The following is a 251,954-nucleotide window of genomic DNA, read 5'->3' on the forward strand; positions in this document are numbered from 1 at the left end:
GGGCTCCTGGAATGGCATGATGGCCCCACCTCAGCCAGGCAGCTGTGACGAGAGGTGTTGACCCAGCTGCCTTTGTGCTGGCTCACTGTGTCAGGTGGAAGAGACTGACACAGCCGCAGGGACGAAGTGTTTTTCGGCATGGTCAGGGATGCTGGGACCGTCCATAGGCAGGACTGGAGCCCGGGGCCTCTGGAATTCAGCCAGGCACTGGGTGATCGGTGGTACAGGCGGCTGGTGAGAAACAGGCTCTGGGCAAGGAAAAACAGCCCAGAGCCACAGGTGTGCCGCTGGTTCTCGCTCCTCTCCTGTGTTCATCTCTCCTGTTTGGTGACGGCACTCAGCCAGGCCTGGAGCCCAGCAGAGAGCACCTGCTGGCCCCAGAGTAAGTTTCTACGAGGCCTGGAGACAGACGTGCACGCGCAGGAGACGGACTTGTGAACGAACCAGCACAGCCACGCTCGCTCAACTGGGAGCGGGCACACCAGCGAGGGCCAGAGTAGAGAGCTCCATGGAGGGGCGACATTTGAACGGGGTCATAAATGTGGGCCCCCCAACAGCTCCGGTCACCCTGCACAGGCCCGAGTCAGTCTCCAGCCCTAGGACTCCCAGATCTGCCTTCTGGGCATCCATGGGGTGGCCTGGGGTGGCCCTCCACCCTCCCACCCCCTCCCCCAGCAAGAGGTCCCACAGCCAGCCTCCTCCATCCAAAGCCTTCCAGACTCTCACCACTGGCTTTGCCAACATGGCGGACATTTCCCCCTCTTGGAACACAAAGGAGTGGAATTCCCTGGCTGCTCTTTCCACGAATGACTGGATAAGGGGATGGACTACAGCACCTGGGGAAGGGGCTCTTGGAAGGCTGCTGGAAGGTGAGAGAGGAGGAGCCGATGGTGGGGCCCACCCAGAGCTAGAGCAGGAGCCCGATTCCGGATTCTGGCACCCACTCCCATAAATGCAAGATCCGCACCAGCCCACTTCAGGGCCCTAATGTGGGTGCACGGGCCAAGGCTTAGCCCACAAACATGCTGACTCTGAATTAGGTGTGATCAACGAGGGAAAATTACTCTAACAATGGCGTTCATGGAAAATGTGTGTGTCCCCTCATTTGTAAATCTGTTTATTTCTGGACATTCTTGATTCTGAGACTCTCTTCCATCTCCCTCTCCAGAGAATCTTACGGGATTCTCTACTTGGTTCAGAACGCATGAGAAACACCTAGCCCTCGCCACACGGAGCAGAAGCGCATAAATGTAAGCTCCTTTCCCTTAACCACTCAAAGGGGTCACTCGAGGTTGATGCAAAGGGGCTTCTCCAGTCTAGAAGCTGATGGGCCTCTGGTCCCTGCCTCCCCCTTGCTTCTCCAGCTGATGATAAACACCTGGATATCGTAACCTCCTCCTTGTCCTCATCTGTTATTCTGGGACATAGGCTGGGGAGGGTACCTGAGTAGGCCCCCTCTGACCCAGGCTGGCCTTTCTTGCAATGTGGGTGGCAGGTGCCCGTCCCGATGATGAATGCAGGAGGGTGAGGTACTGATCCTGCTCGATGGACAGGATGCTGGCAGGAGGGTAGGAGGAGCTGGGCGGAGCTTCCAGAACAAAGGCAAATGGGGAGCCCTGGGGGCCCAGACTAGGCATCAAAAAGGCTCTGCAGAGTGAGCACGCTACAGCAGCTGTCCGTCTCTGCGCCCAGCGGTCGGTCAGACAACCCTCACCTGGTCCCTTCTGCCTGCCCATGGCGAATACCGAGCAACACTTTGCTTAGAGAGGCCTTGTTCTCCAGCGTGATTGCACCAACGCTGCTCTGTGGCTTTCTCTACCTGGTGTGGGTTGCTGCTGCAGTTCCAGAGGAAAGCAGAGGGATGGCCGGGAGTGGAGCCAGGAGCCGGGAGGGCCGCCGGGAGCATGCCTTTGTCCTGGAGCCTTTTGATGGAGCCAATGTGGCCCCGCACCTCTGGCTATACCGCTTTGAGGTCATCAGTGACCTCAACCATTGGGACCACGCCACCAAGCTGAGGTTCCTGAAAGAGTCCCTCAGGGGAGACGCCCTGGAGGTCTACAGTGGACTCAGTCCTGAGGACCAGGGGGAACATGGGGCTGTGAAAGAGACCCTCCTGAAGACCTTTGGGGGACCCGGGGCGGCCCACAGCTACCAGCCCAAGGAGATCCTCTTTGCCAACAGCATGGGTAAGGGCTACTACCTCAAGGGGAAAATTGGCGAAGTGCCCGTGAGTTTCCTGGTGGACTCTGGGGCCCAGGTCTCCGTGGTCCACCCGAGCTTGTGGGAGGAGGTCACCGATGGCGACCTGGATACCCTGCGACCCTTTGAGAATGTGGTGAAAGTGGCCAACGGGGCTGAATTGAAGATCCTGGGTGTCTGGGATACAGTGGTGTCCCTGGGCAAGCTGAAGCTGAAGGCAGCTTTCCTAGTGGCCAACGCAAGTGCGGAAGACGCCATCATTGGGACTGACATGCTCCAGGACCACAACGCCGTCCTGGACTTCGAGCATCACACGTGCACACTGAAAGGGAAGAAGTTCCGCCTTCTGCCTGTAGGAGGGTCCCTGGAAGACGAGTTCGACCTGGAGCTCATAGAGGAGGAGCCCTACTCAGAGGAGGGGCGGCAGCAGCTCTCCTATTGAGAAGCCCCCTTTGCCTCACCCCCCAGATATTGGCGGGAGGACCCACCACGGTGGAGGGGAAGGGCACGTATCCTCAGGGGGTCACTCGGCTTGGCCAGCCCTCTTAAACCAACCCTCGCCCTCCTGCTCCTCCTCCCTCTGCAGGGGCCTTAATCTGCCCCTGATGCGGGAGTCTTCCATTGGAAAAGGAACAGGTGAGGGAGAGCAGGCTGGCTTTCTTGGGGGGGGGGGTGGGTCCTTGTGGTTGTCAAGCTGCTGTTGGTGGCAAAGACCCAGAGGCTAGAAGAAGGTTCCAAGAAGGCTAGAAATGATTATCTTTGGGAGAGGACTGGGGGACGCCTTCAGGTTCCCTGAGATGTGGCTCAATCACCTTTGGGCCCAGGTAGCCTGTCTCGGCTGGGCTGGGTCCTGGCTGCAGGGTCCTTACAAGCAAGACCCAGCCCTCATGGTGTGGGTCACAGCTGCCCTGGGATTCTTCACTGTTGGGTCTTCCCACCTGCACAATGTGTGTTTCCTTCTGCTATTTGCTTCAAAACCCATTGAGCCTTGTGCCAATAATTCATTACTTCAAAAACCAATAAAGGTTGACTCATGGGAAAACCATGTAATGTGCTGATTGGGGATGAATGGAATGGATGTGAGAGGGTGGGGAAAACAGGGAGTGAATGGAGAAGAGAAGGAAGGTTCAAGTATTTACAGAGGGTCTCGCTTGGAGATAGAAGAGAATACATATACAGTGACGATATATCTTGGATTTTCCAAGACAGCCTCAATTTCAAATATCTTGACTTATTCCCTCCATAATTCTTGTCACTTCTACTCTAATCATGATTCCTCTAATCATTACAAACTACAATATTTTAGTATCCAAATCGCCTCTTATAGCCAAGAGTGACCCTATAGTTGTGGTCTTGATTGGGGGTTGGAAAATTATGGTTATTGTAAACAACTGAGAAAGTATCTGCCTGCGAAATAGGTTCTTACAGCCACCTGGGATCCGGGACTTGGAGGCAGAAAGCAAGGCTGGGGGCCAGGTGTTAATCTGCATGGGGCGCCCAAGGGCATCTGGAGGGTAGAGGGGGCGGGGCAGCGGGAGGACATTCCAGATCCAGAAAATGGGGTCATCCCTCTTAAGGGCCTACCTCATATTTGCTTCCAAGTTCCTGCCCCTCTCTCTAGAACTCAGCAAGGCTGGGAATCTGAAGACTCCCTGGTCCGAAGGGAGATGAAGGGTGCAAAGCTTCAAGACCTTTTGATGGGAGGCAGGAAGGGCACCTTCCCTTCATGAGGGTGGAATGAGCTTCTCCTGGGAGTTTCCACCTGGGCATCCCTGAGGGAGAGAGAAACAGCCTGAGTGGGAACCAGAGGTGGGGACGAGCCTTCTTCTAAGAAGCCTCTGGGGACTTGACCTTGAACCTATCTGAGCCGAGAGTGGCTGCTTGTCCCTCGGATTCCAGCTATGATTCTCCTGGGAACGGAGGCAACGCTCAGCCCCTAATCCCTTTGATTACTGAAGCCCCTTCCCTGGGCAGCCCAACATCTTAACGGGAATTAGCTCCATCAGCCCCAGGGCACATGGGGCCACAGGCATTCCTGGATCAGGAGGAAGTCTTTCCCCAGGAACGCGAGGACTGGAGAAGGGGAGGCCCAGCCAGAGGCCTCGGCTTGCAGGGGAGAAGGAGAAGTGGAGAAGGGGGTGGTCTCGTGGCATCCAGGTCCCCCATCCCCCTTCTCAAATTTGGTTTTCAACCCCTAACAAATGCAGCTTCTCTCCTAGGCCAAACCCTCCCCCCAGGGGACAACGTAGGTGGCACCTCCCTGTGACCTGGCTAGGTCCTTCAGATCCTAGCCTCCTGCTGGGCTGAAGGAGGGAGGGGAAAGAGTGGATGGGAGGTGGACAGGGGAACGGGGTGCCAGGCCAGAATTTCAGGGCAACACCCAAGTTGTCCCCTCCCTGCAATTCCCCACGCAGACAGGGTGCCGAGCCCTGTCCTGGGTGAACAGGAACAGGGTGACCTGTGTCCCAGCCACAGAGACCCTCCCTGCCCTGCTCTGAGCGAAGAGAGTGTCTGACCACCAGGCTCTCAGCCAGCTCTCTCTCCTGGAGTTAAGTGAGCGCCTGGGGTGAGCCCAGCCAGACTGACACACCATGGCACAGGCCCCCGGGGAAGAAGGTACTAAGTGGCGGTTCTTACCTGGAGACCGGAGTGAGACAAGACAGGTGCTGCGTGTGTGTGTCGGGGGGCGGTTCCCAACGCAACTGTGTGCAGGGAACCCGAGGTGCAGGATGGGGACGCTGCTCTCCTGGGAGCAGAGTGTCAAGGGGGAGGGGGAGGCTGGCGAGCAGCCAGGGAAAGTGGGCTTTGGCCACAAGTCACAGAGGGCTGGACCCCTGGGTGGGGAGTTCGCACCTGACTCGCACACAAGTGTTTGAACAGTGAAGGAGCAGGAAGATTCACCTGGCTTCTGGGTATAGGATAGAGTAAGGCAGCAGCAAAGAAGGCAGCTTGGAAGCCATGGCAGTATTCAGACTGAGGGTCTGAACTTGAGATGACAGATAGGAGGAGACAGATGCTGGCAATGACGTGAAGGTCTAATCCTGCTGCCCATTAGAATCACCTGGGAAGATCAATTAAAGATGCCTCTTCTGGTGGTCCTGAAGTGCAGCCAGGCTCGAGAACACCTGGTCTTAATCCCAGCTGTATCCACCCCCTTGTGACCCAAAGTGTGATCCCTGGACCAGCAGAGAGGCAGTGACAGCATGACCTGGGAGCTTGTTAGAAATGCAGGATCTCATCCCCACCCAGACATGCAGCAGGACCTGTACTGAACAAAATCTCCAGGTGATTCTTACACAAACGTTTGAAAATCCCTGGCCTAGAACATTCTGATACCCCTAGTTAAGGGGCAACTCATGGTCCCCACCAGACATACTCTTTAATAATGACCACCTTACACTAAATGACTACTAATTCCGCCAACTGTGCTAGATAATTCTTCATGCTTTTATCCAGCAGACATTTATTTTATTTTTAAGCTTTTGTTTTGCTGTAACTCCAGACTTACTGAAAAACTGCAAGAGTAGTACAAAGAATTTCCATATATGGTTCACCTACTTTCTCCAAATATTAACATTTTACCAATTAACTTTATCATTCTCTCTCACATTCTCCGTATCTAGATGTATATGAACCGTTTGAAAATTGCAAATATGATATACATGTACCTCTAAATACTTTAGTGTTTATTGCCTAATAAACAAGGAATTCTCTTATATAACCACAACACAAGGATCAAAATCAGGAAATTAACACTGACATAATATTACTATTATCTAATCTACAGACCTTATTACGTCTTCCCGATTATACCAATAATGACTTTTATAGTGAAAGAAAACAATTGTTTTCTGATCCAGGATCCCATTCAGCCACGTAGCATTTAGTGGTCATGTCTCTTTAGCAACCTCTAATCTGAACAAGTCCTCAGTCTGTCTGTGTCTTTCATAACCTTGACATTTATGAAGAGGCCTGGTCAGTTATTTTGTAGAATGAGAATCTACATTTGGGTGACTCTGATATTTTCTCAGGATTAGATTCAGGTTATGTGTTTTGGGCAGGAATACCCAAAAGTGATATTGTGTCCTTCTCAGTGGATCATATCAGGAGGCATGGGATACCTGTTTGTTCCATTACTGGTGGTGTTAACTTTAATTAGTTGGTCAAAGTGGTGTCTGCCAGGTTTCCCCCCTGTAAACTGCATGTATTTTCCCGGTATAATTTTTTAATTAATTAATTTATTTATTTATTTTTGGCTGTGTTGGGTCTTCGTTGCCAAGCACTGGCTTTTTCTAGTTGCGGCGAGCGGGGGCTGCTCTTCGTTGCGGTACATGGGCTTCTCACTGCAATGTCTTCTCTTGTTGCGGAGCTTGGGATCTAGGCGTGTGGGCGTCAGTAGTTGTGGTGCACAGGCTTCAGTAGTTGTGGCACACGGGCTTCAGTTATTTGTGGCATGTGGGCTCAGTAGTTGTGGCTTGCGGGCTCTCGAGCGCAGGCTCAGTAGTTGTGGCGCACGGGCTTACTTGCTCCGCGGCATGTGAGACCTTCCTGGACCAGGGCTCGAACCCGTGTCCCTTGCATTGGCAGGCAGATTCTTAACTAGTGCGCCACCGGGGAAGTCCCCTTCCCTGTGTAATAAATGAGTGTCTTCTGGGTTGATGCTCTGAGACTATATAAGTAGCCTTTCTCATCAGTCACCCACTAGATCTGTTGATGATCCTTGCCTGCCCATGGTGATTTTGTAATTCTACCCTTCTACATTTGTTAGCTGGCACTCAACTCTAAAGAAGAGTTTTCCCTTCCTGTTTGTTTATTATTTATTTATATAATTGTAGACTCACAGACTCTTGTTTTATTCAGTGAGTTATACTCTGTTACTATCATTATGTATCTTGATGCTCAAATTGTTTTAAATTTGGCCTTGGGAAACCCTTCAAACTGGTTTCTGTCTTCTTGGGACATGTCCCCACCATCATCTGAACCCTTCTTTATTTTCTGTCACAAGATGTTCTAGGTTCATCTTGTACCTTCCCTGTACCACCCCTGAAATTGGCCATTTCTCCAAGGAGCCCTGGTTCCTTTTGGTGGAGTCTGGTATTTAGAAACCAGGATCTGGGGGTTGGGTGTGCTTATTACTACTAGGGTGTCATTACTCCTAGATCCTCTCAGTGCTCAGAAAAAAATATAGTACATCTATGTATGTTTCTGTATCTATCTGTATACATACTCTCTCTATATATTTGTATTTCTATATATTTAAAATACGAATTCATACTGAATCTCCAATTCCAACGCAGCATCACAGGGTTTATTCTAATCTTCCCCCTTTCCGTATTTGCAACTTCTTTCTCCAATGAGAAACCTGACTCCAGGTTACTTATTTGCTCTACCCTCAATACCCAGAAAGTCGTTTCAGCATTGCTAACTCATAGCCTATGAAAAACCAACCCAGAAGCAACCAGTTATTAATCACCTACCCAGTGCCAGGTGTGGGTGGGCCTTGGCAGCAAATAAACTTTCATAAACTATGAAATCAGACTGCAGTTATCATAAGGAGAGCTAAGCCTCCCAGGTATGCTTAGGTGCCAGTCTATGGCTATTACTTTACCTTGAGGACACAGTGTGTCCATCAGGAGGGCAGCTGGAGTCAGAGACCAAAGGCCACAAGTCCGTCTCTTGTGGCATGCTGAGGGAGTGGCCAGCCTCAACGTCCCAGACAGGTGACCTGGCCTGCCCACCTGGTCCTCAGCCCCCGAGGAGACACTGAGGCAGCTGTCAGAGCTGATGCCGCCACAAGTTCCAGTCCCGTCCGGCACTGTCCTGGCCAGGGCCCACTGTTGCCAAGCAACCCTGCGTAATGAATGTGGCTTCCTTGGCTGGGCCACAAAGAGGGTGAACCCTGGTCCGGCCACTCTAGCCACCCACTCCACCCAGCTGTTGTTTCTCACTGTGGGCTCATAAATCGGTTCTCAAGTTCTGACTGCTCAGATTCTGTGGGCCAGCCTCCCCCAAGCCTGGATGGGGGTGAATTCTCCACCTGTCACCTGTGGGACTCGCCTGGGGCTGGCTTTGCCCTGCCCCTTCTCTCTGAGCTCCCGTTAGAGTGTCTTCCAGTCCTGGGAAGTGTGTGAAGTGAGCCCTGCCCTCTAGGGGTTTACAGTCTGAAGAGGGAGGCCGCCAGGCAAAGGAACCCCGGATCTTACAGTGGCCCGGTGTCTGTCGTGTCCCCTCCTCACTCCCATCTGTGCAGGGGCAGAGGGAGGGTCACGTGGTGGGGCTGAGGGCCAGGAAGTGTTCCACAGAGGAGGTCTTTAAGCTGAGTCTCAAAAGACAAATGGTTGCTTCCCAAGAGGATGCAGGGCAGAGGGAGAAATGTGAGGGGCGGGAGGGAGGCAAGCCGGGCTGGTGCCGGCTAACGGGGTGACTGGGGCAGGGGAGACGGAGGGCCAGGTGGGAGGGGCCTGCACGGCCTTGGAGGAAACTCCAGAAGGCCAGGGATAGCCAACGCCGGATTTCTTCACCTCTAAGAGGCAATCAGTTCAAAAGTGTATTATAAATGTAATACTTTTTGGAGAAAGAAAAAAATCAACCCTGTTAGCATTAATGTATGCACCAACGGTATATCCTGACTTAAAAAGCAGTAAAACGTGTTTGTGGCGGATTGTGGGGGGGGAGGGGTGGCTGTGGGTCCTTAAGTAGAGAAAACACGTGACTTCATCTCAAGTACCAACTGAGACCCATGCAGCTGCCTGATGGGAGGTGCTGCACAGTATCCTGGGACTGTGTTCAGACACGGCCAGGGAGGTGCCGTGATCGATTAGTGCTGTCTGTCCTGGGAGCAAGTGTGGAGAATAAGCACCTGCCTCCTCTGCTGTGTGCAATCAAGGGCTCTTCAACCTTAGGTAATGGGAAGGCAGGGAGGTGACACGATGACATCCGTATTTGTAACACACCTGAGCCTCTCCACAAACTCAGAGATGTGTGAGAAATGTCATTAAAAAAAGTGTTTTTTTTTCCAAAATTAAAGCTAATTATGTCTAACTCTGAGCCCCCATTCAGCCAGGCTCCTAAGACAGTCACTCTCAGTCATTTTGGGAGCATTTCCTGCTCTGGATTGGGGAAAGGTCCCAGGATCTTAGGTGGCACTGAAGCATGGAGGGGAGGGGAGGCTGCGAGTCATAGATGCCCATGTCTCCGTCCACAGGATCCCTCTAGGCCACGTGACTGTACTGCTGGTCACGCAGTGTACGGTCGTACAAGGGGCCTGGGGTCCTGCCTTCCTAAGGACACCAGGCAACCGCTCCCTGTGAAGTCTTATCACTTCTCAGGATGAGGCTGCTGAGTGGTGTGTGGTGTCTCTCCTCTCCGGGACTGGCTACTGTCTGGCCCCTGTCCGGTGAGATCTGTCCTCTTCATCTCCTCTCACTCACCCTGAGGCCACCCCACACCTCCCGTCCTGGGCCCTCCAACGAACATGTCATCCTCGTGGGTTTGGGCAGGTACAGAAGACGGGAGGGGAAAGTATCTTCCGTCTTACAGGCAACACTGGCTTTTGGCCCAGGGACGTAAGAGAGCCCTAAAAGCCCCGGCTACTTGACTGAGACGGAAGAATCAGGAGCAAAAGCACACATTGGTATTTTCCTGTTCCACAGCCCACAGATAGGGCGCAGGGAATAAGACAGGGTCAAGGGAGGTTGTGTGGTGGGGATTTCGTGCTGCTCGGGTGCTGTCTGACCAGGCTAAGCAGGCTCAGTAGGGAAGGGGGCCGACTCCCAAGGTAACAAGGAGGAGGAACCAGCAGGACTTGGGGACCTCAGTTATGGGGTGTGAGAGTGGGACAAGCAGCAGTTCTCAGCTGGGGGCAGTTTTGCCACCAGGGCACATTTGGCAATGTCTGAAGACCAGTTCGGCTGTTACAACTTTGGGGGGTGGGGAGGTTGCTAATGGCATCCTCCAGGGACGCTGGAAAGCATCCTACAGTGCACGTGACACCTCCCACCCCACTCCCAGCACAGAATTCCCCAGCCCCAAATGTCAGCAGTGCCGAGACTGAGGGACTGGGCCTGACGTGACTCATCGGTGCTGATGTGGCCATTTCTTTCTAAATTTCACGAAACCCCTGCAGTGTAGGTTTTATCCCCATTTAACCGATGGGGAAGTTGAAATTGGGAAAAATTAGTCTGCCCAGCGTTGCTCTAATGGTAAGTGATTGAACTGAGGTTGGTGTTGAAGCCTGCCTGACTTTAGAGTGTTCAATTCAGTCCACCGGAGCGGTTTGGACAAACAAAGATTTGGCTAAAATGAGTTTAGGTTGTTTGCATTTATTATAAATAGAGCAAGGCAAAGTGGGTGAAAATGAATTTGAATAGCTGAAATGACCAACAAAGAGGTCTTCATTAACTAAACAAGTATATAAGGTATTTGCAAAACTCATGAACATGTTAACTGTGGTTGGAAACATTCATTGTTTTTATCACATTTTTTTATGAAAAAAAATTCACAAAAATCATCAAACAAGTAGAGGAGAAATATTGGCTGAAAATAAATTAGGAGGGGAAAAAAACCCCTAAAACCTTACCAAAATTCCATAACCATTTTTTGATTGTTGCTTATTATTGCTTGATGATTTTTTCATTGTTTAAATTCCTTTTAGTGTTTTTTTTCTTTCCTTTACAAAAGCAGTAGTGCTCATTATAGGAAAACCAGAAAATTAGGTCAATCCAAAAAAATATAAAGAAACGTCATGAAGAACCCTGCACCCACTCACCCTCCCTAGGTCAAATGTGGCATATTTTTCCAGACCTTTCTCTATAGACATTCATATGGATGTATTTTCCTTCATTCTTTCTCTTTCACTCTCTTTTCCTTTTCAAAAAGGAAATCCTCATTTTTCCTTTTTAGCAAAAATAGGATTATGCGGTAATTTCTGTTTTGTAAATTCCCATACTGTATTTGGCCAATTCCCTATTTTTGGAGACTCAGATTATTTCCAACATTTTGCTCTTACAAACTGCACAATACAGTAATGAAAAGGAACGTACTGCGACCACACGACACACACAAACCTCACAGCCATACTGTTGAGTGAAAGAAGCCAGACACAGACATGTACGGTGTGATTCCATTTATAAAATATTCTAAAACCAACAAGTAAAACTAAACTACAGTGGGTACAGATGTCTCCTCAGGAGGCAAAATTATAAAGACAAGAAAGAATGTGATTAGGGCAGAAGTGGGGTTGCCCTGTCCCTTTGGGTTATGAGAGTTCTGTGTCAGGAAGGGCATTTAGGGGCGCCTGGGAGCTAGCAGCGTCCTGATTCTTGACTGGGTGGTGTTTATAATAATTTACTATGCAGCACATTTAGGTTTTATGTACTTTTATCTGTATGAGTGACATTTCACAATAAATTTTTCTTCCATTTTGATATGTTGGATTTTATTACCTTTTAAAATTGTACAAATAGTGCATGTGCATGAGTTATAAAAACACAAGGGAAATGTAGGGAGTTAAAAAAGAAAGACAAAAGGAATCCGAGACATGAAACAAAAAAATTCCATTCTGCAAGTCAAAATAAAAAGATATTTTGCATACTAAAAATGTGTTATTCCAATATATTAAGAAGTCCTTTGATCAGGAAAACAGCGCAAGACTTTCTGCAACTATTCATTGACAGATCAGACTCAGTCTCACTGAATACAGGATGGATCATGACATTATCTTACCAGCCACAGGCAGGTGACTAAATGTATGTGGAGATGGTACCATGTCTGTGAGGTATTACAATCAATAAATTCTTTATTAGCCGTTCAGTAGCGTCAGCAGTGGATGTCACCATTTCAGCCTTCAATAGGGAGACCCCCAGTTCCGGTCCTTTTTTTCCCTTTGGTGACTTTCATTGAAGGTTTTTCACATTTAACAAAAGTCTCACTCATAGTTCTAAAAGTGGTCACTGTCCTGCTTTTCTTCAGCTTCATTTTCAGATCCTGCTTCGGATCCAGGAGGAGAATAAAACTGACCATCAGAAAGACCACCAGGTATCAGTGCTGCCCTCTCCGGGGCATCCTGAACTCTCAGGAGTCTGTTTTCTTCTTCTGCCTCTTGAGGTAACACCTTGAAATCCAGGAACCACGTCTCGATCCAGGCAAGGATGGAGGAAATGATGGGCAGCACGTAGCCAAAGCCCCTTGACAGAAAAGCTTTGAGAGGATCACTTTTGCTAGTGAAAGGGCACTGGTCACTGCTGTCGTCAACGCTATGGCCCACCAACGGTGCAGTCTGCACACGGCATATGCAAGTATTAACACTTTAGATCGAAAAACTGCCAAAAGAAATATATCAAAATACGAAGAGTAGTAGTCATACTACACCACCTCTTTCTCTAACGTGTTCTCAATACCTCCCTTCACATTTAACTCTATGACCCACAGTAACGTTACAAATAAGAGGTCAAAGGTGACAAACAAACAGAAAGTCCTCCTGACATCAGATATGCCTTTCTTTTCCTTTCCTTCATAGGACTCAATCCTGGCCATGAGTTGAGTGGGGTTGATGGAATGGACGTCTGCGCAGGGAAGCGTGCGAGCTCTGACCCCCCATGAGAGTGTTCTCCATGTCTTCTGGCAGGGGGTTCATCCTGCAGGAGGGTTAAAGGAGTCTCTCTCCAGCTCCACCATCCCTAGAGAGAAGAGATCTCATCAGGTGGTTCCGGGCCGGCCGCCCTAGGCTGCACAATAACTTTTTTTAAATGAACAGAATTAAAAGAAATAGCTAAAATATTAACTAGAAATTTAAAGCAGAGAGTAAAACTATTCTGAAATTTAAGCAAAATACTTGAAAAGGCACAAAAGGATGCACTCCACTTGCGTGCTACATCAAAATTCCAATGTTTGAAAAGTAAGGTGGAGTATATTTTTTTAGACCAAATTGTCCTTCGGGCTGAATTGTTTTCCTCTCACCTTGTTCTCAACCAAATTGTTTTCTTTCAGATTGGCTTTTGTTTTTGACCAAGTCATCTGGATTATTCTAAAGCTCAGGCATTTTCCGTGACCCTCATTATGCTGCCTTCACACAACTCTGATGGTGATGAAGTCCTTAATGTGCAGTAGAAGCCTCACTCCCTGTGTCTCACCATCTGTCCTTGGGGCATATGACATTGGAGACTACTGTCTGCCTCAGCTCTGAGCCAGAAGTTCGTCTCTTATTCATTTACTCACTCACCCATCCATCCATCCATCCGTGCTTCTATCCTTCCATCCATCAATGTGGGTCACTGAGCGCCCACTGCATGCCAGACACTGGCCTTGGTGCTGGGGCAGAGCCGCAATGGAGAGTTCAACCTCTGCTCTTGCACAGCTGCATTTGAATACCAAACAGACAAAAAGACAATTTGTCCCGTGGTGATAAAGAGAAATGAAGCAGGGTGAGGGGGATAGTGGATTGAAGTGATGGGGGATGTGCAATTTTATGCTGAGGGGGTCAGGGAGGCCTCGTGGATAAGGTGATGTTTGCGCAGAGACCTGAGTGAAGGGAGGTGGCTGGGATAGCATTCCAGGCAGGAGTAGTGAGTGCAGAGGCCCAGCCCACAAGCCAGGGCGGGTGGAGCAGAGTGAGTGAGGGGTAGGGCGGTAGGACCTGAGCTCGGGCAGGGTGGCCAGGGCCAGATCAGGTGGGGACCTGATGCCACTGATGAGACATAGACGTGCTGCTGAGCTGGATGGAGATCCACAGGAGGGTTTGGGCCAGCGAGGAAGGCTGAGATCTGATGTCTCTTTTAAAAGGGTCATGGATGGGGGTTTGGGGAGAGCCTGGGGTGGGGTGAGGGCAGCAGAGCCAGGGAGGAAGCTTTGCTGGGCCCAGTGCTGTCTGGAGCCCTGAGACCCCATCCCGGGGCCCCTCCTTGCTCTGCTTTGCCCTACGGGCCTCTTCATGTAACCTAGGGTCTTTGCTCTGTGGTGGCCCCTTCACTCTGGAGACTTGGCATCGAACCTGCCTGGCGACAGCCCCTCTGTGACAGGTGCATTCATGGCCGAGTACAGGAGTCTGTACTATCTCTTAAAATGCATCTGTCCAAGGCGCCCCTCACTTCATCCAAGAACATTTGGATCCTGATTCTGTCAGGCGGTCTGGGTGCCAACTTGCTACCTGGGGTCATCCCAGATGCAGAGAACATGCCAGCCACACCTGACTCCAAGTTCCCGGGATCCTGTTGAATGGGTCAGGGCTAAGGATAGTGTTCCGTTCACGCCACCTGTCGCTGTCTTGCTGGTCAACCCACGTCCACTCATTTAACCTTGGTGTGGCCACAAGTAATTTGTTAACAAAATACTGAAATTTGCAAGTGATTTACTTTTTAAAAATATGCACTAGAGCAGATTCCACGCTAGTCCTGTAAGAACGTTATTCTCATTTACTTTCAATCCAAGGAACTTTCTTGAGTTGGGAAGAAAGGGCGGTGTTCCTTCTGCTTCTGACAGGTGACTCAGACCCATGTCGACTCTGCCGCTGCCTCTGTGGAAACCCCCGGAAGAGGAGCCCCAGTTCCTCTAGACAAGGTGCGGTTACCTTCCGCCCTGAGGCAGCTCCCTTCTATACTTTGGCAAGTTTATTTCCGCTACTTAAAGGAAAACACACTCATCTTCCCTCTCCTCACTCTTGACCCTCATAACCTCACCCTTGCTTAGTCAACCTCACTTCCCCCCGCTTGCAAAAGAAAAGACCGGAACGTTTGTCATTATACACAGGCAGTGCTCTTATATGTCCATCCTCCTTGTTCTCTACAAGAGTGGACCTGAAATGACTTCTAAAATTACATACACTGAAATAGGATTTTTTTTTTTTGGCCGTGTGGCTTGCAGGATCTCAGTTCCCCGACCAGGGATTGAACCTGGGCCACAGCAACGAAAGCCCGGAATCCTTATCACTAGGCCACCGGGGAGCCCCCTAAATAGGAAATTTTAAAAAGAAAAATCAAGGTCAGAGAAAAGACTAGGGGGAATTTAGGACACCAATCTACAAATCACAGGGTCTCACATAATTTCTAAAGGTGAGGTGTGCATTTGGCTCTGAGCTTCCTGGCAGCCAGAGCAAGAAGAGAAAGATGATCAGTTTCATGAGTCACCCTTTCCCTGAGGAAACACACACCCTTTCTTCAGGGAAAGCAATGAGATTCTTGCACTGAGTTCTGAAAGTTTGTTTTGCCCAACATTAAAGGATCTAAGTATGGTGAAGAGAGAGCAATGTCACCCAGGTCCTCCTACCCTGATCATCTGTTTCCATTGATGCCTCTTCTAGGCCCCATGCTGTTCCATGCCCTGTGCTAGTCTGCACCTGACCGGCAACTACTTTGACCCAAGCTTTTAACTCCAAAGTTGCAGAGAATGTCACCATCTCTGTAGTTGCTCAGAGTTCACACTTGAAGTGTGGCGTCTTCCTTGATTGTCTGGCTAGAGCGCTAGCTACCTTTGGTCTGAATTGGCTGTTAGAAAGATACATGCAAATGCTGGGATTTGAGGATCCTGCACTCTTTTGATGAGTTCCTTGAAGGTGTAGGCATTTTAGCAAGGCCCTCTCTCTCTCAGAGCCACCCCTGCACTGCCTGCTTTCTCTTTGAGAGCTACCCTGCAGGGCTGAGGGGCTTAGGGCTAGATCTGCCCTTCTGAGTAGCAGCAAGGTGAGGGACCACCCGGAAAACGGCCCCTCCTCCACCCTGTCACCTTCAGTCCCTGAGTCATCCTTTCTCTGCTCCTCCTTTCAGTTTAACCACTTCCTGCCCACAATGTGTTGTCTAAATAGCACAGTCAGAATGACATATCTGAACACTTCCCTACCCTCTCATGTAATTTTCCCTTCCAGGCTGATTTCTTTCTGAAGTCAGAATTTTCTTTCCTGAAAATCTAAGTTACGTTCCCAACACTCCTGCAGCTTCTCTCCTTGCTAGTGAAATAACCATAATTGCTCACAGGCATTAAATGTTTCCTGGCCGTCAGGCACTGGGCTTTCCATACTTCATCTCCCTTAATTCTCCCAAAGAGACTCAGGAAGTAAATACTCTTATTATCCTCACTTTACAGACCCGGGAAAATAGGGCCCATGACACTTGCCCCAGGTCACCCAGAGAGGAAAGGCTGGAGTTGGCTTTGGCCTGTGGCTCCATCCCACCAGAGTGTGTGTGCTTGACCGTCACCCAGGACCCCCTTCTGAGGTATCTAAGGGACACAGCGCTCCCCCTAAGGATCTCTCCTTCCACTTGGCCAGCCCACTCGTCTTTGTTGATCAGAATTAGCTCCAGCACTTCATGAAAACATCATCTCCTACCTTCTGTGCACTGCGAATATCAGCAAGGCCAGGCAGGAGTCGGTCAGACATTCTGTTTGTAACTAAATGAACTTTCCAGCAGATGGATGTTGGGTCTCTCATCCCACTGGCCCCTGTGCAGGGCTGGGGACTGCCTCCAGGTGTGACCCGGCCTGGCATCTGGGTGGCCAACAGGGTTGGCTGGGCTGGTGTGTTTCTCCCTTTTCTCTGTCCCCTCGGCCCTCCAGGTGTCTTCTCTCCCGGGTCACGGTTTCCCTGAAGGTAGACAGATCCCCGACACAGAGCTCCCTGCCTTGACTGTCCTCGATCATCTCTGCCCCCGGGTGAGACCAAGGGCATCCTATAAAAGGCGCCCCCTCCTCCCCCAGAGCCTCAGTGAACCTCTCCAGCCCCCGAGTCCCTCGGCCACCAGCTCTGTCGTGGCTTTGGGGCCATACCCTTTGCTCCTGTGCTGGCTCTTGCCTCAGCTGCCCACTAAATCCTGAGCCTGTCTTCACCAGAGACACTGCCTTCACTCACAAGGAGGGAGGCTCCCAGAAGCTCCAGCCAGGCGGAGCCTGCCCTCCTGTCTGCCTGAAAGGGGCTCCCCTTCTCTCTCCCAACCTGCAGCTTCCTTTGCCTCTGGGCAACCTATTCACTCCTAATCAGCAGCCCCCATCCACCTCATCTGGGCTCCACGTGGACTCCCCAAGAGTCCCACATGGGACAGAGGGGGAGCAGAGCTGACTTGACACCCAGCCAGTGCCAAGCCCTGAACAGTGCTTCCCATGGGCCCCTTGACCCCTGAAAGCTGAGTGTCCCAAACTGATGGGAAGGAAGGCCTAGTGGGCAATGGGAACAGGGGCTGCTATTCCAGAGTCTTTGGGCAGGGAGCCTCGGTGTGTCCCTCCTTGTCTAGGTCACAGTGACATCTAAGCGGTGGACAAAGCGGCACTCGGTGACAGGGACTTGGAGGCTAAGTAGGAGGTGTATTTCGTAAATACCGGTTGAATCAATGGAGTGATGTCACGGGGTCTTCAGCCCAAATAACGTGGTAGCGGAAGAACGCCTTCAACTCCTCTACAGGTCGCGCTCCCCCAGGAGCAGTCTGGGTTGCTGCCACAGGGCCTGCGTCAGGGTCAGGAGTGGCTGGGTCACGGCAGGCTCAGAGGGGAGCTGGGATCCGGCGGTGGGTGGGAGGTGGGAGGGAAATGACTTAGGAATGACAATCCACAATTGTCTTGTGCCTTCCGCGTTTCTGCCCCACTAACTGGAACCGAAGGCCCCTCCGTGGAAAATAGGTAGCTGCATTCAAAGCCTTAAAAAAGGTGCTCTGCATGGAAAATAGATTAGAATCGGACACAGCTGCAATTTGCAAAAATGGAGGCAAGGGAGTGTGGGGCTCTGGAGTCAGAGCTCACCGGCTTCGTGGACTTGAGGCAAGATGCCTCGGCTCTCTCTCTCTGCTTCCTCACCTGTGACATGGGCACGATGAGGGCCTCAACCCCACGGCCGTGAGAGTTCCCCAGGGCACGGAGCAGAGCAGTTAGCACTCAGCACGTGCAAGCTGACCGTGATTAAGACATGGGTCCGAACAGCATTACAAAGGGCACTTTTCATCAGGCTACTGTGAACCAACCAAGTCAGGAAACCTTGGAAATAAGATTTGTCCTCTTGCAGGGGAGGCTATCTTTATGTGAGAGCTGTCTTCATAGTTACCTGTGGTTCAGAGTCTCCTCTCCTCGGCCACAGTAAACGGGGATCCTGAGGCTGGGGCAGGACGTAGCTTTCTTCCATGTTGCTGGCAATTTAGTCTTTGGTGGGTTCAATTTGGAGCCTGACCACAGAGATGGGTTCTAGAATCACATGTCCTAGGAGGGTCCAGATGTGTCCCTCCTTTTTGGAGAAAGCAGAAGAGCTAGGCTACTTTCCCCAAGCAGAAATACCAGAAGGATCCTTTTTATCATAAGACCCTCAGGCCATCATAGTTTACGTCTAGGGCATCATAAAGACCCTTCAAAAATTTCAGGTGGTTTTTACAATAAGAAGTCACTGGTCAAGAAAGAGAAAGACACCTCTTTCCTCTGAACGAGCGCTCGGCTGAGGGAATGCGCTTCAGGATGGTGCTCTCGACTCAGAAAACTTGCCTGGCTGAGGACTTGAACGCCAGTCAGCTGCGCTAGAAAGGCAGCTCCAGAGGGCAGGGTTTTGTGTGTTTTGTTCATTGGTTTGTCTTCAGCTCTAAGATAGAGAGACTAGGCACTCAATCCCTATTTGTCAAATGAATGAATAAATGTGAATTAACCAAGGGGGTAATATGTAAAAAAACGAATCTCTGAAATCAGGTGACTCTTCTCCTCTCAGTAACTTGTGCAACACAGGAGGTCCTTCCCCGTGTGGTGTCTCCACACCACCCATCACACACCACGGGCTCCCAGCCACGCCCCAGTCCCAGGAGCTCTCCCTTCCCCATCACCTGCCTCGTTGCACTGGCTGTTCTCTTTCCCTGCAAGCCTTCTTAACATTCCAACAACCACTCTTTCTCCAGGGCCCAACTCGAATGCCACCACCTCTGATTTCTCACTGCCCGTCCCCGTACGACTTTATTCCACCACCGACTATATTGCGTCAAACTGTGAGTGCATCTCCCTCTTTTCCACCAGACCACGGGCTGCCGGAAAGACGGGGCAGTCTCGTTTGCTGCGCGGCCCCGAACGCAGCCTGCGTGGTCAGACTGGTCGCAGGGAAGCCTATGGAAAGCTAGGTTTTCTGGGATGTTAAGAGAGCGAGCGCATGAGCAGGAGAAACGGGAGGAGAGCAGCTGGGAAGCGCTTCAACCAGAGCCACACAATCAAAGCTCCCATCACAGAATCCAAGGGCTGAAAACTTTTGGCCAGCAAATTTTCCATGAAATTAAAAGGAAAAAGAAACCTGATTAACTCAGTTCTGTAAGTAAAAACCATGAAAGGCTAAACTGGGATACAAAACATCCGGAAGACCAAAATTTCTTTAATAATGAAATAATTTATTATTTGTTAACAGTTGAACAATACAGAAGTTTACATATACACAGCAAAGATTCTCTGAAACATGAGTAGTTCTCAAAATGCACGTACTAACTGTAGTAAAAAGCACCATTCTCTATGTCTTGACACAGGATTTACATTGGCATCGTATTTACATAAAGAAATAAACATCTGGAAACAGAATTTCATACTCTCTCATCTGCTGCTCCCTGTTTAGGCTGTGTTCACCGTTAGGAAGATGGCCCCCAACGCTGATGGTTCACAGCAACATTCCCAGAGCACCAATTCTAAGGACAAGGGGTCAAGGCAAGCTTGGTTCTCTGGTAAAAGCTAAAATGAAGAAAGCCCTCTCAATCCTCCACACCCCCCAGACAGAATAAGAAATCAAAATTTAAAATCTGGGTAAATCTTTGAATCTAGTGCTTTACTAATTCTCATTTTATGATTTTGAGAGAAGACAAAGATATTCAACTTCTTCAGCCATTCGATAGCTGACTCTAACAGTGCCAGGCAGTTATTTCTTCTTTCAGAAGAACACAGGGTAAGAAAATCATCCATGTAATAAATATTAATGAAAAAATCATGATAAATCACATATCGTACCCCCCAGCCCCGGCCTCATCCCCAGGTATTTTTGAAAACAAAACATCCCACAGTCTACAGAGATCTGATAGTGTAGAATGAGAAAATCCACCTCACCTAAAGGGGTCTTTGGGCTGTCTTCTGCCAGGAAGGATTTTTAAAATCAGGAGTAGCCAGCAACCTAAACATACTGCATCCAAGAGTTAAACATAGAAAAATAATAGATTGACATGTAGGAAATCGCCTTGCAGCCTTTGACTTTCTGGTGTTCAACACACAGGGCCGGTAAAGGGGAAAGACAAAGAAACTTGGGGAAACAAGTAAAGAAGAAAGAAAGGAGTGAGATTCGAGGGAATAAAGCACAATGAAAGTGGTATCCTTGCCAATACAGTATGATATAAAAACCTGAATCATGTGTATGTGTATACTTTTCAAAAATAAGTTTTTTCTTTAAAGGATGGGGGAGAGGCAAGAAGAAAGCCCACGAAATCCATTATCAAGCCCCAATATGTTGTTAGTTATTTTGAGCATCACAATTTTACCTAGTTTACACACCCCAGGATTTGCTTTTGGCCACTTCAGGGACGGAGAAGAGAGGCCCCTAGGAAACCCCAGGTAAGGGCCCTTTGTTTCTTTTGAAAAAAGTAGAGGTTAAAGGAGAATGCCCACTTTAAAAAAAAAACCCTCAAAGCACTCAAGCGGCCGATTGCAGGGTCAGGGCCTTCTTAGTGCTCAATTGTGAATCGACACTGAAATTATTTTCGTTTTGGGTTGACAGGAAGAAAAATGTAGGTCCTGCTCAAAAAGGTGACACTGAATCACTAGCATTAGATCTGTGACTAGAGAAAGGAGCCACGGTCGCTATCAGCACCTTGAATTCCAGATCTCTGCTTAGCAAAAGAAAACAAATACACCCTGGGTGCCTGCCCGCCATTCTAAGACAACAGGCATGGAAAGCTAGGTTTTCTGGGATGTTAACAGAAGCACACATATATTTTCTCACTGCATGAAATTAAACTGCACTACATACTCTTTACTTTCCCATTTGCATTGCAATGGTATCAATAAGAGTGTAGACTTGTTTTTAGTTTCTTAAAACCAGTTTTCACATAAAAATATGCATGTGCTTATATTTACACACATCTATATTTACGTACAATAGTCAAAGTCTTAAAGGCTGGGGCTTGTATCTTTGCCCGTCCCCTCCCCCCAACAACCCTAATAGAAAGGTTTTTCATTTTGCTTAAAAAAACAAAACAACAACAACAACGAAACAGAACCAAAAAGACTGTATAGCTCTTAACAGTTATGCTGGTGGATCAGTGAATGACACGACAGATTGGCGCATCAGGGCGGCTGATCAGCCACGTAGGGAAGGGGGTTAGCTGCCTGGGGCTGAGTTTGCTGGTCCTGAAGGTTACAGTTTTGGTTAGAGAGAGGCCTGTCTAGCATTCGGTCTACCTCAAGATTTGAAAGTCGTGTCTAACCCTGGTGTCAGTTTATCACAAGTGCATTAAAAATATAGAGATCTATTAAGTTCCACATTTATATGCCATCAAATTGAAAAGGACCAGACAAACAGTGCAAAGGTCAAATAATTACTATTTTATATTGGGACAGTACATTTCATATTTCAACCAAAAGACAAAAATGCAGTTTAACTCAAAGGCACAACAATTAAAACACAGAAAATAATGGCATCTCTCAGATGCCTTATTTCTAAATTAAACAAACAAATACACAAGTTTTGTTCCCTTCCCTCCCCCAACGCAAGCCCACAAGCTTTTGCCAAAGTCTTGAGTTTTCGATGCCGTACAGGATCTAGCATCGTGGACTTGTGAGGCGCTTGAATGTAGCAATTAAAATGCTTGCGAGGTCTAGCGAATGGCATTCGAAAGGGACCTCAAAGTGCAGGTATATCTTTTTCAAACATGTTACAGGCTGAGCTGGCTCTTTGAACACTATCACTCTGCTTAAATTCAGGAAGCAGGCTTTAAAAATGCAAAAGGCATACAAGTTGTATTTCAGTGCAAATCTTCAGCTGGTAATTGGAAAAGATTCCAACAATAAAAAAAAAAAAAAAAAAATCCTTTGTGTCACCTGCCCCTGCCCCCACCCAAAGCTGAAATGGAGAGAAAAACAGAACAAAACGAAAACAGAAGAATTACAGATGACTTTGGAATCATTTAGGAATCACTACTTCCAATTAAAAAAATTTAATACATTAAGAAATCAATAAAAAGAAAAAAATAAACACAAAAGTAATCTTTGTTTCGACTGCTCTTCATGTCTAGAATGAGCTTCCGTGGGGAGCGCGCTTGAACTTTTAGTCGTGGGCAAGGAAGAGGCGCTGAGGGCGTGAGGCTGGGGCCGGGGAGACCACAGGCCAGCGGCGGGCACAGGCGCTGCCGCTACTGGTTCAGCCAGGGAGCCCTTAAGTTGCAGTGCGGCTGTGGATTTTAGGAATGTTCTCATCACTTTGTGACACATGCTCTGTTTCAGCGTCACAGGTTTTACAAATGGTTCGAATTCAATGAAAAAGATTCACCAGAGGCTGAAAACATCGAGACCTCAAAACTATGAATGCAAAAGTATTAAGGGGAAATGAACCAATTCTGTAGATACCTACATACAAAGTTTCTAGAACATCTATAAAAGCACAGTCATAAGAATTTTTTTTCTATTACATTAGTTTATATAAAATGAATAAATAGTATTTATAGATTTAATGTGTCTTATGTACATATACATGTGCTCTGTTTTAGCTTAAATAAAAATGCTACATAGTGGGAGACCACTTAAGGGAGAAATCATAACCAAAAAGAAAAATCAGCCTTTTAAACTATTAACCCAAAAGCCTCCATAAAGAAGTTTCTGGGTGTGTCCAAAAATAATCAATAAGGAGAGGAATTGTAGTCACACTGTACCATCCCCTCCCGTTCACCTGCAACAGAGAGCAGAAATGTGGACTTTTCCTTTCACTGATGATGGACACTAGCTCAGCTAGCGCCAAAGCTCAGTTATTGCTGAAAGTTAAACAGGAAAATAGATTAGAATTGGACCAAATGTCACTTATTTGGGGAAAAAACAAAAACAAAAACAAAAACAAAAAAAGAGAGGCATAATCAGTTTGTGTTAAGTGGGAAATGGAGATCTCATTTATCTCTGAGGTAGGAAAAAAAAATGTTCCAGAGACAAGGAGCATAGCCAACTTGGAGGGGAAATGTGCCTTGGGAGAGCAGGACACGGCACGGTCCCAAGGACAGCGCACAAAAATAGACTGTGCCGTTTTGTTCGTGAGAACAAACGATGCTGGAACTTTTATAAGCTGTGCCACCCCAAAGACATGCTCGCAAGGTGTCCGTTTGAGAGTGAGAGATACTGCGGCCGTCCACACGCGGGTCGGGGGCGTTGGCGCGGGACGTGTGTGAAGGGTGTGTTTTCTGGAGGTATTCCTGCCTGCTCGCGGGCGGTGAGGGCCATGGTTAAGCGCTCTTAAATCCCACTTTCAAAGCTTACTTTGGAGTTCTGAGATCAGGATCTCAACTTTAAAAGTTTGTTTCCTTCAGTTTCCCAAGCACAAGACACATTCGGACATTTCTGCTAGGCAAGTCACAGAGGAAGCCAGAAAACTTCAAGGAAGGTCTGATAGACTATACGGGGACAGTAAATAAGAGGGGGAAATTGCCGAGATGTGAGTAAGTGCCTATCCCATCTAAGAATTCTTGGGTGCTTCAAAGTGATTGGAATGTACAGTCTGTCAGAGACGAATTTTTATGGAGAGAAAGAGAGAAGCCAGAGGATGCAATCAGAAACCCACAATCCTGGTCGGTGTCCCCCAACTTCTTAGAGGGATGAGTGGCATTCAGCCACCCCAGACTGCGCAATAAGGGGTCTGTGATGACCTCAGGCGTGCAGGCTGCACTGACTCGCTCAGCGTGTGCCTACCCTACGCCAGCAGGCGCAGGGGCCCGCTCAACCCCATGCAAGATGGGGATCGGGGATCAAAAAAAAAAAAAAAAAGAAAAGAACAGAGAAAGAAAAAGGAAAAAAAAAAAGGAAAAGAAACCCACACCCCTAAGCACTTCCTTGACAACTTTTGCACAGCTGCTTTTGGTGACGGTGGAACACGGAAGCTGACGTGCGAGGGAATTGTGGGCAGGTCCGACACACTACCTAATCGGAGCCGACGGGCAGGACCATCCGGGCGGCAGCCGAGGCGACCACGCTCTCCTAGAGACCGAGACGCGTCTTGGGACTGTCCTGGAGCTTCCTCCTCTTGATGCTGGAGCTGGAGTAGCCCTCATCGCTGCCCAGGCTCTGCGTGCTTCCCCGCTCGTCCGAGTCGCTCACGCTGCTGCTGCTCCAGTCCAGGTCGCCCGTGAGGTCGTCTGTGCTTTCCACGTCCACGTCGATCTCTTCTGTGGGGAGGACGAGACAGAGCGTGGTGAAGGCCTGCTTCGGAAGAGCCAAGCGACTGGGCGGCCGCGCCGCTCCTGGGCCGCGGGGCCTAACCGCTGCAGGAGAGGGCGCCTGTCCCCGCAGGCCGCGCCCCTCCACTTCTCCGAGTCACGGGGGCTCTCAGCTTCCCCTCGGCTCCGCCTCTGGCAGGCGGCAGGGGGCTGGGGAGGGGCCTGAGGATGCGGGGTCAGGGGGGCTCACCCCTGTCGGAGTCGGAGCGCTCCGAGGAGACGGAGGAGCCGGTGCTGTCCGTCCGTATCCTCTCGATGCCCAGCTGCTCCAGCTGCCTCTTCAGGTGTCGCTGCTCTCGCTGAAGCTGGTCTATTTGGTGAATGGCTTTTCTGTCACAGTCTTCAAGTTTCTGCAGGTCAAAGGGGTAGTTGTTGAAGGGCACAGGCGGATTTCAAAATTGGTAATGACCCTGCACCTCCCTGCCTTGCGGGGAAATACGGCAGTTTTCCTCAGAAGCCACTGGCTGTGTCCCTTGTCAGGCTTCTCGCAGGCACAGGGAGCTGCCTGGCCGGTGACTCCTGTCTACATCTAACTTTTTCAGCATCGACAACACTTTGGAACCTGCACTGCCGCGTGGCTTCCGGGGTGAGCTGACACTCTAGGGTCCAGCACCCCTCGACTGTGATAGTGGAAAGACTGTGGCAGGAACCCCCAACCTGGTCTCCCTTGTCTGTGGTGACGCCCCAAACACCTACTCCCTGAGCTAGAGCACTGCGTGTGACGGGCGCTTAAGAAACAGGCTTTCCTTTAGAAGTATGTTTATTCAAGTACGTGTCCCAATTACATAGGCGCTTTTTTTTGCGTCATGCCAAATCTCTTTTAACTTCTGTCTGTTGGCAGGAATAATATTCCCTTTTGAAGTCCTGATTCTAAATTGTCCAAATAAGAGCTTAGAAAACACATTTCCATAGATCATTTTGTTTTTACAAATCTGTTCTCTAGCGTCTCAGATAATTCTTCAGATAATTATGAAGACTGTGTAACTGTGGTTGTTTTGCTCTAAACAGAGGTTCTTTTCCCGCCTACAATTGTCATGTATGCAAGGCTATTAACCATAATTCAAGTGACACGTGTCCAATTGTGACTCTGACTATAAAAACATGCTAAACAGTGATTTTGGCTGTGGCTCTCAGGAGTTACCCTTTGCTATTCAAGCCATGTACTGAGTGCTGACTCTGTTTCAGACCCTCCGGGAGGTGCTAGAAATACAAGGTGAATACAAAGATCTGGTCCCCTCCCTTGTCCATACTCTAACAGCGTGGACAGAGACAACCAAATAGTCACACAAACCATGGTCAGGTGTCAACTGTGATAAGTGCTAAGAGAGAGAGAGAGATCCAGTAATAATAAGGACCATCTGTTGCAGGAAGGAGGTGACCTAGTCAGGGAAGGTTTCCCCGCACGGTGATACCTGTGCTGAGGTCTGAAGGATGACAAGAAGTTAACTAGGTGAAGAAGGGAGGGGAAAGCGTACCAAGCAGAGGGAACAGGATGTGCAAAGGCCCTGTGGTGAGAGAGCCTGACAAGTGCAAGGGACTGAAAGAAGGGCTGAGGCAGAGAGGGGAGCCTCTGGCACAAGCTGCTGCTGCACAGGCAGGGGAGGGCTGGGTCGGGCAGGCCTGGTCATACAGTGAGTGTGTCCTGAGCCACGGAAGACTTTTAAATGTGGTGACATGTTGATTTGAGCTTTGGCAGGATTGCTCTTGGGAAGCCTGGAGATTAGCTTGGAGGAGGCCTCTGAGGAGTGAACTACAGTACGTGATGGAGTTTATAGAACGACAGCGGGCTGTGACATATGTAAGTTTTGTTGACACGTGGCTAAGGAGCAAGATGATCATCAGGAGCAAGGATGACCCTGAGTTTCTGGCTTGTACGTGAAATGGACAGCTGGATGGACAATTTAACTTCTGGCACACAGGGGTGAGAACTACTCAGTTGGGTTCTGGACATGTTGAGTCTGTGAGTCATCCAACACGCTGACTTGGATGGAGTTGGAGGAGTTCAGAGGAGAGAACTGTCCTGGAGACGGACATCTGCTGTCCCTCATAACAACAAACAAACCCTCACTGGGCAGGTAAAGACAAAAAGGCATCCCAGGATGCACTTACCTTTATGTGCAATTTGGCTTTTGTTAATAAACTCAATGTAGTGTGTCGATTTGATTCTGGACCAAGTGGCACCAACCCCTTCAACTTTTCCAGGCACAAGCGAAGGTGGGCCCGTCTACAAAAACAAGATCACAGTAGCATTTGAGACTTTCAAAGCCAGCTGGAAGGCACTTGGGAGAACAAGCTCAAACAGAGTATGAAGTCGCCCAGCCCAGTGACGGCAAATGCCACCAGTGACTTCCAGCCAAGTGGACATCTTTTGAAATTACACAACTCTGGTAAAAAACCAAGGAAAAGCAAAATCCATGGTTTTCTAAAGTTAAGTCTATAATATGCATGAAGGAGTAGAGACTAATATCTACTATTATTAAGCACATGAATCAGGTTATCTCCAGGTTTCTGGGTTATGATGTGACCTACAGAACATCCAAGTTCAGAAAGTAATGACATGCCAGTGAGAGAATCCTTTGAACCCATACTGTTCTCTCCCCTTTCAGGACCACTAAATCACTACAACTATATCTTGCTGTATATAATATTTATCCATGTGAATGATGAATGTGTATGGTTATTCATTACAACTTTATTTGTAATAGCAAAGATTAAAACAACCCAACTCATCCTCAATAGGGAACTGATCAAATAAACTATGGTATATCCATACAGTGGAGTACTATGCAGCTATGAAAGAGAATGAAAGTGTACTCTACGTACTATGAGGAAAGAACGTTCAGATATACCGTTAAGTAAAGAAAAGCCAGATACCAAACTGTGCATATAACATGCTATATCTTTGGGTAAAAATGGAGGAAAAATAATTATCTAAAGGCATGTTTTCTCGTATGACATAAAGAAAGCTTGGAATGATACATAAGAAACTAGTAACAGTGGCTGGGCAGAAAGGAGTCAAGGGCTAGTCGAACAGGGACAAGGAAAGGGGGGGAGTTTTTTACTGAATAATTTGTTATACTTTTTCATCCTTCAACCATTCAAAAAGTTAGATGCATTTTTTAGAAACAAGGAAAATGCCCATCAGTGGTATTGCCATACTAACAAGCATGCTGACAGCTGGAGAGAACCACCAACAGGTCTTGCCGTGTGGCAGAATGGCCCAAAGGGGCAGAGCGGGAAGACGGCAGCATGAGGCAGAAGCCGCGGAGACCCACGGGGGAGAGCGCATTTAGTACAGACTGACCAGAAGCACAAGAGTCCCTAAAATTTTGGAAATTAATACTTCACTGAAACCTTGGTTTAGGCTTTATCCTAGAGGCTAGCAGATTCCATGAATGTGAGCAACAGCCAAGATTCAGAGTTTTTGCTTCAGCCCACCACCTCCTTCAAGTCTTCACAGGCCATTCCAGTCCACAGTGCTTCCTCCATTTTCTGAGTACGTATTTGTTTATCCTATTCATTGGGAAATTCACTGTTCTGCCTGAATTTTTTGGTATTTGTGACTTAACCATTCATTGCCAACTCCTTAGAAAGATGGGGCCGCAACTTAACCATTGCTGGGTTGCCTTGGTGCCTTCCCCTCCCATAGGCTTAATGCACGCTTGCCGCGTGGATGGTGTCATCTATTCCACTAGACTTCAAGCTTCTCGGGGCAGAGTCCATCTCTGCTATGTCTCTGCGCCTTCAGTAGTGCTCAGGGTCCTGGGGTTTTAGGTACCTGTCCACTGCCCGTCCCCACGGCAACCTGGAGAAGAGCTCCTGGGAGCCTGGGAGGCTATCCTCCGGCTGAACTGGGAGACAACCGGAAAGCTCAGTTTGCCCTTTTTTCCCTCCTAAAAATTTCACCGTATTAGCAAAGGTTGGGATCGAAAGAAGAAAACTGCTTCAGAAAGCTCGAATACAGGTCAATACACCTGATATTGACCAAGGCAGTCAATTCACACCCTTCACATCAAGACTTCAGGAGGTTCCCCCAAGGCAGATCCAACAAGTGGTTCTGAGCCCTCACCTCACCTGCTTCTGAGCCTTTCTCTTCTGGCTCTTGAGGTTGTCCTAGACTGTCCAAGGTCCCCTAAGCCCTGGCAAGCTAGAGAAGTCCAGCATTCACTCCTGAGCTCGGAAGAGGTAGCGGTACAAGAGCCTTACTATTTTACAAGACTTCCGCTTGCTCTGAAAACCTACCCACATGGAATGGCCACCAGCAAAGAGTCACATTAGAGGTTTGCTCCTCCAACTACTACATGAGGAGAAAAAAACAAAAACAGAATTTGTGTATAACAGGTACTTGTTCACCTTGGATAATATTCTTCACAAAGAGCCATGAAAATAGATCATGTTATTAGAAACACCATGAGAATGTATGATTAGTCACATACAGTTATTCTCACTAGAAAGTTTACAGGCTGTCAAGTTTTGAAAAAAGTTCAAAAATTAAAATTAGATTTAGACATTTTTCAGCCTGCTCATTGCAAAGACTACATGATTCAGAACAGTGTCATATTAGTCCTTTTATGATGTGGGTTTATCTACAGATATGAGTATGTAAATTTTTAAGGAAGTTTGTCTACTGATAAAAATAACAAAGTCATCTGTCCATGCATCGTCATTTCTAGTTACTCAGGGAGTCTAGCCCAGAAAGTACAATTTTCACTACCCAAATGTGGGTTTCTGAAGAACACTCCCAGTTGTGAAACTTGAAATAAGCCATTTGACTACTTCAAGTTTAGGCTAAAACATGTTCATTCAGTGTTTTCTGACCTAGTTTTATGGAAATAGGAGCACAGTGCTTTCTGGATTTTCGTAGAGATTCAAAGCCAACTTGTATCTTTGGCAGTACCTGCCTTGGCCCGCTCCAGCGCCTCACTGCTCCAGCCCAAGGCCTGCCCTGCCCGCCTGCCGCCCACCTGCAGACACATCCCCGGGCTGGTGCCTGGGCCACCCTCAGGGGAGGGATGAGGTACGTGAAGCAGGCTCAGTTCCATCATGTGATAGTGAAATTCAATTCCTGAACCAGACAAAAAAGCTAACAGACCCCCCCTCTGTAGCAGCTCCCACTGAGGGGCCTCAAGCCTGAGACACACCCCGCCCCCCTCTACCCCACGCCGGGATCCGGAACCCTTCAGCCAGCCGTGAGCACCCACGGAGTGCCCAGGTCCCAAACAAGTAGAACAAGCTCCTGTCTCAGCTCTCTGTCCTCAGTCCCGACCACGCCTGTGCCCAGGGCTCTGGCCTTCTAGAAGGAGCCTGCTGTCCCACGGTGAACCAGGCCTAACCCCTCTTTCAGGAACTAGCAGGGGTTTTTGCTACATTTCCTCAACAGGAAGCTACCTGGTACCCGCATCTGACCCCTACTTGGATCCCCTCTCATCACATATTCAGACAGAGCTCCCCCTGTTGTCAAGAGCTGCCTCCCAGCTCCCCACCAGCAGCAGAGAAGGGTAGTCAAGTCCTGGCTCCCTCCTGCCCCAACTGCCTCGTCTCTCCACGCTGATCCAATGGACTTTGACAAACCTCACCTGCTGACTCTTCAGAAATATCACTCTCCTTACTCTGAATGCGCTGATATACCTTTGGTCTCCGGTAGCACACAGAAACCAATCTTTGAGCTACAGTCAGTGATTGCTCAGAATCAAGTGTGGCCTATGATAATTAAACTAGATACAAACTAGAGCTTCTCTTCAGTAAGCTTTTTTCTGTTTTTTCTTTTTAGTATCTCAAATTTTATTTATTTTTAATTATTTTTATATTCTGAATCTGTCAGTCACTATACAACCAAATATTAGTGTAGTGATTAAGGGTAAAGGTTTGGGGTCCTGGCCCTGCCACTTATTTCCTGTGTAGCCTTGAGCAAATTGCTTAACTCCATGTAGCATCCGCTTCCTTGGCAGTAGAGGGACGATGACAATGCCTCCCTGCCAGGGCTGTCGTGAGTATTAACTGAGACAGGGTATGGAAGTCCCTGACCAGGGTCTGACATGAAGTGCTCTGTATGTGGCAGCAGTCATTCTTTCAATTCTAGCTTCCTTTGAGGAAGGATAATTGCTGGGAGCAAACACAGATAATTATAACCCTATCATATTCCTTTCAAAATCAATAGGGAACTCAAGAGTATCTCACTGGGTAAATAGAGGCTATCTGGTAAAATCCAAATTCACTAAACTCTCCCTTAAAGAAAACTGACATCTTTTGTCATTAAAAGATTTAATGGAAAATCTAACCCATTTTCTATGGAAATAAAGATCTTGCTTATGCTAAAGGTATTATTTTTTTTACGTTTAAAAATCAGCAAGGACTTTATAATGCTAACCCATGCTAAAGGAAAGACTCCTTTGGAGCCACCCCCATCATGTAGAGGCAGGGCTAGAAGGGACTCCAAGGTTGGGAGGGAAGCATCTGAAGCACACCGAGACCCCTGCCTACATCTCTACTGTGATGGCCAAAAGAAAACAAAAATTGGGGCAAATATGTATTGACCTTGGAAATCCAAGCACATCTCTGGATGTGTTATCCATACCCAGAGAACCTAAAATATCTCATGTACAATAGCAAGAAGAAAGGAGAGCATGTCTAAGAACAAACTTAAAAGAGTTTGGGAAGGATCTCTGGGAAGAAAACTATAAAACTTTGCAGAGAGACATAAGAAAATCTGAATAAATGGAAAAAACAGCACTTTCCTAGATATGAACCCTCAAAGTAAAAATGTCAATGTTACCCAAGTTTGTCTACAAATTTAACATAATACCAAGAGAAAAAAATCCCAACCGTAATCTTTTTAATGCTGGGAAATTAGTCTAAACCTCACCTTGAAGAATAAGTGTGTGAGAGACCTCCAAAATTTTTGAAAAAGAAGAATGAAGAGGATTGTGCGGTACCGGTTATTAAATTGTATTATAAAGCTGCAGTAATTAAAAACAGAATATACTAATACAGGAAAAGATGGACAAGTCAAAGGAAGAGAAGAAAAAATTCCCAGGAACAGACTTTAGGAATAGATATGAATTTAGCATATAATGGAGCTAACACTGCAAATCCTTGGAGAAAGACCAGATTATTCAGAAAATGGCAGGGGAGTGGGGAGATTAACATTAAAATAAATTCCAAATATATTAAAGATTTAAATATAAAGTATATTTGGATACCTCACAGTTCTGTTGTTAGTTTTCCTTCACTCTTGTCAGCCATGAAGTACAGAAAATTAATATGCAAGTGAAGGAGGTCATCAGTGAAGTGGGCTCTGGGCTGTTGGAGGCGCCACCCCGACCCGAGCTTTGGCACTGACGGACAGCACCGGGGCTCACCAGTGCGCTCTCAGACAATTCTGAAGGCTGCTCTTTATATCTCTGCCTCCAGACTCAAGATTTTTTTTTTTTGCCGCGCCACCTGGCATGCGGGATCTTAGTTCTCCGACCAGGGATCAAACCCGCACCCCCTGCAGTGGAAGCACGAAGTCTTAACCACTAGACTGCCAGGGAAGTCCCCAGACTCAAGCTTCTTTGATTTTATCCATGCCTCTCTCTCAGGCCAGCAGATTTGTAAATTGGGAGAAAGATGCAACAAAAAGAGTAAGATTACAGGTAGAGATTATGCTACCTGCAGACAGTGCTCCTGAATTTACTCTGTCGTCCCTAAAGTTCTTCCTGACTTGGATGCAGTCAAGACCAGGAATGGTATGAAATCAGGTGTGTGTCTGTCTGTCTGTCTTTGTCTGTATTGTGAGGGAGGCACTGTTATCAGATATTACTCTTCTTTATTGAAGATGTAACTGAACTCTCTCCGTCAGATTTTCACAGTGAGGTGTATGACAAAAAAGAATCAGGTTGGGGCAGAGCAAACAGTATGGCAGCCAGTTAAGAGGGTAGATAAGTAATTAGGTTTGTAGGTGGAAATCTTGAAATATACGCTTGGCTCTTTCATTCATTTATTCCTCTAGCATTTCTCAAACGATTACTACATACTGCCACCTTCCTAGGTGCTGGGGATACGATGTTGAGTAAGACCAAGTCCCTGCCTTGAAGGTACTTAAAGTTTAGCTGGAGTGATCAAACATGGAAACAAATTATTGCAGAATTATTTATATGAGCTACCTTCAGACCATGACAAATATCAGCTCCCACTGAAAGTTCTACAATGGGCTCCCCTTTGCCCTCTACCAAACATATTCTTTCTTTTCCCTCATCCACATCTTGTTTGACTTAACTTCTCCATAAAGGTTTCCAAACTTTCATAGCCTATCAGAAGCTTTTTTTCCTTTCCAAATAGATCACATTCATTCATTCGTTCATTCACGTGCTGCAGACCTGCTATGTATTTAAATGTTCTGCTTCTTTCATTACCAAATAATAGAAATGACCAAGTCTTCTATTTCGTGTTAACCCACTGGAGCCTAGAAATAATAACGCACCTGCAGATGCTGACCTAAGAGTAGAATCTGATCTCTTTGGTAATTCATGTCCCTTCTCTTTGAGGAAAGCCCTACTTAATGAACATGATACACTGGACCTCACTGAGTACTAGTTTTCATTAAAATTGGGCCTAAGATTATTTCCAAAGAAGAAAAAAAGAGTTGCATAAACAATATCTATTTCCTCTCCTACCTTTGTGTGGACACAGATTTAGCCAATTAAATAGCTTTGTAAATCCTATAGGATAATTGGAGGTTGAATAAAAATAATTTCAGATATGGGTATGTATGAGCTGTATAGTGATTTTTAAAAAAGGATATTTAGTATAGACTAAGAAGAAACAAATCTTAAGGGGTCAAAAAATTACTCCCTAAAAGTGATTATAGGTCACAGAGATCATAACCTTCTCCAGATTTTGGGTTGTGAACAAAGCCTTACTGGGTTAAACAAAAAATCCAGGGGAAGACTACAAGTCACTCTCTGAGGAAGAAAAGTACTCTCCTTTTTCTAAAATGGACCCTTTATAAATAATTGCCAAATGCATCATTATTACTGACTTAAGTGGAACCTTGGAAGGTTTCAAGATTTCTCATAACTGTGATCGTAATCTTTGTAAAATATACAAAGATAGTCATATGCTTACTGTATGGGAACACGGCACTCAGTGAGCAATGCGGAAACAGCAATTCATCGTGGCTACATTTTAAAGTAATAAAGTCACTTCTCTATTAAAGTATTAAATACATAAGTATATATTTAATATTTCCTTTCTACAGCCCAATTAAAAAAAATACAAAATATAGATTATAATTAGTACTTGCTAGCTCTGTCTCACCCTTTGACTATTAATGTCTATGACAAAAAGTCAGGGAGTGCCTCCAATGTTCCCTGTAGGGGATTGGAAATTGGTTGAATAACCAGCATGTCTCTTCTTCATGTTCTTCCAAGAGGTACCGTCCAGGAAAGATGGATTCTAGTAGTACAAATCAGTGTGCGCCTCCACACTGCCACCATAGACCACACTAATACCTATATTCTTCCTTCGTAATAACCAGGCCATGCCCTTAGGCCCATGTGGCAACAATGTGGATTCATTGCAACATCCTAGAGTGAAATCTGAATGTGGTCAAGGGCGTTCAGAAGCGGTAAGAGTGGTGCAATGCATACCACAACTCAGGATCCTACCCCTTCCGATATAAGGAGTTTGGCCATTCTCTTGGGCTAAGCAAGACCCAAGAGAAACCACTCTAGGGAACTGCAATCAATTAGAATATCTTGCCAGAAGAGACCTGACTGGAATGGTTTCTCATGACAGACCAGATGCCACTGAAATACTGTTTGACCAGTTGAAAACAACAGCTTAGATCAGGCTGCTGAATCCTCCTCAGCACACAAAAAAATCTTTTGTCATAGGGTCATAAGACTCTGGCAGAGGTAATCTCTCTAGACCAGCTGCCTAATTCCAGAAAGGCCTGCATATGTACCATTCCAGAAAAACGAGTGTCTATAATTAAAGGAGATACTAGAACCTTCTTTTGAAAAGGAGCCCATTCCAGCACCTGACGCCTGACCCACTGGCTGCAGTGTATATGTGTTCACTCAGCCTCCATTTGCTGAGTGGCTTATTGAAAGGCATTCAAACAAGAGGAGTTCCCAGCTAAGGAAAGGAAAGAGCAGAATTATCATCAATAAAGGGCATATAACAACAACCAAAGACTGAAAGGTTTCCCACATCCCAACAATAATTAATCAGTAATTACAATGGGAAACGAATAGCAATTTTAAAATATATACAAATAAACCCAGGAATACGTTTTACAAGAAACGTGAAAGATCTATACGGAAACACCAAAAAACTTTACTTAGAGACAGAAAAGAGATCTGAATAAATGAACACACACACCAAATCCTGGACGGAAAGCTCTAAGATGTCAACATGAACTTTTAAAGGTTAATTTATATTGGAATTATTTAATTTGGATTTTGAAAATCCCCAAAAGAATTTGGGGTACGGAGAATTGAAGGACTGACTACAAAATTCATCAGGAAAAATAAACTGGTGAAAAGAGCTAAGAACATAGTAAAATAAAAAAAGGAGGAGGAGGGAAGAATAGAGATTTGCTTTACCAGATCCTGAAGTGCATAAAACCACAATGATTAAAACAGTGTACGCTGGCACAGGAAGAGCAGGTGGATGAGTGGAACAGAAGAACAAGTCTAGAAGCAGACTTAGCCATAAGCAAGAATTCAGTACACAACAGAGGCTGCAATTTCAGATAGTGAGAGAAGACTGATTCCGTAAACGTAAATGACAAACTGAACAATTATATGATATACGAAGAGGCAATCTCTTTCATATATATCCTTCATATAGTAGAATTTTTTCAAAATAAAGAAAAATATAAACTCCTCAGTAGAAAATTGGGCAAAGGTTATTTAACAGGCAATTCACACGTACACAAACTGTCAAAGATATGAAAATTGTTAAACTGTGCTAGTAGTACAAGAAATGCAAATTAAAACAAGTTTGTGTGTTTCTGTTTGCTTTTTACTTATTAAATTCATAAAAGTCTTAAGGTAAAATATAAACTTGTGAAGGTACAAGGAAAATATGACCTATAACCCACCTGGTGGGCAATCCAGCAGTCAACATCAAAAACCGTAACAATGTGGATACCATTAATTCCACAACTATACATTTACCCTAAGGAAAGGATTATGATGTTGGACAGAGAATTACCCATAAGGTAGTTTAAGCAAGCATCATTTATATTAGCAAAATACTGGGAAAGGGCTTCCCTGGTGGCGCAGTGGTTGAGAGTCCGCCTGCCAATGCAGGGGACACGGGTTCGATCCCTGGTCCGGGAAGATCCCACATGCCGCGGAACAACTAAGCCCGTGCACCACAACTACTGAGCCTGCGCTCTAGAGCCACAAGCCACACGTGCTGCAACTTCTGAAACCCACGCGCCTAGAGCCAGTGCTCCGCAACAAGAGAGGCCACCGCAGTGAGAAGCCCGCGCACCGCAAGGAAGGGTAGCCCCCGCTTGCCACAACTACAGAAAAGCTCACGCACAGCAACAGACCCAACACAGCCAAAAATAAAAATAAATAAAATAAATAAATAAATTTAAAAAATTACTGGGAAGAACCTAAAATAGGGGATTGGTTATATGAGTTACGGCACATCCATATGATGTAATACTGGGCATTCACTAAAAGTAATGTTAGAAAAGGAGATTTAACGATATTGGAAAATGTTCATAACATAGCTTGAAAAGAAGCAAATTATTTACTATATAATCCCATATTGATTTTTAAAAAGTATGCACAAAAGTCTAGGCGGATATAGAACTTAGCGGTTGCTACTGCTGCAAGGCCTATTACATGTAATGTTTATTTTCTTTGTGCTTTTCTGAACTTTCCAATTTTCTACACTAAACTATTTTAAGTTACTTTCCAAAAAACAATTGCAAAGATACATTTCAAAGTTCCATCGGTTTCCTTGGGCTGCTAGAATTACGGATGATTTAATTTTTAGTATGATTTTCTATATTTCTCAAAATTTTCTACAAGATTAGTTTTTAAAAAAAGAAAGAATGACCACACACTCACCAAGGGTGTTTCCTTAGGAGGCTAGACCCACAAAATTACTTACAATGCAGAGAAGCACAGGCCAAGTGACAGACATATCTACAGTGAGACTAAACGGAGCCCTCTGCCCTGGGGGCTTGGTCTCTGTGGGCTCTGGATCCCCAGCCCCTAGCACCCAGCATCTTTGGTGCTCCACAAATGCCTAGTCTATTGAATGAAAAATACCGCTGCTGCCACCAACACCACCTCCCGCCTCCACCATTCTAGAAGTCTTTTCTTTTATCTTCCCACCAATGCCAAGATTATTAAATGGGTGGTGTTGAATATAGTATTCTCATATTAGAGTCCTGATGCACACCAACTCCCCAGAATCTCTAACAAGCCTCAGAAAAGGTTTCTGTGTGAAAAAACTAACACAGGTATAATTAACTTCGCAATATTAAAGAGAAAAAAAATCCAATTACTGGAAGTTCTTTTCCTCAGTTGCTTTTTTTTTTTTTAATTTTATTTATTTATTTATGGCTGTGTTGGGTCTCCGTTTCTGTGCGAGGGCTTTCTCTAGTTGCGGCAAGTGGGGGCCACTCTTCATCGCGGTGCGCTGGCCTCTCACTATCGCAGCCCCTCCCGTTGCGGAGCACAGGCTCCAGACGCGCAGGCTCAGCAGTTGTGGCTCACGGGCCTAGTAGCTCCGCGGCACGTGGGATCCTCCCAGACCAGGGCTCGAACCCGTGTCCCCTGCATCGGCAGGCAGATTCCCAACCACTGCGCCACCAGGGAAGCCCCTCAGTTGCTTTTTTGTTTTTTGTTTTTTTGAGAGCCATGCCAATCTTTTTAAAAAATGTGATGTTAAGGTAAAAAATGGCAAGGGTATATTAGCCTTTAGCAAAGTGGTATTGTTTTATAGGATTCAGCTACTGAAACCAAGGGGACTACAAGTGCAGCTGTTCAGCGGACCACCAAACCCTAAAATCTTAAGCAGCTACACTATACGGGAGAAGAGCCCAACAACTTTACCCTCCCTCCCCCCACCCCGGATTGCAGCAACCAGTGCTTGGTTAAATTAAGTAAATTTGAGTCCTGACTTCCTTCTCTTTGGCTCACATGCTCTAGACTAGAGAATAAATGCTCAAGACCTTAGAAGACCAAATTCCAAAAAAGAAAGGACAATAAGGAAACTAGATAACTAACCTTTCAATAAGCAAAAGTACACTGGTCACATGGAAGCAATCTGAATTATAAGCAGCTTGCTCAGTGATGACTTCAAATCCAATTTTCTAGAAACTTTGCCTCCACAGCCTCCTGTGCAGACTGTTTCTGTGTCTTTCTCGTTAGACAAACTACATTTCTCTAGGATAGAGACCATGCTGATTTAATACCCCAGTATGAACTTACTTAGTACCCAGTACTGAGCACAAGCTCTTAAGACACTGTAGGCAGAAAATAAACATTCTTGAACTGCTAAAATAAATGATAGGGACTAAGAGTCTGCATGCTGCCACTGAGACCCGGCGCAGCCAAAATAAATAAATAAATATTTAAAAAAATAAAATAAATGATAAAATTGACATCCTGTGGTATTCCTGCAGAGGTAAAAGGCACAAAGCTGTAGTAAGCCTAAGAGCCCTTACCTGAAGGGATGAAATTTTAATAATAAAAATAAATGCCTTAAAAAAAAATGCCTAGGGGGAGGAGAACTAGAAGACTTTTCAGCAGAAATAGTCCCAGTTTACCCAGTTCACCCCAGAGGCAGGAAGATGGGAGAGAATCTAAAGATGAGAAAGAGAAGCCACATCTGACTACCTTTCTGTCTTCAGAAGAGATACTTTGGAGTTTCCAGTTCGTGATACGTAAATCCCTAATGCATAAAGACGCTCTGATTTCAAACATGGTCAGTCACAGTCACAGAGAAATTGAAAGGGGAGAAGAAGGATGGGGAGAAGCACATGTGTGAGGCACACTCACCTTGCATCCATCTCTCGCACGCATGCGCGCGCGTGCGCGCACACACACACACACACACACACACACACACACACACACACACAGTGGAGTAATGCTAGATCTTTGCCCTGTTCCAAGATTCTCCTTCCTAGTCAGGGCCTGGTCTGCCCTTTCACTGACGAAACATGTCATTCAGATCCTGACTATCAGAGTCAGGCTCCCTCTTCAAAGAGGGTTTGCATGAAATAACCACGTATATTTACAGAACCATCATTACATATCATCTTCTTCATGCAGGCCACCAAGACAGCCACTCAATCTGGATGGGTAGCCTGTACTTCAAATTGATGCGAGCTCAGAGACCAGAATGAGGCTTGTTAAATGGTTTGGAGCCCTGGCTGCACATGAGAATCACCTGGGGAGTTTTTATAAAAAAATACTAGTGCAGACTCTCAACCCAAGCCAATTAAATCAGAATTGCTAGGGGTGAGGTCTGAGCATTGGTGTTTTTTGGGGTTTTTTTCCCCTAAAGCTCCACGAAGAATTATTAATTTTTTTTCAGCATGGTAAAAGCAAGTGGTTATGTCTTTTTTTTTTTTTTTAAAGATCTTTACCAGAGATAGAAGAAAATGTGCTTTAAAACACTCCACAGAGAGGGGTGGTTTTGACTAAAGAAGATTGGAAAAATATTGATAATTGTGGAAGCTGGGTGATGGATACATAGGAGTTGATTACATTATTCACTCTACTTTTGTATATTTGAAAAGTTCTATAACAAAAAGTTATTTTATAAAATCAGCAGAGGGACTTCCCTGGTGGCGCAGTAGTTAAGAATCCGCCTGCCAATTCAGGGGACGTGGGTTCGATCCCTGGTCTGGGAAGATCCCACATGCCGCGGAGCAACTAAGCCCATGTGCCACAACTACTGAGCCTGCGCTCTAGAGCCCGCAAGCCACAACTACTGAGCCCACGTGCCACAACTACTGAAGCCCGCGCACCTAGAGCCCGTGCTCCACAACAAGAGAAGCCACCGCAATGAGAAGCCCGTGCACCACAACGAAGAGTAACCCCTGCTCACTGCAACTAGAGAAAGCCTGAGCACAGCAATGAAGACGCAACGCAGCCAAAAAAAAAAAAAAAAAAAAGGCATCCGCAAGAGACAAAAAATAAATAAATAAAATAAATCAGTAGAAATAAAAATTTGTTCTCTTACCCCCAAGTATATGAGTGTATGTGTATAATGTATTTCATATAAAAAATATTTTTTAAAAACATTAAAATAAAAGCTTTGCAAGTGATTCTAATGTGCAACCAGAGTTGAGAATGACTAGGCTACGTCATTTGAAAAATAAAGATTTAAATAAGCAGCAAGAGGGAATCTAGGTGAGAGACAAACTCCAGCTTGTGGCAAGATGGAGCCCGGTGAGGGTGGCCGGCCTCGTCTGAGTACCTCACCATCTCCAATTTCTGCTATGCATACATTTGACTGACTTTTGAGAATCTTTATTCACAAGTGAACTGTAAATACACATATACACATATGTATTTGTATGTGTATCTATATATATATAGATCTATATCTATACCTATATATCTGTGTGTGCATGATTTAAGACAGCGCTACCAATTATATTCAGTAGCATGTAATTTTTAAAAACACTACTTGTAGAAACACTGCCTCTGACCTAAAATGCTTTGGCCTTAGAATAGTCACACACAAACGCATTGCTGGGGAAGAGCAGGCTGCGGGGGCTGAGGATTGGGGGTGTTGTCTTTGGGTCTATCTAAGTGATTTACGGGCAGTGCTGATTAGAGGGCCCTGAGTAAACTCTTGTATCAGGTGCTAAGTGTGGGAAGTCAAGAGCCGCAACTAAGTCTCAACTTAATGAAAAAAGAATACATCAAAACTCCCCCCATCCCACCCCCAGAACCCGGCAACTCACCTATTCTTCTCCATTTCATTGTGAGTGGATCTGAAAGAGGGAACAATAAAAGTAAGATTATTCTTGTCTTAAAGGACTGCTCCAACACCAACACAATTATTTTAACTGCTTTCTCTCCCAAGTTGGTAGGAGAGAAGACAGAGAAAGGGCTCTACTAAAGAAATTAGTCCCTTTGGGGAATTAGATAAATGTAAAGATCTAAAACAGAGTTCAAGGAGAAGTGACAAACTAAGAGGCATGCATTCCCTAGTGGAAAAGTAGTCCATTTTAAGAAAGGAAATAAGAGGGTTCTATTTACACAAAGAGGAGAACAGCCGCACACTGCTATGTGAATTTGGGCTGTATAACACCGCAAAGCTCTCTTCAGGCCGAGTGTGCAGCAGTGGAGATGGGGCACCCCACCCCAGCCCTGCCTCCTCTAGGTGTGCTATACACCAAAATTGTATGCTAAGTTGTTTGACTATAGGATACAGTTTAAAATGGATAAAAATAACCCTTCTTCGCTCAATCCTTCTACTCCCTGAAGTTGTTTTATCATGTACAACCTCCTGAAAGATGCTACTGTTGAAAAGCTACCAAATTATTTCAGGAAGAGGCTTCCAAGACTCTGCTCAGCGTAAAGACGATAGGCTAGTTAAGGCAGCACTTGGGGTGGAATCTCAAGTCCAGCTTTGCCACCGACTGGTACTGTGAAAGAAATAAAATTCCTTACCATCCCGTCCTCGGTTAACCCCTCTGTAAAATGGAAATAAAAATGACTGCCAGTTGTCTACCGAACAAGCGTGGATCAATGAGGTAGCAACTGTAAAAGTGATTAGAGAGTCTTGGATGAAAGCAGAGGTGTATGTGAAATCATACTCTTAGTGTGTTTATAGCTGACCCTGAATATAAGGTCTGGTCTAAGGATTTATGGACAGGTTTCCACAGAAGTCATAAGAAATCAGTCAATGTGGCTATTGTCCTTCTTATACAACTCATGTCTAACTAGTTATAAATAAACTTGAGGAACCTCCCAGCATTACAAAGGAGCTGAATCTTGACTTTACTTATGGAAATTCTCTGGACTCTCATCAGTTCAGGAGAGATGACACCCTGCCTCAGGTTGAGAATTCTGTGGGGCCATAACTGGAACCTTACTGGGCCTAGGAGATAAATTCTCACAGTAATCATGGAGGAACACTACCTCTGTGAGCGCTGAGCCACTCATTTACATCAAGAGGCACCACCACCAAGTTCATTCACACCAGAGGCTGGGGATGGGGTGTGTGCGGGGTGGTCTTGAATGGGAAATTTCCAACCCAGCACTAAACTTCTCTTCCACAAGGCTTCTGGGGTGCCAATTTTTATTCACGAGGAAAAACAAATAAGATAATGACAGTATTTTCAATTTTAGAATATTTGTTTTCTAGATAAAGGACATGGGAACCTTAAAACTGGTTGACTTAAAAGCTTTAAATTGATTCACTTGGTTATCCTTCAGTGTTCTTCAGTTATATTTTTCTGATGGTATACTTCCTGCAATGGCCATCAGGATATCACAGTTAACAAGAGTCTGGCCTGCAACTGCAACTGTTTGGCTTTAAAGCACGTGGCATTCTGGTTTTAACAGGGAATAACAAGTTCAAAGCCTGACAGATTTTGTAAATGGATGAAAGTATATGATGAAAGCTGGTCAAGATTTCCCTGTTTAACTGTAGACAAGGACCATTCTGGGAAGGTGGTGGAGGAGAGAAGGGTGGATATTTGAAAAGAGCATGGTCTCTGATTACAGAAAAATCGCAGCACACAGGGCACTCTTACCCAAAATTTCTGGATTCTTTGAAGATACGTATAAAAATATTCAGAATCCCCAAGATAATCTTTTTAACAAATTCCATAAGCAGCATAACTCCTTCCGAACTTTGAACGGAGCTTTGGAAACTATAGACCTTATCTGATTACTTAAGAGTGTTGAACATATGGTGATTTTTACAAGCGGACTTATACCTAATGGCTAGGGCATTACTGAAGTACATTTGGTTTAGTGAAACTGAATTTGTCTTTAATAAAAAGCAGGCCGTTCAAAAAATGACCAGTTCAGAGACTGCCTGCCAACTCTGTTGATGGGAAAACATTTATATTTTAAATTAAAGCATTATAAGAATATACAGATACTTTGTGTCAAAATCATCTTCCTTGTGTCAAAATCATTTTCCATGTGATTACTGAAAAGATTTGATAACTCTGAAATCACTGATAAAGGTCAAATGTCACCATTTAAAAATATATTCTAACAAAAAGATAACTAAGCCAAACCAGTCCTTGGTTTAAAAAAGACGCACCCTGTCAAGTCAGCTATATGGCCACTGTCTCATAAAAGAACTGGGTGGCAAGTGCTGAACTTCCTCTTTCACATTAGTGCCAATGCCTGCTTTACCAATTTAACAAAACATACTTTTAAAAACTCTGGATTGCAGTTCTAAATATTTAGTAACTGATTTCAAAAATCAGTAGGAAAGAAAAAAAAAAAAAAAGATACCATCTCCCTGTAGTTCTCTGGATGATTCTAAGACAATCAATATTCACAATTTCATTTGTTTTTGTTCTTTAAACAAGCAACTAGAGAAACTTAAGATCTGCATTTTCATTTCCCAAGAAGTTTGATATGTAGCTAAATCTTATTTTTTATTGTCCAAGGAAAAGTACCCCCCTAGACACTACAAGCAAAGAGCCCAGCATTTCAACCTGAATTAACAAGAATAAACTGTTACCAATGGTTATGTAAACCGGCAGTAATCTTTCTATAGCCCTTACCTCAGTTCAAAATCCTGACCATATATGGCCTTGGATATAAGTCTAATTCAAATCAAGGGGTCAAACTGCATTCTCTGGGGAGATGTCTCACTGCTCAGGTAAGGGTCATTCTGAACAGGTCATGAAGGAAGTGAGTACATTTAAACAAAACAACCTGCTCTTGCTTCATATGTTTGCTTGGTGCCATCTTCAGGTTTAATCATGGTCTCTCAGAAATCCTTGCACCACTTAAGTTATTGCACAAATTCATTATTAGTCAAGAGTATGGACAACGGTGATAGCCTCCGGTCTCTAACCATGGAAAGCAAACCAAACCCATTGACAGAAATAACAGAGTTTTTCCCCAAATCCGGAGTTGCAGCCATTTCCCCAGGAATAAAGCTGGATATTAAAGAGAAGAGAAAGAATCTATTTCTTGAATTGAAATTCTCAACTATCATTATTTTTCTTTCCTAATCAACTTTGGGGCCAAGCTACTTCTCTTCAACAACATCCCCTTCTTTTCCTCACCACTGAACATCCCCTCAACAACTTTCCTGTGAAACTTAGAAAAAAATGAAACTCAGAAAAAAACAGAGTGCTAAGGATTACGCTTAGAAAAAAAACAGAGTGAAAACTTTGAAAAAAAAGTAGAGTGAAACTTAGAAAAAAATAGAATGCTAAGGATTAAGCCTTGACTATTAATGTGAGCAATTCCTCTCAAATCATGAGTGGACAAGGATAAAAGTAACAAATGAGCTACACTTATCCAGAAAAATAAACCAAAAGGCTTCAACCTTCTTCCAAAAAAGTTTTTAAAAATACTGTAACAAAAAGCAACACAGATAAATTGTTGTATACCATTGCGTAATACAAGTCAGCATTAACCTTCTTCTTAAAGGCTGTCAGTACTCATGCACAGTTTTACTTGTTACCACATTCAATAATGTTAAAGGTGGGAGGGAAATTTACAAATTTCAAGAACTACCAGGCAACTAATTAACAGATTCATCCTTCGTGTGCCTTCCTATTCAAGAGCTCGGCACATACGTGCTGTTCACTCATATCCTGTGGTTCTTCCAGTGCTAAGGACAATGGGGTGAACCAAGGACAGAAGAGGCAGCAAGGACAAGGGAGTTTAAGGTTTAAGTGGGAAACCTCGGGCTTTTAGTAGTCTGTATTATGCCACAGAGGCTAACCAAGTACAGTTACTCGCAGGGAATTTTCATGAGAATGGGAGATGGATAAGGATTCTAAATCAGTGCTGAAAATGTCAATGTTTTTAATTTACTGGAATAAAAGGTATAATTGAATGAGTCTAATAAAAACAGATTTCCTAGCTAACTTATATATTAAGGGCAAAGAGGGGAAAAAAAGGGTGCAATATCATGAATGGAGTACTCAACATGTACTAAGAAGTACATTCAGGGTTTTACTATGTGATTTCATTGACCATTGACCAGTATTTACTTCCCAGTGAAATTTACAAATTTCAAGAACTACAAGGCTAACATAAAAGGGTTGTGGCATATTAATATTTTAATATTATATGTTCCTGCATCACCAAAAAGGCAGGTTTTAGCCTCAGTCGTTCCTCTTTGCCGTTATAAACAGAGTGACAAATTAGATTATCAGACACATAACTGTATTTAATTTACATGTCAAATATGAAATCCTATCACCTATGCCAAGTCAAATACTTTAACACGTTTATAAAATCTTTACTATGAAAAGTAAAAAGTGGATAATGTCCAGTATTTTCAATTATAGAAAACTTGCCCTGAATCTGCAACTTCTGAAGGCAAAATATTGTCACTGTTGCTAACCTCACTTGAAGTTTCCACAGATTTTTGTTCCAAAAGTGAAGAAAAGCAAAATTAAGTTTTAAAAAAAGTTCATAAAGAAACAGAAAACATTTCCATTTCTCTCTTCTTTTCAGTCCCCTCAACCCAAATAGAAGGGCTTCCTCCAACGCCTTAAGACCATGTGTACATTACTGAATCATGATCGCCACTTCATTTACATGATTATAACCCTGTTATAATCACAACAGGCAACGTCCATTCTGCAGTTTGTGTCATCTACAGTATAACCTAAAAGAGAAAGGGAAATATTTACCAAATTACCTGCTACTGCTGTTATTCTTCTTGGATTTGCTCCTCCGTTTTAAGGCATCTCTGTCCTTGTTATTGTATGGTAACATGGAGGCATAACCATGTTCAGCTTCTAGAAAACCGGAGGATCCAGTTAATGAATGAGCCCCGAACATTCAACACTCTCTCCCCTCCACAGTATTTCCTTTTTAAGATTGATTTATTTTTCGTTAAAAGAAGATTGTGGAAATAATTAAACGGAGCAAGGTGGAATTCTTAGAACAATGATTGGGTTTTTTTTTAATTGAGTGAATACCCTCAGTGCGGAGCAGGTGTAAGGAGCATTCCAGCTGCTCATTGTTGAGAAAGACACAGCAAGTCTCATGGAGCCTGGGTTTCCCACTGGCAACGTCCAGCAGGTTGGTGTGTATTAAGTGGGACCAGCCTCAGACGAAGGTGCGGGGCAAACACCGGGAGCCGGAGCCCGGGAGGGAGGGTGCGGGGCAGGGGAGGCGCTGCTTCTCCGTCTTCGAGACCCGGCACCAGGCCCACTTGGGGGCCGGCTGGGACGAGCCCCAGTGAGGTAAACCAAGGGCCTGGCTGAGGGGGCCCCGGGCCCCCCACTCGCGACGGGGTGCGGAGGGGGCGGCGCTGCGGACCCCGGGGCAGCGGTCCCTTTTCCACTCCCATTCATTGCCTTTGGGGCAGCGGCGGCCTCCTTTCGGACCGCGCGTGGGGAGAGCTGGAGGGGTTGGGAGCGCTCGCGGTCGCGCTCTCAGCTCCTCCAACTACCCCCGGAGCAGCTGGGCACCCGGACCTGCGGCTGGGCCCCTCAGAGCCCCCAGTCCCCGCTCGGGCCGGACTCCTCCCGTCCCCGTGCACCTCTCTCCCGCCGCTCCAGGTAGTCGGCCGCCTCCAGCAGCATCTGGATGTTCATCCGAACCGCCGCCGCCATTCTGCACCGGGGGCCGGAGGCACTGGACCAACCCCCACTGGCCACGGGCTCGCCGCCGCTGCCGCCGGACACCCACGCCCCGCTGTGGACCCCGCAGAGCAGGGCTGAGAGAAGCTCTCTGGCGACCACGCTCGCTGGAAGGGGGAGGGGACCGGTGAGCCGGGCACCACCGACACCGTGACAGAACCCAAAGAAGAGCAGCAGCCGCCACCGCCGCGGAGTGTTTATCTCCGATTCACCGTCCCCCCGCCCCCAGCCCCTTCTCTTGACAGGCCCGCTTCGGCTGCGTTCCTCATTGGGCACCCCAAAGAATGCCCCGCCTCTGGCCCTGTCCGATTGGGGAAAGGCATTACGGCTCCGCCCCTCAGGGTCCGCTCCTCTCGCTGGTTGGTCACGCTTGACAAGGCCCGGGCTCCACCCTCTCTTTCCAATTGGTGACAGGATTCGCAACTCCGCCTCGTGCTCCTTCCCTGTTTTCCATTGGTTCTATACCGACAACCGGGCCCCCTTTTGCTTTGTTAGTATTGGCCAAGAGCTACAGAAAGCAAGCCACTCTGCCTGTCTCCCATTGGTGGAGCCTTCCTACACCTCCCAGCTACGATGACGTCACCTTTCCCCAGGCCAGCGAGCCCTGAATGCCTGGTGGTCAGCGGCCCGGCTACTCCTCACGGGATCTTGCATGGGCCGTCAGGGCTGACCCGGGCGCCGAGTGGCGCTGATTCACCGGCCGCCGCCGGGCTCGGCTCCACCCGACCCCACCTCGGACCTGTTGCCGGGACCTGTCTCCGGGGAAAAGTTCCGGGGACCTGCTGGGCGTCCCTCGAGTGGAAGCTGGCACCGCGCGTCACCTGGGCGCTCTGCCCCGCTCGGGTTCGGGGCTGGATCCCTGGGCCTGCCGGCCGAGACCCGGAGGTTACAGGCTTCCCGAGGTCGAGGGCCCAGCCGCGAAATCTCTCCGAAGGGAGAGCGGCAGACAGCCCGACGGTAGGGCAGTGGGCCTGGGGCTCCGGCGAGCGCCACGTGGCTGAGGGGCTCGGGGAAAAGCCTGTCTCCTGTCCAGTGTTCGCCGCCCAGCGTTTTTTTTCTCTCCTCAGAAAGCGCTGGAACAGGGAGGCTGTATACAGCGCTGAGCTCTCCAAAGGCACTACCCCCGCCCCAAGTGCTGGCTAATTACTCCCTCATGCGACTGGGTTTTAAAAGCTCAGAAACTTCCTGTACCTACAGATTGGCGTTGAATTCTGAGATTCTTTGACATAAATCTCTTTCGGCGTCTTTCCTTCCCTTTTAATTCTAGAGGAGAACACTCAAAAAGAATCCTTCCTTTTCAAGACGGCTATGAATGGTGTTTGTGTGGTACCAATATAAATGTACACAGACAGAACTAAAAACTTTATTTAGGAATGGTTCCCTAAGCTATCTCAAGACCCAAGTTACACTGTTAATATACTGACATCTCCATTTTAAGAAACGGAAATAAAACTCTTGGTAAATTGAGAATCCTGAATATAGAAATGAGTAAAGCATGAACATATTTAACAAAGCTTTTTAGAAAAGTTTATTGTTGCCAATATGTGAAAACAATAGCCTGTCAGGTAACTTACCTACATTATTGCTAATCCTCAATATAACCCCATTAGATAGGTTAATTATCTACATTTTGCACATGAGGAAACTGATGCCCAAGAAGCTAAATGACTTTCCTAGACATCCATTCAGCCAGAAATGGAAACTGAACCTAGATCTGTTTCACTCAGAGCCCATGGTGTCAATGCTCCAGTTGGTAGCTGTTCTAAAAACAAGACAAGAGACGGATTTCCATATGAGTCACAAACACTGACACTCAAACACTGGGGAAAAAGAAAGAAAAACATTACGATGGTAAGTTTTAAAATGTGTCCTTTTTAATGGGTGACAAATCCATTAAAATGAAATAAACTCAACAGAATTAATACGTAGAATAAATGCAGTAAACCAGGCCTGACATACAGAACACATATTTTCTGGTTTTAATGGTTAATTGGATCTAAAAGGCGATTCTTTATGAAAACTAATAAATATTCACCTTTACCACTGAAGATAAAGGTTTTCAAGAAAGCACAAAAAAGCTAGAAGAATGGGGATATAAGTTTTAAAGAGTATGTTTTAACTGCAAGTTATCTGTAAAACAAATTTGAAAATCATAGTGAAATGAATACAATTCTAAAGTGCCCAAACTGACAGTAAAAACACTTTGATTTCATTACCTTAATTTTGGATTTTGTATACTTCTATATTTTCTCTTTGATTTTATTATGAACACTCAGAATCTCTTTATTCTTTCCCTTACCCTCAACTCTTTTTTTAAAACCCAGTCTTATTTCAAAGTCATGATCCTTCCCCTAGAATTGCCCTGATTGAAAATCACACTTATAAAAAATTTAAAAAGGAAAAAAGTTTGAAATCTGAGATATAGCAGGGAACCATTTAAACACCAACAGGTCTATCTTAAACTCCAAACAAAAATACTAAGTTATATAACAATCAGAGAATTAGACTAAAGAATGGACCCCTTTCTGTTCCTTGGCAGTGGTGGAAGACATGATCAGTAAGCCAGCAATACCAACCAGGAATTAGTATCATGAAGAACTCCAAAGGGCATTTGGTGCCATCTACTGGACATCAAGCAGTAAGTATAAAACAAAGGGTTTTTTCTTGTTTTTCTGGAAATTATTTTACACAAATACATTACAATGACCAGTTAAATAAGATAATCCGAAAGTACAGATTTTGAAAAAAGAAATGTAATCCTAAAACAAAGTAGAAGCGGTGACTCCCAGCATCTAGCACTTCAAAGGCATTACATAAGCACTGACAGATTGATAGGCACAACCCCCAAAATAAGAATTCAAAATTCCAGAATGTTTGAACCTGAATTTTATGACCAGAATTTTGAATAAAAAGCTATCTGTAATAAGATAAACATAGACTGACAATGGTTTATATCTTTGATCAGGCATCAAGCTAAACTAATAGAACTGGGGAGTAAAAGAAAATATTGAAAATGGGAACCACAAAAGATTATACTTGTCAGATAATCTTTACTACATATTTTAGAAAGCCGCAGTTTCCTTCCTCTGAGGGGTTTATATTCCAGGTGGGTATAGGACAGTATGTAAACGCCGGTGCTGAGGGGAAGGTTCATTAAATGCAACGGGAGCTCTGCCAGAGAGGTGCCTTTCAGTGAGTACCTCAGAGTGGCAGGGAAGACAACTGTTGGTATTATAATCCTTAACTGTCTAAAAACTTGCAAAACTGCTGAATTAAAAAACACTATTTATAACTGAGTTTGACATAGTTAACCACTATGACATTAAAATGAATTCTGTTTTATAAGTTTTTGAGGAATTGATTTTATTCTTCTAAGTGTAAAAATCAGAACTGTAATTTTCTGCTTTAATATCAGTCCTTTTCTTTGTGGCTACTTTGGACACTCCAATATCATGATACCCAATATCACAAAATTAAAATTTAAAAACACTGCTTTGCAAAAGTTAGTTATTCCACAAATATTTGCTACTTTAAAAATAGAGCAATGGCTAGACAGGGGTACATACATTACACTGAACACTATGTAGCAGTTAAAAAAAGGTAGAGGTACATATGTTGGCATGGAAACATCCCCAAGGCAGTGCTGAGTAAATAAGTTGTAAAATGATCCCTAAAGCATATTATTTGTGTTAAAAAAAAAGAGGCCGAACTGTGTATTTTCCTCATTTCCAACACTAACTCTGTTACATACATACATGCATAAGATTTGGAAGGAAACACCACAAAGGTTTCACAGTGAACCAGGGCTGTGCGAAACAGACCTAGCTGTCAATGTTTTAAAATTTTTATAGGAAAAATGTGTTCATTTATGAGTTGGGTAACTAAAGGTTAACTTAGATACCAAGGGAAGTGGAGTGAAGTAAGTCAGACAGAGAAAGACAAATATCATATGGTATCGCTTATGTGTGGAATCAAATGAACCTATTTATAAAACAGAAATAGAGTCACAGATGTAGAAAACTAACTTATGGTTACCAAGGGGGAAAGGGGGGAGGGATAAACTGGGAGATGGGGATTGACATATACACACTACTACATATAAAACAGATAACTAATAAGAACCTACTGTATAGCCCAGGGAACTCTACTCAGTACTCTGTAATGACCTATATGGGAATAGAATCTAAAAAAGAGTGGATATATGTATATGTATAACTGATTCACTTTGCTGTACAGCAGAAACTAACACAACATTGTAAATCAACTATACTCCAATAAAAATTAATTTAAAAAAAACACCAAGGGGAGTGGTTAAGTGAAAAAAGTTTACTGAACTACATTCATGAATTCAACAGATATTTATTGAGTGCTTTACTGTGTGCCAGGCACTGTGTGGTGCTGGGGCTACAGCAGCAAACAAGACAGAAGCCCTGCTTCTGAAAGTTCAAAGTCTAGTGGAAGAACCAGACAGTAATAGATGAATATAGAGTGTGTCAGGCCGTGATAAGCTATAAGGAAAAGGAAACTTTGCAGAGCATGTGGAGAAACTGGAACCCTCATACATTGCTGGTGGGAATGTAAAATAAGGCCGTTGCTTTGGAAAACAGTTTACAGTGCCTCAAAAAGTTAAACATAGAGTTACTGTATGACCCAGCAGTGCCTCTCCTAGTTATATACCCAAGAGAGTTGAAAACATATGTTCATACAAAAACTTGTATATGAATGTTCATAGCAGCATTATTTGTAATAGCCAAGAAGTGGAACAACCCAAATACCCATCAACTGATGACTTATAAATAAAAATGTGGGGACTTCCCTGTGGCGCAGTGGTTAAGAATCCGCCCGCCAATGTAGGGGACACGGGTTCGAGCCCTGGTCCAGGAAGATCCCATATGCCATGGAGCAACTAAGCCCACGTGCCACAACTACTGAGCCGGAGCACCTAGAGCCCATGCTCCGCAACAAGAGAAGCCACCGCAACGAGAAGCCGGAGCACCACAACAAAGAGTAGCCCCCGCTCGCCGCAACTAGAGAAAGCCCGCGCACAGCAATGAAGACCCAACGCAGCCAAAATAAATAAAATAATTTTAACAAAAGTGGTATATCCCCAGAACAGAATATTATAAGCCATAAAAAGGGATGAAGTACTGATATATGCTACAACATAAATGAACCTTGAAAACATTATGCTACGTAAAAGCAGCACAATAGGTGCTAGACACAAAAGGTCACGAATTGTGTGACTCCATCCATTTGAAATATCCATTTAAATGAAAACGTCCAGAATAGGCACACCTTTAGAGACAGAAGGTACATTTAGTGGTTTCTGGGGTGGAGGGTAGAGGTGGATGGGGAGGGATGAGGAGTGACTTTAATGAGTATGGGGTTTCTTTTGGGGATGAGAAAAATATTTTAGAATTAGATAGTGGTAATAAATACTTAACTCTGTAAATATACTAAAACCACTGTAATGGTATACTTTATTTATTTATTTATTTATTTTTGGCTGTGCCACACGCAGCTTGCAGGATCTTAGTTCCTTGACCAGGGACTGAACCTGTGCCCCCTGCAGTGGAAGCTCAGAGTCCTAATCACTGGACTGCCGGGGAATTCCCTGAAATGATATACTTCTAAAGGGTGAATTTTATCTCAAGTTTTAAAATGCTAAATAAAAAGAGTAAAACGGGGTCAAGGGATAGAGAGGGAAGGGGAAGCTACTATGTTGGACAAGGTGGTTAGGAATGAACTTATTTTGAGCAGTGACCTGAACAACATAACCATGCAAATCTACTAACCATGTAAATCTGAGAGGTAGGGGGAGGGGGAGGAGGAACATTCCGGGAAGAAAAGCAAGTTGGAAGACTCTTCAGGTAGATGCATACCTGTTCTCAAGGAACAGCAAGGAGGCTAGCAGCGTGGCTGAGTGCAGTAGCAAGGGTGAGGCTGCAGGAAGCCAGGTTCCAAACTATACAGACGTGTAGACCACAGTAAGGATTGGTCTTCACTCTAAATGACAGAAAACCACCAGAACCAGGAGCAATGTGATCAGATGTACATTTTAAAAGGTTCACTCTGCTGCTAGGTGGAGAATAAACTGAGGCAGAAGGGAAGGAAGGAAACCTATTAGGGGGTTACTGTAGTAGTCCAAGCAAGAGAGATGGCTTCTGTTAGTATAGATGGTGAAAAGTAGTCAGATTCAGTGTACATCAAATCACAACATACACTTTCAATATCTTAAAATTGTGTGTCAATTATATCACAATATATCTGGGGAAAATAGTGGTTGGATTCAAAATATACTCTGATGTTAGAGCCAAAAGGATTTCTAATGAATCAAATGTGGGGCACAGGAGAAAGAGAGGAGGTCAAGGATGACCCCCTAAGGATTTTGCTCTGAGCAAAGGTGTAAGTGGAGAGGCCACTTGCTGAGATGGGGAAGCCTCTGAGAAGAAGACTGGGGAGGGAAATGAGAATTCAATTCATCTTAAATTTGAGCTGCCTAATAATCCAAGTGCATATACAAGCCTGGAATTCAGTAAAATGGTCAGGCTAGAAGTATAAATTTGAGAGCCATGGCGGAAGACGTTTGAAGCTATGTGGATGGATGACTTAACAGAGGGAGATTGAAGAGTCCATGGATTGGGCCCTGGGACACTCTTAGCATTTAGATACTTAGAAGATTTGGCAAAACTTATGTCTTCTGAGAGGCAGTAGCCTGTTAGAGGAAGACAAGGATGCTCCTTTTTTCTTATTCTTACAGAATCAGATGACCTGATGGATAAAAGTTCCTTCAAACCAAGACTTCTATTAAGATCAGAGGTGTCTTATCTCTGGATCTTTAAAAATTTCCTCCTGTTCCATTTCTTTGGTGTTAGCTCACGGAGAGTGAACCTATTGACCTACCGGGTATTCTCAGATTATTTCTTTACAAAGTATGCTACCTTGAGGATCTCAAGTCAAATCTCTACTAAAACCATACTAACATGACAATCCAAAAACCTATCATCTGATTTTGGGCATATTATTTCATCCCAGAAGTTTTAGCTTCCCAATAAGACAACAATTGGATCTCATTTCTTTAGATGTGCAAAAATGTGGTCAGAAAGTCCTTGTCATAACTTACAGATAGACAGTATTTTGGAGGGTGGGGGTATGGGATTCTATTTAGCTTACCTGGCAAAAAGTCTAAGCAAAATAATCCACCTGCTCGGGGTAGTGACACTTGTGCAATGGGTACTACAAGTTGTGCAGCTGATGCAGCACATTTAAATATTTAAGTACTGAAGGCAGTATAAACATTAATCATTTCTGCCTCTAGGTCTGAATAGCCTCAGGTTTCTCATCTGGGAATGGAGATAATAGTACCTGCTCTATCTGAAAAGGATTAAATGAACCAAGGTGCTCTGTACACTGTATTATGCAATGCAGTCATACTACTATTATTTTCTTTACAGGGAACTAATTTGCCAGGAAAGCTTTTAGAGACCCACAATAGGTGGTCACATTTCAGATGCAGTATGGATTTAAAATCCAGCTAGACACTTGTAAAATCATGTACATATAAGAATAGTAATTACATCATTTAAAAAAAATAAATTTATTTATTCGTTTATTTTTGTCTGCATTGGGTCTTTGTTGTGGTGCACGGGCTTCTCATTGCGGTGGCTTCTCTTGGCGTGAAGCACAGGCTCTAGGCACACGGGTTTCAGTAGTTGTGGCATGCAGGCTCAGTAGTTGTGGCTTGTGGGCTCTACAGCACAGGCGCAGTAGTTGTGGCGCACGGGCTTAGTTGCTCCGCGGCATGTGGGATCCTCCAGGACCAGGGCTCGAACCCGTGTCCCCTGCACTGGCAGGCGGATTCTTAACCACTGCGCCACCAGGGAAGTCCCCACATCATTTTTTTTTTAATACCAAAAGATAAGAAACAACTTGAACATCCAATTATAGTCCATACTACAACGAACTATAATTGCTGCCCTTAAAAAAAAAGGGGCAATATAAGAAACAATCTTAAGATGTAGTAGTAAATGAAAAAACAATAGGTGCAAAATAGTGTGTAGAGTTTGCTTAAATTTGAGTAATAAGATACATATATTATATGCTTGTGTATACATGGAATATCTCTGAAAGGATACACAATTAGCTCATCCCTATATACCCTTTGTGCTGTCTAAATTGTGTTCCATGTGTTTATATTACTTACTCAAAAAAAATACAACACAAAATTTAAAATCTAGCCACAAAGCTTCAAATATCACTGAGATATGAAACAGAATAGGCAATAGTCATTATCTTCAATATAAAAAGAGCTTCCTTCAAATAAGAAAAAGAAAAGCTTGTCAAAAGACAAATGGAGCCAAGGTCTGGAATTAGTATTACACAAAAGAAATATACATGGCTAACACATTCTTAAAATGTTCACCTTCCTTAGAAATTAAACAAAACCAAATGCCATTATTTTAACCTTCCGAGTGGAAACTTAAGAAAAAAATACACTCAATACTGGTACATGTATATGAAATGGAAATGCTCATACTTCACTGGTGAGGGCCACGGGGCAACTAAGCCCGTGTGCCACAACTACAGAGCCCACATGCTCTGGAGCCGGTGAGCCACAACTAGAGAGAAGCCCACGCACCACAACTAGAGAGCAGCCTGTGCACTGCAACGAAAGATCCTGCGTGCCACAACTAAGACCAGATGCAGCCAAAAAATAAAAATAAAAATTAAAAAAAAAAAGCCTTAAAACATGCACACAAAGGGTAAAACATGCACCCTTTATCTCACCCAGCAATGCCACCTCCAAGAATGAAACATGAGGAAATAAGGCAACAAGTACAAAAAGATACGTGTAACAGGGATACCACTCACAGGTGTTGTGTTTTGTTTTGGTTTGGTTTTTTTTTGGCTGCACTGCATGGCATGGGCATGTGGGATCTTAGTTCCCCGACCAGGGATGCAACCTGCGCCCCCTGCATTGGAAGGCAGAGTCTTAACCACTGGACTGCTGGGGATGTCCTGGTGTTGTATTTTGTTTTTTTTTTAACCCCTAAATAATCTACTCACAGCTTTAATTATAACAGCAAATCATGGGAGGGAAGGCAATGTTCACCAATAAAGGATTAATTAATAAATTATGGTATCAATATAACCAAGTAGCTACTAAAAGCTAAGTTTCCAAAGAATTTATAAGAGCATTTAAAAAAATGTTCACAGTATGGGCTTCCCTGGTGGCGCAGTGGTTAAGAACCTGCCTGCTAATGCAGGGGACACGGGTTCGAGCCCTGGTCTGGGAAGATCCCACATGCCATGGAGCAACTAAGCCCATGTGCCACAACTACTGAGCCTGCGCTCTAGAGCCCACGAGCCACGACTACTGAAGCCCGCGCGCCTAGAGCCCATGCTCTGCAACAAGAGAAGCCACTGCAATAAGAAGCCCACGCACTGCAACAAAGAGTAGCCCCAGCTCGCCGCAACTGGAGATAGCCCACGTGCAGCGACAAAAACCCAACACAGCCAAAAAAAAAAAGTTCACAGTACATGGGAGTATAAGGATTAGTAAAAGAGAGCAGCATAAACATTCTGATCTCTTTGGGTAGGGGCAAGAAATACATACCCATAGGAGCCTGGAAACACATATACCAAAATATTAATATTCTGGTGGTAGATTATTGGCTGATTTTTGGCTATTTTCCCCTACTTTCTGATTTCTCCCAAGTTTTTTTTTTTTTAATTTTTAAAATAATAAGCATGTATTGCTTTTCTGTTGGGGAAAAAATGGTATTTGGGGGGGAAAAACACAGAAGATACAAAAATCCAGTTATACTTTTTCATTCTTCTAATTTTTAAACTATAAAGAATCATGATACCTAAATCTATGTATGAAAAAAGAAAATGTGTAGGGAGATTCTTTTACCTAGTAATAAAAGTATCAAATACAAAAGGGTAGAAGTATTGCTTTATTTGAGAAACTTACTTCCAAATTACTCTTATGTGTTTTAAAAAGTCATAAAGAACATCCAAGAAGACATACACAGTTTCCATAGGAATAAGGACAAAAAAATGGGGTTGATGATTGCCCCAAATGAAATTTCCTAAAGGAAAAAAATGTAATATTTAACCTTTTTCTGAGGCAGGGTAAGTGAACTACACACATCATAAATAAAACTTTCTTACTTTACAAGGAGGAGGGACTGTGATCCTATTTTTGATGCATATTAAATACAAAATACAAAATCCACTGTTCTGATCAAGATGAGGGGAAAAAAATCATTCTTCAATATTTCAATTCTCATGCAATAAAATCCAAAGGTCTGTTGAATCCACCTTTTCGATTCATGTACTGCCTATGATGAGAAAATTTATTGTTATTAAAAAAATTCTGGATTCGTCTTATAAAAGAAGTAATCACTTGCTTCAGAAATTAAACCTATAAACCATTTTTAAAATGGCAAAGTCTGGGGCAAGAAGTATTCAAAGTTAAAATCCAAATAGAGGTACGGAAATATACTTTCAATATTATTTGGGAAGATTCTACAGACTTTAAAAAAATCAACTGAAAATCCATATTTATTTTAGGTAACACTAAACACCTAGCTAGTTTAAGGAAATAGAGAAGAGTTTCAAAATACATACCCATCAAGCAAATCTGATTTCACACTGTACTAGTTCTCCCCTTAAGACCTTAATTGAAGGTAACTTTACAATGGACTGTTGATGATTCTGGTACTTTAACTCACAGCAGTCTCAAATCACACTATTCATATTCTAAATTAATTGGAATATTAGTCTTTTATCAGTGATAAATGTAGAGAGAAAGGCAATGTTTGAAGATGTCTTGACTTTTCCATTCATTCAGTGAGATTTCAAGTATGGATTGGTTTGTTCTGTGGTATTAATAAAATATACCTATATTTAACAGAAGGATATTTACAGTTGAAATACTTATACAATCAACTTAGATAAATAATTCAGGAGGAATCTATTTTAAAACCTATAATTATAATGAAATTAAAGCCTAAAGACTTGAGACTATGTTATTTTGAAGAAAGAACTACTTAGAGCCCTAAAATATTTAAGCCAACTACCCTTCTTTATAATAGTTACTAGTTCACATGTAAATGTGAAACTATTTTAACATACAAGAATACAAACAAGGAAGATTAAAACAAGGGACAATATGGAAACTATTAAAGTAAGGGACTGTTTGGAAAACTGCTACATTTCCTACAAACATCATTATCCCATAAAAAATTCTTTCCCAAGCATATAATTTATATTAGTTCAAACATAATAATGGCAGCTATGCATACCTATACTTCCTCTTCTGAGACACATTTATGGCATAGGCATTTACAGAGCCATCCACCTTTTTCCCCTGGAGAAAAGCAAGAAACAAAAACCAAAAAACAAAACACACACACAAACAAACGAGCAAACAACACACCAGAGAAAGAACATATTATACGCCTTGATCAAAGAGCTGCATCCCACAGACCCTCTTTAATGGCAAGATTCATTTAAGCATGAGGTAGTCCAATGAGTGAAAGAATTTTCAGATCCTGATGATATCCCATGACCTCCCAAGCATTATAACTCTGTTCACATTTTTTATAGTCACACATAAGCAAATAAACCAATATTCAAACCAACAAACACTCGTGGTATATGTATTATGTGCAAGACATACAGGGAAATTGGGTAGCAGAGCCTCACCTTTTCTGGTCAAAGAATTCTTAAAAACCAAATACAACTTATGGATATTTTCTCTAGAAAAATCCATTCACAAAAATTTAACTTATGACCTTAACTGATGGCATTCTCAAATCAGTCACCATTCCTATCTAAATCCCATTCCTTACATAGGCCTTGAAATTTTGATTTTTAAATCAACAATCAGAATAACAGATGCTAATGTTGTATCACTTGTATCTCGGACTTTTTTTTTTTTCAGTAATTCCTTTATGGGTCTTTTGATTCAACCTGTTCCACTTTCTGTTCCTCATGCCTGAATTGCCTTCCCAACCCCCATCCAATCTTCAACCATCTGGTTCTTATGCATCCTTCAAGGCCCAATTCAAATGATCCAGCTGCCAGGAAGCACCCTCTTCTCTAACTCCTATAGAATGTTAACTGTGCTTTCATCACAATACCCTGCATTTTCTACTCTGCTTATCATGATGTATAACATCATATACATGATGTTATTTCCCATCAGACTGCAAGCTCATATGGAGCTTGATGGAGGGATATGGGTGTGAGTGACCTTTGCATCTGTCACATCCTAGGCTACTGCACTTGCAGGTACTCAGAAAATGACTGTTAAATGTATGAACACTGCCAGTTAATGCCACCATGAGTGCACGTGCAGGCACACACACATAACCTCCCTCCCCTATTATTACTCACGGGCGTGTACCCTGTTTAGCATACTTATTAGATATCTGTGTTAGGCCAAAAAAAAGGATTCTTATCCACTGGTATGCGCAGGTGAGGTATATATTTGAAGTTGAGCTAAAACAAGTATATTTGGTCTTCCTTTTCTATTCCTGTTTTCACTGCATTTTGGGGGCTGGGGGAATACTGAGTAAATTACTGAAGGTGTATTATTTTAACCTCCCAAGAACAGGAGGTAGGCATGACTTGGAAAAAAAGTAAATGATGTTATTAACCTTTTTACTAAGTTCAATTACTAAAGGCTTTCTGATTTTTGAAAACTATTTGCACAGTTGTATATTATTAGCCCTCTTCTCATTTACATGCTGGAATAGAAAATTATCCATTAATAAGCATAACCAAACTTTGAAACTTTCTAGAATGCTAAAATGGAAGGGAAAATAAGTGACTACATTGGCATATGAAGAGGTTCCACCATAGATTAATGATGAAATATCACAAGATACACATTACTGAAAAATACAAATGAGCTGAGAGACTTTGTAACTGATAGTCATGAAGCCAACTGCATACGAATTAAATTAACATCCTTGTAGATGTCATTAAAAAAACAACTGACATCGTTTGTTCTTGTGGTACTCCATAATTTTATGGGATCTATAAATTCTCACCTAATTTCTCCTTTATACACAAACATTTAAAAGACTACATTTAAAAGTAGTGGCTCCATCTTTACATCTGATTCTCAGGAATTTCAAACATAACGTCCGGCAACAGTAAAACCAAAAGAAAAGAATTCTAACAGTGAAGGTCCTTCACTATTCTAAAAACAATAAAATTTAGTTGTCTCATTTTGGAGATATTTTTATTCACCCAATATATGTATTAATAAACCAGTTCACTTATAAAATGCTCTTTTGAATAACAAATAAGGGTTTGGTATATTCAAGAAAAAAACCTGAGACATAAACTGCATTAAATTCTAAAATGGGGTTCACATAACCATTTGTGAGAACAAGAGCGCATTCTTAATTTTCTCACCTCAAAACAGTCATGCCTCTGGTACTCCTCTTAGGTCATACACTGTCATTTAAAAAAATACATGGGAACCCCACATAATCACATCAGTTAGAAGGAAACTCTTATAGCACCTGAGATTACCCCACTCCATTCACAACTCAATGGAACACAAGATTAGGGGAAGTGGATTATTTTTGACAACTCTCCTCAAAAATTCCAACTTCAATTTGCAAAATTAAAAGGACTTAAAATTCTATAAAAGAAAGTTTTAAAAATGTATTTTCTCTCTCTCCACACACACTCTCCCTGCCTATCCTTACTAGTTTCCTCTCTCTATCCTCCCTTCTCTCTTCATTCAATTTCCTCTCTCCCTCCATCTCCCCTTTGCCGTACTTCCCTATCTCCCTATCTCTCTCCCACCTCCCTCTCTTCATCTCCCTCTCCACAATCCCTCCTGCTTTTGCCTCCCCTACTTCCTTATTCTCTCCAGTATTATGATCAGGGCTAGAGAGCATTCAAACTCCTGTCAACCCCTCTTCTGAGCTATGAGATATGCATGCAACTACGCAATGCCATCTTTATCTGGCAGCTGCGCTTCGTTCTGTTTCACAGCATTTCCCCTTCCTATAATCCTTTCTTTGGTTAACCCTATCAGCCTGACACTTCAGAGTCATCCCTGACTACTCACCTCCATCCCACCACCACTAACTCTGGTTCCTGAATGGTTCTCAATATTCCAGCCCCTCTTCTCAGTTCAGGCCTTCATCATCTTTCACTGCACAACGGCAGTTCTCTCAGCCTCCCATTTGTCCTCCATGAAGCCCCAGGCCATCATTCTAAAACACACATATAATCTGTTACTCCCTTGCTTAAAAACCACTGCTTCCTCTCATCACCTGAAGAATCAACTCTAAGTTCCTCAGCATGGCTAAGGATATCACAAGCCTTCTGCGATTTGCCTCCCACCTCTATTTCTAGCCTCATTCGTAGCCACCAGCCCACCAGCACGCTTTCACTAGTGACTGAATTTGAAATTCCCACAATACTCTATGCTCTTTAATGCCTACATGGCATTGTCATGAGCTTTTCCCTCTGCTTCAAATGATCTTCCTCCTCTTCTTTGTCTGATCACCTCTACTGGCCCTTTAAGATCTAACTCAAATATCCCAGGCAAATACTCCCTGAATTCCAGTGGCAGCTCACCACTTCCTTCTCTTTGCTTTCAAATCCCTTCACACAGATAGTTCCTGTCTTCTAACAAAAAACTTGTATCAGTGGAAGAAATTACAAGTGATAGTAAAAGAATATGGAAAAATGGGACAGATCAATTCAAATAAGAATACTTAACTGGCTACATGTTTTACTTACTTTTGTGGAGTCAAAGGAGGCAAATCCCATTAACTTCATCATTTCTATTTCTTCCTCTGTTTTGCCCTCCAAGTCTTCCTCTACAAAAGTAAGTGATAAAATTTTAAACTCTGTATCATTCTATACATATAAAAAGAGAGGTGGGGCCTCCCTGGTGGCGCAGTGGTTGAGAGTCTGCCTGACAATGCAGGGGACACGGGTTCGAGCCCTGGTCTGGGAAGATCCCACATGCCACAGAGCAGCTGGGCCCGTGAGCCACAGTTACTGAGCCTGCGCGTCTGGAGCCTGTGGTCCGCAACAAGTGAAGCCGCGGCCCGCGCACTGTGATGAAGAGTGGTCCCCGCTTGCCACAACTAGAGAAAGCCCTCACACAGAGACGAGGACCCAACACAGCCATAAATAAATAAATTAAATAAATTAAAAAAAAAAAAAAGAGAGGTGGCTTACCAGCAGAGAATATAGTAAACAATTAGCTAAAGACTTGAGTCTAATGAAAGAAACTCCTCAATTTGGATAGCATATAACTTAAGGGGCAAGGAAGGACTGCGCTCTCCATCCTCCATCGTAAGAGACTGCTTAAAAGTACATGCTTGGGGGCTTCCCTGGTGGCACAGGGGATAGGAATCTGCCTGCCAATGCAGGGGACACAGGTTCGATCCCTGGTCCAGGAGGATCCCACATGCCACGGAGCAACTAAGCCTGTGCACCACAACTGCTGAGCTGGTGCTCTAGAGCCTGCGAGCCACAACTACTGAAGCCCACGTGCCTGGAGCCTGTGCTCCGCAACAAGAGAGGCCACTGCAATGCGAAGCCCACGCACGGCAATGAAGGGTGGCCCCCACTCGGCAATGAAGACCCAACGCAGCCAAAAATAAATAAATAAATATTTAAAAAAGGACATGCTTGGAGCCTTTAGGAAGGACCACCTTTAATATCAGACAGAACACTAGTTTTGACGATATTTCCAAAATATAATATTCTCTTGTTTTTAACTGTCCTTCTTGTATCTAGAGCACCAGATAACCAGCAACTAAGGTACAATTAAAACAACATCTCAAAACTACATGCAATGAACACTATAAAAAACTTAATAGTTAAATGTTCAAAAATTATACTTTTATAATTTTATCATAACTGAAGTTATCTAAACATGGCTGTACTTTTCCTACAGTTATTTATCTAATAACATTACCAGTTATCTGACGTTCTTTGCTCTTTGTTTCTTTTGTTTCTTTCTTCTCCTCATCTCTTCTTTCTTTTAGTCGAGAAGGGGAAGGAGATGTGGATCTATGTCGTCTTGGGGACCTAAAATTTAATAAGTTAAGATGTCAGAAACAGAGACATACCCTGGCAACTTGTGTTGATGAACACAGATATACATAAGTGCCTGCAAGGTAAAGGCTGAACAAAAGCCAGAAAAGCCAGGAAAGCACCAGGAATTTGTTCTCCAAAGCAGAATGAGGACGAAGGTTCTGCCTTAGGCCCTGACTGTTAGCAAAAAATTATTTATTGTTTAATCATCAGTGACACTCAGTATAGCTAGGGCAAAAAATTTTTCTGTAAGGCAGAAAAAAGCAACGAAACAAACAAATGTGTCTGATGCTTATTAAGAATCAGAGTCCAAGGACTGCCCTGGCGGCGCAGTGGTTAAGAATCCGCCTGCCAATGCAGGGGACACGGGATCGATCCCTGGGCCAGGAAGATCCCACGTGCCATGGAGCAACTAAGCCCATGTGCCACAGCTACTGAGCCTGCACTCTAGAGCCCGTGAGCCACAACTACTGACGCCTGCGTGCCTAGAGCCGGTGCTCCGCAACAAGAGAAGCCATCACAATAAGAAGCCTGCATGCAGCAACAAAGACCAAACACGGCCAAAAATAAATAAATTAATATATAAATTTACTTAAAAAAAAAAAAAATCAGAGTCTACTTCTAACATTCTTCCAAGATCTCGCATTCTTGATTATATACTTGAATAAATTATCACCAAAAGTTAATTTAAAAAAAAGACAAAAATACAAAACACTTATTTCTTACTCTTGCTAAGCTAAGTGCTTTTCATGTATTATTTCTCATTTACTCCTCATGGCAACTCTACTATGTGGAATGTTAGCAACTCCATTTTATCAGTGGGAATGTTAGGTTTAGAATAAAGTGGGATAAAGTTCCCCTCATTTCATGAAATTATAAGTCCCTTTGTAAGTGATAACAACAGAGTCAAGCGCAGCGACTACGAAGCTGTGGTAAAACTTCTGGTTATTTTCTGCACTTACCTGGAACGTCTTCTGTGCGGGGATCGAGAGCGGCTTCTTCTCCGATCTCGCTCTCGGGACCGGGACCTTTCTCGGCGCCTGCGTTCTCTCTCTCGGGAGGTGGACCGGGACCGCCTACGCTCTAATATAAACACAAAATTGTAGAGCCGAAAATTACCTCCAACATCTACTGGATGCTGCGCCGACCAATAGTAATATAATGCGCGCCATTTCTAGATGTCACATTAAAAAAGTAAAAAAGACGCATGAAATTAATTTTAACAGTGTAGATTTAACCCAATATATCCAAACTATTAGCATTTCAACATGTGCTCATTATAAAAAAATGGACACTTTATTCTTTCTTTTTTCCGCATTAAATCAAGGAAATCCGGTGTGTATTCGACACTTAAACAGCAGTTCTCAATTCGGATTGAGAACATGTGAAGTGCTCAATAGCCCTATGTGGCTCGAGGGCTCATTTAACTTTTAAGATCAACCCTGATTAGCTGAAGGTGATAAGAACTAACGAGGGGGCAGAATCGAGGGACTACGTGACATCTCCCGATCCAAGTCCTGGCTTGTCTACCTCTCACGACCCCCTTCATGGGGCTGGGGCCAGAAGACATTACGAGGTAAACTCCCTGCACGCAAACTCCTAACCATCGATTTCCCTACTATAAACTGGGACGGAAACCCTGAGCATTTAAGAACCTGGCGGTATCACATGCTGAGTGTTACGCAGTGTGGCATCAATTCTCACTTCAGTTTTTAAAAGTAAGCAATATTACCCTCAATGTCTAATTACGGGAATTCGGACGCAGGAAGGCTGAATGACTTGCAATCGGTCACCCAGAAATTAAGGGAACCGTGGCCTGACTCTACATTCCCCAGCCACACGAACAACAAAAGTTACTGTATGAGGGTGACAAAGAGTCGGCGAAACCCCAACCTGGGAAAAAAAACTGCCTTCAAATCCGAGGGCTGAAGCGTGTAGGGCCCAGGTCTTCGTTCCCCATCCACCCCCTCTCTTCTCCTCCTGTGAAAAGGTCCCCCCTCTCCGCGGCCCTAGAACTGGGAACAAAAGGGGGGACGGGTCTTCGACAGAGCTCCAGACCCTCAGAACTGCTTCTGGACTCACCCCTCCGCGGGGACCGGCTGCGGCTGCGACCCATTCGGAGTCCTCCCCAACCTCGCGCCACCCCGGAAACGACTGTGCAACAACTTCCGGGAGGGCGGGGAAGTGAGCTTTCCCCGCAGCCTGGGAAGCGTCGAAACGAGTCGCCAGAGTTCCGGCTTCTAAGGAAGGCGGGCGGTGCTGCGCTTGCGCAGAATCACGCGGCCGCGGCCCGATGCCGCCTCTTCCGAGCTCTGAGTTTTCGTTGAGAGCAGAGTTGTCCTGTCTGCTCTTTCAACCCCCGTTTCGAGGTGGCTTCCCCATCTTCTTTGTCCACGGTGGGCGTTAACATGTGTTGCCTGATGTTATTATAGAAATGTCTGGAAAAAGCCATATATAAACCACCCTAACACAGTTCTCATTCCTCCACCCCCCGTTTTTCTTTCCGACTGTCTTGTCCACATGCATAAAATATTTCATACCAAACCAATTGTAAACATAGCATACGCAAATAGTTTTAAGTCCACCCGGGGAAGAACTAGGGTGGGTCAGCAGGCAGAGGGGGAAAGGGGAAAGAAAGCATGGTTGAGAGCTTTTCCTGAGTTTTGTGGGAGGGAATAGCAGAGGCTGGGAAGCAGGCTAAGTAGGTTTAACACTGACTAGTTTGAATAATTGCAGCGGGCCTTGGGATTTAGGGGCTGTCCAGAGCTGTTACCTGGCCCTGGGGTCATTATAGCAGAGGAAAAATGCCTTGGCTTGTGAGCTTGATAAAGGAGGTGGCAGGAAAGTACGGGCTTTTTCCCCTGGCTAGTTTGCATATGAAAGGCACACTCAGAAGGGGAGTCTTTTGCTATCTCTAGAAATTAGCTAGCCCTGGGAAGGGCAGTCTCAGCAAGGCCCCAGATGTCAAAACAGCAGAAAATGAAAGAAATAAAAATGGCATGATTAATACAATTATTCACACAAATGTTTATTGCACACCTATGTGCCAGAGAATTAATCAATGAAAAAAACAACTCTGTTCTTGAGTAGCTTGCAGTCCAGTGAGGGATACAAACAAGTAGTGTCAAGATGCATTGAGAGGGGCAGAACAAGATATTATGAATGCACGTAAAGTGGCTACCTAACTGGTTTGAGGGGAAAGCTTCTCAAGAAAAGTTTCCAGGAGGAAATGATGTCCAAACGAGACCTTAGGGATGAGTAGAAATTAACCAGGTCAAATGGGGTGACTTTTGTGGTGTGGACAGGTGGAAGAGATTGTCTGGGCAAAGGAGACTGCATATGCCAGGGCAAGAGGCAAGGGAGCAGACAGGCTAAAAGTAGAGAACTAAAGAAATGTTCTAGGCAGCAAGGAGTGAAATGTAAAGGCAAGACTAGAAGCCTTGTAAGCTATGGTAGAGTTATCCTGAGGCAAAAGCAATAGCCTTTGAAGGGCTTTGAGGACCGGAGGGAATCACATTTGAGTTTATTCAGAGAACACTTTGGGTAACTGGAGACTTGACTACAGGGGGAGAACACCTAGGGAGGATGGTACAATAATCTAGATTGGAAACTCCAGTGGCCTGTACTAGAGTGGTATCAGTAGGTAAGGTGAAAAGTGGCTGAATTTGAGAAGTAATTGATAAAACTGGAAAAACTTGATTTTTGGATGCAGAGAATGAGAGAATTATAAGATTCAACAATGACATCCAGGTTTCTGGTTTGTGAAACTGGGTAGATGGTAGCATCATTTGCTAAGGCACATAATGTTAAGTTTTGGGTAAAGACCATATGTTCAGATCTTGGACATACTAATCTGAGGTGCCATTCTGAACACCCAAAAGGAGATACCAACTAGATGTGTATCTGGAGCTTGGAAAAGAGATCTAGGCTGATTTTTTGATTCCAAAAAAAGGAATTGTCAGAATATAGATGTTCATTTGAAGCCATGAGAGTGCATGAAACCACCCTGGGGAGGCTGAGAGAAAAGGGCCTGGAGACAGCTAGAGGAAGAACCCCAAAAGGAGACTAAGGGGGAGCCAGAGAAAGAGAAGGAAAACCCATTGAGTGTGAGGTCAGAGAAGTTTTAAGAGAAGGCTGCTGTTTTTAAGGAAAACAAAGCGGTTAATTTTAAATGTTAAAAGGAATGAAAAAAAAAACAACCCACATCTAACCTAAAGGATTTAGCAACAAAGTCTTTGCTGACTCAGTTTTAGTGGAGTTGGATTGTGAATGGCTTTTGCAGTAGAGAGAGAACTTGCATAACCTTTTTTTTTTGGCTGCCCCACACGACTTGTGGGATCTTGGTTCCGCCACAAGGGGTCGAACCCAGGTCCATGGCAGTGAAAGGCAGTGAAAGTGCAGAGTCTTAACCACTGGACCACCAGGGAATTCCCTGCATAACTCTCTTGAGAAGTTTGGCTTATGCAGGGCAAAATATGGCAGTGGGTGGAGGTAAATGTAGAAGGTTTTTCAAAGATGGGAGAAACTTAAGCATGTTTAAAATATTGGTGTGAGTATAGAGGAAAAAAAAAGTAAAGTACAGAAGAGAAAGAAAAAAACCAAAGGAGTAAGTTTCCTAAAGGGACAGCCCTGAGATTGACCATAGGCAGGAAAAGAAGTGGTATATCTCTAAGTGGCTCCTCCCCCTTTAAGATGTGGGATAGAAACTGTATTCTGCTAGGGCTTCCTTATTTACTGATCAAGTTGCCTTCTCAGAATGCAGATTATCCAGCACTGTATCTGGAAGAAAAATCCTGTTTTCAATACCTGAGTTTCTCTCATTCTAATGGCCATTTTAATGGGTTTTGAGTGGAGTAGGGCCCGGGTACTGTCAACACTTGTGATCACACTTGTTTGTAATTTCCCTCCCCAACCAGACAGCAATTTTTCAGTAAAGGCAAGCTGCAATGTATGTACTTTACATAAGAATCAACATTAACCATCTGTGATTCCTGCAAATGTACTATTTTTAGCCTTGGTTAAACTTTGTTTTACCTCTTCTAGTCCTATTTTATGTAAAATCACCAGCCTTTACAAAACTGTCCTACTTTATCATTACAAATGGATGCATGTTGTTGAGTCAGTAATTTCCCCCCTAATTAGATGCAGTCTGACCACTAGTTAACAGTGATTGATGATGTTTGAGGATTTTTTGCTTTTGTATCCCTGTACCGTGTTTGGGAAGAACTGCAAACTCTGTGGTTGGGATGAAACTGTACTATGACTTTTGTTTTTTAATGTAGTCAAGTGATTTAGGTCCACATTGCTTGAAATTATGATTCAACACATCATTCTAGGTGACTGACAAGTTATCTACCATTTGCACCCCTGGCTCTATTATCCTTTCTATTCTTTACATGGGTTCATCTTTAAGGGAATATAACTCCTGACATAGTTTCAGCGTTAACAGTCCAATATTCTAGATCACCTTTGTTGGACAGAACTTTCTGCAATGATGGAAATATTCTATATCTGCACTGTCCAATACAGTAGACACTAGTTACATGTGGTTAACTAAGCACTTACAATGGGTCTAGTGTGACTGAGGAAGTAAATTTTAATAAATTTTATTTAATTTTAATTAACTTAAATTTAGATAGCCACAGTGACTCTTGGTAACCCTAATTTTGCATTTGATGTTGAAATCTGCTCATTAATGATGGCAATAAATCCTATTTAAAGACCTGAAATGCGATAAAATGTTGGCTGCTAAACACTTGGTTAAAAAGCTAATGACTACAACATTCATTTAATTTTGCCTACCTTGCTAAGTTTCAAGCCAAATTTATTTAAGAAAAAAAAAAAAAAAGGAAAGGTACACTCATATCTCTCTTTAAAAATTTAGCATGGAACTCTAGAACATTTTCTCTTAAGGACCTCTTCTTTACTGATAGCCAAGTAAAAATAATTACTAGTGGGTAAATATTGTTTTCTAGCCCTTGCAGCTTAAAAAAAGACTTGGCAAAGGTTATAAGGCAAAAGCTGACAAACACCTTCATATATAATAGTTTATATGATACCTCAGCTGACACTTTTAATACTTTATTGAAAATATTCCAATTATAAAGAATGAAAAGTATGCAAACATTAAAGTATTTGGTAAGGAAACAAAAGCAGATCTTTACTATCAATGTGAAGTACTAGCTGACAATTACCAGTTTCTCCAATGAGAACACAACCTACTTATGACTGAACAAATAATTATTTTATCTGTGAATGACATAAGCAATTTGGCCAGGAAACAAAGAACAGACAGGAACCATATGTAATTCCAATTTGATTAATTCATATAAGTGAAATGAAATAATCTTACTCACTAATATACTCAAATTTTAAGTATCTTTACTCCCAAGATTTGGAAAAATTCAATTATTCAAAGAATTCAATTTGTTTGGCATTTATATTTTTTAATATGTAAGGGTGAGGAACCTCTGATGTTACCATAAGATAGGAAAAAACAAAAGCATCTCATGAAAGAGATATAGTTATAGCCAAATACAAAAACAAGAAATGAAGCCTCAATACAGCCAAATTATTGGATTTTTTACTACAGTTCTAGGGGTGGAGATAGGGAAGGCATTTAAAAGCTTCCTTTAAATTTACCATGAGGATGAATTTTGAAAAGACAAAAGTGATTTATGAATCTATGGACATATCACTAGGGAAGAAAAACTAGCAATAAATTCTAAAAGTTAAATCTAATTGGAAAAAATCTAACTTGGAAAAAAAATTCTGGTTTCACCTAATTTTTTGTTTTTGGTCATTTTATATAATGGCTGATTCTTTTTTCCAAATGGGTATTTATTTGTACAGATACACAAAAGTAATTCCCATTTTTCTTAAAACATACTAAAAATATACATTAACCACAAAAAGTACTCACTCTGACTGGAAAGACGATGAGCATGGCTATTTTCAAAATAGCAGTAAACATAAGAAACCAACATATATAAATCATGACAAATGTACATCTCATTTTTGACAAAAATAAGTTCTATTTGTACATTAATGTTTTATTATCAGCTTCTATATGATATCCTCCGACCTTATTTACATTTACTATGAGATTTCTAATAGCATGTGTAACTCAAAGGCACTCAATTCAGAGGTTATAAAGTCCTGAGCTTAAGTAGGAAATAGGATTCCCAACTAAAATTTGAACATAAATAAAAAGATCACAGAATATGAGAATGTTTAAAGTGTAATATTTGGTACAAAAATAATCTGTGACCTAATAATAGAGTTGTACAGAATGTCAAAGAAAAGACCATGTAAGGCAAAGGAATATCCTCAGAATCCAACTGATTTTCTCCCCCATCCAAGTTCATTTGAAAGTCTGAACCTGATTTTTTTGTTGTTAAAATCCTAGGAAAGCTAAATATCAATAAAAAGCAAAATAAAATAGCACGAAAATGCTTAAGTTAAATAAAAAGTTCCTCAGTCTTCAAAACCATGAAAAAAAATTTAATGATTAAAAACATATATAGATTGGAAGAATATTTGACTAGGAGGAGGAATCATAAAGAGCAGTTGAAAAAATTAAAGGACAGCTTTAAACACACCAACTGAAACAGCATTTATAATTGGCCATTCAAATTATTCCTTTAGCATTCTTTTAGCCAAATAAAAATAAAACTTACAGATGGATAATTGAGGTTCACTAACATTAGGTAGGATCAAAGTTCAAGCTAAAAATTAACTCTATATTTGGTTGCAGAAAAATGTGAAATTTACCTACGGCAATTTTCTACTGATGCCAAATTAAAAAGCATGAGTCGACATCTTTATAACAAACGGTTTGACAGATATTTTCTTGGCTTTAAAATGTTTTTTTATATATGCATAGAAATGTAATGAGGATAAGAATAGTCTTCTGTATTATCTGAACAGTTCATAAGGCCTTTGTCACTGTTAGTCACCTTAGATGTGAATATCTGCAGGGCCATTAAATTAAAGCTGGCCAAAAAAGTTTACGAAGTGCTACTGTTTCCAACTGATGAGATCCTCAGTTTTCTGGATTTTCTGGATGATTATTTTCAGTTCTTTTTTCTGGCGATATATACAGGAAGTTACAGCAGATATATAAAGGGAAGATCAGAAGCCTGCTGTCCAAGTTCATCACTACTTGTTCCTATAAAACAAATTTGTTGCTTTAATAATAATAGTAATATTATAAAAATAAAAAAGAGAACCAAACTGTTGACCTGAGTAAACTGAAGGTTAGTATGGTGGTTAAAAGTATGCATCTGGAGTCTGAGAGTCACTGCTCAAATCTCAAAACTCCCACCCACTAGCTGTGTGACCTTGGGCAAGTCACTGACCTTATCAACTACAGCTTCCTCACTGTAAAAGGGGAAAATAAGAGTACCTACCTCATATGATTACACTAAGGATTAAATGAGACAATGCATACAGAGGGCTCACAAAGCCAGCTATATATTAAGTAATAAATAATGGTAGTAATTTTCATTACTGAAAAATTTCTATCAAGTAACTACATATTTTATGAACAGATACAGTGCACAAATACACACTTCTCATTTGGCTTCAACATCTGATGGTCTATATGTATAGCGAATACTTGGGATAAAGGTGGGGAGTCATTATTATCACCAATAAGCATGGTTCCCACTCTTGTCTAAGATTTCCCACTGTCTCTAATGCAAACATGTTATTTGTCTCTTGGAACCTAAAATAAATTATCATGTAAAATCAATTTCAGGTTCAGTTACATCAATACACATGAGAATGACCTGAAATTCCACAGAGACAGGAGTTGATACTACACCTGAGAGCGACGAATGGAACCCCCACTCACTCATGCTACAGATCTCTGGAACCCTTTACCAGCAGTATTTGGTGAACACAATAAATCCTCAGAATATAAGCAGTAGCACTGACATGAGAACTCCTACTTCCTAAATACTTGGATACTGAAATAATATGCATTAGTTTCACCTTTATACATTTTGGAGAATATACTATTAAAATACTGTTTAAATCTAGAATTTAAAATTTTTTACTGCAGCATGTGCTCCTGCAATGAAGAGGGACTAAAACTGGAACATTTGAGTGACTGACAAAGGCTCAACTGGACACAGCTTCTGTGTTGGGGGAGCAGCAAGATAAATTTGGATAAATAAGGTAGGGAATAGAAATGTGACACACACACAAACACACACAATCTCTATGTTCTCCAAAATGGGCAAAGTGGTGTTTTGTTTTGTTTTTTAAAGTTAGTGAACAAAATGGATACGATGATAGGTCAGGTGAGGCAATCACCTGGGCTGATGGTGCTAACAGGGTTAAGCAGAGAGCAATCATGTCAAAGCATAGTTGATCTTTAGATGCTTGAGTCACCCTGGACTAGACAATATTTGTAGCGATAACCTGAGTGAAGGCACATTTACTAAGTTTGTTGAAGACATATGCTTTGACGATATGTGTATCTGATGACAAAAGCAAGATTCTCTACCACGACCAAACAAAGACTCCAAGGAAGTATTAGTATTAGTATTCTGGTATCTGAATATAGTTAAGGTTGGTGGGGGAGAGTAGATCAAAGGGCCAACTCTGGGAAAAGAAGGGATCCATGCGGACATCACTTGGGGGCTGAATGGACACACCAATTTCTGAATATTGAACTGTATTAATCCCCATTTCCCCTCCCCAAACTAGACAGATCTAATTCTAGCTTCATCAAACCTTTAACTCCACCTGAGGGCTCAATTTACACCTACATTTGCATTGAAGCACCTTTATAGAAAAGCTCCATTTTCCTTCTTCCACTAGGCAGAGGAAGCAGTGAAGTCTACACATCAGAGCATCAGACAGAGTGGTGGTATCTTCCTGGGTTTTCATCTCTGTTTCCAGACCGTTATTTCTATCTTCTCTGCTTCTCTGAGGCTCATGCTACTTACCTGTACTATAGCTCTATTACTGCCCTACATTCTATTTATAGGTCTAAATTCCAGGATCCATACATCCAATTCCCTACTAGAAATCTTCACTTAGACATAAAGCAGCTCAAATTCAAATCATCAGCTATTGAATACTACCTATTCTTTCCTTTCTTTCTGTGCCATCTATACTTTCACCCTTGCAATTGGCTTTGATTCCCCATCCCAGCTCTTAAATGTCTCACCAGGTTACTTTTTTTGCCCACCCCTTAAAGACCAGTGTTCCCTAGGTTTCCCTCCTGTCATATTCTTGACATATTTTCCTGTCGCTTATCTCATCCAATCATTATTTCTAGCTCAGGCATTGCTTATAAACTCCAGACCCATTTATCCACTGGTCTATCAAATTCTCACCTCAATGCCTTCAAATTAAATATGCTTTAAACTGAATTCATCATCTCTTCACCCTCACTTTAAGTCACGTTCATTTTCCTTCCTATAATTCAAATATCAGGAATTATAGGAAGGATTATTATTACCACTATAATTAAGTTGCCCAAGTCACAAAACCAGGTACTATCTTTGACTTCTTTTTCCTCACCCTCACACATACTTAACCACCAAATTCTATCAATTGCACCCCTTTATTTCTAGAACCCATCAACATTTCTTCATCTTCATTGCTACCTTCCATAAGGTTCTCATCATTTCTGATATGGATTATAGCAATAGCTTCTAAATTGTCTTCTGCCACTATCATGTTTCTAATCCTTCTTACACATTTCTGAGAGATCCTTCTATAATGCAAATCTAGTTAGCATAGTCCTGTAGGAGGGATAGTTTTAAAATAAATATATAAAAATCACTAGCTTTCCTATAGTCATCAAAAACTATTTATAAAAGATTCATTTCATGTTAGTAATTAAAATATAAAATACCTAGCATTATACTTCCAGGAAACATATAAGAATAAATACGGGGGAAAACTAAATTTTAGAGACATAAGGGAAGACCTGATTAAATGTAGAAAATACCATATTCCAGAAGGGAAGATACCAATTTCTCACAAATTACTTTATATTTAACAGTATACAGCAAAACCCTCATAGGATTTTTTTGAGAGGAAACCGGACAAAATGATTCTATACCCCATACAGAAGAATAATCACGCACAAAGAACCCAGGGGTTTTTGAAAAGAGAAGGGTGAAGGTGAATTTGCATTACTGGTAATAAAATTCTTTTTAAAGTGAGTCTGATTAAAACAAAGCATTATTGTCTCCACAATAAAATCAGTAAAACAGAAATCTCAGAAATGAAACCAAGTATATAAGGACTTATAGTATATGATAAAAACGGCATTTCAAATACATTGACACATCTGATACACTTTAGACGTATCAAAATACTCCAATGAAAAAATAAAAGGAATAGGAAAAAAAACCCAGATGACTATATAATCCCAGTTAGAAGGCCTAAATAGCACATCAAAAGAAGAACTCATTAAAGGAAGAGACTGATAGATTGTTTCATGAAGGCTGAAAGATAAACTACAAAAATGGAAAAAGTATAGCATATCACAAATGTTATTATTCTTAATATATAAAAGGTGTTAAAATTAACAAGAAAACAAACACCTTTATTAAAAAAACAATATACACTGTCAATTTACACAATATGTTCAATAAGTATATAAAAAAACCAACTATATCAGAAACCAAAGAAATGAAAACTAAAATAAATGATGTTTCCACTTATTATATTGGGAGAAGGACTAGAAAGAATGATACACTTTGTTGAGTATGCTCTCCTGTACTATTAGAGGGAGTGTAAGTTGACAGTATTTTTCGAGGGCAATTTGGCCATTAGAAAATATATACACCATTTATTTGACAAGAATTCCACTTTGTGGAATTCATCTTTTAAAAAATCAAAAAAACATATAAAGATACATGTACAGTTTTTATAATAGTGAAAAAACAAACAAAAAAACAAACAAAAAAATCAACTTTATCCAAAAAAGCATTATTTAAATTATGGTATATCAAAAATAACTCTTATGCAGTAATAAAAATGATGTTGTGGATATATATTTATTGACAAGAAAAGCTATTGATATACAACAAAGTGGAAAAAGAGCAGGCTACAAAATAGTTAACAGTAAGATAAAATTTTGGAAAAAAGATATAGGTGATGAAAAAATTGTCAGCGGTGTCATCTCTCAGTGGACTATGTATGATTTTTTTTTCTGTTTATTTTTATTTTCTATTTTTCTATAACAAACGTCTATAAGCTACATAAAACATATGCAACCCCCCCAACTAAAATCCTTCCATAGCTCTCTAACAGAGCTCAGGAAAAAGTCCAAACTCCATCCATAGCCCATCATGCCCTGGCTCTACGCCTACCGAACCCTTCCTCTTCCAAACCTCTCCATTCCTTGAATGACCCATGTGCTCCCTTGCCTCTATCTTTTAAAATTTATTTATTTATTTATTTATGGCTGCGTTGGGTCTTTGTTGCTGCGCGCGGGCTTTCTCTAGTTGCAGTGAGTGGGAGCTAATCTTCATTGAGGTGCACGGGCTTCTCATTGCAGTGGCTTCTCTTGTTGCGGAGCACTGGCTCTAGGCGCACGGGCTTCAGTAGTTGTGGCACGTGGGCTCAGTAGTTGTGGCTCGCGGGCTCTAGAGCGCAGCCTCAGTAGTTGTGGCGCACGGGCTTAGCTGCTCCGCGGCATGTGGGATCTTCCTGGACCAGGGCTTGAACCTGCGTCCCCTGCATTGGCAGGCGGATTCTTAACCCCTGCGCCACTAGGGAAGCCCCCTTGCCTCTATCTTACTCATCATCTGAGGCTTGGTTCAGGTATCCATTCACTTTTCAACTTGTCCAGAAGAGGTTTCCCCTGAACTGTGTCTCTGCCCCTCCCCCAATAACCACACCTGTCCCCAACCCCACAGTAAAGGTTAGAGATGTCTCCCTCAATGTTACACACTCTTTGAGCCCATCCCTCTCCTTCTACTTAGCTATATAAGCTCCTCTTTATTTCCTCCACTCCTAGCATAGAACCTAGCATGAAGTAGGGACACAAATGTTTGCTGAATGCACAAATCAAGGAACACTAGGAATACAACTACTATCTTGGCCTGGTGCTTTTTAATTAAGTCTCTGGCTGCTTTGAGCCATGACAGTGTTTTTAAATGAAATTCCAGGTTGAAGGTAAAGATATATATTGTCCATGCAGCTCCAGAGGGTGTGAGAGGGACCAACAGAGAATTCCAATGGAGGCAGATTTGAATCTTCTTATGTACCTACCTTCTCACTTACACCTACCACCCGACAGAGTCAGCTCCCTCTCACTAAGAGTTCCAACAATGGTTGAGGAGCCTCCGTAAGACTGCTGTTAAAGGAGTTCTCATACAGGGTAGGTGAGGTCAGAACTATCACTTCAAGGTTCCTTGCAGTGCTAAATTTTGACGTCTTATGAGAGTCTCTTCAGTCTGAGGAAAATTGCTAACTTCTAATAATTTATGTGAACCATAGGCTCCAAACCCTTTATTAAAACAGTATGTCCTTTGGAATGGTGGTTAGCTTTACTAGAAATAAACATCCTTGATTTTTAACAGCTCTCGTTTTACTTTTTGAAACTGGTTTACTTTTTCATCATGACATTTTGAAACTTCTACATGCATGTGATTTATGAAGAAACAAATGGCTTTAGAGATAATTTGGGGAACATTACAGATGTCTGTCATTTTAGAAACCTACTGTGCTAGAGGATAATGTTCGCTTAATATCTAGGAGCTATGGAGATATACTGGATTGTCTTTAAGATATGTTATTAATGTATAAATAAATGCACTAATGAACACAATGGAGAAAACAATTAAGATTCATAACTTTGTGAAGATCATGTTCAGGATGAATAATTATTTCCTTATTGTCAGCTCTGCCCCTCAAATCGTGTTTTCTTTTTATTATTATTGTTTTTGGTCTTAGTTACACTTCTGGTAGAATGGAGTAAATTATGCAAAAGTGAACATGGTACTTCCATCCTTACCTTCAAAAAATTCTCAAACCAATCTTTAAATCAAACATTAAATCTACTTAAGAATTTTCAAAAGAGGCGTCAAAAGACAAATACTATAATGAAAAAATTAACAGAAAAGTAATCAAACATACCTGGTCCTTTTCAAGTGTAAGTATTTGATAGCCAGTTGTTCTACTACATATTAGTTTTCCACTGCTATCAAAAGAAGCCAAACGTAATCTAGAATAAAAACACACACATACAAAAACTAATGACTTTTTAAAGCACAGATCAATTTAAATAAGCCCTACCTTACTTTAATATTGACTTTTTTCTTCCATATTCTATGTCTTTTATTTTAATTTTTTTGATTCTCTATAGTCTTTTACTTGTTAAGAATTTAAAGTCTTTTCAAACTATAAACTGATTCCATTTAGATTTACAAGCTTGTGCTATTATACATATCTGAGATATAAAAATAATTTATAAGTATGCCTTTAAAAATTAATAAATAAATTAATTAGGTTACAGCGGGTCTCAGTTGCAGCACGTGGGCTCCTTAGTTGTGGCATGAGAACTCTCAGTTGCAGCATGCATGTGGGATCTAGTTCCCTGACCAGGGATTGAACCCGAGCCCCCTGCATTGGGAGCACGGAGTCTTAGCCACTGCGCCGCCAGGGAAGTCCCCAAGTATGCCTTTTTTATTGTGATAAAATATATATAAAATTTACCATTTTAACCATTTTTAAGTGTATAGTTCTTGGCATTCAACACATTTCACACTGTTCTGTAGTCATCACCACCATCCATCTCTAGAACCTTTTCTTCTTCCCCAGCTGATACTCCGTACCCAGTAAACATGAATTCCCCATTTCCCCTTACCTCAGCCCCTGACAATCACCATCCTACTTTCTGTCTCTATAAACCTGTCTACTCTACGTACCTCATGTAAGCGGAATCATACAGTATTTTTGTTCTCTTGTAACTGGTTTATTTCACTTAATGTCTTCAAGCTTCATGTTATAGCACATGTCAGAATTTCCCCCCATTTTAAGGCTGAATAATATTCCATTGTAGGTATACATCATTTTGTTTTTCAGTTCATCTGTCAATACCTGGGTTGCTTCCACCTTTTAACTGTTGTGAATAATGTTGCTATGTGTACAAATATGTTTGAGTCCTTGCTTTCAATTCTCTTGGGTAAATAACCAGAAGAGGAATTCCTAGATCATATGGTAATTCTATTTAATTTTTTGAGGAACTGCCATACCATTTTCCACAAAGTAAGCACCATTTTACATTCCTACTAGCAATGTACAAGGGTCTAATTTCTCCTCATCTGCACCAACACTTTTGTTTTGTTTTTGATATTAGCCATCCTAACGGGTGTGAGGTGGTATCTCACTGTGCTTTTGATTTGCATTTCCCTTATGATTAGTAATGTTGAGCATCTTTTCATGTGCTTATTGGTCATTTGTATATTTTCTTTGGAGAAATGTTTATTTAAGTCCTTTGCCCATTTTTTGAATCAGGTTGTTTTTTTGTTGGGGAATTTTAGGAGTTCTCTATGTATTCTCATCAGATATACGGTTAGCAAATATTTTTTCCCATTCCATGGGTTGTTTTTTCACTTTATTAAGTGTCCTTTGACACACGATTTAATTTTGATGAAGTTCAACTTTTTTTGTGGTTGTTGCTGCCTGTGCTTTGGTATCATACTGAAGAAATCATTGTCAAATTCAATGTCATAAAGCTTTTCCCCTGTTTTCTTCCAAGACTTCTTTTATGGTTTTAGCTCTTATGTTTAGGTCTTTGGTCCATTTTGAGTTAATTTTTGTGTATGGTGTAAGGTAAATATAAATATATGACTTTTAAATAATCCGTTCATTAAGCTATTTTCCAATTTGTCAGCATCCTCTCCAGAAAAATATTGCCAGCTCAACTATTAGGCAAAGTTGGACATCTGAAACCCTACAGAAAGTTAAGGATAATACCAGACATGTTTTCCTGTAAGAATACCTTGTTGTATTTCCAGTTTGGACCTTTTATTTTCTAGGAATAGCAGAAAGGCAACAGCTTCAAGCCCAGTATCAATCCTACACCATTCATATTCCAGCCCATTCTTTCTCCCTGACATATCAGATCTGGGTCTTATAATTTTGATTATTAATACATTTTGTAGGAATGGAGCCTTATCATTTCCTTGCAGTTTCATATATATTGTATCTTACCAAAGTTCTACTATCGTTGGTGTAAATTATGGTTTTATTTCATTTCTTATGGTTCTTCTAGAGTGAGGAAGAGTGGGGTGGGAAAATCTCATCCTACCTAAATGCTATGCTCCTTCGAGGTTGTAAACTGACAGATCCACTACATGGCTGATTCAATGTATTGCGTTTGAAAATGATGTATCGATTGGTGTAAGTTACAAGCAGGTCAAAGCCGAAGTTAAAACCTGTCCACCGCCAGCAGTACTAAAATACAAAGGAGAAAGATTTACTTCAGTTTATCATATTAGTAAGTCAAAAATAAAAAGTTCAAACTGTCTTTTCTTTTTCTAATTCATTTCAAGTATTTCTGTCTTATGGGTCCCTACTTTTTGTCAGTGCCTTAAGGCTTAGCACACAGACTATATCTGTGATATATATACAAGGTTTACCACATACACATAGTATATATCAAAGCTAGCAAAAGCAGCCTTTATGATCATTATTCCTTAAGGTACTTTCCTAATATCGTCTCTTCATGATCTGTTTCATCAACTCTCCACACTGTAATTTTATCATAACTAATATGGCTTAGTTTATAGGTATAAACTATACCAACTCTAAGTAGGTATAGTTTAGGGGACTAGGAGTCTAGATAGAGGTAATAAGAATCCACTAAAATTTTTCCTGCTTTAAAAATACTCTGAAATACCTTGTGATACCTTGTGTGATCTCTCTTATATGTAAAATCTAAAAAAAATATGTATTAAAAAAAAAAAACCCTAAGCTTACAGATACAGAGAACAGCTTGGTGGGTGCCAGAGGCGAGGGGTGGGGAGTGGGAGAAATGAGTGAACTGTTTTTTTTAGTTTAAATAAATTTTAAAAATACCCTAAAATACCTTAAGTAACTAACCAACAGATACACAACTGAGTCATTTTAAATACCATCATGAGGTTCACAAGTTTGTCTATTCTATCACCTAATAGTTAATGAGAGACTTAAGTAAAGTGGCGTGGTATAATGAAGTTACGACTTCAAGTGTTTGGTTGACCCTCTGAATTACAACATTAAATCAATAGTTCACTGATATTTATTGAGCACACATTTTGTGCCAGGTACTGCTCTAGGCATTGAAGAAATGGCAGTAAAGAACTTTCTGTCCTAGTAAATGTATATTTTAATACGTGTGTGTTTGTGTGGAGGAGGAGATGAACAACAAACATGAAATGGGATGGAAGAGGACAGAACAGAATGCCAGGAGAGAGTGACAGGGTAGGGGAGGTGCGCTGGCAGCTGGGGAGCCTGCTGGTTCAGGCAGGTGGTCAGGGAACGTCTCTCTAAGGAGATGCTACGAGACTAGAGTCCTGAGTCAACTAAGGAGCGGACTGGGTAGCTATCTGGGGAAAAGTGACTTAGACAAAGAGAACAAGTACAAAGTTCTGGAGGTAAAAACATGCTTGGCATAACTGAGGAACAGCCAAAAGGCTATGTGGCTAGGGCAATAGCTGAGGGGGATGGAAGCTGGAGATGAGTTCAGAGAGTCAGTCAGGGGCCAGAAAACATATAGCCTAGAGTCCATAGTAGGAAAGAGTTTGGATTTCTTCTGTGGTAAGAGGCTAACGGAAAACTTTAGGGAAGGATGTAACATGATCTAACTTGCATTTTAAAAAGATGATTTTGGCTGCTGTGTGGAAAACAGAATGTATAAGAACAAGAGTAAAAATAGGGAGAGCAGTTATGAAGCTACAACAGTCCAGGCAAGAGATAATGGTGGCTTGGACTTGGGTTGTAGTGGTAGACATGGTAAGAATACATTTGGGGGACTTCCCTGGTGGCACAGTGGTTAAGAATCCGCCTGCCAATGCAGGGGACATGGGTTTGATTCCTGGTCCGGGAAGATCCCACATGCTGCGGAGCAACTAAGCCCGAGCGCCACAACTACTGAGCCTGTGCTCTAGAGCCTGTGTGCCACAACTACTGAAGCCCATGCACCTACAGCCTGTGCTCCACAACAAGAGAAGCTACCGCAATGAGAAGCCCATGCACCGCAAGGAAGAGTAGCCCCCGCTCGCCGCAGCTAGAGAAAGCCCATGCATGGCAATGAAGACCCAACGCAGCCAAAAAAAATAAAATAAAATAAAAAATAAAAAAGAATATATTTGGAAGATATATGTTCAAAGGAACTTCTTATGGACAACAGATATGGAACAAAAGAAGAATCTGAAGTGTGGAGCTTATACAGTGGATGAACAGAGGGGTTATCTGTGGGTTGGAGAATACTTGGGAAGGAGGAGTTTGGGAATGAAAATCAAAGAGTTCAGCTGGGACCATTATATTTGAGAGGCTATTAGAATTCTAAGAAAGATGTCAAGTGAGTAGCTGGATACAGGAGTTAGGAATTGGTGTAAAGTCATGGGAATATATGAGATCACTTAGGAGTCAGCATAGAGAGCACAGATATGGAAGAAGTCCAAGTACTGAGCCTCCAGTCACACCAACATTTGTTGAGAAAGAGAAGGATCTAGCAAAGACTTACAGGGAGCAGCCAACGAAGCAGGAAGAAAACCAGCGCAGTATGCTGTCCTGGAAGTCAAATGGAGAAAATCTCCATGGAGTGAGTGAACAGATGGGTCATGTTGCCAACAACTTTCGGAAGACTAAAAACTACTCGACTTGGTAATGTAGGAATCACTGGTGACAATGGCAGCGTTTCACTTGACTTTATCGGAGTAAATGAATTGGAGTGGATACAGGCAACTTTTTTCAATGAGTTTTGCTTAAAAAGGGTGCAGAGAAATGGAGTGGAAGCTAGAGGGGAATGTGGGTCAGGGAATGGTTTAAGATGGGTGATGCTGTAGCATGTTAATATGCTAAATGAGAATGATACAGAAGAGAAAAACTGATGATGCAGGAGAGTGAGGTGATGACTGTAGGAGCAAACCTTTTGAACAAGTGAGAAGGGATGGGGTCCATTACAAGAGGAGGTGGACTAGGACAGAAGCAGACAGTTCATCCATTCTAGTAAAAGGAAAAGCACAGCACACGGCTGCAGATGCAGGGAGACTGGTAGTATTGTTGGTAGGAGGAGGCACAGATTCTCTTCCTACTGCTTTTATTTTCTGAATGAAGAAAGAAGCAAGGCCAATGGATAAGAATAAGGGTGGTAGCACTGCCCTTTTGAGAAGGTATGAGAGTTACTCCAGGAGTAGGAGGATAAATTCACTAGGGAAATGTAGGAGGATCACCATTTAGCACTAAAAACCTGCTTGAAGTTTACAGTTAAAACATTCAAGTGAAACCTGCTGGGGTTTGTGTGGTGTTTTTCTTTAGTCACATTCATTTGTATGGAAGCACGCATGGAATGCATGGAAAGGTGGCATTTAACAAGAACTGGGGTTTTGCCTGGTGAATCTGACTGAGTGAAAAAGGGAAAAAGGAAGTTAAGAGTATAAGCCAGGGACCAATTTTTTTTTCACCTTGTATATTGTTTTTAATTAATTGTTATCTACAAAAGTTCCCAGCCTTAATTTTGCTCAATAACTTTTAAAAAATAAATTTATTTATGCATTTGTTTGTTTATGTATTTATGTATTTATTTATTTATGGCTGCATTGGGTCTTCGTTGCTGTGCACCAGCTTTCTCTAGTTGCGGCAAGCAGGGACTACTCTTCGCTGCAGTGCGTGGGCTTCTCACTGCAGTGGCTTCTCTTGTTGTGGAGCACGGGCTCTAGGTGCATGGGCTTCAGTAGCTGTGGTGTGTGCGGGCTCAGTAGTTGTGGTTCGCAGGCTCTAGAGCACAGGCTCAGTAGTTGTGGTGCATGGGCTTAGTTGCATTGCGGCATGTGGGATCTTCCCAGACCAGGGCTCGAACCCATGTCCCCTGCATTGGTAGGCGGATTCTTAACCACTGTGAAATCAGGGAAGCCCTGGTCAATAACTTTTTAAAATTAATTTTTATTGGAGTATAGTTGCTTTATAGTGTTGTGTTGGTTTCTACTGCACAGCAAAGTGAGTCAGCTATACGTATATATATATCCCCTCTTTTTTGGATTTCCCTCCCATTTAGGTCAGCAAAGAGCATTCAGTAGAGTTCCCTGAGCTATACAGTAGGTTCTCATTATTTATCTATTTTATACATAGTATCAATCCCAATCTCCCAATTCATCCCACCCCAGCCAGGGACCAATTTTAAGATGGAACATAAAATATAAGTCAAGTAAAGAAAGAAGTAGGGATGTGGTGAGAGGGTAATGGGGAAAAGATAGTAAGAACAACAATGTACTGTACATTCTAGTGGGGTTAAAAAGTTGTTGGGAGTCCAGGTACTAGAGAGAGAGTGCTAGAAAGATAACACGAGGTGGAGTCTGCAAGTGGTATGCTTAAAATGGAGATTTTGAAGAGGGTACATGAATTAGTGATACAAAAATTGAGGATACGCTTATAGGAAATTGGTTCCTGAGGTACGGTAGAGCACTAGATCACGGAGGGAAGGAAGGTCAGGGAACAGATGCTAAAATCACCAAGACTGATAAGAAGAGTAGGGAGAAAGAAAGCCAGCAAGCCAAGCGAGTGATGGCCACAGTCAGAGTAGTGAGTGGTGTAGAAGTATTCGCTTCAAAGGAGCTGTGATTCAATGATGATGAGGGTGAAACAAGGTCTGGAAGCAACAATAAGGAGGACTAAGGAATAAATAAGATGCTATTCCTCTTTCATATTCTGCAATTATTAATGCAAACATAAAATAATGAAACTTTCAAAATTAAAGTTAAAATGAGGGACAGTCTGGGAGAAAAACAACCAAATGGTTATCTAAATTAGGCTGAATTTTTTTCAAAGATGAAAATTACAATTAGGGTAGAGTTTTTTAAAAAATGTAGTTGTCTCTTTAGTGGCTGTAAAATCAATTTAATGAGTCACAATCAGCTTTTTAAAAAAAATTAAGTAGAAATACATCTATAGGACAAAGCAGCTGTAAGCATTGTTTTGTAATACTTTTGTTTCACTTATATGCATTTGTATTGGGTGCTAATGAAATACGTAATTTTTAATGTGGGTAGCAATCAAAAGCGTTTGAATGTCTTTGATCTAGGGTAACTGTAACAGAAAGAACTACTTTTAAGACTATGTAACAGCTCCCATTTAACGTCTTATTTATCTTTATTTCTGGTTTGCTGAGGGATCTTCTTATATCTCGTATCTAGACCCAGAAAGTTCAACAGTCTCAGGGAGGGCTGAATAATCAATCACCACTGAGTATATAACTCCTTGCCCAGGAGATCATGCTACAGAAACTAATCCACAAAAAAGCTCTTCTGAGGTATAACATGTATCATGATTGTTATTGAAAGTATAGTTTGCACTAATAGTACAACAATTTGTATAAGACTATTAAGAGTCACAACCCATACTTACTTCACCATCGTTGGCAAGCTTTCTACCACACCTCATGCTATTTCCCTCTAGTTCTTCTTTATTGATTTCTTGAGGCCTAGAAATATATATAAAACATGAAATCTCATGGAAAATAAGCAACTAATATTTGAAAAATAACTGAGTTAAAACAAGAGAAAAACTTTCTACTGGATTTAAAAATAAAATTTTGTAGTACAGATAAAAATCAAAATGCAATGATTAAATCTAGCCCATTACCTTTGCTAAATAAAAAATTTTTTAAATCTTTAGTGTTTCATTTATTGCCTTGACTTCTAGAATACTTTTACTAGGGCACAGTGAAACCAGAGAAGAGGGGAAAAAAATCTATGAGAAATTCTGCTTACTGAGAAAATAAAACACTTAAAAGTCTAACTACTAAGTAAAATTAAATTAAAATCTATTATTTAAGACGTGACTTGGTATCACCTACCATTTGATATTATTGTTTCGCACACAAGCCATTTTTTAAAGTAGTACAACTATACAAACTCAGTATTTAATAGAAAACAGCTGTAGAATTTTATCAATTAATCTTTATTTGGCCCTCTTACTTTAAAAACCTTAATCAACTAAGAGAAACACTGTTATTTCAAGATGTAATAATAAAATGACATTATTATTAGCTTAGAATTCCAAATGATAAAATACATTCATTCATATACAGCATTTATTAAGTACCTAGATACTGGGGCCATCATCATCATCATCATTATCTAATAAATATATTGAAACAAATACAATACATAAAAAATAATGAAATGTAAATAAAACTAATAAAACATATCCTTGACATCCAAGAGCTCAGTCTAGTAGGGAACTAGACATAAGTAATAATATAATAAGGTGGAGAGAACTGATGTTAAGAGCATGAAGAAGGCACAGATTTATTGCCTGGGATTAAGAGTGGGGATCATCACAGAGGAAGTATTATTTATGCCTGAGAGGGAGTTTTTTGGGGTAGACATCAGGGGTGAACTCTATGCAGAGGAAGGGCATTCCAGGTAGAAGGACTAGCAAAAAAGGACTGGAGCATGAAAGGGTACTAAATGTATGAAGAACTTAGTGCAGCTGGAGCCTAAAATGAGCATGAGAGGAGATAAAGCGAAAGGCATTTGGGACAGACTGTTGAAGGGCCCCACAGGCTACGTTCACAGGAGTTTCAAATTTTCCTGTAGATAAGAGCGAGTTCTCATGTATTTGTTCTGTTACTTTAAAATTTTTTCTTACGAAAACTTTCAAACATATAAAAGTAAATAGGGACTTCCTTGGTGGCACAGTGTTTAAGAATCCACCTGCCAATGCAGGGGACACAGGTTCGAGCTCTGGTTCGGGAAGATCCCACATGCTGTGGAGCAACTAATCCCATGAGCCATAACTACTGAGCCTGCACTCTAGGGCCCGTGAGCCACAACCACTGAGCCTACATGCCACAACTACTGAAGCCCACGCACCTAAAGCCTGTGCTCCGCAACAAGAGAAGCTACCGCAGTGAGAAGCCTGTGCACCCCAAGGAAGAGCAGCCCCCGCTCGCCGCAACTAGAGAAAGCCCATGCACGGCAATGAAGACCCAATGCAGCCAAAAATAAATAAATAAATAAATTTTAAAAATAATAAATAAATAAAAGCTTTGCTTAAAAAAAAAAAAAGTAAATAGTACAATGAGCCATATTTTCTCACCATCTAGGTTCAATAATCCTGTTTTAGTTTTACTCCCAACCCACTTCTCCCCACATCCCTCCCAGCTGATTATTATTGAGACTGACCCTCCAGACATCATATCCTTTAATCTGTAAATATATATCACACATAAAGCAATAATCCCTAACTATCATCAAATGTCCCTGGTCTTATTTAAGCAGGGAAGTGAAATTATATTTCTACTTAGGAGGCTAATCCTGTTGGCAATGTGGAAAAGCGTCTGGAAGAGAATTACCCTGGAGGGAGACTTTCCTAGATTATAACCTAGAGTCCAGGGAGTACACTGTGTTTCTCACTTTAGCAGCCCTACAGTAGCGAGCAGATGCTCAGTACGTGTGGAAGAGAGTGCTTCATTAGGGGCAATACAATCATATACTTGTGAAGGCAAGAAAGCCACTTATTCTAACTCAGTCTCTTAGGTGAGACTCTATATTAAACTCAAAAAGGATACAGATAAGAAAAATCTTGAAAAATAGAGAAGATCCAACATTTAAAAACTGAATATACAAAAGAAGTAGGTAGGATGGTTTATAAAACATTTCATACGTTACAAAACGCTTCAAATCTGAATTCCAGTAAATAATTAACTCTCGTTTTTTGGAGGGGTCTCTTATTTCTATTTCAACAATCTTACTGTATTTGTGCAAGATAAGTATGCTATGAATATATGTGGGAAAAGATGGGATATAAGTTACAAGTAAAGTAGAAACTAAGAACCCTGGATAATAATCTTGCAATCATTATTTTAAGTTTATAGAACCCTTTCACACACTCACTGTTTAGCTATAAACACAACTAGGCTATTATTTTAGTAAGTTCTTTAGTGTGTAAAAATAAATTAAAAGGGGCTTCCCTGGTGGTGCAGTGGTTAAGAATCCGCCTGCCAATGCAGGGGACACGGGTTTGAGCCCTGGTCCGGGAAGATCCCACATGCCGCGGAGCAACTAAGCCCGTGCGCTACAACTACTGAGCCTGTGCTCTCGAGTCCACGAGCCACAACTACTGAGCCTGTGTGCCACAACTACTGAAGCCCATGCGCCAGAGCCTGTGTTCCGCGACAAGAGAAGCCACTGCAATGAGAAGCCTGCGCACCGCAAAGAAGAGTAGCCCCCGCTCGCCACAACTAGAGAAAGCCCGCGCGCAACAGCGAAGACTCAACGCAGCCAAAAAAAATAAATAAATAAGATAAATAAATTTAAAATAAATAAATAAATAAATAAATTAAAAGATATTGGGCAGAAAAAAATTTAAATGTAAAACCTTTTTCTATACTCACAGGTGGACTGTCTCTTCACACTGCCTATACCAAGGAGCTAGTATAAAGATCAAACAATAAATGTGGAAGTACTTCTCTGAGCTGCAAAGCACTACACATTGAAAGAACAGATACTATGCTTTCTCTTAAAATGAAGACAGTACATAAATATTTTCTAGAGGGGTCATATGCTTTTGATGAAGGCACCTGTGTAACCAGATGGGTTACTTCACCTTACACTCAAGTCTTCAAAAAACCTATTACAGGGGACTTCCCTGGTGGTCCAGTGTCTAAGACTCCACGCTCCCAATGCAGGGGGACTGGGTTCGATCCCTGGTCAGGAAACTAGAGCCCGCATGCCACAACTAAAAGATCCCACGTGCTGCAACTAAAAGATCCCGTGTGCTGCACCTAAAGATCCCACGTGCTGCGACTAAGATCCGGTGCAGTCAAATAAATAAATAAATAAATAAATATTTTTAAAAAAGAACTTAAAAAAACAAAACAAAAAACCCCCTATTACATTAGTGAGAATCTGACAATACTGCCACAAATAGGAAAATTGGCTTTACCTATACATATACATGAAGATCATGCTTTATGAAAGCATTATTCCAGGTAATATTTCAATAGCTTAAAAGAATATCATAACACTAAGTGAAACACAGCTTAAAAGAATATCATAACACTAAGTGAAACAAAGTATATGAATTATTCAGTTTTATTAATATAGCAAGTGACAATGCAAACATTCTGTTATACTAACTGACCAAAAAGATAAATATTTATAATATTGATAGTTATAGAAATATAAGAATAAAAGTTGATTACATGATCTTTTCTCTAACAGCTCTTGATTTTAATAGTTACTGGTTTTTCAACATAATGAATACATTTAAAAATTCATAGCGAAATCCATACACCTGTGGTCAATTAATCAACAACAACGGAGGCAATAATATATTAATACAATGGAGAAAAGACAGTCTCTTCAACAAGTGGTGGTGGGAAAGCTGGACAGCTACATGTAAATCAATAATGAACACTCCCTCACACTATATACAAAAAAACTTCAAAATACTTTAAATACCTAAGTATAAGACATGACACCATAAAACTCCTAGAAAAGAACATAGGCAAAACATTCTCAGATATAAACTGTAGCAATATTTTCTTAGATTAGTCTCCCAAGGCAAAAGAAATATAAGCAAAAATGAACAAATGGGACCTGACCTAATCAAACTTAAAAGCTTTTGCACAGCAAAGGAAACCATAAACAAAATGAAAAGACAACCTAGGGAATGGGAGAAAATATTTGTAAATCATGTGACCTACAAGGGGTTAATATCCAAAATATACAAACATCTCATACAACTCAAAAAAACAAACCACCCAATCAAAAAATGGGCAGAAGACCTAAAGAGACATTTCTCCAAAGATGACATACAGATGGCCAACAGGCACATGGAAAGTTGCTCAACATCAATAATTATTAGAGAAATGCAAATCAAAACTACAATGAGATATCACCTCATACCAGTCAAAATGGGTATCATCAAAAAGTCTACAAATAATAAATCTGGAGAGGGTGTGGGGAAAAGGGAACCCTCCTACACTGTTGGTGGGAATGTAAATTGGTGCGGCCCCTATGGAAAACAGTGTGGAGATTCCTTAAAAAACTAAAATTAGAGCTACCATACCCAGCAATTCCACTCCTTGGCATATATCCCGAAAAGATGAAAACTCTAATTCAAAAAGATACATGCACCCCAATGTTCACAGCAGCACTATGTACAAGAGCCAAGACATCGAAGCAGCCCAAGGGCCCATCAATGGATGATTGGCTTAGGAAGATGTGGTATATTTATATACAATGGAATATGTATTACTCAGTCATAAAAAAGAATGAAATATTACCATTTGCAGCAACATGGATGGACCTAGAGAATATCATACTAAGTGAAGTAAGTCAAACAGAGAAAGACAATTATAAGATATCACTTATATGTGGAATCTAAAAAAATAATACAAATGAATCTATATAAAAAACAGAAAAACTCACAGACAAAGAAAACAAACTTATGGTTACCAAAGGGGAAAGGGAAGGGTGGCGGGATAAATTAGGAGTATGAGATTAACAGATACAAACTACTATACATAAAACAGATAAGCAACAAGGATTTACTGTATAGCAAAGGGAACTATATTCAGTATCTTATAGTAACCTATAATTGAAAATAATCTGAAAAATATATATATATACAACTGAATCTCTTAGCTGTACACCTGAAACTAACACAGTATTGTAAATTAACTATATTTCAGTAAAAAAAAAAAAGTTTTTTTGTTTTTTTTTAATGAACAATGCTGTACCATACTTACCCCACCTCACTGTCTTGTTCTGCCCGGAGCATAGCAAGCCACTGCTGTTTATACACAGAAGATAGCCATTCTAAAATGTAAAAATACATATAAGAATAATAAGAAATATGGAAAAACATAAAGGATTTAAAAATTTTAAGAAGTTGATAAAATTTTTACCATTTTAAAATTCAAGTTTAAAACAGCAATAAGTAAAGCTGGTAATTTATATTTTATAAATATGCTATAACAATATGGCTTAATGATTTTTAAAGTGGTAAATGTTATCTTCCTTTGCTTTAGGACAGACTCTACTTAGATCACATACATTTAAAACTTCAGTTAAAAGTATATTCTTGTATTTAATAATTTCCTTTTCATAGCTCATACTATTTTTCATTTGTGAGAAACATACCGAAAGTAATATTTTCAGTTTTTACAAAAACTTTAATAGAAAACTGAATGGATTGTTCCTATATTAAATTATCTAAAAACAATTAATCAGAAATATACCATCTCTAAATTAGATGAATTATGCAACTCAAGAAATAATTTTGACACGATTTAGATAACTATTATAATTTAAATTATTGTAAATGGAATAATTATAGATATTCTTCCCTTTAATAATAAGCATATAATTTTTCCACAAAATGAGACTGTGGAAGCTGAAATTTTAATTATTTTACATAAAACATGGATTTATTAAAAATATAAGCAGAACTGGCTTAGCACCATATTTATTTTTCTGCTCTTATTTATTCCCAACTAAAAGGGTAGTTTTTCTAATTTTTAAGTTAAATGATTTCTCTACCTCTACCGAAAGGCAGGGGAAAAACCTTAGTGCAATTAAAATCCAGGTTTTCACTTCATAATTCTCTACCTAATAAAAGGTATCCAGATGACTTGCACTGATTTATTGGTGTCCTTCCTTAAAATTCTCTATAAATACACTTATGAGTGCTTCTTTCCCTAAAATAATATTGTTGCTATTATAAGGAATAACTGCTGAATATCTAGGCCACAAACAATTCATTTTCAGTAGGTAAAGACTAGCAGCAAAGTTTATGTGACTCAGTATACCTACACACATATTGTCCATCTTATTTGCAAGGTATCTGGATTTTAAAATTCTGTTTTACTGTATTTTATTTAAAAAAAAAGCTGATCCCTTCCCATTAAAATGATCTCTCAACTCACTACTGGTTATGCCTGTAGTTTGAAACTCACTGATCTAGAGATAGAATATGGCTTTTCATGATTCATTTATAAAAATGGAATGAAAGGGTTACACATTCATATTCTCAAATATCATATAAGCTATATCCCATGAAAATGTTTTAAAATTTAGTTTCAACAACTTTGAATAAACTCCTTTAAAACTAAAAGCATTTTTTTTTTGGCTGCGCCGCCTGGCTTGCAGATTCTTAGTTTCCTGACCAGAGATTGAACCTAGGCCTCGGCAGTGAAAGCACCGAATCCTAACCACTGGACTACCAGGGAATTCCCTGAAAGCATTTTTAACAAGTTAAAAACGTGGGTACACATTTTTGTCCCTCCTTTCTTGCCTTAATCTAAAAGAGTAAAAAGTCAAACTAGAAATCTTTTTGGTCACTGGTAGTTCATCCAGTAGCAGCAGCCCCAAAATAAGTCACTAGAACCACTAGTTCAAATGCAATGTTGACAGTTGATACACAGGGGGAAGTCTCTGATAAAATGAGATTGAAAAACATGGGATAAAAATAAGTGAAACAATTTGCCTTATACAGAGTTTTTAATATGATTATATGCAGACATATCTCCCAAAACACAGATCCACTAGGCAGAGTTTGCCAGAATCCTTTTTGGCAGAGTTAGTGTTCAGTGAAAAGATTCTGAAAAAGTGCCTTCAAGAAACTTCCACTCAGTAAAAACAAATTTAAGCACTTTTAAACTTTATCAGACCAAAATACAAAACAAAAACTCAGAACGGGCACATCAAAGTAGCATTTGACAGTGCTATAAATCAGCAGCTGCAGATCTAATCGACAGCAGTTTTGAATGTAAACACAGTACTTTTCTAATAGAATAAATGAGATAAGTCAGAATGAATTTATTTAGATCATGTCTCTTGTCTTATACAAAGGATATGGGGAAGGGGGTCTCCAAAAGTATACTATTTGAAAATCTAAATGTCTTAGATTTACAAAACTTTAAAACACAAACAGGAAGATAAGATATGCCCCGAATTTGCCTAGTTTTACTGTTTAAATGAAAGAAACAGTGTATATTCAGGTATATACACATACAAAAATCTACTCACAACCAGTAAAGCATATAGCAAAAAACAGCCTACAGGTTGAATGTTATATGAAACACGTTAAGTCAGAATTAGATCATGAAGGTGAAGGACAGTCTACGTAATAAAAAATTCCTATCTGGATAAAAGAATATTTTGTACAGAGCATCTAGGTATATTAGTATAAAATTATGGAGAAGCTCGTCTCAAAGATCTTCATGTATAATAACCTAAAAATCTAGTTCCAAAAGATGACAAATTTACTCTACTGAGTACAGTATTTCTCAATAAAACTAATTACATGAATTTATATACCTTTTCATTTTAAGCAACTTATTTTCATAAAATTCATACTGCTTTAACAATTATCATCTCTATTGAATTTACAAAACTATTAAGCATTAAGTTTCCCCATTATTCCCACAACAGTAATTCCTGATATAAAAAGTTACAAGAATACCCATTTTCTTGCCCACAATACAAAGTAAGGGAATAAATCTATTTCATTACTTTGTTATCAAAAGCCAAAAAATTAAACATATTCAAAAGAATGGTGATTCAAAGTTACTGCTTAAGTTTCTGCAATTGGATATGCAAACTTGAAGAGATTAAACATAGTGGATTTCTTTTAAGTAAGATGTAGCCAAAAAAAATAAGGGCTTTAGAACAGGAAAGACTTGGGGTTGCATTTGAGCTCTGCTTCTCACTAGCTGTATGACAGGATAGTAATACTTCACTTCAACTATAAAATGGGAACAACTGCCTTGATAATTTCAAAGATTATGTTACATAATAGGTGTTAAATGTATAATCTGGCATATTACCTGGGACACTGTGAAGAATCTACACATATTTGTTTACTTTTCCTCCTCCCCTTTAAGGTTCTTAGGTTAGGAGCTACAACCTAAACTTATCTGATAGAGTAAATACAGTAATAGGCCATATGTAAGTTAGTATGTTTCAGAAAATGATTTTAGTTCACACAAACTGAGTGCCTACTACCTGTCAAGCACTGTACTATGTACCTGAGAGGAAAAGATGAAAAACATACAGTCCAACCAGGACACAGATATATTCTGTACTACAGTAATCTAGAAAGAGATGATGATGTCTTAACAAGGAAGTGGTAGCAGGCAAAAAAATGAGGTGAGTTTGAGAATTATCTAGGGAAAAAATCTATAGGACATGGTGAATGGATGTGGAGGAAAAGAGTTTGAGGAGGACAGGATGACTTGCAGGATTCTGCCATTTTTGTGAGGCTGGGTGGGTTATTAATGTTGATGACTGATAAGCGAACATGGGAAGAAAAAAGAACGCAGGGACTAGAGCTGGAGGGGAAAGATATAAGTACTGCTTTGTTTTTTTTTAAAAGAATTTATGTATTTATTTATTATTTATTTTTGGCTGTGTTGGGTCTTCATTGCTGTGCACGCGGGCTTTCTCTAGTTGCGGCGAGCGGGGGCTACTCTTTGTTGCGGTGCGCAGGCTTCTCATTGCGGTGGCTTCTCCTGTTGCGGAGCACGGGCTCTAGGTGCACAGGCTTCAGTAGTTGTGGCACACGGGACTCAGCAGTTGTGGCTCGGGGGTTGTACAGCGCAGGCTCAGTAGTTGTGGCGCACGGGCTTAGTTGCTCCGCGGCATGCAGGGTCTTCCCCGACCAGGGCTCGATCCCGTGTCCCCTGCATTGGCAGGCGGCTTCTTAACCACTACGCCACCAGGGAGGCCCATAAGTACTGTTTTGAATAGATGAACTGAAGCAATTTACAGATGGCTAGTAACAGCTGGATATTCAAGTATGAAACCCAGGGGAGAGGTCAGAACTAGAATCTTTCAGTAAGTCATATGAATGAAGGAAATCACTCTGGGACACTATACAGAATGAAAAGATCAATGATGCGCTAAGGGCACCCTCAGGAAGTTAAGAGGTGGGCAGAGTAAGAGAAGCTTACAAAAGAAAAAGAGAAGGAATGGTCAGAGAGACAGGAAAAGAATCAGGAGAGTACAGTATTTCTAAACTAAGGTAGTACTGTAAGAATTTCAAGAAAAAAACTAACAAACCATGATATAAAATGCTAGAGAAGTTAAAATAAGACTAACATGAGGCCACTAGATTTTACAAACAGGACAAACCTAACTTTTGCTAGAAAGTTTCAGTGAAATAGTGGGGCCAAAGACAGACTGAAGTGGGTTGAGGAATGACTGAAAGGTAAGGAGATGGAGACAGCAACTCTGAAGAAGGTGATTATAAGGGACAGGAGCAGTTACCATGAAGGGGACTCAGGGTCAAGACCGGGGGCCGAGGCGCAGGGGGAGGGAGGGATTTGTTTTGTTTTTTAATAAGAGATTTGACCACACTTATAAGCTGAGGGAGAACAGGAGGGGGTTGAAGATACAGATTATTAAATGACAGTGCAAAATTCCATAATAAACAGGAAGTGATAGGATTATGAACACAGTAGAAGGTTGGCTTGAACAGGGAGGGAGCACCTCAACCTCTGGGACAGGACAGGAAGGACAGGTGAAGAAGCCCAGGAATCTAAACAAATTTTTGCCTGATTACCTTGGAAAAATTTATAAATTTTTTTTTTTTAAGAAGGGAATTTTTTTTTTAAATATTTATTTATTTATTTATGGCTGTGTTGGGTCTTCGTTTCTGTACAAGGGCTTTCTCTAGTTGTGGCAAGCGGGGGCCACTCTTCATCGTGGTGCGCAGGCCTCTCACTATCGCGGCCTCTCTTGTTGTGGAGCACGGGTTCCAGTCGCGCAGGCTCAGTAATTGTGGCTCACGGGCCCAGTCGCTCCGCAGCATGTGGGATCTTCCCAGACCAGGGCTCGAACCCATGTCCCCTGCACTGGCAGGCAGACTCTCAACCACACTGCGCCACCAGGGAAGCCCTTATAAATTTATATAAAATTTATATAAAAATTTAAAGGAGAATTTATATAAAAAAATAGAAGGAGAGTTCCCATACTGACAGGGAGGTTATTGGAGAGGAAGCTTGAACAGAGTGGCAGAGGTTTGATATATAATTCCTGAAGCAAATGAAAAAGAGGAATGACCAAGTAAAAGTAGTATATAAGGAGTCCCAAGGTCCAGGATTAGCATTGAAATATGAGTTTGCAGTGGCACCAATACAAAAGTTATAGAATGCTCTGGAGCAGTACTCAGCACAGAGTAGAGGGTATAGAAACAAAGAAGGTTTAATTTAGTTTTAGAATTTTGTAAAGTAGAAGGACAAAGAGTTGAAAGCAACTGTGAAAGAGAGTGGTCCAGATGATCTAACATGAAATCCAGGCCTGAAAGGAAGAAAAGGCAGGAGGTTTGGAAGACTGGCAGAAAATGGAGGGCTTAAAACGGACTGGAGGGCTTCCCTGGTAGTGCAGTGGTTAAGAATCCGCCTGCCAATGCAGGGGACATGGCTTTGAGCCCTGGTCGGGGAAGATCCCACATGCAGCGGAGCAACTAAGCCTGTGCGCCACAACTACTGAGCCTGCGCTCTAGAGCCTGCACGACACAACTACTGAAGACCGCACGCCTAGAGCCTGTGCTCTACAAGAGAAGCCACCGCAATGAGAAGCCCCTGTACTGCAATGAAGAGTAGCCCCTGCTTACCGCAACTAGAGAAAGCCCACGTGCAGCAACAAAGACCCAACTCAGCCAAAAATAAATAAATTTATTTATTTATTTATTTATTTTTTAAACATCTTTATTGGAGTATAATTGCTTTACAATGGTGTGTTAGTTTCTGCTTTATAACAAAGTGAATCAGTTATACATATACATATGTTCCCATATCTCTTCCCTCTTGCATTTCCCTCCCTCCCGCCCTCCCTATCCCACACCTCTAGGTGGTCACAAAGCACAGAGCTGATCTCCCTGTGCTATGCGGTTGCTTCCCACTAGCTATCTATTTTACGTTTGGTAATGTATATATGTCCATGCCACTCTCTCTCTTTGTCACATCTTACCCTTCCCCCTCCCCATATCCTGAAGTCCATTCTCTAGTAGGTCTGTGTCTTTATTCCCGTCTTGCCACTAGGTTCTTCATGACATTTTGTTTTTCCCCTTAGATTCCATATATATGTGTTAGCATACTGTATTTGTTTTTTCCTTTCTGACTTACTTCACTCTGTCTGACAGACTCTAGATCCATCCAGCTCACTACAAATAACTCAATTTCGTTTCTTTTTATGGCTGAGTAATATTCCATTGTATATATGTGCCACATCTTCTTTATCCATTCATCCGATGATGGACACTTAGGTTGCTTCCATGTCCTGGCTATTGTAAATAGAGCTGCAATGAACATTTTGGTACATGGCTCTTTTTGAATTATGGTTTTCTCAGGGTATATGCCCAGTAGTGGGATTGCTGGGTCATATGGTAATTCTATTTTTAGTTTTTTAAGGAACCTCCATACTGTTCTCCATTGTGGCAGTATCAATTTACATTCCCTCCAACAGTGCAAGAGTGTTCCCTTTTCTCCACACCCTCTCCAGCATTTACTGTTTCTAGATTTTTTGATGATGGCCATTCTGACTGGTGTGAGATGATATCTCATTGTAGTTTGGATTTGCATTTCTCTAATGATTAATGATGTTGAGCATTCTTTCATGTGTTTGTTGGCAATCTGTATATCTTCTTTGGAGAAATGTCTGTTTAGGTCTTCTGCCCATTTTTGGATTGGGTTGTTTGTTTTTTTGTTATTGAGCTGCATGAGCTGCTTGTAAATCTTGGAGATTAATCCTTTGTCAGTTGCTTCATTTGCAAATATTTTCTCCCATTCTGAGGGTTGTCTTTTGGTCTTGTTTATGGTTTCCTTTGCTGTGCAAAAGCTTTTAAGTTTCATTAGGTCCCATTTGTTTATTTTTGTTTTTATTTCCATTTCTCCAGGAGCTGGGTCAAAAAGGATCTTGCTGTGATTTATGTCATACAGTGTTCTGCCTATGTTTTCCTCTAAGAGTTTGATAGTGTCTGGCCCTACATTTAGGTCTTTAATCCATTTTGAGTTTATTTTTGTGTATGGTGTTAGGGAGTGTTCTAATTTCATACTTTTACATGTACCTGTCCAGTTTTCCCAGCACCACTTATTGAAGAGGCTGTCTTTTCTCCATTGTATATTCTTGCCTCCTTTATCAAAGATAAGGTGACCATATGTGCGTGGGTTTATCTCTGGGCTTTCTATCCTGTTCCATTGATCTATGTTTCTGTTTTTGTGCCAGTACCAAACTGTCTTGATTACTGTAGCTTTGTAGTATAGTCTGAAGTCAGGGAGCCTGATTCCTCCAGCTCCATTTTTCGTTCTCAAGCTTGCTTTGGCTATTCGGGGTCTTTTGTATTTCCATACAAATTGTGAAATTTTTTGTTCTAGTTCTGTGAAAAATGCCAGTGGTAGTTTGATAGGGACTGCACTGAATCTGTAGATTGCTTTGGGTAGTAGAGTCATTTTCACAATGTTGATTCTTCCAATCCAAGAACACGGTATATCTCTCCATCTATTTCTATCATCTCTAATTTCTTTCATCAGTGTCTTATAATTTTCTGCATACAGGTCTTTTGTCTCCTTAGGTAGGTTTATTCCTAGATATTTTATTCTTTTTGTTGCAATGGTAAATGGGAGTGTATGAGAAGCCCACGTACCACAATGAAGAGTAGCCCCCGCTTACCGCAACTAGAGAAAGCCCACGCGCAGCAACAAAGACCCAACTCAGCCAAAAATAAATAAATAAATAAATAAACAAATAAATTTATTTATTTAAAAAAACGGATTGGAAAGCAAACAACAGTGTAAAAGGAATGAGACTATGAACATGCTAGAAGGTTATAGCTTGCAAACTACTGGATTTCTCATGCTGAGAAATTCTGGGTTACAACTAGGTTCATAGATGGCAAGTGCTTAATGATCAGCAAAGATAAATGTTACAGGAGTTGAGGTCAAATTACTAGGAGGCTAGGGTACTTAATGGAATGATAATATGGACACATTATGTTACTGAACAGAGGTAGAGAGGCAGACAGAAATTAAGTGCCCAAGTCTTAATGAATGTGGAAGAATGACTAGGGATCAGAAGAGAAAGAATAGAGGGTGAGTTGGATCATATGCAACAATGATTTGGAAAGGGCACTGAGGGGGCTGGGCCCATTACTATCTGGCCTCCTAACCCTTTATTAGCAGGGTGTCTTAAGAGACAGAAAGTCCTCTACAGAGGGAAAATAGTCTCTTCTGGGAGAGCGAAATAAATGGAGAGAAGAGATGGAAGACATGAGAGGACATAAGAGAAAGGTCAGGGAGGAATGGCAACAAGAGAGGTCAGAGGTATCAAAGGGAAGGGAAGTATGACAATGAAAGCATGGAATGAAACACACATAATGATCTGATCTAATGTAAATCTAATTCCATGATATAATGGAATCAACTGTGCTTGACAGAGTTAAATCCTAAAATACAATGCTTCTATACAAAATCCTGATTTAATTTGGAATTAAACATATTTCTATTAAAATTTTAATTTTAATTTAATTTTTTCTATTTTAATTTCTATTTGAATTTAATCCTGACCTAAAGATGATCAAAATGTATGCATTAAAATTCCCCAGATTACTGAATGCATAACTTTGCATAATGTTAACACGTGTTCGGCACTATTTCTGAAAAATGATCAGTCAATTTTAGCTAAGTGATTGAAATTATTTTCATTTATTTCAAATCTAGGATACATTCCTATTGAGAGCATTTACCAATGTACCTTAAAAATGTGAGCTATGTGGCCACTTTCTGCCCTCTCACAAACAGCATGGGATATAATTTTAATTTATACTCTGCTTTTGAAATGATAACTTTAATTTGGATATATAGGAAAAACTATTTGTCCATTTATATTCTAAAAGGAAAAAAAAAATGCCCTCTACTGTAATTTTAGGTCAGGAAAAAAAATGGCTGAAATCTGGTCAGAAATTTAGGATATAAATTCTTTTTAATTTTATACTAAATAAAATATTTCAGACTAGAAATACTTGTACCCATTTGCATTCCAAAAATATAAAGCTTATCCACTTGCGTCACAGAAAACACCTAAATTAAACTACTTTAGAACAGACTTTATTTTTTAACCTCTTTCAAAATTCATTTCTAGAGAGCCTTAAAAGCAAGTATGATTAGAGTGGGAGTATGTAATAGGCCTTGGCATCTAATATTACACCATTGCTAGGGTCTGGTGTATAACACATACTAAAACTATTACAGAACTGCTATACTATAAGGGAACATAACCTTTAAGAGAAACTGTGACTTAAAAAACAAACAAACAACAAAAAACCCCCAGACCCACGACCCACACAAACGTAATACAAATGATTTATACAAAATTAACCAAAAAACCACTGTCTATAACCCTGCCTAGAGTGATTTCATAAAAACTGCATTATTTTAAAACTACCAGAAATGTTAACTCTGGGTTTGTTTTCCATTCAATACTTTTGTAAATAAATTACAGATTTCAGTAACAATTTAAATCTATAAACACACAGCTATATTAAAAACTGAGGTGTCAAAAAAATTACAACTTTCAGACAAATCTATGCAAATTTACAAGTCAATCTTCAAACAAATTCTATTTTGTTTCTTAAATGCAAATATAGTACTAAACTTAATCCTACACAAGCACTAGATACTTAACTTAAAAAATTAAATCAGTAATTGTTTCAAAATTTTAAAATTTTAATTGGCAAAGATATTACATTTGCTTTGACACAAAGTCTTAAGTAGGATAAGAAAAAAAAACAGAAAATAGCAAATTTAAGGAGTATTAATAGAAAAAGCAGTTGACCTCTAAATAGTACTTCAAAAGTCTTTTTTATTTTATTTAATTAATTTATTTTTTTTCAAAAGTCTTTTGAAAGTCTAGTCCAAAATAGCGTACTGGTTAAGCAGATTAAAGAACACACACATTATAGAATACTATATAGCCATTTAAATGTTCTGAAGAGTATTTAATGATATAGGAAAATACTCACAATATATAATGTGAACACAGAAAATTATCTATATGGTATGATTCTGCTTTGGTATAAAAATGTATACCTTATTGGAATTAAGGATAATTTCTATTTTCCTCATTATTTTTTTCTATGATATTACTATTATAATCAGAAAGATATTACTTAAAATCATAATTTCATCATGTTCTTACCTGAAGGTACTAGAGAATCTTGTTCGATAATTCTCGCAGAGGCCAAATCACTGATAATATACTGTAACCTTAAATGTCTGAATACTGACACAAATGGTTTTCCTTGCTCAGTTTCAAGGAAGGTCATACCTTCACAATCTGTAAAAGAAAACAAAAAGACAGCTTAAATTAAATACCCATTCTTTTCAAATCAATTTATTTATTCCTACATGTTTTTATGGGCAGGGACACACACACACACACACACACACACACACACACACACACACACACACACGTCTATTAGAATACAAATAAGCTAGTTTCAAAGTTTTCAAGGATTTCATAAACTTTGGGTGTGTGGATAAAAAACTTGGGGAGATTTAGAAAAAAGCCCCAGGAAATTAACTTTGGTCCTAATTAGACCCTTGGGCTGGGAATTCTATTGACACCTTTCTGGAGTTTGGAGCTTACAGCGCAGCAAGGTGGGAAAAGAAGGCTTGAGAATGGTTCTTAGGGTTCAGGTATCTTTCCAGAATCCCACCACTTCAGTGGAACTCTAGAGCCCAGATGCCTCACTCAAGGGTCTTCACAAGATACACAGGACATGGAACATTTCTTGGGATCTTTCTAATTTATGCTTTAGTTACATGTGATGAACACTAGTTAATACATTAATTCTCTATTAAAATACAAAATAAGATACAAAGACATTGTAGCCATGGATTTGCAACACAAGGGTAGTAATTATTGTTAAAATAATTCAAGTTTATCAATCTTTTCTTTTAGGGAGAATTTAAGGTTATTTCTAAAAATACTCTCAGTTGCATTCTAATATGCTTTCATGAGTGGGAAGGAAAGATCTGGAGTTACTGCTATCAAGCAGAGACTTGTACATAATCCCTAGCCTGTTCGCTATTACAAGGTATACCCATGGCAGTGGACTCAGCCTTGTTGCTATTAAGGATAGTAAATAAAAGAAGCAATCCCTACATATAATTGTGCAGAAAAATTCCTAAATTTCTATTGTTCTGATGGCCCTGACCCATATATATCTGAAAAGTCAAATAATTAAGAAAACCTAAGAGAAATATACTAAAATACAGTGGGTGAGGGGACCACGAGTGATTTTTTGGTCTTATTTCCTGAGTATTCATCACTTTTATAATTTAAAAACTGTATGAAATAAACCTATAAAGTCCTCACTGAAAAACAACTTATAAAGTCCTCACTGAAAAACAAGAGCATCAGACATACATTTTGCCTTATGCAATAAATGTTTCCCTGAAAAGTTATCTTAAAATGTATACTTTTACACTACTGAGGCTGGGATGGAGAGCCTGGAGTGGGAAAACCAGAAGGGGACCACAGCTTCTTATTCTAGTTTTTGCCACTTAGGCTACAGAATAATTTCTCTCTTGATGGACTGCTGCAGTTAATCCAACTGGAGCTCAAATGAGCATAAATTTATGTCAACATTTACCTAACATCTACTGTTTCCATTGAGTCCCTTTGCCCACCCCCCCCAAAATAGTTATTTATTTATTTTGGCTTTGCTGGGTCTTGGTTGCGGCATGTGGGATCTTCACTGTGGCATGCATGCGGGATCTAGTTCCCCGACCAGGGATCTAACCCAGGCCCCCCCTGCACTGGGAGCATGGAGTCTTACCCACTAGACCACCACGGAAGACCCCCTTTGCCTTTTTAGCTTCTCCACCGTCCTTATCTTTTTCAGCTTTTATCTCTGTTTTTTAAGTTAAATTTTTTCCTCTACTTTTTTCCTTTATAATTTCTCAAATCCCTCTTTAAATGCCATAATGTAGCTCTAAAGTATAATTTAACATAGAAGTTTAGCATTTTGTTCTTCAAGCAAATCAAGTTATAGATTTTACTGATATAGTCATTTACACATTTTTGGTTCATGAGCTTGAAGGAAAAATAATTAGCTAGTAAATCTCACTACATAAAATAATTCTCAAAATTTATTTAAACAAGAGAAAAAGAGCACTAAATTTTAATATAAGAACCTCTATTCATCAAAAGATACATTCAGAAAAGTAAAAAAAAACTACAAACTGAAAGATAAATGCAACACACACTTATGAGAAAGAATCAAGAATATATAAAGAATGCCGACAAATCAGTAAGAAAAGACAAATACAATATTAAAATAGGAAAAAAACCTGAACAGACATTTCACAGAAGAAACATATGGCCGATAAACACACAAACAGGTGTTCAATCTCTTTAGTTTTCAAGGAAATGAAAATCAATACCACAATATGAAATAGTTCAGTAACAAAAAAACAGGATGATATATTGTCCAGTGGTGTGCTGGATCTGGCTTGTGCCGGCTCACAGGAGCTGATGGTATGCATTTCTTCCCAACTCCACATTCAGTGGTGTCATGTTAGTAGCCTGAAATTAGTCACGCTGGGAGAATTTGTATCATGAAAATTTTTAAAAATGCTACAAATAAGTGATTATTTTTTCAGAGAGGCAGCTTACCAGCACATCACTATGTCACGCATTCATGTTAAGACGTGCAAAATGCCATAACATTAAACATTTAACATTTTTTAAAAGCAAAGTCAGAGGGACACAATAGGAAAGAAGCACATGAGCAGACTGAAGTTACTAATGTTCTAGTACTTGAAGATTAGTTCACTGAGGTTCAATACATAATTTAAAAAAATGAAAAAGGTGGCCATGCGTGGACCAAAAATGACAGTGAACTACGAAAATCGTGAACTAAGGATTATGATTTTTATCCACTTCCTTGCATCTGAGGGCCATTAAAATTTTGTTTTTTCTATATCTGTTTTATCCAGTCTCAATTTTCTCAGTGTAAATGAGGAGTTGAATTAGATCACTGCTAAGGTCCTCTCCAGCTCTAAAATCCCCTAGGTTTATCAGGGCCTGATTTTGATTAAATTTCAATTTAAAACAAAAAAGACAAGTTCTCAATAAAAATTTCAGGCATACCTGTTCTCCTCTTAGAAAACCAGACATCTGTTTCAGTCAAAAGCTGTTTTAAAGATCCATTCCAAGAAGGCACAAGTTGAAGGAACATCCACTAGGTTAAAAAAATTACAAGACTTCATTTAGTTTATGATTTTACATTTTCAAACTGCCTATTTATTTATTTATTTTATTGTTTTATTTTTTTTTGTTTACCAGGTATTTATTGAGCACCTCTTATATGCATTCCACTGCAGAGTCCCTAGAGGAATTTTTTTTTTTAACATCTTTATTGACGTATAATTGCTTTACAATGGTGTGTTAGTTTCTGCTTTAAAACAAAGTGAATCAGTTATACATATACATATGTTCCCATATCTCTTCCTTCTTGCATCTCCCTCCCTTTTTTTATTATACTTGTAATCTTCATCTCCAGCAAAATGGTTTACAGTTGACCCCAGGGAACCTTATATTTTCCCAATACCTCAGCATTGCTTAAGTAACCCTCTTACCTTGGTTTTCTGTTTTCCTGCTCTTTCATCTTTAATTCCATAAACCACTTCTATGCCCCTTCTATGTCCTCTCTTTCTCATATATTTCCTGTGGCATTTGAATCTCTTTTTAGTCACATGCTATACAGCATAGGTTGGTTTTCAGTTACTTTTTAAGGGTGTGCTTGTCTATTATTTAAGGCAAGCTTATGAAATATAGAATGACAGGAACTGTGTTTCACACTTTTATTTTCTTCTCAGTACCCACTGCTTTGTACATAATATATGCTTAATAAAATTTGTCCATTGATCTTTATTATATATTTTAAATTGTATCTGGTGGCCATCAATTTCCTTGAAAGAGCTTGGTACATTCTTATCCTGGTGATCTAATATGCATAATAGATCCTAGGAGATAAGCTCGAGTAGAACAAATTTTTCCTTTCTCTTTCCTCCTTTCTTTCTTTCTTTTCTTTCATTCCCTCCCTCCCTTCCTTCCTTCTTCCTTTTTTCCTTTCTTCCTTCTTCTCTCTGTCTTTCTCTCTCTCTTTTTTTAAATGTGTAATTTTTATTTACTATTTTTTCATTTTCCAGTTTCACTTTATTGTATTCAATTTTGATGCTCAACTGATAATCCTTCTCTACCAAAAAATATAGCACCAAAATTATCATATCTCTCTATGTACACATCTAGATATAGCTATATATCTATATAGATGTTTAGATATTCTAAATTTTAGGAATTTTGTTTTCTGATTTAATTAATTTTAGTGTAACTAGTACTTTTTTATTTTTTAATATATTTTAAAAATTTAATTAAATATTTTTATTGAGGTATAGTTGGTTTATAATACTATATAAATTTCAGGTGTACAATGTAGTAATTCACAATTTTTAAAGGTTATACTCCATTTACAGTTATTATAAAATATTGGCTGTATCCCCCATGTTGTATGATGTATCCTTGTAGCTTAATTTATACCTAATAGTTTATACCTCTTTTTTTTTTTTTAAGATTTTTAGAAATTTCATGTAATGTCTGAAACATTTATATTAACATATTTCCATACAAATAACCCAATAAAAGTTTAGTATTAGTTGTTTTGCTTGTTTTTTTATACCACAGGTTCTTATTAGGCATCAATTTTATACACATCAGTGTATACATGTCAATCCCAATCGCCCAATTCAGTACACCACCATCCCTAACCCACCGCAGTTTTCCCCCCTTGGTGTCCATATGTCCGTTCTCTACATCTGTGTCTCAACTTCTGCCCTGCAAACCGGCTCATCTGTACCATTTTTCTAGGTTCCACATACATGCGTTAATATATGATATTTGTTTTTCTCTTTCTGACTTACTTCGCTCTGTATGACAGTGTCTAGATCCATCCACGTCTCAACAAATGACTCAGTTTCGTTCCTTTTTATGGCTGAGTAATATTCCACTGTATATATGTACCACATCTTCTTTATCCATTCATCTGTTGATGGGCACTTAGGTTCCTTCCACGACCTGGCTATTGTAAATAGTGCTGCAATGAACATTGGGGTGCATGTGTCTTTTTGAATTATGGTTTTCTCTGGGTATGTGCCCAGTAGTGGGATTGCTGTGTCATATGGTAATTCTATTTTTAGTTTTTTAAGGAACCTCCATACTGTTCTCCATAGTGGCTGTATCAATGTACATTCCCACCAACAGTGCAAGAGGGTTCCCTTTTCTCCACACCCTCTCCAGCATTTCTTGTCTGTAGATTTTCTGATGATGCCCATTCTAACTGGTGTGAGGTGATACCTCATTGTAGTTTTGATTTGCATTTCTCTAATAATTAGTGATGTTCAGCATCTTTTCATGTGCTTCGTGGCCGTCTGTATGTCTTCTTTGGAGAAATGTCTATTTAGGTCTTTTGCCCATTTTTGGATTGGGGTGTTTGTTTCTTTAATATTGAGCTGAATGAGCTGTTTATATATTTTGGAGATTAATCCTTTGTCCGTTGATTCGTTTGCAAATATTTTCTCCCATTCTGAGGGTTGTCTTTTCGTCTTGTTTATGGTGTCCTTTGCTGTGCAAAAGCTTTGAAGTTTCATTAGGTCCCATTTGTTTATTTTTGTTTTTATTTCCATTACTCTAGGAGGTGGATCAAAAAAGATCTTGCTGTGATTTATATCAAAGAGTGTTCTTCCTATGTTTTCCTCTAAGAGTTTTATAGTGTCCAGTCTTACATTTAGGTCTCTAATCCATGTTGAGTTTATTTTTGTGTATGGTGTTAGGGAGTATTCTAATTTCATTCTTTTACATGTAGCTGTCCAGTTTTCCCAGCACCACTTATTGAAGAGACTGTCTTTTCTCCATTGTATATCTTTGCCTCCTTTGTCATAGATTAGTTGACCATAGGTGCGTGGGTTTATCTCTGGGCTTTCTATCTTGTTCCATTGATCTATGTTTCTGTTTTTGTGCCAGTACCATATTGTCTTGATTACTGTAGCTTTGTAGTATAGTCTGAAGTCAGGGAGTCTGATTCCTCCAGCTCCGTTTTTTTCCCTCAAGACTGCTTTGGCTATTCGGGGTCTTTTGTGTCTCCATACAAATTTTAAGATGATTTGTTCTAGCTCTGTAAAAAATGCCATTGGTAATTTGATAGGGATTGCATTGAATCTGTAGATTGCTTTGGGTAGTATAGTCATTTTCACAATGTTCATTCTTCCAATCCAAGAACATGGTATATCTCTCCATCTGTTGGTATCATCTTTAATTTCTTTCATCAGTGTCTTATAGTTTTGTGCCTACAGGTCTTTTGTCTCACCTAGGAATAAACCTACCTAGGATTTTATTCTTTTTGTTGCAATGGTAAATGGGAGTGTTTCCATAATTTCTCTTTCAGATTTTTCATCATTAGTGTATAGGAATGCAAGAGATTTCTGTGCATTAATTTTGTATCCTGCAACTTTACCATATTCATTAATTAGCTCTAGCAGTTTTCTGGTGGCAGTTTTAGGATTCTCTATATATAGTATCATGTCATCCGCAAACAGTGACAGCTTTACCTCCTCTCCTCCAATTTGTATTCCCTTTATTTCTTTTTCTTCTCTGATTGCCGTGGCTAGGACTTCCAGAACTATGTTGAATAATAGTGGTGAGAGTGGACATCCTTGTCTCGTTCCTGATCTTAGAGGAGATGCTTTCAGTTTTTTACCATTGAGAATGATGTTTGCTGTGGGTTTGTCATATATGGCCTTTATTATGTTGAGGTAGGTTCCCTCTATGCCCACTTTCTGGAGAGTTTTTATCAGAAATGGGTGTTGAATTTTGTCAAAAGGTTTTTCTGCATCTATTGAGATGATCATATGGTTTTTATTCTTCAATTTGTTAATACGGTGTATCACACTGATTGATTTGCGTATATTGAAGAATCCTTGCATCCCTGGGATAAATCCCACTTGATCGTGGTGTATGATCCTTTTAATGTGTTGTTGGATTCTGTTTGCTAGTATTTTGTTGAGGATTTTTGCATCTATATTCATCAGTGATATTGGTCTGTAATTTTCTTTTTTTGTAGTGTCTTTGTCTGGTTTTGGTATCAGGGCGATGGTGGCCTCATAGAATGAGTTTGGGAGTGTTCCTTCCTCTGCAATTTTTTGGAAGAGTTTGAGAAGGATAGGTGTTAGCTCTTCTCTAAATGTTTGATAAAATTCACCTGTGAAGCCACCTGGTCCTGGACTTTTGTTTGTTGGAAGATTTTAAATCAAAGTTTCAATTTCATTATTTGTGATTGGTCTGTTCATATTTTCTGTTTCTTCCTGGTTCAGTCTTGGAAGGTTATACCTTTCTAAGAATTTGTCCATTTCTTCCAGGTTGTCCATTTTATTGGCAAAAAGTTGCTTGTAGTAGTCTCTTAGGATGCTTTGTATTTCTGCGGTGTGTTGTAACTTCTCCTTTTTCATTTCTGATTTTATTGATTTGAGTCCTCTCCCTCTTTTTCTTGATGAGTCTGGCTAATGGCTTATCAATTTTGTTTATCTTCTCAAAGAACCAGCTTTTAGTTTTATTGATCTTTGCTATTGTTTTGTTTCTATTTCATTTATTTCCGCTCTGATCTTTATGATTTCTTTCCTTCTGCTAACTTTGGGTTTTGTTTGTTCTTTCTCTAGTTTCTTTAGGTGTAAGGTTAGATTGTTTACTTGAGATTTTTCTTGTTTCTTTAGGTAGGCTTGTATAGCTATAAACTTCCCTCTTAGAACTGTTTTTGCTGCATCCCATAGGTTTTCAATCGTCGTGTTTTCATTGTCATTTGTCTCTAGGTATTTTTTGATTGCCTCTTTGATTTCTTCAGTGATCTCTTGGTTATTTACTAATGTATTGTTTAGCCTCCATGTGTTTGTCTTTTCTACGTTTTTTTCCCTGTAATTCATTTCTAATCTCATAGCGTTGTGGTCAGAAAAGTTGCTTGATATGATTTCAATTTTCTTAAATTTACTGAGGCTTGATTTGTGACCCAAGATGTGATCTATCCTAGAGAATGTTCCATGCGCACTTGAGAAGAACGTGTAATCTGCTGTTTTTGGATGGAATGTCCTATAAATATCAATTAAAACTATCTGGTCTATTGTGTCATTTAAAGCTTCTGTTTCCTTATTTTCATTTTGGATGATCTGTCCATTGGTGTAAGTGAGGTGTTAAAGTCCCCCACTATGATTGTGTTACTGTCAAGTTCCTCTTTTATAGCTGTTAGCAGTTGCCTTATGTACTGAGGTGCTCCTATGTTGGGTGCATATATATTTATAATTGTTATATCTTCTTCTTGGATTGATCCCTTGATCATTATGTAGTGTCCTTCCTTGTCTCTTGTAACATTCTTTATTTTAAAGTCTATTTTATCTGATATGAGTATAGCTACTCCAGCTTTCTTTTGATTTCCATTTGCATGGAATATCTTTTTCCATCCCCTCACTTTCAGTCTGTATGTGTCCCTAGGTCTAAAGTGGGTCTCTTGTAGACAGCATATATATGGGTCCTGTTTTTGTATCCATTCAGCAAGCCTGTGTCTTTTGGTTGGAGCATTTAATCCATTCACGTTTAAGGTAATTATCAATATGTATGTCCCTATGACCATTTTCTTAATTGTTTTGGGTTTGTTTTTGTAGGTCCTTTTCTTCTCTTGTGTTTCCCACTTAGAGAAGTTCCTTTAGCATTTGTTGTAGAGCTGGTTTGGTGGTGCTGAATTCTCTTAGCTTTTGCTTGTCTGTAAAGCTTTTGATTTCTCCATCAAATCTAAATGAGATCCTTGCCGGGTAGAGTAATCTTGGTGTAGGTTCTTCCCTTTCATCACTTTAAGTATATCATGCCACTCCCTTCTGGCTTGTAGAGTTTCTGCTGAGAAATCAGCTGTTAACCTTATGGGAGTTCCCTTGTATGTTATTTGTCGTTTTTCCCTTGCTGCTTTCAATAATTTTTCTTTGTCTTTAATTTTTGCCACTTTGATTACTATGTGTCTCGGCGTGTTTCTCCTTGGGTTTATCCTGTATGGGACTCTCTGCGCTTCCTGGACTTGGGTGGCTAATTCCTTTCCCATGTTAGGGAAGTTTTCAACTATAATCTCTTCAAATATTTTCTCTGGTCCTTTCTCTCTCTCTTCTCCTTCTGGGACCCCTATAATGCGAATGTTGTTGCGTTTAATGTTGTCCCAGAGGTCTCTTAGGCTGCCTTCATTTCTTTTCATTCTTTTTTCTTTATTCTGTTCTGCAGCAGTGAATTCCACCGTTCTGTCTTCCAGGTCACTTATCTGTTCTTCTGCCTCAGTTATTCTGCTATTGATTCCTTCTAGTGTAGTTTTCATTTCAGTTATTGTATTGGTCATGTCTGTTTGTTTATTCTTTAATTCTTCTAGGTCTTTGTTAATCATTTCTTGCATCTTCTCAATCTTTGCCTCCATTCTTATTCCGAGGTCCTGGATCATCTTCACTATCATTATTCTGAATTCTTTTTCTGGAAGGTTGCCTATCTCCACTTCATTTAGTTGTTTTTCTGGGGTTTTATCTTGTTCCTTCATCTGGTATATAGCCCTCTGCCTTTTCATCTTGTCTATCTTTCTGTAACTGTGGTTTTTGGTCCACAGGCTGCAGGACTGTAGTTTTTCTTACTTCTGCTGTCTGCCCTCTGGTGGATGAGGCTATCTAAGAGGCTTGATGGGAGGCTCTGGTGGTGGGTAGAGCTGACTGTTGCTGTGGCGGTCAGAGCGCCGTAAAACCAAACTGCTTCTTTAAAACATAATATCTAAAAAATTTAATTTCCATTTTACAAGCAATTGAAAGAAGTAGAACTATCACATGGTATGCTCAGAAGTCTTAAATTCATCATGGCATTAATCATGGTCCAAAGATAAAAACTAGATGAGTATATGATAAGGAATAAGCTAATCCCTGAAAAGTACTTATGGTCTCAAACACATGGTAGTTATAGTATTAAAAAGGTAAATGTTCTATGTGTGTGTGTGTATATATTATATATATATATATATATATATATATAATATATACACACTGTTATATTACATAATATACTACATATATATATAATATACTAATTTATTCTACTCACGAATTACTTCAGTTTCACTACATACTACGTGAGATTATAAAAGAAAGAAATTAAATATGGGAAAAAGGACTTTCTTATTGGCTTAATGTTTCTTATTGCTGTTGAGACAGTATACAGAGTAATGAAGAGCATTACTGTTTTTTAAATCCTAGCCCTGTCATTTAATAGCTAGGGAAATTACATCACTGTGTAATCTGGGCCTTAATTTCTTCATTTGTAAGATGAGCATGATAATATGTCAATGTCACAGGACATTAAAAGAATTAATATGTGTAACATACTTAGAGCAGTGCCTGGCACATAGTAAGCATTCATCGATAATTACAGGAAAGAATGAATACTACCAGTGGCTCAGAGATAGAAATGGACTGTCTACCCTCCTTTAACGACTGGTTAACACAGTTACTAAACTCCCCTGAGGAAAAATAGTAATAGAGTCTCATCTCTATCATAAGACAAACAATCCCAATGATATAACCTAGAAGGTGACTATTCCCAGATTTCACGACCACGTTAGTATAGACTCAACTACACTGTGAGTGTAGACTCAACTACATTTTTGTCCCATGTTAGCTAGGGACAAAAGGCTAAAGGCAAAATTATGCAGTGGGAAAAGCAATGGACTAGAATTCACAGACCTGGGTTCTGCCTCAAGCCTGCCACTTAACAATTGTAAGAATTCTAAGTTTTACCATCTACAGATCAAGAGTAATAGCCAATTTGTCTCTTCAGAGAGTTATGAAAACAAAATTATATTAAAAATGTTGAAACCTTTCAAAAGGATGAAGTGAAATATATGCCTGAAGTACAAAAGACCTTTAAAAGAATTTCAACATTCTCTAGAAAAACGTGTGAAAACTTCATCATAAAGTTATTAATTCAACTAAAGCTCAATTTTGCAAACATTTCTGAAAAACATATAAAACATTTAACATTTCTGATTATGTAAATAACAACATGTTAACTGTTGAAAAAAAATCTGGGAAAAAACAGAAATGTATTCTTAGGAGAGGAAAGTATAAAGAATACCACTGAAATCAATCATGATATCAACTCCCTAAACATAAAGACTTCTTAACATTTTGGCATATTTCCTTTTACTTTTCTCACATTTATAATCGTTCCCTTACCACTGGACACTAGCTGTTTCCAGCTTTCCACTATTATAAGCAATGCAGTGGGGATATCTTTACACACATCATATTATGGCAATACCTTTTTAAGGGCTGTGTATACATCCATCTCCACTTGCATCACAAATAAGTTAGATGAACCAATGAGTTGTTTCATGACATTTATACTAGAAAAGATAAAATAGAAGTAGTGAGCCTCTCTTCATGCACAAGCTAAAAGACCCTGGTGGAACTGAAAACTTTAAGTCTTTTTTATCAAAAGAAAATGTGGAATTAAAAATTACATCAGTCTTTTTGCCCAAGACAAAGAATCTATCTGAACATAAGGATACTTTTAATTCAGACAGTATGCTGTGAAAGGTCTTTTCTTGCACTGACAGGGAAACAAGAGCTTTGCTGTGCTAATTAATCAAGTTAAAGCAAGGTCCCAGTAAGATAAGTTTTAGTATGCTCTGATAAAGTGGCAGCCTTCCTCTTTTTTCTTTCCCCCTCATTCAATTAAAAAAAAAAAAAAAAAAAAGACACTTGTCAAAATTCACTGAAAGAGATATATCTTCAAAGTCTATCTTTCACCTCTAGGCTTAAGAGAATTGCTTAGTCATAAAACATGTTTTTATTACTGTTAAGGAGATTAAAATCAAGAAATCTGTATTAGTTTAAATTTAGAATGGAAATAATATCACTAGCTGTTTTTTCTTTTTTCCTTTTTCTTTCCTTCCTTTAACCCACAAAAAGCCAGAAGAGCATCTGGGGCTTTAAGATGACCACTATGATTTATCTTCCTTTTGAAAAAGCTCAATGAGAAATTATAAAAGAGAAAAAGTGTTTCTAATGACTTTTAAACCAAACATACTGCAGAGCTTTGTTTATGCCTTGATATCATTAGGTGATGATTTTTTGGTAGAATAATGCTTCTCAAACTTTTGTACCACAGTACCTCTTAAGGGCAGAGGAAAGGAAAGGACCCAGGAATCCAGGAGTAGGCTAGCCATAAGAATAACATTTCTATTAATTTTTGTATTTCATCTTGTAAATCCAAAGAAACTTAATTCTCTCTATTCCACAATGTATTTAAACATAAAAATGTTTACTTCTCTCCTACTCCTCCCCACACCTCCCCCCAAAAATCATTAAAATTGACATCCCAGTAAGCTATGCAGTGTTAAGGCTTTGGTTTTGCACATTTCCATCAGAATGCCACACATTCCTAGGGACATTTGTACCCCTGTCTCAGACGCACAACTGTCAAGGAACTGCAAGCCTGAAAGTGACTACACATAGTCTACTGGCCTTTAAAAGTTCATTCCCACTCTGAATTTCTCAGACCCAGGGCAGATAAGTTAGCTCCATTATTACAAATAAGCTCCTAGCGGGCAGAGACCATGACATAATCACCTCTGCCTCCTTCACAGCCCTTATCAGAGTACCTTTACACACAGTAGACATTCAGAAATTATTTGTTGAAAGAAGGAAGGATTAATAAGCAAACTTAATTCAAAAGACCAACTTAATTGTGAGTTTAATTTCACTAAACTTAGCAAAAAGTTTAAAGCAATTTCCTCAAATGTAATTTCTCAATGGGAAAAGATGGTTTTTAAAATAAACTTTTAGATTCTCTAAGAGCCCAGCAAAAGTGAGGTAACCCTTTTTCTATAGTTTTATAGCAGCAATGAATTTTTCCATTAAAATTGGTTAAAGGAGTAGTCATAATATACATTGTATCATTTACAACAAAGAAAAAAAATTTGTGTAGCATTTTTTCAATTCATGATGTAGTCAAGATACCTTTCATTAAATTGTTCACTTTTTCATAAGCAATATATTTTTACTTTATACAAAAATGTCTTACATACTTTAACAAATGATAATAAAGTTATTTAAAATTCAAGTACCTGAGTTCTTTAAAAAGTTCAACATTCTGGTGAGTCATCAGATTGTTTAGAAGCCATTCAAGGCACCTGAAGTTAAAACATGGAATTATTACATTATATATCATGTATCTATGATTTATTAAGTAGTACTTACAGTTAAAATAAAAAAAGAATATTAATCTTGCTAGGACATGCGCAAATTTTTAAATTTAACAATTGGAAAGTTAGTATTGTTTTTGTCAGCAGTTAGTAAGGGAATATTCCCTTTATATTAAAAAGAGCATTTCTAATTAAGAAAACCTCATTTTCAAGTTTGTGTTAAATGGTTTATGAAGGGGTTTACATACTTCTATTACCTTCTTTATAATTTGAAAATGGGTACTGCAATTCTCAAGAATTAAAAACATTGCCAGTAGTTGCACTGATATACAGTCAGCCCTCGGTATCCGCGGGTTCTGTATCCATGGATTCAACCAACCGAGAATTGGAAATATTGGAGAAAAAAAAAAATAATTCCAAAATGTTCCAAAAAGCAAAACTTAAATTTGCCGCAAGCCAGCAACTATCTACATAGCATTTACATTGTACTTGTAACTATTTACATAGCATTCACATTGTATTAGGTATTTATAAGTAATCCAGAGATGATTTAAAGTATACAGGAGGATGGTTATTTGCAAATACTACACCATTAAATAAGGGACTTGAGCATCCGCAGATTTTGGTATCCACCCAGGTCCTGGAACCAATCCCCTGCGGATAGTGAGGGACGACTGTAATGGCTATTATGCCTACTGCTTAAAAAAATTTAAGAGATGTGCTGTAAAGAGTGGCCATAGTTTTTATAAGCATGTATAACCCACCCACAATCACAAAGACCATACTTCTGAGGAATTTACTAATTAGTCCAAATGTAAAAACAGACCTTTTATAACAAATTCTATCCTCCCTTTTTTTTCTTTTTTATAGCTATACATTCTCTTAAGAAACCAAAGCAGCCAAATTCCCTAAAGCAGGATAAAAGGAAAAACAAGAAAGGTAACTCACTTTTTCTTTACAGAATCCAGTCCATAGGTCCCTGCTGATGTGTAATAGCCACATACGGTTTTCACATTAATTGTTTCCTTCATTGTCTCACCACACTGCTGTATTAAACCATCCTGTAAATATAAATAAGCACTGGAAAGGCCCATTTCACATGGGAAAAATAAGCTCTGAATATGTGCTTTTACATATTAAAAAGTAAAAAAAAAAAAAAAAAAAAAAGGAAGAAAGAAAAGAAAGAAAACTCATTAAGTGCAGCAAACCTAAGTCTTTTTATAAGTCCAGTAAAAATACCTAAAAAAATCCAGCAAGTATTAAACTAAATACTTGGAAGTGAAAATGGAAGGGAGGAAGTAAAAGCAGTAAGACAGAGGTGAATATTGCTATTCTCTTTCTTTTCTGTCCTTCCCCTATCTGGGACCTTTGCAAATTTAAGCAACATTCTGTTTTGCCTGTTCTTTTAAAACTAAGACGTCTTTATATAGTCAGATGACCATGTGATGGGCTAGGTAAGTAAACAATATGAATCATCAGAAAGTTTTTATTAAAGTTTAAAACACCTATCAATACCTAAGAAATACACCTAAAACAAATATATTATTGTTTAAAACTTGCATTGAATTTTTAATCTAAAATGTTTATATGGAAGATTTCAAATAGCTAACTTTATTTAGTATATGGAAAGGATCCGGTCATTTTTTACTCAAATTTCTGAGATATATTCATCATGCAAGTGTATTATTGTTAAATAGTTAAATCATAAAGATAATGCAGAAAGTGAATTAAGAAGAAAACCAAAAAAGGATTAAAAGTTAAAAAATAAAGTATAATTATTGGAAATAAGTATCGAAAGGATCAAAACATTTATAAAAATCAAATTACCTCAGCCAAGGATATTTAGCAAGCTATTAACTAATACTTAAAATAAATCAGTATACAAAAGTCACATAAAAAGAAACTTAACTTTTTAAAATGATCAAAATAAAATGTTGACTCCACTGGGATTTTACACTTACCTGGAAGCCATTCTAGACTCCTTCCCTTTCCTTTTAATATCTCATCTGTCACCAAGTCCAGCGGATTATCCCTGCTTAACCTCTCCAGTAACCAGTTTTCCTCTCCATGCTTTTTGCTACTACCCTCATTTAGACCCTCCCGTGGATTACTGCAATAGGTTTTTTTTCATTTTCTTCATATTTAATGGAATGTACAGTAATTTTAATATATCTAGTATAATTCTCCTAGATGTGGCAACAAATTTTTAAGTTTGAGTTTAATTTGAGTTTTTTTCTCATCATTTCTCTAATTTATTTATTTTATAATTTTTATTGGAGTATAGTTGATTTACAATGTTGTGTTAGTTTCAAGTGTACAGCAAAGTGAAGCAGCTGTTGGTGGGAATGTAATAGGTTTTATACTCATCTTTCCTTCAGTTCACCCTTCACACTGTTCCCAAAGCATTCTGAAATATAACTTTGTCTTTCCCCTGATTAAAACTTTCCGAAAGTACTTATATGTAAAGTCTCGACTTCTTAAAAGGTATTGATTGAGGGGCTTTCGTGATCTGGTCTCTGCCTCCCTCTCTCCAACCCTTCTTATATTCTGTGCTAGATCTATGTTCCACTCAGATTCTCTAATCCTCCATTGTTTCATATTTCTAGGTCTTAGTTTTCTGTCTGAAATGTTCTTCCTTCCCCTCTCTTCTTACTTCACAAGATAAATACATTTTCAGTTTTTAAGGCTCAACCTCAAACACAACTTCTTTGACACCAACAGGTTAAACCAACCACTTTGTGCATCCATTAAATCCTACAGAAAGTTTATCATCACATCTATAATATTGGACAGCTCTTACTTTACCTTTGAGTCTGTATATCAACCCTCCCTCCCCCACTCTACACACTCATTATATTGTGAGCTTCTTAAAGGTGGGGATTATATCTTTATTTACCTTTGTATCTCTATGCCTAGCTTGACACACTGCTCAATACACTTCCGATGAATGAACAGATCTGTCATTCTACCAATAGATTATATACATTTAGGTGGTTTACACACAATTATTTCATAATTAAGAAAACATTTACATAGTAAGCACTCAATGTTTTCCAAACCCATGAACTATATGAATTAGTAATAAGCCACCTGCTTAAAACAGTCAAGATAAGTCATTAACGAATAGAAATCTGTAAATGGATTTAAGACAAGTACCTTCCTTCCACATTACAGTCATTCTAAGATATCCACACAGAAATAGCTTGCATTCATTTTACATAGGCATCGAGACCGTCTCATTTGTAATAAACTGCTTTTCATTAAACATTTTAAATGACTTATCATGAATGGAATATTTATACATTTCCTTTAAAAGTTATAAACAAGCTAAGTTTTATTATTGTTTTTGGAACAGATACCTTGAAACAAAGATACAAGTGTGATCCTTTTTTTCAGTACTATGCATACTTACCAACTGCAGCATACAAGCTGCTGCCAAAATGGCAATAACTCGACTGGGCTTTATTAAGACATCATCTCGATACAATGACCCAAATGCCACCTGCAGTGCTTAAAGCAAAAGTACACAGGTAGAATGAAATAACAATTATAGCTGTAAGAGTATTACAAAAATAACAATGACAGTCTTCATACACTAAGACATATGTCTAAATCTAGTATGTACAGAAAAGGATAAGATTAGTATCATTAATTAAACTATTAGTAATGGTTATGGATTGATGGTGCTAATTTAATAACAATGTTATACATTTCCATCTGTTCTACCAAATCACGCTGGATTCTTCTACATCGAATCTTGACATTAGTTAGTGGTCAGAATTAAGACACCCTTGGAAAAAGTTTTATAAAGATATCCCTGAGTAAACCAATCATTAAGTACAACCACACAGACCCAATGATAGTCCTAACCCTGGTGCTTTCAGTGCTTTACCACTGGGGAGTGTGGAACAGCTCCTGGTCCTATGCATGCCACACTCTCACCCAGCTGCCGCAGCTATTTAAGTCTGTCCATCCTTTTCTCTACTGCCATTCTCATGCATGTCCTACATGGTTTGCTTTATAAATATCCTTTTCTGTTTGCCTATGAGGTGAGTACTGGGTACTTCCACTTCAGCTATCCAAGACAGGAGCAGGAGCACGAGAACAGGAGTCAGGAGACCTACAGTCTGATCTAGGCTCACTAAACTGCTCTGAGACCTAAAATAAGTCTCTTAAATCCTCTGGACCTCAGCCTCCTCATCTAAGGACCATATAGCTCTAAAACAATACTGACTACATGATTCATATACTTATTCCCAGAAAAGGTCTTCATATACAGGGAATAATCAATGAATAATGTTTATTGGCTTATTGTTTATTGGTCATACTCCTCCTTCCTTCACTCTACATCCTCTATATTCCAGGCAGATATATTTACAAACATGAAGTAAACAGATTGATAAGGCTGACATGACTAAATAAAGATACGTAGAACAGAACTGATAAAACTATGGAGTAAATTAATATAAAGTTGTCACCTTAGGGTGTTAAATGGAGCTTTTCTCTAGCCAACAAAGTTAGAAGAAAATATTTATTTTCTGTCAAAAGAATAAAAAGTTTATGTTTTTATGATTTTTGCATAATAGTAATCATGGTGGCGGTTACCTTCTATATCAATATTCTGGTCTGGAATCTCCAGTTCAATAATATTCATGCTGGACTCCTTCCATGAACCACTGAACATACTAGAAAAGTAGCCAGACTTAAAAACAAAAACAAAAAACACACTTATGCAGTACTTTCTGTGTCTTCCAAATTATTTTCCCATTTCTAACTCTAAGCAACTATTCTATCAAAACTAATGCATCATATTATTTCAAGAGAAAAAAAACTGCCAGATAGGAGAAAAGAAATTAAGATAAGGACACTATTAGGCTTATCAAAATACTTTTAATTATTGAAAACCAAACCAAATTCTCGTATTACTATCTGAACTGGCTTCCCATGTTACTGTTTGAACCAACTAAGCTTTTTACTTAGTTGAAACAATTTCTGAGTATATTACATGAATATGTTTTCCTTTTCAATAGCATTCTAAATTCAAGCTTAGAAATTATATCATATATTTAAGTATCTCTCATAAACATAAAACAACACACAATGTGGATACAAAATAATGTAGTGAGGAAGAGAGAAGAGAAAACTAAAAGCTGTTGAGTCCTTACTCTATCTCAGTGCCTATAAAGGGTCCAGACCAGTCCCAAGTCAACACTAATAGGATGATCCCCAAGGAATTAGGGAAAATCCAAAGTTTAGTTTTATCTTATAAAAAAATTCCAGAATGAATCTGAATTATTGGAAAGACACCAGAATGGATGAAGTCTTTAGTTACCTTCTAGATAGCACCTCCCATAACTAGAATTACTTTGGAAAGGATCAAATACTAACTACTGATTTTTAAAAATTTACTGAGTATGTAGTTTAAGGCACTGTGAATACAGCAGAAAACAAAACAGACGTTTCTGTCCTCAGGGGACTTATAATTTAGCATGTGTCTTGCACTATGATCAATCCAGTTTCTCTTGAGAGGGAAAGCCTTAACAGAGGCATTTTCACCCCTGAATTCACAAAACTGCTTTCAAAGATCAAAAAGAAAGATACGGACCATGTCCTCAAGTTAAGACCAGTATTCTGATATAGTCTCTGGGGTATATACTGCAAGCCAAAGTAAACTTGTTCAAAAAAATTAAATAAAAAACATGATTAAAGTGTAAGAGAAAAAATCCCTTTCAAATGCTTCTACTGAAAAATCTTATATTATACCGTCTTACCAGTAATTACTGTCATATCGTTAAGAGGAGAGGGAAAATATAAGCTCCATAGGATAGAAAGTGAATTGTTCACTATTCTATTCCCACTGCCTAGACCAATGACTTGAAAACAGATTTGATGAAAGAATAAAGGATTAAAATATTTGAGCCATTAGAACAACATTTTCTTTTATTTTGGAAGTCTTGAATCTTTAAAATGGGGTGGCTGATAATAATATTTTCACAGAAATCAAACAGGTATATCAGCTAAATGACTTAGTCCATATACTTTTTTGGTTTTGGTTTTGGCATTTTCCAGGAGAGAGGGAAAAGTGCCAAGAACTTTCCATTTACATTCAATCTTAACTACAAAGCAACATTTCAGCTGAATTTATCCAACTGAAATAATCATATACAAAATAAACAAATTCAGCAATCCTAACTTAAATGTTGAATGGTTTTTTCCCTTTTTCCCTTTTTGTCAACAGAAGGCACCAAAATAAGTACCTTATTGGAGTAATGACAAAAAGGCTGGTATGACAATGAAAACTCAAAATCTGTTTTCTAGACCAAACTAAGTTTTCACTAACAATGTTCACCATATCTCTTACAAAACAAGACTTTTCATCAGATAGGACTTAAACAGCAAATGTTCATGCAAAAGATTACTGTGAAATGCAATGAGAAAGAACAAGACTTATGAGTGTGAGTTGTTTTAAGTGACTACCTTGGTTACTCAAATATATAGAAAAATAAAATACTTACTTGACATAAATATATTTTGTGTAAGCTCCACTCTTCTCCTAGAGCACAAATCTTAATGTCACTGTTTTCACCATTTAAAAATAATGTTTGATAAATATATTTGGATGTACTCTTCAATTTTTTCCTGTTAAAAGAAATGCAAACGTTACATATATGTAAAACTGAATGTTCTACTGATTTTGCATGTAACTCAAAATACTCCTTTTGCTCAATTTCTATTAAATAGAACCAATTTGTCCACTGTATAAACAGAGAGAGGGATATTATATATTCAAACGTGCTCATGTATGGAAGGGTACATAAGAAACTAATAACAGTGGTTATCTGTGGGGTACTCTATTCCCAAGAGGGGGAATAGTGGATAGATGGGGGCAGCGTGGAAGGGAGACCTTTCACTATACAGCTTTTTGCAATTTCTGATTTTTGAACTAAGAGAATTACCTATTCAATAAAGAAAAGTCAGCATGGTGATTTTTGTGTATTTCCTTCTTTAGTAACCAGCACTATGGGTGATGTAATACAGTTGCAATAATACTGCTATGCAACTACAAAATGAAGAACAAGAATAAAAATTTCACCTACACAAGTAATTTTAAAAATAATTTACATTTAATCTTATTTTAGTATCGAGCTATTCTTAAACTCCTTAAAATGTCTTTTTCCCCACATTGGACAAATGGTTTGCAACCTTAGACCAAAGGTTTTCAAAATTATGCTCAATGGAGAAGTGTCTGCGGGGCCACCAGGGAGAGCCAAGGTGTGAACTCTGGGCATCCCATCTAACTTCAACCAGAGCAGCATCATATATTATATTTGTAAACATCTTGGATTTGTGCATAAGATTTAATTTAAAGGAAGAATTGTTATTTTTGTTTTAAGTTTGACAATCATTGCTCAAGATGGTTCAGTAAGTAAGCAAAGCCCTAGGCAGAGAATGATCAATATCTTTTATATTCCTGGCCAATCCTGATAGCTTTCCTAGTAAAATTTTTAAATCTTTTTAAAAAAATGAAGTAATTGTTTCAGATGGTGTCTTAAATCAGTGTATTGAACACCCCTTCCCAACAGACAGTAAAAAATGCACATGCTTCAGGGCAGACAGACTTGGGTTTGAGTCCCAGGTCTACTACCACAGCTCAGTTACCTTAGATGTGAAAAGAGGATATTACTATCCACTTCATTGGGTTACTGTAAGAAATAAATGAGACAATGCAGTTTCCAGTTCCTGACAGCACTCTCCCCAAATTATATGAAAAGATTAAAAGTACAGAAAGGAATAAACCCACAACAGGAAAAAGGTGAGGGTGGGCTTATCACATGATGAGAGAATTCCATGGATCTGAAAGTTAGAAAATAAACTGGAATGGAAAAGAGCAGTGACAACCACAGCCCAAAAGATATCACGGTCTAGGATGGGGGTTGAAGCCCATCTGCCCTTCAGAACCGTGGGGGTAGGGATGGGGCTGGGAGGATGAGGTCTCAAGAGAAACAGAAGGCAGAAGTGAGGAGTGAGGCAAAAAATGGGGAAACTTGTTCCCTTAATGGCCTCCCCCACTCTCTATGAACACAGAGTACAGATAACTTATACAAACAGATTCCAAGGTTTTTCTAGAAAGAAACAGAACAAACCTATCAGGAAGATCTAAGACTTTGGTGTAGGTGTTGGTGCCCCAGACAAAGGAATCCTCATTCTGGCATTTGAGGAATCTGTAGCCTGTTAGCTCCCAACCTATTCACCCTAAATCATGGTTCCCAAACTGTGTGCCAAAGCACCTGGAGCACCACAGCAAACTCAGGGATGCATGTGGAATATTCCAAAATTAAAGGAAATCACAGCAACATCTTTCAGATACCATGCAATCTACACTATTAAGTTGTTTGGACCTAACTATGAGATATTTCTTTAGGACCAGAGGTGCCATGAAAAAACTTACTCAGACACTAAGGGCACTGTGAACCAATAAGGCTTGGGAATCTCTGCTCTAAAACAAAGCATGCCCCACCCATATCCAACTTAGTAGTCAGTCTTCCTACTCAAAGGGAAGGCCCAGCAGAAACAGATCTATTTACTCAAAACACACACACACACACACACCAGTGACTCATTCTGAAGCAGACAACCAAGGATCTCTCAACATGAGGAAAATTAACAGCATTAAAGACTATTTTAAAAAAGAGAAAAATTGGCATCAGAGGAAACATATAATTCAGGGAAAATAGAACTTAAAAAAAAACCCTCTAACACTCTAATTATAACTAGTACATCTAGAGAGTTGAGATTACTACATTTATAAAATAATAGGATGCTAAGCTAAAGTATTACTCAGAACAAGGGGGAAAAAAAAAAAGAGATCTTCGGGACCAAAACCACAGTTGCTGAAATTCCAAAAAAAAAAAAAGGGAAAGTTAAGGAAATTTCCCAGAACACAAAGCAAAAAGACCTAGAAAGGAAATAAAGAAAAGAGAAAAGAGGTACAATCCAAGAAATCCAAAATCCAGTTAAGAGGGGTCCAAGAAAGAGAAAACAAAGATAACAGGAGAAAGAGAATTACAGAAAAAAGTTTCCCCAAACTAGTCTCCAGATTGTAAGGATCCACCAACTACCAAGGCCATTAAAAGACCTACAGTTAAGCACCTTCTAGTTAAATTCCAAAATACCAAAGAAAAAATTCCAAAAGTTCCAGAGAGAAAAAAAGTCACCTAAAAAGAAAAGAGAATTAGACCAGCATCACATTTTCTCATCAGTATGGTAGGCTAGAAGACAATGAATTAATACCATCAAAGATATCAAAAGTTATTTTAGATTTCTGCACCCAGTCAAAAGATGACTAAAGTGAGAGGCTAAATTTACAACTAGATAAGCACAAATTACCTTCTTTTGCACCTTTCTTAGGAAAATATTTGAGGATGTAGTTCCCTCAAATGAGTTCAGAAACAGAAAGACACAGGCTACAGAAAACAGTGGATCCGATCCTAGAGACAGGGTCAGAGTAAATCCCAGGATAAGTGTAGACCTAGAGAGCAATGGTTGCAGACTGGAACAAGAGCATGGAGGGACCCAGGAGGGAGGTCTTGGGTTTAGAGAAGAAGGACTCCATGCAAGTGTGTTAGGAAAGAGAAAAATCTGAAGATATGATGAAGGAATATTATTATTTTGTCAATGGCGGGGGTGGGAGGGAAGGCAGTCAGAAAGTCTAATAAAATTTAAAAAGCAATACAAAAAAGAGTATTGTTCTAATAAGCTACAAACGAAAATAGGGCCCAACTTGATGGAATGTAAAAAAAAAATTCCATTTAATTATGAGGTTAGAAAATTTCTCCCAAGAGAAAAACAAGGGGTTGTGACATTGGACCCAAGAAGTATGATTTATAATCCTAGCACACTACTTGACTCTGCAGTGAACAATATTTACATAGCTATAACAACAACTAACTGTTTACTAGATTTCAATTTTTAGAGACAACCTATGGACGAAAAACTAAAGATCTGGTTGCAGAACAGTTGAGTTTTAAGTCTTGTTAACATAAAAGTAAAACATGCACTTGACAAAAGGTATAAGGTAGAAGGTGGGCCTGGAGGCCAAGGCTTTTCATGGAGTAGTTAGTTGAGGTGGAAGTGCACATGAGACAACCTCAGGAAGCATATTAGTGCCAACAAACAAGATTTTCTTACACCCTTCATCCATGCTGAGCTGAATAAACTAGGCACCTTGTACTGATACAACACATACTAGACTCTGACATGCATTTTCTAACAAAAATTTGCCTTAGAGGCTTTCCATTCCACTCCACTCATGTAGTTCAGGGGTTGGCAAACTTTTTCTGTAAAGGTCTAGACAGTTAATATTTTCAACTTCGTGGACCAGACAGCCTCCAAGCTAGTTTTGTTGGCACACCAGCGGGCAGTTTCTCGCTTGCCAGTCTCAGACTTCCACATCTTAGCAAACTCCTCTACCATCTAGTGGGGCACAACTCCTCCAACATCTGAATCTCAGCTTGGGAAAGGTGATCCTAGCCCAAATTTGTTCCTTCCTTAGGTATTCTGTCTCAGGCCTAGAAGTAGTGACAGCTCCCTATGCCCTCTATTCCTGTATTTTTTAGAGATCTCTTTACCTTAGTAACTTACCTTTAGTAGTTAATCGCTTGTTACTTCCTAATAATGGTTATATTAAACTTTCCCTGTTCAAATTACTGTGTGATTTCTTTCAAATGGACCCTGACATATATATTTCTATAGTGACACTGAATGCAAGTGGTCTAAATACTAATTAAAAGACAGAGATTATCCTATTGGATTTTTAAAAAATCAAGACCCCACTAAATGCTGTCTACAGGATACTTAAAGACACAGGTTTAATGGGAAAGAGTGGAAAAAGATTTAACATTTAAACACTTACCAAAAGAAAGTGGCAGTGGCTATAGTATCAGGAATGTAAATGTCTTTACATTTGTAAAGATAAGGGGAGCCAATTCATCAAGGAGGCCTAATATTTACTGAATGCTTCCATACCTGGCACTGTGCATCGCATGCATTCTAATATTTGTCAAGTCCTATAAGGCAAGTATTAGTATCTCCATTTTACATATGAGGAAATAAGGCTATTAAGTGCAAAGTACAGACTAGAACTCAGAATCTGAGCTCTTAAAATACTAATTCTCCAAAAAGGTAACTGAACAGTTTGGAAGTGGGGGTCCATTTTTGTAAATATAAACATTCATACATAAAACTGTATGAAAGAATTTATAAATCAAACTACTAAAAGAGATTGTTCATGATACTTATTTGACAATAAATATGTAACACGTGTAGCATAAAATTTTAGAATCTTTCAAAGTTTCGTTTAAAAAATTACATCTATGTGACCCACTGATGGCCTTTAAAAAAAGAGGAGCAACCAGATTTTTTATGTGAAAATTTATTCCACTTATAAACTACATTTTAGTTCACAAGTAAATATTCCGTTTTTCACCTCTTCTAAAAAAGGTTAAGCAAGCTGCCTTACATATCCACGGTCAACGACTTCGAGTACTAGAGACGTTGAAAGACTCTGTTCCTAGTGAGGAACAAATGTACACACTACTGAAAAATTTCACCTGTACAGTGAGAGCTCCTGTTCGTAATCATTTCCCTTCCACTGTGGGACGACAACAGGGGTGCTCACTTCAGAGCCTAAATTTACGTGTCTTGGACCACAGAAGGCAGCCGGATAAAAAACAACTTATTCTACTGCCACCCACTCAGAGAGGACCAAGGTGTATTACGAAGGGCCAGCCGGCCGGCCCTGTCTAAGGTTTAATGAGGCGCAAGCTCTAGCTTGGCGTTTCTCAGTCTCGTATTGGGGCTGTAGCACCACCCTGGCGGCGTCTGTGGTTTACAAACCATAATACCGGGCGTCTCCCCAGGTGCTCCCCATCCGCCCTGCCTCGGACCGGCTCCCAGGTCTACCCCGTCAAGGGCACGTCCGCTCTTCACAGGCTGGGGAGCGCCGCAGCCCCCGAAGCCCCCCGGGCACCGGGCTCATCCCCAGGCCGGGCCGCGGGAGCCGCCCAACAGGTGCGGGCGCGTCCCCCCACGTACCTTCGAGGGGTGTTGAGGAGTCGCTGCTGCTCGTCCCCTTCCTCCTCATCCTCGTCTGTCTCGGAATCGGGGTGACAGTAGCAGAAGGCCCCGCTGCTCCGCTTGCGCTTACGGCTGCCCGGACAGTAACAGAAGCCGTGGGCGGCCGCGTCGCCACCACTCTCCGGCCTCCGGGCCGAGCCCCCAGCCCCAGAACCCGGCTCCTGCTGGGCTCGGGCTCGCCCCGGGTGGCGCAGCACTCGGCTGCTCAGCGAGCCCATGGGTCACGGCTCGCCGAGACTTCGGGGAGCGCACCTCAGGGAGCCCAACGAAAACGGTCTCCCGCCATGGCCCGGCCACCACCGCCGGCCTCCACGTAGCCCGTGTGCCTACACCGCCACCTTCTCACGCGCAGCCCCGACCGCTGCGTTGGACTCTACCGCCTCCATCCTCCGCCACGCCCGCCGCGTCTGGCCGCGCCGCGCGCGCGGACCTCAAGACCTCGCCCCCTGACTTTCGCAATAAAGCGCGGACAGTAGGGCGCATGCGCACGGCGAGCCTCCGGAAGGGGCGGGGGAAGGCGCGTGTGCGTCACGGGTGGAGCCTGCGCAGAATGGGATGAGGGCGGGAGTGGGGACGTGCATGTACAGATTGGCGCTTTCCGCCCTGAGGTCCGCTGGGCCCACCTGCAATCCTGAACTGGGGGCCGGGCTAGCTTTTAGAATTACTTTATACACCCCTTTGTGTTAGCAAGACCGGCAATTCCACCTTGTTTGTTCTTTCTGCGAAGGTTCCTTAAGCTCCAGATGTCTGCCGGGCCCTGTGTTAGGCAAGGGGCAAAAAAGACATTGCTGTTTGGGGTCATCTTTGGAGGAGTTCACCATGTGCTAGGGTCACGCCCTGCGTAGGCTTTCCAACAGAGGAGGACCTAGAATGTGGAGCTTTGCTAGGCCCTCGGGTTTCTTAAGCAGCACCTCTCCGCTGCCCTTAACTGATTATGGCAACCGTTCCATGGGCTCTGGGGTGCCCAGAGCCAGTGGGATGTCTGAATAGGGTCTGAACCGGGACTGGGTTCAGTCAGTGGCAGTGGGATGTCTGAATAGGGTCTGAACCGGGACTGTCAGGTTTTAAAGTGCCTTCTGGAGACCCAAGCAATATTTACAGGTGTCTGAGCAAAAATTATAGGTGTATGCCTGGAGTTTGCAGCCATTGCTATAGACCCTGGACAGTCAGCTTTCATTCCCTGATTCCCTTCGGCTACTTTTTTTTTTAGCATTTTTATTGGAGTGTAATTGTTTTACAACGTTGTGTTAGTTTCTGCTGTATAACAAAGTGAATCAGCTATATGTATACATATATCCCCATATCCCCTCCCTCTTGCGTCTCCCTCCCACCCTCCCTATCCCACCCCTCTAGGTGGTCAAAAAGCACCTAGCTGATCTCCCCGGGTGATGCAGCTGCTTCCCACTAGCTATCTATTTTACTTTTGGTAGTGTATATATGTCAGTGCTACTCTCTCACTTGATCCCAGCTTACCCTTCCCCCCTCCCTGTGTCCTCAAGTCCATTCTCTACATCTGTGTCTTTATTCCTGTCCTGCCCCTAGGTTCATCACCCTTCGGCTACTTTCTAAATAAAATGTTTATAATGAAAATATTTATAATGAAATACCATAAATGAAATATTTATAATGAATTACTCAAATAGAGTAATGTGATAAATACCTATCACCACAAGTATAACTTAAATTTTAATAAAAACTTCAATGTATTATACTTGTTTTGATTCTTTTAAGTAGAACAATACAGATAGGCAGAAGCTCCCTCTCCATCTCAGTCTGTTTCTCTCCCTCCACTCTAGTGACCACTATCCTCAGAATGGTGTATATCATTATTCCCATGCACGTTCTTATACGTGTACCCATAGCAATACGTTTTCTTTTGCACGTTTAGACATGTAAATTAAATGGAATCATTCGTACCTATCATTTTGCACCTTTCTTCTCTCTCAAAATTATACTTTTGAGACTTATTCAATTAACAAATCTATAGTTAATTTTCACTGCTCTTGTGTGACACCCAAAATTTATCCTTTCCCTCACTGAGGGAGTTAGGTTGTTTCTACTTTACTGCTCTTATAGAGCAGCATTGAACACCATGTGCAAGAGAGTCACCAAATAGATCCCCAGAAGTGAACTTGCTGGGAACTTTTCAACTTTATTATCTGTTGCCAAACTGCTCTCTGAAATGACTGCACCAGCTTATACTCCCATCAGCAGTATATGTAATTTGGGCATCCCAGTGTACTCACTCTGAGAAGTCTGAACTGAGAGAGGCTGGCTGAGGCAGCTTGGTGGAGGTAGGGGGTAGGGGAGGAGCAGAAAATGATTGCTGCTAAGGGATCAGCCTGCATGCCCAGAATTTGTCAGCACAAAGGATACGCATGGAACAAATGTGGGCCACTATAAGACAGCCAGCACGGAATCATCTTAGATCCTGTCTAAAAGGCCTGGGTGGAAAGACAAACAGACTTCAGCACAAAGAGCCTGAATTCCTAGGGGCTGAAAAAGGAGAACTGCATTTGCTTTGCCAAAGGAACTAAAGATGAGTATTTTACTGGTGATGGAGTTGTAAAGGAACTCAGCAGAATGCTAACAAGAATCAGCTTTAAACATCTGACAGAACTAAAAAACAAAAAACATCTGACAGGGTCACACAGCATTGATCATCTACCACCACAGCACTAACAGGTAAGAACTTTCCTGCTCCCATTTTCTCTCCTCCCTTCTGCTAGGTTGGGGAGGGGAAGGTAGGGTCTAGAAGGAAGACTAGGTGAAGAAAGAAAAGAAGCCCACCGTATCACCCTCCCCAAACTCCAGCTTCCTGCTGGCAATAAGCCAGATCTGAATGAGGGGAGAAGCCTCAACTGTAAATGAAGTTTGGAAGTTTGACCGAAAACATTAATTGCTGAAATGACACGGTTCTTTAGTAGGACTTTTTAAAGCCTAAGAATGACCAGAAAAGTCATGACCCTATCCTCTATCTGAATTTTCATCTAAAGACAGGAGAAGAACTAGACCCAATGAATAAATGTAAATGGACAGTAGGAGAAAAAAAACAAAGTTGCTTCCTAGTTATATTACAAAGTCATGCTTGTTCAATACAGCAATCATTCCTCCAGGGTGGCTTTAACCTACTCTCTAGAAAGCTTCCCATCAACATATGCAATTTGTTTTAAAATTCTGGCTAAGCCATATATAATTTAAAGATAAAACCCCCCCAAATTTGTAATGCTTCCAAAGCCAAATAACGTTAATTTGGAAATTCCATGCTCTTCTGGGTAGGTATTGAAGCAGCAGTACTATTTCCTATAATTAACTGGAAGTATTCATGTAAATAGCTTTCACCAGTAGTCAAGCACTTGTAATAGGCAAGTAGAAACAAATCCTTATATTTCACCCATCAAAATACAACAAATAACTATAGAATGAACAAAGAAGACAAATATTCTTATTTAATATGAATGTTCTACTTAGAACCAAGAGCATCACTCGTTTCCAGAGATAACTTAAATATACTATTTTATATCATTAAGTAGTGTTTGGTATATATGAACATTAGTTTTACAGCAGTAGAGGTACATAAGATTAAATATGTTATTTTTCCTAATGTTGTACTTTCTAATAGAAATTGAGTAACACAAATCCTTCAAAAATATCTCCTTTCAGAGTCCAGGATGAAAAAACTCACAAGCAGAAAAGTCAGTCAGAGAAAGCATATACCTCATTTGAAAGGCACCGTGTTTTATTGAAATTATTTTTCCATGTTGTATACAAACTGAACTTTTAAATTAAATCCAAGTACACCTTTACAGTAATTCTAGAGTTGAAAGGCACAGTCTAAGTATAAATTACTACAAATCAACAAAATTGAAAATGATTTAAAAAATTTGGGGCACAAAAATTTTTAAGTAAAAGTAAATTCAGAGCACTACACCATCACCAGAATACGCAGTTTGACACAATTCTTTCACATTCATCTTCAAGCTGGATCAGTACCATTATTATTATTTTATTATATTGTTATTATTATTATTAACCATAATATTGTGGAATGTTCAGCATTTATGTTTGGTAACCAGACATATATGATCTGTATAACCACACTTAGAATTGAATTCGTTCAGAAGAGTTGGTGAGTTTGGTATACTTTAACCTGGAGAGACTAAGAGATGGTAACATAAGATGTGATGGAGGAAGTCTCTAATGCCAAACTTAGTAAAGATCAACTAACACTTTAGACAAAAACCTAAACAAAGGAGATCTGTGGATGCTTTCAAACTATGACAAGTAAAGTAGCAAATTGGATAGATATTCTTACTAACTAGATGCTCACAATTTCAAATCAAGAAATTACTAGCCACTCTAAAAATAGAATTAGGGAAGAAAAGTGATTTTAGAACAGTCTTCCAGTCTTCCATTTCAACAGTTTTCACCAAAAAGAAAATATGAAATAATTTAATATATTCCAATTTCTGTGAAACACAAACAAGGAAGAAATCTGTTGAAAACATGGAGCACATTCTTATTTCTAATTTAAAATCTCCTTTTAGGTTTTATAAGCTGTGAAAAGCAAGTACAGCTTTAAAGCATCATAGTGAGTAATTATAGATGAATAATAATACAGTCTATATCTTAGGAGGCATCTGTAGGCATTTTAATTGGAAATAACCATTCTGAGATAATGCTAACAGCAGTGTAGAAAAATGAAGTTAAAAAAAATTCGAAGTGTAGGGAATCCTCCTATCCTTTCTGGATTTTATTTTAATCATCTCCTCCACAGAGAATGAGCAGTACCTTCCTGTAGTCTCCAGATGTATCACCCTGGGGACAAGGAAAGCAGAGTTACAGTCAGATAAATGGGATTTAAAATAGAATACACAGCTCAAAGTCATCTAGGTTAACTTTTTCAGTCTTGCCGGGATCTTTCTTGGAGAGGTTTTTTTTTTTTTTTTAAATGACATTTGTTATTTTTTATTATAAAAAGAACGCCTGTTCAATGTAGAAAATAGACATAAAAGAATATAAAAACATCATCTATAATTCTAACATCTAGAGATTACTCTCCCTAACATTTTGGTTTTTGCATATCCTTCCAGACCTTTTTCTATGGATATAGATTCCTACGTGATGGGATTGTAGTATTCTTCCATATTCTACTTTTTTATTTACTATAGCCTATTTCCCTATTTTAATTTATTAAATACTCTTCCACAACATCATTCCTTAATGGTTACAGAGTATTCCATTGTACATAGGTAAAATAATTTATTTGATCACCCCCCATTGGATATTTATGTTTTTTCCAATTTTTCACTATTATAAACACTGCTGCAATAAACATACTATAAATTTTTGTGCAGTTTTAAAATGATGTATTCAGGATAAATTTTCATAAAATGGGAATTACCAGATTAATGATCATGTATTTTCTTTTAGTATGGGTTGCAAAATAGCCTTCCAGAAAGGTGCTATAATTTTTACATAGAATTTTTCATGGCCTAAATAATAGATCAATTTTTGCTAGTGTTTCATGGGCACTAGAAAAGATGGGCTGGGATTCAAAGTTTAATGTGTATCTATTAAAATCAATCTTAATACACCCTTGTTTATACCTTGTCTCATTGATCTGCCAAAAGAGAAGGATGTGTTAAAGTCTATCTAGCATAGTATTTCCATCAATGTCTTCTTTTGGAGCCTCAAGTTTCTTTATATATTTGAATGCAATACTATTTGGCAACTAAAGTTTTATGGTAATTTAATCTTTGCTGTAAATTGTTGCTTTTATCAATATAAAGTGATCTATTACTTTGTCCTATTTAATACTTTTTCCCCTTAAATTCTTCTTTTTACTTATAGTATAATCCCTGCTTTCTTTTTATCAAATGTTCTTTTCCCTGGCCTTTTTTTTTTAAAGCTTCTTACATATCACTGTATTTCAACTGTTCCTTATAAACAGCATGGAGTAGGATTTTATATTTTTACCTAACCTGAGAGTTTATTTATTATTATAACTTACATTTTTAATCTTACTTCTGTCTTTTTTCTATTATTTACATATTTTCTATTTCTATTCTGTTTCTTTTGACAATTTTCATTGAATGGGCAATGTATTCTTTATTTTTAATTTTTTCCAGTGTTGTGTGAGTGTGTGTATACACATATTAACATATTTATATATATACAAATATATAATGTAAATGTATTTATTGTGCTGTTTCCCCTAGTCAATCAATATTTTTTACCCCATCATTTTAGTGTCTGTATAGTATTCCACTGTATAGATTTTCCATAATTTGAGTCATCCCCTATTGGTTAATAAAAATTAAAATAATGTGTAATAAACTCTGTAACCACTAAGCAAGAACTTCCTATTCCCCTTATCCTCCAGCCCCTGGTAACCTCTAATCTACCTTCTGTCTCTATGAATTTACCTAGTCTAAATATTTCATGTAAGTAGAATCATATACAGTATTTGTCCTTTTGTGTCTGGTTTATGTCACTTAGAATGTTTCCAAAATTCATCCATGTATCAGAAACTTCATTCACATTATGTATGTATATATCACATTTTGTTTATCCATTCACCTGTTCATGGACCCTTAGGTTGTTTCCACCTTTTGGCTATTATAAATAATGTTTACATTGGTGTACAAATACCTGTTTAAGTCCCCGTTTTCATTTCTTTTGAGTATATACATGGGAGTGGAATTGCGGGGTAATATGGTAATTCTATGTTTAACTTTTTGAGGAAGCGCCAAACTGTTTTCCACAACAGCTGCACCATTTTACATTCACACCAGCAATACACAAGGTTCTAATTTCTCCACATCCTCACCTACATTTGTTATTTTCCATTTTTAAAAAAATTATAGCCATCTTAGTAGGTACAAAGTGGTATTTCACTGTGGTTTTGATAATGATGTTGAGCATCTTTTCACGTGCTTATTGCCCATTTGTATATCTCCCCTGGAGAAATGAAGATATTCAAATCCTTTGTCATTTTTTAATTGGGTTGTTTGTCTTTTCGTTATTGAGTTGTAGGAGTTCTTTATATATTCTGGATAGTAAACCCTTATTAGATATAATTTGTAAATATTTTCTCCCATTCTGTGGATTAGCGCATTTTTACCTTATTATTTTGCCTAAAGATATTCTTAAATATATAATAACTAAGTAAGAGGTACAGTTTATTTTTTAAACATTTATCGGCAAGTTGCCTCCTCGGAAAGTTAGACTAGTTTACAGTGCTTCCATAAGAGACGGTGAGATTTCCCCAAGCCTTTCTCAATGCTGGTTATCATCTCTTTAAACTTTGTTAAGGTATTAGGTGAAAAATGATGATTTGTTTTTATTTGCAATCCATTATATATTAGTGAGATTAAACATTGTACATATTTATTGTCCATTTGTGTCTCATCTTTCATGAAGCTCATGTTTTCTTTCTGTCCAGTTTTCCTTTTGGATTTTTCTCCTTGTTCTTAGTAATTTGTACAAGCTCCTCATATAGGGATATTAACCATACATTATAAGTATATGTTACAAATATATTTTCCCATAGCTTCATTTATGGTCATCCTTGTATCTTAAAGTTGTTTTGCTTACAGCTAGCTATATTTCGGCTCTGCAAAAAAAAGTGACATCACAGACTGTACAGAAATAGAAACAAGTTCCTAAATGCCTTGTAGACATAGTCATAAACTCTGCAGCTCAAATCACCTAGTAGGTAAACCTCTCCAAGCTATGAGTAGGATCAGAATATTGAATTCACAGATCAAATCCTGATTTGACATTTACTGTGCTGGCAACCCAGCTTCTAGGAAAATGGGTTTGGCTTCATATTCCGGAGGCCCTTCTGGCTTCCTCAAGAAGCAAAGTCCCAGTAATGAGGGGTTTTGAGAGATGTGAATCACTTCTCATCACTCCCATGCCATGTTAGGACTCCTAGAAGTCTGGTGCCAGGTAAAGAATAGCAATCCAGGATGACTATCATGTTTTCCCATATTTTCAGCAGACCTCAGCTAGCCCTGGATGGGGTTCTGGATGACTGATTCAGTTGCTTCTCTTTTATTGTGAGCAGGTAGAAATGGAAATTGTGCTCTTAAAACCATTCATTAAAATATAATCTTTATTGAAAGGCGGAGGGTGGCTGTGTCTCACCGTGAGGACAAGGACACTGGCAGCAGAAGTTCTGGGAAGTACTCCTTGGCGTGAGCCCTCCCAGAGTCCGCAATTACCCCCACCAAAGAGCCCAGGTAGGCTCCAGTGTTGGGTTGCCTCAGGCCAAACAACCAACAGGGAGGGAACCCAGCCCCACCCATCAGCAGACATGCGGATTAAGGTTTTACTGAGCTCTGCCACCAGAGCAACACCCAGCTCTACCCACCACCAGTCCTTCCCATCAGGAAACTTGCACAAACCTCTTAGATAGCCTCATCCACCAGAGGGCAGACAGCAGAAGCAAGAAGAACTACAATCCTGCAGCCTGTGGAACAAATACCACATTCACAGAAAGATAGACAAGATGAAAAGGCAGAGGGCTATGTACCAGATGAAGGAACAAGACAAAACCCCAGAAAAACAACTAAATGAAGTGGAGATAGGCAGCCTTCCAGAAAAAGAATTCAGAATAATGAGAGTGAAGATGATCCAGGACCTCGGAAAAAGAATGGAGGCAAAGATCGAGAAGATGCAAGAAATGTTTAACAGAGATCTAGAAGAATTAAAGAACAAACAAACAGAGATGAACAATACAATAACCGAAATGAAAAATACACCAGAAGGAATCAATAGCAGAATAACTGAGGCAGAAGAACGGATAAGTGACCTGGAAAACAGAATGGCGGAATTCACTGCTGCAGAACAGAATAAAGAAAAAAGAGTGAAAAGAAATGAAGACAGCCTAAGAGACCTCTGGGACAACATTAAATGCAACAACATTCACATTATAGGGGTCCCAGAAGGAGTAGAGAGAGAGAAAGGACCCGAGAAAATATTTGAAGAGATTATAGTTGAAAACTTCCCTAACATGGGAAAGGAAATAGCCACCCAAGTCCAGGAAGCACAGCGAGTCCCATACAGGATAAACCTAAGGAGAAACACGCCGAGACACATAGTAATCAAATTGGCAAAAATTAAAGACAAAGAAAAATTATTGAAAGCAGCAAGGGAAAAACGACAACATACAAGGGAACTCCCATAAGGTTAACAGCTGATTTCTCAGCAGAAACCCTACAGGCCAGAAGGGAGTGGCATGATATACTTAAAGTGATGAAAGGGAAGAACCTACAACCAAGATTACTCTACCCAGCAAGGGTCTCATTCAGATTCGATGGAAAAATCAAAAGCTTTACAGACAAGCAAAAGCTAAGAGAATTCAGCACCACCAAACCAGTTCTACAACAAATGCTAAAGGAACTTCTCTAAGTGGGAAACACAAGAGAAGAAAAGGACCTACAAAAACAAACCCAAAACAATTAAGAAAATGGTCATAGGAACATACATATCGATAATTACCTTAAATGTGAATGGATTCAATGCTCCAACCAAAAGACACAGGCTTGCTGAATGGATACAAAAACAAGACCCATCTATATGCTGTCTACAAGAGACCCACTTCAGACCTAGGGACACATACAGACTGAAAGTGAGGGGATGGGAAAAGGTATTCCATGCAAATGGAAATCAAAAGAAAGCTGGAGTAGCTATACTCGTATCAGATAAAATAGACTTTAAAATAAAGAATGTTACAAGAGACAAGGAAGGACACTACATAATGATCAAGGGATCAATCCAAGAAGAAGATATAACAATTATAAATATATATGCACCCAACAGAGGAGCACCTCAATACATAAGGCAACTGCTAACAGCTATAAAAGAGGAAATTAACATTAACACAATAATAGTGGGGGACTTTAACACCACACTTACACCAATGGACAGATCATCCAAAATGAAAATAAATAAGGAAACAGAAGCTTTAAATGACACAATAGACCAGATAGATTTAATTGATATTTATAGGACATTCCATCCAAAAACAACAGATTACACTTTCTTCTCAAGTGCGCATGGAACATTCTCCAGGATAGATCACATCTTGGGTCACAAATCAAGCCTCAGTAAATTTAAGAAAATTGAAATCATATCAAGCATCTTTTCTGACCACAATGCTATGAGATTAGAAATCACTTACACAGAAAAAAACATAAAAAACACAAACACATGGAGGCTAAACAATACGTTACTAAATAACCAAGAAATCACTGAAGAAATCAAAGAGGAAATAAAAAAATACCTAGAGACAAATGACAATGAAAACATGACGATCCAAAACCTATGGGATGCAGCAAAAGCAGTTCTAAGAGGGAAGTTTATAGCTATACAAGCCTACATCAAGAAACAAGAAAAATCTCAAATAAACAATCTAACTTTACACCTAAAGGAACTAGAGAAAGAAGAACAAACAAAACCCAAAGTTAGCAGAAGGAAAGAAGCCATAAAGATCAGAGCAGAAATAAATGAAATAGAAACAAAGAAAACAAGAGCAAAGATCAATAAAACTAAAAGCTGGTTCTTTGAGAAGATAAACAAAATTGATAAACCATTAGCCAGACTCATCAAGAAAAAGAGGGAGAGGACTAAAATCAATAAACTTAGAAATGAAAAAGAAGTTACAACAGACACCGCAGAAATACAAAGCATCCTAAGAGACTACTATAAGCAACTCTATGCCAATAAAATGGACAACCTGGAGGAAATGGACAAATTCTTAGAAAGGTATAACCTTCCAAGACTGAACCAGGAAGAAACAGAAAACATGAACAGACCAATCACAAGTAATGAAATTGAAACTGTAATTAAAAATCTTCCAACAAACAAAAGTCCAGGACCAGATGGCTTCACAGGTGAATTCTATCAAACATTTAGAGAAGAGCTAACACCCGTCCTTCTCAAACTCTTCCAAAAAATTGCAGAGGAAGGAACACTCCCAAACTCATTCTATGTGGCCACTATCACCCTGATACCAAAACCAGACAAAGATACTACAAAAAAAGAAAAGACCAACATCACTGATGAATATAGATGCAAAACTCCTGAACAAAATACTAGCAAACGGAATCCAACAACACATTAAAAGGATCATACACCATGATCAAGTGGGATTTATCCCAAGGATGCAAGGATTCTTCAATATACACAAATCAATCAATGTGATACACCATATTAACAAACTGAAGCATAAAAACTATATGATCGTCTCAATAGATGCAGAAAAAGCTTTTGACAAAATTCAACACCCATTTATGATAAAAACTCTCCAGAAAGTGGGCATAGAGGGAACCTACCTCAACATAATAAAGGCCATATACGACAAACCCACAGCAAACATCATTCTCAATGGTGAAAAACTGAAAGCATTTCCTCTAAGATCAGGAACGAGACAAGGATGTCCACTCTCACCACTATTATTCAACATAGTTTTGGAAGTCCTAGCCACGGCAATCAGAGAAGAGAAAGAAATAAAAGGAAAACAAATTGGAAAAGAAGAAGTAAAACAGTCACTGTTTGCAGATGACATGATACTATACATAGAGAATCCAAAGATGCCACCAGAAAACTACTAGAGCTAATCAATGAATTTGGTAAAGTTGCAGGATACAAAATTAATGCACAGAAATCTCTTGCATTCCTTTACACTAATGCTGAAAAATATGAAAGAGAAATTAAGGAAATACTCCCATTTACCATTACAAAAAGAATAAAATACCTAGGAATAAACCTACCTAGGGAGACAAAAGACCTGTATGCAGAAAACTATAAGACACTGATGAAAGAAATTAAAGATGATACCAACAGATGGAGAGATATACCATGTTCTTGGATTGGAAGAATCAATATTGTGAAAATGACTATACTACCCAAAGCAATCTACAGATTCAATGCAATCCCTATCAAATTACCAATGGCATTTTTTACAGAACTAGAACTAAAAATCTTAAAATTTGTATGGGGAAACAAAAGACCCCAAATAGCCAAAAGCAGTCTTGGGGGAAAAAAACAGAGCTGGAGGAATCAGACTCCCTGACTTCAGACTATACTACAAAGCTACAGTAATCAAGACAATATGGTACTGGCACAAAAACAGAAACATAGATCAATGGAACAAGATAGAAAGCCCAGAGATAAACCCACACACCTATTCAACTAATCTGTGACAAAGCAGGCAAGGATATACAATGGAGAAAAGACAGTCTCTTCAATAATTGGTGCTGGGAAAACTGGACAGCTACATGTAAAAGAATGAAATTAGAACAGTCCCTAACACCATACACAAAAATAAACTCAAAATGGATTAGAGACCTAAATGTAAGACCGGACACTATAAAACTCTTAAAGGAAAACATAGGAAGAACACTCTTTGACATAAATCACAGCAAGATCTTTTTTGATCCACCTCCTAGAGTAATGGAAATAAAAACAAAAATAAACAAATGGGACCTAATTTAACTTCAAAGCTTTTGCACAGCAAAGGAAATCATAAACAAGACGAAAAGAGAACCCTCAACATGGGAGAAAATATTTGCAAACGAATCAATGGACAAAGGATTAATCTCCAAAATATATAAACAGCTCATGCAGCTCAATATTAAAAAAACAAACAACCCAATCAAAAAATGGGCAGAAGACTTAAATAGACATTTCTCCAAAGAAGACATACAGATGGCTAAGAAGCACATGAAAAGCAGCTCAACATCACTAATTATTAGAGAAATGCAAATCAAGACTACAATGAGGTATCACCTCACACCAGTCAGAATGGGCATCATCAGAAAATCTACAAACAACAAATGCTGGAGAGGGTGTGGAGAAAAGGGAACCCTCTTGCACTGTTGGTGGGAATGTACATTGATACAGCCACTATGGAGTACAGTATGGAGGTTCCTTAAAAAACTAAAAACAGAATTACCATATGACACAGCAATCCCACTACTGGGCACATACCCAGAGAAAACCATAATTCAAAAAGACACATGCACCCCAATGTTCATTGCAGCACTATTTACAATAGCCAGGTCATGGAAGGAACCTAAGTGCCCATCGACAGATGAATGGATAAAGAAGATGTGGTGCATATATACAAGGCAATATTACTCAGACATAAAAAGGAACGAAATTGGGTCATTTGTAGAGACGTGGATGGATCTAGAGACTGTCATACAGAGTGAAGTAAGTCAGAATGAGAAAAACAAATATCGTATATTAACGCATATATGTGGAACCTAGAAATATGGTACAGATGAACCGGTTTGCAGGGCAGAAATTGAGACACAGATGTAGAGGACAAATGTATGGACACCAAGGGGGAAAGCAGCTGGGGGGTGGGGGTGGTGGTGGGATGAATTGGGAGATTGGGATTGACATGTATACACTGATGTGTATAAAATTGATGACTAATAAGAACCGCTGTATTAAAAAATAAATTAAATAAAATTCAAAAATTAAAAAAAAATATGGAAACTCCAAAAAAATATATATATATATAAAATCTTTCTTTGTCTGGGGTCAACATGAAATAATTAACTCTATTTAGAAGGTAAACATTTCCAGCTTCTAACCAGGCAGAGATTTAAACATCTGTGGGAAAGGAGAGAGGCTGGAAATATCTGAATTAGAGTACCATCCTTAAATGGAATGATGTCTGCCAAGGAGAGGATAAGAAGTGTCTAAATACCTAGGTCAGAACCCCCTCCTTTCATCAGCACTTTCCTCTGGGCCAAGGCAAGGCTGCTGTGACCTACCTTGATGAAGGAGTACAGAGACTTTCCATAGAGCCTCTTGAAGTTTGCCCGGATGTCCAACATGTCAATCTCCACTCGAGAAACCATCACTCTGATGAGGGTGTTGTCATCAGTGCCCAAGCCCTAAGGAAGAAACAAGATCCCTGCATACAAAGCTGAGCTAGTTTTCAGACAGTGCTCTTTGTTAGTCTATCAAGGCAGACTATGTATCAGTCTCCCGATGACATCCCTTGTACTATAACCTTAGAGGCCTGTGGAATCTTGCTCCTCACCACGGAGCTCAAGGGTTTCCCCAACTTATCTTTTCAACACTCAGTGTTCTGACCAGAGGAGACGGCTCTCTGCCCTTCTAGAGACATACCCTGTGTTCTCCAGCCCTCCTGCCTCACATACGGTGATCCACCCACCATGTCATCCTTCCCTTCCCAGCTTTACCATCCTTCCTACCATGTAAAACCCTCTGATGTAAAACTTCCTTTAAGGTCCTGCTCAAATATACCAATTTCTTTATATGTCCTTTTCTGATCCTCACCCCCAAACAAATATTTTTTTTAAACACCCTTTCCTCTGTGTTCCTATAATATTTGGATCCTCAACTACCGTCTTACATTCTATTTTGTTCTTACTGGTGTTTTGCACATAGCTGCCTTCCTCTCAGAGCTAGAAGTTCTTTGAGACCAGGGACTGCAGTTTGATCTCTCTTGCCCCTCCCATGGTTCTCAGCAAGGGTGCTTGCACAGAGTACAATGCATGGTTAGGAGCTGGGAATCTGAAGTTGGACTGCCAATGTTTGCATCCCTGCTCCATTCCTTTCCTCACTGAGGACCCTGGGCAAATTGCCTATCCTCTTTATGCCTCAGTTTTCTCATCTGTAAAATGGAAGCTGATAACAGTACCTGCCCCACAGAGCTGTTGTGGGGATAAAATTGTACATATAAAGTATTAGGAACAGTGATCACACATTATAAGTACTCAATAAATATTACCTAGCATTATTATTAGCAAACACTCGGTGAAGTATTTGAGGAATTGAACTGAATAGCTCAAGCTGATTTTGGCTAATTTGCATGGGGGATATAAGTAAGCATATGAAGGTGGACACAAGACCCTCAGAGCCATTCAGATGCTAACAATGAGGCCATTTACCTTCATAGATTTATAAAGCCTTTCAGCAAAATATGCAGATTTGTTCCTCATGCACTTTACTGTCAAGAGATAAAAAGAGAAATGAAAAGATTACAGATAAAATCTGCAAGAAAAAAGTGACATTTGTTCCCATTGATTCTACAAGGTGTGAAGTAGTATCTTTTGATTGCTTTGTCGGAAAAATTTAGCCAAACGATGTTTTATGAGTATAGGCTATGCTAAAAGCATTTTCATAGATGGAAAGTACCCTCAATTTATTGTCAAGTTCCTAGACAAATAATTAATAAGGGCCATTAAAGCATAAGGCAGCATAAAATTTCAAAAAGATTATTGCTATCTGTACCATATGAAACAGTTATTAGTTCTAACCATTCACAGACTTGCAAGATGCAGCTAGTATAGGATTAACCTTTCCATGTACTAAGATACAAAGGCACAGAGGATATAAAATAGATAAAGCCACATGGTACAATAACAATCAGGTTGTATATAATATTTCTCGCTTAAAATTCTGGATCACACGGGACTTCCCTGGTGGCACAGTGGTTAAGAATCCACCTGCCAATGCAGGGGACACGGGTTCGAGCCCTGGCCCAGGAAGATCCCACATGCCGCGGAGCAACTAAGCCCGTGCGCCACAACTACTGAGCCTGTGCTCTACAGCCCGCAAACCACAACTAGTGAGCCCGCATTCCACAATTACTGAAGCCCACGCACCTAGAGCCCATGCTCTGCAACAAGAGAAGCCACCACAATGAGAAGCCCGCATACCGCAACCAAGAGTAGCCCCTGCTCGACGCAAGTAGAGAAAGCCTGTGCACAGCAACGAAGACCCAGTGCAACCAAAAATAAATAAATTAACGAATTTAAAAAAAAAAGTCTGGATCACACGTCATGAGTGATTTAAACAATTTTTTTTATCCCTGAAAAAAATTTCTACAACCCATGACAACAAATTGATAATAAGGAGGAAAGTCTATAAATATTTGTTTCTCCACGCCCCACCCCCTACCAGCTTACCTACGGCCAGCAGAGCTTCTTCGAAGCTACCAGATGTTTCAGATTTAATACTCTGTTCAATATCCTTCTGTGATATCCTTTTGTATTCATCGAACACTACAAACAATAACAAAATGAAATTATAAATAATAAAAAAAATAGAGGAAACTAAACTGTACGGAGAGAATGAGCATCTTTTAACTAGACTACACTATTATTCTTTGGCATATTTCAAGAGGAAACTAATTAGCAATGTGGGTGAGAACCAGGATGCATACGGCAAGTGGAATGGAACAGAGGAGAGGAGGAAGGAATATTGTGAATCTTGGAGGACATCAGGCAAGTCATTCCCCTTATGTGGGACCCTGTTTTCACCACATAAAGTGGAGATAACCTCTGGAGAGATTTGCTTTCTTTTCTCATTGTTTCCTTAATAAGCTCGCGATCACCTGTATGTTCATCTTCCTTTCAGCACATCAAAACTAAAGCAATTCCTGTTTACAAGAGCCAAGACATGGAAACGACCTAAATGTCCATTGACAGGTGAATGGATAAAGAAGATGTGGTGTGTGTGTATATATGTACACACACACACACACACACACACACACACACACACACAATGGAATATTACTCAGCCACAAAAAAGAATGAAATAATGCCATTTGCAGCAACATGGATGGACCTAGAGATTATCATACTAAGTGAAGTAAGTTAGACAGAGAATGACAAATTTTACATGATATCACTTACATGTGGAATCTAAAAAATGATAAAAATGAACTTACACAACAGATACAGACTCAAAGACATAGAAAACAAGCTTATGGTTACCAAAGGGGAAAGGTGGGGGAGGGAAAAATTAGGCGTTTGGGATTAGCAGATACAAACTATTATATATAAGATAGATAAACAACAAGGTCCTACTCTATAACACAGGGAACTATATTCAATATCTTGTAATAACCTATAATGGAAAAGAACCTGAAAAAGAATATATATATGTATATACATATATACATATACATATAACTGAATCACTTTGCTGTACACCAGAAACAAACACAACATTGTTAATCAACTATACGTCAATTAAAAAAAAAACTAGAGCAATTCAACATTTTCAAAGCTTAGTCACATTTGGTAACAGTTGCTTGCATCTTTTAATAGACTTTAACATAATTAAAATTTCTCCCCTTTTTTACCAAGTATTTTTGAATATTATGAACATATTTTTCTCTCTTGCTGCCTCCTTCTGGAGCCTTCTTAGAGTGGATATCTGTTTTGTTTATCTTCTTAACACTGCCTTCTTTGGGATGCTAATCCACCGCCATCAGAGTGATTCTCACAGGGCTGTCAATCCAGGAACACCCCTACCCCCCAACATACATGATAAGCTCTAACAAATGAGTGAGCAGTTCATCCGACCAGGGCCAATCAGTCTTACTCTCCTGGGAATTTTTTAACTGAGCAGATATCATGAGGATGGCCAAAAGCACTGAGTCATCTTTAACTTCAGAGAACATAAGAATCAACTGAGAAACCTGTTCAACTCCTTGCGTGTCACTCTCAGAAATCCTAAATTAGCCAGTCTGAAGTAGGGGTCCAAGAATCAGCATTTTTAATGGAGACCAGATTTTAGGAAACTCTGCCTTAGAAATAAATCCATGACTCCCTTCTACTGAGATCCCCAGAACTGCCTTGATTTCTAGTCTTTCTGGAGCTGTTCAGCTCTCCCTTCAATTCAATGGACCTCTAGTATTTTCCATTTTCCCTCTTGTCCCCTTCTATATTATTTTCTCTTTTCCTATGTAATTATTCAGTGCATATTGCTTGGAATTAAAAAATCTAATTGACACATTTTCTAAGACTGTTTTCTCCGCTGTAAAATGGGGAAAATAATGGCTGCTGCAACGACCAATGCTTATAATATGCTTAGCACTGCACCTAGAAGATAATTAACAAAATCTTAGTTATTATGAATCCTCACTATTATTGTTGGTTGGTAAGAAAATTATGATGTTTTCTTTATTCAAATAATGCTTAAAAGATTTTCTTCCAGTGGCTTACAAGCAAATGTTTTATAACTGCCCAACTATTGACTTATGCCTGGAAGCGAAAATTCTTACAAATATATTTGCATTAAATCGGCTTCTGAGGACCTGCAGTTCTTGGAAAATAACACGAGGGAGAGATTTGCCTTACTAGTAATCAGGCAAGGGAAGGCAAAAAAAATAAGGATCTGAGTCAGAAGTTGGTGCATCTGATGACTGCCCACGACATTTATTAACTGGAGTAATCACCTACTGTCACTGTGGAATATCTGAAATAACTGCAACTTCCAAGTGTGTTGTAATTTTCAATTTTCTTCATGTTTTCAATTTAGCAAACTCATTCTTCTCAAATTTCCCACAAGTTTTGTAAATTGCGAGTGATTATAAGGGCATGATGAGTTTATAAAATTAGGATATAGCATAAAGACCTCAAAAGCTTATATAAAAGATGAAACATTTTATTAAACCTTTATTGCTGTTTACAAGAAGAAAATAAACCTGACAATAAATATTCTACAATTGTATAGTACCTTTTCCCCAAAGAAGTTAAAATCACATTACAAAGACTAGCATTATCAGAAGCAAATTAGAAACTTTACACATAGGAAATAAAATCTGAAATCATCCACTATTCATCTTATGCAACATACCCCCTAAAAAAAATCACTTCTATTAGCGTTTACAACTTGGATGTTAAATAGGAATAAATGTCAACCAACATTTCTATTTTATTGCTTGCTGATGTACTAAAGATTTTGTCTTATGTAACTAAATTTAAAGGGAGCTGCTTTAGAAAAAGGACTGACTATGGAGGACTGTTTCCTACAAACAGGAATTCCAAACTTCTATGAATATATCTGCTAATTATTCATAATTAATCTTTCAGCAATTGGCCCTCACGCACATTGTTGCACCCATGAATTTCCAAGGTAAGACATCTAAGACGGTTCAGCAAAATTAGATCTTTGTACCAAGTAAAGGGAAAAAGGTTATCAATTACAGGTAATATAGTTTTCACTATCTTTCAAATAGTTTCTTTAGACAATGAGGCAAGTGCCTTACCATGCAACAGATGATTTTGATTCCGGGAACAGAGAACAGTTAGAAATTTCACCTCATCTGTCCCCCATTTATTCTCTCCGGCCTCGTACAGGTCCTGAAGCCAAACAAAGCACAAGTTTAAAACACAATGGAGAAAGTGCCAGGACATACGTAAATACTTCCAGAAATTCAAAGAGCAGAGTTAGCTTAGTTTTATTTTGTTGATGATGGGGGTGGAAGTGGTGTTGGCAGTGAGTGGAAATGACTCAGGATTTTTCCTTAGGTATAAAACTAATGGGACTCTATAATATCTCCCTGAGAGTCAGGGCAGACACCAGCAGCTCCCTACATGCACACTACATGTTTCTGTCTTAAGACCTGAAAGGAATGCCCTAGACTTGGGCTGTCCTATACAGTAGCCACTAAGTACATGTGGTTATTTGAATTTTAATTAATTAAATAAAATTAAAAATTCAACTCCCCAGTCATACTAGCCACATTTCAAGTGCTCAGTGGCTACTTGTGGCTAGTGGCTACCCATACTAGACAGTGCAGATGTAGAACATTTTCAACATCACAGAAAAGTCTATTGGACAACACCACTCTGGAATGATCTGTGATTTGCTTGAGACTACAGAAGGTCTCACAGTAGAACCAGGACCCCATTAGTAATTGCTTATATTCCAACCTGGTAGAAATATAAGAAATTGACTCTGGTTACTTTAACTATATTATTACTGTTTTTTTTTTTTTGGTTGTGCTGCGAAACTTGCAGGGTCTTAGTTCCCCGACCAGGGATTAAACCCACTCCCTAAGCGGTGAAAACACGGAGTCCTAACCACTGGACCACCAGGGAATTCCCTTTAACTATACAGTATTATCGACAAATCAAAACTACTGTTCATAACACCTCACACCCGTTACAATGGCTGCTATTTAAAACAAACAGAAAATAACAAGTGTTGATGAGGATGTGGAGAAATTGGAACCCTTGTGCTATGTTGGTGAGAATGTAAAATGATGCAGCTACTATAGAAGACAGCATGGCTTTTCCTCAAAAAAAGTAAAATGAAATTACCATATGATCTGGCAATACTACTTCTTGGTATATCTCCAAAAGAATTGAAGTTAGGATTTTAAAGAGTTATTTGTATACCCACATTCAAAGCAGCATTATTCACAATAGCCAAAGGTGGAAGCAACCCAAATGTCCATCAACACATGAATGGATTAATAAAATGTGGTATATACACACACAACAGAATACTAGGCAGCCTCAAAAAGGAAGGAAATTCTGACACATGCTACAGCAGAGATGAGGCTTGAGGACATTATACTAAGTGAAATAAATCAGTTACAAGAAGACAAATACTGCATAATTCTACTTATATGAGGTACCTAGATGCATCAAAATCATGGAGCCCGAAAGTAGAATGGTGGTTGCCAGTGAGTGGGGCGAGGGGGAAATGAGTTGTTTAACAGGCATAGCGTTTCAGTTGTGCAAGTTCAGAAAAAGTTCTGAAGATTGGCTGCACAACAATGTGCATATATTTAACACTACTGAATTGTATGCTTAAAAATGGTTAAGATGGTAAATTTTGTTATATGTATTTTATTAAAAAAAATTTTTTAAACCCTCCTGTTCATTTATAATCAGCAGCCGGCTTGTTCAATTTCTCAAAATTCCCTTGACAAAATTGATACATTTTGTCACTCCTTGGGCTTACCTCCATCTACTCAGCTGTTTCTTCACTTCCTTCTCTAATTCCCACCCTATTAAAGAGTCAGTTCATAGGACCGTGGAATTTTAAAGCTGGGAGGGCACAAAAGGTTCATCTAATTCAGTGTTTTTCTAACTTGAATCTCAGCAGGCTTGTGACTGCTTCAATCACTAAAGCATGGTGGCAGTGACACTGATTTCTGAGGCGAGGTCATAAAGGTCAGGCAGCTTTGGTTCTCGTGGAGTGCTGCCTTTCCAGACGGTCCCTCTTGAAATGCAGCCGCCATGCTCTGGGAAGCCCACGCCACCTGGAGAGGCCACATGTAGGAGATCCTTTCGAAGCCCCAGATGAGCCCAGCCTTTGAGTGACTGCAGCCCAGACACCAGACACATGAGTGATGGAGCCTCCAACCCCAGCCATTTGAGTCACCTCCAGCTACTCAAGTCTTCCCAGCTAAGACCTCTGACATTACAGAGCGGAGACAAGCCATCTCGCCTGTGCCTTGTGTGGATTATTGACCCACAGAATCCATGGGCATACTAAAATGGTGGTTGTTTTATGTCACCGAGCTGGAGGTGGTTTGTTATATACAGCAATAGTAACTAGGACATGTGGGCAAGGAATGAACTTTCAATCTGTCACAGAACGATACTTTTGTAAAATACCATAAAAATGAACTTGAGTAAAGTTTTAGTAATGGGTAGAAAATTGTATCTTTTTGTGTTAATTTTTTAAAAAATAACTAGTGAGGCTGGTCATTTTTTGGTGTATTTGCCATTTCTAGTTTTCCCTTTTTTGAGTTGCCTGTTAATGTACATGGTCCATTTTTTTTTTTGAGAAATGGGGCATTCTTATTCATAGTATCAAAACTGTAGTTTACTTATATACTTTATATATTAAGCTTATTATACATAAGGTGAAATTTCTTCCCATTCTATCATTTGATCTTTAATTTTGTTTGTGGTATTGTTTGCTAAGACAGTTCATTTTTTTTTTTTTTTTTTTTAGCCAAACTATCAACCCTTTTCCTTTATGGTTTCTGCCTTAAAAGAAAATGCATACAAAAATCCTTTCCCAGCTCCAGATTTAAAAAAGAATATTTAACTATACTTTTTTATAGTACCTTTATGGCTTGCTTTATTTATGTTAAAAATTTCAATCTATTTGGAGTTTATTACAATGTCAGGTGAAAGTCGGGATCTAACTTTATTGTTTCCCAAATGGTTAGCCAATTGTCCCCACTCCACTAAGTACTCTGTGTTTTCTTCACTGACTTGAAATGTGTATATTCTGTATGTATTCCTGAATATTCTCACATAGGCTTGGTTCTGCTCTTAGACTTTCTAATCATTCCATTGACTTCTCCCTATTCTTAGACCAGGACCAGATGCTTTAATTTATTTGTACATTTATTATATATTTAAATATATTTTAGGGCCAATTTGTCCACACCCTTCTTGTTGAGATTCTAATCTCCACAGTGTTTCCTCTATATTCCTCCTCTTCTCTGATTGCTTTGTCCTTTTCTTCTGAACTCTGGAGATTTTTTAGTACTGCCTTCCACAATGATTGTTTTCTGCAATGTCATTTCTGATCATTTCTGCTTCTAATAAACATTTAGATTCTGTCTTTCCTTGTTCCTAAGAACACTTCTCCTCCACTCATGGAGCTCTCTCTTTATCTCCGCTTGCCCTTCAACCAGCTCCATTTTCATCTCCATTATTTTCTCATTGCATCTTTTTTTTTTTTTTTTTTGGCTCTTGTTTAATTAAAGTCTGTCATTCTCTCATTTGTGTCAGGATCCAAAGCGATCTGAAATCTGTCTCTTCCATACAGTGAGCCCATGTTTGCCTCCCTTTGTGCCCCAGTTTGTTCACAGACCACAGTGTTTGAGTTGGGATTTGTTGATGTTCATGCCCTTTGATCTTGAAATGATGAACCTGACCTGGTTTTTCCCCCAGAACAAGGTGAAGTGGATTCTTCTTTGAGCTCCTCACTTTTCATTTGGATGAATTTCAAACAGGAAGACATGATGCTGGTCCAGTGGAGGCACTTGAGACACAGCCCGAGTCTTCCCTGAGGAGTTTCCCCATTTGCAGGAAGCCGCTGTGTCTATTTCCAGCAGGGGCAGGGTGTGTGTGTGTGTGTGTGTGTGTGTGTGTGTGTGTGTGTGTGTTAGCATCTTTTCTGGGGCAGGAACGGCTCTCCTGCATCCCTGGCCCAGCTTTGCTGCCCATCTGGCATTTTTAATGGCCCTCCTCCACAGTTTCCAGTGTTGATGCAGATTTTTCTCTATTTTTGTATTTCCTGGTTTGTTTGTTTTTCAGAAGGGAATCAAATATGTGCCATCTTCTAACAAAAGCTCCAAGGGGCATTTTTAATGTGGCATTAATATATTACAAATGTCTTTTTAAAGTAGGAATTCTGAATACTGCCTGCTATTTCCTTCAGTGCAGTTTTTTCATACCAAGAATAGATAAAATTGGACTTTTAGATAATAGCCTCTCTATACTTTAAAATTTCTGCCTTTGATAATAAATTACTAGCTAATTCCACTTGTTCTGATAATTCTTTTCATCTCAAACTCATTTACTTTCCTACATCAAAATTCAGCTATCATACCCAAAGTTTGCAGATATCCCTTACTGCTGACGTATGTTAAAGAGCGAAGGTTGACCAGGTTTTCCTACTGTCTTATCTTGGAAGAAGAGCTGAAGCCTTGACTGGAGTTGTTCTTAAATTCCTTGCCTCTTTGTAAGACTTGGAGGATCCAGAAAAACCCTATTCTGAGTTCTACTCCTTCCAACTTCTCCCAGCCCAAATTTGTTTGGAAGCACCTTTTCATCTGGTCACTTCCAAGGAGAACTGTGTTCCTTGAAGAACTCTCAAGTATTTGTTGAATTGCATGGTTTTTGTTGTGTGTATTTTTTTTTTAATTCAGGTATAATTGACATATAACATTATTTTAGTTTCAAGTGTAAAACATAATGATTTGATATTTGTATGTATTGAGAAATGATCATCATAACGAGTCTAGTTATCACCTGGCACCATACATAGTTACAAAATTTTTTTTTCTTATGATGAGGAGTTTTAAGATCTTTTTTCTCTTTGGAACTTTCAAGTATGCAATACAGTGTTATTAACTGCAGTCGCCGTGATGTACATTATATCCTTATGACTTACTTATTTTATAACTAAGTCTGTACCTTTTGACCCCCTTCACCCATTTTGCCCACCTCCACCCCTGCCTCTGGCAACCACCAATCTGTTCTCTGCATCTATGAGCTTGTTTTTTTTGGTTGTTGTTTGTCTATTTAGATTCCACATATAGGTGAGATCATACAGTATTTGTCTTTCTCTTTCTGACTTATTTCACTTAGCATAATGCCCTCAAGGTCCATCCACATTGTTGCAAATGGTAAGATTTCATCCTTTTTTTATGGCCGACTAGCATTATTCCATTGTACATATATACCACAATTTCTTTATCCATTCATCTATTGATGGGCACTTAGGTTGCTTCCATTATCTTGGCTATTGTAAATAATACTGCAATGAACACGGGAGTGCGTATATCTTTTTGAGTCAGTGTTTTCATTTTTGAGGGCTAAATACCAGAAGCGAAATTGCTGGATCACGAGGTAGTTCTATTTTTATATATTTTTTGTGGAAACTCCATACTGCTTTCCATAGTGGCTGCACCAGTTTACATTCCCACCAACAGTGCATGAGGGTTCCCTTTTCTTCACACCCTCGCCAACACTTGTTATTTGTTGTCTTTTTGATGACAACCATTCTGACAGGAGTGAGGTGATATCTCACTGTGGTTTTGATTTGCATTTCCCTGATGTCTAGTGATGTTGAGCATCTTTTCATGTGTCTGTTGGCCATCTGTATGTCTTTGGAAAAATGTCTATTCAGATCTTCTGCCCATTTTAAAATTGCATTGTTTGTTTGGGTTTTTGCTATTGAGTTGTATGAATTCTTTACGTATTTTAGATATTAGCCCTTTATTATATATATGATTTGCAAGTATTTTCTCTCATTTAGTATGTTGCTTTTTCATTTTGTTGATGGTTTCTTTTGCTGTGCAGAAGCTTTTTAGTTTGATGTAGTCCTACTTGTTTATTTTCGCTTCTGTTGCTTTTGCTTTGGTGTCAGATTAAAATAATTATTGCTAAGACCCATATCAAGTAGCTTATCACCTATGTTTTCTTCTAGGAGCTTTATGGTTTCAGGTCTTACTTTCAAGTCTTTAATTCATTTTGAGTGAATTTTCGTGTATGGTGTAAGGTAGTGGTCCAGTTTCATTCTTTTGTTTATGGCTGTTCAGTTTTCCCAACAAAATTTATCTAAGAGACTATGTTTTGCCCATTGTATATTCTTGGCTCCTTTGTCATAAATTAATTCATGGGTTTATTTCTCAGCTTTGTATTCTGTTCCATTGATCTGTATGTCTGTTTTAATGCCAATACCGTACTGTTTTGATTACTATAGCTTTATAATATGAATTGCATGGTTTTAAAAAATCAAACAGACCTGGATTCAAAGAGCACAATTCCACCAGCTATGTGATGTTATACAAGTTATTTAAATCTGTTCATCTGTCTCCTAATCTATAAAACAGAAGTAATAACATCTACTTCACAGATTTGTTGTAAGGAAGAAATGTAAAGTAGTTAACACAATGCCTAGCACCTAGTAAACCCACAAAAGGTGAGAGTGGGTATATATATATATATATATATATATATATGGCAGACATACATTGCTCACTAACTCTTCATTTAAATTCAGGATTCACCTGGGCTGTGGAGGTTCCTTCCATCATGCCCCAAAATGCTTGCCTTGAGGTAGCTGAAATTCACATAAGCATCCGGGAGATACAGTGTTTTCAATACCTCTCCCTCCTCAAAGCTTCTGGGTTGAAGGCAATTTCCTGTATCTCCTTATGGGATGGACCTCCCTGAATCCTCAGAACTCTTAGGACCCATATACTCCTCTCCCTTCTAGTGAAGGTAAAAGGTTCTTTCCTACGGAATCCCTAGTGGTTCATACCTCACATACTGAATGGGACCGATCTCTCTGTAAGGTTGTATTTTGGTTAACAGTACAGAGTCTAGATCCAAACTGCCTGGCTCAAATCCCAGTTCTGCCATTTATTATCTGTGTGAACTTGAGCAAGGAACTTGACTTCTCTGAGCCTCAATTTCCTTGTCTATAAGATGGAGATAGCAATACTTACTTCATAGGGTTATTGCAAAGATTCAATGACATACTTCATGTGATGAGCTTAGAACAGTGTTTGGTACCTGGTAAGGACCCAGTTTTTATTAGCTATTATTATTAGTGTTATCTGGCCACAGTAAATAGACCAGGGTTGGTGCCAGGGCAGCCATCAGAGGGCTGGGTAACAGGGAAGCAATTGCCTCTTGGGGTTTGGTATTAGTTTTATCCAACATGGTACCCGCTGTGCCAAGCTGTTTTACATAGGTTGTATGAAATGTTCTCTTTGGGGAAGTAAAAGTGAGAGGTCAAAAAGGCAGGTCCCTTCATCTCCCAGTAATTCAGAAGACACTCCATGGCTCTGTGGGGGCAGCCACACCATGGTCCCAACGTTAGGAAGTCTGGAACCCAGGGATGCTTATAAAATGATGCCCTAAACTACCCCCAAGCCCAAGGTATCTCTGCAAGAAACTTCTGCTATTAAAGATCATCTGCGGGAATCTTTTTTCATAACATATTCCAGCCTGGCCAATATACGTTGGACTATAACAGGGTGTCCACAAACTAGGGCCTGTCTTATTGGCAAAAGAGAAGAAAGAAGCTGCAGTTCTACTGACCTGGGCATCCTGTTTCACGAGAGCATCCTCCAGATAATTTCCTTCATCCCTGCCACCCTGAGGATGAGAAAAACAAACCCTGAGCACAAGAAAAACAAACCAAAGAGACTGAGAGAGGATCCATGAAGATTTGGGAGCTCTGATAAGACAGAACGTGTGGGAACCCAAGGACATGGTAATTAGACAGAAGGGGTCCTGAGTCCAGCTTAGGGAGAAAGAACAGATGTCTTTGAACGTGCTTGCGATATTCCCACGGTTCTGAGCTGACCAACCAGAGGGCAAGCTCGGTGTGGCTCCCTGATGTTGTGTGGGTGTCTCGGCCAGTTGAAGGGGCAGGAGGACAAATATGGCCTGGTGACTGCTCCCTCTGGGACAGTCCTCTCCTCCTTCCTCCCCTCCCCCCACTCCCGTGTCTTCCCTGCTGACTTATGCCTTCCTAACTGGCAAATGTACACTGATCAATTCTGCCAAATAGGAGCTGGAAAGACAGGAGAATCAAGAGACTCTGGGGCCAACGGTGGGGGCTTGAGGAACATCTGAAAGTGCCCCATCCCTCAGCAACACTAGCTCACCAGGAAGGCAGGGCTAAAGCCTTGGAGGAATGCCAAAGAATGGCAAAACAGGCTACTTTCCTCTAGTTTGTTATGCTGTTTTATTACTCTGCTGTCTCAATATGCTATGATCTAGGCATGGCTCTGCAGCAGTAAATCTGAGAGGAAAAGAAAAAATGGGTAGGAAGTAAGAAAAACAGGCTGGCATTATTAAGTAAATATCAGAGACAGAGTGAAGTGGGAGTTGGAGATGATTTCTGGGGTTCTGCTTTGGTTATTGGAAGAACAGCAACAGTATGAATAGAAAAAGACAAGCCAGGAAGAAGAGCTGGTTTGGAGGGAAAATGAGTTCAGGTTTAGTTTAGGAGGACTGAGTTGAGGTGCTGGCAGAATATCCATCAGGAAACACGCAAAAAGCAGTGAGAAATGACAGTCTCACACTCAGGAAGGAGGTCAGGGATAAAGATTAAATTGTGAAGCCATGTGAAATGTCTTGCAAATCCATCTCTCTTTTCTGGCACCCCTGCTCCCACACTAGCCCAGACCTGCTTTTTTCACGGTATCTGGAATACCGAGGTAACCTCCTGCCTGGGCTCCCTGCCTCTGGTTCAATTCATCTAACATATCGCTATAACATTACTTTGCTGGGACTTCCCTGGCAGTCCAGTGCTTAAGGTTTCGCCTTCCAATGCAGGGGTTGCAGGCGCGATTCCTGGTCGGGGAGCTAAGATCCCACATGCTTCGCGCGGCCAAAAAATCGAAACATAAAACAGAAGCAATATTGTAACAAATTCAGTAAAGACTTTAAAAATGGTCCACATCAAAAAAAAAAAAAAACTTTAAAACAAACAGAAAAAGAGCACCTGGCATGTATCAGGTGCTTGTATGTATAAATGAGAACAAAGGGGCCTACATGACTAGCCAGAGTCTTTAAAGGAGAGAGGATAAAATAACAGAGACCCAAGAAAAACACAGGGGAATATTCCCATTTGGGAGGTTGAAAGGATGAGAAAGGCTAGAAAAATGGGTAGAGAGTAAGTGTCTCAATAACACCCAACCCCCCCCCCCCAAAGGAGGGAGCGACTCACAGCGGACAGAGACACCAGCACGCGCTGGAACATGAGCGATGTGTCAGAGCGAATGTCATCTTCAAGGCTCCGCCCATATTCTAGCAAGAGAGTAAAATCAGCGACATCAGAGTAAAGAACCCTGCCCGACACCGCGTCACACCCCAGAGCCTTCCACCCTCTTCAGGACCTGTCTACTGAAGCAGCTCGTCGTGAGGTTTTTCAGCCCACACACAGTTTTCCAAAAACGAAACTCTGGTAAAATGGTCAAGATAAGTTTAGCTTGTCATTAGAGGGGTAATGAGATGCTCTTTTTCCTTGAATTGGGCAGTTGAGAAGGCCGGGCTGTGATCCCCACTCTGTGGTTCCTACCGTCCAGGGGTTTGTCCTGAACATGGTTTGCAGTGACGCAGAGAAGCAGCTAAGCGGCCCGTGGAAAGGCAAACAGAGTGGGGTTTCTGAACCTGTGTTTGGGGACAAGCAGGAGACTGCAGAGAGAAGTCCTGTATTCGGCAGACGTGGGGAGCCAACGCTAGAACCAGACTCCCGAGGTTTAGAATCTCCCGATCTGAACACTTACCAAAAAACTCTTATTGTTTTGTTTTCTTTCTACCAAAGTATACGTGTTTATTACAGAAAACAGGAAAAAATAACTAAGTAAAATGGAGGAAAAGAAAACCTCACCATGAATCTAATCACCCAGAAATAATAATCTTTGATAACATTTTGGTGAATATCCTTCCTCATTTCCCCCCATATACACATATTGTTTTTCTTTCTTTGAAAAAGGGGATCATAGCATCCCATTTTATGATTTGTCTTTTTCACTTATCCTTACACCATACCACTTATTGTAATTTAATAATATCCTTCAACATACGTTTTGATGACTACATTGTGTGGGTGTACCATATTTTGTTTAGCCAACCTGGTGGACATTTTAAGCTAATATAAGCAATACTGTGGGATCCAAACCTTTGTGCATTTTTATTATATTCTTAGGGTAAAAAGGTAGGCATCTTTTAAAGGCATGTATTGTTCTCTGGAGATTTTTAAGAGGGGAGTAAGCGGCTATCCCTCCGAGGCGGCTGCAGGACCTATAGTCCAGTCTGAAGGTCAGAAGTTGGCCAAGACTGCTCCTCCAGGCCATTCCCTGGAATGCTAAGATTCAATGGCACCACCACTTTTGAACAAGCACCTTTGATTCTCTGCTGGATAATACGGAACACCTTTCCAGCTTTCAGGGTAATAAAACCATGGGTAGCCTAAGTAGGGTGGCAGGTGCACCTGAGAAGTCTTGAAAAGCCAACAGTCATTTGTGTAGACAGGGATCTGCCTGAAGGCAGAGCTTGGAACTGAGGATCCCTCATGGTCAGTGTTTCAGTGGGTAACCACCTACTGTTAGTCTAGGTCTCAGAGAACAGGGCCTCAGCCAGGGCCACTGAGGACGCTACATACGCAGCTGGTAGGTCTGGTTTATGCGCCGGATCTCCTCGGGCATCCGGGAGGCCAGGATCTCAATCAGGCAGCTCTCATCCGTGCCTGCTCCCTAAATGCAAAACCCAGAGGAGAGGGCTATGAGTCAGTTTACCAAGTTGAGTCCCAGACACAGGAGGAATACAACCAGGAATCTGCAGAGAATAGAAACAACTCACCGAGTTCTAGCAACAGGATTTGATCTTTTTTAACTGTCCGACCCAAATTCCAACATATTTACTATAATCATTATTAGTCATAACATACATTTATGGGCTGTTTCTATGTGTTGGTTAGGGACAGTTTCTGCCCTCTGGGGGGCTGTCTTTCCTTGCCCTCCCCTGTACTTTTCCTTTGCAGGGCAGAATCTTCTGGCAAAGGCTGTTATCTCTTTGTTTCTCCAGAGTCTAGCCCAGAACCTTCCACGAGGCTGAGTATTTATTGACATGGTGGAGGAGGGTAGTTGTATTTGAATTTCATACTTGGTCATTAACAGTCGGCAGACCCTGGAGTAGGGCACAGTGGATCCAGCATCCAGGGAAGCTGAGAACACTTTACCAGTTCTGAGCAGACCGAGAGGCCCCCAAGATGTCAGTCAAAAGTTTCATATCTCAAAAGTAGCTAATACAGCAAGAAAGCTTCTGGAGCTGCACCAAAAGCACAAGTTTAATCAGTCCCCAGTGAGCCACAGGAAAGAACAAATGATTCCTTAACTTCTGGGGAAACAACTTTTAAATTACAGTGGCTCGAATGCAATGTCATGTTTTCAAGTTGTCATAAATGCAGGAAAATCTTTCTCGCATATCTCCTCCTCCGCACTCTCAGGAGGCCTCTATCAGTGTTTCTTGAGAAAGCCCGCCAGCAGCCAGCATTTGCACAAACAGCACCGAGAGCAGGAGGGGAGGACCACGAACCCTCATGGCCTTTCGCAGCTCCTGCACGTCATACAGCACCGTGGGCGTCATCATCGCCAAGATCACCTGCTCGAAGTTGCCACTCAGTTCTGACTTCAAGTCGTCCATCAGGTCCTGGGACACAAGAAAGCACGCTGCTTAACTGCTACAGTAACAGAAATCAGCCACCCTCAGTGGGGTCCCGGGACGGCTGGGGTCTCCAAGATCCTTTCAGGGGCTCGTGTGTGCAAAACCATCTTCATAATAACATTAAGACGCTGGGATCTGACTTTACACTCTCATCCTCTCACAGTTGTCCAGGGAAGCTTTTCAAAGGCTACTCGGTATGTCTACAGATCTACAGTTATGTGAAAAGGCTATTAAAATACTCCTCCCTTTCCCAACTACCTATCTGTACAAGACCAGATTTCCTTCCTACTTCAAACAAAACCACATATCGCAACAAGTTGAATGCAGAAGCAGATATGAGAATCCAGGGTATTCCATTAAGCAGACATTAAAGAGATTTGCAAAATGTTAAAAGAATGCCAATCTTCTCACTAATTTGTTTTTTCTTTTGGAATATAAAGCTATTTTTCCTAAAATCATTATTTATGTTAACATGTAATATGTTTTTATAGTTTTTAAAATAAGTTAACAAATACCTATTTTTAAATGTCCTTAATTTAAATTAAGTTTTAATTTTTAAAATGGTTAACATCAATAGATGTAACCCACAAAAACAAAAAAGTCCTCAATAATTTGAGTGTAAAGGGGTTCCAAGATCAGTGTATTCGCTCACTTAACAATATACCCTGAATGTATTTCCAAGTCAATATTTACCTACAACATTCTTAACAGCTGCAGAAATTTCCATATGTAGAGGCAAAATAATTTCTTTAATAAGACCCCCATTCTATTTTTCTACTATTCTTCTAAACAGGCATTTAGCTGCATCCTTGTGATCATTCATGATTATTTCTTAACGCTCAATGATTAAAAAGAAATGCAATTATTTGGAGAAAGGACCAATTTCTTTTTTTTTTTTAAGTGTAAACAGTTACATGAGTTTTTATTAGACATTTTTTTAACCCACAAAAATGGAATTATATCAACCGCATTTTTTTTTTATACAGCAGGTTCTTATTAGTCATCAATTTTATACACATCAGTGTATACATGTCAATCCCTATTGCCCAGTTCAGCACACCACCATCCCCACTCTGCCGCAGTTTTCCCCCCTCGGTGTCCATACATTTGTTCTCTACATCTGTGTCTCAAATTCTAGCCTGCAAACCAGTTCATCTGTACCATTTTTCTAGGTTCCACATACATGTGTTAATATACGATATTTGTTTTTCTCTTTCTGACTTAACTCACTCTGTATGACAGTCTCTAGATCCATCCACGTCTCAACAAATGACTCAATTTCGTTCCTTTTAATGGCTGAGTAATATGCCATTGTATATATGTACCACATCTTCTTTATCCATTCGTCTGTCGATGGGCATTTAGGTTGCTTCCATGACCTGGCTATTGTAAATAGTGCTGCAATGAACATTGGGGTGCATGTGTCTTTTTGAATTATGGTTTTCTCTGGGTATATACCCAGTAGTGGGATTGCTGGGTCATATGGTAATTCTATTTTTAGTTTTTTAAGGAACCTCCATACTGTTCTCCATAGTGGCTGTATCAATGTACATTCCCACCAACAGTGCAAGAGGGTTCCCTTTTCTCCACACCCTCTCCAGCATTTGTTGTTTGTAGATTTTCTGATGATGCCCATTCTAAATGGTGTGAGGTGACACTTCATTGTAGTTTTGATTTGCATTTCTCTAATAATTAGTGATGTTGAGCAGCTTTTCATGTACTTCTTGGCCATCTGTATGTCTTCTTTGGAGAAATGTCTATTTAGATCTTCTGCCCATTTTTGGATTGGGGTGTTTGTTTCTTTAATATTGAGCTGCATGAGCTGTTTATATATTTTGGAGATTAATCCTTTGTCTGTTGATTCGTTTGCAAATATTTTCTCCCATTCTGAGGGTTGTCTTTTTGTCTCATTTATGGTTTCCTTTGCTGTGCAAAAGCTCTGAAGTTTCATGTGGTCCCATTTGTTTATTTTTGTTTTTATTTGCATTACTCTAGGATCAAAAAACATCTTGCTGTGATTTATGTCAAAGAGTGTTCTTCCTATGTTTTCCTCTAAGAGTTTTAAAGTGTCCGGTCTTACATTTAGGTCTCGAATCCACTTTGAGTTTATTTTTGTGTATGGTGTTAGGGACTGTTCTAATTTCATTATTTTACATTTAGCTGTCCAGTTTTCCCAGTACCACTTATTGAAGAGACTGTCTTTTCTCCATTATATATCCTTGCCTGCTTTGTCATAGATTAGTTGACCATAGGTGCGTGGGTTTCTCTCTGGGCTTTCTATCTAGTTCCATTGATCTATGTTTCTGTTTTTGTGCCAGTACCATATTGTCTTGATTACTGTAGCTTTGTAGTATAGTCTGAAGTCAGGGAGTCTGATTCCTCCAGCTCCGTATTTTCCCTCAAGACTGCTTTGGCTATTCGGGGTCTTTTGTGTCTCCATACAAATTTTAAGATTATTTGTTCTAGTTCCGTAAAAAATGCCATTGGTAATTTGATAGGGATTGCATTGAATCTGTAGATTGCTTTGGGTAGTATAGTCATTTTCACAATGTTGATTCTTCCAATCCAAGAACATGGTATATCTCTCCATCTGTTGGTATCATCTTTAATTTCTTTCATCAGTGTCTTATAGTTTTGTGCATACAGGTCTTTTGTCTCCCTAGGTAGGTTTATTCCTAGGTATTTTATTCTTTTTGTTGCAATGGTAAATGGGAGTGTTTCCTTAATTTCTCTTTCAGATTTTTCAGCATTAGTGTATAGGAATGCAAGAGATTTCTGTGCATTAATTTTGTATCCTGCAACTTTACCAAATTCATTGATTAGCTCTAGTAGCTTTCTGGTGGCATCTTTAGGATTCTCTATGTATAGTATCATGTCATCTGCAAACAGTGACTGTTTTACTTCCTCTTTTCCAATTTGTATTATACTTTTATTTCTTTTTCTTATCTGATTGCCGTGGCTAGGACTTCCAAAACTATGTTGAATAATAGTGGTGAGAGTGGACATCCTTCTCTCATTCCTGATCTTAGAGGAAATGCTTTCAGTTTTTCACCATTGAGAATGATGTTTGCTGTGGGTTTGTCATATATGGCCTTTATTATGTTGAGGTAGGTTCCCTCTATGCCCACTTTCTGGAGAGTTTTTATCATAAATGGGTGTTGAATTTTGTCGAAAGCTTTTTCTGCATCTACTGAGATGATCATATGGTTTTTATTCTTCAGTTTGTTAATATGGTGTATCACATTGATTGATTTGCGTATATTGAAGAATCCTTGCATCCTTGGGATAAATCCCACTTGATCATGGTGTATGATCCTTTTAATGTGTTGTTGGATTCTGTTTACTAGTATTTTGTTGAGGTTTTTGCATCTATGTTCATCAGTGATATTGGCCTATAGTTTTCTTTTTTTGTAGTATCTTTGTCTGGTTTTGGTATCAGGGTGATGGTGGCCTCATAGAATGAGTTTGGGAGTGTTCCTTCCTCTGCAATTTTTTGGAAGAGTTTGAGAAGGATGGGTGTTAGCTCTTCTCTAAATGTTTGATAGAATTCACCTGTGAAGCCATCTGGTCCTGGACTTTTGTTTGTTGGAAGATTTTTAATCAAAGTTTCAATTTCATTACTTGTGATTGGTCTGTTCATATTTTCTATTTCTTTCTGGTTCAGTCTTGGAAGCTTATACCTTTCTAAGAATTTGTCCATTTCTTCCAGGTTGTCCATTTTATTGGCATAGAGTTGCTTGTAGTAGTCTCTTAGGATGCTTTGTATTTCTGCGGTGTCTGTTGTAACTTCTCCTTTTTCATTTCTAATTTTACTGATTTGAGTCTTCTCCCTTTTTTACTTGATGAGTGTGGCTAATTGTTTATCACTTTGGTTTAACTTCTCAAAGAACCAGCTTTTAGTTTTATTGATCTTTGCTATTGTTTTCTTTGTTTCTATTTCATTTTTTTCTGCTCTGATATTTATGACTTCTTTCCTTCTGCTAACTTTGGGTTTTGTTTGTTCTTCTTTCTCTAGTTCCTTTAGGTGTAAAGTTAGATTGTTTATTTGAGATTTTTCTTGTTTCTTGAGGTAGGCTTGTATAGCTATAAACTTCCCTCTTAGAACTGCTTTTGCTGCATCCCATAGGTTTTCAATCGTCGTGTTATCATGGTCATTTGTCTCTAGGTATTTTTTAATTGCCTCTTTGATTTCTTCAGTGATCTCTTGGTTATTTAGTAACGTATTGTTTAGCCTCCATGTGTTTGTGTTTTTTATGTTTTTTTTCTGTGTAAGTGATTTCTAATCTCATAGCATTGTGGTCAGAAAAGATGCTTGATATGATTTCAATTTTCTTAAATTTACTGAGGCTTGATTTGTGCCCCAAGATGTGATCTATCCTGGAGAATGTTCCGTGTGCACTTGAGAAGAAAGTGTAATCTGCTGTTTTTGGATGGAATGTCCTATAAATATCAATTAAATCTATCTGGTATATTGTGTCATTTAAAGCTTCTGTTTCCTTATTTATTTTCATTTTGGATGATCTGTCCATTGGTGTAAGTGAGGTGTTAAAGTCCCCCACTATTATTGTGTTAATGTTAATTTCCTCTTTTATAGCTGTTAGCAGTTGCCTTATGTATTGAGGTGCTCCTCTGTCGGGTGCATATATATTTATAATTGTTATATCTTCTTCTTGGATTGATCCCTTGATCATTATGTAGTGTCCTTCCTTGTCTCTTGTAACATTCTTTATTTTAAAGTCTATTTTATCTGATATGAGTATAGCTACTCCAGCTTTCTTTTGATTTCCATTTGCATGGACTATCTTTTCCCATCCCCTCACTTTCAGTCTGTATGTGTCCCTAGGTCTGAAGTGGGTCTCTTGTAGACAGCATATAGATGGGTCTTGTTTTTGTATCCATTCAGCAAGCCTGTGTCTTTTGGTTGGAGCATTGATTCCATTCACGTTTAAGGTAATTATCGATATGTATGTTCCTATGACCATTTTCCTAACTGTTTTGGGTTTGTTTTTGTAGGTCCTTTTCTTCTCTTGTGTTTCCCACTTAGAGAAGTTCCTTTAGCATTTGTTGTAGAGCTGGTTTGGTGGTGCTGAATTCTCTTAGCTGTTGCTTGTCTGTAAAGCTTTTGATTTCTCCAGCAAATCTGAATGAGATCCTTGCTGGGTAGAGTAATCTTGGTTGTAGGTTCTTCCCTTTCATCACTTTAAGTATATCATGCCACTCCCTTCTGGCTTGTAGAGTTTTTGCTGAGAAATCAGCTGTTAACCTTATGGGAGTTCCCTTGTATGTTATTTGTCGTTTTTCCCTTGCTGCTTTCAATAATTTTTCTTTGTCTTTAATTTTTGCCAATTTGATTACTATGTGTCTCGGCGTGTTTCTCCTTAGGTTTATCCTGTATGGGACTCGCTGCGCTTCCTGGACTTGGGTGGCTAATTCCTTTCCCATGTTAGGGAAGTTTTCAACTATAATCTCTTCAAATATTTTCTCTGGTCCTTTCTCTCTCTCTTCTCCTTCTGGGACCCCTATAATGCGAATGTTGTTGCGTTTAATGTTGTCCCAGAGGTCTCTTAGGCTGTCTTCATTTCTTTTCACTCTTTTTTCTTTATTCTGTTCTGCAGCAGTGAATTCCACCATTCTGTCTTCCAAGTCACTTATCCGTTCTTCTGCCTCAGTTATTCTGCTATTGATTCCTTCTAGTGTAGTTTTCATTTCAGTTACTGTATTGTTCATCTCTGTTTGTTTGTTCTTTAATTCTTCTAGGTCTTTTTTAAACATTTCTTGCATCTCTTCGATCTTTGCCTCCATTCTTTTTCCGAGGTCCTGGATCATCTTCACTATCATTATTCTGAATTCTTCTTCTGGAAGGCTGCCTATCTCCACTTCATTTAGTTGTTTTTCTGGGGTTTTATCTTGTTCCTTCATCTGGTACATAGCCCTCTGCCTTTTCATCTTGTCTATCTTTCTGTGGATGTGGTTTTTGTTCCACAGGCTGCAGGACTGTAGTTCTTCTTCCTTCTGCTGTCTGCCCTCTGGTGGATGAGGCTATCTAAGAGGCTTGTGTAAGTTTCCTGATAGGAGGGACTGGTGGTGGGTAGAGTTGACTGTTGCTCTGGTGGGCAGAGCTCAGTAAAACTTTAATCCGCTTGACTTCTGATGGGTGGGGCTGGGTTCCCTCCCTGTTGGTTGTTTGGCCTGAGGCAACCCAACACTGGAGCCTACCTGGGCTCTTTGGTGGGGCTAATGGCGGACTCAGGGAGGGCTCATGCCAAGGAGTACTTCCCAGAACTTCTGCTCCCAGTGTCCTTGTCCCCACGGTGAGCCACAGCCACCCCCCGCCTCTGCAGGAGACCCTCCAACACTAGCAGGTAGGTCTGGTTCAGTCTCCCCTGGGGTCACTGCTCCTTCCCCTCGGTCCTGATGTGCACACTACTTTGTGTGTGCCCTCCAAGAGTGGAGTCTCTGTTTCCCCCAGTCCTGTCGAAGTCCTGCAATCAATTCCCACTAGGCTTCAAAGTCTGATTCTCTAGGAATTCCTCCTCCTGTTGCCGGACCCCCAGGTTGGGAAGCCTGACGTGGGGCTCAGAACCTTCACTCTAGTCGGTGGACTTCTGTGGTATAAGTGTTCTCCAGTCTGTGAGTCACCCACCCAGCAGTTATGGGATTTGACTTTACTGTGATTGCGCCCCTCCTACCGTTTCATTGTGGCTTCTCCTTTGTCTTTGGATGTGGGGTATCTTTTTTGGTGAGTTCCAGTGTCTTCCTATCGATGACTGTCCAGCAGCTAATTGTGATTCTGGTGTTCTCGCAAGAGGGAGTCCAAAGGACCAATTCCTAAAGACATTTAGTCACATTTCCTCCTAGAACAGGTCAGAGAGTTTAAGAACCTGCTTAAGATCAACCAACTAATACCGAGTTGATTTGGTTTCAAGTTCTGATCTCAGATTCTCACAAACCTGAGTCTGCAACACTATATTTCAATCTATTGTGCATATTTTTATGTTACATCCACACATATCAAATGGATGAATGAACAAATAAATTAGCATTCAGTCACTCCATTAAGGTTGGTCATCTTAACAAACGGCTGTCAGATCAGCTTAGTTCTGAAGCTGAATAATCAACCCCAAATGTGCGGCAACACTTTGTCTCTAGCTTACACATCACATGCATGTTCATTAAATTTCTTTGGGGATGGAGAAGAGCTTAAAAGGCCCAAAAGATACTCTGAGCAATCTGAGGGAGGAATCCCACTGGTGCCCAGCCAAGGTTTGCAATGTAGATGCTCCTGGGAAGAGCTGAGCCAGCCCTGCCCCACCCAGCAGCTTAATGCCTGCCTTTGAGAGGCAGCCCGTCTGACTAGCTTTTATAAAATATCCAAGAATAGAAATACTTATCATGGAGTTAACAGCACTCTGAGACCTGGAAGCACTTATTGATAACATTTCCTCAATAAAAAGATTCTCTAATCACACAGATGGGCTTCCAGTGATGTGGAAAGATTGGGTGAATGACTCTGATAAGTGAGCTGTTGAAAATGAGACTGAGACAGGGTTGCTCAGGGGTGTGGGATTCAAAGAGGAAGGGGAAAACATGATGAGTGAACCACCTTTGAATGCATAAGCCACTTACATACACACACACACACACACACACACACACACACACACACACACACACACAGAGCCCCGTTCTAGAACTGGAGGAGGTGGCTCTCAGTTAAGGATCAGTCAAAGGAATGAATATATACTACAAATGGGTTTATGTAAAAGAGTTGGATAGACCCTAAATCCTCGGAGAGCCTATTTAGAACAAACTGGATTTAAACATTTTAGTCAGTTTGGAGGATCTTCATTCGGAAGTGGCCTAAAGGCCAAGGGAAGCAACACTGAAAGCTGAGCCCTGCCCAGTGCTCCAAAGGGCAAGGGGCTGAGTCCATTCCACAACCAAGTCCCTGAAAGGACTTGTGGGGGAAGAGACTAAACTTAGCCTTGAATTTTGTGAATCAAGAGCTCCCTGAAATCACTTCTGGCTATGGACAGTGGAGGAACTCTTGAACGTGTTGAAACTGTTTTTTGTTTGTTTGTTTGTTTGTTTTTTTCCAAGAACATCTTTAAACAAGGCAAAGGATCCATCTTTTAAAAACCAAGGGCCACTACTTCAGGATTCAAGAAGGAAGGGGCCCCTGCTCCCCTACTGCTGACAGGTCCCTTGTCAAGCCAGAGAGCTGCCACCTACCCTGCCAATGGTGGTCTTGTAGGCCGTCCTGATTTCCTGGCGCTGGGCCATGTTGCGATAGGCCAGGACATTGATGATGGCATCTTCATCCGTGCCTGGTGTGGAGCGGAGACAGGGAGTGAGTGTGATTTGAGAGAGGAATGAGAAAATGGGTTCCTCTGTGGACACCGGTGTAACCCAAACACACGCAGAGAGCTTTCTAAGAAAAGAAGTTCTTGTTCAGAGGGCTTGTCTATTTTGGAGGGAAAACAGACACTAGATTAGAGTCTCGGTCTCTCCTTTCATTAGCTATTTTTTTTTTAACATCTTCATTGGAGTATAGTTGCTTTACAATGGTGTGTTAGTTTCTGCTATATAAAAAAGTGAATCTGCTATACATATACATATATCCCCATATCCCCTCCCTCTTGAGCCTCCCTCCCACCCTCCCCTTCCCACCCCTCTAGGTGGACACAAAGCATGGAGCTGATCTCCCTGTGCTATGCAGCTGCTTCCCACTAGCTATCTATTTTACATTTGGTAGTGTATATATGTCCATGCCACTCTCTCACTTCATCCCAGCTTACCCTTCCCCCTCCCCGTGTCCTCAAGTCCATTCTCTACATCTGCATCTTTATTCCTGTCCTGCCCCTAGGTTCATCAGAACCGTTTTTTTTTTTTTAGATTCCATATATATGTGTTAGCATACAGTATTTGTTTTTCTCTTTCTGACTTACTTCACTCTGTATGACAGACTCTAGGTCCAACCACCTCACTACAAATAACTCAATTTCGTTTCTCTTTATGGCTGAGTAATATTCCATTGTATATATGAACCACTAAATGAAAGAGTTAACTTCTCTGAGCATTAGTTTCCTTATCTATGAATGTGAGTGATCATAGTACTTTCCCTCTTTGGATCACCCATATTTATCTTCCATGTTCTTGCCTTTCTCTCCTCACTTTTATCTCTTTATCATCTCCTCTGAGTTTCAAAACAGTTCAAACCCGTCTTTGAATTCATGATTTGGCACTTCACAGGGTTTAAATTGGCTGCTCATTGTATCCACTGCGTTTTAAGATCTGTATTTGCGTTTTTCTTTTCTAAGCTCTCTTTCCTGATCTCTGATCAGGAAACTTTTTATAACTGCCCATGAATTCCCATGATGCAATATCCTACCAAAACTTTTCACTATGAATTACAATTTTTAAAAAAAATTTTTTTAAAGATTGTTATTTTTGCTCTTTTTAAAAAATTTATTTATTTATTTGGCTGTGTCGGGTCTTAGCTGCGGCATGCGGGATCTTTCATTGTGATGCGAGGGCTCTTCATTGTGGTGCAGGGGCTTCTTTCTAGTTGTGGTGTGCGGGCTCTAAAGCGCACGGGCTCAATAGTTGCGGCACATGGGCTTATTTGCCCAGCGGCATGTGGGATCTTAGTTCCCTGACCAGGGATCGAACCCGCATCCCCTGCATTGGAAGGCGGATTCTTAACCACTGGACCACCAGGGAAGTCCCTGAATTACAAATTTAAAATGTCATAAATTTTGTTTGCCTGTTTCTTGCAGCAGCTTTTACAGGAGACTTTCACAGCTGGATGTTCATGCACGCTGGGTGAGTTTTCCATTTTCCCATATACTGTATGGGAAGATGTGATGAGTTACAGGAGAGTCTATTGAAATATTTCAGGAAGAAATAAAAAAAAATATAGATTCACCAGAGTTATCCTTTGCAAAATTAGAGATCTAGAAAAATATGAGGTGTACAGAGGAAGCTATAGAGGTTGTTTTTGGGTTTTTTTGTATTTTTTATTTATGGCTGCATTGGGTCTTTGTTGCTGTGTGCGGGCTTTCTCTAGTTGTGGCGAGCAGGGGCTACTCTTTGTTGCGGTGCACGGGCTTCTCACTGCAGTGGCTTCTCTTGTTATGGAGCATGGGCTCTAGGCACACGGGCTTCAGCAGTTATGGCACGTGGGCTCGGTAGTTGTGGCTCGCCGGCTTAGTTACTCTGCGGCATGTGGGATCTTCCCAGATCAGGGCTCGAACCCGTGTCCCCCACATTGGCAGGCGGACTCCCAGCCACTGCACCATCAGGGAAGCCCGCTATAGAGTTTTAAGTTTACATAACTTAGGGACCTACTCTCTGTTCTCTTGGGGAAAAAAAAAAAAAGAAAGAGGGTAATAGATACAACCATCCTTTTTCCAGGAGAACTCTCAGCTGTGGGGAGAAGGTTCATTGCCTTTTGCTTTTTTATACAGTTTCTGTGAAAGGCACCACCACTCTTCTGCTCTGTCAGGCTTGAACCCTCAAAATAGCTTTGATTATTTTACCCGCTCTCTTCCTTCACATTCAGATTTCCTGACAAGTCATGCAAAATCTAGCTCTAAAACCCTTTTTGTATCTGTCCCCTCTTTTTAATTCCTATGACAACCACTCAAGTTCAGGGTTTCTTCTTAGACAACTTAAAGTCTGCTAAGTAGTAGTCTCACTTCCTAATTGGTCTTTCCAATGTCTTGCTAGATTCATTTTCCTAAAATGACAAACTCTCACAGTGTCCCTCCCCTACTCAGGATACACTGAGTACACTACTCAGCCATCCCTACTCAGGACGGCTCCCCACCATTTGCTGGATTTACTATCCGCACTGCTGTCTGGCATTTGGGACTCTCCACCATACCCCATTCACTATTGTAAATATCCACATACAAAGTTACAGGCAGCCAAATCCAGAGACTTAGCTCCTGAATTCCCGTACTTGACCCAACTACACTGCACTCCTTTCTCCTGACCTCCTTCATTACCAGTCTATGGGTTTATGTCTCCCTAACCCCCTCCATCTAGCATCCTGATTCTGGCATTTGTTGTTTCCTGGACAATGCATCTGGGTCATCCTCCCATGTCAGTAGCCTCCTCAGGACCCACCCCATGGTACCTGCCTTCCCAGAAGTCGCCTAAAAAGTCAACTCCTGCTTTGTAAGTACATCCTGCTGCAAGCCATGTATTTACATGGCCTGCAGCTAAGTGCCTCAGCTAAAATGCAAAACAGGGCGATGCTCACACTCATCCCATGCCTTTGCTCATGCTGTTCCATTCACCTGAAAGCCATTCTCTCTTATCTATTTACTTACTTACTGAATAAATTTAACTCATCTCCCAAGGCCCATCTCAATTTCTACATCCTCCGAGAAGTTTTGCCTGATGCTCCCAAATGACATGTGATCTCTCTGACTCCTAATGGGATCTTACCCGTGCCCCTCCCGTCGCTATCATATTATGAACCGATCGTGTTTCTGCGCATGCCTCGGCTGCCGAGCACCCATGGACGATTGCACCGCAGGACTAGGTTTACAGTCTTCGTCTCCTCTAACCTTCACTGGCCCACACAGCGAGCACTGAAAATGGTTTGTTGTATCAAATGCCTCCTGACTCTGAGAATTCCGAATGCCATGTGGTCTACGTTCTGAATTATGGTGTTCTTGCTATCCACCAAAGAATTAGGATACACCTGAAAAAAAGGGTGGGCCGAGTACCTTTTCCATTTTATTTACGAAAAGGGAAAACGATAGATTCAGGGTAATGTCCTGTTCAGAGGCGGGCAGCAGCACAGCACAGTGGCTTAAGCTCCAGCTCTGGAGTCGGACTGCCTGGAATTGCCTAGAATCCTGACACGTACGATCCCAGACACCTCAGGCAAGTTAGCTCATCTCCCTAGACCTCAACTTTCTCATTAGTGAAACAAGCTGCTGTCAGAATTAAAACATAATCTATGTAACACATTGTGCCTGACACACAGTAGAGCTTAATAAATGCTCACTATTATTGTTATCGTTCCTGTTAGTAGCATTGGGGCCAAGATGAATTCTTTTTGGATAGAAAAACTGGGAAATAACGCCTCATGGTCAAACGTTTTTATTCAAATCTTGAGGAGATTCTAAATAGCAGCTATGAAACAGAGAGCACTTCTCTGGCCAAATGTCCACTCAGGCAAGTTTGGAGGCAGGGTCCAGGTCAGCATAGCCTGCAGTGCCCGGGCATGGCTGTGCCCACCCAGTGGGAGGCCTTTGCCCACGGGAGCTACCAGAGGGTGGTGCACTGGAAGACAAGCCCTTCTGGTCACATACGCACAGCCTTCTCACCTAAAATCCCACACGCTACACGGGGGTACTGGCGTAGCTGTGCCTATTACAGCAGCAACAGGTGGGGGGCTGACTCAAGGGAAAGAACGTGGACTTAGAGCTGGCAGGCTCTGCTGAGTGTGACTCATGGCTCAGTTCCACTTACTCTGTGCCTTCCTACGTTACTTCTCTGAGTCTCAGTTTCACATCTGTAAAATGGGGCGAAAATAACAAGAGCACCAGCTGCTTTCACTACATCACAGGATTATCGCATGTATTCGTTCAGATAATATTTGTCAAAGTGCTTTGTAAACCTTCTGGCATGACATGCATACATGGGTTAACTGGAAAACAAATACATTTCTCAAATTTGATATATAGATTCATAATGCCGGAATCTAAAACAGACTTAAATTATCAGGGAAGTCCAGAATGAGTTCATCCCATTTAAAATTCTTAGTAAAAACCCTCCCGTCTAGTTTGCCTTGAAAAGTCAACTTGTTCCCATTGTGTTTTCTTAGCGTGAGACGTACTCACAGTTGCCTGTGGACACAACACCCTCTGGGTGACTCTGTCATGCACAGCACATGAGGGGTGTTTACCTCCAGTGGGACACTTACCGAGCCCTTTCATGGCCTTCCTCAGGGTCTGGGCATCTTCGGTGGCACTGAAGCCTGAAGCAGCTTTGATGGTGCCTCCCTTGGCTGCCTGAGTGCACAGAGAAAGATGGTGACTGAGAGGCACTTCTTACCAGCATGGCGCCATCTCACACAGCAAGTTTGCTGAGCACCCACCATGGGCCAGACACTCTTCCAGGTGCTGGGACATGGCAGTGACTGTGAGAGATGAGGCTCTAGCTCCCCTGGAGCTGATGTTCAAGTTCAGCAGGAGGCAGACCAGTAAACGAGCCAACAAACAAATATTCCACCAGGCGGCCGGTGGTGAGAAGGGCTACAGGGCAGACAGAGAGGTCCTGGAGGGGCTGCTCTGAGGAGTGACATTCAGGCTGAGGTCTGAGTGACAGGAAGCAGCTGACTGTGCAAAGATCAGGGGAAAGTGTTACAGGCAGAGGAAACAGCTGAGGCAAAGGCGCTGAGGCTGGAGCTGCCTTCTGGGGGAGGAGTGGGACAGAGGCCAGTGTGGCTTGAGTTGGTGGGCAAGCTGGGGAGTGGTAAGATAAGTTACACCATTACCTACACAGTAATCTTGTCTCCCCTGAAAGGGGAAAATCTAACCTGAATTCAGTCAAGCCTCTAAGGCCAAATACCAATTTATGGTAAATAGGAGAAAGAGGAAAATGTTAACCCACCCCACAGGGCTGTAATCAGCACAATCCAGACTGTGAGAAACACTACTTGATGAACGATCTAGTTTCTTCAACAAATAAACTGCAAGGAGAATTAGAAAAGAGAGAGCTGGAGGGACTTCCCTGGTGGCGCAGTGGTTAAGAATCCGCCTGCCAATGCAGGGGACACGGGTTCGAGCCCTGGTCCAGGAAGATCCTACATGCTGTGGAGCAACTAAGCTCGTGCGCCACAACTACTGAGCCTGTGCTCTAGAGCCCACAGGCCACAACTACTGAGCCCACGTGCCACAACTACTGAAGCCCGCGCGCCTAGAGCCCATGCTCCGCAACAAGAGAAGCCACCGCAATGAGAAGCCCGTGCACCGCAACGAAGAGTAGCCCCCGCTCGCCGCAACTAGAGAAAGCCCGCGCGCAGCAATGAAGACCCAATGCAGCCAAAAATAAATAAATAAAATAAAATAAGTTTTTTTTTTTTTAAAAAAAGAGAGAGATGGAGGGGAAATATAGCTTTAAAGAGATTAAAAATGCACATCAATAATCATAATGGGTGAACTTACTGGGATCCTGAATCAAACAAACAGTAAAAAAAAAAAAAATGACATTTATGAGACAGTTGGACATTGAACACTGACTTGATATTTGATGCCATTAAGCAACTAGTGTTAGCGGTTTTAGGTATGATAATGGTATTGTGGTTATATTTTATTTTTTTAAGAGTTTGAATCTTATACACATTGAAAGAGTTTATAGATGAGAGGACAAGATGTCTGGAATTTGCTTCAAAATAACGGGTTGGGGGAAGTAAGTGGAGGTAAAGAAGAAACAAGGCTGACCATGAGTTAATAATTACTGAGTTATTATTATGTAATATAATAATTACTGACCATGAGTTAATAATAATTATAGGTACAAAGGGGTTCTTTTTAATATTTGGTCTACTTTTGTATGTGTTTACCTTTTTCCATAATAAAAACTTTAAAAATGAAAAAGAAAGAAAATCAGAGAGGTTGCAAGGGCAGAACAAGAGCCTTCACAAGCCAGTGAGGAGTTTCTGTTTTATTCTAAATGCAGTAGGAGCCACTGGCAGGTTTTCAGCAAAGGGATGGAGGAGATAATCTGATTTACATGATAAAAAGATCACTCGGGCTGCTGTAGGCAGATACAGAGACGAGTTGAGAATCTGGGCCAAGATCCAGGGATATGATGGTAGACGAGGGTGAAACAGTAAAAATGGAAAGAGACAGACAGACTCAGCACATGTTTTGGAGCAAAGGCGGCAGAACTTGCCGATGGACTGATGTGGGAGGTGAGGAAAGAAAAGAAGCAAGTGTAACTCTAAATCTTTTTCCCTGAGCAGCCAAGCAGAGAGTGGTATCGTTTACCCAGATGGGGAAAGCTGGAGGACTACCAGATTTGGGATGGCAGTGGGGAGTGGGATTTAGAAGTTCTATTTTCAAAATGTTAAGTTTGGGATGTCCATTAAACATCCAAGTGGAGTTGTCAAAAGGATGGTTGGTTATACAACATAAATCTAGAGGGCAAGTCTAGAGTAATAAATTCAGGACACATCAGCGTTTGGATGGTATTGGACGAAATGACCTAGGGAGAAAGTGAAGAACAGGGGTCCTAGGACAAGGCTGGGCCTCTCCAGCAGAGAAGGACCGGAATGGGTAACCAAGAAGGACTGGTCCTTGATGTATAAAGAAAACCAGGAGCGTGTGTTGTCCAGAGGCTGAGGAAGGAGGAAGATGTCAGTGCCTGCTAAGGTAGGTGTGAGTAGAGGACACAGAAGGGATGGTCAGATGGGGCAACACGGAAGGTCCTGGTGATCCTGACAAAGGCTTCTGCAGTGGAATGGAGGTGACAGAAGCCTGACCAAGTGGCAGAGGGAAGGATGGGAAGTCATGAGGAGGAGATCGCAGTCTAGACACTGGAGATGAGGTCTAGCATCACCGGAAACGACCAGCATGCCTTAAAGTGAGACATACTCTGATGTGTACAAGGGACAAAAAGTTAGTGAATCTGACCCTCTGCAAATACAGACTACAAATTAAAAACATCAACAAGCAAAACATGGGTTAGTAACCAGTAGGTACCATTCAGTTGACTTATGACTTAGAGATAATGTACTGATTAAGATCAAGGTGCCCTGAGTATTTCTAATGTATTTACTAATTTATTAATGTTATTTATGTACATGAGGCAGCAAAGAGAAACATATAATTCAATACGAAAGATAAATAAATAGATGAAGAAATTCAGTGACAGGACACAAAGCATAGAAAATTACAGTAAAGAAGGGGGTGGAAAGGAAACAGAAACGGAGACCTTAAGGGCCTGTGTAATTATTCGACATGAGCCACAGATTTCTCTGTCTAGAAGCCAAACAAGAGGGAACTGTAATCAATAATGAGACTCACAGTGTCCATGAGAGGCAAAGAGATCAATTGCACCGAATTGCATCCCCAAAGAAAGATATGTTGAAGTCCTAACCCCCAGTACCTCAGAATGTGCCCTTATTTGGAAATACTGTCATTACAATGAATGAATTAATTGTAATTAATTAAAGCAAGATGAGGTCCTACTGGAGTAGGGTGAGCCGCTAATTCAACATGGCTGGTGTCCTTCTTAGAAAACAGCACGTAAAAACAAAGACAATCAGGGAGAACACCCCATGATAATGTGTTGTTGACTCCAATGTCTGCCAAAAAATGCCTAAGATTGCCAGCAAACAACCAGAAGCTAGAAAGAGACAAGGAAGAATTCCCCTACGGATTTCAGAGGGACCATGGCCCTGCCAACATCTTGATTTTGGATTTCTAGCCTCCAGAAATACAAGATAACATATTTCTGTTATTTTGAACCACCCAGTTTGTGGTGCTTTGTTACGGCAGCCTCAGGAAGTTAATGCAGGCATTTTACTTGTTTTCTTCTACTATATATCTGTAGTAATAAGCAAGCTGGTGATTCGCTGTCAGAATTTCAAATGGCCTAGCTCAGCCCTTGACCCCACCAAGACAGCTTTCTGAATCAAACGTTTCACAAGGTTCTTCTGGAACTCCAGTATTGAAAAAATTTTGGATGGTACTTAAACACTGCATTTGACTTTTAAAGCAAATTGCATTGCTGAGGGACACTAGTATGGGATTAAAATTAATATCTAACAAGATGAATCGATAGAGAAATGTGCAAAGATAATTCAGCTTATCTATCAGCATCTTTTTTCCGGAACAAGATAAGCCCGGAAAATTTGTTCCTGTTAGCTCTAAAGTATCCATATTGACTAAATTCCAGGGACTAATGTATCATTATCTATTCCAGGAAGGCAGGGGATTCCACCCCAGGAAGGCTTCTTGTGGCAGCAGGCAAAGGAAACAGGCAGAGGATGTAGGGAAGAATGATGAAAACAAATAGCTAGAAATCAGTGATATATCACAATCAATGAAATGTCATTCAGTTATTAAAATAATAAATAATGATAAAGATAAATGTCAAAAGATGGGAATATGATACGATGAAATATTTAGCAATAAAAAGGAACAGAGGAACAAACTGCTGATACAGCACCAGGGATGGATTTCAAAAAATATAACGCTGACAATAAAAGAGCACACGCTCTATGATTCCATTTATAGGATGTTCTCGAACAGGCAAAACTAATCTATGGTGAAAACAATCAGAACAGTGGTTCCATTTCTGGAGTGGAGTGGAGAGCAGGGTGGGGACTGATCTGGAAGGGGCATGGAGGAACTTCCTGGAGCGATGAAATGTTCTATCTTGATAAGAGGGGTAGGTTACACGGTACATACCTTTGTCAAAACTCATCTACCAAGTAACCTTAAGAGCTGTGCATTTCACTGTAAATTATACCTCTAAAATTTTTGGTAAATATTTGAATACATTGGCTTTTAAAACATATTTTCCTTTTAGATATGTGTCATATGGTCATTGTAGAGATTTGGAAAAAATTTTTTTAAAGAATTAAGAGAAAATCTGGGGGGTAGGGGGAGGGATAAATTAGGAGGCTGGGCTTAACATATACAAACTACTATGTATAAAATAGATAACCAACAAGGACCTAATGTATAGCACAGGGAACTATATTCAATATTATGTAATAACCTATAAGGGAAAAGAATCTGAAAAAGAATATATATATAAGATACATATAACTGAATTGCTATGCTATACACCTGAAATTTACATATTGTAAATCAACTATACTTCAATAAAATTTTTTTAAAGAATTAAGAAGAAAAATACAACACCCATAACTCCACCATCGAGAGTAAATAATTTTAATATGCTATAAGATGTAAAATAAACGTGTTAGCATAGCAAAGACTAGAGTGAATACATTAACTGTTCTTTATGTTCTTATTACTACTATTTCAAAACCACTATCATACGAGTAGGGTCTAAAATAAAGTGATGGAAAATAATTGGGAATTACAGTATTGTGATTATATTGTATGGTTTTCCTTTCCTTTAAAGATGCCCTTTATCTGTCCAATAAATAACAGTCATAATGGAAAAACAGGTTCTAGGAGGAAAGATGAGAGCAACTGAGGTAATTTTCCTCAGTGGAAAGCTCACTAAAGGGTCACTTGGTTAGAGTCTTCACATGTAAAAAGGCTGCGAGCTTGTTCAGAACAGGAAGAGCGTCCCATTAATTATGGGTCCCCAGAGCCAAATACCATGCACAAAGTAGGGGCACTGTAAACATCTCTGAATAAATGTTGTACATGTCCAGGGAGAATCCAGCAAGAACAAATGGATTTTAAGGCTTTTTTTTTTTTTTTTAAAGATTTATTGATTGATTGATTGCTATGTTGGGTCTTCGTTTCTGTGCTAGGGCTTTCTCTAGTTGCAGCAAGCGGGGGCCACTCTTCATCGCGGTGCGCGGGCCTCTCACTATCGTGGCCTCTCTTGTTGCGGAGCACAGGCTCCAGACGCGCAGGCTCAGCAGTTGTGGCTCACGGGCCCAGTTGCTCCACGGCATGTGGGATCTTCCCAGACCAGGGCTCGAACCCGTGTCCCCTGCATTGACAGGCAGATTCTCAACCACTGCGCCACCAGGGAAGTCCAAGAACAAATGGATTTTAAAGGACAGCATAAGAGATTTGGTGCAGACACGAGTAAGCCCTTGACTGTCAGAGATGATGAAGAAAATTCTAGAATGTCTAATGTTAAAAAAAAAAGACGCTAAGAGTATATTACTCTTTGTTCAGGATAGTTTACACATCCATCTTCCTAAAGGAAAGTGTCTAGAGTTGGCGGAATGTCTAGTTCCTCTCCAAGTATGAGATTCTACTTCTATTATTTCTTCCTAGAAGACCAGGGATCAAGCGTCACCTGCCTATTCAGAAACTTTATTTGGGCAGGAGAAGGAGAGCAGGTGGCCAGCCTCAGGTACAGCCATGTTTGCAGCTGAAAGGCTCAGCTTCCACAGCAGCAGTGAGCTTTATGGAACTCTCAAAGGGATCCAATTCCCTGCCTGTCCCTGAGATCAGATAACCAAGCTCTGAGGAGTCCAGTCACAGCCAACAGCAGGAGGCAGATAACAAGTGTTTCTTAGCTGATGAGCCTTCTTGACGAGCCTGAAATGATGGGGTTCCACAAAGTGTGGACAGCGGTCATCTCCTAGTGGAGGAAGCTGCGGGATTTTGAGTTTTTCCTTTTTATTTGCCTACAATTTCTAAAATGGACATGTAGTGCTTCTGCAGAGAGAAAACTATAACTTGTTTCTGTATCTCAGGATGTTAGAAGGATTCAAAGGAGTCCCTCTTTGAATTTTCAGGGTCAGGTTACTCACCACCCCTGAAAGAAGTTAAAATGGCGTTTTCGAAAAAAGAAACTGCCTTTCCATTTCCTCGTCCCTCTCCTCTGATGAGCAAACAACCCTTTGTATAAGGCAACAGCCCCTGAGTACACATCCTGTACCTGTCTGCAGCTGGCACCAGGGAGGGTGAGGCACGTCTCCAACTTACCATGACTTTGACTCTATGTCAGGATCAGAGTTCAGTCAGCCAAGCAGAAGTTTCTCTGTGATAAAAGCAGAAGGGACATTACTGTGATAAGAGAAGTGTCATTAGAATCATTAATCAGGATAACGTACAATTTGCACAAAGTTAAGCCACAGGGAAATAACACCCAATTTCATCAGAAGGCCAGCTATTGATTAGCCAAAGAGACAAGGGCCAGGCTAATCATTAAAGAGAAACTGTTCTAAGGGGCGAGTTAACTACGCCAGCAAAATACTGTGCTACCTGCTCTTCTGTTTGGAGATAACACATTACAGAAATGGTTCCTCTTGCTTAGTTAGGGTGAGGTACATTGCTTGTACTCAAGCCAAACCTAGATTCTGAACTGGGAGCTCTAGTGGATCAGAAGAGATGCCTCTTGGAGAGAAAAGAGAATCCGACTGCATCAGGGAAAAGCACTGCATTCCAGCCTTTACCCTAAATGAGGGTGTGTGTGTGTGTGTGTGTGTGTGTGTGTGTGTGTGTGTGTGTGTGTGTGTGTGTGTGTGCGCACGCGCATTTGTGTATAATGACAGGCCACTGGCCCAACCAACATTAGACTTTTCATTTCCCAATGATCACTTTCACTGCCACCATCTCAGGACGTAAAGGTGCTTCTTCCCTTTAAGCTGCAGCCTTACACGCTCAGCTTGGCCCTTAGTTCTCTTCAACACCCCCTCCTTCAGCAAGAAGACTGGAGCCATCACACATTTTTTCAGTCGTTTAGAAAGCAAGAAATGTCTTTATTGAAGGCAGGACCCTGAGGAACAGGCCAACTGGCTTCCTGTTTCCACATCCAGGTCTTATGGAAAAGGCTCCTTTCCAGAGCACGTAGTTAGATCCTTGATACTCAGAGAATCATCCCAGAACCAGAAGCATGGGCATCACGTGGGAGCTTCTTAAAAGTGCAGAATCCCAGGCCCCCACTCCAGACCTACTGCCAGAATCTGCATTTTAACAAGATTCCCCGAATATCTGTCCACACAGTGGTTTGAAAAGCACTGGCCTAGATAACCCTGCCAGGCAGCCCTTTTCAATCGTTCTCCCAGAATAACTACATCCTTCTTGCCCCACTTTATCACCGAGTCATGTTTGGCCACGTTCATTCTTCATCTTCCACTTTCTGAGGCTTAGCTCATTCTTCCTTGTTTCCCATCACTCGCTACAGACTTATCTCCTATGACCTAGGGGTCAATCCCTTCCTACGGGGAGTGTCCACTGGCTCTGGGGCACAGCCAGAGCAAAGGTGCAGAGGTGGGAATGAGCAGTGGCTTCAGGGACAACAAGGCGACGAGGCTGTTGGAGCAGAGGGCTCCTTACAGGGAAGGCTCAGAGATACGGGTGGAAAAGCAGGTGGGGGACTGATTACCAAGGGCCCCTTATGTGCACCTGAGGAGTCTGACTTATACTGTAGGAATGGGAAAACAGTGAAAAGATTTGGGTTTTGCAGAGAAATGATGTAAGACAAAATATACTTCAGCAAGTTACTATACTAGAGGGTAGACTAGAGTCAGAGACAAGGGGTCAGGAAGGCTCGAGGTATTAGTACAGGAACAAAGATCTGCACTGAAACAGAGGCAAAGATCTGGGTAGGATGTGGCCCCTGGAATAGGATATACACGTGAGATATTTGGAGGGAAGACTTTATTGGATTTAGTGGCTCCTAAACTATATGGATTTATTCATTCAATCACTAAATATTCATAACACACCTCTATATCCCAGACACTGTTCTAGTTGGTAGAGATAATACAGTGAATAAGACAAAGAACCTGCCTTCGTGGAGCTTACAATGTACCAGGAAAGACAGACAACAAACAAACAAATGAATACGTAAGACAATTTCAGATACCAGTAAGATGAAGATATAACAGGATAATGGTATAGAAGAGGGATTGGCAAACTTCAGCTCAGGGGCCAAATTCTATTTTTCTACAGTCTACAAGCTAAGAATGGTTTTTTACATTTTCAACAGTTGATCAAAAATCAAAAGAATAATATTTTATGACACATGAACATTACATAAAATTCAAATTTCAGCGGCGGCTTGAGCAAAGCTTTCTGGAAATACTGAGAGTCATTATTCAATGAGCTAGAAATATTTTACTAAAGGAAAAAACTGTATCACACTTGAACACAGGGTGCTTTTAGCCAGACAATTTATTTTAAAACTTGGACAGCACACAGCATAAGTCCATTTATATAAAGACAGCTGTTGTATATTTATTATTTACTAGTACCAACTGAGTTTCTAAATAGATTTGAGAAATGAATGCAGTAAATGGCACCCTTTGATTCCTTCATTAGATGTCAGGTAATACGTGTAAAGTGAACCCACACACATGCTTACTAGCACAGTATCTGGCACCTCAATAACTCTTGGCAAGAATGGGGGAAGGAATCGAACACCCCCTCCCCCAATACAGAATCGCTGTAGGCCTCTTCTTAACTGCGCAGAATAATCAGCCTCCAGAGGATGAAAGGCCCTTCTACGTGAAACTCCATCCCTACAAGGCCGCCCACACGTCCGCAGGCCTGCAGAGCCAAGGATTCTTTATAGGAATCCTTTTCTGCCTCAGCCTCCTTGATTCATTTGCTCTTTCTCTCTGAAGGCCAGCCTACAATCACATAAACTGACCAGTATGACCAAGTTCACAATGACTCAGACTTTGTATTGGGGTTGTACAAGCTCCTTTGTGGCTCACAAGGGGGCAAATAATTAGCAACCGTGCCTCAGTCTTTACATCTGTGAAATGCAGACACACTCGGTTTTGGGTGTCGCTCAAATGACCTTAAAAGCATCAGGACTCTTCAAGATGAAAAGATGAAGGCTGAAGGGACCATATGTTTGTGATGCCTTTTAAAAAAACCTATGGGTTATGCAGTGGGTGGGAAACTGCATCTCCTTTATAATATGGGAACTCCTCACCTAGGGCTCAGGATAGGATTCCTGAAGATTTTAGGACATAGTTTTAGAGCAACTGAAAGAAAGCTGGGAACTAAATGTAAGAGACTTATCCCAATGGCAGTTACATAAGGGAATAATAAGTTATAAATAAGTTCAACCTATTTCAAGTAAGATTACATACACTTTCAGAAATAATTTATGATGAATTCATAAAGAAAAATTAGGTATGTCAAGAACACATCCCTACTGTTTTCCTCGAGGATGTCCAGAAGGATAATTATTACACTACCCTCCATTCTGCCCTATTGTATCACTGCCCAGAATTGGCAAGCCAGGTACTGACTCAAGCATAAAGTTTCTCCTGTCCTTACGGCAGACTGCAGGTATGTGAACAAGGCCCTGACTCCTGGTAATATTTCAGTAGGCCATATAGGCAGCAGTGTGGTGCATTCCTCCCCACTCACCCAGAATTTGGAAAGCAGGCAAATTAGACTGACTAGTAAAATCAGTAAATAATCATCAAAACAAAGATACGCAAACTCATCTCAAGGAGAAAGAATGGCTCCCGAGATGAAGTTAGCTTGCTGAAGGGTATTAGACATATTTAAAGAAAAATTGTGTGCATCAACAATGCAGGCTCAACCCAAAACCATCAGAGAAGAGTACTTTGAAATATTTATCAAAACCCTGGCCTCAAGAAAGGGTGGCTTGGCCTCAGGATCAATGGTTCAGGCGTCAGACATTTCCCCACTATGAATATGAATTTTATCCATCTAAAACTCTTTGTTTTGATTCCTTGGTTGCCAAGCAACCTCTAGACTAGAGTTTGGCTTCCCATGTGGACCTGTCTACAAAGCACTGGAATATGAGGATTTTTGTCTAAGTAGCAGTTATATTTCTCAACATAAATAAATAAATTAGCGTGTGCAAGCATGTGAGTGCATATGTGTGATAAGCCTATAAATATGAACCCGTCCCTGAGAGGTGAACCCCTTCCTGATGTGCTAACAAATACAGTTTCTCTGGTGCTGCTGGATGCGGCACCATGATGAATTCACCCCAGTACCAGATGCTCTCCTTGAGACCCCGACATAACTTGGCAGCCTCCATTCAGATTCATAACATTCACTCACATCCCAGGACAGGCAACCTCAACCTTCATTGTGAAGGGATCTGATGTCCTTGCGACACATTCTTACTGAATCCTTCTCCTCCCTGGAAGATCACATGGGAGTGAGTCATTCACCATTTTTCTTTGGTACATGGTTTCATTTTACATCCCACAGGATGACAAATTTAAACATTTAGTCTGTGGATCTGTGGAGTGCAAGCGGGCCCCACCCAGGCACTAAAGGTTTTTAAAACTGTCTATGAAATGGGAACATGAAAGCAACTCTTTTTCCTTGCAACTTAGATTCTTCTAAAGGTAAAGGACGTACTTCCCTGGTGGCACAGTGGATAAGACTCTGCGCTCCCAAAGCAGGGGGCCTGGGTTTGATCCCTGGTCAGGGAACTAGATCTCACATGCATGCCGCAACTAAGAGTTCTCATGCCACAACTAAGGAGCCAGCGAGCCACAACTAAGGAGCACATGTGCCACAACTAAGGAGCAGGTGAGCCGCAACTAAGGAGCCTGCCTGCCACAACTAAGACCCGGTGCAACCAAATAAATAAATAAATAATAAAAACAAAGGAAATTTTGTTGCCGGGATGGCGTTTTCATTTTCAAACATTTAATCCAAGGCAAAGTGTGCAAGCTAAATGAATGGAAAGTTGGAAACCTATTTTCTAAGCAATTACAGGGAAGAATCTATTCCAACCCATCATCTGGCAAGTAACTTATTAACAGTCTTTTGTCCAAATTTTAGCCACTTATTCATAGCATTGTTGGGAACAGTAATAATAATTTCAATCCACAAATAATTAAAAAACACAGGTTTTACATATAATTTAAAACATCCCCACTACTTCTCTACCATTCCCACATCATGCCAAAGTCTATTAAAGTTTTCTACTCTGATTCCTTTGTCCAAAAGGCAGGGAGAAGGAGGGAAGGAACATTTATTAAACACTCCTCTACATGATCTTAATCTACCCAGTAACCTTTGGAGTCATGATATTATCTCCACTTTACAAACCAACTGGGTGATATAATAATGAAAGCTGGCTATGGTGAGTTCTATATTGTATTAAGAGATAAGATTAGAAAAATAAAAAGAGCAATGAGGTGGCCTTAATGATTGCTGGAGAGCTGGTTGGGCCCTGCACTCTTAGTTCAATGCTTGCTTTGCTACATGTCTTTTCTACTTCACATAATACCTCAGTGTCCCCAGGCACAAGCTTCAAGCAGGGCACAAATCAACGCATAGTCTAATAAATTTTATGAGTGTTTCTCTGGGTACTGTATTCATCTTCCATAGTATAAGGCTTCACATTTTCCTAAGTAATTTTCTTTCGTTATCTGAGTGACTCCAAATGCTTCCTGTGGACTGGAGATCTTTGGAATTCTGGTTGGCTGTTTTTTTTGTTGTTGTTGGTGGTGTTTTAAAAGTATTCTGCCTTTTAATTGCAGACAAACTGTTTGGATTCCCCTCATCCTCTCAGGCTAGTGACCGTAGAAACAAGAAGCTGATGCACTGGTAACACCAATTATTGCTCTCAATCATGGAACTGATAGGATAGTTTCACTGATGTTTCATGCTCATTCATTCAACAAATATGATCTGAATGCCTGCCCCAGGCCAGGTACCATTCTAGGTGTTAAAAGGCACATCTTCATCACCCCATCTATTCCCTTCATACAGAAAATTATCCCCTGTGCCTTGTCTGTTCAAGAGTAGCCTATGAGTAAAAAAAATCCTGGGGGTGGTTGGCGAGAACTCTGCTGAACTTCCTTCCCATTGCAAGGACTCTACAACCTTTCCGAAGCCTCATCTCCCAGCCTTTAATCTCCTCCCTCTGGTCCTGGGGCTCACTCCTCCGTGGGACAGCCTCTGCCACTGCTCAGTGGCTCAGCAGCAGGAAAGCTGGCCTTGTATTCCTTGCCATGTGTGCTGGAGCTGGAGGGACTTTATTTTCAAATAAATATTTGTTGACCATTTAGTTATACTGAGTGCCTAGGTCCTTTATCAATAGTCTACCTTTTCGCCTTCTCATTGTCCAGTGAACTGGGCATGATAACTTAAATTTTAGAAAAGTTAAGCATGATGCTCAAAGTCACTCATGTAGTGGGTGGTAGGAGCTGTGTTTTCAGTCACAGCCGTGACCCTAGAGACCTTTATACTATACCATGTTAAATGCAGGCATGTGTACACACGTGTACCATTATGCATTAGGCCAGGCGTAATGCTAGAAGCTTTTAGAGTAATAATGGAATCAAAACTTTAAATTGTCACATCTTTTGCTGAGCTAAATGCTTTCTCCTTCTTCATGTCTTTAACAAGCTGGATGCAAAACAAAACAACAACAAAAACATTCCTCTCCCAGACTTATCCACTGGAAACTAGACCACACTTTGACTGGCAGACAGCTCCCAGTCAACAGTGTTGATTACAAGACTGCTGGCTATTTGAAGAGACCACATTTCTAACCCCACACGCCCCTGCCCTAGTTCAGCCGTCCAGCCTTTCCAGTGGGAGAACAAGGCAACGTGGCTCTGTGACAGTGTCTCTTGGAGCTGACACGTGGCCAGAGTTGTGCCATTTCCAGCTGAGAGGGACATAAGGAGTCCATCCAGGCACATTCTGTGCCGCTCCCCCCATAACAGGGCCCAGAATCCTGTACTCAGTGCAGGGGTTCCAACCACAATATGAAAGTACCCCAAGTGCAGCCTGCTTCAGAGACTGACTGATGCATCACACCCTTGGGATAGTTTGAGTCCAGTGTCAAAGGTTTGAAATAATGGACCCATTTGGTTATGTTTATCCTAATGCCAGCAATATTTAGACTCTCCAGTGTACACCAGTAGGGAGAGAAAGAAGGGATGCTAGAAATAGCTCTTCCGGCTTATGCTACGAACCGAAAACAGCATGGGCTTTCATTCAAAGTCTAACATGGGTTTGGCGCAGCTCTGACATGTTTTCTCAAGCCCCAGATGGCAGTTTACTTATGCTATTAGAGGCAGCGCCCCTCCAGAATTAAATCACAACTATTCTTTTGATCTCCCAGAGTTGATTTTCCCCCGTTTCAGATCAAAACGTCTAGCAAACCACAGGTGAGAGAGCAATCCAAGGCCATGATGTAAGTACACAAAGAAAGCGGGAGTAGAAATGGAGCGGAAATGCCTGCCCCAGAAAGAGCTCATTTCCACCACTGTTGGATTTTAAGGGTAGAGGAGACTACAGCGAGCGCCCAGCCTACCCCTTCATGTAGACATGAGATAGCCCTGTCTACAGGTAAGTGGTGGGTTTGCCTCTGGGTAACATGCATGGTAATAATGTGTTGGATTCATTCACTGACCCAAGGTCTGGCAGGTGCTGGCAGCATGGGTGGGACAGGTTCACACTAGTACAGGAGAATCCGTGCCATCCCTCTGATGGGAAACAGCCATGGGAAGGTCCAAATCTGAGGGTGGTGCAGCCAACGCCACAGTCCCACTGGGGTTTATTTTTCACCCACATAGGAGAATATATTCTCCACCCTGAAGTAGGCAGAGATTCCTTAGATAGGACACAAAAAAGCACTAGCCATAAAAGCCAATATTGACAAGATTCATCAAAATAAAAAAGGTTTGCTCAATAAAAGACACTATTAAGAAAATTAACAGAAGAGCCATAGATTGGGGAAAAATATTCACTGCACATACATCTGACAAAGGACTTGAATCAAGAATATATAAAGAACTAAAAATCATAACACAAGGATGAACAAGGCAATTTTTTAAATGGGCAAAAGACTTGAACAGACACTTCACAAAAGATATATGAATGATCAATAAGTATACGAAAACATGCTTGTTATTGGCTATGCAGAAAATACAAATTAAAACCACAATGAGATACCATTTCACATCCCCTAAAATGGTTAAAAAAAAAAAAAGGAAAACAAAAACCGGACACCATTAAATGTTAGAGAAGATATAGAGCAACTGAAACCTTCAAACACTGCGAACTTGAGAGAACTATTCGGCAGTTTCTAATAAGGTTAAACGTGAATCGACCCTTTGACTCAGGATTCCATCTCTTATTTACCCAAGATAAGTGAAAACCCATATCCACAAAAAAACTTGGGCAAGAGTGTTCACATGAGCCTTATTCACAACTGCTCCAAACTGGAGACAGCTCAAATGTCCATCAACAGATAAATGGATAAACAAATTGCAGAATATTCATGCAATGGAATACTATTCAGTAAACTACTGATATAGTGATAACATGGATGAATCTCTAAAATATTATTCTGAGTGAATGAAGCCAAATAAAGTGTTTATATGAAATTTATATGAAATTCTAGAAAAAACAAAGCTAATGTATAATGCCAGAAAGCACAAAAATGGTTGCCTAGGGTCAGGGGTTGGTGGGTGGTGGTGAGGCAGAGGGGATATACCTGCCCAGGAACATGAGGAAAGGAACTTTAGGGGGTGACTGAAATGTTCCTTATCTTGACTGGGGCAGTGGTACCCAGCTGCATACATTTGTCAAAACTCATTGAACTCACCTCACACCCATTAGGATGGCTACTATTAAAACAAAACAAAATGGGACTTCCCTGGCAGTCCAGTGGTTAAGACTCTGTGCTTCCACTGCAGAGGGCGCGGGTTCGATCCCTGGTCAGGGAACTAAGATCCCGCGTGTTGCAGCCAAAAAACAAAAACAAAAACAAAACAAAACAGAAAATAACAAGCGTCAGTGAAGATGTGGAGAAACCGGATCCCTTGTGTGCTGCTGGCAGGAGTGTAAAATAGTACAGCCACTTTGGAAAACAGCACGGTGGTTCCTTGAAAAGTTAAAAATAGCGTAATTACTATGTGATCCAGCAATTCCACTTATGGGTATATGTACTCTAGGTATATACAATCTGGATATATATATGTATCTTTCAAAAACATTGAAAGCAGGGACTGAAAGAGATATTTGTATATCCATGTTCACAGCAGCATTATTCAAAATAGCCAAAAGATGGAAGCAACCCATGTGTCAACTGACAGATGAATGGATAAACACAATGTGGTACGTACACACAATGGACTATTATTCAGCCTTAAAAAGAAAGGAAATTTGACATATGCCACAACATGGATGGACCTTGAGGACATTACGCTAAGTGAAATAAGCCAGACACAAAAAGATCAATACTGTATGATTCCACTTATACTAGGTACTTAGTCAAACTCATAAAACAGAAGGTAGAATGGTAGTGCCAGGGGGTGAGAGAAAGGGAGGAAAAGGAGTTATGGTTTAGTGGGTACAGAGTTGCAGTTCCGCAAGATGAAAAGAGTGGTGGTGATAGTTGCAAAACAATGTAAATGCACTGAATGCCACTGAACTGAACCCTTAAAAATAGTTAGGATGGTAACTTTTACCTTACGTGTATTTTACCACAATTTTTTAAAAATAATTTTTTTCCAATAAAAATTGAATTTTATTTTTTTATACAGCAGGTTCTTATTAGTTATCTATTTTATACATATTAGTGTATATATGTCAATCCCCATCTCCCAATTCATCCCACCACCACCCCACCCTGCTTTCCCCACTTGGTGTCCATATGTTTGTTCTCTGCATCTGTGTCTCTATTTCTGCCCTGCAAACCGGTTCATCTGTACCATTTTTCTAGGTTCCACATATATGCGTTAATATACGATATTTTTCTCTTTCTGACTTACTTCACTCTGTATGACAGTCTCTAGATCCATCCACGTCTCTACAAATAACCCAATTTCATTTCTTTTTATGGCTTAGTAATATCCCATTGTATACATGTACCACATCTTCTTTATCTTACGTGTATTTTACCACAATTTTTAAAAAATAATTTTTTAAAAGTGAACTCCTTAAAAAAAAAGCAAACCTCCTTGAACTAAGCACTTAAGATCTGTGCATTTTATTGTATGTAAATTATACTTCAATAAGATAGTAAACATGTCTACAGTCAAAAGTATATGATTAAGATAACACACACCTATACAGCTTTGTAGGCTGACAGTGGCCTCTCAGGGGAAGCCTGCTGCTGTTCTCGTTCATTTAGCAATACCCACTCAAAGGCAAAGTCCAACTCAGTGGAATCCAAAAATCTATACGGCTTTTGCACAGCATCACGGGTAAAACCATGGCTCCTCAGGGATAACAACTATTCAAAGAGAAAAATCTGTTCTGCATAGTTAAGCTTTGCCACAGGTTATACTGTTTTCCCGATCCATTTTCCGAGTTATTTTAGAATTAGAGGCCCTCAAGGAAATGTGAAAGGTCACTTAATTCCATGTTCCCCTTCAGAAATACCATAAGTAAACTATTCCAGGTAAGTAAGACTCTAAGACAGGAACACCACTAGCTGTTCACCTAGGATGATCACAAGTTACTGGTGCTGATCTCCAGTTCTTGTCTCTTCTATCACCAGAGCTTCTGTATGTCCATCTGCACCTGGGTTACCCGGACCCCTCCTTATGAATCACAAACAACAGGCCGCATATCCTGAGACCCAAATTTCAAGGTTGACCAGTACTCTTGATCTCCTGTCTTGTCTCAGCCATCATAAGTCTTAAGGGTAAACAAGGGGAGCACCTCAACAGAAAAAATAACCCTGAATCTAACATCTGGCCTTTCTCTTACAATCTTTCCCAGAGAAACTAAAATCCACTCCATCGTTCTTTACAAAATCCTTGTGATGAAGGAAGGGAGGAGACAGACGGGACCCGAATGAGAAACTATAGTACTGGAGGGGAGTGACCGGTAAAGAGGCTGTGAGAAAGCCTGACGTGGCCAGGCGTCCTCTTGTCCTGCTAGGGTTTGTTTGCCTGTAGGTAGGAAAACAGGTATTATGCAGCCCAGGCCTTTCCTTACCAATACCACCACTTCTGTTCGCCACGAGGGAAGAAAACACTCTTCCTAAATGAACAGGAAAAGCAACTAGGTTTTCCTTCACAGATTTACACTGCTTCAACCTTGTAGATCTGGAAGCGAGCAGAGAATAAACACTGCTCTCTTAAATGTCACATTTTCTTCTGGCACCTCCACGCCCTGCAAATATGCAAGATCTAGCTCTGTGGGCAATTCCACTCCCCCCTGGATCAGACACTCCCTCAGTGGGCCAGCGCAGGGTTCTATTTCCAAATCTTTCCAGAGTTCAAGCTGACTCTGAAAGAAGAATACAAAAACAGAACTGTTAAAATTCTCCCACAGTGGATGCCTGATTCACACAGGGAACTTGCTATTTCTGATGCCGCCTCTCCCAGTTTTTTCATTAAAAACCTCACGAAGGGGGGGCGGTGGTAGGATGAATTGGGAGATTGGGATTGACATGTATACACTAATATGTATAAAATAGGTAACTAATAAGAACCTGCTGTATTAAAAAAAATTAAATTAAATTAAAAAATAAAACTCATGAAGGCACGGGGAGGCAATGGAAGAAACTCCGTGACAAAACCCAAAGCTCTAGGACTGACATGAGACAATGTCAGAAGCTGAGAGGAACTGAAACTAACTTGAGGCAGATGGAGTGAGTGTGTGTGTGTGTGTGTGTGTGTGTGTGTGTGTGAGAGAGAGAGAGAGAGAGACACAGAGAGGGAGGTAGTGGGGAGACGGGTTACACGCCTCCGTCAGCTGTCTGATGTGGGGATCCATCCAGAAAAGCCCAGCCCAGCCACCTGAGTTGAGAAGCTGTGAGGTGGACCCTTAATTGACCCTACTCATCCCCAAACCAGACAAGAGGCAGAGTAGATGCAGGGAAAGGTGACCAGTGAAAAGAACCCTGGCGGAAATGCATCATTTATATATCAGAGAACTGGGCATTGGGGGTAGGAAAAGATGCTACCTCGGAGACGCAGAAAGAAACAAAGAGAAAACCAGCTAGAGGTGGGAATTCGATCAGGCACTGTACAAACAACCTTCTCTCCTGCTTAAAGCTGATGCCAACACAAAAAGGTGCACAGGATGGGACCAAAGTGTCCCGTCCACCCTATCCTTGACAGACACAGTCTATACCCGTGCCGTGCAACGCCACAGCCACAAGCCACAAGCGGTTATGAGTAACTGAAATGCAGCTAGTGTGACAGAGAAAATAACTTTAAATTTTGTTTAATTTTAATTAAGTTTAAAGTTTTAAATTGAGGCAGTATAAGATATTTTTCCATAACACACAGCTGCAATGTTTTGGTGGGGTCACACTTCACTTTAACCATTGCACTGTGCAGTGCGCATGTCAGGCACGTTGCATCTGTTCTAGTTTTACATCTAATCACACCGCCAATCCACTTGGTGTCCACGGATGGATTCACTTTGACTGATACTATCTATGGATTGATGCAACATTTTTAATGTGTTTATTTGAATATGTCTTGCAGACAGCATGAATTACAGTGATATCTATGTAAATTGTAATTTGTAATCACATTTAAATACTTATTTTAATTATAACATTTTCTAGTGTGAAAAAATAACCATGGACACATTTAAAAATTTTAAATGAAGGCAGCTTACTGATGTGGAATTGAGAGGAGAGGCAGAAGCATTATGACTGGCACAGTAAGGAAAAAGAGATTCAATTGGCATAAGAGTTAGTGAATTAACTAGGACAGGTGCAGTTTTAAAAGTGATATGCTTTTCATTTTAAAGTCAAATCAATTCTAAAAAAGAGGAACCAGTTTTTTCAATGTGGATGCAAATATTAAAGGAAAATTATTTTTTGGTACTTAAGTTTTTTGGAAAACTTTTATGTGTGGTTGAAATAATGTGAGTATGTGAATCTACATGAAAACTAAATTTTATTAAATCTAAATACAGATCAAGTATTTCTGATGAAACTTCAGCAATAGAATTCATATGTTCTGTCAGTATAAAATACACACCGGTTTCTTAAGACTTAGTACGAAAAGAATACTGTAAAATATCTCATTAATCATTTCTTACACTGATTATACATTGAAATGATAATACTTTGAATCTATTGGGTAAGATAATTGATATTATTAATTTCACCTGTATCTTTTTATTTTTTAAAATGTGGCTACTAGATAATTCAAACCTACATTTGTGGCTCACTTTATATTTCTATTACATACCTTGTGTAATAATAATTATGATAGCTATTGTTGAGCACTTATAATGTGTCAGACACTGTTCTAAACACTTTATGTGAATGATTATCTCAGATTATCTCTCTTTTTTTTTTTTTTTTTTAGATTATCTCTTTTAGATCTCACCAAGAAAATTATTTATCTTCTTGGTGCCTTAATTTCCCCATTTGTTAAAAAAAAGAAAGAAAAACACATTATGGGTCTATGACAAAAGAACAAAAGCCTCACAATATTTAAAGGCAAAGCTTATCCCTGAAAATAACCCACTTAATTATTCATAAGAAACATTCAGGGAACCATTGGCAGAAGAATACATTCTAAATAGGAGGAGAAAATGATTAGCATAATAACATCAAGAAATCCTTTGAGACTGAAGATTTTGGCTTAAATATTCTGTATTCAGCACATCAAGGCCGAGATTAATTTTCTATGATCACCCTTTTCCTCCCTCCCGAGTGGCAAGAGATTTTTTTTTTTTGGTTTAATTTTATAAGAAATTTACTTTTGAAAAACAGTGACTTTTTTTTTTAAATTTATTTTTGGCTGCGTTTGGTCTTCATTGCTGCGCGCCGGCTTTCTCTAGTTGTGGCGAGCGGGGGCTACTCGTCGTTGCGGTGCGTGGGCTTCTCATTGCAGTGGCTTCTCTTGTTGCAGAGCAAGGCCTCTAGGTGCGCGGGCTTCAGTACTTGCGGCTCACGGGCTCAGTAGTTGTGGCGCACGGGCTTAGTTGCTCCGCAGCATGTGGGATCTTCCCAGACCAGGGCTCGAACCTGTGTCCCCTGCATTGGCAGGCGGATTCTTAACCACTGCTCCACCTGGGAAGTCCCGTGGCAGGAGATTTTATTTTTAAAACACTCATGTGTATTTAAGAGGGCTTACCAAATCATATCTAAATAATATTCTTTTCACTACTGTTTGGATTCAACTATTTTTTCCCCCATAAAAATAAATCCTCCAGCAGGAGTCCTTCTAAAAAACATGGAGACTATCTGCAGAGATCATAAAAAATCTCATATTAACACCTTAAAAGGGACTTCCCTGGTGGTCCAGTGGTAAAGAATCCACCTTACAATGCAGGGGACGTGGGTTTGACCCCTGGTCGGGGAACTAAGATCCCACATGCCGCGGGGCAACTAAGCCCATGCGCCACAACTACTGAGCTCACAGCACCTCAACTAGAGAGCCCACGAGCTGCAAACTACAGAGCCCACGCACTCTGGAGTCCACGCGCCACAATTTGAGAAGAGAAAACCCCCGCACCACAACTAGAGGGAAGCCCGGGAGCTGCAATGAAAGACCCCGCGTGCATCAACAACAACCCCAGAGCATGCTGCAACTAAGACCCAACGAAGCCAAAAAAATAAATAATAAAAAAACACCTTAAGAGATCACAGAAAAGATAAAACAGAAAATACTGGGTAGCTTTTAAAAAATAACCTTTATTTACTATAAAATGTACGTGGCAGAAAATTCATTATTCGGTTTTATTTCTGTTTTAGCAACCTCAGGATTTTGTAATTGTAACAATGATGTATGGACCCAGGATAGTTAGCATTAATTTTATTTGTCACCTCTCTTTCCCTCCAGTTGTTATTATTTAAGTTGCCTGCATGGTCTGATAAACTTGTTTCCCAAACCCAGTGAGAATGTGGGCAGAGGTAGAATCTTCCAGTGCAGTGCTAAAAATTATTGATCTTTCCTACAAATGGAAAAGATCAACTTTCATAGAATTTTAGAGACTATAAGGTCTTAAGTAATCACATCTATTTCCCCCTTTGATTTTATTTTGTAAATTATTAAGTCAACTTTAAGTATTGAAAAGGTCATTTAAAGAAAATGTAAACTTACCATCAACTTTCACTTACTGTTTGTTCCAATCTTTTAGCACAGTTGTAATCACAGTATGTATATCATTTTATGTTCTACTCTCTCCTCTTAATTTTCCTAATTCTACACAATCATATTTATTATTTTACTAAATTTATATTCTTCCACTGTATTGATATAATTTATTCAATGTCCCTCTACTATTGGTTGTTCAGGTTTTTGGTTTTTTTTAAATAAATTTATTTATTTTATTTATTTATTTTTGGCTGCACTTGGGCTCAGTAGTTGGGCTCTAGAGTGCAGGCTTCAGTAGTTGTGGCACACGGGCTTAGTTGCTCTGAGGCATGTGGGATCTTCCTGGACCAGGGATCGAACCCGTGTCCCCTGTATTGGCAGGCGGATTCTTAACCACTGCACCACCAGGGAAGTCCCTGTTCAGGTTTTTTTTATGCTATGACTACAATCTTTAGAGTTAGCATTGTAGATTTTATTCTTCTTTGGACCTATTCCTTGTGATATCTGATAATTATATTTCCAGTTATCCTCCAAATTTAAAAGGATATCCAAATCCCAGCCAGCCATAAGCTTGTTTGCTTGCTTTATTTATTTATTTACTATTTATTTATAATTTAATATTTAGGAGGTGTAGTATTGAACCTTATCGTTGGTTTAACTTGCTTTTTTTTTTAAATTTGCAATTTTTAAATAATTCTTTATTTTATTTATTTATTTTTGGCTGTGTTGGGTCTTCGTTTCCGTGTGAGGGCTTTCTCTAGTTGTGGCAAGCGGGGGCCATTCCTCATCGTGGTGCACGGGCCTCTCACTATCGCGGCCTTGCTTGTTGCAGAGCACAGGCTCCAGACGCGCAGGCTCAGTAGTTGTGGCTCACGGGCCTAGTTGCTCCGCGGCATGTGGGATCTTCCCAGACGAGGGCTCGAACCCGTGTCCCCTGCATTGGCAGGCAGACTCTCAACCACTGCGGCACCAGGGAAGCCCTAACTTGCTTTTTTGAATGAGCAGCAGGAACACTCTCTTCTCTTTTTCCACTTGTATCCTTCTTTGTGAATTATTTCTTTGCATTTTTTGCCCATTTTGGGGATCTTGGTGCTTCACTAACACATTTCTAGAAATTACAAATATATTATAAAGTTTAATATTTTATATCAAGAATTTATTATGTATCTTTCCAATTTCATATTCTCCTTTTAGTATAGTCAAAATTCGGAAGAAAAATTGTAAATCATACCTTTGTACTTTGTACTCTTCCCATCTTTTCCTTCGTACTCTTCCCTCTTATTATTACTTCAATGGTTAGAAAAGTCTCTTTTTTGGTGAAATGTTGATAATTGTTGAGCTGCGTGAGGAACAGGTATATGGGGCTTCATTTTACTGTTCCCCCACTTTGGGTATATGTGGGGAAAAGTCCATAATGAAAACTTTTTTAAAAAGTCTCTCTTCCCCATTGCTAGAATAAGTGCTTTATTCTATTTCTACTAGTTTTTCTCCCACCCCTTTCATGTTCCAGTTAAGGAAACTCTTGCCCAGGAGGTTAAAGTCACTCGCTTACTATATGACTCATCCGGTTTCCTACCCACTAAACTTAGCCATCACGTCTTCTTTTTTAGGCATGGGGAAAACACCCAATGACATGGCTATTTGGAAAGAGCTAGAATTCAATTCAGGAAAGTCTGGCTGGAAGATCCCAAGTAGCTGGTGCTTTATCCCTACAAGCTTACTCCAACCCTGCTCCACCAGCGAGACATGAGGAGACCAGGGGTGTGCTAATAAACTAACAGCCGGCTCTCCAGGGAAAGAAAACCCTGGTTTGTCTCCATTTCTTTGGTGAAAATATTTCCAACATGACCAATTTCAACTTACTTATGTGGTGTCACTGAACTTGGAGCTGGGAATAAGTAGGCAGTAGTACACCATTATATAGTATTTCCACCACACAGACATAAGAGACCATATATAATAGTAAAATGTAGTAAAATAATTGGAAAGTGATGGGTTGTTTTAAATAAAACTTATTTAAAAATAAATAAATAAATACATAAAACTTATTTATAGGAGAGGGGCAAGATGGCGGAAGAGTAAGACGCGGAGATCACCTTCCTTCCCACAGATACAGTAGAAATACATCTACACGTGGAACTGCTCCTACAGAACACCCACTGAACGCTGGCAGAAGACGTCAGACCTCCCAAAAGGCAAGAAAATCCCCACGTACTTGGGTAGGGTAAAAGAAAAAAGAAATAACAGAGACAAAAGAATAGGGACGGGACCTGTGCCAGTGGGAGGGAGCCGTGAAGGAGGAAAGGTTTCCAGGCACTAGGAAGCCCCTTTGCGGGCAGAGACTGCTGGTGGCAGAGGGGGAAAGCTTCGGAGCCGCGGAGGAGAGCGCAGCCACAGGGGTGCGGAGGGCAAAGCGGAGAGACTCCCGCACAGAGGCTCGGCGCCAACCAGCACTCACCAGCCCGAGAGGCTTGTCTGCTCACTCGCTGGGGCGGGCGGGGGCTGGGAGCTGAGGCTCGGGCTTTGGTGCTAGCCGGGAGGGAGTCCGGGAAAAAGTCTGCAGCTGCCGAAGAGGCAAGAGACTTTTCTTGCCTCTTTGTTTCGCGGCGCGCAAGGAGAGGGGATTCAGAGCGCTGCCTAAACGAAATCCAGAGACGGGTGCGAGCCGCGCGGCTATCAGCGCGGATCCCACAGCAACAGGGGCACAGAGGGAAAAACGGAGAGATTCCCGCACAGAGGCTCAGCGCCGAGCAGCGCTCACCAGCCTGAGAGGCTTGTGTGCTCACCCGCTGGGGCAGGCGGGGCTGGGAGCTGAGGTGCGGGCTTCGGTCGGATCGCAGGGAGAGGACTGGGGTTGGCGGCGTGAACACAGCCTGAAGGGGTTGGCGTGCCGCGGCGAGCCGGGAGGGAGCCGGAGAGGAGGTCTGCAGCCGCCGAAGAGGCAAGAGACTTTTTCTTGCCTCTTTGTTTCGCGGCGCGCAAGGAGAGGGGATTCAGAGCGCCGCCTAGACAAACTCCAGAGGCGGGCGCGAGCCGCGGCTAACAGCGCGGACCCCAGAGACTGGTAGGAAACGCTAAGGCTGCTGCTGCCTCCACCAAGAAGCCTGTGTGCGAGCCCAGGTCACTCTCCACACCGCCCCTCCCGGGAGCCGGTGCAGCTCGCCACTGCCAGGCTCCCGTGATCCAGGGACAACTTCCCCGGGAGAACACACGGCGCGCCTCAGGCTGCTGCAACGTCACGACGCCTCTGACGCCGCAGGCTCGCCCCGCCTCCTCCATACCGCTCCCTCCCCCGGCCTGAGTGAGCCAGAGCCCCCGAAGCAGCTGCTCCTTTAACCCCCTTCTGTCTGGGTGGGGAACGGACGCCCTCAGGCAACGTACATGCAGAGGCGGGTCCAAATCCAAAGCTGAACGCTGGGAGCTGTATGAACAAAGAAGAGAAAGGGAAATCTCCCCCAGCAGCCTCAGAAGCAGCGGATTAAAGCTCCACAAACAACTTGATGTGCCTGCATCTGTTGAATACCTGAATAGACAACGAATCATCCCAAATTCAAAAGGTGGACTTTAGGAGCAGGATATATTAATTTCCCCTTTTCCTTTTTTTGTGAGGGTATATGTGTATGCTTTTGGGTGAGATTTTGTCTGTATAGCTTTGCTTTCACCATCAGTCCTAGGGTTAGGTCCGTCCATTTTTTTTTTTTTTTTTTTTTACTTAAAAAAATTTTTTTTCCTAATATATGCTTTCTTAATAATTTTTTCCGTATTTTCTATTTTTAGAAATTAAAAAAATTTTTAATAAGTTTTTTCATATTTTTTATTTTAAAAAATTAAAAATTTTTTTCTTAATAAATTTTTTTCTTAAAAATCTTTTTCTTATTTTTTACTATAAAAAATTAATAAATCTATTTCTAAAAATTAAAAAAATTTTTTTCTGAATACATTTACTCTTAATAATTTTTTTTTCTTATTTTTTATTATAATAGCTTTATTTTATTTTATTTTATCCTCTTTTTATCTTTCTATTTTTTTCTCCCTTATATTCTGAGCTGTGTGGATGAAAGGCTCTTGGTGCTCCAGCCAGGCATCAGGGCTGTGCCTCTGAGGTGGGAGAGCCAACTTCAGGACACTGGTCCACAAGAGACCTACCAGCTCCACATAATAACAAACAGCAAAAATCTCTCAGAGATCTCCATCTCAACATCAAGACCCAGCTTCACTCAAAGACCAGCAAGCTACAGGGCTGGACACCCTATGCCAAACAACTAGCAAGACAGGAACACAGCCCCATCCATTAGCAGGGAGGCTGCCTAAAATCATAAGGCCACAGACACCCCAAAACACACCACCAGACGTGGACGTGCCCACCAGAAAGACAAGATTCAACCTCATCCACCAGAACACAGGCAATAGTCCCCTCCACCAGGAAGCCTACACAACCCACTGAACCAACCTTACCCACTGGGGACAGATACCAAAAACAACGGGAACTACGAACCTGCAGCCTGTGAAAAGGAGACCCCAAACACAGTAAGATAAGCAAAATGAGACGACAGAAAAACACACAGCAGATGAAGGAGCAGGGTCAAAACACACCAGACCTAACAAATGAAGAGGAAATAGGTAGTCTACCTGAAAAAGAATTCAGAATAATGATAGTAAGGATGATCCAAAATCTTGGAAATAGAATAGACAAAATGCAAGAAACATTTAACAAGGACGTAGAAGAACTAAAGAGGAACCAAGCAACAATGAAAAACACAATAAATGAAATTAAAAATACTCTAGATGGGATCAATAGCAGAATAACTGAGGCAGAAGAAAGGATAAGTGACCTGGAAGATAAAATGGTGGAAATAACTACTGCAGAGCAGGATAAAGAAAAAAGAATGAAAAGAACTGAGGACAGTCTCAGAGACCTCTGGGACAACATTAAACGCACCAACATTCGAATTATAGGGGTCCCAGAAGAAGAAGAGAAAAAGAAAGGGACTGAGAAAATATTTGAAGAGATTATAGTTGAAAACTTCCCTAATATGGGAAAGGAAATAGTTAATCAAGTCCAGGAAGCACAGAGAGTCCCATACAGGATAAACCCAAGGAGAAACACGCCAAGACACATATTAATCAAACTGTCAAAAATTAAATATAAAGAAAACATATTAAAAGCAGCAAGGGAAAAACAACAAATAACACACAAGGGAATCCCCATAAGGTTAACATCTGATCTTTCAGCAGAAACTCTGCAAGCCAGAAGGGAGTGGCAGGATATACTTAAAGTGATGAAGGAGAAAAACCTACAACCAAGGTTACTCTACCCAGCAAGGATCTCATTCAGATTTGATGGAGAAATTAAAACCTTTACAGACAAGCAAAAGCTGAGAGAGTTCAGCACCACCAAACCAGCTTTACAACAAATGCTAAAGGAACTTCTCTAGGCAAGAAACACAAGAGAAGGAAAACACCTACAATAACAAACCCAAAACATTTAAGAAAATGGGAATGGGAACATACATATCGATAATTACCTTGAATGTAAATGGATTAAATGCTCCCACCAAAAGACACAGACTGGCTGAATGGATACAAAAACAAGACCCATATATATGCTGTCTACAAGAGACCCACTTCAGACCTAGAGACACATACAGACTGAAAGTGAGGGGATGGAAAAAGATATTCCATGCAAATGGAAATCAAAAGAAAGCTGGAGTAGCAATTCTCATATCAGACAAAATAGACTTTAAAATAAAGAATATTATAAGAGACAAAGAAGGACACTATATAATGATCAAGGGATCGATCCAAGAGGAAGGTATAACAATTGTAAATATTTATGCACCCAACATAGGAGCACCTCAATACATAAGGCAAATACTAACAGCCATAAAAGGGGAAATTGACAGCAACACAATCATAGTAGGGGACTTTAACACCCCACTTTCACCAATGGACAGATCATCCAAAATGAAAATAAATAAGGAAACACAAGCTTTAAATGATACATTAAACAAGATGGACTTAATTGATATTTATAGGACATTCCACCCAAAAACAACAGAATACACATTTTTCTCAAGTGCGCATGGAACATTCTCCAGGATAGATCATATCTTGGGTCACAAATCAAGCCTTGGTAAATTTAAGAAAATTGAAATCGTATCAAGTATCTTTTCCGACCACAACGTTATGAGACTAGATATCAATTACAGGAAAAGATCTGTAAAAAATACAAACACATGGAGGCTACACAATACACTACTTAATAACGAAGTGATCACTGAAGAAATCAAAGGGGAAATCAAAAAATACCTAGAAACAAATGACAATGGAGATACGACGACCCAAAACCTATGGGACGCAGCGAAAGCAGTGCTAAGAGGGAAGTTTATAGCAATACAAGCCTACCTCAAGAAACAGGAAACATCTCGAATAAACAACCTAACCTTGCACCTAAAGCAATTAGAGAAAGAAGAACAAAAAAACCCCAAAGCTAGCAGAAGGAAAGAAATCATAAAGATCAGGTCAGAAATAAATGAAAAAGAAATGAAGGAAACAATAGCAAAAATCAATAAAACTAAAAGCTGGTTCTTTGAGAAGATAAACAAAATTGATAAACCATTAGCCAGACTCATCAAGAGAAAAAGGGAGAAGACTCAAATCAATAGAATTAGAAATGAAAAAGGAGAAGTAACCACTGACACTGCAGAAATACAAAAGATCATGAGAGATTACTACAAGCAACTCTACGCCAATAAAATGGACAACCTGGAAGAAATGGACAGATTCTTAGAAATGCACAAACTGCCGAGACTGAACCAGGAAGAAATAGAAAATATGAACAGACCAATCACAAGCACTGAAATTGAAACTGTGATTAAAAACCTTCCAACAAACAAAAGCCCAGGACCAGATGGCTTCACAGGTGAATTCTATCAAACATTTAGAGAAGAGCTAACACCTATCCTTCTCAAACTCTTCCAAAATATTGCAGAGGGAGGAACACTCCCAAACTCATTCTACGAGGCCACCATCACCCTGATACCAAAACCAGACAAAGATGTCACAAAGAAAGAAAACTACAGGCCAATATCACTGATGAACATAGATGCAAAAATCCTCAACAAAATACTCGCAAACAGAATCCAACAGCACATTAAAAGGATTATACACCATGATCAAGTGGGGTTTATCCCAGGAATGCAAGGATTCTTCAATATACGTAAATCAATCAATGTGATACACCATATTAACAAATTGAAGGAGAAAAACCATATGATCATCTCAATAGATGCAGAGAAAGCTTTCGACAAAATTCAACACCCATTTATGATAAAAGCCCTGCAGAAAGTAGGCATAGAGGGAACTTTCCTCAACATAATAAAGGCCATATATGACAAACCCACAGCCAACATTGTCCTCAATGGTGAAAAACTGAAACCATTTCCACTAAGATCAGGAACAAGACAAGGTTGCCCACTCTCACCACTATTATTCAACATAGTTTTGGAAGTGTTAGCCACAGCAATCAGAGAAGACAAAGAAATAAAAGGAATCCAAATCGGAAAAGAAGAAGTAAAGCTGTCACTGTTTGCAGATGACATGATACTATACATAGAGAATCCTAAAGATGCTACCAGAAAACTCCTAGAGCTAATCAATGAATTTGGTAAAGTAGCAGGATACAAAATTAATGCACAGAAATCTCTTGCATTTCTATACACTAATGACGAAAAATCTGAAAGTGAAATTAAGAAAACACTCCCGTTTACCATTGCAACAAAAATAATAAAATATCTAGGAATAAACCTACCTAAGGAGACAAAAGACCTGTATGCAGAAAATTATAAGACACTGATGAAAGAAATTAAAGATGATACAAATAGATGGAAAGATATACCATGTTCCTGGATTGGAAGAATCAACATTGTGAAAATGACTCTACTACCCAAAGCAATCTACAGATTCAATGCAATCCCTATCAAACTACCACTGGCATTTTTCACAGAACTAGAACAAAAAATTTCACAATTTGTATGGAAACACAAAAGACTCCAAATAGCCAAAGCAATCTTGAGAACGAAAAATGGAGCTGGGGGATTCAGGCTCCCTGACTTCAGACTATATAACAAAGCTACAGTAATCAAGACAGTTTGGTACTGGCACAAAAACAGAAATATAGATCAATGGAACAGGATAGAAAGCCCAGAGATAAGCCCACGCACATATGGTCACCTTATCTTTGATAAAGGAGGCAAGCATATACAGTGGAGAAAAGACAGCCTCTTCAATAAGTGGTGCTGGGAAAATTGGACAGATACATGTAAAAGTATGAAATTAGAACACTCCCTGACACCATGCACAAAAATAAACTCAAAATGGATTAAAGACCTAAGTTTAAGACCAGTCACTATAAAACTCTTAGAGGAAAACATAGGCAGAACACTCTATGACATACATCACAGCAAGATTCTTTTTGACCCAGCTCCCAGAGAAATGGAAATAAGAACACAAATAAACAAATGGGACCTAATGAAACTTAAAAGCTTTTGCACAGCAAAGGAAACCATAAACAAGACCAAAAGACAACCATCAGAATGGGAGAAAATATTTGCAAATGAAGCAACTGACAAAGGATTAATCTCCAAGATTTACAAGCAGCTCATGCAGCTCAATAACAAAAAAACGAACAACCCAATCCAAAAATGGGCAGAAGACCTAAATAGACATTTCTCCAAAGAAGATATACAGATGGCCAACAGACACATGAAAGAATGCTCAACATCATTAATCATTAGAGAAATGCAAATCAAAACTACAATGAGATATCATCTCACACCGGTCAGAATGGCCATCATCAAAAAATCTAGAAACAATAAATGCTGGAGAGGGTGTGGAGGAAAGGGAACCCTCTTGCACTGTTGGTGGGAATGTAAATTGATACAGCCACTATGGAGAACAGTATGGAGGTTCCTTAAAAAACTACAAATAGAACTACCATACGATCCAGCAATCCCACTACTGGGCATATACCCTGAGAAAACCATAGGTCAAAAAGAGTCATGTACCAAAACGTTCATTGCAGCTCTATTTACAATAGCCAGGACATAGAAGCAACCTAAATGTCCATCGACAGATGAATGGATAAAGAAGATGTGGCACATATATACAATGGAATATTACTCAGCCATAAAAAGAAATGAAATGGAGTTATTTGTAATGAGGTGGATGGAGTTAGAGTCTGTCATACAGAGTGAAGTAAGTCAGAAAGAGAAAAACAAATACAGTATGCTAACACATATATATGGAATCTAAGGGAAAAAAAAGCCATGAAGAACCTAGTGGCAAGACGGGAATAAAGACACAGACCTACTAGAGAATGGACTTGAGGATATGGGGAGGGGGAGGGGTGAGATGTGACAGGGTGAGAGAGTGTCATGGACATATATACACTACCAAATGTAAAATAGATAGCTAGTGGGAAGCAGCCGCATAGCACAGGGAGATCAGCTCGGTGCTTTGTGACCACCTAGAGGGGTGGGATGGGGAGGGTGGGAGGGAGGGAGATGCAAGAGGGAAGAGATATGGGAACATATTGTATATGTATAACTGATTAACTTTGTTATAAAGCAGAAGCTAACACACCATTGTAAGGCAATTATACTTCAATAAAGATGTTAAAAAAAAAAAACTTATTTATAAATATGTCTATTTTAATGTAATGTATTTACGCCTAAGTTGATTTAACTGATTTTTTTTTAATCGATTAATTTTATTTATTTATTTTTGGCTGCGTTGGGTCTTCGTTGCTGTGCACCGGGTTTCTCTAGTTGTGGCGAGCGGGGGCTACTCTTCGTTGCGGTGCGCGGGCTTCTCATTGCAGTGGCTTCTCTTGTTGCAGAGCACGGGCACTAGGAGCGCAGTCTTCAGTAGCTGTGGCACAGTCTCAGTAGTTGTGTCTTGCGGGCTCTAGAGCGCAGGCTCAGTAGTTGTGGCCCACGGGCTTAGTTGCTCCATGGCATGTGGGATCTTCCCGGACCAGGACTTGAACCCGTGTCTCCTGCATTGGCAGGCAGATTCTTAATCACTGCGCCACCAGGGAAGCCCTAACTGAATTTTAAATAGTGGCTATATTTAACAATCAGCTTGCAAAACCCCTGAACACTTAACAACCATCTCTGATGGACTGATACAAGAACGCTCCAGCACACCACTGGGAGAACAGAGATGAAGGATGATTTTCTATTTAATTGTGGTAAAATATGCATAACAAAACTTACCATTTTAACAATTTTTAAGTGTACAATTCAGTGGCATTAATTACATTCCCAATATCATGCAACCATCACCACATCCCAAACAGAAACCCTGTACCCATTAAATAATAACTCGATATTCCCCCCTCACCCCAGCCTCGGCTAACCATCATTCTACTTCCTGTCTCTATGAATTTGAATTTGGCTTTTCTAGGCATCTCCTATATGTGGAATCATATTTGTTCTTTTGTGTCTGGATTATTTCACCTGGCATAATGTTCTCAAAGTTCTTCTATCAATATGTTTGAGCACATATCAGAAATTCCTTCCTTCTTAAGGTAAAAGCAGGAGTTTAACTAAGACCAATATTTAAGGCCACCTTTAGTGCCCAGACAACCATGCTTGGCCTGGAGGGAGGGTGTGTGAATGCCACTTCATCCTCTCACTTCTGAGGAATAAGCCTTCCCCACATTCACTGAAGTACAGAAAACCCTGGGAATCCAGTCCTCTGGTGGGGAGGTCACAGGGCAGCTTTAATAGGGAGCACAGAAGAACCTGAAAAAGGTAGAAGGCGCCCTGCGCATGATTAAAATCCCACTATGTTTATCTTTTCAATAAATCCAGACCAGTATTTCAACCTAAAAGAAGTTCATATAACCTAGTGGCTGTGAAAGTGTGGCTCCCAGACCAAGAACGTCACCATCAACTGAGAATTTGTTAAAAGTGTAAATTCTCAGGCCCGACCCCAGACCTACAGAATCCAAAACTCTGGGGCTGGGGCCCAGCAATTTAGTTTTTAAGAAGCCCACCAGGTGATTCTGATGCATTCTCAAATTTGAGAACCACTGCTTTAGAGTAATGATTCTAGATTCCAACTACTGATGCCTAAAATGGTCCCCAAACCACCCCATGGGCATTTTATAAGTGTAGATTCCCACTCATGATCTTACATCAAGAATAAGGTAATGAGGGGAAAAAACAGGCAAAATTTTATTAATGGAAGGGGGGGTGTATCATAACATTAACACCGTTTAATATATACAAGCATAGCTATGCATAAATATGACTCAGGAAATATGTTTGCCAAAGATTATTTAAACAGTAGAGTTCTCAAAACCACCCACTGCAAACATGCTTTACTTCTGGCAGGCCTGATCTGTTAATTTATAAGATCTGTGAAACTCCAAATTCAAGTCTCTTCCTGCATGTGAGTGCTGGCCTAGGCTATAAAGGAGGACATTCAGCGCTGGAGGTAGGAGGCTGGGAATCCAGAACAAGGGCGGAGCTCCAGTCTCTGCTCCAAGATTCAACCCCACTACGAGAACCAGTTTATTCTGGCATAAATCTGAGATAGTTGTGTCTATTGTGCAGGATTTCTGCCAGGATTAGCAATAATGTCAATCCCCATTATACCCTCCTTCCTCATTAAGAGAACCTTCATGAGTTGACAGACTGGGTTTGGTAAACCAGGAAGGTGGGACTCCCCAGGAAGAAATAATGACTGGTCCAAGGCAAGCCCATTCCAACTGCCACAATGGTCTATGAGTGGCCATGTGACACACTCTGGCCAATGAGAAATAAAGGCAAGCCTGTCAAGAGGCTTGGAGACAGAGTGTCCCCCAGGCTAAAAGAGATAGCGTCAGCCTACCAACTTCCTCCTTCCTTCTGGCCTTGGATGATGTCAGCACTTGGCATCTGGAGCTATGGCTTGAAAAGGATTCTAATTAGTACAGAGGGTAAAGCACCTAGCACGGTACCTGGGAAAAGTCCTCAAACTTTAGTGTGCACAAAAGTCACTCAGGGAGTGTTTAGAAAAATGGATTTGGGGGATGCTAGACTCTAGAGCTTGAGTCAGTAAATCTTGCGTGGGGCTCAAAGACCTTATGTAATCAAGTTCCAATAAACACCCCTGCTTATTCTCCTCACACCCAGTTCCAGGCCCTGATTCTCATTTAGGTAGTCCCTGCATGAGACCCCCCATTCCAAAACTGCCACTTGCTGTGTGGGCAGGCACTCATCGTCTTTACTTAAATAGTTATTTTGCCCCAATCAGGTACTAGGCATTGTGAGAGAAACAGAGATGAAGATGATCTTTCTCTCAAGGAGCATGTAAGCTAGTAAGAGAAACAAAACAGGTATATAACCAATCCAATGACAAAGCAGTGCTCGGCAACTGTTATAAGACCTTCAGGGTAGCGAGAGACTACAGACTAAGTCGTCCCGCCACCACCCAAGAGAGTCAAAAAGCTCTCATTTGATTAAAGCTTAGAAAGACAGAGAGCAAAGACGTCTGTAGGCAAAGACAGTAAAAACGAAGCCTCAGCTCTGATTATGAATGGTAAGACTTATTTGGAAAAGAGTATAGTTGACCCTTGAACAATACAGGTTTGAACTTCCCCAGGGCCACTTATACCTGAGTTTTTTTCCACTAAATTCTACTGCACCAGTACACCATCCATAGATGGTTGAATCCGCGGGTGTAGAACCAAGGATACTGAGGAACCAAGGATAAGCGGATGGACTGTAAAGTGATACGTGGATTTTCAACTGTGCAGGAAGTGAACAACCCCCGAGTTGTTCAAGGGTCAAGTGCATTAAGTGTGGAGTTGGGCTGGTTTAAGGACGTGAAGAGAGTAGAGATAAAGGCTGGAACAGTCATTTTCAGAAATGGGTCATTCTGTGGGGCTTGGAGGTTGGACTGAATTTTCCAGGCCATGAAAAATAGTACATTCATTCAGCATCCCTTTGGTGAGCACCTACTGTGCACTGGGCCAGAGGACTGGGGGCACATGGCCCTGCCCTCAGAGGAGCTCAGAGCTGAGGGGAGGGTACAGGCCTGTCATCAGGCACCAAAGTGTGAACATTCCTGTGGCAGGGGAATCACAGGGAGACAGGAGCACGCAGGGGAGAACCCTTATCCAGATTAAGCCAATCAGGGATGAAGACTATGTCCAAGCCAAACCTTAAAGAGTTGGCCTAGTGTAGGGCAGGGAAGCAGGGAGTCTTGTTTTTCCAAGGCTGAATCTCTGCCTTGATTTCCTTCCTGGTATCCAGAACTTCCTTTTTATTTAAAAACATTTATCACATAACTGTGCTAAGCACTGGAGCAGATGCAAAAGAAAACAGGGATTTATAACCTAGGCCAGCAGTTTGTACTATGGGATCCCTGGACTCTCTAAGACCTATCCCCCAATAATTGGTCCTGTCTCCCATGGGCCTACAGAATGGCCTTAATTTCTGAGGGCCCTCCCGCTCTGGCCGCTGGGACTAGTCCTGCTCTGGCTAACATGCCACTCCTCCACTGTGCCTGGTCTTGCTTTCTCATCCCCATGCCTGTGCATAAGCCCTTCTTCTCCTAGCCCACCTCCAGGATGGTTCCTCCTCCAGGAAGCCTCCTCTGATCACCCAGGATGGAGTTAGGTACACCCCCTCAGTTCTATGGCAGTCTGTGCATAGTGTATCAAATAATTTATCATGCAGTCCTGTGATTTTTAAATTGTTGATTTGCTTGTTTGTCTCCCTAAGGATGGGGTCTGGGTATTTTATCCTTGAATATCTAGCATATGTCACATTGTATAACAAATGAATGAACCTTTTTCCATTTGGCGGGGGCCACTGACATCCTGTCTACCACCTGAAGACCCTTCTCTGAGGTGCTGAGCTGCCTCTCCTGCCCCTAGATGCTGCCCCAAGTCTTGCTCCCATAGGGATACACCACCAGCATCATGACACAGCACATCATTCTCGTTTGATGTCTGCTCCACTCCTCACCTAACAGCTGGGACTCCCTGCCTACTTAGAATGACCCAGGCGACATCAAATCCATCTTGGACCAGTGGTTTGGACATAGCCTCTACCTCTTTACCTCTGAAAAAGTCCAACCCTGTAGTCAGCTTAGTCTACCAGCCCTGCCTTCTCTCACTGATTCCCCACTTTTAACCCATTATATAGTATAACAGAGTAGTAAGCACAGGAGATAGAATCAGACTGCCAAGTTCAAATCTTGGCTCTACCACTTGCTAGTATGTGATGTCGAGCAAATTCCTCAATCCCTTTGTGCCTCAGTTTCGGCATCAGTGTAATGGAGACGACATTAGCAGGACCCACCTAACATAGGTGAAAATTTTTTTAAAAAATAACATGTCAGGTGTTTGGCACAGGGTCAGGCTCATAGGGAACACTAGGTTTCAGCCTGCAGAGAGGCACAGACCTCACAGACTGAGCCGTAGAAGGAGGTCCAGGCTCTGAAGCCAAAGCCAGGTCTCTGAGTGCCCATGACCTGATATCACTGTGAGGACTTTCTCTGACAAAGCGCCCTGCCCCAGCAGGTCTATCTAGTCTACAAGCTGTGACTTATCCCATCTACCTCCTCTCTCTGCTTCTGCAGCTAAAAACACATGGAACCACTGGATCATTTAAATGCAGAACTTTCCCCACCATGCAAGTCAAGGCACCTTACAATATTTTTGCAACCAGTTAAAGTACAGCCAAATGAAATGTATGAGCGATTCTACTTCACCTCATTGGAAACCAAAGCACATTCCATGCTAGCTCTTTGTATACAAATAAGAAAGTATATGACCATATATTAATTTTAAGGTTGGAAAACTTGATAACTGTACATTCTTCATTTCTGTTTCATTCTCCCTTTTCACAAGCAGTGTTAAATGGACAGGTGCTATCTGTAACTCTCTGTTTTAAAAGCTGACAATACATGAACATGATAAAAAAAAAAACTCAAATAGTACCAAAAAGCATATGTTGATAAGTCTGTAAGAACTTCACCTCCCTCCAACTACAGTGGCAGTCATAATTTTCCTGTGTATCCTTTCAGAAGTACTTATGCATTAACAAGTACCTAAGAATATAAATAGCCTCCACGATTCTTATATACAGAAATGTTAGCATATCTTGTAAACCTGTATTTTGCTTTAAATATATATATATATATATATATATCTTCAATATCATTCTATATCCGTTCCTATCAACCTGCACCACTTTTTTTTTTTTTTTTTTACAAGTACTGACTTTTAATTTTTTATTTATTTATATTTATTTTTGCTGTGTTGGGTCTTCGTTTCTGTGCGAGGGCTTTCTCCAGCTGCGGCAAGCGGGGGCTTCTCTTCATCGCGGTGCGCGGGCCTCTCACCATCGTGGCCTCTCTTGTTGCGGAGCACAGGCTCCAGACGCGCAGGCTCAGTAATTGTGGGTCACAGGCCCAGCTGTTCCGCGGCATGTGGGATCTTCCCAGACCAGGGCTCGAACCCGTGTCCCCTGCATCGGCAGGCAGATTCTCAACCGCTGCGCCACCAGGGAAGCCCCTGCACCACTTTCTAACAGCTGCATTGTATTGTATTGTATGGATGCTCCAGAACTTAACCAGCCCCTTACTGATAAATATTTAGGTCGTCTCCAAACTTGCGGTGCTACAGACAATGCTGCAATGTATATATCCTTGTACACATGTCTCCACACACATGTCCAAGTATATCTTTAAGATAAATTCCTAGTATTCAAATTGATGGAACAAAAGTAAATGGATTTTAAAATTTTGAGAAACGTTGCCAAATTTCAGGGCAATTCTGAACACAATGTCTAGGCGTCCATGGTTGGGATTAGAAGGGTGTCCGTAAACCCCTTGAGACTGTATGGGAAAATGTCAAAGGCATGTTTATTCTTCTCAAGAGAAGATTCATGGCTTTAATCAGATTCTCGGGGACTTCCCTGGTGGTCCAGTGGTTAAGACTCTGTGTTTCCACTGCAGGGGGCATGGGTTCAGTTCCTGGTCGGGGAACTAAGATCCCCCATGCTGTGTGGCACGGCCAAAAAATAAAAATAAATAAATAAAACGAGAAAAGATTTTCAAAGGGGTCTGACTCTAACAAGGTTGAGAACCAGTGAGTCAATGGGTCCTTGTACAGCATCAAAAAGCAGCAATAACAGAAGCTGAAGCTAAGCAGGATCCAGAAAATGCCTTCCTGAGCCCCTAGGAGAGGAGTGAGAAGGCAGGTGCTGGGGGCTGTTGATACCACCGGGCTTGTGTCCACAAAGGACCTCCTCCAGAGATGGCTCCACTACACATGAATCAGGAGAACGTGTTCCCATTCACCACAGGGCCCCTCTACACTAGCTCCTGGTAATAATTTAACGTTACCTGTTGGGTGGGGGGAGGTGAGTGCCTTAACCCAGAGGATTGAATCCACAGTGACTGGGCAGGGAGGTCTTTCTGATGACTTGACAAAGGTCCACTCACGGGGCCTCCTGATCTGTTTCAAGTCAGGCTGTTCATGCTGTGTTATATCCAGGCCTTAAAGGGTTAATGATGTTGCGGGGGGGGGGAAAAGGTGAAGGTCTTTTCCAGAGTAATTTACAGTCTGGCCTTTGGCTGCAATTTATCCTTGCTGCTGATTGTGGATAAAATGTTCCACATGGGTTTTATGTCTAGCAGTCCGGACCAAGAAGCAGAATGGCAATTTACTGACCTCAAGCATCTTGAACCTTTAAAATAAATTCTTCACAGGTGGTGGTGCAGGTTCCCACAGCAAAGCTCTCTGTCCAGTTCAAACATAACTGAACACTAACAAGTTATTCCCAATAAAACCAATGACAGGCAGGTTCCTGGGTCCCAACCTGTCATACTGATCAGAACTTTTGGGGCAAGAATCTGTGTGCTGTGCAAGCTTCCGGAGGGATGTACCTGAAGTTTGGAAACTATGGCTTTAGAAGTCATCTTAGTTTAACCTTCTCCCCTTTCCAGCTCCATCAGAAAGGGGCTGTTCGGCCTCTGCCCGGATATCTCTGGTGAGACTCATGCCAGCTCCAAAGCCACCCAGCCTATAGGTTTCAAAAGCCACTTCCTTAAGTCCAACCAGAACCTGCCATCCAAAAATTCCTGCCCAGCTCTGCCCAGTGCCACAAAGAGTGAGTCTATTCCCGCATCCACAAGCCAAGCCCTTCCCGAATTTAGGGCCATTAACCTGTATCCCCACACTACTGCCAGGTCCAGTTCTTCCCACCATGGTTTACATATCAGCTTGACCAGAAGAAAGTTGAAAAGGCAAAGAAAAACATTGGTCAAGATTTAGTTAATAAGCCAGGAAGCCACAAATCCAAATGCCAAATCACTCTGAACCAAGCACTGACAGAGCCACAGTAGGACAGGGAGGCTAACAGAACAGGCTTTAGTATCCAGCAGCTGGATTTAAATCTGTTTGCAAGGGGTCTGACCTTGACTGAGGACCACCACTTGGAGCCTCGGGATCCTCTTCTGTAAAACAAGCTTAATAACCCCGCCTCAGGTTGAAATAAAGATTAAACGAGTAACCTAGCATGGCTGTTACTCAAAGTCCCTCCAGGGAGGATACTGCAGCATCCACCAAACTGTCTCCTTAAGTAGCCCTGACTGCAGTAAAAGCAAACTCCCAAAGGTTAGGTTTGGGTCAAATTGCAGCCCAAAGCCCAAGCAAAAAGTTTAGAAGTGTCTTGTTTTATACGAAGAAGGTATCTAAATCGTACTACAAAGTATATCTGTAATTGTTTTTGTATGAAAAGTGTTTTGGGGGCTTCCCTGGTGGCGCAGTGGTTGAGAATCTGCCTGCCAATGCAGGGGACACGGGTTCGAGCCCTGGCCTGGGAAGATCCCACATGCCGCGGAGCAACTAGGCCCGTGAGCCACAACTACTGAGCCTGCGCGTCTGGAGCCTGTGCTCCGCAACAAGAGAGGCCGCGACAGTGAGAGGCCCGCGCACCGCGATGAAGAGTGGCCCCTGCTTGCCGCAACTAGAGAAAGCCCTCGCACAGAAACGAAGACCCAACACAGCCAAAAATAAATAAATAAATTAAAAAAAAAAAAAAGAAAAGTGTTTTTATCCTCAAATACCTGGATAAAATTGACACCCAAGGAAAACTACCCCTCTTGTTTATTCTGAAGCTACAGGTACTCCCTGGCACAAGGGCTGTTATCCTGGTGCTGCCCCTCACCTCCATCTCCCTTGGAGAAGAGCAGGCTTAGTCTACAAGCGGATGAGCAAGGCTGGGAAACAAATGAGCGGCTAGACATAAGCAAAGAAATGGGCCGCAAGATACAGTCTGAGGATGACCAAGCAGCTTCTCACCCTACACATGCTGAGGGCTGGTGTGCTTGGACTTGACTGCAAACGTTACCCTCTAAATAGTTTTCAGAGAAAAATTATCCCTAACCAAATGCAAGAACATCTAGGAGGGAAATTCACAGACACCTTTGATCCAGTAGTTGTGTGTATGTCTGTGCCCACACATGTACCCCCAAAGCAATAGAAATCTGATCTCAGCTGATGTAGGGGATGTGGCCTTGGCCAGAAAGGGCTCTGGGAAGTCAGCTGGTCCTGGGCGGCTATGGTTACCCATTTCCTCATCCCTGTCCCCTTCCTCTGCTGCTTGCTCTTCCACCTCTGTCATCTGAGAATTCCCTGGCAACTAAAGAGCGAGGGCTTCCCTATCAAGAGAGTTACTTGCAATGTAAGGAGGAGGTGGAGGGTTCTAGAACTGATGGACAATGGGATGGATCATTTAGAGGGGGGGACCCTATTCATTCTTCCCACTGGCAGCTGGAGAGAGCAGATGCCCACTTTTCATGAAAGCTGTGGGTTACTCGGGACCCACATGCTCCCAACAGCTTACAGAAGACTTGCATCAGTTTGGGAAGCACTTAAAGTTGGGCAGATTGTTGAAAAGCGATAACCTCTTTGGTCCGAAAGTCTCCAGCTGGTTAAAACCATGACTAAAGAGTGAGGCTGTGCCATCGGCAGACTCAGGTCATGGATCTCATAATAATATCAGATTCCCATGTGCCAGGCGTAGTAGTGCTGAGGACGTTAGGTACACACGGAGAGAAAGGGTAACAGACTAGGAGAAAGGAGTACGTTTCTTAAACGGATTAAAGAAAGAATTAAAAAAGCAAAACTTGGGTGTTGGACTGAGTCAGCTCCAGGGAATACTACTCAATCCTTTGTTTGTAATGCCTAAATCCAGCACCGTGCTTGGCACATGAACTCAATAAATAACTGCGGTCGTCTCTAACTGGTGTACATCCTGAGCTGCATAAACTGCTCTGGAGGTCCTCCTGGAAGGTGCCGGTGGACAAGGGCGGTGTTTGCCTCTCCCTTGCGCACCCGGAGCGAGTCCGGCCCGTTCCACCCTGTGCCTGCCCGGGCGGGCCCACAGGCCGGCCGCGGGCACCCCCTCCTAGGAGCGGCGCGGCGCCGGACCCGCCACCCCCGCGAGGCTTTCCCGGGCTGTCGCGCCCCTTCCGGAGCCCGGGACCCCCTTACCGCTGGGGCCGAGACGGGACGGCGCTCCTTCTCTGCGGTCACCGAGATCACACCCTGGCGGGGCCGGACAGCGGGTCTTATCGCAGGCGGACCCGCCCCGCTTCGGGGTGGAGACTGAGCCCGAGTTCCTGGTTGTCCCTCTCTGCCCACGAGACCGGAAAAGCCTACGCGGGCGAAGCGCACCGGGACGCCGGGGCCGGGACCGCCGCGCCTGGCACCCGGGGAGGGGCTGCACCGGCTTCGAAGCCGCGCGTCGCGCTCTCGGCTTTGTCCCCAGCCTGGATCCCAGCCTTCCGGCCCCGCCCGGCCCCGCTCGGTCTCCCTCGAGTCGGAGCAGTCGGACTCTCAGGTCTCCGGTGCCCGGGCGCCCCCACACCCTCGGAGGGCCGCGCCGCGGAACCTCTCCCGCACACGCCCTGCGCCCGCCGCGGCCGGAATTCCTGCCGAGAGTCAAAGCTTCCTCCGCGAGACACTGCACTTTCTCACGCCGGAAAAGTGGAAAGTGAAATCAGAACGGCACATTTCGTTTCCCTCTCAACACTAGACATACCCCAAAGTTCCCAGCAGTTCCACTTCTCCCTTGAGAAAACACGAGTTCCCTTTCCTTGGGGAAGCCTTTGGAAATGGGAGTTCGGAGCAGTTCCAGATCTTTCTCTCTACCATTACCTGGGTTCGCTGCTGGTCAAGTAGCTCCCGGGTTCGGCCTTGATGCAGCGCTCTCCCCTTATTATACAGTGTTTGTTCGTATCCGCCTCCCCAACTGGACTCAAACAAGGCACTGACTGGGTCTAAGTGGTCTTTGCACTCACACCCAGTACCGTTCTGGCACATGGCAGGTACTCGGTGAATGCTCGCATAATGAACCCATTGGGTATATCGGCAAATTTGGATTTCATTTAACAGAGGGTAGGTAGCTTTGGGGAGTGGAGATGTGTGTGTGTGTGTTTTAAGAATCGATTTTATTTATTTATTTTTAATTTTTGGTTGCGTTGGGTCTTCGTTGCAGCAAGCGGGGGCTACTCTGCATTGCGGTGCGCAGGCTTCGCAGTGCGGTGGCTTCTCTTGTTGAGGAGCACCGGCTCTAGGAGCGTGGGCTTCAGGAGTTGTGGCTCGCGGGCTCCAGAGTGCAGGCTCAGTAGTTGTGGCACAGGGGCTTAGTTGCTCTGCAGCCTGTGGGATCTACCCGGAGCGGGGATGGATCCCCTGATTTGGCAGGCGGATTCTTAACCACTGCGCCACCAGGGAAGTCCCTGGGGAGTGTGTTTTATATCCAACAGATCAACATGCGAGTGACTGTTAGCACCCTTAAAGCTGGAGAGGTGAGCCTCCCTGGTGGCTCAGTGGTTAAGAATCCGCCTGCCAATGCAGGGGACACAGGTTTGAGCCCTGGTCCGGGAAGATCCCACATGCCGCGGAGCAACTAAGCCGGTGTGCCACAGTTACTGAGCCTGTGCTCTAGAGCCGTGAGCCACAACTACTGAAGCCCACAGGCCTAGAGCCTGTGCTCCGCAACAAGAGAAGCCACTGCAGTGAGAAGCATGCGCACAGCAATGAAGAGTAGCCCCCGCTCACAGCAACAAAGACCCAACGCAGCCAGAAATAAATGAATAAATAAATTTATATTTTTTTAAAAAAGCTGGAGAAGTAACATTAAATTATTTCATTAAGATGCAACTAAAGGAGGTGGTTTAATATGGTTAAGAGCGTGGGTTTTGGGATCAGACTGATTTGGATTCTACACCTGGTCAGCCCCTTTTCTCTGCTTGATACCTTTAAGTTTCTGAGCTTCAGTTTATGAACTAACGTGGAGTAAACTAAAGAAGACAAACAGTGGGGGAAAAAAATGAAATAAGGATAATTCATTTCCTCAGAGGGATTAGACACACTATTTAATCCTTAAAAAAATTAATAAAATAAAAAAGAAAAGGTTAGAAATGGAGCAGATGCACCCTGCCAAGATCACCTTTACTAGGCGGGTGTGCCCAGCTCACAGCGCTCCTTTTCTCCCCATAACTGCCCTCACGCTAGGTTGGGAAGTCACAGTCAATGCTAACCTTACAGGGTACAAAAGGCCAAGAATTAATCTATGATATCCTTCCTATTCCAGAGCTCCCATGGGCTTAGGCTGAGGCTAAATTTCAGCAGAAACCACCTCTGTGCTTTGCTTCTTCCTCTGCGTTGTCCTGCTTGACTCACAGGTTCTCCTGAGAATACCCCCTCACTAAGACACTTACACAAGAATCCCTATCTCAGGCTTTGCTTCTAGGCAACCTGATCTGTGAGTATTTTATTTCATTTAATGTTTTAAGTTTTTTTACGAGTATTTAAAAAATTAATATAGGGACTTCCCTGGCTGTCCAGTGGTTAAGACTTCACCTTCCAGTGCAGGGGGTGAGGGTTCGATCCCTGGTCAGGGAACTAAGATCCCACATGACTCTCGGCCAAAAAACCAAAATATAAAACAGAAGCAATATTGTAACAAATTCAATAAAGACTTTAAAAAAATGGACCTCATCCAAAAAAAAATCTTAAAAAAGAAGAAAGTAAACAAATCAACAGCCTCTGAGCAGTTAAAAAAAAATTAAAAATATAACAGTTGAAATTAAAGACTCAAAGGAGACTTTAAATTAAAGATAGCAGAATGAACACATGCATTTGCCTTGCTCCCTCTTGAAATCTGACTAAAGCAATAGTAGATTTTTTAAAAGAATGAAATAGGGCAAATTTGTAGCAACATGATGGACCTAGAGATTATCATTCAAAGTGAAGTAAGTCAGAAAGTGAAAGATCAAATACCATATAATATCACTTATATGCGGAATCTAAAATATGATGCAAATGAATGTATCTACAAAACAGAAACACAGAGAACAGACTTGTGGACTTGTGGTTGCCAAGGGGGAGGGGAGTGGGAGAGGGAAGGATTGGGAGTTTGGGATTAGCAGATGCAAACTATTATACGTAAATACGATGGATAAACAACAAGGTCCTACTGTCTAGCACAAGGAACTATATTCAATATCCTGTGATAAACCATAATGGAAAAGAATATGAAAAATAATATACGTATGTGTAACTGAATCACTTTGCTTTACATCAGAAATTAACATAACATTGTAAATCAACTATACTTCAGTAAAAAAATTTTTTTAAATAGTAGATTAAAAAAAACTCTCAAGAGGGACTTCCTGGGTTGTCCAGCGGTTAAGACTCCACACTCCCAATGCAGGGGTCCAGGGTTCGATCCCTGGTAAGGGAACTAGATCCCGCATGCCTCAGCTAAGAGCCTGCATGCCACAACTAAAAGATCCTGCATGCCGCAACTGAAAATCCTACATGCTGCAGATCCTGTATGCCTCAACGAAAATCCCGCATGCCGCAACTAAGACCTGACACAGCCAAAAAACAAACAAACAACAATAACAACAGGAAACTAACCCCCTCCCCCCCCAAAAAACCTCACAAGAACAAGAGAGGAAAAATAACCAAATTTTGGAAACCCGAAAGCAGATAGGTGATAATTGACATAGCAGACGTGAGAAAACTGACTCCTAAACCAGGAGTAGGGAAAGCCAAGAAGCAACATGATATGGTAGAATTTCCCAGGGTAATGCAGGTATTGCTTGCTGCACCAAGTGCTTCTAAGAGTGGGTATGTAATTAAAACTAAAAACAGGAGGATTTTTTGTAGATCTGTACTGGAAGCAGCCAATCTCCTCCATCTCCTTCCCAATAGTACACAGCTGCCACTGCCCTCTCCCACTTGGGCAGCAAATCAGAAACATAGTCTCTGAAGGGGATAAAGCAGAGGCTCTCTGGAATGGGGCATACCAAGCGTAGTCACGATGTTCTGGTTATCTAAGGCTGACTAACAAACTAACCCAGAACTTGGTGACTAAAAACAATGACCATTTTATTATATCTCCTGATTTTTTAGGTCTGAATTTGGACAGGGCTTGGCTGGGCATTTCTTCTGTTCCACGTGACATCAACAAAAGTCACTTGGTCTCACACAGGTCAGGATGGCTATTATCAGAAAGACAACAGATAACAAGTTGTTGGTGAAGGTGTGGAGAAAAGGGACCCCTCATGCACCGTGGGAGGGAATGTAAATCGGGGCAGCCACTATGGAGATTCCTCAAAAAATTAAAAATAGAACTACCATACAATCCAGCAATTCCACTTCTGGCTATTTATCCAAAGAAAACGAAAGCACTAATTAGAAAAGATATATGCACCCCTATGGTCATTGAAGTGTTATTTACAATAGCCAAGATTTGGAAGCAACCCAAGTGCCCATCAATAGATGAATGGACAAATAAGAGATATATATATATATCACTCAGCCATAGTAAAGAATGAAATTTTGCCATTTGGGACAACATGGATGGACCTAGAGTATATTCTGCTAAGTAAAATAAGTCAGACAGAGAAAGACAAATACTCTATGATTTCACTCACATGTAGAATCTAAAAGACAAAACGAATGAAAAAACATAACCAAACAGAAACAGAGCCATAGATACAGAGAACAAACAGGTGGTTGCCTGAGGGGAGGGAGGTGAGGGAAGGAGAGAAATAGGTGAGGGAGATTAAAAGGTAGAAACTTCCAGTCACAAAATAAATAAGTCACAGGTATGAAATGTGCAGTGTGCAGAATATAGTCAATAATATGTAATATGTAATAATATGTAATAATGTGTAATATGTATGGTGACAGAAGACAACTAGACTTATGGTGATTATTTTGAAATGTATAGAAATATCAAATCACTATGTTGTATACCAGGAACTAAAAAAAAAAAAAAAATATATATATATATATACACACATATATATGTGTATATATACATGTGTATATATATATGTATGTATGTTAAAAATATACACCAGACAAGACTTTAAAAAAAAAGTCACTTGGTGGTATTCAGCTGGCAGATGGGCCAGTCTGGAGGATTCACTCACATGTCTGCCACCATGGTAAGGTGAGCTGGAAGGCTGATCTCAGCAGGCACTGTCCACCAGAGCACCTACACATGCCCTCTCCACATGGCAGTTTCAGGGTAGTCGGATTTCCTGTGGAGGCTCAGGGCACCCAAAAAGGATACTCCAAGAGATCCAAGCAAAAGTTACTAGGCTTCTTATTATCTAGGCTTGGCAGCCCCTGGACGTTATTTCTGTTGCATTCTATAGGTCTTGGAAGTCACTAAGGCCAGCCCAGACTCAAGGAAGGGGCATTAGGCTCCATCCCTCAATTGGGAGACTAGCAAAAAATTTGCAGCCACCTTTAATCTACCACACAAGGCTGGGGGAGTGGCTCTGAAATTGAAGATCTATATGAAACTTAATATAATGAATGTTGAGCTGCTCAGTATTCCTCCTTCACTTGACTCCTACAACCCTGGCAACCAAGATGAGGAGTTTGGAAAACTCTCCTCTGGGGAAGAGAAAAGACCTAAAGAGACTGTCATTGGTTACTCAATGAAACCGGAGCAATCCTTTAGTGACTTCACCATAGTCAAGCCCCACCCCTTACCCAGGCATACAGAGTTTCCAGGCAGCATTTTATTTTAATTTTTTAATTTTTGTATTTTATTTTATTTTTTCTTCCAGTTTTATTAAGATATAATTGACATACAACACTGTATAAGTTTAAGGTGTACAGCATAATGATTTGACTCACATACATCATGAAATGATGACCACAATAAGTTTAGTGAGCATCCTTCATCTCATATAGATACAAAATTAAAGAAATAGAAAAAAATTTTGTGTGTGATGAGACCACTTAGGATTTACTCTCTTAACAACTTTCCTGTATAACATACAGCAGTGTCAATTATATTTATCATGGTGTACATTACATCCTTACTACTTATTTAATCTTATAACTGGAAGTTTGTAGTACCTTTTGACTGCCTTCATCCAATTACCCCTCCCGGCCCACCGCCCAACCTCTGGTAACCACAAATCTGATCTTTTTTCCTATGAATTTGTTTGTATGTTTGTTTGTTTGTTTTTGAAGTATAATTGACCTACAACACTATGTTAGTTCCTGTTACTCAACATTGTGATTTTTTCCATACGTTTCAAAATGATCACCATGATAAGTCTAGTTACGACATGTTGCTATACAAAGATATTACTTAGTTATTGACTATATTCCCCAAGCCTTCATACCCATGGCTCATTTATTTTGCAACTGGAAGTCTGTACCTTTTAATCTCCCTCATCTATTTCTTTCTTCTCTCCAGCCCCCTTCCTTCTGGTAACCACCTGTTTGTTCTCTATATCTATAACTCTGTTTCCATTTTGTTATGTTTGTTCATTTGTTTTGTTTTTTAGATTCCACATATAAGTGAAATCATACAGTATTTGTCTTTCTCTGTCTGACTTATTTCACTTAGCATAATACCTTCTAGGCCCATCCATGTTGTCCCAAATGGCAAGATTTCATTCTTTTTTTTTTTTTATTTTTTTTAACACAGCAAGTTCTTATTAGTTATCTATTTTATACATATTAGTGTATATAAGTTAATCCCAATCTCCTAATTCATCCCACTCTTTTTTATTCCAGGCAGCATTTTAGATCTCAGTCTTAAGGTTGCTAGATAAAATACAAGACACTTAAAGTGGAATTTCAAATAAACAACAAATAATTTTTTGCTAAATTATAAAATTCTTATATACAGTATGTCCTAAATATAGCATGAGTATATTTATACTAAAAATTATTTATTGTTTATCTAAAATGAAAAGTTAACTAAGTGTCCTGTTTTGTTTGTTTTGCTGAGTTTGACACTACTAAGTAAGAACAAACAGCCAAAGGTCATCGGAATTTAAGGGAAGGATCTGATATGAAACAGAGCAGAAGAAAAGAAACTTGGAAGAAACAGACTATACGGAGAGATGAAAACTTTGAAAAATCTTTCATTGATCTCCTTTGAGAAATAAAAATAGAATAAAATAGAATAGAAATACAATAGATTCTCTAAAAAATGAACACTCAGAGAACCAAACAGAGCTCTTTTAAATTAAAACTATGATAGCAAAAATGAAAAACTCAGTAGAATGGTAGGAAGATAAAGTTGAGGAAATATCCTAGAATGTGTAGACAAGAGACCAAGAAAAAGAGAAGGATGTAAGAAAGGAGAAGAAAATTCAAGTCAGCCCAGGATATCTGGGAAACAGAGTGGAAGAAATCAATTAAATAATTCAATCATATATTTTTAGAACTAAAGGACATGAGTTTCCACATTGAAAGGGCTCACTGAGCCCAACAAAATGGACAAAAACAGAACCACACCAAGGCACATCATGATAAAATTTCAGAACACTGGGGACATAGAGTAGATCGTAAGCACTCAGAGGGAAAAATGAGGTTTCACACAAAGGATCAAGAAAGATCAGAGTGGCATCACATTTCTCCATAGCAACACATGAAGCTAGAAGACAATGGAATAATGTCTTTACAATTCTGGGAGAAAATTATTTCCAATACAGGTTCTTATACCCAGCCAAACTATCAGTCAATTGTGGGGGTAAATAAAGATATTTTCAGACATGCAAGATTAAATAAAAATTTTAATCTTCCAAGAATCTTTTCTTAAGAAGCTTTCAGATGGTATGTTCTACCAAAACAAGGAAGTAAACCAAGAATGTTTAAAAAAAAAAAGTGAATAGTGGAATGGACAACTGAAAATTGAATGGCAGGGAAGGGTGGTTAGTTAACACTATAGTTATTGAGTCTAATTTCCTTAACTGTAGAGTATAGCTAACATTTATATAAGCACTTACCATGTGCCAATCACTATTCTAAGTAATTTAGATATGCCGTTTTAATCAGTTAATCCTCATAACAGTTCTATGAGTTAGATACTTACATGGAGTATGTGTCAGTATTACTATTGATGGTATACAATCATTTACTAATTGAACAAAATTGTATTAAACTTCCTGTGGCAGATTGTATTTTTCAAAATTGGTCGTAATAATATATTCAGTCTCTCATGCTGTTCCAACACCACCCTCCCCATCCCAGTCAAGAGATGGCATCTCTGTCCCTACTCTTTGGACCTCAGTGGACTTCTTGGTTGAGCTTCCGTGATTACATAACAATAGTAATGATTTTGAAGCTGGGTCTTAAAAGATGATACAGCTTCTATCTAGTTCTCTCACTCAGAGCATATGCCTGTGGAGCCCTGAAGTACAGCTGCCCTGAAGCCACCATGCTGTGGAGACTACATGGACAGACCACATGAAGACAAAGAGAGTCGGAGGATTCCCAGCTGTTTCAGCCCCAGCAGTTTGAACTTTCCCAGACCCAGTGGCAGACAAGCTAATGAAGAAGCCAGATGACCCCAGCATCATTCCTGTCTCACAGTAGCCAGATGAGAGACCCTGAGTGAGAGCCACTTAGCTGAGCTCAGCCAATCCCCAGACTCCTGAGAGATGACAATAGTAAATGATTATCATTGTTTCATACCATGAACTTTGGGGTGTTATTTTATGGCACAACAGATTACCAGAACACTTCTAAATAGGAGTGGGGGTGTCTAGCCCAGACTTCTGAATCTCCCTTCCCAGTACTCACTGAAATGGCCCACAGCATGTAGGGGGGGAATTTTTACCCTGAGTGGCAAGCTCCTCTCTGATATTCATTCTGGCTGCTGGCCGAGAAGGAGGTGAGGACAAAGGCCAGATAACCTTCAGCCCTTTGGGACAGTGGCTTTGCAAAACATTGAGAAGAAACCTTACAGGGGTGACATTCCTTGCCAGATGGCTCTCTTCACAATCCTTACAGGCTGCTGGAAGGTAATCAATCCTTCAGCCTACAATACGAAGAAGATTCTAACAGCATCCAAATAGACAGGCAGGGAGCCAAGAAGCATTAGCTCATCCTGTTTGGGAACAAATGCAAAGCGTGGTTAAATTCAAGGATGAGTAAGCGTAAAAAAGGTTGAAAAACCATAAAAAAATTCTGGAACAAAGAAAAGAAAACAGCATCTAAGAGGCAGAAGAAGAAACTAGTTTTCCAAGTTTTACAATATGAAACAGAAATAAGTTTTAAACTGTCTCTGCTATGACTTTGATAGACCAAAAAGACCAAAAAACATACAAGTGATTGGAATAATATTATTTATGAGTTAGAATGAATAGCTATGAACTGGACTGGACTCCATGTTCTACAGAGAAAGCAGCTTCTTTTCAATCATCTACTGAATATTCACAAAAACTGACAAAATATTTATTGCAAAGAAAACCTCATAAAATTCCAAAATAAAAATAGGGTTTGAATCCCAGCTATACCATTTCTTAGTTGATGACCTTAAGAGAGTCACGTATCTTTTCTGTGCCTTAGTTTTCTCATTTGTAGAATGGGGATAATGATAGTACCTACATTATAGGTTCTATGTTATAATAATTAAATGACATATTTTTTGAAGAGTTTGTTGTAACTCTATATTAGTGTTAGCTATTTTTCTGATCACAGTTAATAAAATTAAAATTCAATAACAAAACTTTTAACCAATCTCTCCCTTTTAAAATCAATAGTATTTGCTACCACCTAATTATATTAAATGCCATGTTTGGGGGCTCATAAGGAAACTAAATTTGACACCGTCCTTCAAGATATCTCTCCATTGTCTCCTAGAATCCACTGGTATCAAAGAAAAATTTGATACCCACTGGTTCTTGTTCCTTAGTTGATAATCTAGTTTTTCTCACAAGAAAAACTTAAGATTTCCTCTTTCCCTTGAAGAATGTGTTTAGGAGTGGACCTGTTTTGCTTGTCCTGGTTGGCACTCTTAGGTTGTTCACTAAGAAGACTGAAATACTTTCCAAACTCAGAAAAGTTCACCTATATTATATCTCTCTTCCATTATTTCCATTCTTTTGTTCTGGAATTTCTATTTGATGCTGTGGGAACTTTTGACTTTATCCTGCATGTCACTTAACCTTTCTTTCATTGGTTGTTTTTGTTTTATTTTGGCTTTGTTTTAGTCCTTTAGCTCTGAGTTTGAGAGAATTCTTAAGATTAATCTTAATTAAGTTCGTTAATTCTATTTTTAGTTGTGTCCATTTTATTCAGCCCATCTACCAATTTTTTTTAATATACAGCTTTGATTTTTATCATAGTTGCAAATGCACATAGTTTTAAAAGACAAATAGTTCTACAAGATTTGTTACAAAAAGAACAGCAGTTTTCCATCTCCTCTCTCTCTCCTCCATCTTTCCGCCAGGCAACTAGTGCTGCTTTAGGCACAAACCCATCTGGGGCCATAGAATCCATTGATTCCTGAGATTATATAATAGGGTATCCCAATCACAAGTCACAGCAGTGTATAAGGCTTGCTAAAATAAAGTCTGTGAAAGGTTTGCAAGAGGGATTCTCATGAAGAAAACCTGTGTTTCCCAATTTGAAAAGATACATTCAACACCACCTTCCTTGTAGCATTATTTACAATTGCCAAGATATGGAAACAACCTAAGTGTTCATTAGTGGATGAAGAGATAAAGAAGATGTATATATACACAATGGAATATTACTCCGCCATAAAAAAGGATGAAATCTTGCCATTTGCTACAACATAGATGGACCTCGAAGGCATTATGCTAAGTGAAATAAATCAGACAAAGATAAATACCGTATGATCTCACTTATAGGTGGAATCTGAAAAACAAACAAACAAACAACAGCAACAAAAACCAAGCTCATAGATACAGAGAACAGATTGGTGGTTGCCAGAGGGAAGTGTGTGTGTGTCGGGCGGGTCAAAGTGGGAGAAGGGTGTCAAAAGCTACAAATATCCGGCTATAAAATAAAATCATGGGCATGTAATGTACAGCATGGTGATTGTAGTTAATAATACTATAGTACATATTGGAAAGCTGCTAAGAGAGTAGATCTTAAAAGTCCTCATCACGAGAAAAAAAAAAAAAGAAAATAAAATTTCTGTAACTGTGTGGTGATGGATATTAACTAGACTTATTGTGGTGATTATGTCACAATGTATATAAATACTGAATCATTATGCTGTATGCCTGAAAGTATTGATAATATAATGTCATATGTCAATTATACCTCACTTTAAAAACAAAATAAAATTTTAAAAATTAAGAAGATCTCTGTTTCCAACCTGCTAAATTGAGAGTAAGGGAAAGAACAGTGATAAGGAAACAGACAGGAAAACAAGTCTGCTTGGGGACACCCCTGCCCAATGGTAGTGACAGTTCTACCTTCAGTCATCAGCATTGGACTTCCCTTTTCCCCACCTCCTCAAACCTGAGCCAGCAGATCACTGCCTCCATGGAGAAGGTGACACCGCAACTTGCTTCACTTCCAGCCTGGGCTCCTTCAAGAAATTTAAGGCACAACATGGCCACAGAGGAGCAACATGCCTACATTAGTACAAACTTTGGATTAGGTCCTCTTTTGGTACTGTAATAATATTTACTCAATGAATTGGTGTTTGGAAAGAGGTATTGCCCAATTTATCTCACTTTTAGATATTAGGATCTCAGAAATGTACGTCTGCCTAACAGACAGACATCGTAAGCAGTGGTGATGAATCCTCTATGAACCCCATTCCCCAACAGGAGATGGTCTAATTCTACCAGAAATGTATCAAAGAAAAACCTGCAGCACTTGCTGTTTTCCTTTTTCCATGACCCAAAAGAGGAATGTCTTTTTTTTCTTCTTCTCCAAAACCTATTTTGGCTACCATAAGATGCTGCAGCTCAACCAAAACAGAAAGCTGATTTGACCACAGAGAGGTTAATCATTTGCATTACAACAGTATAAACTTTAGCAAAGTTTGACAATCAAATAGCAATGCATTTGTAGATCACTGGCTCCAGGGAAGTGCCCATTTCCACCTTTCACCCCACTCAGAAGCCTGGCAGCTGATGAGGAAGGTAATTTTCTTTCAAGATTGTTGACCTTTTTTTTTTTTTTTTAAGCGTCTGCTCTTCTAGGTTGTACTTTTCCTGCTGCTGTCCTGCAGCTCACATATGTGCCTCACAAAATCAAACCATCATTATGAAAATTAGCTCTGGTCATAGGAGTCATCATGGTCTCATTTGTTTTTGCAAATACCCCAGGTGAACGTGGACAGCCCTGAAGTGACTACAGGTAAGTCAGCTATCACAAAAACACAGCAACTGCAAATAGTGTAGGGTGAGAGTTAGCATGATAATCCATTTTTCTATACAGTTGTCCCTTGGTATCCATGGGGAATTGGTACCAAGACCCCCCCACCCCCCGTGACACCAAAATCCCTGGGTGCTTAAGTTCCTTACATAAAATGGCATAGTACAGCCTACAAGACTCAGAGTGGCCAAGATGGCAGAGTAGGAAGACCCTGAGCTCACTTCCTCCAACGGGCACACCAAAATTACTATTTACAGAGCACCTGTTGATGAGAAAGACTGGAATCTACCAGAAAAGATCTTCTAAAACTAAAGATACAAAGAAGGAACCACAACAAGATGAGTAGGAGGGGCGGAAACATGGTATAGTCAAGCCCCACACCCCCAGGTGGACAACCCACAAATGGGAAGATAATTACAACTGCAGAGGTTCTCCCCAAGAAGTGAGTGGTCTGAGCTCCACATAGGGCTCCCCAGCCCGGGGGTCCTGCACCAGCAAGATGAGCCCCCAGAACATTTGGCTTTGAAGGCAGCGGGGCTCACTTTCAGGAGGGCCAGAGGGCTGTGGGAAATAGAGACTCCACTCTTAAAGGATGCACACAAAATCTCACATGCTCTGAGACCCAGGGCAGAAGCAGTAATTCAAAACGAGCCTGGGTCAGACTTACCTACTGATCTTGGAGAGCCTCCCAGAGAGGCAGGAGGCAACTGGGGCTCACCCTGGGGTCATAGACATTGGTGACAGCCATTTTTGAGAACTCCTTCTACCAGGTAGACACTGGTGTTAGTAAGCACCATTTTAGAATCCTCATTGTTAATTAGCATCAGGACCAGGCCTCAACCACTAGCCTGCTGGCACAAGTACTGGGACACCTAGGGCCAAGCAACTAGCAGTGTGGAGATACAGCCCCATCCACCAGCAAGCCTGCTGCCTTAAGACTCCATGAGCCCACAGTACCAGCTGGCCCTGGCCGTGAACACCAGTGCACCAGCACTACCCCCTGGACCCATAGTGACCTGTAGTCAGGGACCCTGGGACAGGCTCTGCCCACCAGTGAGCTGACACTAGCCCCAGGACCCAGCCCTGCCCACCAGCAGGCAGACACCAGGTCCAAGACACCTTGGACCCCACAGCCAGCCACATCAGGAAGCGATCCCAACCACCAGCAGGCTGACACTAGGTCTGGGACTCCTGGCCTTGCAACCACCCACTCACGAACCTGGCTATGCCCAACCGTGGGCCAGCACTACACCCCTAGGGCCCACAGCCAGCAGGCTTGTAACCCAGCCTCCACCCATCAATGGTCGGCAGCCTCCACACAAGGCCGGGCCTGAAAGCCAACTAGACCAGCGGCCAGTCACACCTACCAGGCTGCCCACAGTTGTCAGCTCGTCACAAGAGAAGGACACACACAGCCCAAATAGAGGACACTCTTAGAGTAACAGCTCTGGTGACCAGAAGGGAGTGCCCTCCTGGGATGCATAGGATGTCTTCTACAAAAGGGCACTTCTCCAAGGTCAGGAAAAATAACCAACACACCAAATACATAGAAATAAAAACAGCAAATTAGCCAAAATGAGGTGACAGAGAAATATTTTCCAAAGGAACAAAATTAAGTCCCTGAAGAAGAACGAAGTGAGGTGGAGATAGGCAATCTACCTGATAAAGGGTTCAAGGTTATGATCATAAAGATGTCCAAAGAACTCAGGAAAAGATTGGGTGATCAGAGTGAGAAGTTATAAGCTTTTAACCAACAGTTAGAAAATATAAAGAACAACCAAACAGGGCTTCCCCGGTGGCGCAGTGGTTAAGAATCTGCCTGCCAACGCAGGGGACACGGGATCAAGCCCTGGTCCGGGAAGATCCCACATGCCACGGAGCAACTAAGCTGGTGTGCCGCAACTACAGAGCCCACGTGCCACAACTACTGAAGCCTGCACACCTAGAGCCCATGCTCTGCAACAAGAGAAGCCAGTGCAATGAGAAGCCCGTGCACCGCAACAAGGAGTAGCCCCCACTCGCTGCAACTAGAGAAAGCCCACGCGCAGCCACAAAGACCCACCGCAGCCAATAAATAAATAAATAAAAATAAATAAATAAAATACATTAAAAAAAAAAAAAGAACAACCAAACAGAGATGAAGAATACAATAACTGAAATGGAAAAAACACGTGAAAGAATCAATAGTAGATTCAATGATACAGGGGAATGGATCAGTGAGCTGGAAGACAGAGTGGTGGAAATCACTGAAGCTGAACAGGAAAAAGAAAAAAGAATAAAAATAAATGAGGAGATCACTGAGATTTAAGAGATCTCTGAGACAATATTAGGCCTACTAACATTCTCACTGTAGAGGTCTCAGAAGGAGAAGAGACAGAGAAAGGGGCAAAGAATATATTTGAGGACATAATAGCTGAAAACTTCCCTAACTCAGGAAAGGAAACAGACAACCAGGTCCAGGAAGAACAGAGTCCCAAACAGGATCAACACAAAGAGGACCACACCAAGATACATTGTAATTAAAATGACAAAAGTTAAAGATAAATAGAGAATATTAAAAGTAACAAGGGAAAAGCAACAAGTTATACACAAGAGAATGCCCATAAGGCTATGATCTGACTTTTCAGCAGAAACTTTGCAGGCCAGAAAGGAGTGGGATGATATATTTCAAGTGATGAAGGAGAAAAGCCTACCACCAAGAATACCTGGCAAGGCTTTCATTCAGATTTGATTTAGAAATCAAAAGTTTTACATAAGGGCAAAAGCTAAAAGATTTCAGCACCACCAAACCAGCTTTACAAGAAATGTTAAAGGGACTGCTCTACGAGAAAAAGAAAAGACAGGTCACATGAAAGGAAAAAGCTCATTGGTAAAGGCAAATATAGAGTAAAGGCAGTAAATCAGACACAGCTAACATCACACTCAATGGTGAAAAGCTGAAAGCATTTCCTTTAAGATCAGGAACAAGACAAAGATGCCCACTCTCACCACTTTTATTCAACATAGTATTGGAAGTTCTAGCCACAGCAATCAGACAAGAAAAAATAAATAAAAGGAATCAAAATTGGAAAGGAAGAAATAAAACTGTCACTGTTTGCAGATGACATGATACTATATATAGAAAATCCTCGATACACCACCAGAAAACTAGTAGAGCTCATCAATGAATTTGGTAAAGCCACAGGATACAAAATTAATATACAGAAATCTGTTGTGTTTCTATACATTAACAATGAAATATTGAAAGAGGAATTAAGGAAGCAATTCCATTTACAATCATATCAAATAAATAAAATACCTAGGAATAAATCTAACTAAGGAGGTAAAAGACCTGTACTCAGAAAACTATAAGACATTGATGAGAGAAACTGAGGATGACACAAATAGATGGAAAGATATATCGTGTTCTTGGATTGGAAGAATTAATATTCTTAAAATGTCCATACTACCCAAGGCAATATACAGATTCAATGCAATCCCTGTTAAAATACCAATGACATTTTTGACAGATCTGGAACAAAATAATTCTAAACTTTGCATGAAAACACAAAAGACCACAAATAGTCAAAACAATCTTGAAAAAGGAGAACAAAGCTGGAGGTGTCATGTTCCCTGATTTCAGACTATACTGTATTACAAAGATACTGTCATCAAAACGGCACAAAAACATACACATAGATCCATGGAACTGAATAGAAAGCCCAGAAACTGACCCACACTTATATGGGCAATTAATCTATGATAAAAGAGGCAAGAATATACAATGGGGAAAAGACAGCTTCTTCAATAAGTGGTGCTGGGAAAACTGGACAGCTATATGCAAAAGAATCAGACTGGACTACTCTCTCACACCATGCACAAAAATAAATTCAAAATGAATTAAGGGGGCTTCCCGGGTGGCGCAGTGGTTAAGAATCTGCCTGCCAATGAGGGGGACACGGGTTCGAGCCCTGGTCCGGAAGATCCCACATGCCGGGGAGCAACTATGCCCATGTGCTACAACTGAGCCTGTACTCTAGAGCCTGAGAGCCACAACTACTAAAGCCCTCGAGCCTAGAGCCCGTGCTCCGCAACAAGAGAAGCCACTGCAATGAGAAGCCTGTGCAACCCAACGAAGACCCAATGCAGCCAAAAGTAAATAAATAAATTAATTTTTTAAAAAATGAATTAAGGACTTAATGTAAAACCTGAAACCAGAAAACATCTACAAGGAAACATAGGCAGTGCACTCTTTGACATCAGTCTTAGTAATATTTTTTTGGATATGTCTCCTCATGCAAGGGAAACAAAAGCAAAAATAAACAAATGGGACTATATCAAACTGAAATCTTTTGCACAGCGAAGGAAACTATCAACAAAATGAAAAGGCCACATACTGAATAGGAGAAGATATTTGCAAGCAATATATCTGATAAGGGGTTAATACGCAAAATATACAAAGAACTCATACAACTCAATATCAAAACAACAACAACAACAACAATCCAATTAAAAAATAGGCAGAGGATCTGAACAGACATTTTTCCAAAGAAGAAATACAGATGGCCAACGAGCACATGAAAAGATGCTCAACATGGCTAATCACCAGGGAAATGCATATCAAAACCACAGTGAGAAATCACCTCACACCTGTCAGAATGGCTATTATCAAAAGGACAACAAATAACAAGTAACAACTGTTGCCGAGGATGTGGAGAAAAAGGATCCCTCATGTACTGTTGGTGGGAATGTCAATTGGTGCAGCCACTACGGAAAATAGTATGGAGAGTCCTCAAAAAATTAAAACTAGAACTACCATATGACCCAGTAATTCCACTCCTGGGCATTTATCCAAAGAAAACAAAAACACTGATTAGAAAAGATACATGCATTCTTATGTTTATTGCAGCATTAGTTACAATAGGCAAGATATGAAAGCAACCCAAGAGCCCATTAATAGATGAATGGATAAAGAAATGATGTGTGTACACACACACACACACACACACACACACACACACACACACATAAATGGAATATTACTCTGCCATAAGAAAGAATGAAATCTTGTGACAATATAGATGGATCTAGAGGGTATAATATTAAGTGAAATAGATCAGACAGAGAAAGACAAATACTGTATGATTTCACTTATATGTGGAATCTAAAAAACAAAACAAATGAACAAACATAACAAAATGGAAACAGAGTTACAGAGACAGAAAACAAACAGGTTTTTGCCAGAGGGGAGAGAGGTGGGGGGCGGAAAGAAATAGGTGAAGGAGATTAAGAGGTACAAACTTCCAGTTGCAAAATAAATGAATCATGGGTATGAAATGTACAGTGTGGGGGATATAGTCAATAACTAAGTAATATCTTTGTATGGTGACATCATAACTAGACTTATTGTGGTGATGATTTTAAAATGTATGGAAAAATCATTATGTTGAGTAACAGGAACTAACATAGTGTTGTAGGTCAATTATACTTCGAAAACAAAAAACAAAATAAGGGCATAATTCAGTCGGCCCTCCATATCTGCGGGGGTGATTCAACCGACTGCAAATGGAATACCTTGGGGGCAGTACCTGCGGACACAGAGGGCCAACTGTATACATATTTGTAGAGGGGCTTTTAGCTTGAATTGAGGTTGTGGTCACTGCTAGGTTCAGGCAAGCTTGGGTAAGTCCAGCAAGTTGGTGGGAAAGGTTCACCAGAGGTCTGAGGAACCTCATGCAAGAGGGGAAAAAGAGCCAGGTCTGCTGGACCTAGTGAAGTAACAACGACTTGGTCATTGCAAGGGACCCAGGACCCCAGGAACAGAACTGGGACCCTGACTCCAGGAAATAAGTCTCAAATATTGAGTGGGCATGAGCCCAGCCTTGTGTTGTTACCTTGGGGCATGCCCAAGACACAGGTAGGGACTTTGATGATTACAACTTAGTCCTGAATTTGAATATAGACAGTGTCATGGTGGCTGTTGGCTCCCCTGAACATCTCAGGGCCAGCACCTCAAACCCACCTACCTAAAAGGCAGGTATTGGGAACCCTGATGGAGACACAATTGTGCCTTCCCCATCATCACTACAGGGTAGAGAAACAAACCTATGACATTAGTGGTGCCTCCTCTCCTTCCAACACTGGTGGCAGAGCTTGCTAATGAGTCATTGTCAAGCAATCTCTAGGCAGCAGAGATCATCACAGCTGCTAAGTTAGCTTAACAGACTTCTAGAGATTCAGTCACTAAGGAGACAACAAGCCCAAATAGATTTAGACACTTTATCGCTTACAGTGCAGCAGGCAGCATGGGTTCCCTCTTACTTCCAAATCCCATGGGGATGATGCAGGGGCAGCCAAGGTGGATACTGGGCATACTGTGGATCTGTGTCACTGCGGAGACAGTGAACCTAGGAAACTCCTAATAGTATAATAAGGGGACTGCTAACAAACCTTCCTGTCTCCCCAGAGAGGGATACGATCTTTTATTACCCTAGAATATAAGCAAATCTTCTCCAGGGAAGTAAGAGAAAGGTCTCTAGGTTTATTACCCTGGAATACCCTGGGGCTGGGGGGGTGTCTCCAAGTCGCTCTACAGGGAGTCTCTGCTTTATCTTTCCAAGGCTGTTTATTATGCAAACATCCTTGAACAAAGCTATCAACGTCATTTGTTCAGAAGACATGCAGAAATCCAAAACCAATGGAGAGTTATCTCCTAATAATTATAACATCTTTTTTTTATAAACTTCTGAAAATGCCAAGTTTTATTCACAACCTAATAAGGAAAGGTAACTTTAATATGATGAAAATGTCACTGTAAATCACGATGTCCCATGAAACACAAAAATTCATAATCCATGTATAAAAAAGTGAGTATTAAGTGACATATTTCTGGAAATTCTTAACTCTGTACTGAAGTTTCTTGAGAGTGGCATTATTGACATTTTGGACTGGATAATTCTTCATTGTCGGAAACTTCCCTGTGCATTGTAAGATGTTTAGCAGCATCCTTGGCCTTTACTCACTAGATACCAGTAGCACTATCCCCGGTGTGATAACCAAAGATGTCTCCAGACACCGCCAAAGTTGTCCTGGGAGCAAAGTCACTTCTCATTGGGAACCACCGCTCTATGGTATTCATGTAGTCATATTTAAAAAATAAATTGTCAAGCATCAAATACTTAGAATAAATCAATGAAAGCTGTGCAAGACCACTACCTGAAAACTATAAAACATTACTGAGAGAAATAAAGATCTAAATAAATGGATGGAAGTACTATGTTCATAATTCGAAGATTCAATATTGTAAATATGTAATGCTCCCAAATTCATCTACAGGTTCAACACAATTCAAACTATCCCATTAGGGGTTTATGGTGTGCAGGTGGAAATTGACAAAAGGATTCTAAAATTTAGACTGAAGCACAAAGGGCCAAAACTAAAGTCTATGCTGAAGAAGATGAAATCTAGAAATATAAAGATATCAAGACTTAATAATAAGGTCCTGTGACTTCCCTGGTGGCGCAGTGGTTAAGAATTCACCTGCCAATGCAGGGGACACGGGTTCGATCCTTGATCTGGGAAGACCACACATGCTGTGGAACAACTAAGCCCGTGAGCCACAACTACTGAGCCCGTGTGCCTAGAGCCTGTGCTCCACAACAGGAGAAGCCACTGCAATGAGAGGCCCACGCACCCCTGCTCACTGCAACTAGAGAAAGCCTGCGCGCAGCAACAAAGATCCAACACAGCCAAAAATAAACAAACAAATAAATAAATTTAAAAATTAAAAAAATAATAATATGGTCCTTAGGTCAGTGTGGCACTCACACAAAGATAGACAAATAGATAAATGGAACAGAAGAGAGAGGGCAAAAACAGACCTTCACCCACACAGTCACCTAATTTATAACCAAGGTAGCAGTGCAGTGGGGAAAGGATAGACTTTTCCATGAATGGTGATAGGTCAATTTATAGCATATGAAAAAATAATGCATCTTGCTAGTTACCTAAAAGAGAGTCAATTGCAGATGGATTGTAGATCCAAACATGAAAGAAAAAAACAATAAAGTTTTTAGAAGAAGACAAGTCAATGTTTTAGAATAGGTAAAGATTTCTTAAGTAGGATACAAATAGTTCTAATCATACAGGGAAAATGATCAATTTAATTATATTAATGTTAAGAACTTCTGTTCATCAAAAGACATGAAGAGCATGAAAAGGCAAGTCTTAGAGTAGGGTAAGATATTTACAATACACATATCAAAAAAAGGACTAAGAACAAGTATATATAAATAATGCTATAAATTTAAAGCATTTTAGAGTAAAAGAATGGCCAGAAACAGAATATTTATGTACTACCTTACTAGATATTTACTAACTACAAAGGGAAAAATGGTAACTTTATGGTAGAGACACCTGACAGATACCACCTTAAACCAAGTGATCAAAGTTGACATCACCCTGGAGAAGACATATTGACATCATGTTCCTCCTGCTCTTATGCACTGAGAAGGATACAACATCACTCCTTCCAAGATGCATGACCTGAATTTAATCTTGAGGGAACATTAGACAAATACAAATCGAGGGCATTTTACAGAATAACTGACCAGTACTCTTCGAAAGTGTTAAGGTCATAAAAGACGAAGTAAGACTAAAGAATGATCCCAGATTAATGGGGACTAAGGAGACATGTCAACTAAAGGCTATGGGCAATCCTGGATTGAATCCTGGTCCAGAAAAAAACATTAGTGAGACAATTGATGAAATTGTAATAAGGTCTGTAGTTGAGTACCAATGTTAATTTATTGGTTTTGATAACCAGACCATAGTTATGCAAGATATCAAGATATGAAGCTGGGTGAAGGGAAAATGGGATTTGGGGGTACTATTTTGAAATTATTTCAAAATGAAAAGTTAAAAATAAAGAAAAAAATAACAACTTTGGTAAAATACCTGTTCAAGTATTTTGCAGAAAATTGGCACTTTACAAAAAGGGATATTCAAATAGCCAATATAACATGATAAGAAGTGCTCATCTTTATTAGTCATAAGAGCAATGCAAATTAAAGCCCTGGTGAGATACCACTGCACACACCAGAATGTCTAAAATGAAAAAGACTAGTTCTATCAAATGTTGTCAGATCAGAGCAACTACTACTCTCCTACACTGCTGATGGGAGTGTAATTAGTACACCCATACTGAGAAACAGTTTGACAGCATCAATTTAAGCTGAACAAATGTAGATCCTATGACCCAGCAATGTGTAGGTAATGTGCATCAATAGATATTTTCAAAAATTTTTATAGCAGCATTATTTGTAATAGACAGTAACTGGAAACAATATGTATGTCCATCAATGGTGGAATAGATAAATAAATTGTGGTATGGTGACACAACACAATACTCTACAGCAAGAGCAAGAACAAATTACAGCACAAAAGCATGAATGTCTTCTCAAATAAAACATTGAGTGAGACCAAATGTAAAATAGATAGCTAGTGGAAAGCAGCCACATAGCACAGGGAGATCAGCTTGGTGCTTTGTGACCACCTAGATGGGTGGGATAGGGAGGGTGGGAGGGAGACGCAAGAGGGAGGAGATATGGGGATATATGTATATGTATAGCTGATTCACTTTGTTATACAGCAGAAACTAACACACCATTGTAAAGCAATTATATTCCAATAAAGATGTTAAAAACAAAAAATTGAGTGAGGATTTCCCTGGCGGTGCAGTGGTTGAGAATTCGCCTGCCAATGCAGGGGACACTGGTTCAATGCCTGGTCCAGGAAAAGCCCACATGCCGTGGAGCAACTAAGCCCGTGTGCCACAACTACTGAGCCTGTGCACCACAACTGCTGAAGTCTGAGTACCCTAGAGCCCACACGCTGCAACTATTGAAGCCACCGCAACAAGAAGCCCGTGCACCACAACAAAGAGTAGCCCCTGCTTGCCGCAACTAGAGAAAGCCCGCAAGCAGCAATGAAGACCCAATGCAGCCAAATATAAAGAGAAAAAAATTGAGTGATACAGACATAGAGAACAGACTGTGGTTGTCAAAGGGGTGGGGGTTGGGGGAGGGATGGATTGGGAGCTTGGGGTTAGCAGCTGCAAACTATTATATATAGAATGGATAAACAACAGAGTCCTACCATATAGCACAGAGAACTATACGCAATATCCTATGATAAACTATAATGGAAAAGAATAAGAAAAACAATGTGTGTATATATATATATATATATATAAAATTAAAAATAAAACATTGGGTAATAGAAGCCAGGCACAAAGCAGCACCTAATATACGACTCTATTTTGGTGGAAAGTCCAAAAGCAGGTAAAATCCATCTATGTTCTTAAAAGTCAGGGTAATGGTTACCTTTGTAGAGACTAGAAGGGCTTGTGGGGTTCTGGTAACTGTTAATTGATCTGGGTGCTGATTACATGGTGTGTTTACTTTGTGTAAATTCATTGAGCTGTGCACTTTCCCATATGTATGCTTTGCATTTCTCTAGCAGAGTAATAAAGGCACAGCCAGTGCAGACTGACAAGTGAATTAAAACTCTTGGGCTGATGAATGCTTTGATTGGTTCTTCAGGAAAAACTAATTTCAAAACAAATCAGTGGTCTCACTAAACAGTTGTGATAATTTTCTCAGCTGCAGCCCAACAATTGCATAGTAAAAGAACTTTATGAGAACCAATGACTTTACAAAGCAAGGACTAAACACATTTTAAAGAATTTCATATTCCATGTCATATCTGGAAGAAAATTATGTTACTAAAACGCTGGGTAAAAGAAATGGTTCTTAAATGCCATTTCTTTCTTAACAATAAACGGTTGTTTGAAAACCAAAAAACATAAGATTGTGAGTAATTAAGAATTCTATTTAGTTTCTTCCATAGCAAAGATCAATAAAAGTAAAAGCTGGGGCTTCCCTGGTGGCACAGTGGTTGGGAATCTGCCTGCTGATGCAGGGGACACGGGTTCGAGCTCTGGTCTGGGAAGATCCCACGTGCCGTGGAGCGACTAGGCCCGTGAGCCACAATTACTGAGCTTGTGCGTCTGGAGCCTGTGCTCCGCAATAAGAGAGGCCGCGATGGTGAGAGGCCCGTGCACCGCGATGAAAGAGTGGCCCCCACTTGCCGCAACTAGAGAAAGCCCTCGCACAGAAATGAAGACACAACACAGCCATAAATAAATAAATAAATAAAATTTAAAAAAAACAACCAAAAACACTTACTGGCTTTGATGGCCCCAGTGCAGAAGAGCCAGCTGCCTTTACTTCCTTTAGCTCAAAAATTATTAAAAAACAAACAAACAAACAAACTAAAAGGTGGTTCTTTGAGAAGATAAACAAAACTGATAAACCATTAGCCAGACTCATCAAGAAAAAAAGGGAGAAGACTCAAATCAATAGAATTAGAAATGAAAAAGGAGAAGTAACAACTGACACTGCAGAAATACAAAGGATCATGAGAGATTACTACAAGCAACTCTATGCCAACAAAATGGACAACCTGGAAGAAATGGACAAATTCTTAGAAAAGCACAACCTTCCGAGACTGAACCAGGAAGAAATAGAAAATATGAACAGACCAATCACAAGCACTGAAATTGAAACTGTGATTAAAAATCTTCCAACAAACAAAAGACGAGGACCAGATGGCTTCACAGGCGAATTCTATCAAACATTTAGAGAAGAGCTAACACTTATTCTTCTCAAACTCTTCCAAAATAAGCAGAGGGAGGAACACTCTCAAACTCATTCTATGAGGCCACCATCACCCTGACACCAAAACCAGTCAAAGATATCACAAAAAAAGAATATTACAGGCCAATATCACTGATGAACATAGATGCAAAAATCCTCAACAAAATACTAGCAAACAGAATCCAACAACACACTAAAAGGATCATACACCACGATCAAGTGGGATTTATCCCAGGGATGCAAGGATTCTTCAATATATGCAAATCAATCAATGTGATACACCATATTAACAAACTGAAGAATACAAACTATATGATCATCTCAATAGATGCAGAAAAAGCTTTTGACAAAATTCAACACCCATTTATGATAAAAACTCTCCAGAAAGTGGGCATAGAGGGAACCTACCTCAACATAATAAAGGCCATACACGACAAACCCACAGCAAACATCATTCTCAATGGTGAAAAACTGAAACCATTTCTACCAAGATCAGGAACAAGACAAGTCACCCACTCTCACCACTATTATTCAACATAGGTTTGGAAGTTTTAGCCACGGCAATCAGAGAAGAAAAAGAAATAAAAGGAATCCAAATCAGAAAATAAGAAGTAAAACTGTCACTGTTTGCAGATGACATGATACTGTACATAGAGAATCCTAAAGATGCTACCAGAAAACTACTAGAGCTAATCAATGAATTTGGTAAAGTAGCAGGATACAAAATTAATGCACAGAAATCTCTAGCATTCTTATACACTAATGATGAAAAATCTGAAAGAGAAATTAAGGAAACACTCCCATTTACCACTGCAACAAAAAGAATAAAATACCTAGGAATAAACCTACCCAAGGAGACAAAAGACCTGTATGCAGAAAACTATAAGACACCGATGAAAAAAATTAAAGATGATACAAACAAATGGAGAGATATACCATGTTCCTGGATTGGAAGAATCAATGTTGTGAAAATGACTATATTACCCAAAGCAATCTACAGATTCAATGCAATCCCTATCAAACTACCACTGACATTTTTCACAGAACTAGAACAAAAAATTTCACAGTTTCTATGGAAACGCAAAAGACCCCGAATAGCCAAAGCCATCTTGAGAAAGAAAAACGGAGCTGGAGGAATCAGGCTCCCCGACTTCAGACTATACTACAAAGCTACAGTAATCAAGACAATATGGTACTGGCACAAAAACAGAAACATAGATCAATGGAACAAGATAGAAAGCCCAGAGATAAACCCACGCACCTATGGTCAACTAATCTATGACAAAGGAGGCAAGAATATACAGTGGAGAAAAGACAGCCTCTTCAATAAGTGGTGCTGGGAAAACTGGACAGCTACATGTAAAAGAATGAAATTAGAACACTCCCTAACACCATACACAAAAATAACCTCAAAATGGATTAAAGACCTAAATGTAAGGCCAGACACGATAAAACTCTTAGAGGAAAACATAGGCAGAACACTCTATGACATAAATCACAGCAAGATCCTTTTTGACCCACCTCCTAGAGAGTGGAAATAAAAACAGAAATTAACAAATGGGACCAAATGAAATTTAAAAGCTTTTGCACAGCAAAGGAAACCATAAACAAGACAAAAAGACAACCCTCAGAATGGGAGAAAATATTTGCAAACAAAGCAATTGACAAAGGATTAATCTTCAAAATATACAAGCAGGTCATGCAGCTCAATATCAAAAAAACAAACAACTCAATCCAAAAATGGGCAGAAGATCTAAATAGGCATTTCTCCAAAGAAGATATACAGATTGCCAGGAAGCACATGAAAAGCTGCTCAACATCACTAATTATTAGAGAAATGCAAATGAAAACCACAATGTGGTATCACCTCACACCAGTCAGAATGGCCATCATCAAAAAATCTACAAACAATAAATGCTGGAGAGGGTATGGAGAAAAGGGAACCCTCCTACACTGTTGGTGGGAATGTAAATTGATACAGCCACTATGGAGAACAGTATGGAGGTTCCCTAAAAAACTAAAAATAGAACTACCATATGACCCAGCAATCCCACTACTGGGCATATACCCTGAGAAAACCATAATTCAAAAAGAGTCATGTACCACAATGTTCATTGCAGCTCCATTTACAATATCCAGGACATGGAAGCAACCTAAGTGTCCATTGACAGATGAATGGATAAAGATGTGGCCCATATATACAATGGAATATTACTCAGCCATAAAAAGAAATGAAATTGAGTTATTTGTTATGTGGTGGATGGACCTAGAGTCTGTCATACAGAGTGAAGTAAGTTAGAAAGAGAAAAACGAATACCATATGCTAACACATATATATGGAATTCCCCCAAAAAAGAAAAAAAAGGTTCTGAAGAACCTAGGGGCAGGACAGGAATAAAGACAAAGACGCAGACGTAGAGAATGGACCTGAGAACACGGGGAAGGGTAAGTTGGGATGAAGTGAGAGAGTAGCATGGACATATATACACTACCAAATGTAAAATAGCTAGCTAGTGGGAAGCAGCCGCATAGCACAGGGATATCAGCTCGGTGTTTTGTGACCACCTAGAGGGGCGGGATAGGGAGGGTGGGAGGGAGGTGCAAGAGGGAGGGGATATGGGGATATATGTATACGTATAGCTGAATCACTTTGCTATATAGCAGAAACTAACACAACATTGTAAAACAATTATACTCCAATAAAGATGTTAAAAAAAAAAAAAGAATTCTATTTAATTTCTTATAATGCACGTTATCCTCAAGGCCACATACTCCCTGCTCAACCCACTGTTTGCACTCCCCTGGGCCTTAAGTCTTCTTCAGGTCTTGGGGGTTGACTTTGAAGGCAGACAAGAGACCTTACCATCATGATGGATACGTTCTATTTCCTAATTGGGGTGGTGGTTACACTGGCATATATATTTATTAAAACACACTGAACATTACACTTAAAAATTTTGCCTTTAAGCAGGGATGGGGGGGATAAATTAAGAGTTTAGGATTAACATATACACACTACTTTATGTAAAATAGGTAAACAAGCACAGGGAACTATATTCAATGTCTTATAATAACTTATAATGGAAAAGAATCTGAAATATATATATATGTATAACTGAATCACTTTGTTGTACACTTGAAACTAACACAATATTGTAAATTAACTATAGTTCAATGAAAAATCATAATCAAAATTTGACTAAAAAAATCTTCTCCTTAAAAAAATTGTACTTTTAAATATAATGTAAATTATGCACCAATTAAAAAAGAATGCTAAAATGATTAATAGCTATTGGTTGCCTGGAATCAGAATTTATGAAACCAACACCCCATGATGTTATCAGTAAGGCCTTGTAGTATTTCCCAGAAATACTAGTTTTCAGGGAACTGGGTTCCCTGTGGCTTGACCTGTGTCTCCTGGATTTAAACATCTGTGGATTGAAACATATCCAGATGAACAAGAAAAAGAGAAGAGGCTCTATATGAGCTTGGTGAGTGCTGTGAAACTGTTATTCCATTTAATAAAATTACATGACAGGATGCTAAGGTATTTTCCAAATCACATAATAAAAAAAAAGCTGGTAGCAAACTAAAGTCCTTTCTACGCAGGCAGCCCCTGCATCCCCACTTCCTCTGTCTCCCCACTTTAGTCCTCAGTGAAGTCTCTTTATAGTACCTGGGGGAGGTTGCCATCTGGTGGCAGGAGAAGCAACTGCAGGGCCACAAGAAGCATGGGGGAAATGAGCTTATCTTTGCCTTTTTACAGAACTCAGAAGGTCTCCTGGCAGAGGATAATTCTCCATCTGTGGATTGCCAGTGATGCGTTAGTCATCCACCAAAGGGCTTGAGAAGATCCTCTGAAAAGCTACTTTGAAGCTGAAGAGAATTGAGGGAGCTCTTTTGAAAAGAAGACTCTCAGGGACAGGGAGACTCTCAGGCATGACTCTTCTCCCAGCTGGAACAGCACAGTGATGACAGCCAAGGACACAGGGCTGCAAGTAGCCCCTACTCACTGATGCATTTGTGCCAGATTAAAAAAGGGTTCTTTCATCTGGGTGGACAAAGCCCCAGGGTGCACAGCTTGGTAAGTGGAATACAGGCTGTATCTCAGCCCTCCTCACCACCTCTGCCAGGAGCTCTTGTGCAGTGGACAACCTGCACAACCATGACTGCAGCCCCGAGGCAGCCATAGAACCTTCTCTTGGCACCTAAAATGCCCACAGCAAACACCAATGCCCAAAAGCTGGGGCAGAAGATGGGCACATCCCACCCTCATATGTATGCTTAAGGTAGTTGGGCAGCCACTGTTACACGTGAATTTCAGTTTTCTTTCCAACAGGCACTACCATTTCTATTCAGGCCAAGGTGTTTCCAGGTGAAACAGAAAAACTGTTGTGAGCCTCTAACGTAGGGTCTTTAGGAAAATAGCATCACACTGCTTTGCCATGAAAGACTGTAGAATGGACAAATTTGAAAGTTATAGGTAAGGGGCTAAGGAAATTTTACATTTTAAAATCCCTGGACAGACAAAAGACACACTGGAGAATAAGAGAAAGAAGATGTTTATTCATTTAGCAAACATTCCTTAAGCACCCTGATTTGAGATGCTGGGCTAGGAAGGGGTTACAATGATGTTTAGAACAAGAGTCTCTCTGCCTGGCAGACACACACAGACACACAGACACACACCCACACTCTGTGCCCTAGAAAACTTCTCTCCCAAGTTCACAGTTCAAAAAGCATGTCTTTGTGAAGACCTCTACTTCCCTTTGCATTTAGGAGTTTCTTCACAGCATTTTTATGAATGCATCACTTTTAGCACTTATCACATTTTGTTATAATTACTTCTTTTTATTTGGTTGTTTATATTTATTGTTTTATTAGCTTTCCTCTTCCACCGTATCGGCTTTTGGCTGATTTGATTTTCTCTATTGTTTCTTTGTTTTCTATTTCATTAATTTCTGCTTTTATTCTTACTATTTTTATTATACTTTCTTTAGGTTTGCTCTGTTGTTCTTTTTCTGCTGTCTTTCATTGAACTCGAACCAATTTGTTTATTTATTTATTTTTAATTTTATTTTATTCTATTTTTATTTATTTATTTTTGGTTGTGTTGGGTCCTCGTTGCTGCGTGCGGGCTTTCTCTAGTTGCGTTGAGTGGGGGCTACTCTTTGTTGCGGTGCACGGGCTTCTCATTGCGGTGGCTTCTCTTATTTATTTTCTATTTTTTTTAATGTTGTCCATTTTTTAAAGTCTTTATTGAATTTGTTACAATATTGCTTCTGTTTTATGGCCACGAGGCATGTGGAATCTTAGCTCCCTGATCAGAGATCGAACCCGCACCCCCTGCATTGAAAGGCGAAGTCTTAACCACTGGACTGCCAGGGAAGTCCTGTGGTGGCTTCTCTTGTTGCGGAGCACAGGCTCTAGGTGCATGGGCTTCAGTAGTTGTGGCACACAGGCTCAGTAGTTGTGGCTTGTGGGCTTAGTTGCTCCGCGGCATGTGGAATCTTCCCGGACCAGGGATTGAACCTGAGTCCCCTGCATTGGCAGGCGGATTCTTAACCACTGCGCCTCCAGGGGAGCCGCCCATTTATTTATTTATTCGTTTTTATTATGGTCAAATATATAACACAAAACTTGCCATCTTAACCATTTTTAAGTGTACAATTCAGTGGCATTAATTAAGTACACAGTGTTGTGCAACCATCACCACAATTTCCAAAATTTTTCACCATCCCAAACAGAAATTCTGTACCCATTAAGCAACAACTCCTCGATCTTAACCTCATCACCAGCCTCTGGTACCCTCTAACCTACTTGATGTCTCTGTGAATTTGCCTATTTTAGAAGTTTCATGTAAGCAGAATCATACAGTTTTTGTTTTTTTGTGTCTGGCTGATTTCACTTAGCATAATGTGTTCAAAGTTTATCCATGTATCAGAACTTCATTCCTCTTCTTGGCAGAATAATGTTCCATTGTATGTACATACCACATTTTGATCATCCATTCATCTGTTGATGGACACTTGAGTTTTTTCCACCTCTTGGCTGCTGTGAATAATGCCTCTATGAACATTGGCATATAAGTATGTGTTCAAGTCTCTGTTTATAATTACAGTATTTTGGGTATATACCTTATATTTATCTCTTTATATCACTGGTACTTGGAATAGACTATAGACCCCTAGGGCTTGTCTTATTCATTTTACATCCCCAAGCCAAACACAGTAGGAATGGGTATGAGTGGGGGGAAATAACTGAATAATGATAGTTTTTTACATCTATGAATCACTTTGAAGTTTATAAAGCATTTATCATATATATATATATTTTTAACATCTTTATTGGAGTATAGTTGCTTTACAATGGTGTGTTAGTTTCTGCTTTATAACAAAGTGAATCTGTTATACATATACATATGTTCCCATATCTCTTCCCTCTTGCGTCTCCCTCCCTCCCACCCCTCTAGGCGGTCACAAAGCACTGAGCTGATCTCCCTGTGCTATGCAGCTGCTTCCTTCCCACTAGCTATCTATTTTACGTTTGGTAGTGTATATATGTCCATGCCACTCTCTCACTTTGTCCCAGCTTACCCTTCCCCCTCCCCCTCCCCGTGTCCTTGAGTCCATTCTCTAGTAGGTCTGCATCTTGATTCCCATCCTGCCCCTAGGTTCTTCAGAACCATTTTTTATTCTTAGATTCCATATATCTGTGTTAGCATACAGTATTTGTTTTTCTCTTTCTCACTTACTTCACTCTGTATGACAGACTCTAGTTCCATCCACCTCACTACAAATAACTCGATTTCGCTTCTTTTTATGGCTGAGTAATATTCCATTGTAAGTATGTGCCACATCTTCTTTATCCATTCATCTGTCGATGGACATTTAGGTTGCTTCCATGTCCTGGCTATTGTAAATAGAGCTGCAGTGAACATTGTGGTACATGACTCTTTTTGAATTATGGTTTTCTCAGGGTATATGCCCAGTAGTGGGATTGCTGGGTCGTATGGTAGTTCTATTTTTAGTTTCTTAAGGAACCTCCATACTGTTCTCCATAGTGGCTGTATCAATTGACATTCCCACCAACAGTGCAAGAGGGTTCCCTTTTCTCCACACTCTCTCCAGCATTTATTGTTTGTAGATTTTTTTATGATGGCCATTCTGACCAGTGTGAGATGACATCTCATTGTAGTTTTGATTTGCATTTCTCTAATGATTAATGCTGTTGAGCATTCTTTTATGTGTTTGTTGGCAATATGTATATCTTCTTTGGAGAAATGTCTATTTAAGTCTTCTGCCCATTTTTGGATTGGGTTGTTTGTTTTTTTGATATTGAGCTGCATGAGCTGCTTGTAAATTTTGGAGATTAATCCTCTGTCAGTTGCTTCATTTTCAAATATTTTCTCCCATTCTGAGAGTTGTCTTTTGGTCTTGTTTATGGATTCCTTTGCTGTGCAAAAGCTTTTAAGTTTCATTAGGTCCCATTTGTTTATTTTTGTTTTTATTTCCATTTCTCTAGGAGGTGGGTCAAAAAGGATCTTGCTGTGATTTATGTCATAGAGTGTTCTGCCTATGTTTTCCTCTAAGAGTTGTATAGTGTCTGGCCTTACATTTAGGTCTTCAATCCATTTTGAGTTTATTTTTGTGGATGGTGTTAGGGAGTGTTCTGGTTTCATACTTTTACATGTACCTGTCCAGTTTTCCCAGCACCACTTATTGAAGAGGCTGTCTTTTCTCCACTGTATATTCTTGCCTCCTTTATCAAAGATCAGGTGACCATATGTGCGTGGGTTTATCTCTGGGCTTTCTATCCTGTTCCATTGATCTCTATTTCTGTTTTTGTGCCAGTACCAAACTGTCTTGATTACTGTAGCTTTGTAGTATAGTCTGAAGTCCAGTAGCCTGATTCCTCCAGCTCCGTTTTTTTCTCAAGATTGCATTTGCTATTCGGGGTCTTTTGCATTTCCATAGAAACTGTGAAATTTTTTGTTCTAGTTCTGTGAAAAATGTCAGTGGTAGTTTGATAGGGATTGCATTGAATCTGTAGATTGCTTTGGGTAGTAGAGTCATTTTCACAATGTTGATTCTTCCAATCCAAGAACATGGTATATCTCTCCATCTATTTGTATCATCTTTAATTTCTTTCATCAGTGTCTTATAATTTTCTGCACACAGGTCTTTTGTCTCCTTAGGTAGATTTATTCCTAGATATTTTATTCTTTTTGTTGCAGTAGTAAATGGGAGTGTCTTCTTAATTTCACTTTCAGATTTTTCATCATTAGTGTATAAGAATGCTAGAGATTTCTGTGCATTAATTTTGTATCCTGCTACTTCACCAAATTCATTGATTAGCTCTAGTAGTTTTCTGGTAGCATCTTTAGGATTCTCTATGTATAGTATCCTGTCATCTGCAAACAGTGACAGCTTTACTGCTTTTTTTCCGATTTGGATTCCTTTTATTTCTTTTTTGTCTCTGATTGCTGTGGCTAAAACTTCCAAAACTATGTTGAATAATAGTGGTGAGAGTGGGCAACCTTGTCTCGTTCCTGATCTTAGTGGAATAGGTCTCAGTTTTTCACCATTGAGGACGATGTTGGCTGTGTGTTTGTCATATATGGCCATTATTATGTTGAGGAAAGTTCCCTCTATGCCTACTTTCTACAGGGTTTTTATCATAAATGGGTGTTGAATTTTGTGGAAAGCTTTCTCTGCATCTATTGAGATAATCATACGGTTTTTGTCCTTCAATTTGTTAATATGGTGTATCACATTGATTGATTTGCGTATATTGAAGAATCCTTGCATTCCTGGGATAAACCCCACCTGATCATGGTGTATGATCCTTTTAATGTGCTATTGGATTCTGTTTGCTAGTATTTTGTTGAGGATTTTTGCATCTATGTTCATCAGTGATATTGGCCTGTAGTTTTCTTTCTTTGTGACATCTTTGTCTGGTTTTGGTATCAGGGTGATGGTGGCCTCATAGAAAGAGTTTGGGAGTGTTCCTCCCTCTGCTATATTTTGGAAGAGTTTGAGAAGGATAGGTGTTAGCTCTTCTCCAAATGTTTGATACAATTCACCTGTGAGGCCATCTGGTCCTTGGCTTTTGTTTGTTGGAAGATTTTTTAATCAGTTTCAATTTCAGTGCTCGTGATTGGCCTGTTCATATTTTCTATTTTTTTCCTGGTTCAGTCTCGGAAGGTTGTGCTTTTCTAAGAATTTGTCCATCTCTTCCAGGCTGTCCATTTTATTGGCATAGAGTTGCTTGTAGTAATCTCTCATGATCCTTTGTATTTCTGCAGTGTCAGTTGTTACTTCTCCTTTTTCATTTCTAATTCTATTGATTTGAGTCTTCTCCCTTTTTTTCTTGATGAGTCTGGCTAATGGTTTATCAATTTTGTTTATCTTCTCAAAGAACCAGCTTTTCGTTTTATAGATCTTTGCTATCGTTTCCTTCATTTCTTTTTCATTTATTTCTGATCTGATCTTTATGATTTCTTTCCTTCTGCTAACTTTGGGGTTTTTTGTTCTTCTTTCTCTAATTGCTTTAGGTGTAAGGCTAGGTTTTTATGTGAGATGTTTCTTGTTTCTTAAGGTAGGATTGTATTGCTATAAACTTCCCTCTTAGAACTGCTTTTGCTGCATCCCATAGGTTTTGTATCTTCGTGTTTTCATTGTCATTTGTTTATAGGTATTTTTTGATTTCCTCGTTGATTTCTTTAGTGATCTCTTGGTTATTAAGTAGTGTATTGTTTAGCCTCCATGTGCTTGTATTTTTTACAGATTTTTTCCTGTAATTGATATCTAGTCTCATAGCATTGTGGTCGGAAAAGATATTTGATACGATTTCAATTTTCTTAAATTTACCAAGGCTTGATTTGTGACCCAAGATATGATCTATCCTGGAGAATGTTCCATGAGCACTTGAGAAGAATGTGTATTCTGTTGTTTTTGGATGGAATGTCCTATAAATATCAATTAAGTCCATCTTGTTTAATGTATCATTTAAAGCTTGTGTTTCCTTATTTATTTTCATTTTGGATGATCTGTCCATTGGTGAAAGTGGGGTGTTAAAGTCCCTTACTATGATTGTGTTACTGTCAATTTCCCCTTTTATGGCTGTTAGCATTTGTCTTATGTATTGAGGTGCTCCTATGTTGGGTGCATAAATATTTACAATTGTTATATCTTCTTCTTGGATCAATCCCTTGATCATTATGTAGTGTCCTTCTTTGTCTCTTGTAATAGTCTTTGTTTTAAAGTCTATTTTGTCTGATATGAGAATTGCTACTCCAGCTTTCTTTTGATTTCCATTTGCATGGGATATCTTTTTCCATCCCCTCACTTTCAGTCTGTATGTGTCCCTAGGTCTGAAGTGGGTCTCTTGTAGGCAGTGTATATATGGGTCTTGTTTTTGTATCCATTCAGCCAGTCTATGTCTTTTGGTGGGAGCATTTAATCTATTTACATTTCAGGTAATTATTGATATTTATGTTCATATTCCCATTTTCTTAATTGTTTTGGGTTTGTTATTGTAGGTGTTTTCCTTCTCTTGTGTTTCCTGCCTAGAAAAGTTCCTTTAGCATTTGTTGTAAAGCTGGTTTGGTGGTGCTGAATTCTCTTAGCTTTTGCCTGTCTTTAAAGGTTTTAATTTCTCCATCAAATCTGAATGAGATCCTTGCTGGGTAGAGTAATCTTGGTTGTAGGTTTTTCTCCTTCATCACTTTAAATATGTCCTGCCACTCCCTTCTGGCTTGCAGAGTTTCTGCTGAAAGATCAGCTGTTAACCTTATGGGGATTCCCTTGTATGTTATTTGTTGTTTTTCCCTTGCTGCTTTTAATATGTTTTCTTTGTATTTAATTTTTGATAGTTTGATTAATATGTGTCTTGGTGTGTTTCTCCTTGGATTTATCCTGTATGGGATTCTCTGTGCTTCCTGGACTTGATTAACTATTTCCTTTCCCATATTAGGGACGTTTTCAACTATAATCTCTTCAAATATTTTCTCAGTCCCTTTCTTTTTCTCTTCTTCTTCTGGGACCCCTATAATTCGAATGTTGGTGCGTTTAATCTTGTCCCAGAGGTCTCTGAGACTGTTCTCAATTATTTTCATTCTTTTTTCTTTATTCTGCTCTGTGGTAGTTATTTCCACTATTTTATCTTCCAGGTCACTTATCCGTTCTTCTGCCTTAGTTATTCTGCTCCTGATCCCTTCTAGAGAATTTTTAATTTCATTTATTGTGTTGTTCATCATTGTTTGTTTGCGCTTTAGTTCTTTTAGGTCCTTGTTAAACCTTTCTTGTATTTTCTCTATTCTATTTCCAAGATTTTGGATCATCTTTACTCTCATTATTGTGAATTCTTTTTCAGGTGGACTGACTATTTCCTCTTCATTTGTTAGGTCTGGTGGGTTTTTACCTTGCTCCTTCATCTGCTGTGTGTTTTTCTGTCTTCTCATTTTGCTTAACTTACTGTGTTTGGGGTCTCCTTTTCACAGGCTGCAGGTTCGTAGTTCCCGTTGTTTTTGGTGTCTGTCCCCAGTGGCTAAGGTTGGTTCAGTGGGTTGTGTTGGCTTCCTGGTGGAGGGGACTAGTGCCTGTGTTCTGGTGGATGAGGCTGGATCTTGTCTTTCTGGTGGGCAGGTCCACATCTGGTGGTGTGTTTTGGGGTGTCTGTGGCCTTATTATGATTTTAGGCAGCCTCTCTGCTAATGGATGGGGTTGTGTTCCTGTCTTGCTAGTTGTTTGGCATAGGGTGTCCAGCACTATAGCTTGCTGGTCGTTGAGTGAAGCTGGGTCTTGGCGTTGAGATGGAGATCTCTGGGAGATTTTTGCCGTTTGATATTACATGGAGCTGGGAGGTCTCTTGTGGACCAGTGTCCTGAAGTTGGCTCTCCCACCTCAGAGGCACAGCCCTGATGCTTGGCTGGAGCACCAAGAGCCTGTCATCCACATGGCTCAGAATAAAAGGGAGAAAAGAAAGAAAGAAAGAAAGAGGAAGATAAAATAAAATAAAGGAAAAGAAAAGAAAATAAAGTTATTAAAATAAAAAATTAAAAATATTATTAAGAAAAAAATTTTAAAAAGTAAAAAAAAAAACAACAAAAAACCCCAGACAGACAGAACCCTAGGACAAATGGTGAAAGCAAAGCTATACAGACAAAAATCACACACAGAAGCATACACATACACACTCACAAAAAGAGAAAAAGGGGGAAAAAATATATCTTTGCTCCCAAAGTCCACCTCCTCAATTTGGTATGGTTCGTTGTCTATTCAGGTATTCCACCAATGCAGGTACATCAAGTTGACTGTGGAGATTTAATCCGGTGCTTCTGAGGCTGCTGGGAGAAATTTCCCTTTCTCTTCTTTGTTCGCACAGCTCCCGGGGTTCAGCTTTGGATTTGGCCCCGCCTCTGCGTGTAGGTCGCCTGAGGGCGTCTGTTCTTGGCTCGCACAGGACGGGGTTAAAGGAGCAGCTGCTTCGGGGGCTCTGGCTCACCCAGGCCGCGGGGAGAGAGGGGTACAGAGGAGGCGGGGCGAGCCTGCGGCGGCAAAGGCTGTCGGGAATTTGCAGCAGCCTGAGGCGCGCCGTGCGTTCTCCCGGGGAAGTTGTCCCTGGATCACGGGACCCTGGCAGTGGCGGGCTGCACAGGCTCCCGGGAGGGGCGGTGTGGAGAGTGACCTGTGCTCGCACACAGGCTTCTTGGTGGCGGCAGCAGCAGCCTTAGCGTCTCATGCCTGTCTCTGGGGTCCGTGCTGATCGCCGCGGCTCGCGCCCGTCTCTGGAGCTCGTTTAAGCGGCGCTCTGAATCCCCTCTCCTCGCGCACCAGGAAACAAAGAGGCAAGAAAAAGTCTCTTGTCTCTTCGGCAGGTCCAGACTTTTTCCCGTACTCCCTCCCGGCTAGCTGTGGCGCACTAGCCCCTTCAGGCTGTGTTCACGCAGCCAGCCCCAGTCCTCTCCCTGCGATCCGACCGAAGCCCGAGCCTCAGCTCCCAGCCCCGCCCACCCCGGCGGCTGAGCAGACAAGCCTCTCGGGCTGGTGAGTGCTGCTCGGCGCCGATCCTCTGTGCGGGAATCTCTCCGCTTTGCCCTCCGCACCCTTGTGGCTGCGCTCTCCTCCGTGGCTCCGAAGCTTCCCCCCCCGCCACCCGATGTTTCCGCCCACGAAGGGGCTTCCTAGTGTGTGGAAACCTTTCCTCCTTCACAGCTCCCTCCCACTGGTGCAGGCCCAGTCCCTATTCCTTTGTCTCTGTTTTTTCTTTTGCCTTACCCAGGTACATGGGGAGTTTCTTGCCTTTTGGGAAGTCTGAGGTCTTCTGCCAGTGTTCAGTAGGTGTTCTATAGGAGCTGTTCCACATGTAGATGTATTTCTGATGTATTTGTGGAGAGGAAGGTGATCTCCACATCTTACTCTTCTGCCATCTTGAAGCTCCTCCTTTCATATATTTTATTTGATCTTCACAATGACCCTGTGAGGCATGTCGGAGAATCTGATATTATTTCCACTTTACAAAGGAGGGCAGCAAAGGTAAGGGGATCAGAGTCAAAGTCACTTAAAATTTCCAGATATTTTGCCTTCTAATTCAATTGTATTGTCATCTTATTTTGTTATTATTTCTGAAAAATTACTGGTGAAAAGTATCCATTCTTAAAAAATTGATTACAAGAATGTAATTGATTACAGGAATGTAAAAGAGCTGCAGGAGGCTGAGGGGTCTTGATTTGTCTTCATTATCTCGTACAGTAGTTCCTGTACTTGGAATATAAATAATCCAGGCTGATCATTTTACATCACAGATTTGATTATAATATTGCTCTGTATGAAACCTTTCAATGGCTTCACACTGCTTCCAAGGTCAAAAACAAAATCCTTAACAAGTCTCCCACCCTGTAGAGTTTAGCTCTTGACTTCCAAACTCTAATCCCGATAAGGACCAAGCGACTAACTTAAATGAGTGAGCTGGCTGGGTGTACGATGAAATAGCAACTGGCCTTAGCTGCAGTGGTGGAAATTGATAGAAAGTGGTGGTGACTGTGATGGCCTGGGGAGTGTTGACAGTGGACAGTCAGTATTTGGTTTGTTGTCATGCAGTCATGCAGACCCAGTGTGGCCAGATCTTACAACTTTCTTAGAGAAGCAGAAATTTGGATATTTTGTGTGAATTTTATTTATTTTTTAATATTGGCAATTAATTCACACTTTTAATAGGCTATTTTTTAGAGCGGTTTTAGGTTCACAACAAAACTGAGAGGAAAGTACAGAGATTTCTCATATACCTACTGTCCCCACTCATGCATAGCCTTCCCCCACTATCAACATCAATCACCGGAGTGGTGTATTTGTTACAATCCATAACCTACATTGACAGGTCATAATCACCCAAAGCGCATAGTTTACATAGGAGTCTTGGTGTTTTACATTCTATGGGTTTGGACAAATGTATAATGACATATATCCACCATTATAGTATCATACAGAATGGTTTCACTGCACAACGAATTCAAATTTAAAAACCAGTTGTGCCAAAATTAGTGTGAATCAGAGAAAACAGAACAGGTTGATCACTACCCTAGGGAACAGGGACTCCCTGCGTGTTTCTCCTGCCTTACCCTATGTCCCTCTATACTCCAGCTGTACTGAACATCTTCCAGTACCTCTAATGGCATGGCTGTCAACCCTGGTTGCACATGAGAATTACCGGTGAATTGGAAGAAAAAAAAAATGATGTGTGGTTTCCACCTCTACCTGTTTCTTTATGGGTCCCCAGGTAATTCTCATGTGCAGCCAGGATTGAGAACATGTAATTGCCAACTGAACTTCCTGCCTCCAGCTTTGCCCTCCTCTGGGCAATTTTCCACACTATTACAAGAGGAAGCTTCTAAAAACATAAATCTGATCAAGTCGCTCCCCTGTTCAAACCCTCCTTTGGCTGCTCCTTGCCATCAGGATACATTCTTTTGCATAATTGGGAAGTCCTTCAAGAGCTGGCTCCTGTCAAGAGCCTTCCAGCCTCATCCCTTCCCATCACTGCCTCTGCTCCTTTCCACATGAATGCACTTTGTTTCAGCTACCCTGGATTTCTTGATTCTGGATTTTCCGTGGATTTCCATGCATGCGCTATACTCTTTCACCCATGAGCCTTTGAACACGTGCAAATGGAGGGGCTTGAATGAAAGTGGTCACCAGGGCACTGCTGGAGAGGGAGTTGGGGCTTGAGAGGGTCTGACGCGGTGCAGGGAGGTGACCAACGCTAGTACCATTCTCAAAAAGATGGAAAACTCCTTAAAGCCAGAGATTACAGTTAGTACTGCCAGTTTCCCTTTCTCCTATCCCTCAGGGCCAAGCCTTGAGGATATGAAGCAAATTCTAATTAGAATTACATTCTCTGGAAATATTCCCTAGTTTGTTTAGTTATTTTGGAAGGGAGCAGCAGGTCTAAAGTATTAGAATTAAAGGAAACTGTGGCAGGTTCTGGAAAGTACAAGTAATTCTACAAGTCTGAACCTGAATGATTCTGTGACCTCTTCCAGGGATCTCGGGTTCTGGCTTCACATAGCTGAAACAGCATCTAACTGAGAAAGTTAAATATAATTTTGTTTATGGTTAGTGAATTACATCCCCTAAGAATCTCTTAAGAGACTGTAGGAAAGAGAAGAAGGAAGGGTGAAATGACAAACATCCAGAGGATGGGGATGACCTTTATATTGCAATTTATAGCCTTCTTTGGGAATTCTAACCATCAGGGAGGCCCTTTGCCCAACAGTTCAAGCTTTTATTCAGCAAATGTGGAGTCCTTGCTTCTGTTATGTAGATGAAAAGCAAGGTTCTCCTGGGGTCACACAGCAGGAGCTTGACATTTGGGGAATGTGATTGATGAGTTCTGTCCTCCCGCAGAGGAGTTCCATGGTGAGAGAGGACTCCAGAAGCCAAATAGCCAAGGGACATTCCAAACCAAACATCTGCAATGAAATGCAGAAACTGTTGAGCTGTGCCAGACCCAGCTAGACACACAGCCCTGTGTTCCCATGAGAACATCTCCCAGCCAGACTTTCCACCATTAAAACAGCTGTTTTTAATTCCAGCTTTCTCCCTAGAAGACTCCTTTGATAACATCCGAGGGGGAAGGGATCAGATAAATTGTGTAAGTTTCTCAGCTTTCCTGTCACCTGGTAGAAATCCAAGCCCCAAGGGCATGCACTGTAGAAGTCCAGGCAAATTCAGAGTTTAGGCATCACCTGAGATGAGTGAATCAGATGAGGTACCATTCCAGGGCATCATGAGGGCCCAGGCTACCTGATGTTGAGGCAAGTCTTTGGCGGGGAGGGGCCACAGGGGATAAGATATTCCAAAGAATAAAAGAGCATGGGCAGGGGAGTTCCTTAAAGGCACCTAGCCTACTTCCCAATTTTCTCTAGGACTGGCCAACACTCAGAGTCATTATCAAATCCATTTTCTTTGTCCCTCCTCTATTCTTCTCTTAGGACCCTATAGAAAAAAATATTAACAGCAAAGATTAGGCCCAACAGACATCAGCAGAACATTAAATTTCACCCTGATTTTTTTTTCATCAATGAATTGTTTAGATTGTCTAAATTGTTAAATTTTTGTTGTAAACCTTTAAAAATTAAAGTATGACATGCATACAGCAAAGGGAATAAATTGTAAGTTTGAGAAATATATATAAGGGCACAAATTATCATTAAATGAACCCATCCAAATAACCACCTACCACCCAGGCCAAGAAAAAGAATATTACCTTTATCCCAAAGCTTCCTTGTGTACATTTCTTTTTCTTTTTTGGCCACGCTACGTGGCATGCAGGATCTTACTTCCCCAACCAGGGATCCAACCTGTGCCCCCTGCAGTGGAAGCACAGAGTCCTAACCACTGGATGGCCAGGGAAGTCCCTCTTTGTTTGTTTGCTTTTTAAATTTGTTTTTGTTTCTTGTCAACAGTTCATTGATTTTAAGTACATGTATTCTGTTGTGCAACCTTCACCACAATCCAGTTTTAGAACACTCCTATTGTGCCAAAAAGTTCCCTCCTGCCCGTCCGCAGTCATTGTCTACTCTTGCCTTCAACCCAGGCAACCATTGATTTGCTCTCTCTCTATGGTTCTGCCATTTCTAGAAATTTCATATAAATGGAATCATATAATACATAGTCTCCTTTCCTTAGCATAATATTTTTGAAGTTCATCTTTTTATTTTTTGCATGCACCAATAATTTGTTCCTTTTATTGCTAATAAATACTACATTGTATAGATATACCACAACCATTTATCTCTTCACTAGTTGGTGGACATTTGGTTTGTTTCCAATTTGGGGCTCTTAAGGATAATGCCAGGACTTCTCTGGTAGCGCAGTGGTTAAGAATCCACCTCCCAACGCAGGGGACACAGGTTCGATCCCTGGTCTGGGAAGATCCCACATGCCGCAGAGCAACCAAGCCCGTGCACCGCAACTACTCAGCCCACGTGCCGCAACTACTAAAGCCCGCGCGCCTAGAGCCCGTGCTCCGCAACAACAGAAGCCACCGCAATGAGAAGCCTGCGCACAGCAACGAAGAGTAGCCCCCGCTCGCCACAACTAGGGAAAGCCCACGTGCAGCAACGAAGACCCAACACAGCCAATAAATAAATACATTAAAAAAAAAAAAAGAATAACGCCATTTGTAATACTTGTGAGCAAGTATTTGTGTAGACATATATTTTCATTTCTCATGGATACATAGGTAGGAGTGGAATTGCTAGGTTGTAAAGTATATTTAACTTAAGAAACTGCTAAGCTTTTCCAAAGTAACTATCATTGTACACTTTCACCAGCAATGTATGAGGGTTCCAATTTCCCCATAACCTCAACAACACTTGTTATATTCTGTCTTTTTGCTTATAGGCATTCTAGTGAGTCTGTTGTGGATTCTCTGTAGTATTAACTTGCATTTCCCTAATGATTAACGATGTTGAGCATCTCTGAGTGTGATTATTAGCCACTTGAATATTTTCTTTGATGAAATGTTTACTCAAGTCTTTTGCCTATTTTTTA

At 40.6% G+C, this 251,954-nt stretch overlaps 5 protein-coding genes, 1 long non-coding RNA gene and 1 pseudogene across 15 annotated transcripts; 2 read left to right on the plus strand and 5 right to left on the minus strand.

Annotated features, from left to right (window-relative positions):
* The first annotated feature begins 580 nt into the window (after positions 1-580).
* Positions 581-8,934, plus strand: ASPRV1 (aspartic peptidase retroviral like 1). Its single transcript, XM_082357411.1, has one exon. The coding sequence runs from the start codon at positions 1,862-1,864 to the stop codon at positions 2,639-2,641; it is 780 nt and encodes a 259-aa protein (XP_082213537.1). The 5' UTR covers positions 581-1,861; the 3' UTR covers positions 2,642-8,934.
* A 660-nt stretch (positions 8,935-9,594) lies between these two features.
* On the minus strand, positions 9,595-19,400 carry LOC309611652 (STARD3 N-terminal-like protein pseudogene; annotated as a pseudogene). Its single transcript, XR_014249765.1, has 2 exons — positions 13,418-19,400; positions 9,595-12,875 (listed from the first exon to the last, which is right to left on the minus strand). The product of XR_014249765.1 is annotated as an STARD3 N-terminal-like protein pseudogene (transcript).
* Positions 19,401-21,685: 2,285 nt separating this feature from the next.
* Positions 21,686-46,537, minus strand: MXD1 (MAX dimerization protein 1). The gene is made up of 6 exons (XM_082356424.1): positions 46,260-46,537; positions 45,411-45,510; positions 40,513-40,542; positions 26,682-26,796; positions 24,763-24,922; positions 21,686-24,521 (listed from the first exon to the last, which is right to left on the minus strand). Exons 1-6 carry the CDS (start codon positions 46,330-46,332, stop codon positions 24,334-24,336), a joined length of 666 nt encoding a protein of 221 aa, XP_082212550.1. The 5' UTR covers positions 46,333-46,537; the 3' UTR covers positions 21,686-24,333.
* A 710-nt stretch (positions 46,538-47,247) lies between these two features.
* LOC309611680 lies at positions 47,248-55,136 on the plus strand. Its single transcript, XR_014234668.1, has 3 exons — positions 47,248-47,316; positions 48,087-48,210; positions 48,899-55,136. It is a non-coding gene; the product is annotated as an uncharacterized lncRNA (long non-coding RNA).
* On the minus strand, positions 47,841-64,695 carry SNRNP27 (small nuclear ribonucleoprotein U4/U6.U5 subunit 27). 4 transcript variants are annotated; one of them, XM_082356439.1, is made up of 6 exons: positions 64,537-64,695; positions 63,417-63,537; positions 62,336-62,448; positions 61,144-61,223; positions 57,672-57,736; positions 56,306-56,705 (listed from the first exon to the last, which is right to left on the minus strand). In XM_082356439.1, exons 1-6 carry the CDS (start codon positions 64,568-64,570, stop codon positions 56,651-56,653), a joined length of 468 nt encoding a protein of 155 aa, XP_082212565.1. In that variant the 5' UTR covers positions 64,571-64,695; the 3' UTR covers positions 56,306-56,650. The 4 variants fall into 4 exon arrangements, with proteins under 4 accessions (XP_082212563.1, XP_082212565.1, XP_082212564.1 ...); XM_082356436.1 differs by lacking the exon at positions 56,306-56,705 and adding an exon at positions 56,724-57,245; XM_082356437.1 differs by lacking the exons at positions 56,306-56,705; positions 57,672-57,736 and adding an exon at positions 47,841-48,179.
* Positions 64,696-68,522: 3,827 nt separating this feature from the next.
* Positions 68,523-125,582, minus strand: GMCL1 (germ cell-less 1, spermatogenesis associated). 2 transcript variants are annotated; one of them, XM_082356373.1, is made up of 14 exons: positions 125,065-125,581; positions 119,487-119,610; positions 117,577-117,673; positions 116,384-116,481; positions 113,920-114,032; positions 112,894-112,959; positions 111,084-111,168; positions 102,807-102,897; positions 99,843-99,980; positions 89,396-89,465; positions 84,040-84,115; positions 78,746-78,891; positions 76,570-76,657; positions 68,523-70,624 (listed from the first exon to the last, which is right to left on the minus strand). In XM_082356373.1, the coding sequence occupies exons 1-14, from the start codon at positions 125,322-125,324 to the stop codon at positions 70,499-70,501; spliced, it is 1,578 nt and encodes a 525-aa protein (XP_082212499.1). In that variant the 5' UTR covers positions 125,325-125,581; the 3' UTR covers positions 68,523-70,498. The 2 variants fall into 2 exon arrangements, with proteins under 2 accessions (XP_082212499.1, XP_082212500.1); XM_082356374.1 differs by lacking the exon at positions 76,570-76,657 and having other exon boundaries at positions 125,065-125,582.
* A 3,224-nt stretch (positions 125,583-128,806) lies between these two features.
* Positions 128,807-210,784, minus strand: ANXA4 (annexin A4). 5 transcript variants are annotated; one of them, XM_082356410.1, is made up of 13 exons: positions 210,050-210,307; positions 175,472-175,526; positions 168,796-168,883; positions 164,082-164,176; positions 155,721-155,834; positions 154,789-154,879; positions 153,352-153,431; positions 151,713-151,769; positions 144,167-144,260; positions 141,072-141,167; positions 140,052-140,110; positions 138,906-139,028; positions 128,807-129,924 (listed from the first exon to the last, which is right to left on the minus strand). In XM_082356410.1, exons 2-13 carry the CDS (start codon positions 175,472-175,474, stop codon positions 129,865-129,867), a joined length of 960 nt encoding a protein of 319 aa, XP_082212536.1. In that variant the 5' UTR covers positions 175,475-175,526; positions 210,050-210,307; the 3' UTR covers positions 128,807-129,864. The 5 variants fall into 5 exon arrangements, with proteins under 5 accessions (XP_082212536.1, XP_082212533.1, XP_082212535.1 ...); XM_082356407.1 differs by lacking the exon at positions 128,807-129,924 and adding an exon at positions 186,410-186,703 and having other exon boundaries at positions 138,816-139,028; positions 210,050-210,218; XM_082356409.1 differs by lacking the exons at positions 128,807-129,924; positions 210,050-210,307 and adding an exon at positions 210,716-210,784 and having other exon boundaries at positions 138,816-139,028.
* Between the last annotated feature and the right edge of the window lie 41,170 nt (positions 210,785-251,954).

The sequence above is a fragment of the Balaenoptera borealis genome (genome assembly GCF_965194805.1).
Source record: "Balaenoptera borealis genome assembly, chromosome: 15".
Lineage (NCBI taxonomy): Eukaryota > Metazoa > Chordata > Mammalia > Artiodactyla > Balaenopteridae > Balaenoptera > Balaenoptera borealis.

Bases quoted from the DNA above. Each gene is read 5' to 3' on its own strand.
- ASPRV1 (XM_082357411.1), top strand. From the start codon at position 1,862: ATGGCCGGGAGTGGAGCCAGGAGCCGGGAGGGCCGCCGGGAGCATGCC.
- MXD1 (XM_082356424.1), bottom strand. From the start codon at position 46,332: ATGGCGGCGGCGGTTCGGATGAACATCCAGATGCTGCTGGAGGCGGCC. The intron at 45,511-46,259 runs GTGCACGGGGAC...CCGGTTTTCTAG, and splicing joins CCTGGAGCGGCGGGAGAGAG to AAGCTGAACATGGTTATGCC. The intron at 24,923-26,681 runs GTAAGTGCATCC...TTTGACCTGCAG, and splicing joins AAGCCAAATTGCACATAAAG to AAACTTGAAGACTGTGACAG.
- SNRNP27 (XM_082356436.1), bottom strand. From the start codon at position 64,570: ATGGGTCGCAGCCGCAGCCGGTCCCCGCGGAGGG. The intron at 63,538-64,536 runs GTGAGTCCAGAA...TGTTTATATTAG, and splicing joins CAGCCGGTCCCCGCGGAGGG to AGCGTAGGCGGTCCCGGTCC. The intron at 62,449-63,416 runs GTAAGTGCAGAA...ATTAAATTTTAG, and splicing joins CCGCACAGAAGACGTTCCAG to GTCCCCAAGACGACATAGAT.
- GMCL1 (XM_082356373.1), bottom strand. From the start codon at position 125,324: ATGGGCTCGCTGAGCAGCCGAGTGCTGCGCCACCCGGGGCGAGCCCGA. The intron at 111,169-112,893 runs GTACTTGAATTT...TATCTTTTCTAG, and splicing joins GAACTTTTTAAAGAACTCAG to TATAAATGTCATGAAACAAC. The intron at 99,981-102,806 runs GTATGCCTGAAA...TTTCTTTTACAG, and splicing joins GTTTTCTAAGAGGAGAACAG to ATTGTGAAGGTATGACCTTC.
- ANXA4 (XM_082356409.1), bottom strand. The intron at 153,432-154,788 runs GTATGTAGCGTC...CTCTCTTGCTAG, and splicing joins AAACCAGACCTACCAGCTGC to AATATGGGCGGAGCCTTGAA. The intron at 139,029-140,051 runs GTAAATGGCCTC...TTTCTTCCTTAG, and splicing joins GGCTTTATAAATCTATGAAG to GGCTTGGGCACTGATGACAA.